The sequence below is a fragment of the Eurytemora carolleeae genome, unplaced genomic scaffold, assembly GCF_000591075.1.
Source record: "Eurytemora carolleeae unplaced genomic scaffold, Eaff_2.0 scaffold475, whole genome shotgun sequence".
NCBI lineage: Eukaryota > Metazoa > Arthropoda > Copepoda > Calanoida > Temoridae > Eurytemora > Eurytemora carolleeae.
The window spans coordinates 1-241,297 of record NW_019396382.1 but is presented as its reverse complement, the minus strand read 5'-3'; the positions used below and the strand labels follow the sequence as shown (position 1 = coordinate 241,297).

Here is a 241,297-nt window from a genome sequence, read left to right as displayed (position 1 = left end):
TTTGGCATTGATGTATATTCTGACCATATAGTAAAAGAGGGTTACAGCGCTAAACATAATGTCAGAATTCATATGCTTCACAAATTGGTATAACTCATTTTTACAATAAATTTTTTTTACGGCTACAATTTTATAATGTGTAAAGGGTGACCATTTTTTAAATACTTTTGTTCTCTAGGTTTGAGGAAAAGATTTGGGGGACAGAGGAGACAAAATCTTTAAATGAGACTTTAACTCCAAGATTTGGATTCTAATCAGTTTTCTTGATGTAATCCTTCCCGATATCTAATCCTTTCTGATCTTTAACCATTCTTAATATCCAATCCTTCCTGATCTTTTTCCAATCCTTCTTGATATCCAATCCTTCCTGATCTTATTTCCAATCCTTCTTGATATCCAATCCTTCCTGATTTTATTTCCAATCCTTCTTGATATCCAATCCTTCCTGATCTTATTTCCTATCCTTCTTGATATCCAATCCTTCCTGATCTTATTTCCAATACTTCTGATTTCTGATCCTTCCTGTCATCTTTAAATTTCTATATTTGCTTATTCCAAAAAGAATCTCGGCATAAACAACCTTTAAATAATATAAAAATTAATATTATAGATTTTCTGAAATTACAGGAAAAGAAGTTTTCAAAAATTTTAAAAAAGTGAAAAATACCTCGTTTTCTTGTCTTTTCAGTTTGTTCTTAAATCTGGAATTTGGAAAGGTGGATTTTTAAAAAGATTAAAGGAAATATAAATTTCATCTTATCAAAGATAAAAACAATAAAGAAAAAAATTAAATCTTCTTAAAATAAGTCTAGAACATGTTCTATTGTTTATTAACATTGGTTATTGCTGGACACTGTGTTTCATGTTGGACATTCTTTACCAGCATGAAAAATATTATATATTTTTCCATTAAAATGACTTTCACTTTATATTTTGTCTATCTATTAACTCATTCTATCATAAATTCTCGGATATGTTTGCATTTTAGTTCTCTATTATAGATTTTAGTTCTCCATGTTTAATCATATATTTTAGTACACAGATATATTTACATTTATGAGACTGTAGGGCGTTTGATAAAATTATTGAAATAAAGATAACAGATAGTAAATTATTATTTATCAATTTGAGAATTTAGAGATATTTAAGTACAATTAAATCGAGCAAAGACAACAGCGCATTCATTTATAAAAAAAATCAAATGTTTCTTATTCATTGATTTTTTTCACCATTCATCGATATCTATAAGATCAGAGATTGGGTCTTCAAGTTCAAAATCAGGTTGATCTTCTTCATAACCATCAAGTTCATGGTGATGTCCATGATGACCATATCCATGATGACCATGTCCATGATGACCATATCCATGTTGACCATATCCATGATGACCATATCCATGAAGACCATGTCCATGATAACCTTGTCCATGGCCATGATCATGAAAGCAACCACGACCGTGACAAAGATCATCATCATCATCATCTGCCGGATATCCCGCTGATCCTCCGCCTCCTAGAGCTTGAGCCTGGGATTGAGCTCCAGCTGATCCTCCACCACCTAGAGCTTGAGCCTGGGATTGAGCTCCAGATAATCCTCCGCCTCCTAGAGCTTGTGACTGGGATTGAGCTCCAGCTGATCCTCCGCCTCCTAAAGCTTGCGACTGGGATTGAGCTCCAGCTAATCCTCCACCTCCTAGAGCTTGAGCCTGGGATTGAGCTCCAGCTAATCCTCCGCCTCCTAGAGCTTGAGCCTGGGATTGAGCTCCAGCTGATCCTCCACCTCCTAGAGCGTGAGCCTGGGATTGAGCTCCAGCTGATCCTCCCCCTCCTAGAGCTTGAGCTTGGGATTGAGCTCCAGATGATCCTCCCCCTCCTAAAGCTTGAGACTGTGATTGAGCTCCAGCTGATCCTCCGCCTCCTAGAGCTTGAGCTTGGGATTGAGCTCCAGCTAATCCTCCGCCTCCTAGAGCTTGAGCTTGGGATTGAGCTCCAGCTAATCCTCCGCCTCCTAGAGCTTGAGACTGGGATTGAGCTCCAGCTGATCCTCCGCCTCCTAAAGCTTGAGACTGGGATTGAGCTCCAGCTGATCCTCCACCTCCTAGAGCTTGAGCCTGGGATTGAGCTCCAGCTAATCCTCCGCCTCCTAGAGCTTGAGACTGGGACCTCCGCCTCCTAGAGCTTGAGACTGGGATTGAGCTCCAGCTGATCCTCCGCCTCCTAGAGCTTGAGCCTGGGATTGAGCTCCAGCTGATCCTCCACCTCCTAGAGCTTGAGCTTGGGATTGAGCTCCAGCTGATCCTCTGCCTCCTAGAGCTTGAGACTGGGATTGAGCTCCAGCTTGAGCTAGAGCTGGAGTCCAAGCAGCTCCATTATATCTGGGAAAGGCAAGAGCATGGTTTGCCAAGATTAAAATGAACCAGAACGTATAGGTTCTCAGCATTATTACAGTAGAACGCCTCCTGAAAACAAGATTGTTGTATTTTTAATGTTTTTAACTTTAAGAACCGAAAATCTTGGAAAAATGTTTTTTAAAAAGTTATGATGAATGAAAAAGGATTAAAAATTTAGTAAATCATTCTCATTTGGTTTTTATTACTTCTCGTTTAGTTAAAACTTTAAATTTCAATTCAGATAAACGTTTTGATTAATCTTACCTAATTTAGAGGAGATATCATGTGGGTTTATTTGTGTGTTCTATTTGTTCTGTATCCACAGTATATCTTTGTATTGTGTATCCTTTTCTATCTTTGTATTATCTATCTTTTTCATCTTTGTATTGTGTATCCTCAGTATCTCAGAGTATTTTGTATCCTGTGTTTTTTTGTATCCTCAGTCCTTCTTGAGTCTTAAATGAAATCTTGATTATCTTCATAAATGTCTTGATGTACATGTGTTATGTCAGCTCCAGTTCAATTCCTATAGTACAGTTCGTACAGTATGATGTACGGAACGTGTTACAAGCTTAAATTTGCGGCAATTTTACCACAATTGTCTTAAATTAGAATATATCTGTTCATATGCACAATAGGAGCAGTACTGAACACTATGTGTGCTGGTGCTCTGATTGTGCTAATCTAAATATTTGACTCGGTCGGTCAACTTGAGCAGTGACGTCACTGGAACCGTCTCAAAGACACCGAAGAATATTGGATATGGTGGAGGGTGGAGGGTAGAGGGTAGGAGTAGAGAATAGACCCATTAAAGATGGACTATGGTCAGAGTTTTATATGCGTTTTAAACATTCAAGGTATTTTTACTTTTTAGAATTTGAAATGTTTACCATAAGTTTTAATTATGTACTCTAAAATTTACTTTTAACACTTTGTGTAAAATATTTTTTCTGACAAAATGAAAAATGAAAACAATTTATAAAATTGTTTTGGTTTATTTGCCTGAGTAAAAATATGTTGCACAATGTAATTAAAGCAAACTTATTAAGCCAAAAATTTTCATCATTGTCATCATCTCAGAATTTTGAAGGAGACTTTATGCCACCTAGAGCTTGAGCCTGGGATTGAGCTCCAGCTAATCCTCCGCCTCCTAGAGCTTGAGCCTGGGATTGAGCTCCAGCCCAACTTGGTTGACTATTCAATCCNAAGATAGGGGGTTAAACTTAGCGTAACATTATCATCTTGAAAGTTGTTAATCTTAATTCCTCATACTGAAGAGCAAAAAATATTTGAAAAGAAGAAAAAAGTTTTAAATTTCTGTATGTTGGTATTCAAATAATTTAGTTTTTCTCTTACTTATCCGTAAACTTAAATCTAGAGAAGCTACGAGGTCACAAGGTAGTACCAGTAATGTTATTTAAATTTTACCTTCGCCTTCTGTCTATAGTGAAGCGTTCAGTGAGCTTCGCGCCCCTCTTTCTCTAGTAATATTTTATAAGTTTTGTATTGGTATGCTTTACAAGCAACTTTTTTATACATGATTAAAGAAAAATAACATCATATGTGATATTTGTAAATATTATAAAAACCTATGTCAACTAATGATTTCTATGTGAAATGAGAAAAAATGAGAAACATGAAACAGGAAAAAGGAAACAGATAAGAAATCTTGGAAAATGGTAAATAGTGAGAGAAATATGAACAAGGAAAAATACGTGAAATATAAGAGTAATAGAGAAATAAGAAAAATAAATTAAAAAAATTGAACAATATATATAAACTAACTGAAGGGCACAGCGTTGCCCGTGGAATAAAAAAATGTCAAAAAATTTGAAAAAATATTTTTAAAAACAGTTCAAATTTTTTTTAGCCTATGACAATTCCCGCCCACCCATGAGTATGAGTGTCCATAAAAAAATTCAGCCCAATCGGTCCAGCCGATTGGCCGGCTATAGGCAACATATATATATACGAATGTATTGTTTTATTATATAGATTTAGGCGAGTTTTGTTTTATTATATAGATTTAGGAGAGTCTTGTTTTATTATATAGATTTCGGAGAGTTTTGTTTTATTATATAGATTTAGGAGAGTCTTGTTTTAATATATAGATTTAGGAGAGTTTTGTTTTATTATATAGATTTTGGAGATTTTGTTTTATTATATAGATTTAGGAGAGTCTTGTTTTATTATATAGATTTAGGAGAGTTTTGTTTTATTATATAGATTTAGGAGACATTTGAGGAGGGGAAAGAGAAAAAAGAAATAAAGAAATAAAAGTGAATTATTAAAATCTAATAAGAAAGAGGAAAGATCAATGAAATAAAAATTGAAGATCGAAATATATAAAAATAAATAAATAAAAAAGTAAAAATGAAAGCCTTGACGTTTAATTAGAAAGTTTGAAGAATCTCTAATTTTGCTGATCCACGCAGAATTAAAAAATGTGAAACAGTTTTAGTTTTCTCCTCCATGTGAGCTGACGCGAGATGATTTTTTATCTTTTCTTTCTGTATTTTCCAACATTGGTGTACTCGGCTTGCCACTATATTGACGCATTTTGGATGGTGAGGTAAGTGTGAAAAAACATACAATTTTTACTGACGCCAAAAAAGTTTGTTCTGGCGGTTATTTTGTTTTCGGAAAGTTTTTGAAATATTGAAAAATTATTAAAAAACTTATTTTACGGCACCCCCTATTTATAGAATGGTATGTTTGATTCACAATTATATACACTAGTGTTTCCCACAAAGGATAAGAATGTTCAGAGACGACTAGGCGGAATGTTCTTATTCTTTTTCTTAAATTCTTGGTTCTCTGTTATGACGGTAAACTCTTTGCGAAATCACTAAAAAAGAAGAAAAAATTTCAACATTCAGATTGTTACAACTATAGAGTTTCAGGTCGTTACTAAAGTCTCAACATTTGGTAACTCTGTAGGAGCTATGATGGGTTGGAAAGGAAAGGGCTTCAGGGGGGGGAATAAATCTCTTCATACCATTTTACACCAAGGACCGTGTTATTATCATTTCTGAGCACGATGCCTTTAAAATGATGTAGGCGTTTTGATTCATCCAAAATATTATATTCAAATCAAAACAATTATTTTTACATTATTTCTAATAATTTGTAAAATGTTTCTTAAATGTAAAAGTTAGTTCACAGTGACTTAATTTCAACAAGTAGCCCTCCATCTAAAGAGTGCACCATGTCCGATTCATCCTTTTTCCCACATTGTCTTTTTGGCATAAATCCGCGAGTCTATTTTACAGAGTGTCCCAGTAAACCTGGGAATTGAGAAACGAGAAAAAAGATCGTCTTTGATTTCTAATCACTGATAAATGACATGAAGTGTATCAAAAAAAAGAGTGTACGTCTTATGAGCTTTACAAAACGTGGTCTGCCTTCCTTCCATATTCAAATTTGAAAGATTTTGTTGGTATTTTATAAATAAAAACCTTGACAAATTTCTTAATATCTCCGTCAATTTTGAAGGTGCAAAAATGGTAAACCACATTTTAGAATTCCCAAGACTAGTTTTCAACAGTTTTAACTGGAATCCTAATAAAATTATGTTCAAGTGACACGCAGTATTACTGCACTGAACAAAGACGATATTCAAGTCGTCACTTAATTCCCATGTTTATTGGGACACCCTGTATAAATAATTTGCAATGGATTATAATCAGTTTTCACCTAGGGACATCAAAGTCATCCTTGATCAGTCAAATGTTAAAAGGGTTCAGTTGTGTATCGAACATGCCACTCTATAAATGGAGGATCATGAAAAATTACGACTACAGTCCCTTAATAATAATTTTGTTTAGATATGTTGGATTAAAAAAGTATGATCCTGAAAATTCTCCAGAGCCCCCAGCTGTATTCCAGGGACAAAACCTTAAACAAGGGCCCACTGTGCATACCTATTGTTACTATGTGTGATAACTGGGCCCACTGTGCTAACTATTATTACTATGTATGATAACTGGGCCCACTGTGCTAACCATTAATACTATGTATGATAACTGGGCCCACTGTGCTAACCATTAATACTATGTATGATAACTGGGGCCACTGTACTAACCATTATTACTATGTATGATAACTGGGGCCACTGTGCTAACCATTAATACTATGTATGATAACTGGGGCCACTGTGCTAACCTATTCTTACTATGTATGATAACTGGGCCCACTGTGCTAACCATTAATACTATGTATGATAACTGGGCCCACTGTGCTAACCATTATTACTATGTATGATAACTGGGGCCACTGTGCTAACCTATTCTTACTATGTATGATAACTGGGCCCTCTGTGCTAACCTATTGTTACTATGTATGATAACTGGGCCCGCTGTGCTAACCATTAATACTATGTATGATAACTGGGCCCCCTGTGCTAACCTATTGTTACTATGTATGATAACTGGGCCCGCTGTGCTAACCATTATTACTATGTATGATCTATGTATGATCCAATCTTTATGTAAGTTTAAACTTGTTATTTAATAACCCGGAAAAAGGAGACATATCACTAAAAACTCCGGCTAATTTCATGTACCGGCCAAATTTTTAGGCAGCTTAGGCAATTGTTATGTACTGTACGGGACAGTTCGACAAATGAATTCTTCCTTTCTAATTCGAGATGATGTGGAATTCTATTTTTATTTTATTAAAAACTGACATTTTTTATTTTTCATTAATTTAAACATTGTACATCTTCTAGTTTTTTTCTGTAGGGCTAAATTTATCCATTTACAAAAGTTAACCTTTACACTATTGATAATGAACACCTTTGTTTAAGATTTTATTGTTATTTGGTTTGGTTTGGATTGCAGACTGGCATGAAGAGTGTAAACATAAGTTGGGCACATATTATTGAGGATTCCCACTGTGTCGACAGGTATGCCATTTTTAAAAATAGAAAAACTCAAATATTTCAAATGAATACTATGTAAGTTTAAACTTAGTTTAAATAAAATGTTTAATTTTTAAATTTTAAATTAATGTTTTTTTTTGCAATCTTCCGCGCTAATAAATGTTAGTTGTCGATATTTATTCCCCTAGCCGTCCGCCCCAGGGGGCGCAGTGTAAACTATACATGTTGCAGTCTGTACACACTACACTGCACGAGGTTAAATTGCGGGTTTTTCTTTAGGCATAATCAAACTGTAAGAGAATAAAGAATCGGTGTGTTTCAATCTGTACGACAAATAAAGGAGGAAGATGTATTAAGATGTTATTGAATTAAAACAGAATTAATGGGAAACATGAGTTACAATTCTTCTGAAAGGGGATTTGAAGACTGGATCTGGGACTCGTAGATTTTAAGTCTCCGGACACTCGGCGCTGGAATCTTGCCCCTCTTGAATTGGGTCGCTCTGCTTGACTCTGTGACTTGGACTCTGACCCCCTGGACTCTCAGACATGGAGCTCTGGCCCAATATTGTTACCCTCCTGAACCAGCTCCTTCCCGAAGCAGAAGGGAGTTGGTCCCTCTCTCTAAGAGGCTTCGTCTCAACTCTCTCAACTAAAGTTATTCTTTGTTAGGTCTCCGTTTATATCCTGTGATCCTGTCTTATCAACACATCCTTATCGTGTTCAAGGATGTAATGCAAGGAAAGTTATTTCAGAAGTGTACACATCTTTTGTACCGCAGTGTACTGTCTCTGGACGGTAATGTAAACACAAGACGGATGTTTGCAGCCTGACATGGGATCCATCTTACACATAAAAAAATCAATGAAATATTCTGGTCATAGGAAACTATTATGTGAATTATCAAAATGATCAAATTTAATGCTTTTAACCTCCTATGCATCTATTCTTGTTTACAATTCCGCCCAAAGAGAACTGGTTTCAATATGTACACAGAGCATACACGACCCCAATTAACTTTCCTTGCATTACACCTTTGATCGTGTAGTAAAGCTGGAGTATTTAGATAAATGGAAGGAGTGGGTGGGGGGGTCTTTACGACCCCTTAGCCTGAGGGAGGGGGTTGTGGTTACACAAACATTTAGTAAACACAAGAATTGTTAATTTTTCAGTTTGAGTCTTGATTTTAAGAAAAATTTACAAGCCGGGAACATTCTATAGTTTTTAGATTACATTACTTAATGTTAAAAGAATACTCTGAAAATCAAGAATTGAAATATTTGAAAAGTTTATGATTAAATGTGCAGGTATGTTGTACATGTTTGGGATGTAAAGAAGAATCATATACGGTACATATTCAACTCTTCTATCTTTACTGCAGTACTTGAAGTCCCACGCTGTACAAGCCTAAAGGTAAACTATCTAAACAAAAATTTTCTGGAAATTAAACAAATGAATTTAAGAAATTTTAAAACTTTCATCGATTTTTTAAAATTCAAAGCGGTAGGGATGTTGATGATTAACTTCTTGCGAATTTATTTGGAAATTTCATGGGTTGCTGGGGGGGGGGGGGGTTAAAAGTGAATTTTTTACTTTTTAAAAATTAGATCCAGGTAGAACTTCAAGAAGACGACAAACCTGGAAAACCCCCAGATTCTAGGATGACCTTTCCAGCTCCTGTAGCGTTGGTTACAAAGTGGATTGAAGAACCAAAATATACAATTAACAGGTAGAAATATTTCTATTTTGTCTGTAGTCAAAGAGAATAGAATATATATTAGAGTGGAATTTAGTAAATCCCTCGGTATGAATTTTGTCAGTCCCTTTCAGCCTGAAAGGGAGTTCAAAGTGTACAAATCATGTAAATGTTCACAAATTATATGCAGTACAGTACATTAATACAGTATGTTCCCTAGACTATCCATTACAATTTCGAATTTTTTAAAGCTTTTAAATAAACTTTATTAAATGAATTAGGTGAATAAAAAACATCATTTGATTTATAGTTATAACGGAATATCATCTTTTGTAAACTGAAAGGCATAGAGTCTATGTGAAATGATCATTGGTCAATTATGAAACCAGCCTATTTCATAATTTGGTTTTCTTTTAACATTAATTTTAGATTTTCTATAAAATGATATTCCAGGGCCCAAAAGGTTATATAGCACAAATATGTGAAGTACACCTGCAGTATGGAAACAGTACAACAAAAACTTTTTTCTAGTAAATTTCATTTTAATATATATTCTATTCTCATTGTATGTATATTAGTGGTTGTCTTTCTAGATTAAAATAATGAATTGATCAGAGATGGAATTTAAAGAATTTGAGCCGCGATTTAAATCTACCAAAACCCGGTTTAAATTAAGCGCCGGCTTAAATCTTGAAACATTTGATTCAATTTTAAGTGGAATCAACCATATTTAAGCCGCGGCTTAAATTTAAACCGCCGCTCAAATTCTTTAAATTCGGCCACAGATGACTTAGGCATCGGATAGCATATGGATAAAATGGCACATGGATTGGTTAGCATATGAATTGATAACATATGAATCAGAACTAGATCTAACAAACTAATCAGAAAACGAATGGACTAGATCTAATGTGCATGTCTCAGATAATGTTATGATTCCTTAATTTTCATAAAGTTTTAATTTTTTGTGTGTTTTTGTTTAGATCTTTGGTTGAAGTAGATAAAAGTTTCTCACATTGGAGTCAAATATTTGATCCATCTACAATAAGGGTAAGTTTAATAAATTTTTTTAAGTTAACATTTATTTCGTCTAAAGTTGAAAGCAGATTTTTTTTAATTGTTTTATTCTAAGGATGACCTAAATTATTGTTTTGTGGTATAGCTGTTGTCCCGTCAGGACAAATGGAGGAAAATGTACGCTAGATTCTGACGTGTGTATTTAGGTTAATCAACTACACTGATCATTGTTATTAGGTGCAGTACGCGGAAAAGGGATTTGAAAATAAACCAAAATTTCGTGGAGGGGGGGGGGTGATTTTATTGATGGACTATTTGGGTTATAAAAAGAATTGTAACTTTTTCTTTACATTGCTTCCCAAAATAAAATAAAAAGCATTGAAAACTTCTTATAAATATACAGTGCTCCCCAAAATAAGATGGTAAGCATAGACGACTGCTCATAAATATACAGAGCTCCTCAAAATAATATGGTAAGTGATGATGACTTTTCATAAATATACAGTGCTTCTTGAAAAATAGATTGCATATTAAAGAAAAGTCGTCTTCACATCACCCTTGTATTACCGTATATTTATCAAAAGCCACCATCTTTATCATTCAATTTTGGGAAGCACTGTTTATTTAATACAAGTCGTCTTTATTTTCCACTTTATTTTGGAGAGCACTTAATATTTAAGAGAAGTCGTCTATTCCTACTATATTTTTTGGGGGGAGCACTGTATATTTACAAGAAGTTGTCTTCATTTTCCATATTATTTTGGGGAGCACTGGATATTTTGAAAAGTCGCTAATACTTACCATTTTATTTTGGGGAGCACTGTATATTTATGAGAAGTTGTCTTCATTTACCATTTTATCATGTATGATTAAGGTGAAAAAAAAGTTACAATTCTTTTTATAACCCAAATAGTCCATGAATGAAATCCCCCTCCCCCCCTTAGCGAAATTTTGTTTTTTTTCAAATCCCTTTTCAACGTACTGCACCTAATAACAATGATCAGTGTAGTTGATTAACCCAAATACATACGTCACAATCTAGCGTACATTTTCCTCCATTTGTCCTGACGGGGCTGTTGTATTTCATAATAAAATTTTGTTAATTTATAATTGTTCAATATTCAAAGAGTTTCAATTTTTTCCCTGATTCAATTTAGATCCGAGAAGGCCTCAAGTAACCATTTCTGAATCTTTTAATTCATAATTATGATAACCCATTTAAAACTATTGTAAATTTAAGGCAGGACTTTTCTTAACTGAATTAATAATTAATATACCCCCAAATCTAGATTCTACATGGAGCGACGTATGCCATACTGACCCAGTTTACGGATAATTCCGAATCAATTCCTTATGGAATTGTCGTCCTTTAATCTTTTCAGCATGTCACACCTAGCTTTGTGTAGCCTCTTAGGGGGTAGATTTATATTAAAAGTAGTAAAGAAAGGTTCCACCTTCAATTTGTAAAAAGTTTATAATGTTTTATCATGATTGAAAGATACATGTAACACTGTGGACTACGGTCAATTTGATTCCGAACTGAACCAGCCCCTTGTACTGGCCTAAGTGACGCGCAGCAAGTACCGGACCGACCTCTTGTACCGGCCTAAGTGACGTGCAGCAAGTACCAGAACGACCCCTTGTACCGGCCTTAGTGACGTGCAGCAAGTACCAGAACGACCCCTTGTACCAGCCTTAGTGATGTGCAGAACGACCCCTTGTACCAGCCTTAGTGATGTGCAGCAAGTACCGGAATGACCCCTTGTACCGGCCTTAGTGACGTGCAGCAAGTAACGGAACGACCCCTTGTACCGGCCTTCTTGACGTGCAGCAAGTACCGGAACAACCCCTTGTACCGGCCTTAGTGACGTGCAGCAAGTACCGGAACGACCCCTTGTACCGGCCTAAGTTAAGGCCCGACCCTATCAACTTTGCTGCAACCACTGTGATATAAAGGTCTCAAGCTCTCAAGCACAAATCGATGAGAATTTTACCAATTACTTCATAAAAACTAAAGCTATTAACAAGTGCTTTATAGTGTTAAAATGTACATCTAAAGGGCTACAGAAAAGCATAAGTGAGTTAGAGCAGTAAAATCAAAGCCAAGGCGTTGCAACGCTTCATAGTCAACCATGTCTTAAAAATTGATGAGACTGTTTATAAGTGCAGTCTGAATCTTTTTACAGTACCCAGCCTAACATACGCCTATTTGACTTGCCCCACTAGCTTAGTTTAGTGTGGAAAGGTTCCATTAGGCCTTTGCCGGTCCAGATTGAGCTGACAAAAAATGGAAACCCTGAACCAAAATATTACTCGACTTTCTGCTTTGATTTTCATTGCGCAGGGAATTGAAGTTGATTGGTCTGCAAGCTTAATAAACTCTGTCTGTATCTCTACAGGAGAAATAGTAGTTTCTAGGCTTGTAGTTGGAGCGATCAGTGACACTGTTAAAAAAATAAAGGTATTTAAAAGAAATTCTATCCGAGCATTTTTGATTTGTCAATATAAAAATATAAATTTTTTGGCCTATCCATAAATGCATTTTGATAGCTTTTCACTAACATTGAAGTTTTGTGAGATTCTATGTGGCGAAGCTAAACAATCAGAAGTACACAAATTGTCATATTTTTCTTAGATTTATTATTTTATTAGAGCTATTGATAATCTGAACTATCATTAGTTATTTTCTTTAGGCTTAAACACAGCACTATAGGATTTAAGATAAAATTAATTTTACTGATAAAATTTAACTCTCGCTTTGAAATTTATCAATTATTCTATTTTATATATATATATATCTATATATACAGTGAGAACCAGAAAATTGTGGAAAAAGAGGACGACATTGAAGAAATATTTAGGTGTATTTGATATTATTCCAACGCAAATAGTTTTAATATAAAGTTTTTAAATCATTTATGAAAGTGAAATGAGTTTGTTTAAACTGCACAATTGGTGTGTCCCATGCTCATAGTACAATTTAAAGTCATAACTTTGGTCAAAAAGTCGTCTTTTTATGCCAGAGTTTTCTGGTTCTGATTGTATCTTATTTTATCATTTCTTAACACTGCACATTTACATGTATGTAATATACTGCACAGTGTGCAGGTATGTAAATATATTGTACAATGTACAGGTATGTAAATAAACTCTACAGTGTACATGTATGTAAATACACTGTACACTGTGCATGTATGTACAGTACACTGCATAGGTTCCTGTTGTCTATTCTGACGAGAGAAGTACACTATCTCTACCCTGTCAGGATTCTATACTGTACAATATAAATGTAAATTTCTATCAGAATGTAAAAGTTAATGGCAGGTAAACATAAGTCAATTGTTAAAAAACTAATTTTTGTTTACAATAATACTTGTATAGACAACAATAACATATATTTTATGATTATTATCAATATTTATTGCTTTCCGTAAAATGAACTTTTCTTCTTCTTAAAAATTTATTAAAAATGTTGTTCAATTGAGGGCACTTTGAGGGGTTTACCTAATAACTGTGTTCATTAAGGCTTGAGAGGTATGTAGCGAAGAGTAAAGAACACAGTATTCTTCTCCAGTGCCCTTGGACTGAGGGTTATTCATCAGCTAATGCAGTAGAATATTCTAGAATCATGCTGGTAGCCTTCTTAACTTTATTCATCATTAGAATATGCTAGAATCATTCTTGCAAGTTGCAAGCCCTCTTAGTTGTATTTATCAGCTGATTTAGTAGAATATTCTAGAATCATTCTGACAACCCTCTTCACTTATTCATCAGCTGATTCAGTAGAATATTCTAGAATCATGCTGGTAACCATCTTAACTTTATTTATCAGCTGATTCCATAGAATATTCTAGAGCCATGTTGGTAGCCATTTTAACTTTACTCATCAGCTGATTCAGTAGACCAGTAAAAACCAAGATGCTTATCCCATTGAATATTCTAGAATCATACCTTAACTTTATTGTTGATTTCTTAGGATATTCTACAATAATTCTGAAAACATTTTTCCTTTATCACATTCTCTTCATTCATATTTTGCATAATAAATTGAAATTATCTCTGATTTTTTTCTCAGTCTCGTGTCTCTTCTCATTCTAATCTTGCAAATAAAACTTCATTGTTCAATGAAAAACAAATCTGAACCGTACTGTACTTTGGTTTGGCAAATAAAAGATTGTACAATGCGATCTGTTCATTACAAAATTTTAGATTTTTCTTTATTTTTTAAATCTTACTTTGCCTTTTGCCCTCAAAAGTAATTTCTAGCAGTTTTATAAAATTGCATGAATTCCTTTCAATTCTATATAATAGGGTTACCCACAAATAATGAGACTTCATGGAGACGACTGTACGAAATTTATACTGTCTGTTTTCATACATTTATGAATTCCCTACAACCTTAAACTCGTTTCTTTCTTGCCAAATCAATCATAAAAAAACCATTTAATAACAATATCAGGAAAGAAGACATCAATCAACCTTGAAATTGTCATATTTTTAGAGCTGAAAGTCGTCTTTCATCCTTTGTGGGTAACCCTGAGTAATCAGAGGCAAATTGTCGAAGAAAAAAGACGCACTGTTGAGCACTGTCATATTTCTATGTTTATAATGAAATGATGAATAAGATGAATATAAGGATGGATAGGTGAATGAAAGGATGAATGGGTTGGAGGAAGGAAGGATGCAAGAAAGGAAAAAAGAATGAATAGAAGAATGAAAGGATTTATGGATTAGAGGAAGAATGGATAGAAGAAAGAATGAATAGAAGAATGAAAGGATTTATGGATTAGAGGAAGAACGGATAGAAGAAAGAATGAATAAATGAATGAAAGGATGAATAAATACCCCTAGTGTCTGTGTTGTATATTGTATAAGATTAATTAAAGCTTCTGTTCAACATGAACGCTCATTAATTCATCTATTTCTTGTTAAACTACATCAACTAATAGATTAATTAGAATGTATTAAAACTATTTTTAGAACTTGTATCTAACCTCTTTATAGATTTATGGATAGACATGTGTAGGCAATTATACAGGGTATTTTGTCATGACAAAATATAACTATTAATATAAATAAATATTAATTTAACTAGCTACCTTTCACTTCTGGTTCGCACTCCAATCTATTATTTAGAGTATGAACATATGGAAACTTACAATTGCAAAATTACTGGTACAACTTTGTGACCGCGTAGCTTCTTTTTTATTCCCAGCTGTGGGAAAAGCAAGTTTAATCATGATTGGATGTTAGAAATACAAAACTTATTCGTTATTCTTAATATTTCTTCAAAAAGCAAGAGTTATAACGGAGCAACATGCATAATTTCATTCTAACATGAAATTTACTTTAATTTGACGTGACTCATCCATCTATTTTGGTTAACCCAGATTAAATTGTATAGAACCCCGGAATTAAGGTTTTACTAATCCAGATTAAATTGTATAGAACCCCGGAATTAAGGTTTTACTAACCCAGATTAAGTTGTATAGAACCCCGAAATTAAGGTTTTACTAATCCAGATTAAGTTGTATAGAACCCCGGAATTAAGGTTTTACTAATAAGGTCATATTATTCATATATCGACTTCACACAGTTGACTTTGATTCAAAAGACATATTTAGGATACAGCAAGGTACTATTTCAGAGGTGTACGCATTTTTTGTACTGTAGTATGCTGTCTTTGGGCGAAAAAGTAAACACAAGACGGATTTCACAGCCTGACATTGAATCCATTTTCACAAAAGTAACCTAAGAAATATTCTGGTCATAGGGAACTATTATGTGAATTTTCAAAATTATCAAAATAAAATACTTTTCTCCTCCTAGGATACTAGACGAACACTGATGCATCCAAAGACGGTAGAATGGTAAAAGATAGGGCATTAGGAATTTATCCGAATAGTGTGTACGCTCTGTACACTTTCATATGACGTCATTGGCTGCAGTATTGGTTTTAAATTCAAACAATCAACATTAAAACTCTAGTTATCAAATAAATAAATTATTGTAATTGCTAAAAATGGTGGGAAAATAATGACACGGTTATAGACTTCTAAATTTGTTTTTCTCGGTCATAGGATAGGATGCTCTCCTGTTAAAATAAAGCTAAACTTGTGATTTTGTTACGCATCTCATTTGTATGAAAAATACCACATATTTTGAAACAAAATTTGTTAGAATGTCATTAAGTATAGTTTTGTTATAGTCTAAAGCAGAATTTTAGGCCAGTAACACGTGAGCAAAGCCCGAAAAAACCTAGGTTTTAAGTAGCCAAATTTTTTAAACCAATTACATTGCAGTGCTGTTTTAAAATAAAGTTTATGTAAAAAGATAATAAAGTTATGCATTTCTGATGGCAATTTATGTAAAAACGCAAGTTTATAGTGATGGAAATGCTTAAAAAGTCCTAAAATCTTTTTAAATTATAGAAAAGACGACATTCTTTGGCTTCTTCTTGAACCCAATTGAGGCGTGTGGTTTTGTTTATAAATCCCAATGCCCACTCTTTATATTACAAAGCTCTTTGGATGCATCTATTCTTGTTTACAAATTTCGCCCGGAGAGAACTGGTTTCAATATGAACGCAGAATATACGCGACTGCAATTAACTTTCCTTACATTAGTACCTTGGGATACAGGGTGTCCCACGAAACATGACAGTTTGTGAATAGTTTAAAATGTCTTCTTCCATAATTTGTTAACTTGCTTGATACCAAAATACATAGTTAAAAATATTATATGGCAGTCAAATCATAGTAAAATTGATATCAAATTAAAATATGTTAAAAGGGACTGTAAAGGAAAAATGAAAGGGGGTATAGACTGAAAGCTTATCACTTTAGCTCTTGATCGCGACCCATAAAAGTTTTATCTGATGTTCCTGGGACACACTGTAGATAAACCATAAAAACTTTATAAACCAATAGTTTTTATTCCTTCTCATATAGTTCTTTAAAGTATAACATTCTAATTATGAACTAGCTGAAATACCAGGCGCAGCGTTGCCCGCGGAATTTCAGAAATATCAAACACTTGATAGAAAACGACTTGGATCCCATGCGTTGTAACTTGTAACAGTTGATTTGAACGATATGCCTCCTATCCTTTGATCTCCAGAGGGCAATATTAAAAATGTTACTTTGCTCTTAGTGTTAGACTTGGCTAGTTACGTTGTACACACACACAAATTCACACCCTACTATTTATCATGTTTTTTGTTAGTAAATTCAATCTTAACTCTTAAACACCGTGACCGATTTGCCTCAAATTTCGATCCAGGAACTATGTTATAAAACCATGCGGGAATGTTCTTAGCTTGGTTTAAAGTTCTAAGTTGGATTGGTGAATTTTTACAGGGAAAACTTGCCAAGCAAAGCTGCGTTTCCAAGCAATAGTGTGGTTAAAATATTAAAGGAAGAGACCAACTAAAAGTGGTGATTGAGCTTAAAGTGTAGTAAAGATATTAAATCATTTGATTGTTTGTATTTGTATTTGCAAAAGAGGATATGTAATATCGTCTTCTGTGTTAATTGTTTGTATTTGTATTTGCAAAAGAGGATATGTACTATCGTCTTCTGGGTAAAATTATTAGAATCGAAATTTAAAGGGGCTTTTCGGACATGGGCTTTGGGGGGGGGGGGTAGAGAACCCCAGGCCATCGTATAAAGACCCCTTTAAATAACTAGCCATGAATATGCGGGGACATTTTTAAAGAGTTCCATATAATCATTTAATTAAAAAACTAAATATCTGCAACATTCCATTCTCAGAAAGTGAAGAATACGACATTTGAAGAATAATTCTTTCGATGTATTCGTTATTAAGGGTTTCACTGTATAGATCTTTTATATGGCGTCAAACCTTATAGCAATCCAACGTATAGAAACAGCTACGTATAGCAACAAGGCATATTTTCCGGGAGAACATTTCTTATATTTTTGAGAAATTAAGTAATCAGTGTAAAGTAGATATAATTTCATAAAATCCTTTCATTTAAATGGTAAAATGGAATTCTATGAAATCATATTCGCATTACTGGAGAACTTTTTAATAGTTTTGAGAAATTTTTTTTTGCTAAAAATAAAACTGTAGATAGCATTTTTATAAAACATTTTTTTAAATAGTAACATGCAAATTTATGTATAACCATATAATCATTCACTTATCATGTTGTCAGTACATAATAAAATCTGTGGGACCTTAAACACAATAGAGAGCAGTACAAATGTACATATTAAAATATTTTGCTCCTTTCATGTCTGGGGTATGTTAAAAAAATAGAAATTATGAAAATGATAATGATAAGCTACAATATTTAAAAAAAAACGTTTAATTCACAAAAACACAAAAAAAAATTCTCCTGGAATTTACCCCATATATACGTTGCTGTTTCTATACGTTGGATTTCTATAAGGTTTGACGCCCTTTTATATACTCTTTATATATATATTTGAAATTAAATTAATTCTTTTACGATCAGAGTCTTGGTTTGCAACTCTATCTCAATTTGGGTGGATGCACCCCCCTGAGGGGGGGGGGAGGACCTTCGCACCCCCCTGAATTTCAGAATAGCTCCTCAATAGCACTAAAGGGAAAGGAAAACCTTGTGCAAAACGGGAAAAATATATATCGTAAAAAAATTGTTCCTAAATCTGGATGTTTTTGTTCCAAAATAAATCTAGCACCACCGCACTTAAATCCTGTATCAACCCCTGGCAGTATGCCTATACCCCCTTTCATTTTTCGCAATACTCCCTTTAGGGGCTTACCAAAATGTGGTCTACCTTCTTTGTATCTTGAATTAGTACTTCATTTGAATAAGAAATATTTGTCTGATGTACAGAGCGTCCCATATCATATTAGATTATCAACAATTTTTAACGCCAAAATACGCACATAATACGCTAAATATCTAGCATTTTCTGCCAACAAAATTTTCTATTAGCCTTATTAAAATTTTTAAAATGGTTCATTCTTCTTAAATTTTCTGATTTGTCCCCCAAATCGTAATTTAGACCCATTGACGCGGTCTAATTTGATGTGGGACACCCTGTATATTTACTGCGTATACAATAACCTTTTCTGAATATTTCATATACAAATGGAGTACCCGTCTGCAAGGCATATATAATCATATGGTAGGTCGAACCACGTCAGTTATATCTCCCTTCTATTCCTTACTCCCTGATTTTTCCCGTTTAATAAAACATTTTCCTTCAATATATCATTAAATTTCGTTCTTTACTTTTCAACAATATCTATTCAATAATTCCTCCACATTTACATAATATACCTGAGCTGAGCGAAAACATTAGAATGGTGGATATCGAGGTTAATGCATAATCCTCTCTTTTTGCTTCTCTCCAAACTAATATAGTCTTTAGATGAATTGCTAGAGATTATAGATTCGCTCTTTTGAAAAACCGATTTTTATTTTCGGCGCATTTGCTGGTGTTGATGGTGTCATATCAATTGAACTAAAGAACGTAAGTTTTGGATTAATGTTATTAAGACTAACGTTCAAAATGAATATAGTTTTTAAATGTGATAAGATCAGGGGCGTACGAGGGGGGGGCGCACCCTACTGTTAATACAAGGAGAGAAAAGTTTTAGCCTTCTAAAGAGAATACTTCTTTACACAAGATGTACTATGACGGAGAGCAGACTTAACGATCTTTCACTTGTAGCTTTACACCCTATAAGGCTGTCTGAGCTCTCTACTGAAAAAAAATCATTGAAATGTTTGTGCAAGCAAATCCCAGAAAATTGTAGCTTAAAAGATTTGGTTGAAATGTAGATTGAGTAAATTCTATCTAAAAATTTCAGAAGAAATTTCGTTTATTCGAAAAAATATAATTTTTAATGATGCTGTGATTATTGATTTAGTTAGCTGTGATGGAGTTAAGTGATAAATTTATAAAGTCAAAAAGTTAGTTAGTAACACCCAAAAAAGTAGTCTTTTTGATTTTTATGGTGGACAAAATAAGTCCAGGTGGGAGAGGGGGGGCAAAAAAAATTTAAAAAAGGTATTAATATTTTTTCAAAAAAGGGGTTTTTAAGGGGGGGGGCCAATGTTGCAAATTGTGCCCCCCCCTAAACAAAAGCCCTCGTACGCCCCTGGATAAGATATATTTTTTGATAAGTTTATAACAAAATGAATAAATTTATGTTTGTTTAAATGCTCTAAAATCCCGCTTTTGAACAGCTGACTTTAGTTTAATCGGATATTAGTTCAATCGATATAGCATTGTTATCAAACGTAAGGGGTATTCAAAAAGAGAGGATTAAGAAGAAAATCAATGTCCATTGGATACTCAGATTAAGTAATTCCGGTTAAAGATATCTCATTCTAAAGTTTTCAGCTATGATTATATAGATTAACCTTCAAAGTTTACTTAATTCTTACTACAGCTGAGACTGGAACTTTAGAATTAGAAATAACTTGACTTGAATTAGCACTTAAAAGATTTGTTACCATAAGTACAGAAATCTCGCCGCTTAAAAATGTTGGAGCCAGAGGGTTCAAAACTCTCTATACTAGATGATAATTAAGAAAATACAGAGTTGTTTAAAGAACCTGTAAAATCATTCGTTGGGATGTTTAGAAAGATGAAAATTTCCCTGTATGATAATTGAAGGACTGCAGTATGGTTTTGGTGAATTATATTGACGTACTAAGCCTAGGGGTGTCAGAAATGATTTTTTTCGCATTTTTTTGAAAACGTCCAATAATCCTAAAAAAGTTTAATTTTGATAAAACTCCATACTGCAGTCCTTCAATTATCATACAGGGAAATTTTCATCTTTCTAAACATCCCAACGAATGATTTTACAGGTTCTTTAGCTTTGATTTTTTCGATATTTTTTACCTTGGACAAAAATGAAAAAATAGATATTGTTCGATGTATGAAATATAAAAATAGAAACAAATAAAAATATACAGAAAAATATATGTCTGAAAATTCCAATCTGTTGCGAGGGGTTTTAAACAGGGGGCGGAAACGTTATGTGTGTGTGTCTGTACCAAAAGAGTGTGTGTCAGTTTAAAGTACCGAAGGTGTGTACTGTAGGTTTATACAGTACGTAAGAATCTCGGTATTTGTACAGTCTAGGAGAGTACATTTGTTTATTGTTAATTGTTTACTTAGATGGTGTCATATNTCATGCAAAGAATATAATTTGATTAAAGTTTACATTAAACCACTCGTTATTCAAGTTTAATTATAATCGGCGACATTGTTCTACAATTTCCTTGACTGTAGTCATGTTGTGTGTCTGTACCAGAAGAGTGTTGGTAAGTTTACTGTACTGGTCTGCAAAGCAGTGCGACTGGCTTTCTCTTGCCGGACCAGCGCCATTTACTTTCCCTATATTCCTGTTCCTTGGTTTTAAATCCTTATTTACAAAAAAAAATCAGCGACATTATGAATGTTGGCGTTTAACAAAAAAATGAGCTTTTTTGGACAACAAAAGATATAAATACTGGATGCTTTATAAAAGGATTTAAAATATAGAGGTGCTGACCTCCGGTTCCACGAATTGCACCTGTGCGACCGTACTACGACGTAAACTGATTAAATGGCAAATTTTAAATTAAAGCAAATTATAAAGTTTTGCTATTTAAACTTTGTTACTAAATGCAGTAGAAGTCTTGCTAAACAAACAGTAAAATAATCTGCATATTAACTTTGTATGCATTTCATTTACAGTAAAATGCATATTAACTTTGTATGCATTTCATTTACAGTAAAATTTGTATTGGCTGAAACAAATTGCACAGTTGCACTTAAATAAACTTAATCAGAAATAAATTGGTAAAATTATAGATTTAAACAAAGAGAATAGAATATATATTAGAGGGGAATTTATATTAGAAAAAAATGTAAAACGGCCATTTTGTTGTACTGTTTCCATACTACAGGTGTACTTCACATATTTGTGCTACATAACCTTTTGGGTCCTGGAACATCATTTTATAGAAAATCTAAAATTAATATTAAAAGAAAACCAAATTATGAAATAGGCTGGTTTCATAATTGACCAATTATCATTTCACATAGACTCTATGCCTTTCACTTTACAAACGATAATTTTCCGTTATAACTATAAATCAAATGATGTTTTTTATTCACCTAATTCATTTTATAGAATTTATTTAACAGCTATAAAAAATTCGAAATTGAAATGGATAGTCTATAGGGAACATACTGTATTAATGTACTCTACTGCATATAATTTGTGAACATTACATGATTTGTACACTTTGAACTCCCTTTCAGGCTGAAAGGGACTGAAAAAATTCATACCGAGGGATTGGCTAAATTCCACTCTTATATATATTCTAATCTCTTTGATTTTAAAGATAATTGAAAGTTTGTGAAGACGACCCTCTTCTTAACGGACTGTTCCCGTTATTTCAATTTAGCCATCCTATATACAATTATACAATATACTACAATTATACCATGTACAATTATACAATATACTACAATTATACCATGCACAATCATACAATATACATTTATACAATATACAATTATACCATATACAATTATACAATATACAATTAAACAATATACATATATACAATATACATATATACAATATGCATATATACAATATACATATATACAATATGCAATTATACAATATAAAATTATACAATTTACAATTATACAATATACAATTATACCATATACAATTATAAAATATACAATTAAACAATATACATATATACAATATATACATATATACAATATGCAATTATACAATATAAAATTATACAATTTACAATTATACATACAATATACATTTATTCAATATACAATTATACAATATACAATTAAACAATATACATTTATACAATATACATTTATACAATATACAATTATACAATATACATATATACAATATACATATATACAATATGCAATTATACAATATACAATTATACAATATACATTTATTCAATATACAATTATACAATCAAATTAAATTAAAAAATTTCATTGTTTTAATTAGAAACAGGTGCATAATCATTATCATAAAAATATCTTCGAATACAAGAATAACGAACAGCCATGTTTTTTGATAATTAAACATTTCCAATTTGTTTCAAACAGGTTGTCCTCTGCTTATATTTATATATACCAATATAGATTTAAGTTTTATTAATACAGTGATAACCAGGAAACTCTGGAATAGGAAGTCGACTTTTAACTGATGTTATGACTTTAAATAGTCCAATGAACATGAGGCACAGTAAATGGAAGAAGTAAAAAAAAACTTGAATCTATTCATTTAATAATTCAATCTTTGAAAATGGATAAAATTTTAATTTTACTGCGTTTTAAAACAAAAATAACGAAATAAAGAAAGTTTGATAAACGACTTTAATTGAGCCCCGATCTAAAAAAATTGCACAAACATTTTTTGGAAACTTGGAAAATCTTGAAGTTTTGAAGTTTTGAAGTTTTGAGGTTTTGAAGTTTTGAAGCCACGAAGAAATTAATCCCTCGGCTAATTTTCTATTATCTAATCCCTCTAATCCATAATTTGAAATATTAAAGGTCTACAACATAATAAATAGAATGCAAAGATACGACTAGATTAGAGTTTGAAGAGAGTAATCAGTTGTTTAGAACCATAAAATGGATATTAAATTAAATATTTTACATTAAGCAATGAAAATAAATTTTAAAGGCCATAATTAAACGACATGGGCATAAAAGTCAAAATTATATGACATGGTCATAAAGTTTGGAAGGATATTAATTGACCTTTGTAAATGGTTTTAAAAAAAATTCAATTAGTTTTTTTCATTTAGTGTTGGAAAATTTAACTGGACCTGAAGACTAAAATTATAATAGTTTTAACCCTAGAAGCCCTTCGGAGCGGACTCAAGGATGAAATTTAGATTTACAACCATACTGTGCACTATCCTCCCCTTAGCTAAATTTAGATAAACCCATTGAAAAAAATGACATGAAAATTTAATGTAAACCCCCTGAAACTTAAATAATTAAAGAACTCCCTTGAAAATAAAAAATTTAAAGAAACCCCTTGTATGTTTAAAATTTGCATGCACCCTTTTAAAAGTAGAAATTTACACAGCCCCATGACAATTAAAATTTTATATAATCCCCTTGAAAACTTATAAAATTTACAAAATCCCCTTGAAACAAAAAATTTTATATAAGCCCCTTGAAAACTAATAAAATTTTATATAATCCCCTTTAAACTTAATATTTTACAGAACCCCTTTGAAAACTAAAAAAATTTACAAAATCCCCTTGAAACTTAACATATTATATAATCCCCTTGAAAACCAATAAAAATTTACAAAATCCCCTTGAAACTTAATATTTTATAAAATTCCCTTGAAACTTAATATTTTATAAAATTCCCTTGAAAACTAATAAAATTTACAAAATCCCCTTGAAAACTAAGAAAATTTACAAAATCTCCTTGAAAACTAATAAAATTTTATATAATCCCCATGAAAACTAATAAAATTTACAAAATCCCCTTGAAAACTAAGAAAATTTACAAAATCTCCTTGAAAACTAATAAAATTTTATATAATCCCCATGAAAACTAATAAAATTTACAAAATCCCCTTGAAACTTAATATTTTACACAGCCCCATATGACAACTAAATTTTATATAATCCCCTTGAAACTTAATATTTTATATAATCCCCTTGAAAACTAATAAAATTTACAAAATCCCTTGAAAACTAATATTTTATATAATCCCCTTGAAACTTAATAATTTATATAATCCTCTTGAAAATTAATATTTTATCTAATCCCCTTGAAAACTAATAAAATCCCCTTGAAACTTAAAATTTTAAAGAACCCCCTGGAAAATTGACAAAACTTCAACAAACCAATGTTTGAAAGGCAAAACTGCTGAAGGGTTAACTATCTTGGAAACCAGTGGTTAGAACCTGTTAGAGGTTAATATATAATGTAAATTCTGTGTATAGCTGGTTAGTCTGAAAAGACTCTTCTACCATGTTGGAACTCCGAGTTCTAATTTATTTTATAATACTGACTGCAGGAAATAATACAGCAGCACAATCAGTTCCAGGTGCAGACAATATTAATGACACAACAACAGGTTTTAACAACAACATTAACAACAACAACTAAATAGATCTGAGCTCACCAACAAACAACTCTTAGATCAACAGCAGATCTTTAAAAAACATTACTCGTAACACAACAGTCAACAACAACAGCTTTTACTACAACAAAACAACTGTTCCACAATTGTGTGCTTTAACAAAAAGACAACTTTTGAGAAAGTATATCGACTCTTGCAACAATAACTTTTGCATAACAAAATTTCTTAAAACAACAGAACACCTCGTTCTAGATCTTTTAACAGCAACAATAATTTATGACATAACAACCAATTTTTAAATAACAACAACTATAAACTAACAACAGATCTTATAACAACAACAACAACCTCCACAACTAAAGATCTAAACTCTGAAAACTAAAACAATACAGATCTTTGAAAAACAACAACTTATTTGTTTAATAAAAATAATTGTTTTTGAATTCTAATTAATAAAATCGCTATTTAGATCTATGTATCGAGAGAAACTGTTTCCTTCCAGGAATTGCATTGTCTGGCTCGGAAACGATAGGTTTTCCACATTTTTTCCCTTTCCAGAGCTGAAAACTTTAGTATTTTAGATATCGAGATCAATGCTTGATCATTTTTTTGTTGATAATTTTAAGATTAGTTTAATCTTAACAAAAGTGTATACTACAGGGTGTCCCACGAAACATGCCAGTAGCAAGAAAAATTGAAGATCGTCTATGTTTATTGAGATAATTTGCGTAATTAAGTCGTAAGCCTAATTTTAAAAGTAAAATTCCAGTGTTAAAAAATATCAATATAATATATAATATAATATATAATATATAATATCTTGGCATTTCCAAAAAGTTGTCTGACTTTTTTATACTTTCAATATTACCGGAGATGTTAAGAATCTCGTTCAGATTTCGACAGTTTTATTTAATAGAATTGAAATCAGAACGAAATTCTTATCGTGAAATGCCAGGACTAGGAAAATTCAAAGTGTTAAGTCGACTTGCTACTGACACCGTCATGTTTCGTGAGACACCCTGTTTAGAACTCAACCTATCGAGTAGGGTTTCAATAGTTGGAAACTGACGGGGAGGTAAAAAGAAAGAAAAAGAGCGGATTAAGAATGAAATTAAAAGTTTTCAGCTCAGGTTGCAGACTAAATACTTATTAAATACAGTTCAGTGTCTTTGCATTCAACTTTCTGAGCCCTTTTCATATCAATGCATTGGTTCCAAAATGTCAAACAAAAAACAATTATCGTAAATCTTTTCCAAAGTAATTTTTATCCTACTAACTAACTGACTAGCTAAATATTGAAATATTATAAACTATAGCGCAAGACAATGTTTTGAAACTTTTTGAAAAAATATTTAGCCCTTGTAAAAAAAATAATGTTTGATGGTATCTATATATGGTTCTAAAAATATATCTAAATATATAAATTTGTGAATCTCTATTTGTCTGTCTGTCTCTCTGTTTGTCTGTCTGTCTGGGTGTCTATCCGTCTGTTTGTTTTCCGATCAGACCTCTGTTAATGGCCCATTGGTGTGACTGTGTGTACAACATTGTTAAAGCTTTCTTCATTGCTCGTCAGTTTCTGAAATAAATCTATAAATATGCCACATGAAGCGCTAGTTATAAAATTAACTGTTTATCTGTGTTCCCATCCGGTCTGATTTGCTGTAGAACCGACCCCGCCCGGTCAGGCCCCATCCATCTCAGCCAGAATTGTTACCAATTTTGAGATGAAACTTTATAAACCCATATTATTAGTGGACTTAATACTTAGTTTTCACTAATTGGTGGGATGAGACTGATTTTTAAAAATTCAAAATTTACGCTTTCTTTGTCTGACTACCAATTGAGGTGGTGCAGATTACCAATTGAGGAGTGCCCATGCCGCAAAACAGGTTTGGGTGGCGGTGATTACCCATAGAGCACTTCTGCACTCCCCCCTCTTGGGGAGGATATAAATATCGAATTACATAATCCCAATATGACATTTGCCCATGGCTAACAAATCCAAAGTAGCACATTTTCCGTCAAGACTATTTCTGGACCGTTCTTTCTGTTCTTTTAATTTTTCTTTTTGGTTTACAAGGGACTCGAAAATATCTTAATTTTGTAAGATTACAAAATCTCGTTTTCTACAAGTTTAACTTTGTCATAAGATGTTAGATATTAACAGAAGGAAACATTAAACCGGAAGCGAACAGCTGATTTTCTTTTTTTCTAATTTGTAATTCAGCTGTAATCTATTATTTTCAGACTTTGCTACTGCTGAATTAGTGAAATCAGCTGGTGAATGTAGCTGCTTTTGCGAACAAAAAAGGATTTTATAATTTTCTTTCTTAAAATATGTGACATGTATTTTTTGTAAATTTGTAATTTATCTTTAAAAGAGATTAAGAGATTAAGAGATTAAGAGATTAAGAGTCAAAACGATTGTATTGTGAAGAGTTAAATTGTCAATTTACAAACATTAAGAATTTTCTGAGGACATTTTACAATTAAAAATAAAAAAACGACAACAATTACACTTTAATTATTGTTATTATTGTAAAAAACACATTGGCAATTTTTCCAACGAAAGAAATTGTTTAATGATAGCAACATTTTTGAATACTACGAGGCTTGGGAGTACTGCTCTTGCAAAAAAGTCACATTCGATGAACATCTCGAATACAAACTCGTGGATAATATTTTAACTGGAGTTTTTGACTGTAATCAAAGAGATTTAAGTTCCTATTTGCAAGGTAATAATAAAGATTAGATCTTTTCATCATCAAATGACAAATCAAAACTACATATGTTTAAAGGAGATTAGAGGGGGGGTGGTCTAAAAAAAATTCTGAAACAATTCCTTCATATTTTGTTTCACAATTGTGCGTAAATTTCGGGAACAATTTATACTCAAGGAAACGCAAAAAATGCGCAAACTGCAACTTCAACCAAAATGTTTGCTACCCTAATTTTTAACCCTGAAACCCTATAGTTTAAATTAATTTTATTATCAGATTGCCCGAACATTAAATACGAGTACTGTGCACGCGGCGTCCTGGGGCTGGAAGCAACTAAAAAAGGAACAACAATACTAAAAAGTGAGTTACAAAAAAATTACTTAAAAAATATAAATAAATATTTCGCAAAAATTACTATACCCAGCAAACAGAGACTCAAGTTAAAGAGGAGTTTAACTCCGGAAATCCAGTTTCAAAATGAAATTCATCTTTTAAAATCTATTTTAAATGATGAATACAAATTTCCCCATTATAATAATTCCTTTAAAGCTTCTAAAAAAGTTTTCTTTAAAAATAATACCCCTTTAAATGGATTTAAGGCGTAATTTGAAGCGACCCTTTATTTTTAAATCAGCGTATCTGATTCACATGAGTATCCCTTAAACCTTGAACTACTTAACACTTTTAATCGTTGAACATGTTGTTTGAAAGCTCTGATATATTTAGATACTATAAATAGTTACTTTCTAGAAGTGAGAGAAAATAAAAATTTACTTTCTTATCATTGAAAATCGTTTTTTGATGTTAAAAAATTCTATATTTTGAGAGACGCGAGTAAAATGGATCATCTGTATTGATAACTTGATACGCAACCTTCACCGGGTTTTACCTGTTCTGTGGTTTATACAGCAATTTAAACGTTATTAACGGAGCTCTCTGTACTAGATAAATAGGTTTACGCTTGCAGTCCTTTAAATGAACCTGTGTAACAATGATAGACATCTAAAATATGCTTATGAGTTTCAGGGCTCTAAGAATGCATCATGGGTTCCCTCAAAAAAATCAGCCAGATTGATTCAGCCGTTTTGCCAGCTATAGTTAACATATATATATATATATATACAAATATACAAATACACAAATATATATATAAAGAGCTTTATTACATAGATATGTCACATTGTCACATACAGTACAGAACCAAAAAACAGTCGAATTGTCGTCGTTTATTTTTTCTTTTAATTCTGAAATGTCGCCTAAGGGTTTTCAATTAAGAAAAAAAAAATTTGTAAAACTATTTACATAAACATTTTTGAGAAACGTATCAGTTGCAAAAACACTGTAACCTCCGGTTCATTTCAAGTATTGGGCCCCCCCCCCCCCCCGTATTTTGAGCAGCGAGAGAAAGCTGCCGTACACTATACACTGTACAGTACACATACAGACTATAAAAGGCAAAACGGGATGGTACATCAAATGCCAAAAAAGTCCCAGGAAATAAAATAAAAGAGAGAAAGTCCTAAGTCTTGGAAAAATGAGGTCAATTCTTAAACGTTTGATAAAAAGGACTTTCTTCTTTGCATTAGCATAATGAATATAGCAAGGGGTGTTTTTAATGGCATGTCACTTTTTTTCAATGATTATAAACATTCTTTGTTCCCATGCATTTTCACCATAAGAGGACTATTTTTCTGGGGACTTTTTTGCATAAAATCATACTGGTGCCAGAAAAAAAGTTTTAGAAAATAAATTTCAAAATGGTGGGACTTTATTTCGAGAGATTTTTAACTTCAAGGACTTTTTTCCCACAGGACTTATTTAGTGCCAAAATTTAGAACTTTGTTTCCGAAAACTTTTTTTCAAAGAACTTTTTATAGGCGGTTTCCACTTTCCACATAGAGTATCCTAGAGTTTCTAAGGTTGAGGGAACCCTTGTGTATCGGACACCCCATTCTTTAAATGAAAATATCTGACCCTGAAACTTATCTACTTTTCTAGTGAGTGGGATTAACTCCTTTAAACTCATCTACGTTTCTAGTGAGTGGGATTAACTCCTTTAAACTTATCTACTTTTCTAGTGAGTGGGATTAACTCCTTTAAACTTATTGACTTTTCTAGTGAGTGGGATTAACTCCTTTAAACTTATCTACTTTTCTAGTGAGTGGAATTAACTCATTTAAACTTATCTACTTTTCTATTTGAGTGTGATTAACTCCTTTAAACTGATCTACTTTTCTAGTAAGTGGGATTAACTCCTTTAAACTTATCTACTTTTCTATAGTGAGTGGGATTAACTCCTTTAAGTTATGTGGATGCCAGTGCTCACGATACAGGACACATGATATTTTACTCAAGCAAATACTCAAGCAAAAAATTGTTTATAAAAAATCGGGTTTATCATTTAATACCTCGGGAGTTTAAATTTCCATAGATTCTAATTTATCTGAAAGTAACTGATACATTCTTAATAACTAGTTATTTTAATTTGTTAAGCAACAATTTTCAATGAATCCATTGTTTTGAAACTTCTACATGCTAAAATATTATGGCTTCAGAGATTGTGACAGCTTCTTCTGGATATTATCTAATTCCTGTTTTCTTCTCAAGAATTCAGATCATATTGAATCTGTTGCCTTAGGGTACTCAGGCAAAGAAACTGTTCATTGATTATGTTCTTAATATATTATAGTTTCAGTGTCCGTACTTTAAATTCAAACCCGGAGTATAACAGTTTGTCGTACACTATCTCAGGAGGGAGTGACAGTAATTAAGAAAATGGTCAAAATAGGAAATTCCCAAATTACCTGGGAATCTTGTAGAATTCCCCAAATGTCTGGGAATCTGGGAAATTCCCCCAAAGACCTGGAAATCTGGATAATTTCCCAAATGCCTGGAAATCTGGGAAATTCGCCAAATTCCTTAAATATCTTAATGTGTTTTATTTTTCAATTATAGGAAACTTCTATTTTAGAAATTTCCAAAATTAAACTCAAAGTCCTATAAGAATATCCAGTCATTTGAGTTTCCAGAATCTTAAAAATATACCATCCTCAAATTCATACAGGAATTTGGGAAATTTTGAGAATTCCCCAATGCCTGGCTATTTTCTTCAAAAGTATAATTGCTGTCGGTTCATGACAGTGGGACAGATAGATTGTAATATAAACAAACAACATCTGGTGGGCCACGCGATTTTCATATTAAAACTCGTCTTTGATAACTTAGAATTCTATTGTTTCCTTATCTAAAACACAAATACATATTTTTTTCTTCAAAAATTAATGAAAGGAAATTTTTTGTTTCGCTACTTAGCGATTTCCCTAAAGACCTAATATATATACCGTGTGGTATTTCTCAGTACTGGATTGTAAGACTCCCTTCTCTCAACGCTCTTCATAATAAAAAGGAAGATAGTAAGGTTCCGAACGTTTATTTCTCTGAGCCTTCAATCTAAATAAGTTTAATAAACCCACAGAAAAAGCTTTGAGTGATAATCATACAACTACAACAAATAATTCACTCAGGCATTAAAAAACTGTGGCTAGGAACCAATAAACACATATACAAATATCAATCATATTATAATCAAACCGATAAGCATAAATATATATAAAATAGTTACCACAGTGATCCCAGAATTCTGAACACGGCTAATACTTGCAAAACGAATAAACATATACTGATATAAATTAGGTACTATTCCGCGAGAAATCATGCGTCTGCGCAGTCGGACTGTAAACAGTTCCTAAACTAGTTCTTTCACAATACATTCCGTACAGATCTTCAGGAGGAACTCAGAAAAACACAGGGGCGACAAACAGACTTTCTATACGCAGCATGGCTCGCGTAACATTTTTTTAACTGTAAAATTAAGCATATGGAGATTTTTGCCTCAAATAGAAAAAACTTGAAAAACTTATTTGACACCCTTGTTTTTTTTTGTATGTATTTGTATTTATAACCCAATTGATAAGTTTTATTTAGTTCTACAGTCAAGGAACATAAAAATTACAAAAAGTTTAGGCCTAAGAGAAACTACGTCTTTAGTACAAAAATTTCAAAATAAAAATTGCATATTTTACCTTTTAAAATCCAACACTTCAAAGGATAGCAAAAAAAGTAGCAAAAGCGGGAAAAAAAAGTCTGATACGCTTCTTTGATTAAGGTTGTCTACCAACTACATCTACAACAACTACTACTACAACTACAGCAATATCACCAAATACAACAGCTACGTCTAAAAATACAACAATCACATCCGAAAATATAACAATTTCATCTGAAAATACAACGGCTACATTTGAAAATACAACGGCTACATTTGAAAATACAACAGCTACATTTGAAAACACAACATCTAGATTTGAAAATACAACGGCTACATTTGAAAATTCAACAGCTACATTTGAAAATACAACAACTACATTTGAAAATACAACAGCTATATTTGAAAATACAACAGCTACGTTTGAAAATACAACAGCTACGTTTGAAAATACGACAGCTACATTTGAAAATACAACAGCTACATCTGAAAATACAACAGCTACATTTGAAAATACAACAGCTACATTAGAAAATACAACAGCTACATTTGAAAATACAACAATTATATCTGAAAATACAACAGCTAAATATGAAAATACAACAGCTAAATATGAAAATACCACAATCTCATCTGAAAATACAACTGCTAATTTTGAAAATACAATAGCTACATATGAGAATACAACAGCTACATATGAAAATACAACAGCTACATTTGAAAATACAAATTATATCTGAGAATACAACAGCTACATATGAAAATACAACAGCTACATTTGAGAATACAACAGCTACATATGAAAATACAACAGCTACATTTGAAAATACAACAATTAAATCTGAAAATACAACAGCTACATATGAAAATACAACAGCTAAATATGAAAATACCACAATCTCAACTGAAAATACAACTGCTATTTCTGAAAATACAACAGCTACTTATGAAAATACAACAGCTACATTTGAAAATACAACAATTATATCTGAAAATACAATAGATACATCTGAAAATACAACAGCTAATTCTGAAAATACAACAGCTAATTCTGAAAATACAACAGCTTTATTTGAAAATACAACAGCTACATTTGAAAATACAACAGCTTTATTTGAAAATACAACAGCTTTATTTGAAAATACAACAGCTACATTTGAAAATGCAACAGCTACATTTGAAAATACAACAACAATATTTGAAAATACAACAGCTACATATGAAAATACAACAGCTTCGTTTGAAAATACCACAATCTCATCTGAAAATACAACAGCTACATATGAAAATACAACAGCTTCGTTTGAAAATACCACAATCTCATCTGAAAATACAACAGCTACATATGAAAATACAACAGCTTCGTTTGAAAATACCACAATCTCATCTGAAAATACAACAGCTAATTCTGAAAATACAACAGCTACATATGAGAATACAACAGCTACATTTGAAAATACAACAATTATATCTGTAAATACAACAGATACATCTGAAAATACAACATCTAAATATGAAAATACAACAGCTACATTTGAAAATACAACAGTTATATCTGGAAATACAACAGCTATATCTGAAAATACAACAGCTACATATGAAAATACAACAGCTAAATATGAAAATACAACAGCTATATCTGAAAATACAACATCTAAATATGAAAATACAACATCTACATTTGAAAACACAACAGCTATATCTGGAAATACAACAGATACATCTGAAAATACAACAGCTGAATATGAAAATACAACAGCTAAATATGAAAATACAACAGCTATATTTGAAAATACAACAACTATTTCTACAAATATAACAACTAGTAACACAACAATGGCGAGTACAACTAAGACGACAACAAATACAACTGCATCTACAACAACAACCAATACAAATGCTATAAAAACTTCAACTTCTAATTCTGCAACAAAAACTTCAACCACCACAACGTCATCCACTACAACTACCACAACTGCAAGATATGGAAGAATATGTAAGTATTTTTCTCATTTTTTTATTTGTTCAATTTTTGATATTTTATGTATTATCTGTAATACATATTAAATGTCCATGAATTGAATATGCCTGATCTGATACGACAGAAAAAAATCGGAATATAAGTTTTGTTATATTCTTTTGAACAGTTGAACCATAAATATTAAAAACATAGAAAGAATTTATGAAATGTCGTATTCTTCACTTTCTGATAATGGAAGGCTGTAGATATTTAGTTTTTTAACTAAATGATTCTTTGGAGCTCTATAAAACTGTTTCCGCATATTCATGGCTATTTATTTATTTTCGCAATAAATGAGATTTACGTAAATTAGTACAAAACCCAGTGAAAAATTGTCAAGACGACATTTCACAAATTCTTTCGATGTATTTATTATTTAGGGTTTAACTGTAACATTTTCCATGTTACAATGTCAATATTGACAAATGTGTTGTAAATTGCCAAGATCTTACATTTAAACATAAATGTATTTCACTAAATTATCTATTTTTAATCAACAACTTAAAAAAGACATAAATATAGAAATAGAATCTTTGTCACAAACTCAAATTTTCTAATCTCTAAATCTGTGCAACCTGATGGTACCCTATGAAATATCAAACTTAGATTATTTGATCTAACAGAATTCATAGTTACAAATATCTAAGCTTTACGACATTGAGTTGCAAAGATATAGTTTGTGGCAAAGATTCAATTCCTTTTGATATTATTTGGATCATAAAAGGTGTATACGCTTATGTCTCTAGCCACTGAAAGTTGTACTTTTGGTTTAAAAGTTTTGGACTTTGGTAAAAAAATTTATGCTGTTTTTTTTGTCCTTAAAATTGAATGAATTATTATAAACCCATAATTACAAAAGAAATTATTTTCCAACTAAATTAAAAAAATTACTAAGAAAACAATTGCGGATATTTATTTCTTTGCCTGAACATTTTTAAAGCAACTAACTAATGACGAAAATTCATTCAAATATTTAAAACAGAAAAGCGCAAAGCTAAACAAAAAATATCCTGTATACTTTACAGCGTACAATCACACGGTGTAGGCAGTACACTGTACAGCGTAGGCAGTTTCAGACCGAGTACAGGGCACATGTATGATAAACAGGAAAATACAAAAACCAACCTAAATTATAAATTTTGAAATTATAAATTTTAAATTTTATGTAAGAAAGTCACCGGAAAAAATTTCTGAAAAAAAACCTGTAAAAAAGTTCCAATTTTCTGAAGCCCTAGGACAAAATGTAACTGGAAATAAAGTCATGAGTTTTCAATTTCTGGGACTTTTTTCCTAAGACGTTTTCATAAAAAAAACTTTTTTCATTGCATCTGTATTTTGAATTTACCCATATGGGTGTTTTTAATATCAATTGCCCCTTTTTTTGCTGTAAACATCCTTTGTTCCCATACATTTTATTTTCAGAGAACTTTTATACAAAATAGAAAAATAGAAGACTGTCCGATTCAATACAGTACCCTTCAAATATTTGACAGATCAAGTTATAGTAAATAGATATCCATGGTTACTATCTATAGTAAAGTCAAGAAGAAGAAAAATTTTAGAAAAAAAATGTTTTCAGCAAAACCGAATTTTCTAAATTCGAGTCCGAAACTGTTGAATCGAGATACATTCATAATTTCTTGTCAAATCGGTGGCTTTTACCGATGTTTGTTAATTCTCCCCAAAGGATAGAATGAGTTTAACCCATAACGGCCACTTAAATGTTTTCAGCCTTGAACCCGTAACTAATGAATAAGATAAGACAATATTTGCATGCATTTATTATTTATCTAATTTCGTCATTATTTTAAGTTGGCTTATGGAATTTAAAGTTTCAGAATTAAATATATCACACTTTTTAGAAAACTAAGATAATTTGAATTATTTTAGTTTGCATAAAGCCTTATTTTAAGTTACCTCCATTTTATAGAGAAGAATGCCTGGTATACAATGAAACCCTTGAAACCTTTGACTGATCATATAGGGTAGAGAACTAGGACATTCCTCTCATAAAATTACGCTTACCGGCCCATTTAATAAAAAAGTACTTTTTTAAAGATAAAGAGGAGATTGAGTTCCCAGCGCTATGAATTCCTTATAATCAATCTGACCATCTCCTAGCATTAAAAAAATATAAATATTTTTAAAAAAAAATCTAAATAATGCAAAAAATATATATTTGGACAGTATAACATGGCTAATTGTGAAGTTCTTTGTTCTTTATTTTATTGTTCTTTATTATGTTCTATATCGATTGTGAACATTTTCTCTTTGTATACATTGTAAAACAAAGACAAAAAAGTTCGAGAATGTGTTAAAAAATTTCGTGGATTTTCTAAATTTTATGAAAATCAAATTTAGCTGGAGGCTAATTTTTGAAATTTTGACCATCCTAGGGACATGTGAGGCCCCACGCAAAACTTGGCTCCGATCGGTTCAGCAGTTTTGACGTTTATTTGACACAAACAAACAGACAGAAAAGCAAAGTATCAAGAGCACTGTCCTTATGGTGTTTCATAGTTCAAGCAAACAATAATCATTCTATTGTGTATCCTGGTTTTCACTGTATTTAAAATATATTTTTACCGTTTGTATCCGCCATTCGGATCATTTCATCCGCCTCCGCCTGAAGCGATATAAAGAATTAAGTAAAAAGGAAATCGTATAGATTTAAGGATATCAGATTTTGCTGGGACAATTTCACAGAAGAAAATTTAATTCCACTAAGAATACTAAGGCATGTTTACAAACTGCAGTTTTCACAAAATATCAAAAATGGATGTTTAGCGATAAAAACGTAAAAAAATCACTAGTTCGGGTGAAAATGAAACTTTTGGAAACCTTATCAAATTAGGTATCATCGGGATCAGGTTGTATTTCAAATGAATTTACAGATTTGAAAATATTGAAATTTGACCGAGTTAGGTTTTCAGTACTTCCACAAAATTCGTTAAGAGAAAAAAAACTGCATTTGACCATAACTGGCCCGATTTTCAAAATACTTCAATTCTGTTGGTTTTCCAGTTGATTCTATGGATAGGGATAGTAGATATTCAAATAATGATTTTCATATTTTTTTTTGATTTACTCATACTATATTGTTTCCTTTCACTAGTTTTATTATTAACCATAATTTTAGGGGCCCATTGTAAATTTTGTTGAAACTGTATTTTCTAAACATGCTAGAGGAATACTATTTTAATTCTAAAAAAGAGTTCTAGTAGGAACCCTACTGGCTAATTATATGTGCTCTGAAGAATGGGACATATCACATAGGAACCACTTTAAACAATTTTCTTCATTAGTGCGTTTTTTTGCACTTATTGACTTAAAATACTAAAAAGAGACAATAATGAAAAAGGCATTTAAAATTTTCAAATATTTTATTACTTTCAAAAGTATTTGTATTGAAAGTCATGGAAATGTTTTGCTTAAAATCACTCTCAGATCTTATACACCGGTTCAACTATTATACGTAGACTTAGTTGAATCTCTTCTTCCAGGGTTCAAATTGAAAAGAACTGGTTCTATTTTGACCACGAAGTAGTTCAACTACTTTTTCCTATTCATTCGCTAAAAAGACTAAATCAGAACCTGAGTCATGCTTCCATGATTTGTAACCAGAGCTCTGAGTTCCTCAGATGAAATATATCCGTTCCCATCTTTATCCAGGAACTGGAACGCCTGTGCACCAAGTAGGGACAAATTAATACAGTGTAAATTTTCGCGCTTTTTCACGAAATTTTCGTATATTCTATTTTGCCAAAGTTTTCTCATTTTTTCGCGAGCGAACGAAGTACGAAAAAATGCGAAATTTTGAAACCCCATTTGAGACCCACAAAACTGTAGAGTAGGAAGACGAAGTTTAGACTCAATTAACATTAAACACAGCTATATGTAGATTTTACACCGACCTAATTCACGTAAGATTGTTTAAATGTCGTCTTTCTAAATATTTAGAAAGTTTTATGCTTAGATTAATTAAAATAACAGAAAGTACATTGTATCTTTTCAAGATTTAAGCCTGTTTCTTTCACGATAACCCTGAGGCAAAAGCCCAAAGGAGTTACATGTAGTCGGTGTAGAATACAGGGTGTCCCACGAAACATGACAATAGCAAGACGACTTGAAAGTCGTCTTTGGTATATGAATATATTTGTGACATTTAGTCTTCTATCTACTTTAATATGTATGATTCTTGAAACAATTATCACATAATTCTCCTGGCCCTGGCATTTCCAAAAAGTGGTCTGCGTTTTTTGTGCTTTCAATATTACCGGAGATATAAAGAGTTTGGTTCAGATTTCAATTTTGTTAAATAAAAGCCAAATTGTCGAAATCTGAACGAAATTTTTTATATGTCGGGCAATATTGAAAGCACAAAAATGGCAGACCACATTTTGGAAATGGCAGGACAAGGGAAATTTTATGATTATTATCTCTAGAAATTTACTTCTAAAATTAGGTTGACAAATAAACACAGCAAATTATATCAAAAATCAAGACGACATTCAAGTCCTCTTGCATACTGTCATGTTTCGTGGGAAACCCTGTAGGTTCTCTCTCAGTTTTGTTCTACGCCGACTACTCGTCTTTGGGCTTCTGCTTCTGTTATTTTAATTAATCCATGGTTTGATGACTCTTGATAGTAGGGTTGTTTAGATACAGTGGTCAGTGATTATATCAATACAATGAAGACGACTTTTCAATTTAAGTTTTGATTGTTACAAGCTTTTTTCAAATTACAAGCTTACAAGTAATCAAAGCTAGACGTTTTTTTAATTGACAGCTTCTCTTGACTTCAATGTTTTTGTGTATCCATACAGCTTGATATAAATCAAAATTTAAATCAAAAGTCGTCTTCATTGTATTGATATAATCGCCTAACACTGTATTTGAGCAAAAGAATATCAGGAATATCAAAATATCTGAGCGAGCAAGATGATTGTTTTATCTGAAAACCATTTTTAAACCGCTTCATATTATATGAAGTTTTTCTTTTTATGTGAAATATGAAATACTAAGCTTTCTTGGATGTTTACGCACCTTTCCTTGACAAAATTTTAGCTTTTAACTGTTTCTTTCAAATTCGGCATTGTTTCAACGTGCTCCAAGTCTTTTATAAATATTTTTTTGTGGATTTATGTCTAAATTGGCCGATTTTCTAAAATAATGAAAGTCTATATTTTTTGGACAAGATTTTTTTTCGATGAATCTTCTTAACCCCTCCGTGAGCTGTCATGAAATTTGGGCCCGATCGGTTCAGCCGTTTGACGTTCATTGAATTCAAACAAACAAACAAACAAACAAAAAATATATACAAATAGGGGGTGGGGGGTTGATTACCTCTAAAAGTTCATTGCTCATAGGATCGTCATCAAGTTCACTTTGATCAATCATAAAATCAAATTTAAACGTGCATTTAAGATGGAGTTACAGAAAGGATTTAAATTTTGAAATTTTTGTTTAAAAGTACAAACAGAATAAAATTTGTGATTTATTGCAAATAAAAATGCTATTTTGGAGTATATTTTGAAATACTTTTGGTAGTTCGATAATCCCTATTATCAACAAAATATCAGGGTTATTCTAACAGTTTGGCATTGTCGTTGCTGAAGCTTTGATTTATATCTAACATTTGTTTAATTAGTTAATTAGATAATTTTTAGAATTGGAAAAGCGGAGAAAAAAATAATTGTCATTTTTAATCATGTTCTAACTTTTTAAACCTGTTTTAAACAATAATTAAGCTTATGTTATAAAAAAGCATTGACATCAAATATTTTTTTTACAATTTGTTTTTTGTGATACACAAATGATTTTTAATTAATAATAATAAAATTGAATATTGATCAATTCATTCATCTAAAATTTATGTTATGTGATACACAAAATTTTCTAAATGATAATATAATCTAATAGCTATTAGAAATGTCGATATTAATTCTTCGTTTATTTGATACAAAATCATTTTTATGTGATTTAGCTTTTATATGATTTCCTGAGAAGGTCCATAAATTCTTGATTGTCGTATTCAATCACTCCATCCCCATTTGTGTCTGCAGCTGCAATCAAACGCTAGAAATATTCAATTCAGAAGAGAATTTTTAATGTCGTCTTTACTGGAACTGGAACAAATTTTAGTAAATCATCATTTTAACAGATTTTGGGTGAACTCTAATTTTAAAATTAGTTGTATAGTGATAACCAAAAATTATCAGAATGATTGTTATTAGCCAAATTTAAATAGGATTCAGTATAAATAAACCCTCTTTAATTTTTTGCGAACTCTCCCTTTAATATTAAGCTGTTAAATGTACTGTAAGTAACCTGGACATCAGAATCCCTTGGGTTGAATCCTAGCGACCTTAACGCCGGCTTTAATTCATCAGCTGATAACTTCCCGTCATTGTTTACATCAAACTTTCTACAAAAAAAAGAATAATTGACACAAACAGGACAGGATCAGCCATTCTAATTTTGTTGCATAAAAGGCCCCGGGTTTACTAGACGGGCTGGTACATATATAAATATTTAAGCAGTACTGGTTCGGATCATGCAGCGATAAGACCCACATGAGTTTCTGTTCTGCAGTTTCTGGAGTCTGGACTTAGCATTGTATAATCTGTGATTTTAAAGTCTCAGACTTTGGGAGTTAACTCTGTATACTTTTATACCGGGTGTCTCAGAAAAAAAATGTTTTTCATTTTTTTTCTTACTGCATGTCGTTTATTTTACTAAAAAAGTGCTTAAACAGTTTGAATGAAATAAACAAAAATTGAACCCTGTCTATAACTTAAAAGTTAGTTAAAAAATTCTATCTGAAGAATTATTTGTTGTTAATTTGTTGTCTATTAAGCTTCAAAGCCCCGCTTCCTTAAGTCTAGAGAGCACAAACTTTAAAGAGGACGAACTGAAAGTCTTAAATCTGGGAATCCTTAAAGGGAGAGACCGGCAATGTAACGTAGTTGAACCGAGAGTGCAGTATTATACAGAATTTTTGGATTCATTTGATACCAACGAGGTTATATAGTGTAGAGTGATGATGTACGCTAATCCTTTACTAATTGTATAGGCCATAAACTATACCGAGTGCGTATTGCATATTTGTTTATTATAAGTTGATTTTGGCCTAACCTATAGTATATCAATATTAGTAAACAGTTGTAAGTGTACAGTACAGCTAACTGAGCACACAGGTAGAGAACTATAATCATCCACCCTGTTCGATACCAATGAGAAGTTTTTACGGTGTAAAATTTCAGAGTAAAAAGCGCGAAAATCGTTCGTAAAAATTCATGGTCCGCGGAAGAAACGTTTTATTTTACAATTATTTAATAACCCGGATGATGTGGTTGTTTTGTAATTGCACTCCTGTTTGCCGAGTCCATTAGCGACTGATCCAAGGGTTCAACCATGTGTTTGTTATCTATTCTGAACAAATAGAAATTGCATTACGGTAACATCTATCTTTTTATCTATCTCATTATCCAATTAGAGTTATGAATCCTTAAATCGGCGTTATAACAGTAAATGGAAATATTCACTTCCCTGAAACTAAAGTGATTGGAGTTTAGGTTACATATCCTCAGGTTTTACCAATTAGTCTTCTTATTATGGGACACCCTGTATCTGTATTTTAATTATCGGATATTAATAAAACTACTTACTTGAAGTATTTTACAGGATCAACAAGCCAACTCCCCATTTTTACTAAGTTAAAAACTGTAAGAAATAAAATACAAAAGGTCTGGAGACATAATTTCACGTGACCTGCCATTGGTATATCCGACACACAACGGTACCCTTCAATAGTTTTTATAGAAACAATGAGGAAGACATTGATGTTTTTTCTACAAGTGTTAAATTCTGACAATTTTCCTCATTTTCTCTGCTGCATAAACACCAATTTTAGCAAGAAACTATAAATAACAGTTTTTAGCTGTAAAAATTAGGAAATCTCATTCATCGTTGATCAGACAGTGGTTAACAGGATACTGTTGTGAATAGGATATACTTAACTTTTCACATCAAGGGTTACTAAATCCTCAGTTCCTGTTGTTGTAAAGTTTGATACATTTAAAGGATTAATTTCTGGTATTCTTGCTAAATCTAGATTAGCTGATTGCCCAAAGTTTGATCCATTACTAAATATCAAATATTTCCTTGGCTTCGGAAGTTAAATGTTTCGATGTGAATGCAATGTTATCAACTTCCGGAGTTCATCATAAAATCATAATAATTATAATGATAACAATTTATTCTTAACCATAAACGGCTGGGTTGGGGGGATTTGGCTCCAGGAAGTAAATAAGGATTTTCTAGGGGGGGGGGTTTTTACATTTTTTTTTCCCCCCCCCCCCCCTCTCCTCCTCTAGACCATGATGTATATCAAATTATGGGTTTTAGCAGGGTTTGATTTCAATTTCCAAATCATTTCTGGGATTAACAAACTCTATCAAATAAAATGCTTCCTTTACCATCTTTCAGCTTTCAAAAACCAAATTTTTTAGTTTTTTTTTTACCTTTTCGGCCACTTTTTGAAAACAATTAAAGTATAATGATTTATTTTAGAAAACCTTTCACTTTTTTGCAACCCAAAGTAATAAACGCAGGAATTGCTTTATATTTTATTTATTCATAAGAAAAGATAGTTGTCGAATATTTTTTGACTGTTTTGGAAATTACAATACACACTACTTCAGCCAGAGGACAATGCAGTCACGACGTTGTGACCTAGAAGCTTCTCTAGTTCTGATTTTGAATAAATGTATATTTTTTCCAAGAAACGATTTATTTTGTATTTAAATATTAGCACATATGATATAATTGATAATAAACATAAAATATAAAACAAATTTTTCACAGATAACTAATTGTTTAAAGGATGAAAGACGAACAAATCTAAAAACTTGGATTTATAAATAATAATCTGTACACTGTACATAGATAATCTGTACACTGTACACTGTGCACTGTATAGACAAATACTATTGAAAAGAGTAAATTAAATTTAAAAGGACTATCAACATAGTTTCGAGTGACATTTCGTTTATAGAGTTGGTTGAATCGCGGATGCTTCACATCTGTAAATGAAGGGTCACTTAAAATAATATTTAAATAAATTTGGCTCAGAGAATGATTTCCATATATCTTAAGAATAAAATATTAGATAACCTTGAATATCTTTTTAAGCTTTTAAATAAGTGAAAATCAACATTTCATGCTGTTTACATTGGACACTTTTATGATATGCAATCGCACCCGCTTCAGTTGCAGAAATTAAGCGTGCTAATTTTTAATTGTATAAAATTTGAAGTTTTAAATTCTAAAGTGATGCACAGAAGAGAGAGAAGGTATGTTTTTACAGGTTATTAAAGTAGAATATCGCATTGACTAAATATTTAAATTTTCCGATACCTTCTTTCAATTTGGAATAAAAAAACTCCAATGTTTCAGAAGTATATTTCTTTGTTTCAAGTTTGCTTAAAATCCTCCCAGGTCTGCAGTACACTCAAGGAGTATGGAATATAATGGAGAAAGGATCGACCCGGCCCGCCCTACCATATGGTTAAACATGCTTGTTAACACAAATTCGAAATATAAGGAAGACGATTTTACCGACTCAAATGCCGTAGCCTATTCCCAAGACGTGTTTATCTATTTCCTCCATGAAGCACCCACATGTCAAACCCCGCTCATTTGTTCCCCCCTCACCCCTCTACACATCCCAGCCCTCAGTCAGAGTAGGAGAGTTGAGCTAGTAACAGCTCCGACACAGGGAGCCTCTTGACTCCTTCATGATGATGACGCAGATACTCAGCTAGCGGCAGGCGTGCTTATACCCGAGGGTTCCCAGTTCATCATGCATTCCAGAGACAACATAATCGCTCATAGCCAGCATGACAAGCCGCGATCTCTTCCTACTGATTTTGATAAGCCCTGTTGTCCCAGTTCCTGTTGATCTGCTCCACCAACATGAAGCACTACAACACTCCCATGAAGTGCCATCAAATATTCATCATTAATTCCTTTGTTAATTTCTAAATCAACCAATTTTAACTCCGTCTTATATGAAAATATTTCAAAACTTTCCTTTTTTAAATAAATGTTAGAAATATCCATGTTTAGATCTCTTTATTTTACTATAGTGACTTTTAAAGTCAACAATGCTATGCTTTGCAGACGGTACTGAAGTCAAACCTTATAGAAATTTAACGTATAGAAACAGCTACGTATAGCAACAAGGCGTATTTTCCGGGAGAACATTTTTTATATTTTTGAGAAATTAAATAATCAGTGTAAAGTAGATACAATTTTCATAAAATCCTATTATTTAAATGGTAAAACGTAATTTTATAAAATCATTTTTTATACTTTTAAGAAATTTTTTCTTCTAAAATAAAAATATTGCAATATAAACGTATTTTTTAATCATATAAAACATCAGTTTTATTTGAAATGGTATGGTTAAAAAACACATTTAAAAAATTAAAAGACGACCTTTCAACTTTTTTCAAATGGAGTACCATCTCCATTATATTCCATGCTCCTTGGTTTCTCCTTGAGTACATTACTTTTGAAAACAAAGATGAACTGTACAGTGTACATCCTCTTTTTGCTTTTGTAAATAACTTCAAATTTTAGGAGATAAGGAAGAAGATATGATTATTTGTAAGAGGGGGGGGGGGGATTTCCCCATCCCTGACACGAGATCACGTGGTCTAGAGATCTGAATCTGATTCTGAGTCTGAATCTGAATCTGAATCCTCGTCACTTGAGCTTTCTTCTGAATCCTCGCTCTCGTTTGCTCGTCTTGCCTCCTCCTCAGCATCACGCCGGGCCTAAAAAATATTATTTCTATTTTGTCGTTTGTGATCCTAAAATATTTCTTGTGTACCGTCCCGTGTTCTAGTCTGTATGTGTACTGTACAGCTTGATCTGAGCTGCTTAAAAATCGGGCAGGTACTTGATCATGAATCTGTGCTTAAAGTGGATCACGCTTACCCCCAACAGGATTCAGGTTTTAAAAAGGTGACCTTTTTTAAATATAATGGAAAATTTCTGATGAGAGAAAGGAATTGAGTAAAGAACAATCTGAAAATTCACAAAAATAAACAAAGTGTTTTGATTTATTAGACTTCCTTGTTAAACTGGGCCTTTTATATTTTGCTTATGCAATTTGTTTTTTTGATGTTGCCACGTAATATTTTTTAATACCTGAAAATATGTTTAACAAAAGTTTTGCGACTTTTTGTTGTCAGTTTTAACATTTTCTTAATTAATTTTTTTTCTTAATTTGACAAAAAAAGTTCAAGTTTTGTAAAGCAAAATCAGTTATTGTAGATGCAGTGTGGCATGAAATTGAAGTTTTATTCTAAAATTTATGTTTTGAACAACTGTTTAATTATTACCTTCATTTCTGTATACAATTCAAGCTCTTCTTTATTCAGTCCTCGGACAAATACTAAAAATAAATTGTTAAAAATACAAAAAATTATTTAAAAAGGTGAAAATAAAAAAGTGCAGTTTTTATCGTTTTGTATTTAAAGGGATAGTCAACGAAATTCTAGGTGACCCTTTAATTTAGGAATTTCATAAACGATCCAAATTACTGCAGTCCGCTTAATAAGCTTTAAGAACAATAATCTTAGAAAAGAAACCTTTAGATCATTTGTTATAAGCAATAACTTCAGTGCTTTTGTGATCGAAAATTACCGATCGAAAAGGGTTAATTTTCATTTAAAAACACCAACAAAAACTCGTCTTTTTCGTTCACTATCATAAATTGAAAGAGTACAATTTATAGAAAACCTTAATATTTTTTTTATGAATTTATATTGATACTTACTGGTGTACGCCTCAATGTACCGTTGTCTTTATATTAATACTTACTGGTGTACGCCTCAATGTACCGTTGTCTTTATATTGATACTTACTGGTGTACGCCTCAATGTACCACTGTCTTTATATTAATACTTACTGGTGTACGCCTCAATGTACCGTTGTCATTATATTAATACTTACTGGTGTACGCCTCAATGTACCGCTGTCTTTGTGGCTCTAACATTTTCAACCACTTCTTTTTCTCCTTTAAAAAAATGAATTACTTTTTCTCATATGCGTTGTAAATTCAAATTGGAAATTTGTTTCCGTTTTATTCTAAAAATAATTGAGGTAACTTTTCTTTTTCCATGTACTATGAAAAAGGACGAAATTTTTTCACGTGAAAATAATTATGAAATTTAATTTTCTCTTATTAATAAAAAATAACTTATTTTTAAACGCCTGAGTGTTTCTTATGAAAAACACGATTTGCAAAACGGGAAAAGACTTTCCATATGTTTTTCATAAATGGGCATCGGTACACAAAAATGTCCAAAAAACTAGATTGTCAAAAAATCACCTTCTTCTCTGTCTGCCGCCAAAGGTCTCTGGCATCAGCGATCAGCTTTGAGTCTGGAACCCGTTTATCTTTCTTCTTAGCTTTCTTTATTTGATCAGCGATGAACAGTTGCTTGTGAGACCTCAAGGAGATAACATTAAACCATGTTCAAATTAACTCCAACAAGCTTATAGGAATTAAATCTAGTGATCCCATCCCATAATCCAATCCAATCCAATCCAATCCAATCCAATCCAATCCAACTGTGAGTAAATTCACTTCGTATAAGAAATCAATTCAAGCCATATTTAGGTTTTCATTCTAAATGTTTTTGAATACAAAAATTAAAAAAAATCTGACCTTGCAGGTTCAACCGGCTCTCTGCGCAAAATTTCAGTTTTCAAAGACTCTAACCTGTCTTTCTCCTGTTTAACCTAAAATAAACGGATTTCAGTTTCTTGAAAAAAAAACACATTTTAAAATCTCTTGAATAAAAATTGTGTTCTAATCAACCTGAATCCAAGAATGCTGTTGTGGCTGTTGTTGTTGTTGATGTTGCTGAGGTTGAAACAGTTGTTGTTGAATATGCTGCTGCTGCTGCTGTTGGGGTTGCTGATGTTGTTGCTGATGTATTTGATGATGCTGTATTTGATGCTGATGCTGTGGCTGTTGTTGTTGTTGATGCTGTTGATAATGAATAGTTTGTGGAGCACTGACTGTAGGAAGCTGGAAGGCATAGCTGGGTGTCTGCAGACCGTAGCCAATGCTTGTGTTAGGATTAGGAATAGATATCTGAGGGATAAGCTGGGTGTGTCCTGACTGTGGTCCACCTACCACCTCAACCTTAGGAATAGAGTTAGGATAAGGTAAGCAGGTTGCTGTGGTAAATGTAGGGTAAGTTTCCAGGCAAGGAGGTACGTAAATACGTAAATTTTAAGGTAAGTAGGCAGATTTTTAAAGGATCTTTGGTTAGTAGGTAGTCTGGTTGCTTTTAAAGTTAGTTAGGTTGGAATTGAGGTCAAATAAATATCTCGATAAATTTGAGGGTAAGACATTATGTTTATGCCAGTTGCTATGATGGTAGCTTGGTTTATTTATAGTAGGTACATATAGTTATATAGGTAGATATATAGGTTGATAGGCAGTTTTGCTTGAATTGTGGGTTATAGATAGCTTGAGCTTGGTTTTATGTTGGTTCAAGAGTTGATTGGTAGGCAAATGAAATTGTAAACTTTGAGATAAGTTGGTCACGAGGAGTGGAGGGTAAAAAACTTGGTAGGAAGGTAAGTAAGAAAATCAAGATAGTTAAATAAGTAAGTTGGTTGGTAAATAATTGGTTACTGGTAACTAGATTAAATATCTGCTATATAGGTAGTTAGTGGAGTAGGTAGGTAAGTAAATGAGTAGTATGTAGATTGTAGATTTTAGCTAGATACATGGCTACCAGCAAGGCTACCAGGAAATAAATAATGCCAAATTCGTTAAAAGCTTTCATATTTTAGTATGGAAAAATATGGAGGAAATGAACAGGATTTATAAATTTTAAGACAAGAATGAAATGATTTTTTTAAAAATTACCTTAACAAACATGGGTTGGCTGGGTTGACCATGCTGCCCCGGATATGGTACTGTGATACTTGGCAGCTGAGTAGTTTGACCGACAGGCGCGCTCATCAGGGTCATTGTCTGGGGGGCAGGGGAAGCGGGCATACTTGACATCATGGATATATTGTGACCGTTCGGGGTCTTCTTAGAACTTTTTGAGGTCGTCCGATCCTTCTCAGCCTGCAAACAGAAAACATGCAAATATTTTATAAAAAACATTTGGACACGAGAATCTAATTTGAAATGAAATTATATAACTTCAAGCCTTTTTATAATTTAATTGCAGTTACTTAATTTTTAATATTGCGTACAGTCCCTTTAACAGCTGATCTTTACCTTTTGCTCCTCCAGAGTGAGGGCCTCGTACCACTCGTTGTACTCTGTCTTGTAGCGACCCATCGCGTCGTTGACCTGGGCCTGATAGGTTTCCTTCTCAGCTTCAGATACCTGCAATATTTAGGTTGGTTTCTTAAAGTGAGCCCAGTCAAACAGTAGAATAGGAAGACGACTTTTAGAATAAAGTTCAATTTACATAAAGCACAGCAATTATGCAGTGTACACAGAGTTGATAAGTTGGGCTTCAAAATACTGATAAACATTTTGTTTTATAACATCATCATAACAAAACATTTTGTTTTATAACATCATCATAAGAAAACATTTTGTTTTATAACATCATCATAAGAAAACATTTTGTTTTATAACATCATCATAAGAAAACATTTTGTTTTATAACATCATCATAACAAAACATTGCCTAAATGTCGTCTTGCTACTCCACAAAGATATAATGTATCAGATCTAAAACTGTAACTCCGCGATGTAAAAATGTATGAGAATACAAAGATGAGATAGGTTCTGAGAAAATCAAAATATCTTTCCTGCAGTTTTCATTTATATAATATTGTAATCTAATTAGTAACGATAAGTATATGATCGTAAAAACAGAGAACTTGCAGAAATCAGATGGATATCTCATTATCTCATGCATTCGTGATCAGAAAGCTTTTAAGGGTATCCTTGTGAATGGGACAATGAACATGTCTATATTAAATGGAAGACAACTTTAAATTATGTCAACACTCCTTTAAAGCATTCAAGAATATATAGACATGGACAATTCAATGCAGAGAAAAATTGCTGAAAATATTAAAACCAAATCATACAGTTTCTGAGTTTACCTTTTTCCATGCTTCTGATATATGTGACATCCTCTCCTTACTCGGAAACTGTTTAATAGACTCAGTATTCAACATCTCTTTGCTATACAATAAAAATAAATAAATTTTAATATTTAATTTTTTCATGCATTGAAGACCAGAAGCGTTGGGAAAACCAATATTTTTTAGCATTTTTTGTGAACAACAAAAGGCCTAAATAATTCTCTGTGTTCAGTTAAATTACAAAATTCAATCCTTTAAAAAGTTTGTTTCGTCTTTTTTAATTTTTAATTTTTGTTTAAAAATGTTGAATACCAATCATTGGAAAGTTTATAAGTCGTTAAGCTACTTTCATGTTTTATTTCTCTCTCTCAACTTCTCATCAAGAATTTGTTCAAAAGGGGGCTTTGTCGTTGTGACATTGCCCCCCCCCTGGCCTACCTGAAAAGTGAGTATGCAGAGCTTGGAGGTTTCTCTGGTCGACCCATATGTTTGTCGAGGATTTTCTGTTCCTCCTGATCAAATCAGAACATTTTAAAAGTCGTATTATAAAAATAATTTTTTAATTTAATTCAAATAAAAAAACTTTAAAACTGTAATAGAACTATAGAAATATATAACTGTACAAATCTGTACAACTGTACAGCTGTACAACTGTACAGTTGTACAATGGTACAGCTGTATCATTTTATAAAAAACTACCTGGGTCAAGAATGATTTTACCGAAGGTGGATTAAACTCAGGATGTTTGGACTGAAATATAAAAAATTGCAAAATGTAAAAAAATAACAATGACAATGAAAATTGTAAAGATGATAATGATTATTATGGAGACAGTAAGGAAAATAATGAAAATAATAAAAATAATAATAATAATAATAATGAAAAAAAAGAAAAAATAATAAAAATAACTAATGATAATGATAATAATAATAATAATAATAATAATAATAATAATAATAATAATAATAATAATAATGAAAAAAAAGAAAAAATAATAAAAATAACAATAATGATAATGATAATAATAAAAATAATAATAACAACATTCATAATAAAAAGGGGTATTTGATGAACCCATATATGCGGCTTTGATTTTTTGTTTCGATTATCTAAAATGAAAAATATGAAGATCTTATTTAAATACCTTGAAGTCCACGACCTTCTCCTCGTAGTCCCTGAACTCCTTCATGGCTTTCCTAATCCACTTCGCCTTCTTTTTTACCTTCATATCCCTCCACTCCTGAATATTTTTAAACATCTTGAAATACTATTTCTTGATATTTGGAGAGAAACCCTCTAAAAATTATAATTAAAAATGGTTCAAAATAATGATTACAGAATTACAAATGCGCCACAAATAATAATAAGAAAACCTTCATAAAATAATTATCAAAATTCTCCAATAAATAATCAATGAATCAACCTGTCTTGCTCTCTCCAGCTGAATGCCACGTTCTGTTGTCTGTTCATTAAGTCCTTCCATTTGTTGTTGGAAAAACAGGTCAAAGGGTTTTCCTGATAAGAGAAATTTAAAAAGAAACAGAAAATTTAACATGAATAGCAAAATATTCAGAATAAGACGATTTAACTACAATCGTCGTGACGGGTTGAATTGTAGGCATGACAGATAGTCTGCCATGGGGTCGTACTGGGTTCAAATATAAAGCGTGTATGGAACGGTAATTCGGGTTCAGTTCAGCTTCTTTATTCATAGGCTAAGCTGGGTATCCAGCAAAAATTCCCATTGACGATTTCTAACCTGGTTTTTGTGGAGCCCCAGGTAGAAGAATGACCGGCCGCTCAGGTTCAGCGGCTCGAACTAGATTCGCCTGAAAACATGATGTTGTAAGATTATTCAATGGGACCCATGCAACTAAAGAAAAGGAAAACGACATTTAATCGATCATATGTGAATGTTGTAAAGCACACTATACAGTATACACAGACAATAGCATGACTAACAATCGTCTTCCTATTCCACGAATTTATGGGTCCCACTGCATCTCACAATCAACGATATTTTGAAGATGATTATCGTTTATGAAGGATCTCTTAACATTGTTTACTATAAAAAATCGTTTGGAAAAATTCCAAATGAAATGAAAATAAACGAAAAGTAAACAAATTTATTGCTAAGTTTGGAATAAACAGCTGATTGGCACGTGTGAACTGTGAATGTGAATTTCAATGAAGTAATAAAATTCCTCAATTACCCCCCACCCTGCTCACATTGAAAAATTAGTTCCATTTACCTTATATGCGGCAGATTTTGCGGCTTTTTCAGTCTTCACAGGTCTACAAAAATTATGTACATTATTGATGAGAAAAAACAAAGTTTTCTAAAGATTCCATAAAATCTGAAAAGTTTTACATGGTTGAAAGAAGTTTGTTTCTATTCAAATATAAAACCTTGATTACTAATTTGTTATTCTAACTATAGGTTTCCCATTGGGCAATAGTTTGTTCATGTTCTTTCAGAGTTTTAAAATTTAAGTTGGTATGGTGGGATTCAATAAACATGAGAGTTAAGGGAGTAATTATTATTCGTATTTTATATCATGTAATTTATAATGCATCGTCTGGATCCAAATAAGGTTTTAAAATGGGTTTATCTATGTTGCGTCTTTTAAATTGACGGCGATTTTTATCATGAATAGAATACATTTTTTTAAGAGAAATTAAAACCTTATTAAATTCTTTCTCAATTTTGAAATTGTAAAAATTGCAGACAACATCTAAAAATCATAAAATTTGGATTTTACAATATGAATTGTTATTTTTGGATTAAACACAATAATCGTATTGACGAAAGTCGTCACTTAATTCCTATGTTTATTGGTCCACCCTGTATTAATCTAATTTTACCTCATGTCGGGGTAGCTGGTGTAAAATTGTTCAAGACGTTCCTCGTATTCTTTCCTCATATCATCACATCTATTTATACATTCAAAATTAATAATAATAATTATTGAAAATTTGATTTGAGTTTTGAACAGTTATGTTAAACAGACAGAAAATGCATTTTCCTACAGTGATCGGCGTTTATATCAACAACACAATGAACACCACTTTTCTTTTAAAGTTTTGATTAAGCTTCAAATTTTAAGTTTCCATGTTTATGTTTATGCATGCTGTTAAAAATAATCCTTCAAATTTTTTTTTAAAATCTACTTCAACAGATTTTTCACAAAGGTTTCCACTAGAAATAATCTAGCCTGTTATATATATTATATATATATTTAATATATTTAATATATATATTTTATATATACCAGAAAACAAATGTTTATCTTATAATATATATTATATATATTTTATATATATTATATATATTTTATATATACCAGAAAACAAATGTTTATCTTCCGAATTGAAAAAGCTGGACCAAGCAGAGCTGAACCCCAAAAAGTGAGATTTCCTCAAAATTGGTCAAAATTTACGCCTTTAATCTGGCTTCTTTTGAACAAATTCATTTTTAAGTTGATTTTTGAAGATTCGGCCTTTTTTTATCGACTGCAAATACTTGAAGCTAAATGATTTCGTTTGTAATCACAGATTTAGATTTCTCAAATCATGTTTCACCTTTTAAAAGCGTGTTGGCAGAATTGAAAATAAGAAATTGTAAAAATAAATGAAGAACGCACCTGTTTTTGTATTTGGCTTTACTTTTCTCTGATAATTTCTGGTATTCGTCAGAACAGATCTTTGCAACTTCAGGCATTGACATATGCGGGTTCTCTTTCTAAATACATTTCATACTTCAGGGTGTGCTACAAAACATGGATATTGATAAACATTGTTTAATAACCATTTATTTCAGGATGTCTGTTATGATCCTAAAATATTTCATATTTCAGGATGTCTGTTATGATCCTAAAATATTTCATATTTCAGGATGTCTGTTATGATCCTTAAATATTTCATATTTCAGGATGTCTGTTATGATTCTTAAATATTTCATATTTAAGGAAGCTGTTATGATCCTAAAATATTTCATATTTATCTCTGTTGATTGTTGAAAAAAGCTTGTTATGAATTAATATTAACAAAAAAGTAGTCATCATTCTATATTGATTTAAATGCCGACAACTCTATGGTATTTCACTATAGAATGTGAACAAAATGGTTGAAATAATACACAAAACGACATAAAAGTCTTTTAATAACAATAACAATGATTATTGTGTTAAATATTCTGCACATTATGATAAAAATGCTAAAACTTTGTTAAAGAACACTTCACACTGTGATAAAATTATGAATAATATGCTTTAAATACTTCACATTGTGATAAAATTATAAATATTATGCGTTAAATACTTCACATTTTGATAAAAATTATAAATATAATGTTAAAACTAAAACATAACGAAAAAAACTAAGAATATGTAAAAATACGGCACCTTTGATTTGTAAAAATTAGTCCAAGGTTGAGAGAGCCATTGCCGCGCATCCGGAATCATTTCCGACAAGATCCGGAACCGTCGGATTCGGGCCTGATAAAAAATATTTACATTTTCTAAATAAAAATACTTTCTCTAAAACTGAACAATTAAGGAAATAAATTTTTAACATCAGTTTATAGCTTATTTAAAATCATAGAAGCCATAATTAAACGGAAATTGCGTGATGTTTTTTCAATTTCATTCTTTAATTTTCCTTTTTGGGGATTTCAGCTAGATTTCATTCAATCCTTAGGTGGGGTTTAATCGATACACTTTTTCATAATAATTTCCTTCACGATTAAAACTTTTAATTAAATTTCAAACATTTAAATTTTTTTAATTTAAAGTGATGTCAAAAAATATAACCTGAATATGCTCCCAATAGCGTTTACAATCCTCTGCAGTATGATTCTTAAACTTTATCTGTTCCCAATCCAACTTACGAGCCCTAGATAGATAGATAGATAACTTTTTCTGTTCCCAATCCAACTTACGAGCTCTTGATTAGATAAGTCGATAAATAGTTTTTTTCTGCTTTGTTACAGTGAAACCCTTCATAACGAATACATCGAAAGAATTCATCAAATGTCGTATTCTTCACTTTCTGATAATTGAATGTTGCAGATATTTAGTTTTTTAATTGAACGATTATATGGAACTCTTTAAAACTGTTTCCGCATATTCATAGCTATTTATTTATTTTCGCAAATACTGAAATTTACGTAATATAGTATAAAACTCAATGAAAAATTGTCAAGACGACATTTAATAAATTCTTCCGATGTATTCGTTATTAAGGGGTTCACTGTATTTCAATAAGAACATGTTTACTTTTGTTCATTTTAATTGCCAGCCAGGGTCTCTCGAAACAATTTTCGAAACAAAAAATGTCCTTGTATGAAAAAGATTGGAAAGGGTATTGAAGAAAATAGGAAGTAGATATGAAGGGTGGAGGAATAGTGAGAAAGAAGAAGAAAAGAACATTGAGGAATTCTTTATATCTTTCATATAATCTGGTGACACCGTTGTTTTCAAATAGAAAACTTAAGATTTATTGTTGATGTTGGTCCAAACAAAACTTTAAAGGAAAAACCAGATATTATTTCAACATTTTTTTGAATATACATAAAAAAAGGGATCAGGATTTTATATCCCCTTTAGTCATTTAAGCAAGTTTTTGTTGGCCAATCCTTCCATTTGGTGTGAAACTATGTCGAATATTTGAAAATCTTTCTTGTTAGCTTGAGCTAACCAATATTTCTTTAAAAACCCAAAAAATCGTTTACATCTATCTGACCCCGCCCCCTAGATTTTACTTCTGGACTTTCTGAAATCCAAGGTGTATAAGTAGTCCTATAAACAGATCTCTATGAAGAGAAACCTTAAAAGATTGGTTGCAGACATCCCGGCCCCATGATTTGGACAGCTTTGATGAACTTTTGATGATGAATTTTGGTTTAAGTGACAGTATAATAACCATCAAAATAAATAAAAAAAATCACAAAGAAAAAAGTGTAAAAACTTTTTAAAAACCTAAAATTTCCAATTTTCCGCTTTTAAATATCCGTAATAAATGTTGATTTCTGAGGTTTCGAACGGACAATTTGCGAATCGTGCTTTACACTTCTAAACTGCTAAATGTCCACGTAGAATTTCGTTGACGGTCCCTTTAATGTTGAATCTTTACCTTGAATCATACTTGACATGATCGTCCCTGGGCAGTTGGTGTTCTATTCGGTCCAGGAGGACCTGGAGTTCGTCCTTGGTTGGTAGGACGAGTAGGACAGGGTCATCGTCATCATATTCAGTTGAACTCTCAAGCTTCAACCCAACATCTAGAGGAGGATACAAATATAATCTTAACAAAGCAAGTGCACTCTAAACTATTAGAAATAATGTTGTGACACAATTGACATTTTTACATTTCTTGTTTTCCGTTTTCCATCCTTAATCCTAGGCATCCTATGTTCTTTATTTTTTGTTGGAACTCCCCGGTAAGCACCAATTACCGGCTTCAGAACTATTGGGACATAAATGTCCAGGGTGCGTGGAATTGTTTGAGTATTTTCCACAGATGACAACCTGTAATCTGGATTGTGCGGGGCCCGGGCAACTATAGCTATCCTCATCATGCTCCTACCTAGAGTTCTGAAGATCACCACCCAAGAAAGTAAGTAAATGGAGTGCGCAAATGTTTGAAAATAAATTTATTTTTTCTGACAAATTGTTTTTAGATAAAAAATATAAATCCCACATAATACTAATTCCAAGCGGATATGGCAAAAATCCTTTTGAAATGTCATACTTGTGATGAAATATTGGAATATAGCAAATTACAAGTTTAGAAGAGCAGATGGGAGAGATTACTCGCCTTTAATGCATATTTCTAATCCCTAAATTTTTTCAAATTTAAGCAATTGACTACTTTACTTTGCAGAATTAAAATGAAATATTTTTGTGGTACATCTCAGTCATCGCCCTAAGAAAGGTATAAAAATCCAGGAAATCTTATTGATTTGAGGTTCAACAGTACAAAGAAGCAAAAAGGTAAAATATTATTTTCTAAAAATAAAATAAAGATAAAAACCTGAATTATTTAAATCAACAATTCTTTTCCTTTTCACTACAGAGGATCCTTTCCCTGTATCCACCTTCCTTTTCTTTCCCATTCTGATATCTGGAGAAATAGTTTATAGAGTTTATATATAGTATCCCTGTATCCATACCATGTATAATGAATAACCCTGTCTCAATAGAATTAGTTTAGTTTAGTGGAGAGTGAATCCCATGTGAAATGACTAACCCTGTCTCCAATCCCATGTGAAATGACTAACCCTGTCTCCAATCACATGTTGAATGACTAACCCTGTCTCCAATCACATGTTAAATGACTAACCTTGCATCCAATCCCATGTGAAATGACTAACCCTGTCTCCAATCACATGTTGAATGACTAACCCTGACTCCAATCCTATTTATAATAACTAACCTTGCATCCAATCCCATGTTAAATGACTAACCCTTTATCCAATCCCATGTTAAATGACTAACCTTGCATCCAATCCCATGTTAAATGACTAACCCTGTATCCAATACCATGTTAAATGACTAACCCTGTATCCAATCCCATGTTAAATGACTAACTCTGTATCCAATCCCATGTTAAATGACTAACCCTGTATCAAATTCCATGTTAAATGACTAACCCTGTATCAAATCCCATGTGAAATGACTAACCCTTTATTTAATCCCATGTTAAATGACTAACCCTGTATCCAATCCCATGTTAAATGACTAACCATGTATCAAATCCCATATTTATTAACTAACCATGTCTCCCCATGTTAATTAACTATACCTGTCTCCAATCTCATGTTTATCAACTAACCCTGTCTTCGGTACCATGTTTATTGACTAACCCTGAATCCAATCCTATGTTTATTAACAACCCTGTCTCCGATAAATATCGTGTGTTTGGACCCGTAACTCACGGTTAAATTATAAACACTCGGGATACTCAATATCACAGGATATCATCTGACAATTCTCTGACTCTTTTCTCGGGAATCCATTATTTACAATTTATTCACATATTTAAACCAAAACACATTCCATTTTCACTGTAAATTGCTTTTCACATAACAATAAATGTTTTAAATGTAACTTTTCAGAGAATAAATATGATTCATTGAAGTAAAACTACAGAATTTATCAGTGTGTGGTGTAGAGGTGCAGTATATCCCGGTGCCTACTAGCTCCCGGTGTGTTGTAGCCTGCCACCCCAGTCGATATATCCAGGTCTCCCCGCACCAACCCAACAGTCAGCGCCCTCACATCTCATATCCCGGATTTTTGTCCCCGGCCAGCCCACTGAGAGTCCCCGGACCGGACCGTCTAATCCGAGCGAGGTTACCGGGCAGGCCCGACTGGGTGCGTGGTGATAGTCGGATATGGAGCTAGCCTTACTGGAATTTACTCCGGGATAATAGACCGATCCTAGCCTGACACAGGCTGGACCTGCACTCCAACCCTAGGCAAGATCACGCCAACGGTCAAATTCTAATGCGCCGAGATTTGAATTTCTCAGGAGTCTGGACAGAGAAATGTGTCCGTCAAATCTTGATAAATGGTTAGAACTAAAACACTGAATTGTCAGCTCTATCAGGTTACAGTATGGAATTGGATTTAGAAACATGGATGCATGTATGATTAACTCTCTGGTCTCCAGTTATACTATTATAAGTAGAAAATCTCTATTTTTAATCATCCTTCTCTTATACTAAACGTATACGTATTGATTTTCCATTGAGTATTATTTGATTAACGTTATCATGTGAGGTTTCAACTAAATCTACGAATTACAAGAATTACAACATATCGAGGAACATACGAAAAACTAAAAGTATTGATAGAGCTATAGATTAAAAAAGATAATATGCGAATAAAAGAAATGATTTATTTGAACTGTTCCTATTATTCTAGTGTTAAACATTTTAAAATCCCATTATTTTTGAACAAAATACGAGTTTTCAACAAATAACCCTTTTCACAAAATTCACTTTTCAGTTTAATCGAATCTCTGTTGCAAAAAAAACACAAATGATAAACAAATCTAAAATTCGGTAATGGACCAAACCTCTGTAGAATAAAAAAGTAGATGTTTCTTCCACGTTTATTGAAAATATATTTCCGTCTGGACTCTGGGTTGACCCTCGTCAGTTCTAACGATTTGTTAAAAACCACAAGAAAATAAACAAACAAAAAAGATAATTATAAAAAAAAATAATTTGGACTGTCAATCATTTGTTTATGTATGTATAGGTGTATATTTGATCATCTGCTGAGTCTATTGTAGTTAGGGTTCTTAATCGTTTTTGTAAACGATCGTTAAACGATTGTTTTTTGTTTCGTTTTCTAAAACGATCATTTCGTTTTCGGAAAAAACGACCTATTTTAAAAACGACCCACTCGTTTTGAACTTTTAGAAAACGAATAGCGATCGTTTTTGAAAACGATCGTTTTTATTAAAACGATTTGTGACCGTTTTTTATACGATTGTTTTTTAAAAAAACGATCGTTTTTGAAAAAAACATTTATTGGCAATTATGTTAACGATCGTTAACGAAGGGTTGTCGTTAACGATCGTTAACGAAACGACGAACTTTATCAAAATGGTCGTTTTAGGAAAAAATTACATGCAACTTTATTGGATGTCGTCTTACATGAAGTTTAACAGTTGGGGAGTTAAAACTCCTTGATATTTTATCAAAAACTACTTAATGATAAGTAATGATGCCCTTCAGATCGGTTTCCTCTCTTCGTTAACGATCGTTAACGAAGGGGTCGTCGTTAACGATCGTTAACGAAACGACGAATTATATAAAAACGATCGATTTGAAAAACGATCGTTTTAAAAACTACCATTTTTAAAAACGAAATTTAAAAAAAAACTATCGTTTTTAAAAACGATCGTTTCGTTTTCGATTTTTCGTCTTAGTTTTTATAACGAAACGATCGTTTTTCTGAAAAATGAAAACGTTAACATTCCTAATTGTAGTATATCAAATAAACGCGGAAACGGCTGAACCAAAAAAGCTAAAATTTGTTGTAATCTGGTCCAAATCTAAAACTTGTAATTCCACGTTTTAATATAATTATTATTAAAACAGAGAAATCCGGGAAATGTTTTACTGTAAATGCCACACATTTCCAAGGAGGGGGGTTCAGGCCATGGTAGCTAGGGCCGGGGCACGTGCCCCCCTTTTAACCGGCCGAAGGAAGGCACTTTTCTGAGACAAAAAAAATTAAAAGAAGGAAAAAAAGGGAGAAAATTGGCTTAACATCTTTTTTTGTTACCAATATTATATGTAAAGAACTTTTTTTTCTTAAAAATTGAGAGCTTTCTGAAATAAATAATTTGGGAATTTTTATTTCTATCCGTCTTGTGAAATGATATATTTTTTGTACTTTGAGAAGTATCCTTTTCTCTTCATTTATTAGATAAATGATTCTAATGAACCATCGTACTGAATAAAGTAATATGGAGATAAATTTATATTAAATACAAAATCTTGCCAGGTTTAGGAGAAGCTGTTTGTACTCATCCTCAAGCTTGCAGAGTTTTTTAGAATTTGAGTTTAAATTCGGACTCAGTCTAATTATTCATCTTAATAAACTATTATGTGTTAAAAATTTAAAAATCTAATTTTTTAGTCTACATTCATTAATTTTTACCCTTATTGAGTTTTTCAAGTAAAAATTTTTTTCGCAAAAATAACTTTTGTGCCCCCCCCCCCCTTAAGAAATTCCTAGCTACGGGCCTGGGCTGGTGGAACCCACACACCTCCCATTTTAAAACTATTTTCTTGAGATTTTGCATTAAGGTTCAATTAGTGATTAACTCTAGGAATGTATTTTCAAAAAGTTTCCCAGCTTTGTTTGAGAGCCTGAATTTTGGTGGGAATTTTTTCCTTCTCTTGTTTTGGGGGTAAATTAGTTCCAAATCTAACACTGAGAAATGGGACGAGTGTTAGATTTAAGACTAAATGCCCGTTATGCTTCTCTCCATTATAATTTTTTCATATGAAAATTGAATTTGCGTTCCTATCCTTATTTTTAAAAGTTTTTTTCTGTCCAAACTTTAAATCAAGATGATATCATAATTGTAATTGACTTCTGGACTTAAAATAAAATTGCTCCAAACAATTTTTTCGTAATTTTTTTTTGTTAAAAACTTTTGCGTATCAATTTTTTAACAATGTTTTTTTGTTTTCCTTTTTGTAAAATAAAATGGTACGAGGCAACATTAATATAATTTAATTTCAAATGTTCATCAATCATCTTTTTCTCCTTTCTCCATCTGCGCGTCCGCAGTTTCTCTTTTTCTTGCCTCCCTTTGTCCGTCTATTTGTGGCGCTGCTTTTAAAGGAATATTTACAAGTCGCTGTCTTTGAGCCATTTTAGGACAGTGCAGGATCACCATTATATACAGGGTGTCCCAAAAAACATGGGAATTCAGTGACGAATTCGATATCGCCTTTGTTATGAATTAGCATCGTAATACCTAATTTTAAAAGCCTAAATATTATTATGTCTGCTAGAGTTTATTTTATGAAAAGGGTAAAAGACTGTTAAAATGTGTCTTTAATGTCTCCGCAAGATGAACAGTGATGACGGACAAGTTTACTCTATTGTATACTGCAATTTTCTTGTTTTACTAAGTACAACCGTATTGCAGTCAAAACATAAACAAACAAAATGTGAACATAACATACAAAACTCTTACTGATTATTTAAAGAATTATTTAAGAATTATTTAAAAAGACGATATCGAATTCGCCACTGAATTCCCATGTTTATTGGGACACCCTGTAGATGTACCCTCTCCGTTTTTTTGGTTTGCTTTATTGTAATTAAAACAAGGCAAAACAGTATATTTCTGTAAAAATGCGACAAATGAAAAAATTAATTTTCCCACCATCAATGACAAAATCAGTAAAAATATTGTCCTAAAACAATTTTTCCCCTTGATCACAATTTTTCAATATTTGTATAAATTAGATTTTCCTTAAACCTACAGCACATAGATTTAGCCTGCTTATAAAAAGTCTCATTAATTTTTAAGACAGTGCAGGGTCGACTTTGAAGTGTCGGAACGCCTTGAGGTTTGATTTATTATAACTCACTTATGCTTTTCTGCTGGCTTGTAGCCCTTTACATATACATTTTAGCACTAAAAAGCACTTGTTGCTAGCTTTGGTAGAAGTAACAATACATCACCAATTAATTTAAAATTTATATGTATCTTTTTAAAATTCATGTCAATATTTGCACAATCACTATGTTTGGTGTATTTTTAATATTTCCTGCTCAAACCCTTTTTTTTGTCATTTATCTATAGATTTTATAAACAAATTATTAACTTGCTTTTTGGAACAATTTTATACTTTGCATTATCATTAACTAATTACATTTAATGTATAGGTCTGCTCCGATTGCCACATAAAGCTGCGAAGGGGGTATAGGCTGAAACTTTTAAGAGTTCTATCCGATGTTCCTGTCTCGAGAAATTGACATAAAACTGTGTCAAAATTATACCAAAACTCATATATATGCTATTTGGTATATAGGATACAGACAGAGGCACGTAGCAGCTACACTGCACTGCCATTGGTTACAGTTTTGATCACGTGATACAGATGTATCAATTGAATTATAATTTTTATCTATTAAAAATGAAAATTTATCAAATTAAATTAAAATAGGAGCAAACCTGAGGTTTTCAGGCTCCTTTGGGTTATCGTCGTTTTCAGATTGGTTGCATATTTGCTCGATTTGATTTGTTAAAAACATAGAATCTCACATAATGAGTTTTGGTATAATTTTGACACAGATTTATATCAATTCCTCCAGACGGGAACCAAGTTATAGGTCTCGATCAACTCCTGAAATGCTCAGGTTTCAGTCCAAACCCCTTTATTTTTTCCTTTACAGTCCATTTAAAGTAGAACATATTTACCTCAAATTAATTACTTACTAAATTCACAAGTTTATAAATTAGAGAAATACGAAAACCTTTCAGTGGAAATAAGCAATTTCCGATAGAAAAGAAGGATCTCGTCAGTTTGACCAGACAAAGGGTAAAATTTATTCAGATTTGTCAGTTTTTTTAAGGTGATTTCCATAGTTGAGGCAATTTTTAAAAATTCTACCGACCATAAACTAGAAACATTCAGTCTGATCGGGTCAGTTGTTAGTCAGACAAACAAAACAAAAACAGACAAGCAGAACGACTGAAGAAATCAACTGTTTATACTAACATATACATTTATTTCTTCATAAAAATTCAAAATATATAAACATAAATAAAAAAGGAATTTTCTAATATTTTCACCAAATTACATCACAACAGAATTTTCACTCAAAAAAAGAATATCCAAAATTCTAAAAATATAAATCCGTAAAAAATAATAAAAAACTAAAAATTATATAGCAAAACAAATTAAATATTGGCCTATATAGTCTTTAGACTAAATAAATTGTTCAAAATTTTAATTGACAGAAGGGGTTTCTGTTCCAACCCATACAGTAAAAATTAACTAACAAAAAACGCGCAAGTTTTTAAAAATACTGAAATTATGTTCCCCATTTTCTGCTAGAGTCTTTCTTAAACTGATTATCCAATGGTTCTTTTATAGGCAGTTTGGTACAGGGTATATAGAGGGGGGGGTGGGGGGCGGTGATGTAGTGGTTACACATTTTTCTAAATCTTTTGGACAATCATTTTGTATATCCCTAATTTTAATAACAAGATCCTCACCATGTACCTTATCTAAAATTATCATTGATCATCTTGTTAAGAAGGTTATATGATCACATGGAACACAAACTTCAAAATTATCCCTGGTTACAAAATTTTACAACAATCCCACGAAACAAAAGTTTAGAAAATAACTTCATTTTGAAGTCCATACTGTACATACAGTTAAAGATGAAAGCATGTTCTGTAAACTGTACTGTACAATAAACACTCAAGCGTTGTTTCCAATCTGATAATTGATCAGTGACTACACAGTACCAAAAGCTTAGTGATCATATTGTGATTTCATTTAAATAATTAGCCAGCACAAGTGTGGAATAAAATTCAAATTTTGCGGATCAATTTATATTGTTATTTAATACTAAACCTTCAGACCAATATTCTGATAATTGATCACGATCACTCTAAAAATGTAAATGCTTTGGAGATAAATTTATCAGGGAACAAATGGTACATTATATAAAGATTTGTTATCGTTCACAATTAATCATTTATCAAATATCACACTGTCTTTTGAAATTGATCGCACACCACACTCTATAGACTTCAATTGATCGTGAATCAAACTTCATATTCTTAAATTGATCACACTTCATATTCTTGAATTGATGAATTAGATTTGATTTCTTTCTTCTCTAGTAGGTTTCTCGTCCCCAACTTCAGTAAATTCATGTAATCCTGGAAAAAATATAAAGAACTACAAATGTCAAAAATTCAAATTTTTCCTTTATTTACTGGGTAGGTAAAAGCTGCTTAACAAACATTCTTCTTACTAATACTGATTACTGAAATCTCATTAAATGAAATGGAGAGGTCGTTGAACTGCCTGCAGCCGGCTCAAATCCTGAATCACCGATCCAAATCCTCATGGTTCTCTAACTTAAACCCGGCGGAAGGATGTTCAGAGGCCTAGCTCAATTTCAGTCCCCCTGGTACAAACCCTGGCCTTATCAACATGAGGAATATATCGCCTTTTTTATCTGTAATTTTAAAATTATGACATTTTTTTTACTTTCGCATAAATCTGCAAGTAACTTTTAAAGAAACTAGGCTTTTAGGGCACTTCACACTCATTTTCTATTTCAACTATTAACTGTGGCTTTATCTGTAAGCATCTTCTCTGTTTACAATATAAAGCAAACAAAAAAGTTTTGGGATTTCATAATATATTTTTTCGCGAAGCTTCAAATTTTTTAAAAAATCTAAAACTTTTGGATACACAATTTTGTAATTTTGAGCATCCATAAACCTTCCTTGGGGTCATGTGAGGTCCCACAAAAAATTTGGGCCCGATCAGTTCAGACGTTTTGAGTTTCATTGGATACAGACAAACAGACAGACAAGCAAAGAAGATATAAATATAAAGATAAAGGGATGAAATTTGTAAGCCTCCCCATTTTGAGAGATCCAGACCGCCCAAGGGGTTAAGAAAAAGAAAAAGAAAAAAGGTACCGTTATATGCTCCTAATAACTTAAAATTATGTGAGCACTGAACAGTCCCTTTAAGCTAAGCGCTATCCCATAAAAAACTTTTCCCTCTGGTCCCACCTTTGTGTGAAAGAATTTAAGTAGGATCGGGTGAGCGCACTCAAACTAGGAATGAAACTAACCTGGTCTAAATAACTATCTTGCAAAGGATTCCGGTCAAACTTCTCTTCACAACTTGGGTCGTTCTCACAGATCTCACGCCGCACACGTGCAGACTTGAGGTCACGACCTCCGGCAGATTTGAGGTCGCGACCGTCGATGGACTTGTTTGGAATGGTTACAGGACTTTTCAACTTTTTAGGAATATCTATTTCTTCGGTTGGTTTCTTTTCAGACTGTTGTTGATGTTGAACCACAGATTGTTGTTTAATTTCAGGATGTTGTTGAATCACAGGTTGTTCTTGAACAACAGGTTGTTGTTGAAAAGTAGGTTGTTGTTGAACATCAGGCTGTTGGTAAATAGCTTGTTGCTGTTGTTGTTGAACAACGGGTTGTTGTGGAACAACGGGTTGTTGTTGAACAATAGGTTGTTGTTGTTGAACAAAAGGTTGTTGTTGTTGAAAAACAGGTTGTTGTTGTTGAACAACAGGTTGTTGTTGAATTACAGGTTGTTGTTGAACAATAGGTTGTTGTTGTTGAACAAAATGTTGTTGTTGTTGAACAAAAGGTTGTTGTTGTTGTTGAACAAGTTGCTGTTGTTGAACAACAGGTTGTTGTTGTTGTTGAAAAACAGGTGGTTGTTGAACAACAGGTTGTTGTTGTTGTTGAACAACAGGTTGTTGTTGTTGAACAACAGGTTGTTGTTGTTGAACAACAGGCTGTTGTTGTTTTTGTTGTTGAACATCAGGCTGTTGGTAAATAGCCGATTGCTGTTGTTGTTGAACAACAGGTTGTTGTTGTTGTTGTTGTTGTTGTTGTTGTTGAAAAGCAGGATGTTGTTGAACATCAGGCTGTTGGTAAATGGCTGATTGCTGTTGTTGTTGAACAACAGGTTGTTGTTGCTGAACAGCAGGTTGCTGTTGCTGAACAGCAGGTTGTTGTTGCTGAACATCAGATGGTGGTTGAACAGCAGATTGTTTTAGCTGAACAGCAGGTTGTTGTTGTGGTTGAATAGCGGGCTGCTGTTGTTGGACTAAAGGTTGCTGGTATTGGGGATCAGGTTGATATTGTTGAAAATTTGATTGTTGTTGTAGATGGGCAACTGGTTGTTGTTGTACCAAAGGTTGTTGTTGGAAAACCGGCTGTTGTTGCTGGTCATTCAGTTGTTGTTGATTTCGAAAAACAGGCTGATTTTGCTGAACTACCTGTTGTTGTTGAATAATAGGCTGTGGTTGGATGACAGGTTGTTGTTGGACTTGTTGTTCCTGCACAGTCGGTTGCTGTTGCACTACAGATTGTGGAGGATGTTGTTGTTTCACATTAAATTGTTGTTGTACCAGCTGCTGCTGTTGCCCTATCGCTTGCTGTTGTTGAACTACCGGTTGTTGCCGCATTTCTGGAGCTAAAGGCGGTTGTTGTTCCGCAAGTTGTTGATATTGTTGTTGTACAGGTATTTGCTGCTGCTGTTGAACTATAGGTTGTTGTTCCGCAGGTTGTTGATATTGCTGTTGCATATTAATCTGTTGTTGTTGATATTGCTGTTGAACTGCAGGGGCTTGTTGTTCAGCAGGTTGTTGGTTCCCAGGTTGCTGCTGCTGTTGTTGTTGTTGTTGCACAACAGCCTTTCCTTCTGTTTCTTTCAGCTGATGCTAAAATAGTATCATATTATTTAATATTAAAGTCAAATTCTGTTCCATGAACAAATACTATGTAATCAGTAATTGTATATCACTGTCAAATGGACAGAAGTAAAGGGTCCCATGAATACATGAATACATGAATACATGAATACATGAATACATGAATATATGAATATATGAATACATGAATACATGAATACATGAATACATGAATACATGAATACATGAATACATGAAAATTTGGAAACATGAAAACATGAAAACATGAAAACATGAATACATGAATACATGAATACATGAATACATGAATACATGAATACATGAATACATGAATACATGAATAAATGAATAAATGAAAGGATGAAAGGATGAAAGGATGAAAGGATGAAAGGATGAAATTGAAAGGATGAAAGGATGAAAGGATGAAAGGATGAAAGGATGAAAGGATGAATAAATGAATAATCCACCTCCTTGAGCTGATTAAGGATCTGTTTCTGTTGATCAAGAATGATCTCCTGCTCCTTCTTCTGCCTGGCCAGCTCCTCCAGCAACTCTGCAGCAGCGTACTCCTGGGAAATATTACTAAAGGGATTGTTCAAAGATTTAAAAATACACAAATACCATTATTATATACTGTAGAAAACATAACTCGAAGATGTTCCTAAGGGTCAATTCTCTTTTGTTTCTGATTACAAAATATGGGCATTATGTGCATTTTTAAATGGTTGAACAGCCTTATTAATTACGCCACAGATTACACAGATTGGACAAGGTAGAAATTTAAAAATGTTAAATGAGATCCAGAGTTTTTGAATTAGTAAATACTAATTTGTCCGAATTTGGGCTTTAAACAAAAAGAAGGAGGGATAAGGTTTTACTTATCAATCTTTTTATCTTTATGGGACATTTTTTAGGGATAAATAAAAATAACACAAGACACCCATAGAACTGTTCAGAATAAAAATAACATAAGACACCCATAGAACTGTTCAGAATAAAAATAACATAAGACACCCATAGAACTGTTCGGAATAAAAATAACATAAGACACCCATAAAACTGTTCAGAATAAAAATAACATAAGACACACATAGAACTGTTCAGAATAAAAATAACATAAGACACCCATAGAACTGCTCAGAATAAAAATAACATAAGACACCCATAGAACTGTTCAGAATAAAAATAACATAAGACACCCATGGAACTATTCAGAATAAAAATAACAAAAGACACCCATAGAATTGTTCAGAATAAAAATAACATAAGACATCCATAGAACTGTTCAGAATAAAAATAACATAAGACACCCATAGAACTGTTCAGAATAAAAATAACATAAGACACCCATAGAATTGTTTAGGATAAAAATAATATAAGACACCCATAGAACTGTTCAGAATAAAAATAACATAAGACAGCCATAGAACTGTTCAGAATAAAAATAACATAAGACACCCATAGAACTGTTCAGAATAAAAATAACATAAGACACACATAAAACTGTTCAGAATAAAAATAAAATTAAGACACCCATAGAACTGTTCAGAATAAAAATAACATAAGACACCCATAGAACTGTTCAGAATAAAAATAACATAAGACACCCATGGAACTATTCAGAATAAAAATAACAAAAGACACCCATAGAATTGTTCAGAATAAAAATAACATAAGACATCCATAGAACTGTTCAGAATAATAAAAAAACCTTCTCTGGTTTAGGTTGATCTTCTGCTTCGGCAGCTTTTCCAGGCTCTTTTACTTTCAGATTTTCCTTGACATCTTCAGAGTTAGCGTTTTTCTTATCATCGTGTTCCAGAGCATCCGGAACAAACTTCTTTTTTTCATCATGTTCCAGGTTATTAGGAACGTCCTTCTGATCCTTGTGTTCCTGAGCGTCTGAAACATCTAATTTCTTATCATCATGTTCCTGTGAGTCAGGAACATCTTTCTTCTCCACAGATTTAGTATCTTCAGGTTCCTCTGGAACAACTGGCTCAATTCTTGTCTCCTGTATTCCAGGTTTATTAAAATCTTTCAATGGTGAATATTTTTCAAAATATTTTAAAGACATTTTAGTTGGAAGATCTTAAACTTGGTTTTTGTTTCGCGACCAAATGGCCTCGATCTATTTCATGAAACGCCCCTGGAATTTCTGGTCTGTTGCTGTCAAATTCCCAGTTCTTTAATATTTTATTTGACATTTTGAAAATAAAAACTTATCATCCTCATCAGGCATCTTTAGACCATTCCCTTGTCAGGTCCCTCTCACTTTTTAATATCAATTCCACACTTTTAGAGCTTTAAGCAAACAGATCTTATTTTACACAATTATGTTTTGAACAAAAATGTTCCATTTTCCCAAAACTGAAGTGACTAAACTAAATCAGTTATTTTTACCACGTTCCATTCAAAGTTTTAAATTTCATTTCATTAGAAATTAAAAAATATAAATCAAATTAGAAAGAAATAAACCTCTTCCTTGTTATCATTCTTAACCTCTTTATTTTTCTCATTCTTCAGCTCTTCGTTCTTGATACTTGAAGAAGAGGAGGAGGAGGAGGAGGAGGAGGAGGAGGGAACATCCTTCCCTACCTCGTTAGATAATTTCTTGATTAACTCCTCTCCTTTTTGTTCTACCTCATCAGATAAATCTGGAAATGGAGTTTTATTACATGATTACTGAGTCATTCTTTAAGGGACGATGTTTAGCGCTTTCTATTAACCTAACAAATTAATTGCTGCTCTTTAAGTTTTTTGCGGATTTTTCTGTTAAACCCTACTAAAGTTATTTGGATACAGACAGACAGTGCATAGGATTCAATTAATTTTGATCCGCACTAGGAAAATAGATCCGGATCAAGGTCATGAACATTTTTAATTTTTATTACCAAAGCAGAATAGTCAATTACTTTCTTCTTTTTCCCCGCTTATTCAAATGTTATAACTTGACGAACAATTCAAAGATCAGGAATTTCATTTAATCTCATTTTTTTAACAGTTCAGATTTTGGGTTTGAGAGTAAAAAGTTTTTTACCCCCCAGTCATTGGTTGATATTTTGCCCCTTGGGTCCGGATCCGTGGATCCGCATATTTTTGCGGATCCAACGGATCAGGACTCTAAGCACTGTAGACAGACAAGCAAATATCTGTAAGAAGATTAAAAATGGTAAGTTTTACAAAGTAAAAATATTTGAAATAAATACCAAATCTCGAACTAAAATAAACATACAGATTAAAATGTGAAATCCATGTGACGAGTTAAAGGTCTTCACCTTTTGGACGATGGAGGGGGTTTGCATCAAATTTAGGTTTGATAAAGCTAGGACCCGGAGAACCAGGAGAACTGGAGGAACTTGATCTCTCAACCAGGTTCACATAGGTTCCCAGAATGAGGGTTATTATTCCTGAATCATTGAAACTATTTTAACTAGACCTATTCATTAGACCTATTAAACCAGATTTAATCATTAACAGTTATTACAACCAGATCTAAACATTGGAACTATTACATCCAGATCTAACCATGGGAACTATTACAACCAGATCTAAACATTGGAACTATTACAACCAGATCTAATCATGGGAACTATTACAACAAGGTCAAACATTGGAACTATTACAACCAGATCTATCCATGGGAACTATTACAACCAGATCTAAACATTGGAACTATTACATCCAGATCTAATCATGGGAAGTATTACAACCAGATCTAAACATTGGAACTATTACAACCAGATCTAATCATGGGAACTATTACAACCAGGTCAAACATTGGAATTATTACAACCAGATCTAATCATGGGAACTATTACAACCAGATCAAACATTGGAACTATTATAACCAGATCTAAACATTGAACCTATTAAATCATTCCAACTATTACAACTAGATCTAAACATTGGAACCATTACAACCAGATCTAAACATTGGACCTATTACAACCAGATCAAACATTGGAACTACTACAACCAGATCTAAACATTGGAACTATTACAACTAGATTTAATCATTGAACCTTTTTAATCATTCGAACTATTACAACCAGATTATACAATTGGAAGTAAAACAACCAGATCTAACCATTGTAACTATTACAACCAGATCTAACCATTGTAACTATTACTACCAGATATAACCAAAGGAGCTATTACAACCAGATATAACCATTGGAACTATTACTACCAGATATAACAATAGGAACTATTACAACCAGATATAACCATTGGAACTATTACAACCAGATCTAATCATTGGAACTATTATAACCAGATCTAATCATGGGAACTATTACAACCAGATCTAACCATTGTAACTTTTACAACCAGATCTAAACATTGTAACTATTACAACCAAATCTAATCATTGGAACTATTATGACCAGATATAACCATTTGAACTATTACATCCAGATATAACCATTGGAACTATTATAACCAGATCTAACCATTGGAACTATTCCTACAATATGTTACAATTAGAACTTTCTGTCTTCTGTCTGTATCTAATTATCTTCCAAACCTATTTGAACTGTTACTAGATGTAACTAGATGTCACTGACCTACGGCTAGAACACCCCTAGCTGCCAGCCTCTCTGTGGTATTTTTAGAGGTTAGCTTCAGAAATGCAACAGCCGGGAATATGACACAGATTGAAGCACCTAAACAAAACATTTTTTAGTAAATATATTATCAAAAATAGAAGTTTAGTAGAAGGTATGCAAAAAGATCAAAACCACTAGACTATACACAGTCCCTTTAGTCTAATATAATGATGGCCACCACTAGACTATACACAGTCCCTTTAGTCTAATATAATGATGCCCAACACTAGACTATACACAGTCCCTTTAGTCTAATATAATGATGCCCACCACTAGACTATAAACAGCCCCTTTAGTCTAATATAATGATGCCCACCACTAGACTATACACAGCCCCTTTAGTCTAATATAATGATGCCCACCACTAGACTATACACAGCCCCTTTAGTCTAATATAATGATGCCTACCACTAGACTATACACAGTCCCTTTAGTCTAATATAATGGAGCCCACCACCAAACTATACACAGTCCCTTTAATATAATGATACCCACCACTCGACTATACACAGTCCCTTTAATCTAATATAATGATGCCCACCACTAGACTATACACAGTCCCTTTAGTCTAATATAATGATGCCTACCACTAGACTATACACAGTCCCATTAATCTAATATAATGATGCCCACCACTAAATTATACACAGTCCCTTTAGTCTAATATAATGATGCCTACCACTAGACTATACACAGTCCCTTTAGTCTGATATAATGATGCCTACCACTAGACTATACACAGTCCCTTTAATCTAATATAATAATGCCCACCACTAGACTATACACAGTCCCTTTAGTCTAATATAATGATACCCACCACTAGACTATATACAGTCCCTTTAATCTAATATAATAATGCCCACCACTAGACTATACACAGTCCCTTTAGTCTAATATAATGATGCCTACCACTAGACTATACACAGTCCCTTTAATATAATATAATGGTGCCTACCACTAAACTATACACAGTCCCTTTAATATAAAATAATGATGCCTACCACTAGACTATACACAGTCCCTTTAATCTAATATAATAATACCCACCACTAGACTATGTACAGTCCCTTTAATCTAATATATTACCCATGGTAGATCCTACTAGACCAAGAACTAGTTCAATATCTGGTATAATGATGCCCACCACTAGCGCCACAGATATCACAAACAGGGTGATCAGATTAAATCTAACATAAACAAAACTTGAACATTAGAATAAATAAACAAACAAACAAACAAACAAACACCCAAACACCCAAACAAGCAATCAACCACCATTCCTAGAAGTCATGGCTCAGATTTCATCAAAAATAACCGTAAAAGCTAAGAATAAATGAATATTAAGAACACAATTTATCTATTTAGTTAGAGAGAATTGAACTAATTCTTTAGCATGACCGAGGACCAAATTTAATGAATAGCATAAAGTAGTTGAACTGCATAAACTAAGTTGAACCACTTTTTAAAAACTTGAATAGGCACATGAGAAAAGTGGTTCTACTTAGTCTACTCTGTATCAAATTCAACTACTTCTCAAAATTCATTAAATCGGACAGAAAGTTAGTCTAAGTTAAGTCTGTATAAGTCAATTCCAAGCCAAGTCAATGAGTCCTTAGTGCAGTTTTTATCATCATTTTTTCATTTTCAGGTCTTGTTTAAAAAGTTCAGACAAAACTGATATTTCTAGAAGTTATTTTGAAATGACCCAAATGCGAATATTTTTTACCCGCTTTTTATTTTGAAAATGACAATTAAAACAAAGTTGTGAACAAGAAAAAATATGTTTACAAATCTCATTTTTTTCCTTTGGAATTGGAGGCTGATAATTAAGTCTTTTATAAAAAGAAATTTTCATCTTTTGTAAATATTTCAATATCATAAAAATTTTGTCTTTTAATAATACACTAACAATATTTGTTAAACTGCAATAATAACAACAATATTAATAATGCTAAATCATTACTGATCTAGTTACCTGGTGGGGGGCATGTAATCGTTGACTAATCCTGATCTAGTTACCTGGTGGGAGGCATGTAATCGTTGACTAGTTCTGTAGATCCGATGCCTTGGTAAGTCTAAATAGAGTTGCAACAATACAAATTTGTTTTTCTGTTTTTTATGATTGGATATCCGATCATATCTCATGAACCCCTTAACCTAATTTACTCAAATTTGGATTGTGGAACTTAGTAGAAACACGGGAATGTTCTTAGCTAGGTAATTAGTTAAATAGGTTTACTCTTGTAAAGAAAACTTGGTTTTATTGCAAAGCTGGCTTCCCAGGCTAGGATGAATAACAAATAGTAATCTCTGTTTGCCAGTTTTGTTTTTGTTTGAATGCCCGATCATAACTCATTAACCCCATTGACCGAGTTGCTTTAGATTTTGTTAATGGAACTCGGTAGAACCACAGGAATGTTCATAATTTATTTTTGAAAGTCTAAGTTGAGTGGATCGACTGAAATAACAAAAATTTAGTTATCGACCAAGTGCGGGTAAACGACATTTACTGCATTATCAATGTGACACAGAAGGCCAAAAAATGAAATTCTATAATATTGAATCTTGTTCAATCAAAATCATGCCATTTTCTATTTTGCCCCTGAAAATTCCAATTTCATCTTTTCAATTATTCGAGGAGGCCCGGCCCTCCCAATACGAAAATAACTGATTGCACTTTACTATCAAATTAAACCTATAAATCTTGAATGCTCTGTAAACTTTAGTATCGAATTAAACCTATAAGTCTTAAATGCTCTGTAAACATTAGTATCAAGTTATAGCTATATCATCATATCATATCATACAGCTAGGGATGCGTCCAACAGCTCCTTGACCTACAAGGGGTATGCCATCACAATCCCCTATAGGTGAAGGCTTTTCAGCCTGACATGGTTTAAACCTAACGTCGGACACACGACCAAATTTGAGCCATGTCACCGGTCTGATTCCTTTTGTCAGTTAGTTGCCAAACAGTTGTATTAAATACATATTTAAATGCTGACAGAGAGAATCTCCCTCCCTGTTAACTGAGTGCTTAAGAAGGGTATTCATGAGATGAAACGATATATTTAATGTCTATTATAGAAAATGTTAAAATTTTTTTTTAAAATGAATTGATAAATAAGCTTATAATAAGTTATTGAGTTATAGAGAAGGGATTCATAAAATGAACCGAAAAATTGATTATATGATAAATTATAAAGTTCTATAGATAGTGGAATTCATAAAATGAATCGACAAATAGATTATATGATAAATTTAAAATTATATAGAGAGTGGGATTCATTAGATGAATCGACAAAGAAATTATATGAAGGGATTCATAAAATGAATCGACAAAGAAATAATGTGAAGGGATTCATAAAATGAATCGACAAAGAAGTTATATGAAGGGATTCATAAAGCTTGAATGCTCTGTAAACTTTAGTATCCAATTATACCTATACATCTAGAATGCTCTGTAAACTTCAGTATACAATTATACCTATAAATCTAGAATGCTCTGTAAACTTTAGTATCCAATTATACCTATAAATCTAGAATGCTCTGTAAACTTTAGTATCCAATTATACCTATAAATCTAGAATGCTCTGTAAACTTTAGTATACAATTATACCTATAAATCTAGAATGCTCTGTAAACTTTAGTATACAATTATACCTATAAATCTAGAATGCTCTGTAAACTTTAGTATCCAATTATACCTATAAATCTAGAATGCTCTGTAAACTTTAGTATCCAATTATACCTATAAATCTAGAATGCTCTGTAAACTTTAGTATACAATTATACCTATAAATCTTGAATGCTCTGTAAACGAAGTGAGAATGTTTCCTCCAAAATCGTGACCGCAGAATGCAATGTAGCCAAAAAATCCTAAAAACACAAGTATAATTGCCAAGCAAATTTTGGAAACGTTAATTTTTTAATGAAACGAAAACGAAACAGTAGGATACCAAAAATGTTAATTTAAATGATACTAATAATATCAATGGTTCGAAGAAATATGTTATTAACCAATAAGTTTTTGAGAATTTGTTTCATAAAAAGTTTATATTGAAACCACTAATGTTTAACGTAATTTTTTTCTCTCATAAAATCAAGATTTTCAAAAATATAATATAACCGTGGGTTTATCTGAGTAAATCCATTTAAGGATTAAGTGAAGTAAGCGTAATTTTAAGTGACCCAGTGTGAAAAGATGACAAGGCCCGATTCACAACGGTATCTTTCCTTTATCTGATCATTAATATGGGAGATAACGTCATTTTCTAGACTTAAAAATGTTTTATTCTGATAATTGCTTTAAGTTTCCCTGTAGTAGTTGGGCGCTATTCTCATTTGTTAAGAAACTAAAATGGAAAATAATTAGTTATCAAAATTATAAAAAATTTAAATCTAATTAGTGCTTTATCGTTTTGAATCGGACATAGGCATCTTTGCATGCACGGTCCCTTAAAATTACGCTTAAAGTCCCTTTAAATACATTTTATAGTATGTGGAGTAGATCCAATAGATGAATACCGATAGTTATATAGAGTCCAGAGCAGAGATTCACTGCCCCCTTGATAACTTGGTTCATCTTGGGAAGAGATGCGTCGGGTAGGGTTGCGTACACCTAAATAAGATGCGTCAGGAAAAATTGCGTAAACCTAAAACATTTGCACCAGGAAGGCTTTCATACGTCTGGACAAGCAGCGTCAGGAAGGATTGCATCCGTCTATATAAGATGAGTCAGTAAGAAGCGTCAGGATGGCTATCATTCACATAAAAAAGATGCGTCAGGAAGACTTCGAATCGTTGAATTGACTGGTCGTCTTATCTAAAGGACTTATTTCTTTAAAGCAACTATTTTGGATCCTATTCCATTTCAATGTTAAAAAATTCGTTTTCTCTATTACCTCGAATACGTTAGTCTGACAAGCCAGGGCCATCGAGAATATAGGAAAGCATTGAAGCATGCCAGCAGGTCGCCAGATGTTAACTTGATCCAACCAATTCATCGAGGTGAAGGTTGGGACTGCTTCTAGTACAACCCTGTACAATTATTATTAACAATCAACCTATAATGAAAACAGGGTTGAGCTCCGCCAATTACCCTGGTCTTTATGAGAGTTATTACAATGCAAACAGGGTTGTGCAATGTACATAATATAAATACTGGCAAGTCAAAAAAATTTATTTATATAACCAGTTCATTAAGTTGAATGTTATAACACATCCAGAAAGGTGTTACGTAATTTCCCAAGTGACAACTTCCCAAGTGACAACTTCCCAAGTGTGCAATTTCCCAAGCGGCAACTTTCCAAAGGTTAAGTTAGGTTCTCTGAGATACCGCAGGTTGCAATTGGGGCTAACCGCTATGGGTAGAATGGGCTACTGGGGCAAGCGCTGCGGCTTGAACAGGCTAGGGGACGATCGCTGCGGCTAGGACGGACTTGGGAAAAAGCGTTTGGGAAATTGCACATTTAGGAAGTGGCCACTTTGGAAAATACCCTTGGGAAGTTGCCGCTTGGGAAAAAGCGTTTGGGAAAGTACTAACATTATAACTGTGAATGATATTACGGGACATGCATTAACTTAACCTCCGAAACTGTTTAGATAACATGAGAACATAAGACAATTTCCTTCATCCTTAAAAAGAAGAAAGTAAAAGACCGGCTTGATGATTTTTTACTTCATAATTTTTTTTATGTCAAAATTACATCCCCCGGCTCCATGATGTTAAACACTATGTATATTTACCTAAAAACCACAACTAAATAGAAGATGATACTGGTTGCACAGATTACTTGTAAGCTCTCAATGTTCCTCAGCAAGGACAGGGGCAAGGCAACAAACAAACCAAGACCTCAATTATTTTAATATAAATAGTTATTTATAATTAGTTTGAAATTTTTAAAGCAAAATACTATGACAAAGCTGTATTTCTTACTGAAATGGGACAAATATCGATAATTTTTTGCCAAGTCTAAATTATGGTAAAGTTATTGGTCTCAGTTGTACTTTGTACAAGAGTATGCATTTTGTTGAAAAATCATTTTCCCCACTTTACCACCCCCCCCCTCCCTATAAAAATGAACAAAAAACCCTTATCAAAAATCGCACTCAATGCGAGTGCGATTTTTGATAGGGTTTCTCATCGCTGACTTTTTTTTTTTTTTTTTTTGGGGGGGGGGTTACATTATTAACGAAAGGGTAAAACTTCCCAGGTTCTGTCCAGTTTTTGTTCTTTCTCCCCCCACCTGACTGGTTGTACCTGTAAGAATGACCAGCCTGAGATTAGCTGTCTGTTCTATGCCTGTGAACTCTGCTAGGAGAGGGGGTCCAAGGTCACCCATCACAACGAAAAATGCAATGGCAGTTCCCACAAGAAAACCGATTATTCCAAGCTAAACAAAACATAGTAAAATAGCTAGCCTACCATCCATCATCATTCCGAGGAATACAAAAAATCAATTGAAGAAATGCTTATCAAAAAATGAAATTTGCTTTCTTATTTAAAATTAACACTCCTCTCCTGGTCCGGAGACGGACTAAAAAAAAGCTGATGAAAAAGTAACCACAGATCTTAAAATAGGAAAATATTGAGCTTTTAAAATCATTTAGCTCAAAATTGTATATTACTTCTAGCTTAACAGCATTCTTGAAGAGACTGCCGTTGTATTTCACAACGATAATATTTAAGTCTGAATATAATCAATACTGTGGTAGACGTTGTCATATTTTTTACTTCAAAAAGTGTTTAATTCTGATACTATACTCCTTTGTTTCGGAAGGCGAAATGCACAAGTCACTTAAAAGATAAACCATAAATGATAAATGATAAACGATAAACAATACATACAAATATCATGCATTTTTTAGCAGACAAAGCTATTAAAGCTACCGACGTGAATCGGAAATGCCCCACTGTAAATGTAATCACTTGAAATTACGGATACAGTCCCTTAAACTTCTTGGTGGGCAGAATTTTGCTTTGTGAAAAGTCTTACCAATCCTAGTCGTGGAGCCTAAGATGCTAAAAAAATATTTTTTTCCTGTTAAATCTTTGTTCAACTTTCTTTGTTTTTAAACATATTTATGAGAGATAGTTCACCAATTCAAGTAATTTGTTCAAACAAAAAAGGTTTTTAAACATCACCCATTTTTCCGTAATTAATTTAATGTTATTTCCGTCTGATCTGACCTCGACTAGTAGTTTCCCTGTGTTTCCATATGTGTGAAACGCCAGATATTCAAAATTTCTTCGGCGAGCCAACATTGCAGACTTCAACAACAGATGACAAGCCAACTAAACAAGTAATTATATAATTTAGTTTAAGTATAAATGGTAGAATCCGGGTCTAAGTGTCGTTGCGCGCCCATCTTCTATTTAAACTTTTTATTGTTGCTTTATCTTTTCTGCATTTTTTCTTCGATAAAACAATTATATATTTTTTTCTGGCAGATTCACATTTTTTTTTTTAAATGATACGAAAATTATTTTTTTTTTGGGCTGGGATCATGTAAGGTCCCACAGAAAATGTGGGGCCTGATCGGTTCAGCAGTTCTGACGTTTATTGGTAAAACAAAAAGACAAGAAATTGCACCCCGCGACTGACGGGTTTCCCGACGTAACGCGATCCGACTGGAACAGCAGAGAGCCTGCCTATACGCGCATTTTCACAAGGTTTTTATCTATAAAAATACTAAACCGGTATCTATCTCAAATATTAATCAATAAGAGACGGTCAGCAAGCTAGCAGCATACAAATTAGAAAAAAAGAACAAATTTTGAAATTTTTCGTTCATAAAAGAATATAAATATTTCTTCAAAACAAAATTAGATGAACTTTTAACAATAATTCGAAGAAGACAAGAACATTATCTAAAATCGCAATTTTTAACATTCAACACCAGAATTAGAGAATTAGCTCTTATTCACTATCAAACAGTTTTCATCATGAGCCAATAGTGGAAATAAATTTAATAGTTTTATGCACATAAATTTTTTTCATTATTTATTATTTAAATATACATATTTAATTTCTTACTTTGACTAGTACTCCAGACAAAATGATCATCAGAGCAGCAAGCAATATTCCGCACTAAAACATACTTTTGTTAACCATTAACTTTAAGATCTCTCCGTGTAATGTCGTCTTTAACTTAAATCCCCTCTCGGAGACACCAAACCAAATAATTTTAGCCCCCTTTTCTTTGTTCTCCGGTAACAGAGTCTGAACACTCTTGTTTATTGTGAATCCATTTCAAAAGTTAAACAAAGAATATTTTCATATCAAGAATTAGTGACTTTCGTTAATATTCAACTGTCATTTATTTCAAAAGTTTAAAAACGTCTTTTAGTACTTATCAACAATAAGTTAACCCCTTTATCATCCGCTAATAAATCGTAAGATTTTTTCTATTATTAATATTTATTATAACAGTTGTACAAGTAACCAACTTATAATTTATGTAATTTTTCAGGAAATAAAGCTTTTGTTATCGATTTTCTTGAGACGGGGATTACTCTGTTGTGTGTGTTTGCGGCCAACCTGGAAAGATTTGTTTGGGGGAAATATATACCCTCCACTAGTGTTCCAACGGGCCTATTGTTCAATTTTATCTGGTGTGTTTGCTGTTATCCGTTAACAACTTTATTTAAAGGGACTTCACCATTTTATCATTCAAGGGCTTCAGATAATTCATTTAAAACATTTCTACAAGACTAGGCTGCGCCCATTTACTATTTAAATTTTTAATTGTGGTTCTATGAGTGAGCATTCTCTTTGTACAATATAAAAATAATATAAAAAGTTCAGGGATTTAATATTTTCCCGCGCATTTATAAAACTTTGCTAGTCTATTTGTATCTAATAAACGTCAAAACGGCTGAACCGATCGGGCCCAAATTTTGAGGGGGACCTTACATGATACCAGGGAAAGTTTATACTTTATAGATCAAACATTTTCAAAAAATATTTGAAATCCACATTTTTTTTTATTTATAAAATCCGCGAACTTTATTTGTTTTGTTTTACAATTCACAAAGAGAAAATGTGCACAATTGAAATAGAAGATTTCGCGCCCTAAAAGCCTAGTTTTAAAAAATTATACACAAATCAAAATTTGTTGGAGACGGCCTTCCCTGAGGTCATTTAAGAACTAACAGAAAATTTGGACGCGATCGGTTTTGACGTTTATTTGATAAAAACGGACAAACAGGCAAGCAAAGAAAAGACATAAGCAGCGTCGAAGAAGATAACTAGTTTGAAACTCGAGGATTTCCACAATTCCCTATTGCGTAGTGAATCGTTTATGGCATTCTTAATTTTAAAGCTCTCCTAATAAAGTAAACAATCAATTTTTTATTTCAATTTTTGTGTTTACCTGTTTAAAACAGTACGGCATAGCTAGGATGCTAACTCCTATAATACTGTTAGCTAACGTTACAACTGACGTCAACATTTTCATAAATTTTGGCACAAACTGATTATCTAAATTTCTAAACTTGATATGCTCAATCTGGTTCCCGCATCACACACATTGTCAATCCATCTGAAACTATTTTAACAAATAAACAAATACTTGAGAAGGAAAATAAACTTGAGATACGAAGGTTCATCATGATTTCCCGTCCAACGGTTTGGCGGAGAAGTACGACGCATCCATTTTCTTGACGCTGCGGAAGCCGGATGTGGCGGAAAAATACTTGGCATTCGCCTCCGCCACCTTCTTCTCCATCGCTACAGGGTTTACGATCTCCAAACCCTGAATAAATCAATGAATAACAAAGTCAAACAAAATATTTAGAATAATTTTGCAACTAGATATTTGCTGTGAAGCATAGAAGTTGACAAGTTTAACTTGCCAGTGTGATTAACTAAATGAGTAAGGGATAAAATAAATAAGTGAGTGAATTAATGATGGAAGTAAGTGATGAAAATCTTCAGCAATAAATGAATGATTTGAGTAAATTATTAATTGATTTAATACAGGAAAGTAAATGACTGAATGAATTAAGTAATTGATTCGATTATTGAAGTGAGTGATTAAATAGTTCAGTAATAGATTCAATGCCTAAGCAATGAAAAATAAAGCAAAAATGATAATGATTGATTGATAGAAAAATGAAAATTAAAAGATAGAAAAATATTGATTGATTGATAGAAAAAAAATATGATTGATTGATTGCGAGTCTTTACCTGAACTGGAGTAAATGCTACCGATGACGCAGTTCCGCTTGTATGCTTCCGACCAATACTGCTCATTCCTCCCCATACAGCCTGACATAGTAATAATGATATATTTTTCTTTGTCTTTTTTTTCTGGTTGTCCCAATATTATCAATTGATTTTAGATCTACTTTCGTAGTCAGCTCTAGAAATAATTTTCATCATCGGCTTGTAGACAGGTGAATACTATACATATACATCCTAGCTCTAATTTGAATTGAGAAACTAGTAAGTTTAGGATCAAAAGACTCAAGCAGAGAAACTTCTTCTCAAACAGTTTAAAAGTACCTAAAATGATCATCCTAGGTTTTACGTGTCTCATACTTCATATGGAATATATAATCGGAGAAAAACCAAAATTCAAAATATAAAATATATAAAAAAAAACTATAATATACAAATAATTTTGTAAAAATTAAGTTTTAAATGAGCCAGTGCTTTGACATGAAACACCCGGAAACTCAATATTTATCAAATTTTTGATTGCTTCCAGATGAGTAAAAAACACATCATGACTGGTTGAAACAGATCCACCTATACAAATTGCATTAGTTTTTTTTTCCAACGTCCGAAAAAGTGCCTTTGTTAAATTATCAATAAAAACAGACAACAATTTTTGACATACTTATCTAGTATTTAATTTATAATTATTAAATTTTATCGCAGTTTTGATATCAGAGGATTGAAATAATTATTTATTTTTAACTATAAAATGAAATCACCTGCTGCTTCTGTAGATTTTTCTTCAGTGTTTGACTAATCCTCACTTTTGTTCTTTCATCAACCTTAAACACAAACAGATAAAAAAATAGTACAACAGCTTAAAATTTAATTTGAAAAAAATATCGAAAAGACTATCATGCGGTTTTTACTTACAAGTTATTCAGCATTTTTCAAAAAAATGATATCGAAAAGATACCTGTGCCATCCTTATTCCTCCACCGATTCCTCCCTTGCCGATGTTTCCTCGTGTAGCTCCGAGATCACTCTGATACGAGTCGTCTTCTAACTCTCCAAAGGTCATCCTGACATAATTCAAGATTACAAAAATTATCCTTATAAAATGAAAATAAATTCTAGAAACCTTTCCAAAGAAGGATGAAAGTTGACGATTCTTTAATTCAATTAATCAAGCAAAAAGACAAGAAAAAAAATAATAAAATTTAATATTAAGATAAATAAAGTGATTCTTTCTGTCTCTACCTGTTTGCTTGTTTTCGTAGTTCTGTTACAGCATATCTTTCTTTCATTTGTCTAACTCGTCTTCCTCCTCTCTTCTTCTTGGGAGCATCCATCGGAGCTTTAAGAGCCCGGATATTTTTCACGGGAGGGGGCTCCACCAACTAGAACAAAAAATAAATAAAGTGAACAGAGTCAATTAAAAAATAATTTACAAAAACATAAAATTTGAAATTATATATGTTCTATAAATTATCAGAAACCATGATTTTAATTCTTGGAAATGCGCGAAAAATAAGAAGAAACTTCACAATGTAATTTTCTCTTTAGTCAGGAATCTAAGGTAAAATTTGAATTCTTCTGTTTATATTATTTCTTTGATATTTTCTTGGACCTTCTAATGTAGAATTGTTAAATTGTTTACAATATGAATCAGTGCTTATTTTCTTCATTATTTCTAAAGATTTATGTTCAGTGCTTATTTTCTTTATTATTTCTAAAGATTTATGTTTAAGTGTATTTGTATGTTTGTACAGGACTGCTATGTTCAGAGCTCTTGTTGGATCAAGTTTACCAAGGCTCAGATTTATCAGAAACATGGCAGAAAACAGCAGAGCGAAGTCAAGTCAAATTCTCGTGTCAGGGTATACCAATGAAATTGCTTTATACAAACTGGATCACAATGCTCTTACTTGGACAGGAAAATGGACTGTTGAACCTAACATGACCTGGATCCAGCAGGCCGCAGGGTCATTCTGGGCTAGTCATGAAACTGGACTCTACGAGGGTATACGGGGAGGCGCGGTGAGTCGGTGGTGTATAGAAAATGGAGTTCTAACAAAAAAAGAGTTTTTGAATTTAGAAAATAGTGTTCCAGCTCATCTTCTGATAGATCTAGAGCATAATCTTGCTTACACAGCGAACTATGGAGGAGGTTCCGTCTCCGTAATCAGTCTGAAGAACGGAAAGCTTAACGAGGTTGTCCAGTTTCTCCGGTTCGGAAGCGAGACTAAAGAAAAGTCGCATCCTCATCAAATCATGAGGCGAGGCGATCTAGTCTGGGTGGTTGATCTAGGTTTGGATAAGATAATGACGTTCCGGGTTCTGAAAGGCCAACTGGAGAAGGTCGGGGAAGTTGAGGTTCAAAATGGTTCTGGGCCTCGACATCTAGCATTACATCCAACAAAAGACCTGGCTTTTCTCTCTATGGAGCTGAAGATCGGAGTTCTTGTTTATCGAGTTGATTACAAAACTGGAGATCTTACTCTTCAACAACGACTACCAGGAGCCGAGGCTGATGGAGATAAAGGAGCAGCGATCCTAGTGTCGGAAGATGGAAACACTGTTTACGCTTCTAGCCGTGGAAGTGGCGTGATTTGTGTATATCAGAGTATAGGGCCCGAATATGTTAAAGTTCAAGAGCTAAAGGTTGGTGGGACAGGTCCTAGATGTTTGGAAATTAAGGATAATATAATGCTTATGACAGATCAAGATGGGAGCAAGATACAAGAGATTACAATTGATGAAAATGGACTTCTGAAAGCAGGACAACTATTAGATACACCCACTGCTCCAACCTTTGTTATGTTTTATGACGACTAAAAATAACAAAATAAACATTTTTTATTTGTTATTTTGAATACATGTTAATATTGTTTTACTTACTTTGAATAACATTTTTTTGATAAAAGGATTATAACGAAACTGTTAATTTGTATGTCGTATAGATCAAAGGAAAAAGTTAAGTTTCAAATGACAATTTAACAGAAGGTTGTTAAAAATAACAACTGATCGTACGTATTTTAAACCTTTTCCTAGTACAAGAATGATTTTAAAGTGACAACTCCACTTGGAAAAGTGTTTAATCATCAAATTTCTCAATTTTTTCAGTAGCAGAAATTCCCAAGTCTTGAATAAAAGTCTTCAGTCCCCTTTACTGTTTACCTTGTCCACCTTCTTCTCTAGTTCCTCTTTATACTCTAGTCCAACATGTCCGTCCGTCGACTGATGGAAGCTGTCTACACGAGCTGCTAGGGTACATTTAGTACCAACCAGACGAGCTACTTTACGTCGGAGATCTGGGGGTACATCCTACAGCATTAAAATAAACAAATGGGGTATTCTTTCCACCAGTGCTTAAGACATAATTAATTTTGATTCCTACTCTGAGATGAAACAGTTTTAGTAATTTTGCTAAAAAGTTTATTTTACTTTACTTTTTATCTCTTTTTTTTTGCTGTAACATAATTATAATCATTGGGATATCAAGACTAAAAAGTTCTTTAGCGAAGAAGTTTCTGGATCCAAGAAACCAAAATGTTACGGATCATGATTTCAAGCTAAACTCGAAATCAAACATTTAACAAAACATTTATTAAATACAATGTAAGATTAAATTCTTTGAAAAAATCAAAACCATTTTAAGAAAAAGCAATCGTGATTGCTAATTTTTTTACCTGAACAATTTGTGAATAGTAGATAAAACCAGTGTGAGGTAACTGTGTAGCAGTACTGAATCCTAGACAAGAATCAATTGAAATAATATGTGGAAAAGCAGTTTTAATCAAATGGGATAATTTTTTGAAAAACCGGATTGAAGGAAGACCACTCGGAACCCCCACATCTTTGTTTACATCAAAAGTGACCTCCAATTAAAAAGCGGCTTGGCCCAGTTCAGAATTCACGTTATCCTTATTTTATCCTTGTCTGAAAAAAATAATGTACGAGATTTCGTAGATTTTCATACGTAATTTTAATTTAACATTTCCTACAATGTTTCTGTTGCAGAAATCATAAGTCCCGTTTAAAGAAATTTTAATTTCTTAAAGAAAAAAAAATAGATATCTTCTCCGTTCTTGATCATACAAAGCAATCATGAATAGTGTTGTGGATTGAACATGCCACACAATAAATGGAGGGTCCCTTGAATTTACGACCGCAGTTCCTATAATTTTTATTTTATTCTATTAAAAAATGTTTACCTGTAGAAACTTTCTTCTGTTGTCCCAAAAGAGAAATATTATTGGCTGGCATCTAATATAGTTTTACAATTGATAAAATAAAATAAAATAAATCTAAATTTTGTACAGGGATTCCTTGAGGCATCCTTATTTTAGGTTAGAGTTTTAATTCTATCCCAATTTCTGGATTTTCAGCCCGATCTATATTTTACATTGTAAAAAATCCAATCATTATTCAATGTAACGATAAGGGTTGGGATAGGGGGAGGGGGTCATTGCTTTCTAACGCGGCAACTCAAGGTATCAATTTGCAGTTAAAAAAAAACATCATGATCAAACTTTAAAATTAAAAAAATGTTACCATTGTGAATTAATTATGAATATATTCTCTAACTCTCAGATAAGTAAAGTAATTAGAAATTAATTTTGAGTAAATTCTCCGGATAAAAAACTGAAATACTAAAATTTTAGGCAAGGTTTGTGAAATTGCATTTAAAATTATATTCCTTTGAGAGATTAGTGAGTCCACCCGCCGCGCCGAGCAGCTTGGCGGCAATATTTGCCCCAATAATGGCGGATAGGTTGGGGGCAATAAACGCCATTCTGCTCTCAACGTACTCAAATATTTTCCTCTTTGTCTCAGCGAGTTCTATCGCCATGTCACACGCTGATTCAACAATATCTAAACAATAATTATACAGTTCAATCAATACTTTTAAACTGCTAATAGCATTGTTTTTGAAACAAATCTGAAAATTTGCAGATATCAAAATATTTTTGTTAATGCAAAACATCTTAGCAGAAAAGTTCTGCACAGCATGATATTTTTGACATATCCTTGAACAATAAACATGCAATTTCTATTTCAAATTAGCGAAATATATATATAAAAAAACTAACAGGAAACTGTGAGAATTAAATTTTTAAGAAAAAAGTGTTGCAATACTAATGCTTCCTTCAGTTATACTTAAATAATTCTAAAAATAAAATTGCTAAAACCCAATGCAATGTGAGAAAGTGAGTCTTAACAGAGATTTAGTTTGTTTTTACCTAATTCCTCCTTGTTTAATGGTTTCCCTTGTGTTGTAGAAGCAGTTACACTTACAACCATAATAGTCGCCTAGACATTAAAATTATGAGATTGGACTACATTTAAAAATGGAAAAAGAACAAATAACAAATAGTTCTGAGATCAACACTTGTGTTTGTTAATCCTTGGATTAAACAGTTATTAGTATGTTTGTTGTCCAACGGCTGAAGTTAATTAAATAAATCAAGAACTAAACTTGACTTTACGAGGGAACAAATCAAATCAAATCAAATCAAATCAAATCAAATTAAATCAAATCAAATCAAATCAAATCAAATCAAATCAAATCAAATCAAATCAAATCAAATCAAATCAAATCAAATCAAATCAAATCAAATCAAATCAGATCAAATCAAATCAAATCAAATCAAAATCAAATCAAATCAAATCAAATCAAATCAAATCACACCAAATCAAATCAAATCAAATTATATCAAATCAAATCATATCAAATCAAATCATCCAATTATTTTTCTCATGTATAAGATTTTATTTACAGTTTACTACTATACACACTTATATCAACATATTTATGATGCTATTGCTTGAGATGTAATATTGTACAATTACCTGAGTCAGATACTGGAGTAGAGTTTCATTGTTTTTAACATTTTCCAATTCATTCTTTAGTTCCTTGGCTGTCATCAGATATTCCAAAGGTTGGACAACAAGACTTTCCAACTCAGGAAACCGTTTAGTGTACACATCCCTGTACATACATTTATGTACAGTGTACACAACAATTTTAGGAACACTAATGTATGTACACAACAGTCACATGTCTAATTACATCTATATATTATACTAGAAATCAAAAATTCTAAATTTTGTTTAAAATTAAAGTATTTTTAAAATTTCACGGGCAGCACAAGGTACTTCAGCCAGTATCAAAAAATAGATAGATTACATATGTTCGGTTTGTTTCACTATCCGAGTTCAAATTTTGCACAAAAATTATGGCCTTTCAAATTGTTGTAAATCAACTGACGAAAAGAGAAAAAAACTGAAAAATATGAAATTGCCTTACAAAGTTTTATCTTTTTAAACGGAAATAAAAATGCTACCTTGCATATTTATGAACTGTATTCATCTCATGATCTATATCTGCTGCCAGATTGTTTGCTTCCACAATCAGCAGGTATTCTGGGTCAGCTTCAACCACACCTAGTCAATCAATCAATCAATCAGTAAATCACTGCATTAAATCAATCAATCACTCACTCACTCAATCAATCAATCAATCAATCATTCAGTCAAATCAATGGTATTTACTAAAATAATTAACCTAATAATCAGTCCTGAAGTAATTAGACAATCCACAATTCCGAACTTGATTTGCATAACAATCGTATATAGGGAAATGGGGATTTCAAAATAAGAGCAACATCTTTTTCTTTGCGAATATATAATTTAATTAATACATTAACTAATAAATAAGATGATTACTCACTTAAAACTCTGATTTATAATCCTTATATAATCTGCAACATTTTGTAAACCTTTTGATCATTTAATCTAGCAGAATCTATAGTTTGAAATATCAAGTTCCATGACATAAGGTTGCAAAAGATATAAAATCAGGTCCTTTGCTAGAATGAAAATTTTTGCAACCAACCTATAAGATCCTGAGGTTTCCTCGGTTTCTCCGCAAACTCGTCCATCCTAGTCATCACGCTCCGCAACCTGTCGGAGTTGATGAGGCGCGCCACGTCGTGGATAGTGTGAGTACTAGGGACCATCTCCAGCTCCAACCTGAACATATTGAGGTTTAAATCAACCATCAGTCCATCAATGTTCTCGAACCATAGAATAAATCATTTCATTATGGGAAGAGCCAGGATAGAAAATGATGCGTTAGCGGTTAGAATATAATAGGATGTGATAGAAAGATATTATCCAATATCCATGTACATTGTAAAAACATTGCTTGTCTGTTTGTTTCCAATAAACGTCAAACGAGTTCAGGCCTATTTTTTGTAGGACCTCACATGACCCAAGGTTTATGGTCCAATTAAAAATATTTGCCTAAACGATTTGTCAAAATCAAATAAAAAACCCGATATATTCTCAATTTTTGGTTTGTTTGAAAATTTATAAAGCGAAATGCCGCAGATAGAGCAACAATTAAAAGTTAAAATCGAGGGGCATAGTAGGACAGAAAAGACTAGAATCAGATTGGTTATAACAGGATATGATTGAAACAGATAGTAGCAACAATGGTTAGAAGTCCTGGCTATATTGAATAGCCTAATTAATAGCCTGTCCTAATTTAATTGTATCTATCTATATATAAATTTGGCTTGTCTGTCTGTTTGTCTGTCTGTCTGTCTGTCTGTCTGTCTGTTTGTATCCAATAAACGCCAAAACGGCTGAACCGATCGTGCCCAAAATTTTTTGTGGGACATCTAGGGACCCCAGGGAAGGTTTGTGAATGATCAAAATTTTAGATATTTGTCTCCATCAAAATTCAATCTTCATTAAATTGTTGAAAATTTTGAAAATCCACGAATTTTTTTGTGAAAATCCGCGAATTATTTTTGTTTTGTTTTACGATGTACACAATTAATTTAGAAGATGGGCGCAAGGCTAGTATATAATAATTTTGTAATATAAATAAATCTATTGTTATTGCTTTCCATTAATCAATCTGTTAAACCAAACTTGTTTGACCGTTAGATAAGATATCGAAAAAATGAAATCAATCAATCAATTAATCAACTTACTTTGAAGGTTTAATATCCATCTCCTCCAGCTCTTCCTTCACCTCCTCTGCCATCTCCTCGTCATCCTCTGAAACAAATAAAACCAATCAATCAATCAATCATTATCATAAATTTATCCTCAAAAGGAAATCATTGTCACGACAAAATCTGTTCCCCCATTCATCTTTAGTTCGAGTTTTTACAAATTAATTTTTCAATTTAAAAATATCAACCTTTTGAAAAGTAGGAAAGTGAATTAAATGATAAGTGATAAAAAATAGAAAAATCGTAAAAAAATACATCTCAAAGATCTTACCTAAATCAGCCAATAGTTCGTCGGCCAACGACATTTTAAATCTTTAACTTCTGAAAATACTTCACATCAGGTATCGGAAATGCAGGCTTTCAAAATGATAGGTCGGGGGATTTTGGGGCGTTAGTGAGAATGAACTTAGCAAAAAAAAATAGAATCACATTTGTCCACATTGAGAGATAGTAATGTCCACTTTAGGTTTATTGTTGGGTCCGACCGGAGCATTCTCAATCTTTCTGACGACAAGCATTCCATCGATGACCCTGCCGAACACCACGTGTTTGTTGTCCAGGAAGTCCCCCTTGGTGCAGGTCAGGAAGAACTGGCAACCGTTAGTATCCTGATATAATCAATAAACTAATCGAAGTGCAGGAGTGTGGTAAACCTTGTACTGACAAGTAAAATGTATCCAAATGTATTTGCGAGTCCGTGCAAAACATATTTTTTATTCATTTCTCTTTTAGTAAATACAATTTCTGAAAATATTATTACTTATTTTTTATCTTCCCCCAAACAATCCACCAAAGAATCCACTTGTCAATTAACCATCCAATCAATTACACCATCTCGGAAATCCACCAACCAAACCCACCATTAACCAAAACATCTACCACTACACCGACCAAAAATCCACCAATCCACGAGCCATCTAATCCAGGAAAAACTAACCTTTCCGCTGTTAGCCATGGAGAGAAGTCCTGCCTCTGAATGCTTATGCTTGAAACTCTCATCGGCAAATGTGGACCCAGCATAGATAGACATACAACCTTAACAATTCAACGATCAATTTGAATCCATAACAAAGTTTGTAATAGCAAAAATGTGGAAAACATAATTTTTTTTTACCTGTTCCGTCTCCGTTTACAAAGTCTCCTCCTTGGATCATAAAATCCTTGATTACTCGGTGGAAACTTGATCCTGAACAGTACATTACTTAGTACATTTAAGTACATACTAGCTAAGTACCCAGTGTTATATTAGTGAAGAGCTTTATACTATAGACTGTTGTACAGTATAGTACCGTATAGTACAGTACAGTACAGTACAGTACAGTACAGTACAGTAAATTTTAGTGCATTGCAGTACAGCCAGGTGCATTTGTAATTAAGCATTTGGATAAATTTCATTTTAATGCAATGCACTTCAGTGCAGCATAGAACATTTTAGTAAATTAAGTACAGAAAATTACATTACAGTGAAAAATTTGTACTCGTGTAATTCAAAAAAGATATCCGAGCCAAAAAATATCTTTAAAGTGTCAAGAAATAAAAATTAACAATACCTTTGTATCCTAGAGGAACCCCATCTTTTCTATATTCTCCAGTACAGAACTGTCTAAAAGAAAGATTTTACTCCATATCAAAATAAAATTTTTAAACAAAAAGTTATTCTTTAAAAAGTTAACATTTCCATCCCTGTTGAGATAATGCAATGTAAGTATTAGATAAGAAACAAGGCGAAAATTAAAAAGTAAAAAATTACCCATTTTTGACCGTTTTTGCCAAAACTAAAAATTTTTGTTCAAAACTTAACGTCTTGGCACGGTTAAGTAAACTGACCCATCAATTAATAATATCTGCTTTACCTGAAATTTTCTGCAGTTCTGGGAACATCGTTAGCAAAGAGTTCTAGAAGTATTCGTCCTATTTCAGTTCCACCGACTTTTATATCTAAACACAATGGGAATTACTTAAAAACTACAAAAGAATTTTAATCGATCAATTCTCTATTTTCTATGTTCATTTAACTTAGTCGGAGAAGTCATAAAAGAAAACATAATTTTGACTACATACAATTTAGGGTTGTTCCCAGACTTTAAAAAAAACTATTCAATGTCATTTTCTTTCTAACCGAACTTCTTAATTCACAATTTGTTTACAAGTACACATTTAACTTGTCTTTTTTTTTATCTATTACAATAAAATACCATTCCATACCTAGGAAAACGACAGGATTATCTGGATGCTTCAGCTGTGACTGTATTTGACTCCAACTATGAATTGTTGACATTTTCTCTGAAACAACGAAGAAAATAAACAAGTTTCTTCAAGGAAATGCGCGCTTTCTTCTGTGAAACTACGCAAACAAAATTTTTAGCGGATTTACAGTATATTTAGGAATAAATCACAGCCTTTTTCACGTCTACACTACTACAGGAGATAGAACAGTCTTATTTTAACTTCAATGATATCCAAAGAGAAATTTCTCCTCAAAAGCTCGAATAATATCCTTTTTGTCTTTCGATCTTCTTCCAATAGGTTCCAGGTCTTTGTAGCACCTACAACAGAAAAAATCATTTTATTAAAACTCGACTCCATTTTGGCTGTAATGAAGAAAAATATCGATTTGCATGAGGCAGACTTATTTTTTAATTTTTTCAATCGTTTAAACTTCAATCTCTATATAACAACTGATGTAAAATCACAGGATAGGAAATATTATTGAAATAAAAAGTCCGCTGAACCATACCTGTCAAAAACATTTTCTACACTTTTTTCTGCAAGTTCACGACTCATAAACCTAGTTTTCTCTGGAGAAGGACAAAATAAAAGTCTGGTCATAAAATCAGGAATGTTTGTCTGCAATAGAAACAGGGACACACAATTACGGCTTTCTTTTCAGCTTTTTAAAGAATAAAGGGATTTATTATTATTTTATAATTTACATTACTGAGGAGAAAAAAGTAGGAAAATATGTGAATAATAATGCAATAAACAGCATATAAACAACAAGACCAAGTTCGAGTGTAAACAATTATTTATATTAATAGTTTTTTGTCCAGTTTCCTAATGATTCAATAGCTGTGATTTTGACACAGTTAGCATGTTGATTTTTAACTCCTAAGCTAGCTCCATCTCTCTGCATAAACACTAACCAACCACAGTTCGCAAGATTAGCTTTCCTAAACAAGTTTTCAAGATAAGAGGAGCATTCTTTATTCGAATTAAATAAATTTCCAATTTTCCTTTACATAATATTTTTTCCATTTAAAGACCGCTCTTTTAGACAATGGAACACTTATCGGTCGCCATGGTTCAATTTTTTAAACACTGACATTGTTTAAATCTATGGATTATGGAATAAATCCGATCAATTGATATCAATTAGAGGTATATAGTAAAGTGTACAGGCAGCTTTCAGAAAGTAACAACTAGGTCTTGCTAAGTGCTTCTAAAGTATTCAGAGATACAGGTGAGAGAAAGAGAGAAAATGGTAAACTAGAGAAACTTTAGTCAGGGGTTTATATGGGGTATACAGAACTACAAGAAACATTAAAGGCCTGCATTTATCTTTTAACGCTGTATTACCCTGGAGAATGTGTAAAACCTATGTGGACCATGAAAGAGTCTCCTCTGCCACCATCGAAGACAAATTGATAAATCTACAGAACTCGACACCCCCCCTCCCCCCAAACTGTAAACGGAACTTGTACACACTGTACAGTTGGAGCCTGTCACACAACCAAGTGTACACAATATACCTGTCAGTCTACTAGCAACCATGAATCAAAGAACACAAATTAAGGATTTGGTCTCAGGAGAGGAGTGAAGTCCAAGATGTTCTCGGTTCTTTGAAGATGGACTCGGCTAAAGAACACAGAGATTTTGCAGTAAAAGCGTGTATTTTTGTTTCCAAACTTTTAATGCAATTATGTTATTTCAATTTACTAGACATTCTTTTGTTCAGATTAAACCTGACTAGAATAAACTAATATTACCTAATTGGATTCAGATTTTGCTACTGATAGCTTTAAATATACCCCTCAACAACAAGCTGTTGCATCTGGTTCAATGTGTAAGCATCAAGATGTTAGTTCCATGTACAAGTATCTGTCCGAGATGAATCTTACAAGAATCAAGAATTCTTTTGTCGAAAATATCCACTCCTTGCCTAACCTTTCTTATCCCATTAGCCATTATAATAGTGGAATTCTGACAATGGATCCCAAGAATTTCCAAACCCTGCTTCAGCAAGCGATTTAAATTGTTTCCCAACTTGTAAGAATAAATATGATAAATCTGAACAATCTGGAGCTAATAGTTGCATCAGAAATCAGCAAGAATTCCACAATATACTTCATCAGAGAAATTTGACGCCTCTGCAGTCTGCATAGATCACAAACAGTAACTTTCTATTATTGACATTTCTGGCACCAAGATATCAAATTAAAGAAAAGTATGAAAAAGAAAATTGTCAACAAGAGATATGCAGCTCTGGGTAATATACGGATTATTAGGGAGAAACAAAAGCAGAAATGCGTCAAAATGCATATTTCCTTTTTCTACAAGGGATTAGAATGTGTAGATCTACAAAAGACATTTTTTTGCTTGGATCATTGTGATAAGTAAAAGATAAAAATTTCATTTCATTTTTTCTCATTAGATTATAATAAGGGTTTACAATTACACAAAAATGGTTAATTTAATTGATATAATGATGACTGCCTTAAAGCAGGATGTCTTGCATTGTGAAAGCGTCCAAACTTCATTAAAAGACAAGGTGTACAGTTGTGTGGCATATTCTTAGTGGTAATCAGGGAATAGGAATAAAGGGAAAGGAAATAGCGCTGGTCTGGCATGAGAAAGCCAGTCGCAGACCAGTGCGGTAAACTTTGCACACACTCTTTTGGTACAGACACACAACATGACTACAGTCAAGGAAATTGCAAACCAATGTCGTCAATTATAATTAAACTTGAATAACGAGTAGTTTATTGTAAACTTTAATCAAATTATATTCTTTGCATGAAAATTTGGCTTTATAGTGTTATCTTAAATATGTAAGTAATATACTACATGCATATTAAACTTATTTTTAAGTAAACAATTAACAATAAATAAATGTACTCTCCTAGACTGTTCAAATATCGAGATTCTTAGGTACTGTATAAACCTACAGTACACACCTTCGGTACGGTAAACTTTACACACACTCTTTTGGTACAGACACACACACATGACGTTTCCGCCCCCTGGTGGTAATCAATAGATTTCAAAAGGTCCAAAATTGTAAAAATGTCTATTAGAGCGGAGGTTTAGACCATGGGGCTGTATTTGGGTAAAATTCCTTAATCTAGTTTAATTTTATTCTTACCTTACTTCTGTACAAGCCAGATGTTCCGGATTATTAAAATCGTATTTATTTACACATCTATCAAACACGTAGAAAAGATTTCGAACAAGGGCAGCGTGGACCTACAAAAATAGATTTTTATTCATCAAATGAGCAATCTTTGTTTAAATGATTTATAAGGGGAGTGTTTAGTCACTTAGTGGTTAAATTTGACAAAAAATGTAACAACAATTATACAACAACTATCATCGAAAATAAGTAATTTTATACAGTTATTAGTTTCTGTAATCTCTCGTTATTTCAAAGATTTTCTGTAGATTTTCTGGAATATTTATTGAAAAGACTACATTTGAAGAATTTGTAGTAATCTGTGAACACATTTTTTATGAATAAGAAATTCAAAATAATGATGATTTATTCTAACATTTATTTTTTGACAAATTTCTTTTGAGAAATATGTTCCTAAACATCCAATTAGTTTACTGTAGCATTTTTACTATATTTTTGTCGTCGTTATTTAATAATGATAAAAAAAATAATCAAAGCGTACCCACCCAAATTGATGATTTTGAACGTCGTCTTTGCGCTTAAACTCAGTAATTATAGATCTTTAAACGTTTTTTATGTCTCAAATGAATTTTACAATACTACATCCCAGTTCAACCACCATACGGTCACTCCCTTTAAATATATGTCTTAAAATTTGGAAATGTTTTCAAGGACAATCTAAGGGGTTCCCATCCCAGCACCGATTATGTGTACCTGCCCAGGTGTTGTAGTATTATTCTGACAAATAAATATCTAAAAAAAAGTAAATATGAGTTAAAAAAATAACATTATATATATTTTTTATATATTAAGATTTTAAATGAAACTTTCATGTATACAAAATACACTCAGGTTTAAGCCTGACCATATAAAATAATCAAAGTCCAAGAAAATATTTTGTTTAGTTTATACTAGTTGAGTAGTTTGGAAACCAAACTTTGCCTGGAGTTTTTCCAAAAGAAGACAACCCACTAAACTTAGAATTTTAAACCGTGAGTCTAATAAGTTTCCAATAAAAAGGGTTCATTATTTATAACCCTGAACTAAGCTTTCGGTGCGTACTGTAGGGATCTGCAGTACACTGACCGAAGACAAAAGTGATATGTTCGCCGTTTGGAGATCCAAACATACAAAGAAACATACAAACAGAGATTACTACTTTATATTTATATATTAAATAACAATAATTGCTTTATCAATGAAATGATATCCTTTAATTTACTCACTTGGTTCAATTTCTCATCATATCCACCAGCATGTTCTAATCCAGATCCTTTAATAAAATAGAATTTATAGAATACATCATGGTTTAAATTCTCATCATATTTCAGTTTATTCTTTATAGAATACATTTATAGGCAGAAGAAAAGCAACCAAATTTAAGGGTTTATATTACAATTTTTTTTCTCCCATCCTTAACGACAACGTATGTTTCTCACGGGTTTCACTACTGAAAAAATGTTAACATTTTTTGATTGCGATTTTTTTGGTAAAAGTAATATAAAAACATAATTTTTTGATTATTCTTGTCATCATTTCTCTCCATCTGCTTGAAAATAATTAAACTCCAACATACAAGTTAGTTTATTGCAAGGGGCCTGGATCTTAGCTACCTCTCCGTGTGTATTAGCCTGAGTGTACACTTGGGATAGTTTACTGATAAAGGATGTTAAGAGATTATACCCTATTCATACAGTACAAATATCAAATATGGAGTACAAGTGTATGGGGAGGTTTTGTATCTTGAATTTTACTCAGTTTTCTCAGAACAGTTTATTCACGATGAAATATTGCTCTGTAAAAGACTGTAACAGTTTGTCTTCCTGTGAAAATTGAATCCTGCACACAATTTAACCTTTGGAAGTGAAGTAGATGGAATGTACAATTAGTAAAGAATTAGCGTACATCATCAATCTATATACTATAACCTCGTTGGTTTATTGTCTTTTTATATTCAAGAGAATATACCTTTTTGGCACATTTCACAACTGACTTGGGAGGCAAGGTCAAAAGGACACCCAGATGCCTAAAAATATGGATTTATTAAAGGGACAGTCGACATAATTTCATCTTAAGAGTTACAAGCACGAATAACATCGCCCGGTAAATGGAAGACATTTTTCAAGGCAAAAATTACTTTAATGAACTCTAGTTTTACAGTTGTAAAATTGAAATTTTGCTCTTATCCTCTTTTCAAGTTAAAAAGTCACTTGCGGATTTATCACCAATCAAGAAAGAAAACGACGATGCTTTCGTCATTGTTACTAAGATAAAGGTTTAAAGGATAAAGCTGAGAATCAGGCAAGCATCGAAAGGCCCGTTCTTTTAATAATTCCTCTCATTCAAATAAATTAAAGTCTTTAATGTTGTTTTTTGTTGTAAGGTAACAGTGTTAATTTAGGGAATTTTTCAGTAAGACAATTAAAATTATTTCATCATAAAACATTTTATTAACTCACTTTAAGAGCTGAAAGAAAATGTCGAACCATCGGCATTTTCTCAATATTTTCGATAACATTACGCTCACACGCTACACGTAGACTAGCAGGATGACCAGCACCTTAACATATAATCAATCAATCAAGCAGATTTTTAATAAATCAATCAACAATCAATCAAATATATGATCAGTCTCAACCAAATTCAATCAATCAATCGACCATTCTACGAAGAATCTTAGATCCTTCAGTGAAAAAAATCACGATTAGCCTTTTTAATCAACCAAAACAACCAAAAATTAGGAATCCATCCAACAATAAGTAAATTTATCTAGTTTTTGGAAAGTAAGATTTAATGAAAATGAATTAATGAATTTTAATGCCTGACCCGTTGCTCTTTGAAGAACTGATGGATTAATAACTCCCCCCCTTCTCTCCGGATACAAGTCAGAGAACGGCATTCTGTCTGAAACAGTAGACACTTTATTGTACAAATTGTACATCTGTATCTCAAGCGGAGAACTATGTAAATTGTACAATGGTTAACAGGTACAGTAAAGGGGTATATGTTATGTTGAAAATTCCTACCCCTCTAATATTTCAATTTTTTAAACACTGACATTGTTTAAATCTATGGATTATGGAATAAATCCGATCAATTGATATCAATTAGAGGTATATAGTAAAGTGTACAGGCAGCTTTCAGAAAGTTAAAAAAAACTCTCTTAAAATAAACGGTTTGGGGAACTAAACCTAACAAAATAAACCCCTGGTATAATTATCTAGTAAAAAAAATATAGTTGATGGTTTCCGTTGGCCTGCAATCTGTGTGTATTTTCATCTGAAGTGGAACACATACAACCTTCCTTGTAAGGACGTTCCAAAAACTATCCCCACGTCCTAATTTGCTCTCCTCTCAGCAACCCTCTGCCAGTATCTAGTTAGAGCGTCCTCAAATACATCTCCCACCGTCCTAGTCCGAGCATTATTCAATTCAAACACAATTAACTTAATTAAAAACCTGTAATAACAGTTTCAGAAATTAAAATAAAAGAAATTATGATAAAAATTTTGATTAACTTAAAAAGTAAGAAGAATTCTAACGTATTTATAGATTGTTGTGTCCGATCAACAATTGAACCCTTGAAAGTTATGTATCATTTAGAAATATAATGCATAAGATATAAATAAGTTTCTCAGCAAAAATTTATTATTTTCATACAGATTCTCTACAAATTAGCTTGCAGATTGCTGGTATAGTGACAAAGAAAGTAGTTGTATGAATTGAACACGAATCTATTTTTCTCATTGTTACTTTAAGAAAAGGTGTTTAAGAGTACTGTTGCGAATAAAACATGTTACTCCAACAAAATATTAAATTGAATAATTCTTCCCTTTTCTTCCAGATATCAATTTTCGGAGTTTCATCCTTCTTCTGTTCAACCATCTTCACTTCTTCTTCTTCTTTATTCTCAGTCTTATCTTCCTTCTTCTTCTTCTTCTCCTCCTCAGTTTCTACCTCGTCTTCACTTTCTTCACTTGAACTCTCATCTTGTTCAATCTTCCGCTTCCTCTTCTCTCTTCTTTCCTTCTGCTCTTTCATCTCCTGCTTTCTCTTTTCAACTTTCTCTTCCGCGGTCAGGTCTTCTTTCTTTATTTCAACATGCTCACCCTCTTCGTCACTGTCACTTTCTCCACAACTACTTCCACTTTCACTGCTTTCACTCTCTTCATCCTTTTTCTTTCTAAATGCCTTGTTCTTATTCACTTTTTTAATGTTCAGATCGGTTTCAATTTCTTCCTTTTCCTCGTCGCTCTCTACCTTTATCTTTTTCATTTCTTCCTTCACCTTCCTCGCTTGTTCTTCTACGCTTAATTCTTTATTTTCCTCTTCCTCTTTCTTTATCTTATCTTCAAGCTCACTTCGCTCCTCACCGTGGGTTTGCCTTGAAAATTAGTTGATAAAATGGTTATATTATTGATAAATTGATTGATTTATTAAAAAATAGATTGATTTATTAAGAAATTAATTGTTGTATTAAGTAATTGATTGATTTATAAATAAACAGACTTATTTATGAAAAAATGATTTGTTAATAATTTGATTGATTTAGTAAAAAAAGTATTGATTTATAATAAATTAATTGATTTCTCAAGAAATTTATTTATTTTAAAATATTGATTGTTTGATTAAAAATTGATTGTTTAATGAAAAAATTCATTGTTTAATTAAAAATTGATGGTTTTAAAAAAATTGATTGGTTTATTATTAAAATAATTAATGACATGATAAGATAATTGATTGATCAATGAACTGATTAAATGATACATTGATTAATAAATGCCAATTCAAAAATGCCAATTTCTTTTAAGGTGATGCTTGGCGAAAAAATCTATGAAATAATTCCCCAAACCTCCCCTACTCAACTCCCTTACCTGTAAAGATGTCTATAGAACCCACTGAGATCTTTTTGTTTGGTAACATCTAGCACAGACTCTATCCTGTTTTTCCTTTCCTCCTCCTCCTCCTCCTTGGCCATCTCCTCCATCTTCGCCCTGTAGGCCGAGGTCACGAAGCTCTCCTTGTCCGCAAACATTTCTCCCTCAGCTTCGCGCTCTTTTTGCACCTAAAACAAACAAGCGAATTTAAAGCATATAAGATGAATCTTAAATTGTAATTACAAACTATTACTAACAAGTAAGTAGTTACTAGGACTCAGTCCTAGAAGTGGACAGGATCGTATCGAACATTACATCTCATTCAAAAAGCATGTGGTCGGCAGCTCCTGGCTCTTCATTTTGTCAGAAATGTTGATAAATGAAGCTAAAATCTCCAAAAATGGCTATTTCCTCCATTCTTTTTTCATTTTTACTCCATGAAAAATCATTTACTTTCCTTTATACACCAGTAATCCCTCTTATAAATTTGTTAGTACTGTAACAAACATTCCTAACACATAATACGTTTCAAGGAAATATATACACCAGGTAAAGCCAAGACGATATTTATCTCTAAAACATTTAAAATTTGAAATATTTCACAGATATTTCAATGGTTCTTTTTAAAAAATATTTACGCTACAAACTAACCTTTCTCTCCACTCTTCTCTCAAACTCCTTATTTCTTATTTCTGCGGATTTGAGAAGATTCTTGATATATTTTGGTTGCCGGTCAACCGTCTTCTTCTTCTCGACCTCCTCCTCTTTCTTCTCTTCCATCTTGTCATATACTTCGTCATACTAAACAAAGAAACACAAATTTTAAGAAAAAGAACAGAGGATTTATATCAAACAAATCATTCACTTATTTCAGTGTGAGGGTAATAGACACAACAATGTTTTTTTTTTGTCAGTGTTAAACGCCTAAACGCTTGAATGCTAAATGCCTAAACACTGAACGGTAAATACATTAATGCTTTAACGCTTAACAGTAATGTAAGCTTTAACGCTTAACCGGTAAATGCTTAAATGCTTGAACGCTTACATCATTGAACATTTGAAGATTTGAATGCTTAAACATGAAGACTCTTAAAAGTTTGAACGGTTGATTGCTATAAGATACGCTTGATCACTTTTAACACTTGAACACTGAAACGCTTAAATACTTAATTTAAATAATTTATAAGACTTTAACGATTAAGACTTAAAAAAAAAACCTGAAAAACTGTTGGATCCTCTTCTAGAGCTTTAGCCATCACAATCTTAGTCTGTTTCTTCAGCCCAGTGTTGTTAGACGAGGCCTTGGTCTTCAGGGACTTCTTTACCCAATCCTCACCTAAATATTTAATCAATCAAGCAATAAACCAATTATCAATCAATCAATCAATCAATCAATCAATCAATCAATCAACCAACCAACCAACCAACCAACAAATATTTTCATCTTTCAACTGATTACTTGGCTATGCATATAAATAAAATTTACCTTCTACATCTGAATCACTATCAGACTGGTTAAAAATGCTCGGTTTCTTGCGTACAGCAAGAGCAGTTGCGGGTTTACTCGGCTTTCCCGGCATTATTAACCCATACTGTACACCGGCCCGGCCCGGTACATTTCCCGGTAGTTCCTTAGACGACATTATTTCTGCAAGTATAAAAGTTAATCAGCAGTCCGAAATTTAAACCGGGAATTAAAATTGAAACCAGTAATTATTACATTATGAATTTGAAGAGAGCTCTAAGTATAACCCTGGAGGATATCTACGCCTCCCCTTTAAGGGTACTGACAAGTTCTCCAGCCTCATTTAGCTCCTTGATGATATCCAGGCCCCCAACCAGCTCGCCCTTCACGTAAACTTGGGGGTAGGTCGGCCAGTTAGAGAACTTCTTCAAACCCTGAAAAGGAAAAATTAAAAAATTTAGCAATTACTTAATACCATGGTACCATGTTGAAACTACACAGTACACAGTACACCTAATGTACCAATTTTAAACTTAGTAAAACAACTTTGTCAATTTTACCGTTCAATAATGTCCTTAAGATTCCGCTGTTTTGCGTGAAAACCGGTTTCTTGTAATTTTTATAACTTTTCAAAGACAAATTTGTTATTATTGCTAACTGACATTCATTTCAGAAAAAACTATTTATAAAGTCTAAAAAATTCAAAAGAAAGAGTACATATTTTTCTGGCCTAGGAAACATTGGTAAGATTGGTTTTATGTTCTTAATTAGCTGTCATGTGTTTTATTTGGCTGAACAATCCCTTTAAATTCCTTCAGATTTAGCTCACCTGTCTCACATCTTCGTCAGTAAAAATGTCAAAATGCTTAAATTCCAGTTTAGTTTCCTTCATTATCTCCATAAGAGTTCTGCTAAATCCACATTGGGGATTCTGAAAAAAAAACAAAAAAAATAGTTTTTTTCAGATTTTATATAATTTCTTGAATTTTTTTATTCAATATTGTGATCAGTTTTCAATATTTTTTTTTATGAATCTTAACAAATAAGTCTCTACAAAAAATATAAAAAAATAAAATAAAATATAAAAAATATTAGTTCATTTACATATTAGATTAATGTTCAATTCTAAAACTTGTTTCGATTTCTTAAATAAACTTTCGCTATTAAATAAAAATTAACACCTCAGGATTGCCTTTCATGAATATCATGATAGGGGCAGAGTTGGTCAATTCCTTTAATCTGGCATCTAGATCAACCTTAGTCGGTACCATCGACTTCAGGTCACCTGAATACATTCATATAGTTGGTCAATTCCTTTAATCTAAAATCTAGATCAACCTTAGTCAGTACCATCGACTTCAGGTCACCTGAATACATACATATAGTAGATTAATTCAGGTAATCTAGCATCTAGATCAACCTTAGTCGGTACCATCGACTTCAGGTCACCTGAATACATTCATATAGTTGATCAATTCAGGTAATCTTGCATCTAGATCAACCTTAGTCGGTACCATCGACTTCAGGTCTCCTGAATACATTCATATAGTTGATCAATTCAAGTAATCTGGCATCTAGATCAACCTTAGTCGGTACCATCGACTTTAGGTCACCTGAATACATTCGTATTTTAGTTGATCAATTCAGGTAATCTAGCATCTAGATCAACCTTAGTCGGTACTATCGACTTCAGGTCACCTGAATACATACATTCAGTGGGATCTATATAATTTTGATGAAGACCGGATCCTGGATCCGTCATGTAAAAAAATATATACAAATCCAGTTCATGAAATTTCTTTAAAATGTCAGCTTATTTCGAATAACAAAATCAAATTTTAAAATGTTCCAATTTTATCGCTTTTTAATTAATTGTGAAGGTTTTAATCAAATGATGTGTAATTAGTTGAAATTATGTTTTTATTGAGCAGACATTTTTTCTGTCATGATTTATTAATATTTTGCCAATTTTTGTTACTGATAAAATGGATCCAGATCCTTAGCACTAATTAATACAAGTTAGAAAATACAAGATGTACTTGTTACATTTGTTACTTAACGTCCCTTAAACAATTAAGTAAAATAACGACCTGCTCTACGAAGTTTTCGTAAAAAATCTACTTTTTCGGGAAATCAAAATTAGAATTTGTTACCTGATGCTAGCATCTCATTGATAATATCAAGTCCCCCGATGAGTTCTCCGTCAATATAAAGCTGGGGATAGGTCGGCCAATCAGAGAAGGTTTTCAGACCCTGCGGTAATTTATCAAATTCTTTCTCATTTTATAATTTACATTCATTATAAAGAGGTTTTGACAATCGGACTTCATATCCAGATCCTAGGCAGTTATACGAGTCTACATTCAAAAATAGAACCGGCTGCTTTTGATACTTACAGAGATATTACAAAATGTCTTACTTGTTACGGTTCTTTGTAACATGACAAAAAGATATATCATGCTTCTAATGAAAAGAGTTTAGCTTTTTTATTGAAAAAACAGTTCTTAATCCAGTAAAACTTGATTTTAACAAAGAATAAATTGACAATTTTATTTATTGACTGATCAGCTAAAAAGTTTAAAATTGGTTATTTTGACTCCTTGCTCAATGCTCATCTATTTATAAATTTAAATAATTTTATGGATTGCTTAACTTATTTAATTCTCTTAAAAGTTAATATTTTGTTTATTCAATTTTCATTTTAATAATTTAAACGTCATCTTATATTACATGATTATTATTTTCAATCATTACCTCTTTAATTTTTATAATATTATATAACTATATTTTATTAAATATAATTACTATATTTAATTAAATATAATTACTATATTTAATTAAATATAATTACTATATTTAATTAAATATAATTGAATGATCAAGTGATTTCTGACCTGTCTCACTTCATCATCGGTAAGAATATCAAAAGTTCCATATTCAGCGTTCATTCCATCCAAGATGGCAATTGTCTGTTTACTAAAAATTTAAAAAATATAAATAAAAATCTAAAAAATAGTATTTAATCTATAAAATCAAATTGATTCAAATGAAACAGAGATAAACAATAAACAACGTACATACGCATTAAAAATATAAAAACCTGTTTTCCTTGTTCTAAAGTTTTAACTTGATAGTTTCTAAATACTAGTTTCTTGCGAGTTGCATTAATACAAAAAATAAAAGATTTTATGGCAAAAAGTTGAAAAAAAGATCACTTTAACCCTCCCCGGCAACAAAGAGTACAAAATATTAAATTCAGGGTTTTAAATTTTTTAATGTTCTTAACATTTACCTAAATCCACATTTTGGTTCACTAGGGTTTCCCTTCATGAAGAGCATGCACTTATGCGCGCTAATCAGACGCTTAAGCCGCGTGTTTAAGTCCTCCTTCTAAAAATTATAGCATTAAAGGGACTGTTATCGTAATTTAAAATAGCCATCTTTTAAAAAGGTCATGTGTCCGAATCACAACGGTACCCTTGAAATCTTAATCTAAAATACAATGTGGAAGATCTTTTAATGGAGGGTCACTTTTAATTAGGCTTACAGTCGATTAAAAAAGATAAAGTTAAAGAAGATAATTTTGTTCTGAACAATTTTGATGATAAGGAAATCGCAATCATGATCAACTTTTTATGTTCCGACTAGAAACTATATTTATATATTACACTTTATTCTTGTTTTTGTCTTATTACAGTGTACCATTTTACATTTGTGTACGAAATAAATCTATAATAATAATTTAACAAAGAGCGGAAAGAGATAAATTCTAAGATATGAATTGACTCAAGACGAAAAATGATGTAAGCATCATCAAAATGCAGAAGCTTCTTTATTTATTTTAGAAAATTTACATCTTATTGAAGTTAGCATTGTTATAAAGTAGTTGGATAGTTTTTAAGTTTTAAGCCCTCTTATGATTTGATATTTCTCATTGCCATGAATTGGTTTAATCTGATATCCCTTTATGATTGATAGTTTTTAAAAGCATTTGCTATACCTTAGGCTGTGAAGGTGGGATACCATTAGATTGCTGGGCATGTAATTTTACTTTCTTGCTCACCTCTGCTGCCTTCATACCGTCTACCCTACACATTTAAAATTCAGGGGTAGATATTTTATTTAAATATCATCCAGCCCCCCCCCCCTCCACCCTGATAAAAAACCCAGTTTTCCAAAAAAGTATGTGAGTAATTATTTTCAGGAAATAAACTTAAAGAAAGGGAATTACTTGCCAGTTGATGTCAACTTGTTTATCCCCCCCCCCCTCCCTCCCTCGCAGAAGAAATTAAATTTCATGCTTTTTATTCCACAACAATCATAAGCGCCCAAAGTTTTTTTTATTGCAATAGGCAGGCTTCAATATGACCTGGCCAATATATTGATTCTAGATCCATGTGTAGAAATACAAACCAAAATATATACGAAATAAAAAACATGAAATTTCCAGAAATGCGAGAAATTTTGTTTTAGAAAAAAGGTTGGTTTAAAAACATCCGGATCCTGATATGTGATGTCTACCTGTCTACAGCCTTCCCCACTCTGAAAATGATAACGGTAGGAACAGCAACAATCTCATGTTTCATACTAACTTCAGCCATCTTCTCTGCTTCAACTGCGTAAAACCGCGTCGTCTTCATTTCCTAATCAATCAATCAATAGATCAATCAATTAAACGATCAATCAATTAAACGATCAATCAATCAACAAACCAACTGAGCAATCACTCGACCCACAAGCCAATCAAACAATTAAGACCAATTAACCAATCAATTAATCTACTATTCAATCAAACGAGTAACCCCAAACCCAATCAATCCCAGAAATTCATCAACTTAAAAAACCCAATGAATCCTAACAAATCAATCAACTAATCAAACGAATGACCAACTAATAAATCCTACAAATTTACCAACTGATAAACCAATTCATTGACCTATCAACCAAATAATCAAATATTTACCTTACTAAGCTCCTCCAACACGTCCGCCATGTTCTTGCATTCGGCGGCAAAATCCGCCCAGAAATGAACAACTGGGGCAAAATTTTAAATTATTAAAAGGGTTAACAATCAATCTTGGGAATTAAGACGTTAAAATCTATGTTTACTCTTTTCAATTTCAATTTAACATGCGAATCGAATCAATTCAAATCAAAACTTAAGTGAATAAATTTGTGCTGAATATGTTTTAAAAATTTCAATAATTAAGATAAAATTCCTGAAAGCTCTTGAGAATTGAGCATTTGTGTATATTCCGCCTCGGATTCTATTTTAGTTGCCATTATAAACTCTGAAAAATATTCCCTAAATCAATAAATCAAACTTTAAAATGCTTAAAAAAATGTTTTCAAATGAAATTTAACGGTTCAATTCTCGAAGGGACTTTTAGGATCCAGTTTTCCAACCTTTTTAGGGCCTTTCCGACCCCTTTCCAGGACATTTCTAGGGATCTTTGTTTTCATTATTTCAGATCCTCTTGGCTTTTAAAATGGCTGGAGGGTAGTTTGTCTAGGATTTCTAGATGATACTTCTCAGGGTTCAAACAGTTCAACCAGTTTCAAGGATTCCAACCTAGATTGATAATAGAATATAAAAAAGGGACTTTATCATCCTTGCCAAAAAAAGAGTGGATACAAAACGCCTAATGCTAAAAAACGCTGAATTACAAAACGTTCAATGTTACAAAAAGTCCACATTTTATGTGAAAAAAGACAGTAATGTTCGTTTTGTTTTCAAGAAAATTCGCAACTTTTCTGTTAAAGTCAGTTTTCAGGAGTCTCTCGCTGCGGCTAGAAGTTCAAATACATTTCATTTACATAATCTAAGATTTTTTTTTTAAAAAACATGTCGAAAAATAAAAAAAAATGTCAAGGAAGAGAAAAAATAAAAACTCTACAAAAAAGAAACAAATGTCCCTTATTTTTAATCTTGATTCACTGGATATTCGTAATTATTGAATATAATATACTCTGTATATTAATGTGATATATGCAACCATATGAATATCATGACAATTGGAAATTTTCTTATATACTCCGCCAGGAGTCCTGAAAATAATCCTAACATAAACATAAACATTTAAACTTTCATTTCAAAGAAAATAATTACGGCGCCTTCAGTGGTTACTGAAGGCGCCGTAATAAAATAAATATCTTCACTTTGATTTGAGAATTCTAAAAAGATTTATTCTTGTCTACAGCATTTGCTGAACATCGGAGAAATGACTACATTGGCACGGCAAACTTTTAAGAAAAATATCAAAAAATAACAATGACCCTGAAATAATACACACACCTTTTAACTCCCCAAATTTTGAATCCCCCCCCCCCGAATTTTTTGTGATTTTATAAGTTTTTTATGGATTTTGGGCCTTTTGTTGCATTAGGCGCATTGAAATTTTGGGCGTTTTGTAATTGTGCGTTTTGTTGCATTGGGCGTTTTGTTGCATAGGGCGTTTTGATAGGGCGTTTTGTTTTTGGGCGTTTTGTACCCACTCCATAAAGGGGCACTGGGCCAACTGGGCAGTTAACAACGGCAAAAACAGAATTTCAGACCTGATTTACAAAAGTATTCTTTCATACCTGTGTCTAATTATCCTTGATTTTCTATCTTAAAATTAGTAATTTTCAGAGATAAGAAAAAAATAGAAAAAAATTCAAGAAAAAGACGATATTTTCCTCATTGTAAATCTGGCATGAAACTTTTTATATGGAAGGTCACTTTAAGTTTTGTTTTCTAATGTCATAGTTTATAATAATAGTATGGTTTCACCTGATTTAGGGGAGTAGCTGACTGTATTCAATATAAAAGGGTGATTTCTTGATATTGTCCCAGGTCCTTGACGCCAGATTAGCCCAGGCTCGTTCACTCAGCTTACCCTGATAATCAGGGTTGGCATAAAAAAACCCACCCAACAAAAAAACGAATAAAACCCACCCTGTGAGTGGGTTTGAGTGGTTTTTTTTGTGGGTTTTATTGGGTTTAAAGAATTTTTCTAATTATTGCCTTTTCTTCACTCTTATAATGATAAAGTCTTTAGGGCTGCTTTTTTTGTGTGAAAAAACCCGGGTTTTTTTCCAACCCTGCTAATAATCAACCATAATAATATTTCAAAAGCTTAATATAACTTTACGATTACATTGTCATTGCATCATAATTGTCATCAATGTCGGTTTGAAGATAATTTTTTCTTTAAAGAAAAAATGTATGACAGAATTTTTTAAAAATATAAAAAGAAGATTATAGTAATTAAAAACGATTATTTTTTCAAAAGATCAACATTCAACACAACTTTTAATTGATTGAAAACCGTTACAAAAAGTAAGGTCAAACTTAACCACCAAAAGAAGGACTATGGGCCCAAGGAATAAAAATAAAATTTTCTTGAAAAACCATTGCCCGCCCTCTTTCAAAAAGAATTAGTTCAGAATTAATGCTTTGTTGAATTTGAGAAAAAGAAATATCTTTTGGGGAGAAAAAAGTGAGTTTTTGGGTTATATCAAAAAGAAGAGAAAAATTTCCCAGGTAATGTCAAATTCCCCCCCCCCCCCAATCTTCAAAAATGCATATCCCTGAAAGTATTACCTGGCTCAAGGGTTTACGAGGCAGGTTAAAAACCTTCTGACGTAGAGATCTCCCCGCTTTCTCATAATCTACTCTAAAATCAAACAAATAAAGGGACTTACTTAAACTGAGCAATAATAAGATAGATATCCATATTTTTCCATTTAAAAATAAATAAATTTTCTTTCATTTTTTCTGATGCGCAAATCCGCACATCACTTTTATTTAGAAACAATGAAGAAAATGCTCAGTTTTCATAAAAAAGAGGATGTTTTCGTCATTTTTGGCGAGACAAAGGTTTGAAGGGTACCGTCGTGAATCATACATTCAAACTCAGGAATGCATATCTTCAAATAGAGGTTCACATGAAATCTTGTCTTTGGTAATAAGGAAACTAAAAATTTAGCTTATGTCGTAATATGTCAAATAGCTAAATATCTTGATACAAATCTGCTCAATATCCTGATACTAACCTAGGTTTAGTCCTATGCTGGAGTTTATCTGCTCAATATCCTGATACTAACCTAGAGTTTTAAACCTATACTGGAATATCACTCATCTATATCCAGATACAAACCTAGGTTTAATCCTATACTGGAATATCACTCATCTATATCCAGATACAAACCTAGGTTTAATCCTATACTGGAGAATATCTGCTCTGTCTCCCTCTATATCCGGAATAAGAACTAGGTTTGGAGTATCCCTCTCCTCCTCTCTCCAGTTCAATCTAGACTTTGCAAAGAGCATCCCGTACACATCTCTAGAACAGGGGTGTATATTAGTTTTGAGACTCAAACTTTGGCATCCCATTCCCCCATCCCTTCAAAATCATATTTTTTCCCCAAGTCCACAACTTAAACAAGTATATATATCCAGGTTTCTGAAGCCAGCGCCAACTTAGTTTGCTGCGACGGCGGGGGGCGTAGCGTCCCCATGCTAAGAAAATGTTCAGATTTTAGAAGTAAAATGGAGCGCTTTGGTGATTCCTAATAAGGTTAACTTCAAGGTCCCCCTTGATTTTTAAAAGACATTTCTAATACTGTTTTTCGTGATTTTTTCCCTTTCCTCATGCCCCTTTTCCATTCCCTTTTGTCCCTTTTCCCTTCCCTCTTGCCCCTTTTCCCTTCCCTCTTCCACCTTCCCCATTCCCCTTCCCACTTCCCCCTTCCCTTATTCCTTTTCCCCTTCCCTTCTCGTTTTCCCTTTGTTCATCATTTTTCCCCAAAACCTAATAAAAGCTTATTTTTTTGCTCCCCCCCCCCGGGTGGGGATGGTTGGACAAATAGAAAAATATACACTTCTGCTCTGGAATAAACAGAATCTGAAAAATATACACTTCTGCTCTGGAATAAACAGAATCTGAAAAATATACACTTCTGCTCTGGAATAAACAGAATCTGAAAAATATACACTTCTGCTCTGGAATAAACATTTACTCAAAATCTTCAAAACCATATCTATATATCAGCTGTTTTTAAAGCATTTTTTTTAAAACAAAAATTAATAATCTATGCGTTGATTCTTGATCAGACAAAGCTTTTAAGGGTACTGTTGTAAATCAGACATTCCAAATAAATTACAAACCTCATCTCATCACTTATATCATCCTCGAAGTCATTAAGCTCGCATTTGTTCTGCACCAGCACAAGGTGGGGGAAGTACTCACTCAGCTAGACAACAGGCAATTTAAGATAATTTTTTACACTTACACAAATAGAGTTATTTTGTCATAATTATAACAGTATTTGTACGATTTAAAAATTTGAGTTGATAAATTATAAATACGGTTCAATTTAAGCCATGTTCAACTCAGTTTGGAAAATGCGGGAAGTAATGGGTTTTAATTATTTAACTCGCAGAAATCGACGAGTTAAATATTTAAGCTATAGACAGTAGAGGTTGGAATTAAGTCTAAACTGGTCCCGGTACGGAGCGGAATTTGACCTGGAACTCAACATTTCACCTGCAACTTTAGACTCAGGTTTGTCTAAATAAATAAGTTTCTCTTATTCTGATTTTAATATGATTGCTTACTTGATTATCTTCTCCGGATGCGGTCGGAGTAACAGGTTTCAAGGTTTCAGCAGCCTAGAACAAGGAAATATAAGGATTAACCAGGCATTCTTTTAAAATTACCCCCCCCCCCCCTCCCCCTATGGCATTACAAACTAGACAGAAGAAGGTAAAATCGATGCTACATCACCGGTAAAACTTTGTGACCTCGTAGCTCCTTTAGCTTTGATTTTTTAAGTAATCCAAATTTATTTTGTTGCATATTAGAAATTCAAATTTTTTTTTCATTTTTTGAAAGCTTGGATAGAATACAGCACTCTGTATCGAGTTTCATCCTACAATTACCCAAGTCAGCAGCGGGTGTATCCGGCGCTCTGGAAGCAGGCCTGATGTCTAAGGAGGATATGGTAAATAAAAGAATTGGTTTGTTTGTCTGGGGGATCATGAACAAGAAGAAGGATAAGGTTCTTTAAGATGTGTAAGAGTCCGTAATGAGGTCACCTACGGACCTACGGGCCTCCCAGGTGAATTCCCTAATGGACAAGATGGGTTGCCATTTGTTCAATGGCCCCGAGAGGTTGTTGAAGAAAAGCTTGAGTGACTTGGCTGTACTAGAACGGAAGAGATAACTTACTTCCCTTGCATGTAATGCCATAACCGAATAAATGGTTTGTGCTGGAGAAGCATGTCATTGGCTCATCAGCGGTAAGAGTCCTAAGGTCCTAAGGTACAGCATTATTGTATACCTGGAGGAGACGGATAAGACTAGTATCCATAAACCAGTCCTGAACCAGGATAACCACATGACAAACAGAAAATATAAATCCTATTACAGAAACTTCTCAATTCTTTGTAAATTGAACTACTTAACCATGAATAAATAATAAATATATATTCAAATATAACCCCCCCTCCTCCCACAAGGGGGGGGTAAAATAACTAATTATGTGTATCCAACCAGGATTTTTATTTTTCGATACTTTTTAAAATTCTTTTAAGCTCAAAAGCGGGCTAAAAACAACGTAAAAAGAATGTTAATGCTCAGGGAATGAAACCCTTACAAAGTGATAATTGACGAAAATCATTGCTTACAATTTAATCTGAAAATAAAAAAATCAACAATCTATTTAATAAGCATATGCATTATGCAGCAAACGTTAGCCAAAAAATTCAAGTTTTTAGAGCCTAGCATAGCATCCCGGACAAAGAAATTTTATGTAGAAAAGATCAAGATGTTTCCTATAAGTTGAAGGGATTGAACTTCTATTGTATTCTCAGCAGTTGAAAACTCAGCATTAAACTTCTTCTCCAGCTGGATAGATCTAAACAAAGACAACATTGCAATAAAAGATAGATCTTATGATACTCCAGTTAAAAAATAATGATAATTATTCATTTCTAAATCATGATAATAATAATATGAAAATAAATAAAAAAGATAATAACTGTAACATTAACAAAACTTCGAATGATAAAATCCCAAACCTAATAACAATAACAATAACAATAACAATAACAATAACAATAACAATAACAATAACAATAACAATAACAATAACAATAACAATAACAATAATAATATTAATATTATTAACAACAATTAAAATAACCTACCTATCCATAATACTGGATGAAAGAAGAGGCTGGCAGTCTAACAATATATATCGCCTGAAAGTAAAAAATTATTAAAATAAGTTGAAGTGTCTAAAAATGTTAACATTTGATTAAGTGATATGATGAAAGAGGTTCTGACGTCAGAATTAATGAAATGCAGAATTTAATATAATTCTCTGTCACTCTCTGTTCACCTAAACATGTTTACTGGGACACCTTGAGTTTACACAAACATGTTTATTGGGACACCATGTACCTAGAGTGTACATAAACATGTTAATTGGGACACCCTGTATCTTGAGTTAACAGAAACATGTTTTTTGGGACACTATGTACCTAGAGTGTACAAAAACATGTTTACTAGGACACCCGTACCTTGAGTTTACACAAACATGTTTATTGGGACATCCTGTACCTTGAGTGTACATAAACATGTTTATTGGGACACCCTGTATTTTGAGTGTACATAAACATGTTAACTGGGTTACCTTGTACCTTGAGTTTACACAAACATGTTTACTGGGACACCATGTACCTAGAGTGTACATAAACATGTTTACTGGGACACCCTGTACCTAGAGTGTACATGAACATGTTAACTGGGTTACCCTGTACCTTGAGTTTACACAAACATGTTTACTGGGACACCATGTGCCTAAAGTGTACATAAACATGTTTACTGGGACACCCTGTACCTTGAGTTTAAATAAACATGTTTTCTGGGACACCCTGCACCTTAAGTTCACATAAAAACATTTTCACTGGGACATCCTGTACCTTGAGTTTACATAAACATCAACTCCATTTGTGCAATGTTCTCCCAACATCTGGTGTTCGAACCCCTGAACCCGGAATATATCTTCATCCTGGAAATATTAAACTTGCAACTGCAAATTCAAGCAATTCTTTATTTATTGAGTTCAATGTCCAATTCCCAACGCCAAGCGGTAACTTACTAATAAATTTTCAAGCCATTTTTCAAGATAAACAACAATTGTAAATAATCAATTTTCAGATAGAAAATTAAGGTTATCTTGTTTATTCTTAATAAGCCAAGGGTTAAAGAGTATTTAGTGAATTTTATCAATTTTTGGATTTAATTCACAGATCTATTCATTATCTAGTAAGGATTATAATTAATTTCTTATCAATAAAATGCGTTTAAATTCACTTGAAGACCCAGCGTTGTACGGGGGTACTCACTCAATTTATAATCTTAAAACCAAGCTTAGAGGATTCCCGTGGTTCTCCCGAGTTCTCAGAGGATTCTAACGAGCTCCTCAAACAAAATTTGAGGCGAATCGGTCAAGGGGTTCATGAGTTGCGCTCGGACACGAGGAACATAAGGAAATGGAATCCTCAGACCGCCGCCATGTTGTGTGGGAAGATATACATATATATAGGAGATGTATATTGTACAGTGTATACTGTATAGTATAGTTAATGGTTCAAATAATCTAAAACTTAAGAAAAATCTAAGATTACTATATTATTATAAACAGTATATATTAGAAATAGCTAACCTTAGATCCACATTTCCCTAGCATATTGAGGATTGTAGATTTACCAGTATTCTGTAACCCTAGGACCCCTAGAAGCATGACAATATTATTTATGTGATTTACCAGTATTCTGTAACCCTAGGACCCCTAGAAGCATGACAATATTATTTATGTGATTGACACTTCTAGTTCTCAGTTCCCTTTATGCTTAGATATTTAGAATAAGCGGTTCAATACCCATTATCCATCTTGGATTATTTCGAACAATTCTTTTTTCGTTTTTAATTACAGATTTGGATTACCTAAGGAATTTAGTAAATTTATAGACAGGATTGAAAATATATTACAAATCCTGCCAAATGGACCACAGGGTGTCCTTCTGAGCATGACGAATGAGACAAGACTTAAAGATCGTCTTTTGGCTTTGATCTTTCATAATTATAATAAATGGTCAACTATCATTCCGCAATTCATTGCTATCTCACAAATATATAAAAAAAATAACTCTACTTTTATGATACACAGATAGACAAAGGTATAAGATCAAAGACGACCATAAAATCGTCATTCTTAATATGACACCCTGTACCTTAAGTCGTCTTTTAATTGTCATCTTTAGTGAAACACCTTGTACCTAAAATCGTCTTTTATCCGTCATGCTTAGTGGGACACCCTAGCCTGTCCCTTAAGTCGTCATTTGATTATCATGTTTAGAGGGCACCCTGTACCTAAAGTCGTCTTCTACCATCATGTTCAGTGGGGCACCCTGTACCTAAAGTCGAGTTTTATCTGCCATGTTTACTGGGACACCCTGTGTAAATTCTACTGTGTAGGTTGGAGACGATTCGGTAAACAATAAAGACGATTTAAGACCTAATATGAAGATGAAGAAAAAATATTTAACCTGAATTTTACTAATCTTGTTTTTCGTAAATGTTAAAACAATTATTTACTCAAAATCTTCAAAACCATATCTATATATAAATTTGGCTTGTCTTGGTGTTTGTTTGTTTGTCTGTCTGTCTGTTTGTATCCAATAAACGTCAAAACGGCTGAACCGATCGGGTCCAAATTTTTTGTGGGATATCTAGGGACCCCAGGGAAGGTTTATGAATGATCAAAATTTCAAATATTTGTCTCTATCAAAATTCGATCTTCATTAAATTTTTGAAAATTTTGAAAATCCACGAAATTTTTTGTGAAAATCCGGGAATTATTTTTGTTTTGTTTTACGATGTACACAAAGAGAACATGTTCACAATTATTTAGAAGATGGGCGCGAAGCGCCCTCTAAGGCTAGTAAATAAAAATTCATTCTTTAAAAAATCTTAAAACTCAAATGTAAACTTTCAAGATTACTTTATATCCAAAACTATGAATATTTTATATCTATAACCTTGAGTTTAATCAATTAATATTAAATCAATATTTACTCAATTTTTGGCTTTTCTTAAAAATATTAATTTCTGAACACTTTTTCAGAAAGAATGAGAAAGCTTTAAAAGCTTGTAGTTGGACTTGATCAGTGATCAGGGTGTATAAACCTATCACCACATTTCTGGAGTTTTATAGGTACACAATACACATTTATAAACTGTAAAAATTAAACATTAGTAATGAAATGCATTTAAAAAGATTTAGCAAACCCTTTTTGAAAGATCTAAGTGAAGGCTGCGTTTCTGCCGAAACTTGGACAACCTTTTAGCTGAATGCAGTAGTGGTCTAAAACGTCCTTTTAGGTAAGAAAACAACTTTATTCTTTCTATAAAAATGTGTAAAAACTAATGAAGCACTTTTTGTAGACCGAGCAGCGTGTAAAGTAAAGGTTGAGCGTCTCGAAGCTTCTCTCGACAAAGATTAAATAGGAATTAAATCTAAACTGTATTTTCAAATTATGCATACAAAAAACAAGAGGAAGGCTTGCCAAGTTGCCATTTTAAGCATTCCGATAAGAAACTAAATCTTCAGGGTGCAATGGTTGTACCCGTTTGTAAAGTGGGAGAACAAAGATAAAACTTTATTGGACGAATCAGTTTTTGCTGGAAACCACACCCTGTACCTAAAGTCGTCTTTTGATTGTCATGTTTAGTGGGGCACCCTGTACCTAAAGTCGTCTTTTAATTGTCATGTTTAGTGGGGCACCCTGTACCTAAAGTCGTCTTATAATTGTCATGTTTAGTGGGGCACCCTGTACCTAGTCGTCTTTTAATTGTCATGTATAGTGGGGCACCCTGTACCTAAAGTAGTCTTTTGATTGTCATGTTTAGTGGGGCACTCTGTACCTAAAGTCTAAAGTCTGTACCTATAACTGTAAAATCCTGGTTTTCGGTCAAATAATCTCCTATCCCGTCACAGAACGTGTGCGCTTCATCAACCAGCTTAAGGGGAGCGGTCAGATTAGCAGTTACTTTCTCTAATAAAGTAATTCAATCAATCAACCTATCAGTAAACCAAACAAACCAAACAATCGATCAATCAAACAATAGTACGTTATTTACAACCACCCCAATTTGGAAGGCCAAGACCGCCACCGGGGTTAAGCAGAGTAATTTTATGATTATTGATAGTAATCTTTTTAGTTAAAACCAACCAATATTAAGATATAAAATGTTAGAAATTTTATTAGAATTAAATTTAAAACCCAAAACATTTGTTATTTTAGATGAAACGTTAGTGATGCCCTTCAAATGGGGAGGGGATATGAAAAGTTGAACTTCAAATGACTGATCTTTCTTTAGTATATACTTTATAGGTAGCTGTCCAAGGAAGTTACGTGCACTTGCCGCGTTGAATTACAAGAAGTGGGAGATAAGTATATATTTTAGGGTTAGGTTAGGTTAAGATCTTTCTGGGCCGAGCACTGCGGCCAAATGGCCGAGCGCCGCGGCTCAAACAGGCTTTCTCTGTCTTAAAATTTATTGCGGCATGCGCACGTAACTTCCTTGGGCGTCGGCCTAATTTTTACTAGAAACGTCAATCATTCAATCAATCAATGGTGTAAGATCTTTAAGTCAATCCAGTTTATTATTCTCATTAAACGATTTGCTTTCCTTAATTCAGCAGTTAATGCGAATAAAAGTAATAAAAAATGGTCCGGGGGGGGAATGGTAATTTTTTAACAAAATACATTGCAAACCTTGATCTCGTTTAACTGCTACCCTAGGAGCAGAAGAAGCTGCTGGGGATTCGCTTCTAATAGATTCCCTCTGCTTTACAATAATAACTCCAGGGATCTCACTTTCCTCTCGCCCTTCAATGCTCTAGGAAATCAATCAATCAATCCAACATCAATTCTCTGCTATACAAAAATAACTCAATAAGAACGTCATCCCGCCCTTAAATACTCTAGAAAATCATCAATCAATCAATTAATCAATCCAACATTAATTCTCTACTATACAATAATAACTTAATCAATCAAACGGTCAGCGATAAACCACACAGATATTCAATCAATTATCCAATTAATTAATCTATCTAATCACTGAATCAGTAAATACATTTTTCAACCAAACAATAAATCAAACAGATCAACGACTCAGTCTATTACTAATCAATCACTCAATTAAAAAGCCAATATATTTATTATATTGATAAATCACTCATGAATTCTATTTATCAACCTATGGATGAATAATCTGATTATGTAATCAATCAATCAAACTAATTAAACGACTGTATTCTAAAACTAAATTAAGATCAAGTGTATTGTTTATATTCTGACTTGCAATGCTTGGCAATAAAATCAGTCATAAAACCTAGCTTGTAATAAATACACCATTACACTAACATAATAGAATAACCCTTAAACATAAAAAGGTTGTAGAGGCCATATTTCTTACAAAATCTAAACTCTGGGATATTTAAAAACAAGCAAATCCGCGAATAATATTTTTCGAGAAAATCTAGCAGTTCTTTAACACACAATGGAGCAAGACGTCTGTACTACTGTTCTGATTTACATTATGTAATATTCTAATACTAGGCAATCTTCTATTTTGTACTTTTAATTGTGGCTCTATCTTTGAGCATCTTCTCTGTATACAATATAAAACAATAACAAATAAAAGTTTGCGGAACCTTCCCTGGGGCCATGTGACAGACAAGCAAAGTATATAATTCTAATATATAATGATTTTTTTCTAAACTTTGAGGGTGTAACCTCTAGTTTTTACTAACCTTTGAGGGAACCTCTGGTTTTTTCCTTTTCTTTGAGGGTGTAACCTCTAGTTTTTACTAACCTTTGAGGGTATAACCTCTAGTTTTTACTAACCTTTGAAAGTATAACATCTAGTTTTTTCCTTTTCTTTGAGGGTGTAACCTCTAGTTTTTACTAACCTTTGAAAGTATAACCTCTAGTTTTTTCCTTTTCTTTGAGGGTGTAACCTTTAGTTTTTACTAACCTTTGAGGGTATAACCTCTAGTTTTTTCCTTTTCTTTGAGGGTGTAACCTCTAGTTTTTACTAACCTTTGAGGGTATAACCTCTAGTTTTTTCCTTTTCTTTGAGGGTGTAACCTCTAGTTTTTACTAACCTTTGAGGGTATAACCTCTAGTTTTTTTCCTTTTCTTTGAGGGTGAAACCTCTAGTTTTTACTAACCTTTGAGCGTATAACCTCTAGTTTTTACTAACCTTTGGGTGTAACCTCTAGTTTTTTTTTACTAACCTTTGAGGGTGTAACCTCTAGTTTTTACTAACCTTTGAAGGTGTTACCTCTAGTTCTTACTAACCTTTGAGGCTGTAACGACTAGTTTTTACTAACCTTTGAGGGTGTAACCTCTAGTTTTAACTAACCTTTGAGAGTGTAACCTCTAGTTTTTCCTAACCTTTGAGGGTGTAATTTCTGGTTTTTACTAACCTTTGAGGGCGTAACCTTCTGTTTTTCCCTAACCTTTGGGGGTGTAACCTCTAGTTTTCCTTACCTTTGAGGCCGAAACCTCTAGCTTTCCTAGGGCGGGGAACTCCTGGTCTAACTTCTCTGCTTTGTCTCTCTCCAGTGCTCTCTCTGATCTAGCGAGGATTATCGGTTTCTGATCCTAAACTTCAACCATTCAAAGCAACCTAGGGTACGGTTTTGCCCACTGAATGGACCTGGGGTAAATAAAACTTTTATAGGGGGAAATTTTAAAATCCTCTTCAACGATCATTTTTACTCATTTTACTCAAAGAAAAAAAGTTGTGGGTTTCTATCGCTGAAAAGTAAAACACTTTCGGGAAAATTTATGCTTTTTCTGAGAAAAAAAAGGGGTCAAAAGACGGTGAATGCTGAATGATCAATTTCCTGTCTCTCTTCTTGAAATCCTTGCTCTCTATACTCAGGTCTACAAAATCATAATTTTAAAAAACTTTTCTCAACAAATGTTTATAATCATATTCTGTAAGGTCTCATTAACATCTAATCAAATCCAAATTTCAAAAGTTAACGCGCATTTTTAACAGTTAGAGGGACAATCAGCGTAATTTCAACTGACACTTAAAAACCTAGAAAAAAAACTGAATATTGATCAGAAAGGTTTCAAGGGTACCGTTGTAAATCGAACATTGTTATCTTTGCATGGAGGGTCACTTGAAATTACAATTACAATCACTTTAAGTTAATCTTTTAACAAAAAGGGGTTTATTATTGTGAGAACCTACATTGCCCGGCCAAATAAAACGTAAATGAAACTAAGATTATATCAAAATTCGCAATATATCATCATGGAAAATAATTTAAAAATGGCGCATGAAAACCAAAGCAACTAGTTAAAAATATATTTTGTTTCCTAAATATTCTTGAGGGTGTTCCATATTTAACTTCCCCCTCCTCCCCAGCTGATGGTTCAACCTTAAATATAAATTCATAAAAGTCAGCTTGTTCGGATTCAAGTAGTAAAATATAACCCATAACATACAACAATAAATAATCAATCTAACATTTTCAGCAAAAACATGTGAATAATGAAGTTTCATTAAAATAAAAAATTGCAGAAAAAATAAGAAAATAAATAAAATTTGGATCCAGATAAACGTTTCCGATTACGGGCATCAGGATCTATTAATCCAGCGAATGCTCTCATGAAAAACCCTTTCAGCGCAAACCAAACATGCGCAATTTCATTTAAAATTGTTACTGTTAGGGGTCACAAAAAAGTTGCGAGTAAGAAATGTAAAACTAAAGGCAACAAGGTGACAACTCTCGAAAGTCCAGATCTACAAAACAGGTGTATTATTTTCAAGGCAATCTAGATCACTGTGGATCTTGGTCAGAATCAAAATTTAAAATTAAAACGATTTAAAACAAATGATAAAATTCTTTCAAACATTTGAAGATGTCTGAAATGGAACTTGAATGTAAATCTGATCTTTTTTCAGAAATTTTTGTTATTGACAATTTACAATCTTATTTCTCGAGTTTATATACCTCTGCATCTCCTTCTCTTCTCTCGTTCCTATCAAACCCTCGTCTCCTTCTATCCCGAAATCTAAAAAGATTTGCTGAAACTTATTTTCAATGCATAGAGTGCTTTTTATTTAAAGAATACAAACTTAAGTGTTATAAATGACTAGCTGAAGGCCCCGACGTTGCCCGTGGAGAAATTTAAAAAAAAAATATCGAATTTGTTTAGCCTATATCAGTCACCCTCTGGCCACCCATAAGTGTCCGCAAAAAATTCCAGCCAAATCGGTCCAGTCGTTTGGCTGGCTATAGGCAACATATATCTATATATATATATACGAATGTCTTGTTTTATTATATTGATATAGGTTAATAATATGTTATTATGTCTTAAAGTTAAAAATCGCTTGTTTATACCATTAATCAAAAAGAGCAATAAGATATGTTCCAGTAAAGAAAAGTCTACATTTATGAGAAATATATTTTTCTAAACTTGTATTGCCCACCTATAATGAATAAAGTTAGGCACAATAAATTCAGCACGTTTGAAAAATAAATCAAACTATATAAATTTTTTAATATAAATATTAAATATAGTTAAAAAGTGAATTACAACATATTGTCTCAATTATTACCTTCTATTATCCCGATCTCCTTTCACTTCACTCCCATCATATCTTCCGCCGCCCCCTTCGTACCTTCCGCCTCCCTCATTTCTTCCACCACCCCCTACGAACCTTCCGCCGCCTCCTTCGTATCGTCCGCCTTCTCCTTCATATCTTCCGCCTCCTCCCTCATATCTTCCTCCGCCCTCAAACCTTCCTCTTCCCTCGAATCTTCCGCCTCCACCACCCTCATTCCCTCCACCCTCATATCTTCCCCTGTTCCCTCCACCATCATTCCTTCTGAAATCATCTCGCCGCCGATTTCCTCCGTCTCTTCCGCCCCGGCCACTCATTTTAAATTAGTGTCATCTAAAACAATCCATCATACACCGTGCCTGATAGAATTGACAGAATTAAAATATATTAATGATTAGTACAACACGAACTACAACAATTCAACAACTATGGCAGAGTTAAGACTGTCAGAAACAATAAAAAAACAAACAATTTTCTTGTAAAAGATAATATATCGAAAAAAACTTTTCTATGGTCAAAACCGGGAGTCTGTCCCAGAGTTCCTGTCAATTTTATACATGACCACTAATGTTCGTCAAAATTTTTATTAATTATTTTACGTATAATTATAGTGTTAGGTTAGGTAAAGAAAATTTGTAGGCCGAGCGCTGAGGCTAGGGAGCCGGGCGCTGCGGCCACATGACGAATTATATCCACTTGTTACATATGAGATCCAAATACAAAATTGATAGGAGGGGGGAGCAGGGTCCAAAAATAGTTTTCTAGGAAATTACCATAAACCGGTTTATTAACATTTGATTTTTTCTTGAAAGAGTGTTATGTAAGAAAACACAGTTTAAACAACTGGACCTGTCCTCGAGAACGATTTTAAGAACACAAATAAACACTTGTTCCACTAATTTTGCCGACATTTGTTCTCAAAAAACAAACGTTGAACGTTTTTATCTGTTTACGGCATGATTGCGCTCGTCAGTCGTCACTCGTCAGAGAAATGGAATCATAAAAGAGGAATGATAAAAAAGAAATCATAAAAAGAACCATGGATTTTCTTTTAGTTTATTTTTAAATCTTAATACCAAAAATTTTTATATTTTTCCCATATAACGTAAATTTTGATTTTAATAATATTCGTTCTCCAATCATCTGGTTTTATGAGTTCATAAAGTATATTTACGCATGCGCACTTTTTACTGCAACTGTTCTGTTTTTTAACAGTTTTTTTCTTCTAAATGTTATGAAAATTTTCAGTGTTAGATGTTATTATTATTCAAATCTTTTTATTGATCAAAAGTACAAAAATAACAAGTAAACTTTATATATATATAACAAAGAAAGGTACATTTTGATTTTAATATTTTACACGGAGCATCTGTTTATTTATGTGGAAATCTTAGAGATTTGGTAAATGACACAATTTTCATTTTTATGTTGAGTTAAGTAAATTCAGTAATGACAGTAAAGTGAGAAATGCAGAATTTAAGACGGTGATCCGAAAAAGTATAAGAACAACAACACGAGATGCGAATAACTTACATGATTAAAGAAAAAATAGGAGCAATAAAAACAATAAGGCGATACACCATTAAATAGCCAATGGAGTCTCGTTTTGGAGTGTTAACGAGAGGTGTTTTAAACATGGGCATTAATGATAGACCACAAAAAATACAAAAAATACAGAAATTGGAAAAATAAAATGATAAGGCGATTCACCGTTAAGTACCAGTATTATCTCTTTTTGAATTGAGGCGAAAATCGTTTAAAACAAGGTAGATTAATTATGTGAGGACTAGTTGCATGAGATCCATGGATTTACATAATCTGCGATTAGTATTTTACAGAAACATAAGATAGACCTTTATCAAGGCCCAGCTAACATTCGATCTCCGCCGTGTTTTGGTCTCCGCCATGTCGTATGTGCGATAGCGGAGAGGTTTCTATACCTCCATAGTATGTACTCCATGTCCCCTACATAGTAAGTGCTATGGCGAAGAAATTACTACACCGCCATAGTATATACTCCAGATGTCCGCTATATCTCCTCTATCGTAGGTGCGATGGCAAAGTAATTATGTACCACCATAGTATATACTCCATATATCTCCGCCGTAGATACTCTGTCGAAAGTACGAGGGCGGAGTTATTACGTACCTCCATAGTATATACTCCATATTTCTAAAATATCTCCTCTGTCGTAGGTGCGAGGGAGGAGCAATTATGTACCTCCATAGTATATACTCCATATATCCCCGCTGTAGTTCCTTTGTCGTAGGTGCGACGGTGAAGTGGTCTATATACCGCCGTAGTATATAATCCATGTTTTCGCTGTCGTATATACTAAAGAGGAGATCAAAGTAACTAAATCAAACATTTGAACCGTTAATTTTTTATCAACCCGCGCAGCAGCAATACATTTATGAGATTCAGTTACTCTCAAACTCTTCAACATGAAACACTTATGTGAATCTATCCCGTGTGATATTAATCCAACCAAGGAGCCTGTTGTTAATCCAACCTTGGAGCCTGATGTAAATCCAACCAAGGAGCCTGATGTGAATCCAACCAAGGAGCCTGATGTGAATCCAACCAAGGAGCCNCATCGTTGAGAAAGAATTCGATTTAGTATATACTACATGGTACCGACATCGAAGTGTTCAGATGTGGGAGATCATATGTGCGCTGTAGTATATACTACATCGTATGTACGACAGATCTGGGTGGGTGCCGTTTACTATACCGCCAGGACCTACATCGGACATGATGATCGGAGCTCCGCCCAACTCTGGCGAAGCCTGTCGTATATACGAGGCGGTATAACCGAAATCGGTTATTTTGCAAGCTGGGGGACTAGTGAGAGGATATTTACTAGTTGTAGTGTTTAAAAATCTCAAATCTAAGATCTTACAGTTCAATTGTTGGATTCAATTGATGGATTAAAGTATTCGAAGCCTAACTATTTAAAACTCTAAAGCTTTTCAATTTGATAATTGGTGTTGTTTGAATTTTCAGTTTTAAAATTGAGTTCTTAGAATTCTCATTTGACCAATTTTTAAGGAGAATAATTTTGACACCTTATTTTTAGTGTTTCATCGCGAAAGAAAAGTATAAAAAATGTTGAAGAAAAACTAGAACGGCGTTTCACCAAATTAATTGGAAACAAAAAATATAAATAAACATAACAAATGGCTCTTCACCGCAATATTAGATTGTGCATGATAGAACTGCAGCTTTAACGCATAACCTGTGCTAACTTGCACTTCTTGGAAGAGCTGGATTCCTGCTCTAGTTTACGTTTTTCGATTTCAAGGCCTTTAACCTTTGAGTCAGCACTGCACTTAATCAGATCATAGAGTACCATGAAGTTCTTGATGGCCGCTCTGCCCATCCTTAGACGGGATTTATTATCAAGGTGGACCATCTCTTCATAGACTTCTTCTCTCCATTGTGGGGCTCTGTATCCGATCATATTTTCCATTCTATTCCTCGGACCATAGACGTCTGGATCAGCATGGACAGTTTTCATACCCCAAGTATGATATGTCCGAGCATTGTATGATCCCCGAGGGATGCTGTGTTAGATGTTATGACAAACTAATAGTTGTATTTGGACAATTCTATACATTAAATCATAGTTATAATATAAATTCTGCAAAATGTGACAATGTAGTGTTAAGAAATATGATATATTTGAATTAAACATATGGATGAGTTTTTTCTTTGTTCTGAAATAAATTATACTTCAGAGGGTATTTTCAAAACATGTATAATGGTTGGTCATAACCAAAAATTTGCGCCCAAGAAAGCGTAATTATTTTTCTTGTATTATCATCCCCTTAAATTCATTTTTAATTGAGAGATTATATATTTAGAGAAAATGATTTTAGACGACGATAATATTTACCGATTCCCTGACCCATCACCTCTAAACTCTTCTATCTTAGATTATTCAGAATACAGGTAATATATAATTTAATGATTATATATAAATATATATCACAGATACAGCGTGTCCTATAGAACATTTATTCTTTCACACTTAAACAATCTTTTGTTTTAAGTGAATTAATCTTTTAATAAATATATTCCCCTGTATATTTCTATATATGGTGAGGAGAAGGTATCCCCCTGGTGGTCAACTATGTGTCCTCTATGTGTAGGATGGGCTGGGCCGGAAAATTCTAAACTAAATATATATATCCACCTGTATATTTGTATATATGTAGAGGAGAAGGTATCCCCCTGGTGGTCAACTATTGGTCCTCTATGTGTAGGATGGGTTGGGCCGGAGAGGAGAATTCTGAATTAAATATATATATATCCACCTGTATATTTGTATATATTTATAGAGGAGAAGGTATCCCCCTGGTGGTCGACTATAGGTTCTCTATGTGTAGAATGGGCTGGGCTGGAAAATCCTAAACTAAATATATATATCCCCCCTGTATATTTGTATCTATGTAGAGGAGAAGGTATCCCCCTGGTGGTCGACTATGGATCCTCTATGTGTAGGATGGGTTGGGCCGGAGAGTAGAATTCTAAACTAAATATATATTTATATATCCCCCCTGTATATTTCTATATATGTAGAGGAGAAGGTATACCCCTGGTGGTTGACTATGGATCCTCTATGTGTAGGATGGGCTGGGCCGGAGAAGAGAATCCTAAAATTTGCTACAGGTGAAGAAAGAACAGTTCTTAATGAATAATGATACAGGGCGGGTGCATATTTTATTGAAAAATTAGGACTGTTAGGTATGTCTGTGCAAAATAACTTTTAGGTTTTTTTCTGAATTGGGGGGGGGAAATGAATAATTTTTGGTAAAATTTATCAAAAAACCTTTTAAAAAAACTTGCTTTTTGATGTACTGTGGAAGACGAGACCTGGCGGCCTCCTTACACAAAGGCCATGAAGAAAGAAAAGAGTTGAGAATCCTGCGCTGCATTCTCTGATTTAACAATGTGATTTCGTCCGACATATTTTCTCAGTTCTATTGTTATTCTTATCAGTAAAATATATACTCAAGAAAGCTTCCTTGTGTTATTGGAGATCGACACAATGTCCTCCATATTGGTGACCCCGACCTTGAACATATATACGGTGTTCCGGAATTCTATCAACACGAGGGAGAACGAGTGAATTCTATCAACATGAGGGAGAACGAGTGAATTCTGTCAACATGAGGGAGAAGGAGTGATTCCTATCAACATGAGTGAGGACGACAGAAATCTTTCAGCCCCTGCTGCTCACTTACAAAGGTAGCCGTCAAACTTCCAGATTTCTGGTTCGACGATCCTGATCTCTGGTTCATTCATGCCGAGTCTGCATTCCGTAATGCTCAGATTACACAATCGAGAACAAAATTTGATCATGTTATACAAAAACTCCCGCAGAACATCATGGTGTCCGTACATGGCCTGATACTTAGTTCGTCTGCTACATCCTCTACGCCCTACGAGGATCTGAAGGAGAAGCTGGTAGCCTCTTACACCTTGTCTCGCTGGCAGAGGGTGTCCAAAGTTATTCACCATCCTGCGTTAGGTGACCACCGCCCCACAGCTTTGATGGACGCCATGCTGGCCTTACTCCCTGAAGATGAAGTACCAGGTAGCCTGTTCCTTGGTCTCTTTCTTGAGAGGTTACCTGTAGAGGTGAGAGACCACCTGGTGGCCAAGGATTTCAAGAATCCAAGCGAGATGGCTTTACATGCAGATAAGTTATGGGATGCTCGTAGAGCACAATCAGTTGATCCTCTCCTAGCTGCAGCTTCTACGTCTCCTTCTCATGCTCGAGGGAGGGAGTGTTCTGATGGTTCTCCTGTCCGACGAAGCCAGACTCCAGGTCCAGCTGGTGCAGGTGAATGCTATTTTCACAAAATGTTCGGAAACGCTGCAAATAACTGCCGCCCTCCATGCAGTTTCCAGGGAAACTCCAGAGCCGATGAGAGAAGGAGGAATTAAACAGTCTTCCCGTCGGCGGTTTTCTCATCTACCTCCAGGATATCCTCTCCAACCGCAACTTTTTGGTCGACACAGGTGCGTCACGCTCAGTTTTCCCACATCATTCATCAGCTGCTCCCACAGGTCCTCGTTTACTGATGGCTGATGGTCGTCCTACCAAAGCTTGGGGTTCTAGGACTATCCCGCTCCAATTTGGTAACCGCCGTTTTCAGTTTTCATTTCTACTAGCAGATGTTGATCGTCCTGTACTGGGGGCTGATTTCCTGGCTGAATTCGACCTTCTGGTGGATGCTTCTAAACGACAGGTTCTGGAACGTACATCTATGAAACCTCTATCCTCTCCAGTCATGTCAACCAGCAAATCCTGCTGTTGCTTCAGTTTTCAAACTTGCTCCTGATGTTGCCTCCCTTCTGAAGGAATTCCCTGCTGCTTGGGAACCTCGTCAACCTGGTCAACTTCCTACTCACAAGGTGGAACACGTCATAGAGACTGAAGGTCAACCGCTGTTTGCCCGTGCCCGCCGATTAGATCAAGCAAAGTTGGAGTCCGCAAAAGCTGAGTTCCGTAAGATGGAAGAGACAGGAATTATACGACGTTCTGACAGTTCCTGGGCCTCTCCACTACACATGGTTCCTAAACCAGATGGTTCTTGGCGTCCTTGCGGCGATTATCGCCGTTTGAACAACGTGACAAAGCCTGATCGTTATCCTTTGCCAAATATCCGTGATTTCACAAACAATTTGAAACATTGTACAGTTTTTTCAAAACTGGATTTAGTGAAAGGTTATCATCAAGTACCCATGAACAGTGAAGATATTTGTAAAACCGCCATAGTTACCCCTTTCGGTTTATTCGAGTTCCTATCTATGCCCTTTGGCTTGAAGAATGCTGCACAGACCTTTCAATGTCTCATGGACCGGATCTTTAAAGGTTTACCTTTTGTTTTTATTTACCTTGATGACATTCTTGTGGCAAGCCGTGGACGAGGTCTTCACCTGAAACATCTCCGAGTTGTACTGGAACTCCTAGTACAGAATGGCCTGGTCATCAACCTCGAGAAATGCAGTTTTGCTCTTCCAGAAATTGATTATCTCGGTCACAAGATTACAGCCACAGGAATTGTTCCGCTCCGCCGTCATGTTGAATCACTACTCCAGCTGCCTCCTCCTCAAGATGTCCGTTCCTTGCAAAGATTCCTTTGCATGGTCAATTTCTACAGGAGGTTTCTTCCTGGTATTGCAAAGATTCTCCGTCAACTCACAGATGCCCTGGCTGGGAACCCTAAATCATTAAACTGGTCAGAAACTCATCAGGAATCCTTCGAGAAAGCCAAGTCCGCCCTTTCCTCCGCCGTTCCATTGACTCACCCTTCTCTGTCCGCCGAAGTTTCCCTTGTAACAGATGCTTCTGCCTCACACGTTGGAGCAGTCCTGCAGCAGCGCGAGAAATCCAATTTGAGACCTCTAGCCTTCTTCTCCGCCAAACTCTCCGCCACCCAACAAAGATATTCCGCCTTTGACAGAGAGTTATTGGGGGTTTTTCTCGCCCTACGTCATTTCTGTTTCGAGTTGGAAGGAAGAAAGTTCCACATCATTACAGATCATCTCCCCCTGGCTGCCGCCCTGTTCCGAGTTTCTCTGCCCTGGTCAGCGTGCCAACAACGCCAGTTATCTTATATATCAGAGTTTACCAGTGATATTCGCCATACTCCAGGATCTGCCAATGTTGTGGCAGATAATCTTTCCCGTCCATCTCCTCCTTCCCATCCTCCTTCCCATCCCCCTTCCCCTTGTCATCCGCCTTTTGCCCATCCCCCTGGTGGTCAGGTGTCGGAGGTGTCGGAGGTGTCGGAGGTGTTGGAGGTGTCGGAGGTGTCGGAGGTGACAGATTCTTCTCTACCCTCTCCCTTTCCAACCTCAGCCAAAGGTATTAATTTTGAGGAGGCTGCGGAGGCTGTTTATGGTTCGGATCTGGTCCTCCCTCATCAGTTCTTACAGAGTCAGGATCCTCCTTCAAAACAGTTCTACGAGGATCTTAAAAACTCAATGTCAGGTTTTCGTCCAGTACCTGCTCGTCACAACACAATATCTCTGACAACTTGTCCCATGGTTTTGGTTCGCAGAGATGGACATGTTCCTCCTCTATCTCCTCTGTATGAAGGACCTTATAAAGTTCTCAGTCGATCCCAGAGAACCTTCCGTCTCCAGGTTGGTAATTGAGTAGAGGTGGTTTCTGTGCAGAGATTGACCACCAGCCGAACCACCTCGTCGTGGATGTCCTCCTCGTAGGGTTCCACCAGATCCTCCTCCTGTTCCAGCTCGTCCTCGAGGAAGACCAAGGAAGAATCCAGCCTCAGCCTCGACTGTGATATTTCCTAGGAGGAAAAAAGTGGTTTTTNATTTTCATACATTAAATTTTTAATTAGTACTGTGGAAGACGAGACCTGGCGGCCTCCTTACACAAAGGCCGTGAAGAAAGAAAAGAGTTGAGAATCCTGCGTTGCATTCTCTGATTTAACAATGTGATTTCATCTGACATATTTTCTCAGTTCTATTGTTATTCTTATCAGTAAAATATATACTCAAGAAAGCTTCCTTGTGTTATTGGAGATCGACGCAACGTCCTCCATAGTACATTTTTTCATTTTTTTCCGAATTTCTTTAAAAAAACACTCCTGTCATAATTGTAACAATAAACATAGTTAACCGTGAATCTTATTTAATTGGAGATTTTTTCCGAAATATTTATTATTATTATATCATTATTATGTAAGGTGTTTTATTATCCGGCATTAGTATTGAATATTTGCCTAGAACTTCCTTGATTCTTGAATATCAAAAACGCCGGCGTTAGAACCTAGGATAGTATCTTGTTTTTTCTGATATAAATCATTTTAATTTAGTAGAAATTAAGTTCCGACAATTATCAAAATTGACTAAATCAAATAGGTTATTAACGTTCAACTTACTTTAACTTCAACTTTGTAATTTTAAGAAATTTTAAATGGTTTAAAAACAATTTTATATTTAGGAATATCTATGCCAAGTGTAGAAAGGATTCAGTGCTTCAGATTGGTAATTCTATTGGTAAGTTTTTATCTTTAAAATGATAGTCGTTCTCGTTCAAACTCTTCTAATTATTTAGAAAAATGAAATAATATTTACTGATATATTCCTTAACATGTTTTAAAAAAAATCTTTCAATGGCATATTGGGCAAAATAAGAAACAAGTTTATAGCCGCAAGAAACTTTGAATGTGAAAACAAAGTCACTAAATTCCGGTCAGTAATATCTGAAGTAAGAAAATATTATTATTGTATAGTAAGAAAATATTCAACTATAATGTTTATTCTCAGTTACATTTCTTTATGTTACATCACACAATTTTCTTATCAAATAAAGGGGAAATTATCTTATCTTTTGATCTTAATTTACAAACAGATAAGCAGTGTATGTTTACGTAGAGTAGCTCATTTTGTATTTAGTTAAAATTGATATTTGGCAATAACATAAAGCTAGAAATTGAACAGCCTGCTCAACACCCTCCTCTTCTTTTTGAAAAGCGTAACCTCAGTGATTATCTATCTATCTTAACCTACCTGAAATAATGTGGTTACACAGTACACTGTACAGTGAAAATCTAAATATGTACACTGTACAGTGTACACTTAGGATAGAAATGGGGGGAGGGTAACTTTTGTTAAAACTAGTTCATGGCGAATTTTTTGTTATTAATAAATTAATTTTGGCAGGAAATATTGAAGCTGTTAGACCAACGATAAAATCCCCTTTTGATAGAAATTTGGTCACTCATTTAGAAGGATTTGGTAAGTTCTTATTAAAAGGAACTGTAGATATAGCTTCAAGTGAATCTGCAGACGACATTTTTAAAGTGGCATGTCAGATTCACGACTGTGCCCTTAAAAGCTGTGTCTTTAAAATAAATGAGATTTTGATGTTTTTCTTCTTTGAACATTGATTAATTTCGATTGCTTCACCTCGAAAGTGATTTGTAAGTTGTGTATTTCTGCTACAAAAACAATTGCAGAAATTGTCAGAATTATGCACTTTCCAAGCTAGAAATACTTCGATTTTTTCCTCATTATTGATCAAATACAATGTTAAAGGCATTGATGTGAATTGGGCTTGACTATGAAATATAATAAAAAACAACTGCTTGACTATGGATTATATTATAAAACTACTGCTTGACTATGAAATATATTAAAAAAACAATTGCTTGACTATGGATTATATTATTGAACTACTGCTCGACAATGAAATATATTAAAAACAATTGCTTGACTATGGATTATATTATAGAACTACTGCTTGACAATGAAATATATTAAAAATCAATTGCTTGACTATGGATTATATTATAGAACTACTTCTTGACAATGAAATATATTATAAAACAATTGCTTGACTATGGATTATATTATAGAACTACTGCTTGACTATGGAAGATATTATAGAACTACTGCGTGACTACGGATTATATTCTAGAACTACTGCTTGACTATGGAATATATTCTAGAACTACTGCTTGACCATGGAATATATTACAGAACAACTGCTTGACTATGGATTATAATTCAGAATTGCTGTTTGACTATGGCATATCTCGGCTGGGAGTGGATACAGATGGTTCAGTTGATCACCCTGTATGTATAACAGAATGCCCGGCCAACACTAATTTTACCAGGTAGCACTAAGATGTTCTTTAAGTATCCCCTTCTAAACCAATTTTCCTTCTCAAATCCAATGTCAAAATGTTACTTATTTCCGGTCTATAAAATTGAATCATGCTAATATATATAATAATTGAATCCTATATATATAATAAAACAAGACATTCTGTGTATTTTTCCTATAGCCGGCCAAACGGCTGGTCAAATGGGCTAACATTTTTTGAGGGAACCCAGGGGTAACAAAAGCTAAACAAAATTTCCACGGGCAACACCAGGCACTTCAGCTTGTTACATCTAAGACTCTTTTCCTCATAAAATTAATGAATATTTAGTGACGTTAAAGGTGACCTTCAACCTTTTAACAATAACTGAGTTAGCCATATTTTTCCAAAGATTTAAATGTCTCCATTTTTGAGAGTTTCTTACCTTTAGACATGGTATGAATGAGGTACTGTTTGAACTGTACAACGTACCTAGTGTAGGGTACGGTATTGACTCTTTGTTCAGTTTACAACATAATTGTACTTCTGTTCAAGATGCTCTAGGTAACTTTTTGTACACAGTACAAGCTTTTTATTTTATGTTAATAATTGTTATTATTGTTTTAATAATCACACATAATTAATTTATTTAATTATTCAGAAAAGAGTCAAAATAAAAAAAAATTAAAAAAATCGATCCTTTAGACGAAGAAACCCATACTTAGATTAAGATTACGAAATGTTAGCTATAGTATTTTCGAAAAAAATTTAAATAAACCCAAAGAAAATTTTTTTGGATTGGTTTCTTTTGTTTCTAAAATACTTATTAAATCATTGAGCATTCTTTTCAACTTTAACTTATTACTTTAGTTATAAGTCTTGGACATCAAACTATCCATGTTATTCCTGTTCTGGGGGGTGTCCCACACCTCCATAATGCCCGCAGTAACAAAATTAACATGACATAAACCACCTAAGGTATTTTGATGGTGGAGCGCTTTAAAGAAACTGATTTCTCTCCTTTTTGTCTAACCCTTATGTCTTTGCAATCTGCTGACATAAACCTTTGAAATTTCAAACTAAGAATTCTGCAAAATAAAAAAAAGTTTTTCATGTTAAAGTTTACACAGTAAGGTGTCTAGATATGAGAATTTGAAAATTAGAGTTTGAGAAAAGTTATCAGCATTAAGAGCGCTGCTCGGCAATCTGTGTTGTTTAAAGACGATATTTAACCAATCTTATGTGTATTTGATGTTGTGATAGAAAATAGTTCTACCAGTTAGTGATGTGCTTTGGTTGGTTAGTTTTGGGTCGTTTTTTGTTTACATTTTCTTTCAGGTCAAAATTTAGCATAATGTAAAGAAAGCAAATGTATTTTAAATTGTGTATTCTAAATATTAGATTTTCTTACACTATGTCAAAATTTTGCATAGTGTAACGTAAACAAATGTATTTTAAATTGAGTAGATATTCTAAATATTAGATTTTCTTACACTAAGTCAAAATTTTGCATAGTGTAACGTAAACAAATGTATTTTAAATTGTGTATTCTAAATATTAGATTTCCTTACACTATGTCAAAAGTTAGCATAGTGAAACGTAAACAAATTTATTTTAAATTGTGTATTCTAAATATTAGATTTTCTTACACTATGTCAAAATTTTGCATAGTGTAACGTAAACAAATGTATTTCAAATTGTGTATTCTAAGTATTAGATTTTATTACACTATGTCAAAATTTAGCATAGTGTAACGTACACAAATGTATTTCAAATTTTATATTCTGAATATTAGATTTTATTACACTATGTCAAAATTTAGCATAGTGTAACGTAAACAAATGTGTTTAAATTTTATATTCTGAATATTAGATTTTCTTCCACTATGTCAAATTTTAGCCGTGGCAGAAGTTAAATGCAAAAAAACACCGAAAAACTACATAAAAACGATCCAAAAACGAATGTGTCGTAACGGTCGTTTTCGAACTTTTGATTTTTTTAGGTCACAGATATTGCAAAGTTTAATCAAATCAAAGTTTAACATAAATCTTTAAAGTTTTATTTTTTTCTGTAAACGGTCCAAAGTGAATAACAACACTACTACCTGTAGATTGAAAATCAACTAATAAAGTTAAAAGGCTCTGTGTCAACTACACAAATGTGTTTTATGTAAATTGGAATACTTAATGTCATTACTTGTATCTAACAGTCGTATTCGTATCCTACAGTTTTGTAGGTCTTACTGTAAACTAAACAAATATATAATATTAAGGGAATGAACATTTATAACTATAAATTCTATGGCGAAATCAGAGACCGAATTTAAAGAATTTTAGCCGCGGCTTTAATTTGAGAAGCGGCTCAAATATGGTTGGTTTCACTTAAAATTGTATTCAATATTTCAAGATTTAAACCGGCTCTCAATTAAAACCGGTTTTTAGTGGATTTGAGACGCGGCTCAAATTCATTAAATTCGGACTCAGGAATTTTATAATTCTACTTTAAAAAGGTTTTAACGAGACAAAAGAAACTTTCCAAGATTAAAAAGAAATGATAATATTGATTATTTTAGGAGGTTTACAATTACAAAGTTATATGCAACGGATCCTACAGCTACGATATCAAAATCATTCCGCCACACTTACGCTTTCAAGGTAGTAATTATTATCATAATTTCTGTTTGATTGTTTATCAACATTTTTAAACAAAACAACCTGTTTTGAAACGATTGGATTGGAACAAATTGTATCTATTTGTGGGGTATAGTGTGATGGGGGGGATACTAAGTTTAATAATTCTTTTGTTTACAAAGATTGTTTTTTTTAGGATTGAGGATATGTTTTCCTTGCTTCGTGTTTCTTCAGATTTTCATTCAGACTTGAAACTGTGGAAGGATCCTGATTATTATGAGAGGTGATACTTCTATAGAACTTTTGAATCCTTATTACATATTATTATCATCATAAATATAAAGTAGCAACATGTGTGTGTATGTTTGTTTGGATGTCCGGTCATAGCTCATGCACCCCTCGACCGTTTCTTTAATTGGGAATTTTGGTCAAACCTCGGGAATGTTCTTTAACCCGGTTTAAACGTCCAAGGTTGAGTGCTTTAGCTTTTACAGGGAAAACTTTGTTTCCAGGCAAAGCTGGGTTCCCGTGCGGGTTTTTTAAACAACAACAATTTACGTTCCTTATATTTCGAAATTTTCTGCGGTATTTTTTGCACATTTTTTGCGACCATTACAGGGCTTTTCAGCATTGATTATATATAATTATCAGTGCGACGTCGTTTCAAGGTGAAAAAATGGTGACCCAGGTAAAAAGAGGGATAGCACAGAGACAATTAATTTCTCCCTTTTCTAGAAGTTAATATTTATAATAATAAAATGAGAAAATAAAAAATATTGTTTATTTAGTAATGCGTTAAAAGTTCAGCTCCCATTTGTTGCAACAGTTAAGGCTCCCCCCGTGGATCCAGAAATATTAAAGGCTAGAAGGCAAGAACTAGGTAAATAATGATAACAATAACAATAACAATAACAATAACAATAACAATAACAATAACAATAATAACGATAACAATAACAATAACAATAACAATAACAATAACAATAACAATAACAATAACAATAACAACAATAACAATAACAATAACAATAATAACAATGACGATTTTTGTAATAGCAGTAAAAATAACAATAACAATAAAAATAATTAGTATTACTAACAATAATAGCAACAAAAATATTAGTAATAGAAATAACAATAACAACAAAAATATTAATAATAGTAACTATAATAATAAAAATTTCGGTAACAATGAAAATAGCGATTTCAATGATAGTTTTAATAACAAAAACAATAATAAGGTTTAAAAAATTTATTTCACTATAATAGCAACAAGATTTGATATAATACAGTGGTAGGCTATTATATCAATACAATTAAGACGACTTTCTATTTCAATTTTGATATAAATAAAGCCGTTATACAGCATGGATACACATAAACAAAGAAGTCAAGAAAAGCTGTTAAAAGCATTTCTTTGATTACTTGCATACTTGAAATTCGAAAAAAGCTTGTTAACAATCAACACTTGGTGAAAAAGTCGTCTTCATTGTATTGATATAATCGCCTACCAATGTATAAAATTTGGTTTAGTTTTGATGTCGTTATTATTTAGGACGAAGATTAATGGAAATCAATTCTAAGAAGAGAGAATCTAAACTCCAGGAGAATATAAAGATACTGGAGCAGTTGGATCATGTTAAACAGATAGTGGATCAAGGTAGAATATCAAGATACTGGAGCAGTTGGATCATGTTAAACAGATAGTGGATCAAGGTAGAATATCAAGATTATAGAGCAGTTAGATCATGTTAAACAGATAGTGGGTCAAGGTAGAATATCAAGATACTGGAGCAGTTAGATCATGTTAAACAGATAGTGGATCAAGGTAGAATATCAAGATACTGGAGCAGTTGGATCATGTTAAACAGATAGTGGATCAAGGTAGAATATCAAGATTCTGGAGCAGTTAGATCATGTTAAACAGATAGTGGATCAAGGTAGAATATCAAGATACTGGAGCAGTTAGATCATGTTAAACAGATAGTGGATCTGGGTAGAATATCAAGATACTGGAGCAGTTAGATCATGTTAAACAGATAGTGGATCAAGGTAGAATATCAAGATACTGGAACAGTTGGACCATGTTAAACAGATAGTGGATCTAGGTAGAATATCAAGATACTGGAGCAGTTAGATCATGTTAAACAGATAGTGGATCCGGGTAGAATATCAAGATACTGGAGCAGTTAGATCATGTTAAACAGATAGTGGATCTGGGTAGAATATCAAGATACTGGAGCAGTTGGATCATGTTAAACAGATAGTGTATCAAGGTAGAATATCAAGATACTGGAGCAGCTAGACCATGTTAATGTTGATAATCTTTTAGGATCTGAAACAAGAACGCAGAGGGCGTTATTGAATCTCAATTTGACGAGTACAGAAGAGCTGATTTCTCTAATCACTCGAACAAAGATGGCGATTGATAAGGCCAACGAGGCAAAACTAAGAGAGGCTCAGAGGTAGAGAAATATATCAAAACTAGGATTTTAAGACGCTTCGCCCCCCCCCCCCCATTCAATAATTTTACCTTCTAAATTCATACATGAAATAAATATAACGTTTAAATAATTTAAGAATTGGATACACTTAATTCCGAACGCTTAATCTGATTATCCAATGCGGACCCTTTTAATTTCTTTCTTAGACCGCTCTTTTTCTCTATTTTTGAATATCCCTACCAGATTCCGACCAATGAGAAATCTCTCATTAAATGGCGCTTAAAATTTCAAATTTCCCAGGTTCTTATTGGCTGTTTGGGATTCCACATACGTCATGTCACTCTGTTGGTTGAATTCTATAAATTTTTAAGGATATTAAGTAAAGATCAAACTAAAATTAAGATTAATGAAAAGGGGAGAGCAAACATTGATCTCAATATCTACAATTCTAAGTTTTCAGCTCAGACGAAGTAGCAGACAAACATAATAAAATTACGTTTTTCTAGAAATTACATTGCGCATTTTTTAGAGAAGAAACAGCTGCTGAGCCTGAAACTAAAAAGAGGCGTGAAGACATGTGTGAATCGGAACGGATTGAATTCGATTCTTGGATATCTGACGTCAGATCGAAACTTCAGGAAATCCGGGAGAAGAAAGCTGTGCGCGCACGCCGCCGGAAACAGATTGCTAAGCGACGCACCGCGGCAAGTCAAGAAAGAATGCGCATTATCAGCCATCTTGCTCGGAACAATAAGGTAGGATCAAGGTCTGAAAAAGGAAGTAGATTTAAGCATAAAGGAAGAAACATAATTTTGTAGGTTAAACAAGTCGTCAATTTAAGTTGATTTGTTGGCTTTTTATCTAGATAACACAGGTTAACCGATTTTTAAATTGATATTCAGTATCCACAGACCAAAATGATTTATTAATTAAGAGGTTTATTGTATCAAGTTGTATGTAAAATGCAGGTTTAGGATTCAGATTTTAGTGAACAAATTGTTGTTCTATTGTCAGATTTTAATTGTGTGTTGTAGGAAGAGGATAATTTCGGATTGAATGACTCAGACTGGGATGTTTACAAACAAATATCACGTGATGCCGAGGATTCGGATAGTGAAGAGGAGAATCTCAAAGCCCAGGTAAGATAACTAGGTTTAACGTAATCTTAGCTTTTTGTTATTGATCTATATTCAATCCTTTAAAACTTTTTGAATGAAACCAATTCGCAGATCACCCTTTGGCGGATTTTTCAAAATATCGAAATTTATATGTGTCAAACAATTTTAATTTGCAGATTTTTCTGTGTTCTTCAGCGGATTTTCAAAAAAATCTAAAATTCTACGCAGCAAACGTAGTAATTCTGACTGGTCATAAACCTTTCCTGGTTGAGCCTGATCGGTTTAGCCGAGTTTGTCGTTCGTTAGATACAAATAAGCATACTTGTTTTTAAACATTGGCTCTACAAAGATAAAGTTTGATCAATTTTAAAATCGAATGTTCTTAATTTTTTTTCTCATTTTTCTTAATTATTGACAGAAAATGAAGTTTTTAAAACGGTTGATTTAATCTGTAAATCTAAATATCTAAAGGCTTAGTCTGAGATGGATTCTTTTTAATTTATTCAAATTAATCTTGGGAAATATGGCAAATTTAACTAAACGCACTCTGCATGATGAGTTACGGTCAATTTTCACCATTTACCCCAATACCTTTCCCCTACTACCGCCACCATGTTGTATGTGTTGATTTCATGTGTTAAATTTATGTCATATTTTCCATCGTCTTTTAATGTTTTATTAACATTTTTGTCCATAAAGGTAAAATTAATTAGTCTTTCGACTTAACTCTCCATTTTACATTTCTGTATTATGCATGCAAAGTGCCAATACAAAGAAACACATGAGTGCATGCTAAAATCAGCGAAGGAGAAGAGTTTCGCCGCTAATTCAGTTATCTAAATCCCTATATCTTCGCAACCCGATGTTGTAGACCTCTCATATTTAAAACTATAATTTCTGTTAGCTCAAATAGTTTGAAAAATCTAAGGCCTAATCAGACTGGAAAGATGTAGGGACTAAAAAAATTTAGTTTTTTGCCTAAATCTTAGTTCTTTTTCGATCTTTGAGGCATAAAAAATTCGAAATTCTGCTTTATTATTAGTATATTGTAACAATTTTTGAGACACAAAAAATCCGAAATTCTGCTTTATTATTTGTATATTGCAACAATACTGTTTATAGGAGTATGAATCTGTGCTAAAAGAGCACGGGGATGAGGAGGAAGAAATAAACAGAAACTCTCCTCTATGGCATCAGGTTGTTTAACTATTATGAATATTATTATTATTATTATTATCATTGTAGCTATATACAGGGTGGCCAAAATGTACGGATTGTACGGATTTTTTTTGAAACCCTAAAATTGTGCGGATTGTACGGATTTTTTTTAAAAATTGTACGGATTTTACGGATTTTTATCATGAAAATACGCCGTTTTTTTAATTTTCACTCATTTCAGCAAATTTTTCATGAAAATTTCAAAAAAAAATTCTCGTCAAAATGAAGTTAGTTTAACTTTTTTTCTGCATTCTAAATAATCTAGATTAATGTTTAAATTGACAATCAAAATTCATTCATAATTTTCGGGCTATGTCCCAGAAGTGTTCATTTGAGAATATGTTCCAGAAGTGTTCATTTGAGAATATGTTTATCTATCTGTCTATCTGTCTAGCTATCTAGCTATCTGTCTATCTATCTGTCTATCTGTCTAGCTATATGTCTAGCTATATGTCTAGCTATCTGTCTATCCATCTGTATATCTATTTGCATGTCAGTTTATCTATCTTTTTATCTATCTGTTTATATATCCTATCTGTCTCTCTGTTTATCTATATGTCTATGTGCCTATCTGTTTCTCTGTCTATTTATTTGTCTATCTATCTGTCTGTCTGTTTATCTATCTATCTATCTGTATCTTTATCAGATCTGAGAACATCCTCTCAGGTTTCTTCCGTTTATCTGAAAATATTTTCATTTTAAGTTTAATTTTAACTTTCTTTTAATTGAGTGTGCAACCCCTGTACTACCTCCCACCACGTTAATTTTAATTATAATAAATCCTAAATCTACACTCCACTCTTTCTAATTATAACTTAATCGTTTGTTTGTTAAATGGCCTAATTCACACCAATCTAAACAGTTTTAAAAATTAGAATCAACGCTCTTTAGTTCTCTAGTTCTCTGGTTCTCTGGTTCTCTGGTTCTCTGGTTCTCTGGTTCTCTTGTTCTCTGGTTCTCTAGTTCTCTAGTTCTCTAGTTCTCTAGTTCTCTAGTTATCTAGTTATCTAGTTCTCTGGTTCTCTGGTTCTCTAGTTCATTGGTTCTTTGGTTCTCAGGTTCTCTAGTTCTCTAGTTATCTAGTTATCTAGTTCTCTAGTTCTCTAGTTCTCTAGTTCTCTATTTCTCTAGTTCTCTAGTTCTCTAGTTCTCTGGTACTCTGGTACTCGGGTTCTCTGGTTCTCTAGTTCTCTAGTTCTCTTGTTCTCTGGTTCTCTAGTTCTCTAGTTCTCTAGTTCTATAGTTTTCTAGTTCTTTAGTTCTCTAGTTCTCTAGTGCTCTGGTTTTCTTGTTCTCTATTATCTAGTTCTCTAGTTCTCTAGTTCTCTAGTTTTCTAGTTCTCTGGTACTCTGGTTCTCTAGTTCTCTAGTTCTCTATTATCTAGCTCTCTAGTTCCCTAGTTTTCTAGTTCTCTATTATCTAGCTCTCTAGTTCCCTAGTTTTCTAGTTCTCTGGTTCTCTAGTTCTCTAGTTCTCTAGTTCTCTGGTTCTCTGGTTCTCTGGTTCTCTGGTTCTCTGGTTCTCTTGTTCTCTGGTTCTCTTGTTCTCTATTTCTAAGTTCTCTTGTTCTCTAGTTCTCTTGTTCTTTAATTCTCTAGTTCTCCAGCTCTCTAGTGTTTAATAGTAATGTTTAAGTTTTATATCTTTGCAACCTTATGTGGTAGACTTTTGTTATTATAAGCTGTGAATCATTTTCTTTTAGACATATTAACAAATAATTAACATATTAATATTTCATCAAAATATTTATAAGGGTTTGTAAATAAAGCCAAATTACTATTTTTTTCAACCAAAAAATAAAGATATTTCTTCAAAGATATTTTAAAACATCCTTGAAAGATTTTACAATAAACTGTCAAGTATATATATTTTATGAATCAATTAAAATAAAATATTTTAAATTTGTATGCTTTGCTTTCCAACTTAACACAACTTTTTAGCAAGCTCGTTAATTCTGTTAATTTTTAGCATAACATACAAAAATAAGAATGTTACTGTTGACTTAAACTGAGTAGACGTAATATCAAGTGACAAAGAAGTTAGAGTGTCATGTCTGATTCACAACCAGCCTTTACACCTTTATCTCAGTGACAATAAGATATACATCATAGTTTTCGTGGAAATTGTTAAATTCCCACAATTTCCTTCATTATCTATGCAGCATAAATCCGTGAATCCACAATTGAAAATTTTTCTATTTGCGGCAAGACGATAAGGAAATCTTATTGATCATTGATCGGGTAAAGTTTTAAACTGTGAATTGGATAAACTATTCCTAGAATGAAGGGTCACTTAAAATTACGTTTACTGAGTACAGAATATAGACCCTTTTAACTGTTACATTTGTTTGAAATATAGAGAAGTTTTAATAGTACTCTTGCATCACGCTAAGGACAATTGTAATGTGTACACTACAGCACTAAGCATATATTAAAGAGAACAATACAAAAATAAATTTTGTACAAATATCTACTTCATTGAGATTTACATCCTTTCAAGCAACTAGAATTTGTCATGTATACTCATTAATTGCAATAATATCTTTAATAGTACTCTTGCAAGTTGCATCACGCTAAAGACAATTGTAATGTGTACACTACAGCACTAAGCATATATTAAAGAGAACAGTACAAAAATAAATTTTGTACAAATATCTACTTCATTGAGATTTACATCCTTTCGAGCAACTAGAAATTGGCATGTATACTCATTAATTGCAATAATATCTTTACAAAACACCTTCTACCAATTTGTTATTTTTTATCGGTGACATTATGTTTATTTTTACTTAAAAATCTGTTAAGAGAAGGTATATTACCGACCTAGTTTGATCCCAGAGGGCCAGAAGTAAGAACATATGTGGATTTAATAATCTTCTATTTTTACTGCAAATGTAAAAATATGCAAATAAAATTCGTTTGATCCATGCTTTTTAAAGAAATTCTTTTATTTAAAAAATGTCTTATGTTTTGTTAGAGATCCAAACCAGTAAAATAAGCAATTATTTGAATACAAACCGGCTTTTTTAGTCTTCACGAACACTCCCTTTAAGGTTCATTTGAGTACTGAGATAACCATGATACCAGAAATCATTTTCCAACCGAGCATTCTAGGTAAGAATAAATTTTATATTATTATTATATATACAGTGGGCCCCTTTAAACTGTGGAATAGGTTAACTAGAATTAAGCGATCCTTCGTGTATTTGATGTTGTTGCAAAGCAGCTAGTTTTATTAGTAGCTAGAAAGTCAACAATAATTGAAATGGGTCTGTGTACACTGCACTATTGGACTATTCAAATTCATGTGGTTTTCTATTTCACAGCTTCATTGGTCCCACCCTACTACTTTTATTATTATCAATAATGGTGAACGGATTGTCAGAATAACCTTTAAATGTCGTCTTACTTTAAAAATATCATACATGATTCTCAATCGTATCGTTTAAACCGTTGTCCAGAGCTGGGTAATTTTGAATGGTGGATATCGGTTTTAATGCTTGATCTCCTCTTTTTCTTAATCTCGAGATTAAAAAATGCTTGTTCTCCTCTTGTTATTAATCTCCAGATTAATTAAACGATCGGATTAAGGATATCCCATTCTTAAGTTTTCAGCTCGGAGCAGTTAAGTTTTCTTCGTTCTTTTTCCATCGGAAAAATTTGAATCATTTGTATCATTCTTAAGGGTACCGTCGTGAATCTTACAGCTATGTTTGTAATAAGGGTCCCTTAAAATCACGCATACAGTCCCTTTGATCTACTTGAACTTGATTACCCAAAGTGGTTATACGCTGCATCTTTGTATTATATTTGATATGGCAGTGTACTCTGAAAAGTTATCAGAGACAAACATATTCAATTTTAACAACAAACAATGTTGTTTATCAATTCAACTGTTTAATCTGTGTAGGTTTGGAGCAGGCTGGGTTAGGGGAAACTATTCAGTTTATTTTCACAAAATATAGGTAAATTTTTTTTTTGGTAACTCACTCCAATTCTAGACACAAGACACAGGTTCAAACATAAAGGAATGGATTTTATCACATTTTAAATCCTTTTTATTTTGAATCAACACCCGAGCATCAGAAAAGTTAACTGATAATGTTCCATTTCAAGGATTCTAAAACTTTTTTTTATTTTCTAGTTAATAGTTTTTTAGAGTTAAAGTGCAAGACCAAATTTACAACAAAACAATGGACGCGTAATTTAAAGTTTAATTTACAGATTGAATTTAACTGTTTTTTTTTTCTCATCAAACCTGGTTTTTCTTGGAGCGAAAAGCTTATTGAATTATTTAAGAACGTTAAGATAATTTTATCTCTGGCAACTTTTTACTATTTGAAATTAATTCACAGTTTAGTTTCCTTAAATGAAAAGTTTTTGGGGGAGGGGGGTTAATTTTTAAATATAAGAAATTTAGAGATTGAAATCTAAATTTATTTTTTTATAATTGTTGTTTTGAAATGAATATCTATATATTGAATTAACCCTGAATTCAGTTGTCCTGATGTTGCTCGGTTATCCAATAATGTTCTTCTTACCGGGGGATTATCTAAAATACCAGGTATTTCAGAGTTTATTTTATTTAATATTTATATTTCTCTTATTCTTTTGTCTTATTATTATTTTCATCGGTGCTTAGAATCCGGATCCGTTGGATCCGCAAGATTTTGGCTTCCTGGACCCGGATCCGGATCCGCAAAAATATGCGGATCCGGATCCAAGGGGTGAAATATCAACCAAAAACTGCAAAAATAACTTTTTTACAAATCTGAACTTAAAAAAAAAAAATTATAAAAATTTTTAGGATAAAAATAAGCGAAAAAAAATAAAACAAATTTGAAAATTATTTTTTGTTAAAAAAATTCAGTAAATCTTAAAGAAATGACCTGGATCCGGATCCGGATCCATTTTTTTCTAGTGCAGATCCAGGATCCGGATCCTTATCAGCATCAAAATTAAATGGATCCTAAGCACTGAATTTATTGATTGTTTTCATTTGGAGAAATTAAACGTTATTTGCACACAGAGGTTTAGCTTTTGATTATATTAAACGAATTTTCAGGAGTTCTTTCGTAATTGCATCGTTTTTTGTTTACATAATCATATATGTTAATTCTGATGACAGTACCTTCAAGTTTTTATTTTGTAGGTTTACAATCTCGTCTTGAGGTAGAGTTACAACAGATGCTTCCCTTTAAATCTACTTTTCAGGTTAATAACTATTTTTTTATCTTTAACCTTCCTGTTTTTTTTCTTTCCCCCCCCCCCCTTCTATTTAAAAACATGGTTCCTTATGTTTTCCTCTTATCGTCCTAAGTTTCCGTTATCTCTGAATTGTTTCTTTCGATCTGAATGAAGAGAAAGAAACCGTTTAGAAATAATCAAGAATAATTTCCGTCCATGGAGGACTTAATACACAGATAGGACTTATTTTGCGCAGTTATTACACAACAAGAACACATTACGGAGAACTTAATACACTGATAGGACATATTTTGCGCAGTTATTACACAACAAGAACACATTATGGAGAACTTAATACACAGATAGGACATATTTTGCGCAGTTATTACACAACAAAAACACATTATGGAGAACTTAATACACAGATAGGACATATTTTGCGCAGTTATTACACAACAAAAACACATTATGGAGAACTTAATACACAGATAGGACTTATTTTGCGCAGTTATTACACAACAAGAACACATTATGGAGACTTAATACACAGATAGGACTTATTTTGCGCAGTTATTACACAACAAGAACACATTATTGAGTACTTAATACACAGATAGGACTTATTTTGCGATTACACAACAAGGACAAATTTTGAAGGACTTATACACAGATAGAACTAATTATGGCGCAGTCATCACAAAATTAGGACACATTATGAAGGAATTATTACACAGATAGGACAATTTATGGAGGACTTGTTACACAGATAGGACAAAATATGGTGCAGTTATTAGGACAAATTATGAAACACTTAATACACAGATAAACCAAATATGTGGCAGTAATTATACGAAAAGTACAAATTATGACACACTTACTGCGCAGAAAGTACTAATTATGGTGCAGTCATTACACAAATAAGGCAAATTATGGAGGATATATATCACAGATAGGACAATTTATGGATGATTTATTAAACAGATTTATTGCATAGATTGGACAATTTATAAAGCACTTTTAATGCAGATAGGACGTGTTTTGCATCAATTTTGATAGTTCAAACACAGCGAGGAGTTTTGTAACAGTGCACTTTTGTCTGATCTGTGTAACTTGCATTCTGCTTAGTTCGTGTTACGGTGTTATAGAACCATATTTAACAACTCTAATGTTCCTTTCTTCATTCTTATCTTTTTGCAAAAATAATTTTCTTCTTACTTAAAAATAATTTCTTTGTAAACTACCACTTTTATCATGGAGAAGGTTCTAAATAAAGAAAATTCGGAGGAGGGGGGGGGGTTTAAGTTGTTGGGGAAACTGCGAGAAAGGGGGGGGGGTAATATAAGACGGTTGATGAATAACTTAAGAAGGTATTCGTGGAATTAATTCATTTCTAATATGAACGTTGGGACTAGGGATTAATACACTTCCCTTATTTTTGTCTAAAAAATAATTATTGTTATGATTATTATTATTCTGTTCTAACATTTCTTATTTTTAGATTTTTCATTGTCAACCTTTCCTTTCATGACAAACTTCTGTTTTTGATTTAAAAAAGATACGTTTTCTTGGTATAAGCCCTTTGCATGTTAGTAGGCAACTCCAAGCTTTGTTCTCCCATACACATCTTTTTCTACTATTTCTGTCTCGTAGTCCAGAGTTTATAATATATATTACTAGTCCAGATTCAGTAGAGGGAGGAGATGTATTTTGATAATAAAAGGACTGGATACAATAATTTAAGATACCCTATATTTAAATATCACATGCCACATTTATTATATTAAAATTTATACATTTTAGTTCCAGTTTTAAGAAAGGAAATAGACCTCCGATAAAGATTTAAGGCTGATGTTGTAAAAAAGCACTAAGTATTAACCCTATTCCCGACTGACGTGTGGTTTACCCAAAATAGACTGAGGGGGGGGGGGGGGTTACAGGGCCCTCCTCCTCTATATTCTTCTTGGGATACAATGCCCTTGGGCTCGATTTCAATAATCTTAAGAGAAACATGCAAATTTGCAATAATCCAAATACTTATTGCAAAATTTAGTTATTCGGCAAAAAGTGCGCAAAAAACAAAAATTTCGCGAAATATGACACATTATACATGTATATATAGAATCGACCTATTGATTTCATAAATGCAAAATATTTGCAACATTTTCAAATCCTAAATGTGTATTTAAGAAAAGCTAAAATTGTGAATATTTCCTTTTAAAGACGTTTACGCAACATTTCTGTGCAGAAATTGTGCAATCTGCTTCCTTTTATTATAGGCTTTCCAAAAAACTATAAAATGTTGAAATCCAATGACCGGAAGTATAATATAGACTTAAGTCTGGTAAAGGTAAAATAAGGCGTTCAATCATTATGCCTGCGGACTCAGGCAGGGTAAAAGCTCAACTTTTAGCCTGAATTGAAAAAAATGGTGAAATAAGTGATGAAGCAAAGAATAAAAAACAAGCTTTAGTTGAGTGATAATAAATAAATAAATATGAAAAAAAGCGTAAGTTTTGCCGATCTATACTGTCTTACATAAGAAACGCCAGCAACCAGGGGCGTACGAAGGAGACGGGTCCCCCCCCCTTTTGGGTGCCCCCCTTAGATGGGTCACCAATATAAAAAAAATACTTTAAATCTCACTTTTGCCCTCAACTAAAAAATTTCATTAAAGAGCTTTAATCAATAATGCCTTCAGTGTAAATATATCTTTGTTATCATTATTTATAATTATACAATATATAGATATTTTTTAAGAAACGTTTCCATCTCTATTTTACCCATTGAAGCTTACACCACAGTTTTAAGAGGAAGTGTCTGATTAGTCTACTTGAGAAAATTACATAAATAATTTATTAACACTTGTTATAAGGAAGTTTGTATATGATCGAATAGTTTACATAGTTAAAAAAGGTATCAATATTTTTCAAAACAGGGGTTTTTAAGTGGGGCACAATGTTACCAAGGGGGGTGGCACACATCCCCCCACACACATGCTTTCGTACGCCCCTCCCAGCAACCAAATATAAACACTACTTTACTTCCAAATATTGTAAAGAGTATTTAGATTTAAAGACTTCAAGATACTGAAGTTGTAATTTGAAGTGAGTCTACACTTACAGAGTGGCATATCCGATTCACTTGGTATCCTTCAATTTTTATAAGTATTATCTGATCAAGAAAGGATTTAGACATTCAGGGGTATCTTCTGAAAAGTTTGTTATTTTCATTTCTAGTTTCATCATAAACAGTAACTTTTTGTATTTCTTTTGCAGTAACTATTTCACATTCACATTCACAGGCAATTGCCAGCAAGCTCCTTCCCCATTATTAATCAAATAATGATTTAAAGAGTATAGTTGTGAATCGGGTAAACCTCTCACATGAAATTACGACCAGTCCCTTTTAAATATTAACTTCTAATTAATTTCTAGGTTAGTATAGTGTCTGATCCAGAACTAGTTGCTTGGCGTGGAGCTAGTGAATGGGCAGCTCATACTCAAAATCAAAGGTTAGATCAAGGTGTTTATTAGGGAGGCCGATTTTTTACATTTTTTCAAAATTTCATTATTGTTGATTAGTAGGATATTATGTTTTTAATCAAAAATCAAAAATATGTTGAAATGGATATTTAAAGATATGAATACTGTTCATTTGTTTTTGTTCAGATATCTTGAAAATGTTGTTGTATATACAAGTACATTCCTTTTCCTAGTGAAATTGTAAAAATCGGATGGGCGGATTTTTGTTAACTAATAATTTGGTACCCTGACAATTTTGTAAGATTTTTCAGAATTTAGATTTTTTAGTAATTATTGCCACATTGAACATTATTTTGTTAAATATAGAACTGGATTTATGACACGGGCCGAGTATGAAGAACATGGTGAAGGATATTTAAAAGAACACATGGCGTCCAATAAATACACCCCAACACCTCCTCCTCCAGAAGTATTAAACCCAACACCACCCACCTCTTCTTCATGAGGTTAAAGGGACTGTAAACGTATTATCAAGTCGCCTTTCTTTTGTAAAGTGGTCAGTTCTATTCACAATGGTACCATTTGTATTTGATAATTGGTGACGGAGATATCTGTATTTTATTAAAGAAAATTGATAGGAACCATGTGTTGTTATTAGCACGGATTAAACACTCCAGTTTCCCTGCACTCAGTTTTCAGCTAGAAATATACAGATAGCTACTTGGTGGGTGATTAGGTGTTAAGGGTACAGTTGTGAATCGTACATACCATGTGAATTAATTGTCATTTGAAATTGGCATTAAAGATCAACTCTGTAGCTAGCTCACCTCTTCTGAGGTTTAAAATCAACCAACCAACCGTCAATCTTAAAAATATTATGATCTCATATTTCGTTGCAAAAAAAAACGTTTGTGGCCTTTACTTGGACCTGGATAGATTACAAAATTTCCAGTTTGTATGATATATATTGTTATTTATATTACTTTCAGATAAAATGTATAAACTAGCCCCTGATTGAACAGATTTGCGCAATTAACAATGGATCCCCATTTTCTGTTTGCACATTCTCATCGCAGTTTGCGGTCAGAGCACACGCATGCGCAGACTACCACGGAAAGTTCTGAGGATGGTTTAGGGAGGATTTTATAAATATTTCATCGTTATCGTTATAGCTATTGCTATCATTATCGTTACCGTTACCATAACCTTTACCATTGCAAATGCCATTTTGTATAGTGTTTACCTTAAAGAAAGGTTGCCTCAAATCAGTGCTTAGGATCCGGATCCGCAAGATTTTGGCTTCCTGGATCCGAATCAGCAAAAATATACTATTGAAAAAGAAAGATTATAAAAATTGTTAAAAAAAAGTCAGTAAATTTTAAAGAAAACCTGGATCCGGATTTCGATCCAGATCCATTTTTTCCAGTGCGGGTCAAGGACTGGATCCGCATCAAAATTAAATGGATCCTAAGCACGGCCTCAAACTCTAATTTTATAATCAATATTTCTATCTTTTCGAGCGAATGATGGTTTAAATATTTAAAATTTTAAACTTTCACTATTTGATCTGATAGAAAGGGGGGGGGCCACAAAACGTATTACTCTCCGGAAAATTTAAACAGTGGTTAAACATAACTTAGAATTGTCGTAGGAGGCTGATTTTTTGCATGCAAACTCAGAATTATGTATATTACATGCATTTATCTTTCAATAAAGATTTTTTTTCTCAAACTATAACGGTTTTCTTCTTTCATCTGTATTAAATAAATAGCTATTTATGACAGTTACAAAATTATTTTTCATGAAAATAAACTCAGAGAATTTAGACGTAACCTTTTTTTTAATGGTATTTAATTATTTTAAGGTATTTAAAAAAACAGTTTTTACAAAATGTGAATTTTGAAGAAATACTTTTGTATGGATAGAAACTGAACACTCGCAACAAACCATGATTTTCAAATCCTTATATCTTTGCAACCTAATGGTTTTAATAATAAGGTCTACATCCTCAGGTTGCAAAGATATTAGAATTCGAAAATTTTTGGCGACTGGTTTCTTTATCTATTTGATAAAATATTTTTAGGTCTGGGAACTATTTGATAAAATATTTTCAGGTCTGGGAACTATTTGATAAAATATTTTCAGGTCTGAGAACTATTTGATAAAATATTTTCAGGTCTGGGAACTTTTGTTGGAACTTTTTCCCTACCTGCGCTAATATTCGTCTCCCTGTGTCAACTCAACCTTACGTCGGTCAACTGGACTTTCCTGGCAGCAGTTTCTATCGCTAAATCTATAGTTTTCTTCTCAGTTCTAGTCATCGGAACTTTTATACAAGGAACCCAGCAATCTATTCTTTAAGTATATTGCACAATAAGCATGATTAATACTGATATTGTTATTCATATTGTTATTGTAAATAATAATTTTATTGTAAAAGTTATTGTTAATGTTATGGTTATTGTTGTTCCTGTTGTTATTGTTGTTGTTTTTGTTGTTATTGCTATTAATTTTCTATTGTTATTGTTAGTGGTAATGGTATTGGTATTGTTATTAGTACTGTTGTTATCATTGTTATTACTATTTTTATTGTAGTTGTTTTTTATTATTTTTATCATCATCATTATCATCATTATTATTGTTGTTATTTTTATAACAAAGTGATGAATATTTATTGTCAATCTTTTCATATAAATTAAATTTCTGAAACTTGATTGCTTGATTGATGAATTGATTGATTGATTGGGTTCACAAGGATTCAATGTGTCAAGTTCTCCACTGTATGCAATCTTCTGCACACAATCCAACGACTTTGCACTTGGTTTCCCTGTCCTCTCCGCCCTGTACAATAAGTCACATCCAGAATATCCAATGTATTTGTATCTGTTGGGTAAGTGCCTAGTTATTTTTATTTCCAAAGGGACGGTCAGGGTAATTTCAATTGGCACTTTATTTGAATACACAAATTGCAATCAAACTCTTCAAACCTTTGTCCGAACATTAATATGAATACTGCCAGCTCATGATTTATTTTTTAGATTCAGACTGTCAAATTTATTCATTTCAATGAATTTAACTGTTTCCCAGCTCTTGTTTTCTTGGATTTCTTTCATAGAGAATGATGTCACTTCATCTACATTTCTTGTCGTTTCGTTTTTTTCTTGTGGAGGGTGGAGGGTACCATTTTATTTGCATTTTTATTAATTTGACCTTTCCCTAGCTCCTGTTTCCTTGGCTGTTCTGAACCCTATTGGGTTTGTTCTGATGGAAGTTGGAAGGAGTAGAGAGGAGGAAAATGGTACTAGCAAACCATGCAGTAAAATATTCTTTAAAGTAAGTAATGAGGACATTTTTCCATTGATACATGTCGATAAAGGAGCACAGGCCCCACTTCATTGAACAAGTTGCTATCTTCTTATAAAAATTGTAAAAATTACATAAAAGATTGTGTTCAATTGTATATTATGTGTATATATTTATAAATTTTGTATATTTAACGGAAATTTAAAGTTTGCTATAGGTATAATTTTTTTTCAAAATTAATTTTACTTTTTTTCTACTAATTAAGGAATAGATATCAAATATGGCTGATTTTATTCTCGTTAAGATTAATTACTTTTACAGTGGCACCCATAAAGCTGTGGAATAGGAAGACTGTAATACTAGAGTTATGATTTTTTAATAATTCAAGAAACACGTAACCATATAATTGTGCAAGGGTCCATTTCGCTTTTCATGTTGATTTTCAATCTGAAGATCAAAATCAAATACTTATAAATTTGCTTAAATGTCGTTTTTCTAATCCACAATAAACATTTAAGTGTAATACAATAAATGTTTAAAATTTTTCTATTTTATATTTACGAACTTTAGGTGGTGAAATCGATACTTACCAACCCTCTGATCTTGATGACTGTGCTTGGAATGGCGGGAAATCTGCTGTTTCACAGCGCAATGCCGCCAATTATTCACGATTTCATGTCCGCACTTGGATCGGCTTTTTCTGCTTCGGCTCTATTCCTTTTAGGTTATTATTATCACATTTTATAGATGAATATTTTGAATTGATGATTTTTTTGGTACCATCTCTTTTTACCTTAATAGTGATGAGTTTTTTCCTTTAGTCCGGTCAACTTTCTTTTTTTAGTTTCCATTTTTTCCATATAACCTGGGACGATAATGCCAATTCGAGTAAATCATAAATTAATTTTTCAATGCACTGATCACGATATAGAGGCATGCAAAGAAAAGTCTGAAAAGTCGGTTGCCTTTTAAATTATTGAAATGAATATTTCTCAAGATATGATTTCTGTATGTTTTTTGTGCGTTTTTACTGCTTGATTAATGTTGAAAATTGGTTAGAATGCATAGGTCCGGTCCTAAATTTAGAGCCGGATCATTTGTCACAGACACCGGCTGAAACTTTAAATACCTGTGTTTGAAACAAGGAGTATGAAATAGAAGGAGATACAACTGACGCGGTTCGCCCTACCATATGATTATGCATGCTTTGCAGACGGGTACTCTAAGTATGGGTAAACCATTCTGAAGTCTATATTCTCTTAGTACAGCTATTTATATAGATAAGTTGAATCATTACTTTTCAATACTATTTCATTTCAGAGTAAATTAAAATGAGGGTTCATCGAGTCTTGAGCACTTCATCAATTCAGAGTACTCCATTTGTATAAGAAATATTCAGAATGGGTTATTGTATACTCGGTAATTGTACATCAGACAAATATTTCTTATTTAAATGAAGTACCGTCTGAAAAGCATGTATAATCATATATCTCCCTTCTATTTCATACTCCTTGGTTTGAAACGAATAGAATTAAACATATTGATATCCCAGGATTACGAATGGTCGGACGGAACAACGAATCTGGAAATCAGAACTCCACCCTGGTTCTTCCCTTTGTTCTGATTGTAGTCAAAAGTCTAGTCCTTCCTCTAGTTACCAGGGAAATAGTCTCACAGGTTAGTCACAAATCTGAAACTGGGGTAGTATTTGTATTGCGTATTTTAAAAAAGGTTGACTGTGCAGTGGACGGATATATCCAAATTTGTCAGTTTACATTGAGTGCCAAAATACTCGACTTAATCGTACACTGTGCACTACATGCGAATAGAAAACAAGGATATATCTTTTAGTCAAGATCTAAAAAAGGTTGTAAATCGGACTTGTCATTTTATTAACGGAGGTTCACTTGAAATTAAGTGTACAGTCCCTTTTAAGATATTTGTTAAGATGGCAGCTGATAGGACGGATAATAAAACTGAGAACTTGTCCAACTACGGTTTCCTCTACGGATCTAATTATAATGCATTATCTAGATGGGAGCTGGTAGGACGGATAATGAAACAGAGAACTTGTCCAACTACTGTTTCCTCTACGGAACTATTTATAATGTATTATCTAGATGGGAGCTGGTAGGACAGATAATGAAACAGAGAACTTGTCCAACTACGGTTTCCTCTATGGAACTATTCCAACTGCTCCTAGTGTATTTGTCTACTCAACCCAGGTATCTAAGCAGGAATAAGATCAACCTTAGATGAAAACTCTTATATTGGATTGGATACCTCTAATCCCTATTGCTAAATCTTTGTATCCACTGTCGACACTATTGATTTTCGGCTTAATCCTTTCTTGTGTATATCCGCTGCTGTCTTCGAACCAACAAGAGTTCTCTCATTGATTGCGCTCAAAAAAATTTTAATTTCTCGACTTCTGATTGGCTGTTCGGTTTCTACAATCGACATCTGATTGGTTGCAGTTTAACAATTTCCCGGATAATAAATTAAGATTAAATTAGTCTTAAGATTAATAAAAGAATTAAAAAAGCATTGATCTCGATATCCACAATTCTGAAGCTTTCAGCTCTGAGGTCGATACATTAAATTTGTTAATTCCATCAACACCCACTAATCCTTATCTTTAGTCTGATGGATATTAATAAAGATTTTGTCTACCAGCAACCTTAAAAACATTTTCTTTCGGTCAATTGGATATCACAACCCCCCAGTCATCTTTTTTAACGAATTAAGCCACATCACTGCTTAATTAAAAATTTCCATTGTGAAAATGAAGATCACATTGAATGTTTAATATTGCTGGCTTATAAAAAAGTGCTGAGCTTCGGTTTTCTTTATTCTTAAAAATAAAGTGTAATGTAATTAATCTTTAATACATTTTTGTGACAATATAATTAAAAAAAAAAATCACTTAATTTTCCAATTTCGGCTTTTTAGTATGGGATTCAACCAGATATGATCGCCGGAACTATCACCGCCTCGACCTTTATCGCCGCACCTCTTATGTTCATCTCCGCCAAACTGTTAATGATTAATAACCTAGACCCGGCAGATTATATTCAAGAGATCGACATCTTCCTCTTCGATATCAGGTTGGTCATTAGTCAATGTTATTTTTTTTTGATTTTAGAATGTGATACAATATTGTACAGTTAAACTCTTATATAAGAAGACATCGAAAGAATTTATGTAATGTCGCCTTGAATTTAAATTTGAAGCTGTCAATTGTATTTTCCAAAGCTGTCGAAGTTTTCCGCTCGCAGCTTTACAGGGATATGTGGAGCTGAAGCATAATCAAAATTTCTTTGTTGAAAGTAAAAAAAAAATTATGGAGAATGAATATTTTCAAAATTTATTTTCAGTCGGGATAAGTAAATATCCCTTGAAATATGTGGAGCTTGTTATCAAACAGCTTCATATAGCTGAGCGCTAATTTGCGCTTAAATCCATCATAAAAGTCTGAGCGGCAATTTCAGTAAAGATCTGCAAGACGACATTTTAAGAATTCTTCCGATATCTTCATATATTTAAGTTTAACTAGAGTATTCTGGATGCATGAACTAGCTGCTATCTGGGCTGTTTTCTATATAATATAATATAATATTGTACAGTCATTACCTGAAAACTCCGAAATAGGAAGCCGACTTTATATCAATACGGAAGTGTATTTGATTTTGTTATAAAGCAAATAGTTTTCCTAGACACTTATTAAATCACAAATCAACTGAAATGGGTCTGTTTACACCGCAAATTTCTGTTTCCCGTGCTCATTGGACTATCTAAAGTAATAATTTGAGTTATAACGTCGTATTCCTATTCCAAAGTTTTCTAGTTATCACTGTTGTATTCTGTTTGCATTAGATGCCATCTTGATTGTATTCTATATATAATACAATATTGGAGTATTCATGGTGCACTAGCTGCTATCTGGACTGTATTATATATAATACAATATTGTAGTATTCATGGTGCACTGGACTGTATTCTATATTATACAATATTGTAGTATTCTGGGTGCACTTGCTGCTATCACATAGATTCAGCCTCCTTAAAAAAAGTCTCATCAATTTTTAAGACTGGGCTGACTTTGAAGTGTCGCAACGCCCTAAGCTTAGATTTTACCGCTCTAACTCACTTATGCTTTTCTGTAGCCCTTTACATGTACATTTTAGCACTATAAAGCACTTCTTGTTAGATTTGGTTTTTTAGAAGTAAATGGCAAAATTCTCAACGATTTTTGTTTGAGAGCGTGAGACCATTAAATCGCAGTGGCTATCGGGATTGTATTCTATATTATACAATATTGTAGTATTCTGGGTGCACTAGCTGCTATCTGGGCTGTATTCTATATTATACAATATTGTAGTATTCTGGGTGCTCTAGCTGCTATCTGGGCTGTATTCTATGTTATACAATATTGTAGTATTCTGGGTGCACTAGCTGCTATCTGGGCTGTATTCTATATTACACCATATGGTAGTATTCTGGGTGCTCTAGCTGCTATCTGGGCTGTATTCTATATTATGCAATATTGTAGTATTCTGGGTGCTCTAGCTGTTATCTGGGCTGTATTCTATATTATGCAATATTGTAGTATTCTGGGTGCTCTAGCTGCTATCTGGGCTGTATTCTATATTATGCAATATTGTAGTATTCTGGGTGCACTAGCTGCTATCTGGGCTGTATTCTATATTATACAATATTGTAGTATTCTGGGTGCACTAGCTGCTATCTGGGTTGTATTCTATATTATACAATATTGTAGTATTCTGGGTGCTCTAGCTGCTATCTGGGCTGTATTCTATATTATACAATATTGTAGTATTCTGGGTGCACTAGCTGCTATCTGGGTTGTATTTGTTCTCCTGATAACCAAGAAAGCTTATCTAGTTCCTCATCAAATTACACTGGTTCTAACCATTTGTCAGGTACTTCTTACATAAAAGGATAAAACATATTTTGTTGTTGATATTTTTTTGCGATGCATTCTGGACAGTGCATAGGATCCTGATCAAAGTGGGAAAATATCAATAAAAACCTTGGGGGAACAACAAAATACACATTTAATGGTCAACTAATGAAGAAAAGTTTTTAGTTTTTCCTGATTATCTGCAAGTCAAATAAATAATTAACTATTGTTTGTGGGTGGGGGGTTAATCATTATAAAACGGGAAATAAATTTATGATTGTTTTTTTAAGGAACATATGATGAAAAAATTTGCTAATCTTGTTTTCTGCAGGGAATTGCTTGTTTCGGGGCAGTACTTTGGTCTTTCCTTGACTGTAGGCATGGTTGGAGACTCATCCTGCAATTTATAGTATTTGGATATGGAGTGTTTGGTTCCAGGTTATTATTTATTTGAAATTAATGACAATGTGCATTTGAACAATAACAATGCTTCAATATAGTTTGTAATGTACATAGTGTGGTGTGGTGTATAGTTTTTACATACATACTGTGTGTAACAGTAGTTATGAAGATAGATACAGGGTGTCCTACAAAACATGATAGTTGAGAAACGACTTTAAGGTCGTCTTTGGCCTTTGAAAAAAATATGCGTCATTCATTCGACAACCTAGTTTTAGAAGTCAAATTCTTGAACAATCACAAAATTCCCCTTTTTGAAATGGCAGGACGTGGAGGATTTTTTATTTATGGTTCATGAATTATACACGTCAAAACAAGCTGACAAATGTTTGCAAGTTATTTGTAAATTTCAAAGACAACCGTTAAGTTGACTCTCAACTGCCATGTTTCGTGGGACACCTTGTTCTTAGTAAACATAACCATGTTGATTTTAATTAAGTCCTGAAAGATAATGATCATTTGAATCCTTGAAACCAAACCTATCTTCCCTTTAAATGGCGACGCTTTTCATCCATGTTCAGTTTATTTATCTAGCTATGAATGTAAAACTAGATAGTTCATGTTAAATATTTCTAGAATTTGCACGGCAGTGTTAGCTGTAACTTTACTGCTCCAGTCCCAGACGGGGAGCAGCATGTTGAAGTACAAGCAGCTCCTTCTCGGTATAGCGGTGCTGCTTCCCTTCCTTCTGGTCGCTGTGCTCACAATTATTGTTACCATAGAGACAGAGCCTCATGGAGACAAGAGAGATCCTAACTTCCAGTACGGGGAAACTCAGGTATAGTGTTTTCCAATAAACATGAGAATACAAAACTCAGATAAATGGTGTCCCAAAAAACATGAGAATAACAGAACTCATGTACAGTACAGGGTGTCCCCATAAACATGAGAATTAAAAACTCATGTACAGGATGTTCCAATAAACATGAGAATATAAAACTCAGATACAAGGTGTCTCAATAAACATAATAATACAAGTGGTTGTCTTAAGTCAAGTCATGATAATATAAAACGCAGGTATAGGGTGTACCAAGAAACATGATATATGGAACTGAGGTTCAGGGTGTCCAAAAACAAGATGATTCAAAACTCAATTACAGGATGTCCCAAAAAACATGTGTAACATTTAAAGAAAGTTCACAGGGTTTCCCAAGAATAATAAAAATACTAATCTTAGGTAAAGGGTTTCCCAAGAATCATAACTCAGATGAAGAATTTTATAATAAAATAAAAATCAGTTCCAGGGTGTCTGCAAAATCATGGGAAAATTGAAACCCAAAATTTTACTAGGCATTTAATCTCAATCATTGATCCTATAATTGTCATAAAACTGTAAAGAAGGGTTATATGAAATTACAATAAAAATTGATTTAAATCTTCAACAAAAGGTATTGTTCAAGCAGAATTTCAAAATTCTTAGCGTGCTCCATTTTCAGAAAAGTTTTAATTACATTTATTTAAAATTTAGGTCGTTTGTAGTTTACGTCATTCATTTCAACATGATAAATATAATGAAGACAGAAGAGGTTTTATTATTATATTTACTTCAAACAAACAAAACACAGGAAAAATGCAAAACAAAAGTTTTTACTTTCTTACTTTAAACTTAGGATGTGGAGGAAATAGGCGGAATAAAAGGATAAAAGATTATATAATTATTAGATATCTATCTATTACAGGGTATATCTGCTCTAGTTATCATTATACTAAGCCTCATTGTTACCGTTAAATAAATGATCTATCTATTTTCTGCTATTATGCTATATCTGCTCTGGTTATTATTATACTAAGCCTCCTTGTTACTGTTAAATAAATGATCTATCTATTGCAGGCTATATCTGCTCTAGTTATCATTATACTAAGCCTCCTTGTTACTGTTAAATAAATGATCTATCTATTACAGGCTATAACTGCTCTGGTTATCATTAAACTAAGCCTCCTTATTACTGTTAAATAAATGATCTATATATTGCGGGCTATATCTGCTCTGGTTATCATTATACTAAGCCTCCTTGTTACTGTTAAATAAAAGATCTATCAATTACAGGCTATAACTGCTCTGGTTATCATTATACTAAGCCTCCTTATTACTGTTAAATAAATGATCTATCTATTACAGGCTATAACTGCTCTGGTTATCATTATACTAAGCCTCCTTGGTACTGTTAAATAAATGATCTATCTATTGCAGGCTATATCTGCTCTAGTTATCATTATACTAAGCCTCCTTGTTACTGTTAAATAAATGATCTATCTATTGCAGGCTATATCTGCTCTAGTTATCATTATACTAAGCCTCCTTGTTACTGTTAAATAAATGATCTATCTATTACTGGGTATATCTGCTCTAGTTATCATTACACTAAGCCTCCTTGTTACTGTTAAATAAATGATCTATCTATTTCAGAGTATAACTCCTCTGGTTATCATTATACTAAGCCTCCTTGTTACTGTTAAATAAATAATCTATCTATTTCAGGCTATAACTGCTCTGGTTATCATTATACTAAGCCTCCTTGTGACCGTTATATCCCTGATTGGACAGCAAAGGAATATAAGCAGAAAAGAACAGGAAAATACCCGATTCAGCAATAAACTAGCTTTACAAGCCCGGATAACCTAATACAGCTTCTTTTGCCCAAAAAACTCTAAATCAGTAAAATACTCTTAATAATTTGATGACACATAACAAAAATAACTAGAAATTAGATAACTATTTTAAAAAAATACAATCAAAAGAACTTTTTTTCTCACAATTTATTTTTTTAATATACAATGAGTCCCTAATTATAGCTTGTAAAAATAATAGATAGTATTTTCTCTTTGGGCGTCGATATTAACAATTTACTATTGAAACAAAATAAACTATAAATTTTGAGGCCTATTGTGTAAGATATCTTTATTTCCTTGGATTCAAATCTATTGAGTTAATGATCTCAAATCTGTCTTGTTGCCCTGAGATGAGAACTGGTGAATGAAGAGTCTGGTTGAACCAGCAAACCTAGTTCAATTATTTATCATAAATTAAAATCTTCGGTAAATGCAAGTATTTGTCCTGAAGCGGTTATACACCTCTAGAGTTCTAACACTGAACGGGAGAGTCTTCTCGGCCCTAATCTACCGGAGGATAGAGAGGATGGAGAGGATGCTCCCAGATGCAACGGAGGACAGAGGACAGACATAGAGGACATGATTACACCAAATAATAGACCAGGTACCTGCTAAAATGTGAATTTTCTTTTGGACACTTCCGCATATTTTTTATTCTTTTTTGAAATTTTCATGAAATCATTAATTTTTTAACATAAAATAATGTTCCATGTAGTTTAAAACAAACAAATACTGGTTTAAAAATATTATCATAAATAATTACGTAGATTTTTTGAACATTCAACATTTTTTAGCTTGTGCTAATGGAAACGGGAACAGAAGATACAGATGTGATTCTACACATAGAGAATACTGCTCAGGACTTATTAGGTAGAATTTAGAAACAAAGCTAATCCGACCTGCTCATTTATGATTTAAGCTCATCCGACCTAGAGTAAACTGATCTAAGTGTTTTAACCTAAGTGTGTTCCTACCTAAAATTGTAGTTAATCTTATTTAATGTTAGTTTTTGATCAGCTGAGTTGGTGGCGTTGGATGGGGGTTAGACTTAGTTAAAATGATTTAAATACCTTAAAAACTACTTGGTAATTAGTTAGAATACCTTGGGTCAGTTCCCTTGACATCCACATTTTTTCCTTCTTATTTTGAAGAGAAATTGTGCAAGAGGAAAATTGGATAGTTCCCATGATAATATTCTAGGAAACAGAAAGTTTATAATTAGATATTTCATTGCTGTGCATTGAATTCACTACAACCTACACTGCAATACTGCACAATATATTTTTTTATAAAAATTTATTTAACCGTGTTTTGTGAATAAGTTACCAATGGCTATTGTCTTAACGTAAAATTTTTGAATAGGCGCAAGGTGGGCAAAGGCCTTAACCCCCCCCCCCCCCTTGGCCCATTGTGAAGAAGTTAATGTACCAATAAATATCTTATATTATCATTTAATAACCAAAAAAAAATGTTGATCAGTTGTCGTGAAATATGAATAGTTTGACAACTAATCAAGTTTGCACAAGAACGCACTAGAGCATGAGTTCAACCAAGCATTTAATGCAAGGAAAGTTATTTCAGAGGTGTACGCATTTTTTATACGGCAGTGTACTGTCACTGGGCGGTAATGTAAACACAAGACGGATGTCGAAGCCTGACATGGGATCCATCTTTCACATAAAAATTCAATGATATTTTCTGGTAATAGGAAACTATTATATGAATTATCAAAATTATCAAAATTCAATGCTTTTAACCTTCTCGGATACTAAACGTAAACTGATGCATCTATTCTTTGTTTACAAATTCCGCCCAGAAAGAACTGGTTTCAATATGTACGCAGAGTATACGCAACTGCAATTAACTTTCCTTGCATTACATTCTTGAGTTCAACTAGTCATACCTAGTTCACACACTTCTCAATATTCATTAATCCTACCGCAGGAGGTATGAGGTTCCGCCTGGAGAGGATGCCCTAAGTCCTGACAATGTCCTGGTGGCTAACACTGTAGCTGGTCTATCTTTTCAGGATGAGAGGGAGGATACTTTGGAGATATTCAAACACAGGTTAAACCTTAAACCATTGAACCAGGGGAATATAATAATTATTTGAAGGCATGCATGAGGAAGTTGATATATGTAATAATAACGCAATTTTACGTAATATATACTTACTAATTACGTAATAAATACGTAATAATTACGTAATAATTACATAATTTATGTAAATATTTTACCTGGTTTTGCATAATTAAATGGGGAGGGGGGGGGGGGCGCACTAGAAACCAAGGTATCTATTCTGCCAGGACAGGAGGAAAGATTCTCTGGAGATATTTAATCACAGAGTCAATAGATTCACTGATTTCTGTTGATAATTACATTTAATTAGCGTGTAGAGTGTTTCTGTGATAACTGATTTTAAGAATATATTTGAATGTTTAGATTGCTCCTGGTTTTGCTGTCCATATCCATGTTTGTCGGAGGGTCTCTTTGTATCTGGACTCTGCTTATGGATAGGTTAGTTTTCTCATCTCTGATTAGTTTGTTTCAAAAACAGTTAAAATTTTTGTATAAAGGCAAGCATGACAGATAAGACTTGCAAACTGCATGAAAATTGCCGGAAAGGACTTCGAAAATTTTATGTAGTGGTAGAACGCTATGAAGATTTTTAAATACTTTTCAGGTCAATGAAAACCGATGAAAATTAAATATTCTATAAGGAAACATCAGATAGAAATAAACATACCTAACCAACCTTGGTTATTTAAAAGAAGTGTTATGGAAATTTGTTGAAAGCCATTAAGTTTTATTTAATCCTCCATGTTTTCATTTATTCCCATTAAAACTTTGAATTTTTTTCTAATAATATTTTGGTATTGTGTTAAAGTAACACACCCCGTCTATAAAATGGCAGGGGTGTATATTTTTTTTAAAATCATTTCCCCTTCAGAAAATAAATTTTTTTCTCCAGAAGTTTGCTAAATTGGGGAAATTAAATATATTTTTAAATAAAAGACTTGAATTTTTTGGACCATAAGGTATAAAAACATAATAGAACTTCTGGTTTGTTCTCCCCAAATCATCAAATATCAATCCCCCCCCTGAACCTTCCCTTTAAAACCCCATTGCTTAGAATGAGTGGGATCTACCTAGAGCTTGTTTTCCTGGATGGATTCTTAAATCTGGGACAATCATTGTTTACCCTTGCAATATTTGGTATTAACACAAAGGTAATCAAATCTTATCAAAAATGGATGATAGACTAATGGATGGATAGATGGATAAATGGATTGATGTATATTTGATTAGTTGATTTCTTGATTTCTTGATTTATTGGTTTATAGATTGTTAATCAATCGATTGATGCATTGATGGAGTGTGGCATAATGGGTTGATAAATTGATCTTTTTCTGACTAATGGAATTGTTAAAGTGATAAATTGATTGTTTGATAAACTGACTGACTGCATGATTCCCACACTAATTTCTAAGTGATCAATTAGATTGAAATGACTAAATTCAAAGTTTGCTGTTAAATCTGTGAGATTTATTAAAATGATTAGTGTGTGACACTGAATTGTTCAATTACTCACTCACTCATTTAATCTCACTCCCTCATACAATCTCTCACTCAATCCCTCATGAATTCTCTCACTCATTCACTCTTGCATTCTCTCACTCACTTTCATGCATTCTTTCACTCATTCCCTCGTGCATTCTCTCATTTACTCCCTCGTGCATTCTCTCACTCACTCCCTCATGCATTCTTTTACTCACTCCCGTATGCATTCTCTCACTCACTCCCTCATGCATTCTCTCACTCACTCCCTTATGCATTCTCTCACTCACTCCCTCATGCATTCTCTCACTCATTCCCTCATGCATTCTCTCACTGACTCCCTCATGCATTCTCTCACTCACGCCCTCATGCATTCTCTCACTTACTCCCTCATGCATTTTTTCACTCATTCCCTCATGCATTCTCTCACTTATTCTCTTGTGTATTCTATCATTCATTCTCCCGATTATTCTATCACTCACTTCCACATGCAATATATCAATCACTCCCTCATGCATTTATTCACTCAGTCCCTCATTTCCTCACTAACAAGATGATCTTGATTGATTGATTGATTGATTAATTGGATTGTTGATTGGTCGGCTGATTGATTGATTGATATCTCTTCAGGGATTGTTGTTAAATCTACGAGGTTTACTCCGACGACTAGTTTACCGTCGGGATAAGATACTTTTACCTGCCTGGGAGGATTTAGAAGTAGAGGATAGAGATGTTTCAACCAGGTAGACTTTATTAATTTATACAATAATTTACCAGGCAGAGGATAGAGATGAATCGACCAGGTAGACTTTATTATTTCTACAATAATTTACCAGGCAGAGGATAGAGATGAATCGACCAGGTAGACTTAATTATTTCTACAATAATTTACCTTCCTCCCAGGGGTCATAATACAAATATAAATATTGATAATATTATTGATGTTAATAACAAAAAAGTTGGATTCTTCTGTTTAAATAGGTGCATTTTCAAAATAACGTCCACATTTTTCCGGGAGATCCTTTGGTATTAGAGTTGCCTCAAAAAATCGGACCCGATCGGTTTAGCCGTTTTGAAATGTATTGGATAGAAACAGACTAGGAAAGATGATTTTAGCCTTAACTTTATTCATTTTAGTGTTTTTATTTTCTAAATTCTAAATTTGAATTTAATATTGAAGAATTGCGAATTTGAAGTTTGTATTAGATTTAGTTTAATATTCCAGCCTTAATCCTTAAATCCTTGTCATTTGCAACCTTGACAGAGTATTCTCATCTTAAACCAGAATTAGCTTCAAAATATTCATTAAAATAGAGGTTGCAACTTTGGTATCTTGTGTTATCCGATGGATTAATATAATTTGATTTGGATATTTAGTGAAGGTTTGACCAGTCAGAAGCCGCAAAAACATCTGCGATTTTTACCCTAAATTGTATTTATCTATTCTTTAATATTATTTTTTTGATAATTTATTTTTTACTTTTTTATTGTTATTTATTTATTTAGATTTATCCGCCATCACCTGGAGAGATGTATGGAGGACATACTTCATGATATAAACGAGGGTCTGAGGTCAGCTGATTTAGAATTATACAATTTGTTTATCTTATGTTTGTAGACGTAAATGCCCCTCCATTTAGAGTGGGATGTACGATTCACAACGGTGTCCTTGCTGAGTACGTATGAGACAGATGACGTTTCCTATCTGAAAAAGGGTCACATTTGGACAATTTCCTTCTATTTATTGGATGCAGTACAGAAACCAAAACTGAAAATAATCACTTTTAATCTAAGAAACACAAGGATTTCTCATTCATCTTTTTTTTCAGACAAAAGTGTAAAGCATATCGTAGTAAATTGAGTATTTTGACGTGTGGTGTGGTCACTTAAAGTTACCTTTATAGTCCCTTTAACTTTTAAAATGTTTAATCTTGTTCTTATTAGGCGCCATCATGCCTCGTTCTATGGTTTCGAGCTGGTCACGTGGCTTGTTGAGTTTGGTTTGGCACGAACACGACAGGATGCAGAATCACTTGGTCGCCATCTGATCCGGGGACGTGTAATTCGTCACGTGGATGATCATCTGGACTTTTACGATGGACGATTCGTCTACACCTTCCTACCAGTAAATCGGCGACTGAGAAACTAGATCTTAAATTTGATAAGCTTAAACCATTCCTTTTGCATAATGAAGAATAATTATATATAAAACTAATTATAGTGTTGATTTAGCTCAAATATTTTGCCTACAGTACCAAACATCAAGTCATATATTAATTTGTCAGAAACTAAAAAGCTAGATATATCTTAACTAAAATATGTCACAAACTGATATATTAATTTATAAAAAATTAGATTGAAATCTTAATCCAATTGCCCACGCTTTGCCAGCTTGTGAAAATAAAATGAATGAATGCCAAACTTAAAATGTTTAATCTTCCAGTACAATCTAGATGTATTATATGAATGTATATAGATGTATATAATTAATCTTGTTGACCAATATAGTTTATGTCGCTTGTTTCAGATAAATTTTACTTCTTAATAAAAATGACACATAATCAGGATTGGGACATAGGTAGGTCGACTTCATTTATTTTATTTTGAACAAATATATCATATAACATATATCATATAACTTGACATGGTTTGCAGAGAATATACATATTTTTTGGGGGGTTTTCTTCGATTTTTCAAAATACTGATAAAATATTGTTACTTCAGTTTTGGAAATAGTAGGAAATAACACGACTAACACGGATTCTATATTATTTGATTTGATTTTGGATTCTAGATTTTGAGAAAAATTAAGGATTTTTCAATAGTTTGTAGGCCTCAACCCACTTATACCGCTTTTGTATTTTTAAGTTAAGTGTATTTCAAGTGACATTTTTTTAATCTAGGCATTTAAAACTAAAAGTCGTAGGTTTTGCACATTAAAAAAGTAACTTGTCTAATTTCATGAATATTATTAAATGCTTATTAGACATAGATTAAAGGGGTCCGTCCTAGTGAACGATGTTTGGACCCCCCCCCCCTCCTATCAATTTTGTACATGACGAAATTAAAATTAGTATTTATTTATTATTATTTAGGGTTAGGTTAGGTTAAGACACTTTCTGGGCCGAGCGCTGCGTCTAGGAAAGACTAGGGGGCCGAGCGCTGCGTCTAGGACAGACTAGGGGCCGAGCGCTGCGGCCACATGGTCTATTATATCCATGTCTAACATATAAGATCCATGTACAAAATTGATGGGAGGGGGCGATTAAAGTCCTATGAACCAGAAATTTTCATGAAAAATTCTTATTTTAGATCGGTATAAAACCGAGCACGAGCCGAAGCATCACTGGGCCCTTAAAAGAGAGTTTATGGAGAGGAATAAAGACAGATTTCCAGAACATTCGCTAGTGAGCTTTTTATTATATTTTTACATAGTTATATAATTTCCGATATATGTATTACGAGATAATGGTTATAATTTTAATTTTCATTTTAAATTCACATCTTTACCTTTTAAACTAAAAGCATATTGAACGTGTGTGGTGACTTTTCTTAAATAAATTTTTTGTATACAAGATTGATTAGTTTTGGAAAAGATGCTGAAAATAGGTAACCGCCAAAAAAGTTCTTTGAACATTTTTTTCGGAAATAAAGTCCTAAATTTTGGCACTAAAAAGTCCCATGGGACAAAGTCCTTAAAATAATAAGTCTCTGGAAATAAAGTCCTACCATTTGAGACTTTGTTTTCTAGGAAAAAGTTCCAGGAATCTAAAACTCAGGACTTTATTTCCAGTGACATTTTGCCCTAGAAATTCAGAAAATTGGAACTTTTTACGAGGTTTTTTCAGAAACATTTTTTCCTGAGACTTTCTTACATAGATTCTAAAAATAGGAATCAGTCAAAGGCCACAAAAATCTTCTCAGGACCAAATGAGCCATGGTTAAATTGGAATTAGCTGTTTTTCACGGATCAAGTTCAGGCGTTGCGGATTAGCGCCATCTCGTACTAAAGTTTTAACCTCAAATATCTTAGTACTAGTTATATTGTATTTTGTCCCCTACTGTTGTTGGTATAAATATAAATAGATAAACACTAATTCTAATTATAGTTTAATCCATGCCTAATATATTAGGTCTGTCTGGCGAATACACTAGGGAATATCGAGTTCATGGGCTGCCAATATCCCCAGGTAATAGAACTAAAGAGGGGGGAATGATTTTCATTTTATTTCAAAATTTATTCCAATATTTACGATACCTGTTACCAAATAACAGTTTATTTCCCCCCATTAAATTTTTTATTAAAATTAATTCCTAACATACTGGAGCTAAAAAGTGACTTTAAAAGGGGGGGGGGTAGGTTTCTGTAAAATGTACATAATTTGCAATAGATAAAGATGGGAAACAGAGTTTACCGTCATTTATTGTGTGATTTTGGTAGATATTTCTGGGGTTTTTTTTCTTTTAAGTCTTAAAATTCATTCGTAAGAACGGTGGTCCGCTCCCACTTTTATATGTAAACGCACCCGGTCATCCTGGAGGAAGGGGGGGGGGCCGGACCAAGGGTTTCTTGTTGGGAAAACACCCAAAATTCTTTGAAGTATTTTTTTGTGTTTAGGATACTATGGATCTAATAGATGAACTGAGTATGGGATTAGTTCAGGATTACAGAGAAAACCAGAAAGGAAAATTGCAAAGAACTTTTGTTTCAGGTTTATATTTTACTTAATAGATCGGGAAGGGGGGATGGCGAACTAACTTTTCTTTGAGCAGCAATATTACTATAAAAATCAACTTCTCGGCTTTGCACCTAACAATTTTTCTTCCATTTCACATCGTACATGTTCCGGACTCAAGGCCGCTACCTGCACAGTGGTGTGTAGTGTGTAGGCAGTCTGGGGGTTACACGTTGGGTTCCCTTCAAGATTTGATTTGATTTGGTTTGGTTTGGTTTGGTTTATTTGATTTGATTTGATTTGATTTGATTTGATTTGATTTGATTTGATTTGATTTGATTTGATTTGATTTGATTTGATTTGATTTGATTTGATTTGGTTGTCAAATATTGTAATTTTACCTGTTTAAGCACAAATTTTTGAACAGTTGAAAACAATTGTAAATTAGATTTTTAGGGTCCTGTCCTGTGAACACTAATTTTGTTTAGGTTCTGTGGCTGCAAACAAGAAAGTAAACAGAACCTGAAGATAAGTCTAAAATGAAAAACGTATAACTGCAAGAATCTGTTTTTAAATTAAGATCTCAAAAAGTGTTTTTTTACGTTGAATTTACAATTTTTCCAGACAAAAAATGGTAGATATCGATGAAGGCTGGTTGAATGATAAAAAGAATGATTAACTGATTACAAAATGAAGATCTGGATTTTGTGGTTGTCTCTTCCAATTTTAAACTCCAGGTTCTCCCCGAATCTACCAGAGTCCCTTCTACCCAACTTCTACTCTCAGTACCCTGGCCTAGATCCTCGTCAGAGACCAGTAGAGACTGCAGGTCAAAGAGGACTAACCCATCAAAACGGAGGACAGAATGATTATGAAAATAAAAAATGTTGGGGTTACGAACCTGGTTGCAAGAAAAAGTTTAGGTAATTATCACCATGTCTTGATATTGATTTAGTAAGTTCGTTTTGAATTTGAAATGTGCGATACATTGCAAATTGAAATATCAGTTAAAAAATTTTTTAACTTTCCAAAAGGCCTGGAACAGTTCTTAGTTTATGTTGCAACATAGTTTATGATTCCTCTATAGTTTTTATTTACATTGTATCCATCTATGTATATTGTATATTGTATAAGAATCAAGAAAATTCTAATAAATTTTAATAAAGTTAAATGGAAAATGTTGTAAATTTTACAAATTTTAAAAAAGGAAGATACAATTTCAATAATTTTGTTAGATTTTCGTCTCCATCTTGTCCTGGAGATTTCACCGGGTGGGCCTCAAGCCGTTCCGAGGCCAAGGACTTGTTCTACAACCAGGCGGACTTCGGGTTCGTCAAGGAACAGATTAAGGAATTGAAAAACTACTGCAAGGACTCGTCGGCCTCAAATTCCTCCTCGACCTCCACCTTCTCGGGCTCCTCATCCTCGGCATCTCACACCTCCACCTCCTCCCTGCTGTGCTCGAAGAACCTGATGTTCTGCACGGCTAGTCATCTTCTGTTAGACCTAAGACATGTCAAGGTATTATTTTATTTTGAATCGTTATAAATCTTAAAAACTGACGAGAATCAACCTAGACCGAAATATATTTTGTTAAAATTTCGAAGAACAAGTTTTTTATATTTACACCAGTGGTGTATAAAATTCTTTCTCCCCCCCCCCCCCCCCCCAGGGGGGGAAAGTAATCAAAGACCCAAAAGGAGGGGAAGGTAAGGAAAAAGGGAAGGAAAATGGAAAGAAAATGAAAAAATGAAAGTAAAATGGGAAGGGTAACAACAGAAGAAAGGGATGGGTGGGGAAGGATGGGACGGAAGTGGACAGGTAGGGGAAGGTAGATAGGTAGGGAAGGGAAAGAGAAAAGTTGGGAAGGGGAAGGTTGGGAAAATGAAGTTCGGGAAAGTGAACGTCTGGAGGGAAAGGGGAAGATTGCGAGGGAAACGGGAAGGTTGAGTAGGAAAGACAAAAAATAGGGATTAGGGAACTACAAAAAGGACAGGGAAGGTAGGGAAGGGAAAAGGAAGTTAGGAAAGTAGAAGGAGAATGTATAGGGAATGTAGGGAAGGGAAGGCGAAGGAGAAAAATTGATGGAAGGTTGGCAGATAAGGAAGGAACGGGAAATTTAGGGAAGTAAAGGCTCTTTGCCTCTTCAAATCTAACTTTCTCTGGAACTAGACAGTTTTTCACAAATAATTTTCCCCGATAGTTTTAATGCATTATATAAAAAGCGTTATAAAAATGTCATTGAAAAATATGATAAAAGAATACCCCTTACTAAATCATTTTTATAATAGTCAAAATAAATTGGCGCTACGCGTACAAATAAAGAACAAGCTATTTTTTGAGAGCATGAGATTACCCCCCCCCCCCCCTCTATGAAAGTCATGGGAATTGATTTAAAAGGGGAAAAAATACTCCTGTACTGATAAATAATGAATCAAAACTTCTTTTCCAATACCATCATACTAAATGTAAAAAAATTTCCCTGTGGCGCCATCTTTGCAAACTGCATCCTTCTGGGATTTATTATGCACTACAGTATAAATCTTAAAAAATTATGTCTTTTTAGTTATCGAATATGGGGATGGAAATAAAAAAAAACAGAGGGGGTAAGAATAAAATATTTGGAATTAAATACACCTCTGATTAACACTTTACAGCGATGTATATTTATGAATAGGGAATAGAGCCGTCTACTGTAATATCATAGAAATGATATGTATAGTCAGTTAAAAAATTAACTGCATCAACTATACTACCATGTTTACTTGTAAATCAATCAACTAATTTACAGGATCGGAGTGATAGAGAAAATCTCCGATATAAGATGGATGTTCTCTCCCCCGGAGATATCCAGGTGCACTGTAACCTAGACCAGGACGGAGTAAACAAACAGCTTGAGTTCATGTCTCCACTACAATCCTGGGCTCCAGAACTCAGAAATATCAGGGATAAAGTCGTCATCACATGATCTAATTATAAAAATTTGATCCTATTTGTGATCTCTGGCATTTTTATCTCAAAAAGTTTATCTTGCGCCAAATTAAATCGAGCTTTTTAACACTTGAATTATTTCTAATTCGGTAGTATATATATCCATCACTGACGCGTACCTCCCTGCTTTGCTAGCCTAAAAAGATTTACTAAATAGTCAGCTGCCTGCAGTAGCTGGAAATGTCGAGTTAATCAATCTATTGAGGTCTAGAATTTGGGGGGGTTGTATATGTCTGCAGTGTGTTAATATGGTTTGGGGGAGGGAGCGTGTCTAGAACTTAGTAACAGTAAATATGGAAATTCAAATATTTTCTTTCTTTAAGTCCATTGTGCTATTTTACATGAAAGTTGCGGCACGTATAAACTTGTCAGACGCCCGGACACGTCAATCAAGCATCTATAGCTACCTGATCTGTGGTGTGGTCGCAGATTTAATTATGGTGAAAAGTCATCAAAGGAAGTACTTATTCACATATATTTTTTCGTTAAAAGGATTAAATTAATTCCTCTTGAAATCCCGGGGTTTGAACCCAACAGAGATGACTAAATATAAAGAGAAATCTATCCTGATCAATTGCGTTGAAGAAATTTTAAGTGTAAAACGAACATTGATAATAAGATCATTTTCAAGAGACGATTTTACTTATTATTTATTGTAGAGAAGCCAAGGAGGCCATAACAGCCGCAAATCCGTCATGTGACGTGTACATAGATAAGCCCGTGTACATAATGAAACTAGACGCGGCAGTGAACATGTACCACCATTTTTGCGATTTCTTCAACTTGTTCGCATCTCTGTTCATCAGAGATGCCATCTTGAAAAATGGAACAGAACAATTCAATAGAAATAATCAGGTGATAAGTTTTGCATTTTGAAATTGGTATTTGTTTTACATAATTTCATTTTGCAATGAAAAGTTGTATTTTACTCTATTATTCATTTAATTAGCTAATATATAATTAAATGAGTTCAGAAAATAAATAATATTTTTATTTTAAATAAACTTAAATTCTTATTTTAAATTCATCAGGCTTAAAAACATCATAGTTATATCAAGTATATACAGTAAATGTTTACAACTTGAAGAATTATTCTACTTTCTAATTCCTACCCTTCTTGTAAAATTAAGTATATACAGTAATTGTTTACAACTTGAAGAATTATTCTACTTTCTAATTCCTACCCTACTTGTAAAATTAAGTATATACAGTAAACGTTTACAACTTGAAGAATTATTCTACTTTCTAATTCCTACCCTTCTTGTAAAATTAAGTATATACAGTAAACGTTTACAACTTGAAGAATTATTTTACTTTCTAATTCCCACCCTTCTTGTAAAATTAGCCAGTACAAGTTTTAAAGAGAAGATAATAGAAAACTAGAAAATAATACCGTTTATCTTTTTCTTTGTTAGTAATCTTAATTGGAATATTTCCGTATAAATAAAACCTATTGATTAGCTTAAGGAAAAAATTATTTATTAAAAGGAAAAGACTATTGTTTATATAGAAAAGGGGGATTAAATATTGAAAAAGAGGATTTTTTAGCGAAAAAATTGTCTCCACACTAACTTCTGATTTTCGTTCATATTGCATATTTTTATCAAACTACAACGCATGAGATTTTACTAATAAGCCATTACAATTTATTATGCAGTTTGGACCCGTCTAACCGGGGTAGGTTGTTAGTGAACAAATATGAAGATAATTAGATAATTCATCGGTTGATTGTAGATCTTGATTTGGGAAAACATGAAATATTATTCAAACTTCGGAGCAGCTTGGGAGGCCTTTACGGAGAACCCTGTTCAGAATTTGGAAACTTTTGTTGGGAAAAGAGTTTGTTTTAAGAATGCAGTCTTCCCATTACTGCCCAGGTAAAGGGGAATAAAAGCGCCTAACCCCCCCNGAAGAAGCCTGAATCAACTAGCAGAAATATCTATTAGAGATAAGCGCTATTTTACACACAAGTTTAAAGCTTAGGTTTGAAGAAGCCTGAATCAACTAGCAGAAATATCTATTAGAGATAAGCGCTATTTTACACACAAGTTTAAAGCTTAGGTTTGAAGAAGCCTGAATCAACTAGCAGAAATATCTATTAGAGATAAGCGCTATTTTACACACAAGTTTAAAGCTTAGGTTTGAAGAAGCCTGAATCAACTAGCAGAAATATCTATTAGAGATAAGCGCTATTTTACACACAAGTTTAAAGCTTAGGTTTGAAGAAGCCTGAATCAACTAGCAGAAATATCTATTAGAGATAAGCGCTATTTTACACACAAGTTTAAAGCTTAGGTTTGAAGAAGCCTGAATCAACTAGCAGAAATATCTATTAGAGATAAGCGCTATTTTACACACAAGTTTAAAGCTTAGGTTTGAAGAAGCCTGAATCAACTAGCAGAAATATCTATTAGAGATAAGCGCTATTTTACACACAAGTTTAAAGCTTAGGTTTGAAGAAGCCTGAATCAACTAGCAGAAATATCTATTAGCTACTGTAATTTAATCAGATTTAAATAGGTTTGTTAAATAATTAATAATTGTGAAAGTGCAGGTTGACCCTATTAGCGAGGAAGACAAAGTACAGGAGGATAGAGAATGAGGCTGAGCTGGTAAACAGCCTCCAGAAATCTGGCAGGTTCGAGGTCAACCTTGCAAGGTAGCAAAATTATTTTATTTCACAAAAATTTTACGAAAAGAAAGTTTTAAATTAAATGAAAACCTGTAAAAATTTGAAAAGACATTGTAAAGAAAATAGTTACGAGTCGTTGAAAAAGATCTGCTAAAACTATATTTGAAATTTTTTACACGTTCATGCATATAGTTATCTTTTTTTACAAACAGAAGAGATGCGGATTTATAAACCACACCTATTACATCCCAGAATTCAAAAATTTAATTCATAGAAAAAAAACATTGATTTACAATTTTTTAAGTTTTTATATGATATCAGATGGAAATATTTTAAGTATTCTATAATTCTTGTTCTTAATTTTTCTTCTTGATCGTCCATCCTTCATTTGAAAATAAAAAGAATTTAAATTTTTTGGATTTCCTTGTAGTTAGCCAAATTGCAAGAAAGAACTATTTTTTCGAACCACAAATGGACATTTAAAATTACGATTAAATTGTAAAATGCTGCGCCTTTTAAGAAATAATATTACAGACATAGATGATCTTATTGATCGACTTATTGATTAATTGATTGCTTGATTTATACAAAATTGTGAAATAAATATCAATAATCAACAATTAATAGAAGCATTTTTAAGGTTTGATCACAGGGTTCCATTCAAATTTCAATTGGAAGCTATTAAAAACACAGATATTTTGGTAAGAACTTTTGAAGTTTGCATTGAAACATAAAGATGTCTATAATGAGAGCTTAGAAAGTCAGGGGTCGAAAAATAATGGGAAAACATTTTGGAACACATTTCATTTTGTTAGCAATATCTAACATATTGTAAATCCCAGGAACAAGAAACATTTTGTCACTAAAACTCAATTCTTAAAAAAATGTAAAATTCTTCAAAAATAAATTTTTGTTTGAAACAGCGGAGAAGAGTTTGTGGCTCAAGACAAGAGAGAATGCAGAAAATGTTTTATTGGAAAACTTTGTTTGGATATTCATGTTAAATATTGATCAACTGTTTGGATATTCATGTTAAATATTGATCAACTGTTTGGATATTCATGTTAAATATTGATCAACTGTTCGGAAAATCAGATATAAAATATTCATAAGAGAGGTAGATAACCCCAGACTGCAGGGGTAAATAATGCATATTTAATTTTTTAAATTCACCAACACCTACTTTCAGTATTTTCAGTATAATTTAAAGGGGGGGGGGTGAATGAATTAATGAATGATGCGGAAAATTTCCAGAGATTTGGAGTTTAAAATAGGGAAATATTTGTGTCATGATGAAAAGTATCTAAACCTTGATTTAGAGCGCATATTGTACATGATTTTTTTTTCTTTATTTTCTATAGCTCACCTAATTATTTCCTAGGGGATATTTGTATATTCGCCCCTGAAAGGAGTTATGTTGTCTTTTAAAAAAGTTATGAGATGTAAATTGGTTTTAAAATTATAATATTTAGATTCAGATTGTTAAAATTGAATTAAAAATTAGGAATTTGAAGAATAGAATTGAAATTAAAATACTTGAATAATAGTAATAATTTTAAATAAATCTAAATCAACTATCATTAAAATCATCAATCTAAGAAATGTAACTATCAAACAAAAAATCAATCTTTCAATTCAGAGATATCATTGAAATTGAATTGAAAATTAAAATTGACAAATGTGAAGTAAAAGATCAGAAAACTCAATTTAAAAATTGTAAATATCAAATTATAAATTGAAAACAACATCTCAGATTATCAAAACAAAAGATTGAAATTATCAAATTGAAATTTGGATTAAAAAAATTTGATTTTGAGATTTCAAATTGGAAAAATTACAATATTTTAAATTACAATTCGAGAGATATTTCTGGAATAATACTCATGCAACAAAGTTGTATTTTGCTATAATTTCTAAATCTCTTTTTTTGTTTAACTTAATTTTTTTTTTTATTGTTAAGGTTGGAATCCATGGGGCTGGATTGACCCATATGCTGTTTCTACCTGACTGGGCTGGAGTATTTGAACTATATCATTGTAAGGACCCAGGCTGCTACAGTGACCTAGCAAGGTACGATATAAATAGACTTAATAAGCCCTAGAATATTATCATCCATTTATTGTTAAAATGGACAATGTAGTTTATACATTCTAACTAACAATCATAGGAATTTAAAACATGCCTCAAGTTGTCTAATCGTTAAATCTTTGCCACCTGCTGTAGATATTTGATATATAAAATAGTGGATTGAATATGGATTTAAAATCCAAAGTTTGAAATATTGAACGTCGACGCCATCAGGTTGCAAAGATTGTGTTCTTGTCAAACAAAGTATTTTTATTCCAAAAATATGGTTTGTTAAAATGTTTATTTTAATGTGCAGGTTGCGAGGTTTAAAATATCTGACCTGGGAGAAGATGACCAAGTTGACCAGCCTTGAGGTCGAGGGATCTCCGTACACTGGGCCAGCACACCAGAAGTTTAGGTCAATATATAAAGGGACTGTATGTTAAACTTTAAGTGACCCTCCATTTTAAAAAAAATTGATTAATTTTGAAAAGTCCCAATCAGTGTAAGTCGATAAGTCAGTCGACCCCTCAGCCACTCCCTCTAAATACTGAGTTGTGAGCCTCAATGGTCCCTTAAACCCTTGATATAAGCAACATTGAGAATAATATTTTATTTTCATATCTTCAACCTTGTTGAATTCTGCCAATTTCCTTCATTGTCTTTGCACCATAAAATTCACGAGTCAATTTTATGGAAAAACCACAGTTGAAGATAATCAAATCAAGATAGAAAAATATTGATATCTTATTCGTCCTTGATCAAACGAATGGTTTAAAGTGCAAGGTTCTGATTCGGTTGAATTGAAATTAACACTACATTCCCTTTTAATATCAGCCAATGTGATCAGAGCTGAAAACTTTAGAATGAGATATTCTTAATCACGATCGCTTATTCTGATTATCCAATGTACACACTTTTGATTTTCTTCTTAATCCTCTTTTTGGATATTTCTACTCTATAAAAGTTACGTAGGATAACAATTACAGATACAATGCTATATCGATTGGACTAATATCCGATTGAATTAAAGTCAGCTGTTCACAGGCCGGCTTTTAGAGCATTTAAACAAATATAAATTTAATCAAGTTACATTAAATGATTAAAAAAACATATTTTAGGACTATTGTCATTTTGAACGTTAGTCTGAATAAACGTTAATCCAAAACTTACGTTCGTTCAATCGATGTTTAGTTCAATTGATATGACTCCATCAACACCAGAAATCAAAACCGGGTTTTCAAAAGTTAAAGAGTACATCTTAACATGACACGCTGATTGGTTAAATTTTTAACTTCTTTCTTGGATATTGAATGCGTTTTAAACTAATCTTTGGTTTAGTAAAACCAGGAGTTTAAGCATTAATCTTGATATCCACCATTTAAAGTTTTCAGCTCTGGTATCTGGACATTTTCTATTCTATTCATCAATTTATGGAATAAACTTTTCATGTTCAAAAAAGGTAGATTCTTTTAGCTGATTCAGTTTTTTGTATTTAAATCACTTCCAAAACTTCTTCGGTTTCATTAGAAAGTCTTTGATTTATCAACCCAAAATTGTTCAACCATCCATAGATTATTTACTTTTTCTAGTCAAATCCACAATATTTTCTATTTTAGGAATTACAAGTTTGATGTTGAAGAGTTCATGAGGTTGATTTCTATCCTTGAGGACAGAGTTAGGGAGGACAACAGGTTCAAGGACAGCAGGGACAAGAGTGAGAATAAGAAGGACAAGATGAAAACAGATAAAAGAGATGAAAATGAGAAACTAAGATTCTATGAAGAACTTTAAACACACATTTTTATTTTTACAACTTATTTTATAAAATTTCCTTTTATTGGTTTAAAATCTCATGTTCGTAATTTAATACCTCGTAGTTATTTTCTGATTATTTTAATTGAAAACTCTCTGATCTTGAGAATTTCTAAATATTTGTTTATCTTTTAAAGTTTTGTTATTCCCCGAAGAATTGGCTGAAATTTCTGCTGAGTTTCTTTTTAATGTTTTCTCTAATTCCCTCCAGCAAACATTTATCAGGATAATAGCTAAACTATGTAATAACAAGAGAGGGGTTGAGTGATTAATCCGAGCCTCCCTGCTCTACCCCCCCCCCCTCTTTTTCTCCAATAAAATTCATTTACAACCAAATCTATTGGAAATGGGAAAAGCTGTAACCTTACTCTTCAGAATCAAGATTACACAGATAAGACCAGTATTGGGTATCCTGGGTGATCAGTTTTAGAAACATTCAATATTTTTTAAGCTGAGAGACTACACAAATATTTAAAAGACTACACAAATATTTAAAAGACTACACAAATATCTAAAAGACTACACAAATATTTAAAAGACTACACAAAAATCTAAACGACTACACAAATATCTCAAAAACTACAGAAATATCTAAAAGTCTTTATTAAATGGTTATTTTTTAACAATTTTATTTTAAATACATTCTGAAAAATTTTGGCTCTGGCTAAAAATCTTTCTGATGCCAGCAACAGTAACACCCATTCGTTTGTTTACTAAAGATTTCCGGTATTTTTAATTTTTTTATTATTATTTTCTGTTCGAGTATATAAAAATGTTCAAATTGTAATTTATAAGCAAACTTTTATGAAACTTCTCAAATTTTTGTGAAATTGAAGCTTCATAAAATTTAAAAAAAACTTATGTTAAAACTAGAACAAATAAAAAACGATGCAATAGTTTAGGAACCTCCTTTACAGATCCATAACAATTTACAACTCAAGGTTGAACCAGTAATTCTGCACACAATACTTGATACTGTTTGTCCTATCAGTGTAATCTGTGGTATCAAGGTTGTTTTTAATTAGTTAGTTTTATGTTGGGGGGGAGGGGGGATAGGTTTATGTTGGGAGAAATCCTGCGGGAAAATATAATTTATTAAGCTTCTCTCTTAATTTGTTTCTTTCCGTAATTAGTTTTTTTATTTAGACATTTTTAGACAATACATATTAATATGTTATATGTATGTATATCTATGATACTTATTAGTTACCAAAGTGAATAAATACTAAAGTGGAACAGACTAAGGCAACGACGACAGGTTGGGCCATAAGGTTTTATTTGGTTTGGAAATAATTGCATGAAAAGATTTCTTTTGGGAAGTAAAGACTAGAAAAAAATAGATTTATGAAAAAGTGAAGACCAAGAGATATATTTCGAAGATCTTCTTTTTTCGGTATCACAAATTATGCATTCCTTGTTTTACAGATTATGCATGCAGGCATTATTGTGCTGTCTGAAATTATTTATTGTGCAGTAAAATGGTTAAAATTCACTTCTGAAATCTTAATTTACGTTAATCTATATTTAAGTTAAATACAAATTCTTAGTCTGTGTTTGTAAACAAAGGGAGTCCAGTTTTTGTTGTACTGTGCACTCCGTACAGACCAATTTATATATATATTTATATAATTTTTAAATACTTGGGACATAAAATGTCCTCATCCAACTATGAGTTTGGCCCACTTTAGTATTTGATCACTTTAATTAGTTACAGGGACCAACTTACTTTTCCAAAGAGTTTTCTGATAAAAAAATGAAAACGATCTGCACAAGTAAATTCGTTATGTTAATTAAAAGCTGAAACTGGTATTCTGGAATGATGTTGGATGTCCTGTACCTAACTAACAACAACAACAAAAATTCATAGATCATTGGAAGCAACATTAAAATGTTGTCTTTTATAAAAGGCTAATCATGCAAAAAAGTCAGATTACAAGCTTTATGGACTTGTTTCATTCTTGATTTATTTATTAATGTTTGAACCATGGATGGACTTCCCTAAAGGCCTGATTTGATTTTATGTGATTTTAAAAAATGCAGTCTGCTAATATAAATGGTAATAATAAAGTCATATTTTAATCAGCTTTTAATCCCATAACATGATCATGTAATATTTTAAACGAAGGGTGTCCGATAAAAGATGTAACAGAATTATTCTGGGGACACCCTGTAATAAAACCCTCTACTCCTAACCTTGCCTTTACTGTAATCTATCTGTGATAACAAGTATTATTAACCAGTCTCAAGAAACCTGCAGGGATATTTCTAGGGGAGTTTGTCAGTTTTTTTTACAAATCATATTTTCTTATTTTCCAACTAACAAATATTATCACATTTTTCTTTTTTAACAAATAACTAATTTTTATCCATAATAATGTTCACTTAACTTGCCAAAAAATTATGTTCTTTGAAAAAGAGAATTTGATTGAATAAAGCAATCAAATTTCTATAATCACTATATCTTTGCATTCTGATGGTGTAACTCTCAGATATTTTAAATATAGATATTTCATTTGAACACAATTCATAATTTTACGGGTTGTGGATATGAAGGGATTCGAAAATTAGAAATTGTGGCGATTGTTCAGTTCTTTAACAATTGGAAGATTGTATTCCTGTAAACAAAGTGGATGTGAACTCTTATATTGGCAGTTTCGCCCTGTATACCAATTTAGTTACATTCATATTTTTTTCTTGAACATTTAACAGTTAAAATATGATAAAATTTGACACTAAAAAATGGGTTTGCAAGTTTGTTACTATTACTTTATACCAAATTAATTTTGTATTGACCAATTGTAACATTGCTCTCACTATGTAACATTTATTTAACCAATTATAATTATAATTGTATTCACCGTGTGTAACATTATGTAACCAATTATAACATTGTATTCACCGTGTGTAACATTATGTAACCAATCGTAATATTGTATTCACCGTGTGTAACATTTATGTAAACATTTTTAACATTTATTTACCATTTATAGCATTAATTAAACCACAATTGTGAAAAATTTAATTAAAGCAAAAATTATCCCCACAAATAAAAATTAAATAACGGTCCCTGAAGACAATCCCAGTTTTGTTATAAAACAAACGGGTTAATTGAACATTAGTCACAAGAATTTAGCTTAAATCTAGTCTTCAATAAGTTCTAACATTGTAACAGTATTAATTATCTAAATTCTGTTCATTACTTGAATAATAGTTTCAGATTGAAATGTTGGTGAACTAAATATTCAGCTGAATTCTTGAATCCTTCAACAGTTTCCCCATCTTGAAGATTAGGTTAGATTAGAATAAAATTAGGTTTAGCAAATGCCTGAAAGCCTGGGAAAAGTTTTGGCTTAATACTTTTTAAACTCTACTGTTCCACTTAGACGTTGCTTTATTATATGATGGTAGGGATGTTCAAAGAACGGAAATATTTCAAATTAATATTAGATTTCTTTCGACCGGGAATTAACGAAAAACACCGTTCATTCAAACAACCCAATGGTAACTTATTTTAGTAAGTTATTAAAACTAGCAAACACATTTTTGGAATTTAAAGTGAAACCATGTTATTAAACGGTGTTATTTTCATTGTATTTCAACCTACAGGTCGTTGTACTTTTTCTGTAGGTTGATTGTTAATCATAATAATAATGATGGCTAGGCAAAGGTTTGTTAATTAACTAACGTTTTTGAAAAAAATTTCAAAATTTTGTTAACTAATGGAGGGAACCGTGCCCAGCACTACAATAAAAAAAAAATTTTAATTCTAGCCATTGAAGATAAAAAAGATAATGTTTGTTTATTGTTTTACAAGAAGAAAGGTGGAGAATGTTTGGAAAGAGAGATAGATTAAATTTCCTGTAAGAAGAGATCATGTTTCACATCAATAAGAAATGGATTTTGAACACACTAGTTTATATAAATTATATGTTTATGTATTATACTTAAATTGACCCCTTTCCCATAAACATAAATGATAATAATATTTTGTTCTAAATACTTTGTAATAAAGTTTGATACTGAATAGAAACTGTTTGTTAATTATCTCTGTTATATTTATGTAATTAGTCTTTGATCTTCTCCTTATTAGATTATGGACTAATGGATACCTTTGTAACAAGAGTTTCCTGAAGTTAATACCCCCCCCCCCCTGCATATAGAATAATGTTTGACCTCATCTTCAAGTGCCAGCTTAAAGGCAAAAAACGAACCAAAAACGATTTCCTCTTAGGATACAAATTTAAACATTTCAATGAAAGCAAACTTTTAAAGAATACAATTTTTAAGTCTTTAAAATCTAACCAAGTTTTTGTCCTACCCCCCTCCCCCGAGTGAAACGATTTTGAATATAAGAATATAAGTTTATTTTAGAGTGTTTCTAAAATTCACCACATTTGGTTGCAAAGATATAGGCATGGGAAAATCAAGATTGTGGCAAAGACTACTTTTTCTACTTTACCCAAGATTGAATTGGTGATATCAAATTAAGGATGCTATTCGGGCTTTACTACAATACTCCGTTAGTACCTGGTTGCCTGGGTTCAGGTCTCTTCAAATCCTTCTCAGAGTTCATCCTGCATAGACTGGATATACCTGGATACAAACCTACACAAAAACTCAGGTAGTTGATATCCTTCATAGACTGGATATACCTGGATACAAACCTACACAGAAACTCAGGTAGTTTACATCCTTCATAGGGTCGATACACCTGGAGAAACTCAGGTAGTTATAAATTGGAATTAATAAGAAATAGATATCTTAAACCTTTTCCAAAAATATTTCTCATGAGAATTTGGAATAGTGTTCCAATGAATATAATGTTCATTATCAGTACTTAGTTTCAAAACGAATATGAAAATATATCTGGCTTCTAAATATAAGGAATTTAAATGTAAAAACAGGAACTGCTACTCATGTAATTTGAAAATCTTTTAAACCACTCTGTAACATATTATCTACAAAAATTGGATTTTGCAGTGCTTGGGTTTTTCCTTTTCTTCCCTTTTTTCCTTTGCTATTCACCCTTCCTTCTTTTTTTCCCCTTTTTTTAAAAATTACTTTGTGAATTGTGTAATGTATTCGTTATTTGTTAAATTTAAAAAATAAAATGTATCTATAAAACTTTGGAGGGCCAGCCAATCAAAACAACCAGAAATGGTTAGGCTGTAGCCCTGGCTAATAATTGTTAAGTAAAAAATTATAATATGTAAAATGTATTTATTTTAATGTTAGCCGAAATATATATCTATCTATCTATATCCTTCATATACTGGATATACCTGGATATAAACCTACACTGAAACTCAGGTAGCTGATATCCTTCATAGGTTGGATAACTATGAATAAAGGATTAAGCGGAATAAAGGATTAAGCGCTAACGCCTCAAATGAAAAACTTGCCACAATGGATACTGGATGTCAAGATTAACTATAATACTTATCTTCATTTTTGATTAAGTATATTCATCTCAATTTTGGAGTATGGTCGGTAGGCCATTGCTAAAATTATTATTAGATTTGATTTGATAACGCATTAGAGATAAGCGCTATTTTACACACAAGTTTAAAGCTTAGGTTTACTTACTTACTTACTTACTTACTTACTTACTTACTTACTTACTTACTTACTTACTTACTTACTTACTTACTTACTTACTTACTTACTTACTTACTTTCTTAATACTCTCTTACTTATTTATTTACTTACTTGATTGTACTTATTTATATTCCTTCCATGATAGAAATCCTTCTTTAGTTTATAAACTAGTTTCCATGTTAATGAGTCAAGTTTTAAGAATTTACTTCCTCAGTTTCTCCGAGATTTACAGGGGTTAAACATTGTGCCATAGTTTAGGCAGGAAAATGAGTTTTTTGTTCGGAAATCGTTCCTCCAAAACTTTTAAGCCGAAGAAGAATATTCCAGAAGGAAGTCATCAACATGAACTTATGAAACATGCAGCTGCCACACTTGGATCAGGTGAACTGGTATTTTTCAAATTGGCCGCCAGAATTTTACGCAGTAGACTTGCATTGTTTACTCTTATGATATGATTTGATTGACCAAGATGTCAACAACGGCGTCACCTTGTATTCTTTTTTAAACCCATTGCTATTGAAAATAATCAAGAATTGCGATCTTTCAGGAAATTTGCGGCTTGCTGTAATGCTTCCTGAAGGCGAGGATATCAATGAGTGGGTGGCGGTCAACACTGTGGATTTTTTCAATCAGGTATAGTTTCTTTAATTAAGCTTCAGATTTTGCCAATTTTTATTATTACTATTTTACAAAAACTTGAAAGTTTTCTGAAGTTTCTGGGAGGAATAAAAACAAAGATGAGCAGCAATATGTTTGTTGACATTGCTCCAGAAAATGCAATACACACGTAAACTAAATTCTTGGTAGATATATATTATTCTAAAAAAGGGCAAATCTTTAATCATTGGAACTGGGTCCTAGGTTTTGTTCGTCACAACTTAACTATGACTTTAAAACATTGTATAAATAAATTTTAAAAAATCCTCCTTAGAACAGGGGTCCATCTATAGATTTTGTGCAGGTGAAAAACTTAACTTTGTGAAAAAATGTGTTGACAAAGTTACTATTTTTGGCAGATTTGATGGACTAAGTTATCCTTTGTGTTAGATAGACTAAGCTACTATTTTTGGTAGAATTGATTGACTAAGTTACTATTTGAGGCAGATGCTAAGTTACTATTTATGGCAGATCTGATTGACTAAGTTACTATTTGAGGCAGATTTTATGGGCTAAGTAACTATTTGAGGCAGATGCTAAGTTACTATTTATGGCAGATCTGATTGGCTAAGTTACTATATAAGGCAGATTTTATGGACATAGATACTATTTTATGTTTGTCAAAATGTAGTCAGATGGTGTTTTTTTTGGAGTTTTATTTAATGTTATTACTATGTACTCGCCCAGATTTATCCTATATGAACCTCTGGCATGTGCGGAACGTGCTTAAAAACCTTAAATTTAGATCAATAACTAATTTTTGATCAACATGCTGTACGGTATAATTGCTAGTTATAGAGCATCATGCTGTACAGTGCAATTACTAATTTTAGATCAACATGCTGTACGGTACAATTACTGAGTTCTGTACAGAAGCTAGTTGTTCCGTAATGTCAGCTGGTCCTAAATATGAGGTAAAAAAGTATTAAAGCTTAAATCATATTAAATAAAATGTATGGTATCGTCAGGGTGGCCAAAATGTACGGATTGTACGGATTGTACGGATTGATTTTTTTTTAACCCTAAAATTGTACGGATTGTACGGATTGTACGGATTTGTTTTCAAATTGTACGGATTGTACGGATTTTTTTTGAAAAATTGTACGGATTGTACGGATTGTTTTTCGAAAATTGTACGGATTGTACGGATTTCTTCTGAAAATGTACGGATTTTTGTACGGATGGGTTCAAAAAAGTTTTGGCCACCCTGTATCGTTAAACTACGAATGTATTATGTTCTTTTTTTCCTTTTTGGTAAAATTAAAATCAAATACTTTTATTTAAATTAGCTTAAGCCGCTTAACTCATTATTTCTGCCCCAATTAAGCCAAAATCTTGTTATTAACAAATCAATTTCAATTTCAGAAATTTACTCAATCTTAGGCTTTTGGGACTTAAAATCTCAGACCTTATTTTTTATCCAAATTAATTATTAATAATCATTTTTTTATGTTTTAATTTTTGTTTAGTACCACTGGGCGGACGGGAATCAAGTCAAGAAACCGATAAAATGTTCAGCTCCCAAGTATATAGACTTCTTGATGACGTGGGTTCAGGTAGTTATTCATTCAGTGTTCAGCTCCCAAGTATATAGAGTTCTTGATGACTTTGATTCAGGTAGTTATCTATTCAGTGTTCAGCTCCCAAGTATATAGACTTCTTGATGACTTTGGTTCAGTTAGTTATTCATTAAGTGTTCAGCTCCCAAGTATCTAGACTTCTTGATGACCTGGGTTCAGTTAGTTATCTATTAAGTGTTCAGCTCCTAAGTATATAGACTTCTTGATGATCTGGGTTCAGTTATTTATCAATTAGGTGTTATCTATTATGTAGTTATCTATTAAGTGTTCAGCTCCTAAGTATGTAGACTCTTGATGACTTGGGTTCATGTAGTTATCTATTAAGTGTTTAGCTCCCAGGTATATAGACTTCTTGATGACTTTGGTTTAGGTAGTTATCAATTACGTGTTCAGCTCCTAACTTGGGTTCAGGTAGTTATTTATTCAGTGTTCAGCTCCCAAGTATATAGAGTTCTTGATGACTTTAGTTCAGGTAGTTATCTATTCAGTGTTCAGCTCCCAAGTATATAGACTTCTTGATGACTCCCAGGTTTATAGACTTCTTGGTGACTTTGGTTTAGGTAGTTATCAATTACGTGTTCAGCTCCTAACTTGGATTCAGGTAGTTATCTATTAAGTGTTTAGCTCCCAGGTATATAGCCTTCTTGATGACTTTGGTTTAGGTAGTTATCAATTACGTGTTCAGCTCCTAACTTGGATTCAGGTAGTTATCTATTAAGTGTTTAGCTCCCAGGTATCTAAGCTTCTTGATGACTTGGGTTCATGTAGTTATCAATCTTCTGCCTTAAACATTGAGTTAATATGAAAGTATCCCATTTGTCTAATTCTTGCCGTAACTATTTTTACAAATCAAAATCTCTTATTGACATTTTGACATTGCTATATGTATGAAGTTTCTCCTTGGAAATGTACAGTTATAGTCACATAAATAAATTTACAGTTTTAATACCATATTTACGTAGTATTTGTATCCAGGATCAGCTGGATGATGAATCCCTATATATGTTGTATTTGTATCCAGGATCAGCTGGATGATGAATCCCTATTTATGTTATATTTGTATCCAGGATCAGCTGGATGATGAATCTCTATTCCCTAGCAAGATCGGAGTTCCATTCCCTACCAACTTCCTCATCATCGCTAAGGAACAAAAACAAATTTAAAAAAAATAAAATTATTTAAATGATTTATGTTAATATTTGAACCTCAATTTGAGTCCAAATATAGCCAGCTAAAATGTGTAAGTCTGAAAACGGTCTGTTTTGCATGAAGTTCTAAGATGGAAAGGAACTAAGTGTTTGCCATAAACGAAAATTTTCTGATCCCAATATGTTTGCAACCTGATGGTGTAAACCTTCTCAAACTTAAGTTTTTTTTCATTAACCAAACTTAATATTCCTTAATAAGTTAAATGGTTTAGTAGTACATTTATTGCTTGTAGATATAATTATATGATAAATAACGTGTATATAAAAGAAGAGGAAGTTGAATAGGTCTTCTCTGGTTCCAAGATCCGACACCACTGATTTGCGAATTTCATAATCCTCTTTCGGGGATTTCATCCTCTACAATGGTTTCTTTTATTTATTTTTTAAAAAATTTATTTTTTATTCATACGATGTCTTTAAGGTTAAATATTTTGATAAATTAAGTGGCGGTTTTAAATTTTCATAATTCAATTTTGGTTTACAAAAGCTTTGTTAATTTTTTTCTGAACCTGAGGTTAATATAAGTGACCTAAATGGCTTCATAATTTGTTTTCAATTTTGTCATGTTTTTTTATTTTTATTATTTATTTTGATTTGTTGTTAGACAATATTAAAACGTCTGTTCCGAGTTTATGCCCACATTTACCATCAACATTTCAAGGTGGGTCGTACAAACATTGTTATTGATACAGTGTAGACGTAAGCAACACTTATTCCTAAATTCAGAGCGTTACATGCCCGACATTTTATTCACAATATTATCTTTTTAGTTTTTTTCTCTTGACATTCGCAAATCACTTAAAAAGAATTAATTGAAAATGGTTTAAAGGATACCATTTTGAAGCAGACATTCAACTGTTTAAATGAAGAGTAACTTGAAATAACGAAGACAGTCCCTTTAAGAGACATTGCCAGAGACTTTCAGAACCATCAAGATCGTTTAAAGTCTTTAAGAAACGTAGCTAGAGAGAACTAGAAAATCACTGAGAATCCTAGTAAAACATAGAAAACATATTAAAAAATTATACGCTATAGAAAAACATAGAAAACCATTGAAAACATTGGAAAAAAAACCCTATAAAGGTAAGAAAAAATGCAAAGACACTTTAAGGATATGGACAGATTTAGAGAATCATAAAGAAACGAACACAATAAGACGAACAATGAGGAAAAAAGCTAAAAAATATATATAATAAGCATAGGGAAACATTGAGAAACTTCCAGAACAAAAAAGAAACGGTAGAGAAACATAGAGAAACACGGAAAAAATATATAAACGGAGAGAAACGTAGAAAAGCCTAGAAAAACATAAAATACAAACATTGAGAAACATTTAAGAACATCGAAAATCGCAGAGAAACACAATCATATAAAAAGGAAAAAATATAGACATGAGAAGCAGAGAATATCACAGGTAGACAAAGACTCATGTCTAATAAAATGAAAATACAACCCTGAATCTGTGTTTAGGAGGTTGTATCTCTAGGAGAAGAAGCTCATCTTAATACATCCTTCAAACACTTTGTTTTCTTTATCCAGGTCAGGAGTCCTTTACATGTTTAGTGTACTCAGTTTAGAGTGTTTATGTCAGGAGTCCTTTACAGTTTTAGTGTACTCAGTTCAGGAGTCCTTGTTTATATTTTTTAGGTCAGGAGTCCTTTACAGGTTTAGTGTATTCAGTTCAGGAGTCCTTTACAGGTTTAGTGTATTCAGTTCAGGAGTCCTTTACAGGTTTAGTGTATTCAGTTCAAGAGTCCTTTATAGGTTTAGTGTATTCAGTTCAGGAGTCCTTGGTTTAGAGTAATTAGGTCAGAAGTCTTTTACAGATTTAAAGTATTAAGGTCAGTAGTCCTTTACAGGTTTAGAGTATTTTGGTCCAGAGTTTTTTTATAGGTTTAGAGTATTAAGGTCAGTAGTCTTTTACAGGTTTAGAGTATTTAGGTCAGGAGTATTTTATAGGTTTAGAGTATTTTGTCAAGAGTCTTTTATAGGTTTAGAGTATTTAGGTCAGTAGTCTTTTACAGGTTTAGAATATTTTGGTCAAGAGTCTTTTACAGGTTTAGAGCATTTAGGTCAGGATTCCTTTACAGGTTTAGAGTATTTAGGTCAGTAGTCCTTTACAGGTTCAGAATATTTAGGTCAGGAGTCTTTTACAGGTTTAAAGTATATAGGTCAGTAGTCTTTTACAGGTTTAGAGTGATTAGGTCAGGAGTCTTTTACAGGTTTTGAGTATATAGGTCAAGAGTCTTTTATAGGTTTAGAGTATTTAGGTCAGTAGTCTTTTACAGGTTTAGAGTATTAAGGTCAGGAGTATTTTACAGGTTTAGATTATTTAGGTCAGTAGTTTTTTATAGGTTTAGAGTATTTAGGTCAGTAGTCTTTTTCAGGTTGAGAGTATCAAGGTCAAGAGTCTTTTTCATGTTCATGTTTTTATGTATAGAGTTTCAAGTGACCCTCCATGCAAAGATGTCAATGCCCGATTCAACTAATCCATACTTAATCACACACAGCTTTAAGGGTGCCCTTGTGAATCGAACATTGCCATCTTTGCGGGGAGGGTCACTTGAAAATACGCTTAAAATCTCATTTAAGGTTATTTTTAATTGAACTAATTCAGGAGTTTGAACTAATTGACCGGAAAGAACTGGCCCCTCTTCAAGATTTGATTGATCGATTGACCAAAGCCAAATCATAAACAAGAATTCCTCCGCTTTACATTTTATCATCTTTTTTTTACAAAACTTTGAGTTTTGAATATTTTTAACAAATTCCAACTTTGACAATATTGTAAAATAAATATCCATTAATCAATTACCTTAATTAATTTTAAACAACCAATATGATAAATAGGCAAAATCATTTTTCAAACTTATAAGGCAGTTTTCTTGCTTTACCTTTGATCTCCAATTTGAGACGAAACACTAATATCTTATCAAAGATAATTATTAATATTCATACAGTGGTAGTCGATTATATCAATACAATGAAGACGACTTTTGATTTCAGTTTTGATTTATATTATGCTGGTGAACAGCAAGAATACACATAAACATAGAAGTCAAGATAAGCTGCCAATTAAAAAATCTTTCTCATTGAATTTTTGTAAGCTTGTAATTCGAAAAAACTTTTTAAAAGTCGTCTTCATTTTATTGATATTAACGCCTACCACTGTATATTTTTGTTTTGTTTTAAAAACTGTTAATTACTGAAATCCGTTATAAGTTAGAATTTAAACTTCAGATTTCTAAGTAAAAATCCACATTTTTTGTTATTTTTTCTTCACGACAAAGATAAATTAATTATATTCATTGTGTGAAACTTTGAGAAACTTTAAGATATGAAATTTTTCATTGTTCAGTGTTCACCAGAGATTAAACAGATATGACAGATACTGTGGACCCTATAAAACTTTAGAATAGGAAGACGATACTCTTTAATATTAAACAATCTTCATAATTTGACACGAATCACTCATGCCCAGTTTAAGAAGAATGTTACGCTAAGAGGTTATAGTTTACAACTCTGCCATATCTGTGTATTCCTGGTCTTACCTTCAAGCCTTCAAAATTACCGCCAAAATGTTTAGTTTTTTGGTTTTTATTTTACCATGATATAAACTTATTAATTATTTAAAACTGGTAGAGTAATGAGGTTTAAGAAGGAATCAATTTAAGTCTGTTTTGGCAACGTTTTCCTGGAATCTTACATTTTTTAAAGTTTATTTTTAGACTTTAAATGTTTTCAAAAATGAATTTATTCACATAATCTAAAAGTAAGCACTTGAAAAGACTAGAAAAAAAATGCAATTAAGGCAAACAAAATTACTTCCTACAAAAAAGATTTTAGCATGAGTTGATACGCCAATATATCTAAGACTTGAATTCGACATTATTTTATATTATGTATGTTTTTATTGCCATATTGCAGTTTGTTGTGCACTGCAACTAAGTACTTGGTGGAAATGCTTTTCAACTGTAGATGTTCTTCTAGTGACCCTCCATTTATTGATTGACATGTCCAACTCACAGCGGTGTCCTTTCATCTGATATCGGATGACAGATAAAACCCTGTATTTCTATTTGAAAATGGGAATTTAAAATAGCTTGCAGATTTATGCAGCAGAGTCAAAGAAGGAAATTAACATAATTTACCAAAATTGGAAAACGACGATATATACTAATCATGGTTACTCGGTACCGGCGGGAATTGTACATGCCACTCTATATACACAGGGTCCCACTAAATTACTTCTACAGTAATTTTAATGTTTTTGTAAATAGTATAATTGTTACAAATATTATATTTTAGAATCAAGTGAATAAAATGCTTAAATCATATTTGCAGCTTATATAAATGTCGAATTGAATGAAGTTTTTATTTAAAGTTTATTTTAAATGTAATTTCGTGCTCAAAGGAATAGATTAATGGATAAAGATAGAGTAGAGGAGAGAAAACATATCAGCAAATCAAATTCTTTCACTTGGACAGAAAAATTAAATTGTAACCGTGAAGTGACCCTGAAAACAAAATGTTTTTACAATTCACACAAACTAAATGTACAGGGTGTCCCACGAAACATGACAGTTGATGAATAGTTTTGAATGTCGTCTTCCATATACTGTAAAAGATATTAAAGGCTGTTTTCAGTTTATTTCGTTTAAAAAATCTATTGCTCAAATATATTTTACGTTGAAACTATAACCTCTTAGCGTAACATTCTTCTTGGGGGGGGGCATCATTTGAAACAAGCATGGTAAAATTCTTTTTTTAAGTTGAGTAAAATAAATCATTTGATTGATTTTTTTTTCGAATTGTAGGTGAATGAATGAACCATAGAAATAAGCATACAATGAGAATCAGGTACTGTGGAATAGGAAGACGACTGTAAGTTTCTAGTTTTGACCTTAATAGTCCAATAAGCAGGAGACCAAACAACTGTGCAGTGTAAGCAGACCCATTTCACGTAATAAGTGATTTAAAAAGTTAAAACTATTTGCTTTGTAACCACATCAAATAAACTAAGTTAATGTATAATGTCGTCTTCCAATTTCACAGTTTTCTGGTTCTCATTATATTTTGCAAAAAGTTAAATTATTTATCAATGTTTTAGATATTCCCAAATGTGTGAATTATTAATTGGCACGAACACATTATCTATATTACACCACAGAGAGCTCAGCTATAAAAAGACATCATCTATCACAGAGAGCTCAGCTATATTTAGTATTTAGCCTACAAGGAACCCTGAATGCAAGAAAACGGACTAAATAAATTCTTTACTATCGTCTCTGAAGTCTCATCCTTTGTGAGTAACCCTAGTATATCTGTTACATTCTATTTAATAGGGTCAAAAATTGTGACAAACGGGCAAATTTTTTTGAGAGACAGCATATTATTTAACATTTGAGAGGCCTCAGCACTCGGCCCCTAGCCCATCCTAGCCGCAGCGCTCGGCCCGGAAATTGTCTTAAACCTATCCTAACCGAAAATAAGGTGAGATGACAGCATATTATTCAACATATTAAAAGAAATTAAATTCAACTTTATATACTACTAGCTGAAAGGGCCCGGTGTTGCCCGTGGAAAATTTTTTTAGCCTGTAACACCCCCGGCCACCCATGAGTGTCCAATAAAAATTTCAGCCCAATCGGTCCAGCCATTTCGCCAGCTAAACTCAACATATATATGAATGTCTTGTTTTATTATATATATATATATATATTATATAATGATGTGTAGGACAAATGATGTGTAGGAACAATACATTTTCCCCAGCCCTGCAGGACAAATGATGTGTAGGACAAATGATGGGTAGGAAAAATGAGGTGTAGGACAAATGATGTGTAGGAAAAATGATGGGTAGGACAAATGATGTGTAGGACAAATGAGGTGTAGGACAAATGAGGTGTAGGACAAATTATGTGTAGGAACAATACAGTTTTCCCCACCCTGCAGGACAAATGATGTGTAGGACAAAGTAGGTGTAGGACAAATGAGGCGTAGGACAAATGATGTGTAGGCAAAGTACGTATAGGACAAATGAGGTTTATGACAAATGATGTGTAGGAACAATACAGGACAATGCAGGACAACTGATTGTAGGACAACTGATTATAGGACATATGACTTAGCGCCTTCAAAAAAGCTTGTTAGAAATCAAATTTAATTAGAAATGTCGTCTTTATTGTGTTGATTTAATTTTAAACGCCAACCACTTTTTATAAAGTAGTAATCTCTGTTTGTTTGTCTCTTTAAATTTCCGATCATAACTCGTGAACTCCTGGACTGTTTGGCTTTTACATTTGTTCGGAGAACTTGTTAGAACCTTGGGAATGTTTTAAGTCTGGTTTTAAAATTCTAAATTGAGTGGGTTCACTTTTATAAGGAAAAGTCCGGGCATGGCTGGGTTTCCAAAGTATTTTTCAAATAAGGAAATAAGTATTTAAGGGCACTTTATATCCAAAGAGAATAGAATATATATTAGAGGGGAATTTAAAGAATCTCTCGGTATGAATTTTTTCAGTCCCTTTCAGCCTGAAAGGAAGTTCAAAGTGTACAAATCATGTAAATGTTCACAAATTATATGCAGTNCCTCCATGTAATGTCGTCTTCAACCTAAAAGCTCCTCTCGGAGACGAGAAACCAAACCAAACAATTTCAGCCCGCTTCTCTTTGTTCTCCGACAACGGAATATAAACACTTTTATTAATTGTGAACCACTTCAAAGTTAAGCAAAGAATATTTCATATAAAGAATTAGTGACTTTCCTTAACATTTAATTGTCACTCTTTTCAGAAGTTTTAATGTATGAAAAAGCGTCTTAGGACTCTCCGACAGTTAACCCACAAATAAGCAAATAGATCGTAAGAATCTTTTCATTATAAATTTGTAAACCCTTGTAATAATTATTTATCATTATTCATTTCATTTTTTTTAGGAAATAAAGAGTTTTCTGAATGATCGATTTTGATTTGAGGGTTATTCCTTGTCTATCTGTTCATCGTCAGAATCTTGTTCCTTAGCGACAACAAATTCATTTATAGATTAGGTTGTGAATCGACCTACACTCTATTAATTACAATAACAGATCCTTTAATTCATAATAAAATTAGTAGTTTATTAGAGAGATATTTTTAATACGTTATTTATAATGAACATAAATATGAATAAAATCTGTTGGTAATTGCTCTTTTTTTAAATTTCTAACAACAAATTAAACATTAAAAATTTATGAAAAGGAGAAAAGTTTGATGAATTTCACAGATTTCAAAGTTTGGTGAGAAAAAGAAACTTGTAAACCTTCGTATTTTGTCTGAACTCGACTGAAAGTTTTAATTTTTTACAACTTTTTCACCTTTTCAACAAATCTACAAAAAGTAACAAATAAATTGTACCTTTAAACATATAACAACTCAAATCATATGAAGGAAATTATTTTTAAAATTGAGAAATATTTTTAGGATTATAATTATCCCCGAAATTGAAGAATTCGAATATTATTTGGGACTATTGTATGTTTCACTGACATTTTATTTACGACAATTTCCTTAAAAACGATTTTAAAGATTTTATTTTCATAAAGAATAAGAAATGTGTAAAAATCGGGAACCGTTTTTTTATATCAGCGTCCTTTCCGCCCTCTCGATTCAACCTTTAATCATGTTTAAAATAACAGATAAATAAAGTTCTGAGGGAGAAATCTTTTTGTTTTTACTCTGTCTAAAGATTTGGTAAAAGAAAGAGGAATTGGCAAGTAGCTGATACCATTCATCGTCAATTATTAATATTTGTCGGCGGCCAAACATTGTAGATTATAATATTTATCAGTGATGAAATATTGAACAGATTTATGGAAGGGTAATGAAAGGAATCGACAGCCAACGTTTAAATCTAAAAGAAAAAATTTATTTGTAGCATACATACTTCTTAATTGGTAACTCTGGTATCGTAAATCCGCACTATACAGAGGACCTTTGGTCCTGCGTGAAATATTTTTAGATATTTTACTTTTGATTACAGTTCGCTATAAAATTTAATAGAGCATTCATGGGGGGTCATTTAAGATTACGTCTTTTATCCCTTTAAGAAAGAAATTTGCTCAGAGTTCTTTTAGACTAAGAACATTAATCCTATGCATATCTTTCTTTGACCTTTTCCTCACGTTGATTACTTTATTTCATCTACTCATTAATTCATTAATTCATTAATTCATTAATTCTTTAATTCATTAACTCATTAATTCATTTCGTTTTTATAGAAGCATGCTTTTTAGGGAAAGGGGAGTTTTCTATTTTTGAAAAAGGAACTCCGCTTGAGTTTACGCAAATTATGGAATAGTATAAAACCTGTAGATAGATCTCTTACATCATTAAAAGTCTTCAAACATAAATATAAATGTAGCATAATGATCAAATATAGTTTATTCAAGTGTAGCAAATCCTGTGAAATATAACAAATTTATTTCGTTTCCTTGATGCTTCTAAATTTGCAGCTAACCTAGTGATTCTAGTTGTGAGTATTTCCCTCTCCCCAACCTCCTTCAAACTAGATGACCGGCTCTCTCGACCCTCCTGAAGTCTAATGAGGACAATCATTAAAGACAGCCATTTATGGCTTGATTTGTTCCTGATACAAAACAGTGTGTGTTAGATAAAACTTAAAATGCATTATTTATAATTGTAATATTTTGTTTTTTTTTGTAGCAAAAAATAATAATAAAATAAGTATTCACTGTAAATTAAAGATCCTGGTTTAAAGTCCTGTGAGTTAAAACTGTAGAGTCCATTTTCACCCATTTTAACTGTAGATTTTTCGCTATTTTATACTTTTTTGTTTTGCTATGTCTTTTAAAAATTTAAATACAGGGTGTTCCAAAGAGAGGGACCGTTCCTTTCAGCTCAAATTCAGTTGTCTTTAAAAAGTAAGACTGTTACCAATCAAGAACGAATAGGCTGTTTAGTTTACCCTGAAATTACCCAAATAAATGAACGGTCCCTGTATGTAGGTTGAAGATTGAATGTCACAAATAAATTACAAGATCAAAGACGACTGTCTCGCTATTGTCATGTTTCTTGGGATATAAATCTCGGGTGCAATTTTTGTTAAATTTATAACTGAAAATACTCACAAACAGGACGTACTTCGATGTAGTTAGTTTGACGTATATCTCTTATGTTTAAAAAAATGCAAGATATTTTTAGTGTTTGCTCTTCGATGAAGAAATTTAGGACAAAGAAGAATTTCTGGGTATAAAAAAAGAGAAATAGTTTATTACAAACTAAAAGAGCGCTTCAGAACATCACTCGGAGGATTAATAAAAAAGAATATTTGGAAGCATCATGATTGAAAAATTATTTTAAATTATAAAAATTATCAAATGCGTCATGAGAAGTTAAAATCAAATGAGAATCCTCGAGTTTCCGGCACTCAATATTTAGGGTAGGTTGTGAATCCTCGAGTTTCCGGCACTCAATATTTAGGATGCAGTTGTGAATCCTCGAGTTTCCGGCACTCAATATTTAGGATACAGTTGTGAATCCTCGAGTTTCCGGCACTCAATATTTAGGATACAGTTGTGAATCCTCGAGTTTCCGGTACTCAATATTTAGGATACAGTTGTGAATCCTCGAGTTTCCGGCACTCAATATTTAGGATTCAGTTGTGAATCCTCGAGTTTCCGGCACTCAATATTTAGAATACTGTTGTGAATCCTCGTGTTTACGGCACTCAATATTTAGGGTACCGTTGTGAATCCTCGAGTTTCCGGCACTCAATATTTAGAATACTGTTGTGAATCCTCGTGTTTACGGCACTCAATATTTAGGGTACCGTTGTGAATCGTCGAGTTTCCGGCACTCAATATTTAGGATACAGTTGTGAATCCTTGAGTTTCCGGCACTCAATATTTAGGGTACCGTTGTGAATCCTAGTGTTTCCGGCACTTAATGTTTAGGATACCGTTGTGACTCAAAAATACCACTCTTTGAATGAAGAGACATTTATATTAATTACATGTATAGTTATTCATGTTAACATTAATGAACTAAATATTTTTTTTTTTTTTAAATTCAGCGTATTGTAAAGAAATTTGATATACAAAATAAAAATGTAAATATAAGAGTATACAGATGTAAATTCAACGAAATAAATGTACATTACATTACAATGTACACGGTGTTCCGAAAAACACGGGCTTTTCGTTTCCCGCAGCTAGCAGTATTTCGTAAAGTAGCATCCCAGTTGACACCTAAATCTGATAGACCCTGGATCTACCCTATTTAACTTCCTAATGGTGACGAAACTAATAAAAGTTTTTTCATTAATCGGAATTTTTTTGAAATATTGTTAATCTTGAACTCTTGACCTCGATATTTAATGTGGAAACTTTTAAATTTTAGACTCAACGCTTGATTCCTATAGTACGGAATATCAAAGAGGAATTTAATTAATCCGTAGATGGAGATCAATGCTTTAGCCCGAGTTTAAAACATAAAAATTTTGTCTTTAGATTCCAATTTATAAAAAATATTGTCCAAATGTTTATTTACTAAATCAATTTTTAAGGAAGACTATTTTTTGAGAAGATCACAAGGTGTAAATACATTCTTTTTTGTACAAACTTCGTCATTTATCAAATATCAGAAATTAAAGACTGTTTTCAAGTTGTCTCTCAACTATCATGTTTATTGGGACACCCTACATTGTACAATGTACCTACAAACATGAATCAAATGGACAAATGGATCTGAATACAGAGCTGAGTAAGCGCAAAAGGGAAATTCATAATAAAAGTTGAAATTCTTTTTGCACAACCAAATCACGGATAAATTGTAAACTGGGCAAAAGAAAAATTTCCTTCTTTTATATGTTATTCAATATGGACAGGTTTCTATAATCATTCGAGGATATTTTTGTAAATGTGACAGTTTTATATGTAATTCAATATGGACAGGTTTCTATAATCATTCGAGGATATTTTTGTAAATGTGACAGTTTTATATGTAATTCAATATGGACAGGTTTCTAACATCATTCCAGGATATTTTTGTAAATGTCAAAGTTTTTTATTAATCATTGATCATTAATCCAGGGGCGCCACTAGCTTTCGGATACAAGGGGTTGTTTAACATATGCAAGGGGGGGGGGGGTGCATAATGAAAATTCTAGTGAAGCTAAATTCTAATTTATTTAAGATCCTTCAGAATAAAGCGTTAGAAGCGACCGCATCTACTGAAATGCTTGAAACAAATAGCCCAACAAAAAAGGAAGAAATAGAAAATACGAATTATCTACATTTAATGGTTAAAATTGGGATCTTAAGTATCAGGACTCTTAACCAGGACCTCTATAGTTTATCACGAGGGTTAGAGATGAGGGGGGTCAAAATATTAAAATAATGAAAATTGGATATTTTAGATATTAAATCACAGATTTTTTGCTGCTCCGATTTCATTCTCAGACCCTTTTTGACCTCGGATTCCTGAAGGTCGTGACCTCAAAAACTTGCTTACCTCCGCAGGTCAAAATATGAAATCAATGGAAATGTCAAGTCATGTGAGTTATCAAATTATAGATTCCTCCTCTCCGGGTTCTAAATGTCCAACAGTCCCTTTAATTAATTAATCTAGCCACAGCCATAAAATTAGAAATATCCAGACTCAGATTTGATAATTAAAATATAAAATTAATTCTCATTCTTCTTGTGGACACTGGTCACAGATTAATTATTTCTCTCAGAATATATATATGATCTATTCTATGTATATAAAGTAGCAATAACTGTTGTTTGTATGTCCGATCATAACTCAGTAACCCTTTGATAATTATGAAAAATCCTCAATCATGCTGCTAAAAAATACCAAACGGGAACACTGTGTCCAGCAATAATCTTTCTGAATAAACAATATAAAATGTTCTGAGCTAATTTAAATAAGTTATTATTATAACAAGCCACTTCGCTCACATCTTTAATACATTAAAGTTGCATTTCGCAAATGTCTTTTGTAGAGAAACCACAATTGAAAATAAAACAATAAATAAACTAGTATTCATTATTTATTCTTGACTAGACAAAGCCTTGAAGGGTACACTTGTGAACCAGACATGCCACTCGAAAAATGGAAAGAACTTGAAAGTACATTTTCTTCAAACACTTTAACCATAATTTTTTTTAAATATTTAAAACATGTTTTTTCAGATTATTTTTAATAAAAAATAATGTTGTTATGATTTTCTTTTCCATTAGAAAATATTAATTGAAAAATTGTTTGTCTTTTCTTTTCTTTTATTCTAATTTATGTAACGCAAGATATGAAAGAGATAAATATTCAATGTTTTCTCATATTTTTATCATGATTTACAGTAGACAGGATAGTAGGATGTGGAATACCTCGATATTTAACTTTATCTATTTATATCTACATATATATACTCTATACTTATCTCCATATATGCTTTGCTTGTCTGTCTGTCCGTTTGTATCCAAAAAAAAGTCAAAACGACTGAACCGATCGGGCCCAAATTTCGTGTGGGACCTCATATCACCCTTGGGTAGGTTTATGGATGCTCAAAATTACAAACAGTTGTGTCCAAAAGTTTTTGATTTTTGCAAAACTTTGAAAATGCGGGAAAAATATTTTTTAATCCGCAAAATTTTTTGATATTGTTTTCTTTGAACACAAAAAGAGAAGATGTTTTTATATAAAACCACAATTAAAAGTTGAAAACATAAGATGGGTGCGAAGCGCCCTAAAAGTTTTGTCTATGTATATAATTTTCTTGGGTGTCTGTCTGTTTCTTTGTTTGAGTCCAATAAACGTCTAAACGAAAAAAACTGATAGGTCCCAACATTTTTGAGGCAACTTACATGACTCAAGGTAAGGTTTCTCGATCAAAATTGCAAAAATTTATATAAAAAATATTAATTTTTGTAAAATTTTAAAAATTCACTGAGAAATTTTATTAAATCCGTAATCTTTTTTGTTACTTTTTTATTGTACGAAGAGAAAATGCTAAAGCGACAATTAAAAGTTAAAATAGAAGGTGGGCGCGAAGCGCCCTGAAAGCCTAGGTATTTTTAAACTTGTGAACTTGTGAACTGTAGCCGATTTTTAGTTTTTGTTGTAAATCTGAAGGGACTACACAGACTTAATTTCAAGTGAAACATTTATTAAAGTGAGTATACGTTTAAACCTTCGTCAGATCAAAATGATCATATTTGAAAAAAAAGAATCACCTTTTGTCTTTATGTTTAAAAAAGGAGTGCACACAACTTGAGTGTCCACAAAAAATGTCAGTACAATCGGTTCAGTCCTTTGGCCGGCTATAGGCAACATATATATTGTTTTATTATATAGATTATCAAAAATAAGTTAAATGGTTTGGGAATTGTTAACCTGCAGAAGTTATGGAGTACATTTATATATTGTCCTGTCACTCAGGACTAACCAGGCTGATTTGTGTTTCTTTAATTCTCATTCTTTTTCGTTAAAAACGCAACCGCCAACAAAAAGAAAAATTCAGTTTAAATAGGTAAAATCAAGCTTGCTGGGGGATAAGATTCCTAATGTAAAATCAGCATGTGGACTAGTAATGTAGTAATGTATTGATGTTAAAGTGTATGCATGCTAAACCTATGATGTAAAATCAGCGTGTACGCTAGTAATTTAGTAATGTATCAATGTTAAAGTGTATGAATGCTAAACCTAAGATGTAAAATCAGCGTGTGGACTAGTAATGTAGTAATGTATTGATGTTAAAGTGTATGAATGCTAAACCTAAGATGTAAAATCAGCGTGCGGACTAGTAATGTAGTAATGTATTGATGTTAAAGTGTATGAATGCTAAACCTGAGATATAATGTAATCTCATTTTTTTCCTTTCTAGCAGCATATATCTCAATGTATAGATATTGTATGTATATATTTGATATGCTATGTGTATTTATCAATAAATAATATCTACATATTCTATATGTCTAATCGATCAAAGTAAATACGTTAACATCCTGTGTACTTTTTAATTATGTTACTTGTAGTATTCCAATTTCTATTCGCTCCCCCTCCCCCCCCCTCACTTCAAGGGGTGCTTACGAACAAATTGAAGGGGGCTTAACATTTTTTTCTTTCCGGAGGCTCAGCACCCTGGAAACCCTGCCTTTTGCATCAATTTTAAAGACTAGGTGTCTTTGAAGTGTCTTTGATTTTAACATACAAATTCAATGAAACCTTTTTGTATCCCTGGGCTTGAACATTTGAGAACTACAACGAGCTCGGTTTTTAATTTCAGTTGGAAAGGTGTGGTTGAAAAAATAATACTTTGTTCGTAATTACGATCAGAATGTTAGGGTTGTAATAAAAATGTAAGAAATCTCTACAATTCTGTCGATTTTGTCTAAAAAATTAAAATGCTTTCTGTGCGCTTTTTTTGTAGATAGATATAATATTTATTAACACTAGGCTTTTATCTTTTTTTTCAATTGTGAAAGTTTTCTCTTTGCAACATTGTAACACAAAAATAGGACCTTTTTTCATAATCTTTGTGCCAGGACCTTAAAAGATATTAAACGGTGGTTATCATGACCTTCATATTTTAGTGTTGCATCAAAACATTTTGGTTTTCAAAACTTAAAAACCGAACAAAACAGTTTCAAAACGAAAATCAAAAGACCGTTAGTTATATAATATCTTGCACCAATGAAAAAAAAATTATATATTTAATAATAAACATTTAAAGGGAAACATATGCAGTTATACCACAGGAAGAAATTCATATAATTCTTATTTAAAGAAATCTGCATATTTTTAAATAAGATTAATTATTATTATTATAGATTATTGTTAACTTTTCTCTCTTAACATATTTGTTTCCTTTACACATTTTTCTACTGTACATTGTATGCAGGCCCGTAACCAGGGGGGGGGGGGGTGCAAGGGTGCAATATAAAAGAAATTTTTTCTCATAATTTTCTAAAGTCTAGTTACCAATAATATAGCTCAAGCAAGAGTTGATTCCCTTCCCAAATCAAATTATAATCTTATTGTGTGTTACTCATTATAATAGTTACTATTATTATATTACCACTTTTATAATGTTACTAATTATAATAGTGGTAGTTGAAAAAATAATGTATTAAAAGGGTTTAGGATAGAGAAAGGAAAAGGATGGATAGGATGGGTCTAGATTTTTAAATTCCGTTTCGTTTGTTAATGAATATGAACTTGAACTAATTAAAGGTGTAGAAGGAGATTCGAACCTAGGATGGATTGAGAGGAAAGAAAGAGAAAGTATATCAGTAGAAACAAACTTTGACAGATTTCAGGAAAGGAAGGGATAACTGAACTGGAAGGTTTAAGAATAAAGAAGAAAAACCAGACTAAGGCAAATTGAAAATTATATGCAAATAATTTGCAACATTTGTTAAAAACCTAATATAATGTATTCAAGGAAAACTAAAAATGTCCAGATTAACATTAAAGGTGTCTGCACAAAAATTGATAAAAAATTTACAAAAATTTACAAAAAAAATTTGGGCCTGAGCGGTTCAGCCGCTTTGAAGTTTATTGGATACAAAAAAAACCAACAAACACCCAGACAAGCAAAGTATATATGTATATATAGATAATGTATTTAGAGTAGTGTAGACATATTTTTGGTAATCCACTCCATAAAGAATACTATTACACGCTCTTTAGTATATAATTTGAGCTCTTAGAGTATATATATTAATTTACTGATTTATCAAGTACTCAAATCTTCATAATATGTGATAATATTTGATATAATCTCAAATATGTTTATTTCTATTTAATCTATTTTTAATTCAAAATAATATCGTTTTGATTTTTTCTCTTTCAAAAATATGCAAAGATTTTTTTCTGTCAAGAAAAATTTCAAACTTTATGCAATTTAATTATTAAAAAATTCGTGACATTTTTTTTTTAAGAAAAAACTATGTTTATTGACAAAAGAGGAGCTAATCCAAAAATTTTTAAAATATGTAACCTGAGACAGTTCTGGTTGATTACCATATATATATATTTGATATTGATATAAAATAGGGAATAAAATGATTTTTTCATAAAATCTAATCCTTCATTATATTAATAAACTGATTTGTCGAGTAGTATCAAATTCATAATATTATATTATATTAGAGATTATCTTATTTATTCATCTTTTTTATTTAATTTCTTTTTGATTCAAAATATCATTTTGACTTTCTCTCTTTCAGAAAAAAGAATAATATAAATACTTGCTGAAGTGCCCGGCGTTGCCTGTGGAATTTTAAGAACACTTAAAAAAAATTCAAAATTTTTTTTATTTTGAAAAAGAAATTTCAGCTTATTTGGTCCAGCCGTTTGGCCATCTATCCCTAACATATGAATATACAAATATATATACATATAAGCGAAGATATAATATATATAAAGATATAATGATTACATCTTTTTTTCTGAAAATCTAATCATGCAGTATTAATATGAGATTAAATTTGATATCATCTAATTTATATTTTTTTTAAATTTAATTTTGTTGCAAAATATCAATTTTATTCTCTCTCTTTCGGAATAAAGAATGAATAAAGATATAAAAATAAAATAAAAAATAATATAAAATGTGTTTTTTATCTTAAAATGTAATCAGTTAAGTATCTTTATACATAAAACTATAATCTCTGTTTGTCTGTGTTGGTTTGTCCGATCATAACTCAGTAAGCCCTTGACCAATTTGCCTCAAATTTTGGCTGGGAATAGTTTTAAGTTGAGTAGGTTGACTCTAATAATGACAACTATATTTCAATGCAAAGCTGGGTTACCAGGTCAGTCTATTATTACATATACTTATGTAAAGTAGTAATCTCTGTTTGTCTATTGTTATGTTCAACCATAACTCTTAAACTCTTTGACCGATTTCCTTCAAATTTGATTGAGAAACTTGGTAAAAACAACGGAATGTTCCTAAATTGGTTTAAAACCCTAAGTTAAGTGAACTGACTTTATGGGGAAAATTATACGCAAAGCTGGGTTTCTAAGCTATAGTGTAAATATATATTTCAATAGTTCATAATATTTTTGACTGCTATGTGTGAATGTATTTCCAGTAACAAATATTGTGTTATATAATAAATCTTGTTAGGACGGTTGGTTATATATATATATTTATATATATGAGAAGTGGAGTGTAATATTACTAAAAGGATTTTCATTGTTCACACTGTTCTCTAGCCTGTATTCATCCTATTCAAACTAGGTGTCGAAAAAAGTAATTTGTTTCCGGTATTGTAAAAAAAAACCCAGTATTTTAGTCAGAACAACCACTAACAGGAACAGAGACAAATATTAGTCTTGGCATTACCAAAATGTAGGTTGCCATGAAAAAAAAATGTATTATAAAATATTAGTCCAGATTTCAATTTCAACGCTCTCTTAATTGTCGAAATATCTACATAGATCTCCGCGACTTCTTATGAGGAGTCATGCTGCTAAATAGAAGACAAAAGTTCTACATTTTTTGACACTTTCTTCAGCTTTTAGACGTAATAAAGACCATCTTAATGTTTTGTCTAGATTATCATGTTTATTCGGACACTCTAGCTCAGAGCTGTACCACATTTAATAATTATCCTGTACCACATTTAATAATTATCCTGTACCACATTTAATAATTATCCTGTACCACATTTAATAATTATCCTGTACCACATTTAATAATTATCTACGGGGAAATATATGTTCCACATTTATTAATTATATACATTGGAATTAGGTTTATTTTGACATCCTGTACCACATTTATTTATTATCTACAGGGGAATTATGTTTATTTGGACATCCTGTTCCACATTTATTAATTATCTACAGGGGAATTATGTTTATTTGGACACCCTGTACCACATTTATTAATTATTTACATTGGAATTATATTTATTTGGATATCCTGTACCACATTTAATAATTATCTACAGGGGAAATATATGTTTATTTTGACATCCTGTACCACATTTATTTATTATCTACAGGGGAATTATGTTTATTTTGACATCCTGTTCCACATTTATTAGTTATCGACGGGGAAATATGTTTTTTTGACTTCCTGTTCCACATTTATAATTATATACAGTGGAATTATGTAATTTTTGACATTCAATACCACATTTATTAATTATCTACATGGGAAATGTGTTTTTTTGACATCCTGTACCACATTTATTAATTATCTACATTGGAAATGTGTTTTTTTTGACATCCTGTTCCACATTTATTAATTATATACATTGGAATTAGGTTTATATTGACATCCTGTACCACATTTATTAATTATCTACAGGGGAATTATGTTTATTTGGACATCCTGTACCCCATTTATTAATTATATACATTGGAATTAGGTTTATTTTGACATCCTGTACCACATTTATTAATTATCTACATTGGAAATGTGTTTTTTTGACATCCTGTTCCACATTTATTAATTATATACATTGGAATTAGGTTTATTTTGACATCCTGTACCACATTTATTTATTATCTACAAGGGAATTATGTTTATTTGGACACCCTGTACCACATTTATTAATTATATACAGGGGAAATTCCCTTCATGCTTAGACTGACAGGCACTATTAACTAAAATATGAACAACAAATAGCTATCAGGAATTTGCTAGAATATTCTTAAATACTTTTTTTAAAACAAGACCTTTAAGCAGCTAGAAAATCTTCAAAACCAGGCCCACAAAAAAATTAAAATGATGATTTTATTAATAAAAAATCATCAGAACAAATCTGCCCCCATCTTTAAACAATAAAAAATCAGAAAGATAATCACTGTTTACAAATCCTTAGCTTTCCAATGTCGTAGACTTTAGATTACTTAAACTATGAATTGTGTTGGATTAAATAATCCAAGTTGGAAATATTGTAAATTTTTACCGTCAGGTTGCGAAGCTTTAGGGTATTTATTTACACCATTTAAAAGTGTCACTTTTTTGTGACACCCTGTAAGAAACCCTGCCCAAGAATAAAAGGCGTTGCCTGAATATATTCTAATTTTTCCCTTCTTAGCACATTTTGATTAAATATTGAATTTCCTGATTCTATTCAGAAAATGAGCATTGTATATTATAATATCTATTCCACCATATTCTATTATATTAGAATACAAAGGATTAAGGATATTCGCAAATCAGTCAAATTCAAAACATCAATCATTTTAAATTTATGCCAGGGGCGCAGACTATAGTCAGAGCACTCCTGTATGCCGAGTCCTTTGCACCTGATCCAATCAGGGTTCAGCCATGTGTTTGGTGTTTTTTCTGAACCAATAGAAATTGCATCTATCATTCTATATAGCTCATTATCCAATCATAGTTATGAATCCTTCAATCGGCGCTATAAGAGTAGATGGAAATATTACTTCTACTGAATTAAACTATAGTCTAAGGGTGCATACTGCATTTAGAAACGCTACACCACGGAAACGCCTAAAAAATGACTTTTCAAGTATTTCAGCATTACTATAGGAAATACCTCAAATCTTGAAGAGTTTGAGGGATTTCGAATATTTTTGAGTTGTCAATATCAAAGGTTTACATGAGGTTGCAAAGATATAGGAATTAAAAACTTTGAGTCAAGTTTTTGTAAGATTTTTTCTTTGCAGAAACTAACATTTTGAAATTATTTACATTTTTCAATATTGTTCAGCTTAAAACATGAACCCTGCAGTGTTTTGTAAAACAAAGCTATTAACCATGAAAACTTACTGAATATGATGAAAATTTGAAATGTGAAATGTCGTCCAAATAAAAACATTTGTTCATTTTTTGGTTAAAAATGGCATGCACAAATTATAATGCGAAGTTGTGTTTTCTTGAAGAATTTAATGAGTTCTCTCTGTTGAAGAATTTTGCATTTGTCTTTTGTCTTGAAGATTAATTATTTAATCAAAGTTGTTCCTTCAGGTTTATCTCAGATCTGTTGTATAAGATGAAATATTTCACAAAATTAAACCTTTTCCTTATCATCGTGAAATTTCATAAAATAAAACCTTTTCCTTATCATCTTGAAATATTTCACAAAATTAAACCTTTTCTTTATCATCTTGAAAAATTTCACAACAATTAAACCTTGTCCTTATCATCATGAAATATCACAAAATTAAACCTTTTCCTTATCATCTTGAAATATTTCAAAAAATTAAACCTTTTCCTTATCATCGTGAAATATTTCTTAAAAAAAACCTTTTCCTTATCATCTTGAAATATTTCACAAATTAAACCTTTTCTTTAACATCGTGAAATATTTCACAAAATTAAACCTTTTCTTTATCATCGTTTTTATCTTTAAACGTGACAACTTTTCATTAATTGTCACTATAGAATAAGTAACAATTTTCTTTACAAGAGAAACCACAACTAAAATTAGTCGATTTTTAGAGAGAGAGAAAATGATATTTCATTCATACTTGATTAAATTACGGCATAAAGGAAACGGTTTTCAATCAGACATGTCAATAAAAACTACGTGTTTAGTCCTGTTACAGTGTATTCTTAAGATCTGATGTATAAGAATAATTAAAATATTTCACTAAATTAAGCTTAAATAAAATAAGATTATTCTTTGAATGCATTTTTTTGTTTGTGAAGATTTTGTTTTCAAGGGTTTCAGATGAAAGCAGAATAATCTAGCTGCAGCAAGAAGTATATAGACCTGCAGGATCGAACCGCCTAAAATCTGTGTACTGCACTGGGAGGAGATCAGAACAAAGAATTCTGGGGCAAAAAATTATTCATTTGGGAGGGTTAATTGAATGCACAAAGCCATAGTTAAAACATTTTCATTTTTGGAGGTCATTTAGGTCATGAGAGGTCGTAAGAGGTCATAAGAAGGTCAAACACTGGATTTGTTGCTGCTACTGTATTCCCTGGTGTTTTATGAAAATTTTGTCTGGTTAATAATTGTCAACAGAATATTTTTTATGTGTTCCTTACAAATATAAATTATCAACAAATGGAAATGTAAACTAACACGCCAGTTTATGTTTAAAGAATCTTGCGCATTGCCGCCTAGCATAATCAGACTCCAGAGTTTGCTGCAGGTACGAGTTCTTTCCAGGCATCACAGGAGCTTAGATGTTGGTATAAACACGTTTACCTTATTTTATTGAAAATGAGACTTTAATGATCTTGAGACTTGGAAAGACAGTTATTCTGGTTTGGAGCCTGGTTTTTAGTTGCATCTTTATTGCAACCTCTTGGTCTCTTCATCTGTAGTTCTGACCGAAAAAGTAAGCATAAACATTTATTTAAGTTTACTTGAAATTTGCCTTTTAACCCTATCCCCGCTGGGGTACTTGAAAACCAGGATACGCTGGGGGGGGGTAATATTTCTAATTTTTGCAACGTTATTGCAACGTTTGCAGCAATATTTCTAATTTTTGCAACGTTATTGCAACTTTTGCAGCAATATTTCTAATTTTTGCAACGTTATTGCAACTTTTGCAGCGTTATTTCTTATTTCTTGCAACTTTCTTACATTGCAATTATTGGCAAAATGCTTTAAGTTCGCCAATTTTATTCATTGCATTTATTATGCAAAGTTTTTCCATGCAATTTATTACATGGTTTTAATTTGAGAGATACAGTGGTCTTCATTTTCAGTTTTATCTCGTAAAAGTATTACTTTTAAAAGTACAGTGGTCCTTATAATTACCGAGTCACCAGTGCATTAGTTATTGCTAATAAAATCGTTTGATAGCCATAATAATTTATTGATTAGCACCGTTATTGCATTCCAATTAAATTAAACAGAGTTTTTGTTTTGGTTAATACCATGGTTTAAGCTTTAAACTTATGAATTCTAAGCTTAACTTTAGCTTCTTTACAGCTGTAACTATTAGACCTTTTATGGGTTCCTTATGGCTGTAAACTTTTAAATGCTTGTTTAACCCAACTTTTGTTTAGTTCGGAAGAGTCTTGCGAATCTGTCAGCGCTACAGAACTCTTTATTTACCTCAAGAGGGGGACATATATTTGTATTTTAAAGTAATAAATTATTGTTCAGTTATTTTTGTTTCATTTTAAAACCACATATACAGAATTACTTTAAATTTCCTGGTACTGCTGACAGGGTATAATTTTTCTGCAACACCTGGATTCCTAACTTTCGTTTGATATGCATAAAGCCATAGTTAAAACATTTTAATTTTTGGAGATCATTTAGGTAATTCGAGGTCGTAAGAGGTCATTAGAAGGTCAAACACTGTATTTGTTGCTACTACTGTTTTCCCTGGGATCCTCGCTTTCGTGTGATATGCATAAAGCCATAGTTAAAACATTTTCATTTTGAGGTCATTTAGGTAATTAGAGGTCGTTAGAGGTCATTGGAAGGTCAAACACTGGATTCGTTGCTGCTACTTTATTCCTGGGGTTCCTAGATTTCGTTTGATATGCATAAAGCCATAGTTAAAACAATTTTATTATTGGAGGTCATTTAGGTCATTAAAGGTCGTTAGAGGTCATTAGAAGGTCAAACACTGAATTCGTTGCTGCTACTGTATTCCTGGGGTTCCTAGCTTTCGTTTGATGTGCATAAAGCCATAGTTAAAACATTTTCATGTTTGGAAGTCATTTAGGTCGCAAGAGGTCATTAGAAGTTCAAACACTGGATTTGTTGCTGCTACTATATCCCCTGGGTTCCTAGCCTTCGTTTGATATGCACAAAGCCATAGTTGAAATATTTTCTATTTGTGGAGGTCATTAGAGGTCATTCAAATTCAATTTGATTTTATTTATTTATGCAGCCAAAAAATTGGATGATTTGAACCAAAAATGAAGGCCCCCCCCCTACATCAAATGTGCCATCTCCACCATCCTCTTTTTATTTTTTTTCAAAAATCTAAATTTTTTTCTTCAAATTATGACTTTAAAATAATTCCACGGGCAACACTGGGCACTTTAGCCAGTAATCAAATTTTTTTTTAAATTAACAGATAAAATTATTGGTTATGTGTCGTTTTCTTATTCCACATTATTCTGGAGCCGGAGGTAATTTTACTCCACATACAATAATTAATATGGTTTCCCTGGTTTTGGTTTTGGTTTTGACCAAACTATTTAAGAATTATTTGGTTTAGAAGGGGAAAGAAGAAAAGGGTAGAAGAATATATTTGGCAAAAATAGCAATGCAGAATCTGAAATAAACACATTAACGGATTTAAAGACATACAAATGGATTTATTTATGTTTTGTGTAAGATTACACAAATTTGGAAATTTATCAAGTTGGGGTTTTAAGAATCAGAGTGGTTAAGTTAATTCCTTTTCGATATCTATATAGGTCCGACCAATCTTCAGTCACAAAATTCTGCTGTCAACCAAGAAGAGAGCATCAGAATGTTTGTCAGGTTTAATCCAGTTCAGACGTTATAAATCCGTTCATCATACTAGAGTCGGTACAATACGAGATTTTCTCTAGTTGCCTAAAAGTTTGTCCTTTACTTTAAATAAACCGGAGTTGTTGGTATGTATAAGTAGTATACTAACAGCTTAGTTTAATACTTGAATAAGAGTTAGTCATTTAGACGTTTCCCTATTTCTAAAGGTGACAGATCAAATGAAGTATTCTATTACACCAAACACCGTTTAAAGGGACTGTAAGCGTAATTTCAAATAATTTACAACGATACCATTGAAACCTTAATCTGATCGAAAATGTGGAAGATACCGTCGTTTTTCTGGCTCAGTGTTTAATTTATTGCTTCTTATTAGTAAAATATGTGCAAGTCAAAGACACTTAAAGAAACAAAAACATGAATATCTAATTCAAACTTGATAAGACAAAAATTTGAAGGTTACCGATATAATCGAGCAATGCCATCTATGCACTGATTTAAAGTATCATACGTGGTTTACATCAGACTTTAAAAAGATCTGGAACTCTTTAAATATAAACTTTAGATCTAATTTGGGGTTCTGTTTAAACACATATTCAATGGTTTGACAAATAAATAAATAAGTTTATACTCCCAATCCTAATCTACTCCCTATCCTAATCTACTCCCCTCTCTCTACTTCCTATAATACTCCCCCGGTGCACTCCCTATCCTAATCTGCTCTCCCGGTGTACTCCCTATCCTAATCTACTCCCTATCCTAATCTACTCCTCCGGTCTACTCTCTATCCTAATCTACTCCCTCGGCATACTCCCTATCCTAATCTACTCCCTATCCTAATCTACTCCTCCGGTCTAATCTCTATCCTAATCTACTCCCTATCCTAATCTGCTTCCCCGGTGTACTCCCTATCTGAAAGGTAAGGTTGGGAAGGGAAGGTGTGAGGCCGAGAGAGAGAGAAATATCTGTTGCGGAGAGCTGATGGTTCAGTTGCCGTTAGGAGTAGTATACAGAAGAACCATTGGTAGTATACAAGAGAATCATTGGTAGTATACAAGAGAACCATTGGTAGTATACAGGAGAACCATTAGTAGTATACAGGAGAACCATTGGTAGTATACAAGGGAATCATTGGTAGTATACAAGGGAACCATTGGTAGTATACAAGAGAACCATTGGTAGTATACAGGAGAACCGTTGGTAGTATACAAGAGAACCATTGGTAGTATACAAGGGAATCATTGGTAGTATATAAGAGAACCATTGGTAGTATACAGGAGAACCATTGGTAGTATACAGAAGAACCATTGGTAGTATACAAGAGAACCATTGGTAGTATACAGGAGAATCATTGCTAGAACATCTTAATCTTATCCTAGTAGATCTTACTCTTCTTATCCTAGTAGATCTTACTCTTCTTATCCTAGTAGATCTTACTCTTCTTATCCTAGTAGATCTTAATCTTCTTATCCTCGTAGATATTAATCTTCATATCCTAGTAGATCTTACTCTTCTTATCCTAGTAGATCTTACTCTTCTTTTCCTAGTATATCTAACTGTTCTTATCCTCGTAGATCTTACTATTCTTATCCTCGTAGATCTTACTCTTCTTATCCTCGTAGATCTTACTCTTCATATCCTAGTAGATCTTACTCTTCTTATCCTAGTATATCTTACTCTTCTTATCCTAGTAGATCTTACTCTTCTTATCCTAGTTGATCTTACTCTTCTTATCTAGTAGATCTTACTCTTCTTATCCTCGTATATCTTACTCTTCATATCCTAGTAGATCTTACTCTTCTTATCCTCGTAGATCTTTCACTTCTTATCCTAGTAGATCTTCTCTTCTTATCCTAGAAGATCTTAATCTTCATATCCTAGTAGATCTTAATCTTCATATCCTAAAAAATTNGTAGATCTTACTCTTCTTATCCTAGTAGATCTTACTCTTCTTATCCTAGTAGATATTAATCTTCATATCCTAATATATCTTACTCTTCTTATCCTAATAGATCTTACTCTTCTTATCCTAGTAGATCTTACTCTAAATATCCCAGTAGATCTTACTCTAACTAGTCTTATCCTATTAGATCTTACTCTTACTAGTCTTAGCCTAGTAGAACTTTCTTTAACTAGTGTTATCCTAGTAGATCTTACTCTAACTAGTCGTATCTTATTATATCTACTCCATCTAGTCTTATCCTATCAGATCATGCTCTAACTACAGTCTATCCTAGTAGATCTTACTCCGACTAGTCTTATCCTATTAGATCATGCTCTAACTAGTCTATCCTAGTAGATCTTACTCTAACTAGTCTTATCCTATTAGATCATGCTCTAAGTACTGTCTATCCTAGTAGATCTTACTCAAACTAGTCTTATCCTATTATATCTTACTCTAACTAGTCGTATCCTATTAGATCATGCTCTAACTAGTCTATCCGAGTAGATCTTTCTCTAACTAGTCTTATCCTATTATATCTTACTCTAACTAGCCTTATCCTATTAGATCATGCTCTAACCAGTCTATCCTAGTAGATCTTACTCTAACTAGTCTTATCCTATTAGATCATACTCTAACTAGTCTATCCTAGTAGATCTTACTCTAACTAGTCTTATCCTATTAGATCATGCTCTAACTAGTCTATCCTAGTAGATCTTTCTCTAACTAGTCTTATCCTATTAAATCTTACTCTAACTAGTCTTATCCTATTAGATCATGCTCTAACTACTATATCCTAGTAGATCTTACTCTAACTAGGCAATCTTATTAGATCTTTTTCTTACTTGCCAATCTAAGTAGATCTTTCTCTAACTAGTCTTATCCTAGTAGATCTTACTCTAACTAGCCTTATCCTAGTAGATCTTACTCTAACTAGTCTTAGCCTGGTAGAACTTTCTCTAACTAGTCTTTTTCAAGAAGATCTTACTCTAACTAGTCTTATCCTAGTAGATCTTACTCTAACTAGTCTTATCCTAGTAGGTCTTACTCTAACTAGTCTTATCCTAGTAGATCTTACTCTAACTAGCCTTATCCTAGTAGATCTTACTCTAACTAGCCTTATCCTAGTAGATCTTCCTCTAACTAGCCTTATCCTAATAGATCTTACTCTAACTAGACTTATCCTAGTAGATCTTACTCTAACTAGTCTTATCCTAGTAGATCTTACTCTAACTAGCCTTATCCTAGTAGATCGTACGCTAACTAGTCTTATCCTAGTAGATCTTACTCTAACAAGCCTTATACTAGTAGATCTTACTCTATTAAGAAGATACTAGAAAACTATGAATATGATGAATTAGCCTGCTAAGCCTAATTATCTATTAATGCTTATTGTTAAATCTTAAGATCTATTCGATAAAGTACTACAGTTAGAATATCTACATTTTAACCATTTATCATTTTGCAAAATTTAAAGTTATTCTTCGTGTAAAACTTAAATGGATTAAAAGTGCTCTCGCAGATTTCCCCGTTAATCCTCAAAACTGCTTTAAAATAATTAGATGGAAATATATTTGATTCTAATTTCTAACAGATATGAAAACATACCAGGGCTGGGTTGGGAAATACAGGATTTAGACCCAATCTGTTAGGTTTAGACGTTGTAGGTAGTTTATTGAGAGAAAAAAATAAGGACAAATTCTTCCCTGCCAACTTCTCAATCAATATCGCCCCCCCCCCTTTGTTCTGAATTATGAATTATGCATATATCATCGGATTTATCACAAAGTAATTTAGCTTGTTAGAAAGTTTTAAAGGTTAATTTACGCAGTGAGAACCAGAAAACTCTGGAATAGGAATGCTACACAATATCAATCACTAGTAATATTTAATGTTGTTACAAAACAAAATGTTTTACGAGTAACTTACAAGATAATTTATTATGTTAAAGGGGTTGTTAAAGTCGTCTTCCTACATTTAATCCTGCAACATTTAATTCGTAATATATTAAAATTAAAACTTTAGTTTTTCTTTTAACAGATTTTTCTGTTGAAGAAAGAAATATTTTAAGTTGTGTTTTGATCTTTAATCCCCCTCCTAATTTTACCTCTTTTTAAAATTTCAAAATAAAATAAAACTGAGGCTTTTTTTAAGAAGTCATAGAGAAAAAATCAGACAAAGTTTTGTTTACATTTGTTTTATCAAAGTTTAATTACATTAAAAAGAGTGTTCGTAAAACATAAAGAAGATTGTACAAAACAATAAGATTTTACATGAATATGAATACCAGACATTTTTTAAATGCATTTTTAACTTACTTCATAATTTCAAAATTGTAAAACGGACACAGAGATCCAAATGTTTCAAGCGTTCACGCAAAAATGTATACAAAATTACTTTTTAAAACTAAATCTAGAAACACGTGCTTTATATTTCTTAAATGTTCATGTCTAGTGCTACTGAAAAGGATAAGAAAAATTTAATTAGTATTTATAATATAAAATAACAATTATTCTTCAAATAAAAAAAATACTCAATGCTTTCAGCATTAAATTTTACCAAAAGAAATGTAATAGAAAACCGAATTATGATATTCATGCATGTTTCAAAACATTTTACATATTAGATTAAAATATTCCCTTCCCTTCCCATCCCTATTAAGATAACCATCCTACATATTTATTTGAAAACCAGTTCAAATGAATAATGGTTTTTAGACGTATAAGTTTACAAACACAGATATTTAATAATAACAACGTTTTCCACCATTTTCCTCTAATTCTTCTAATATACTAACCTCCCTCGCCATCCCTAAACCTACCCCACCCCTTTATCCTTCATTTCATACATACCCCTCTCCTCTCCCTCATCAATCCAGTCCTTTTTTTAGCATATGTACCATTAAAACCTTCCTAAAATCCCTAATTCCTTCACATAGGAATGTGATTCCAAATACCCCTCCCTTTTCCCTCTAGCCCCTCCCCTTCCCTGAGAAGCAATGTTTGCTAAGAACTACACTGAATACTAAACTAACAGTGAACACCAAATATAGAGCAAATCAACCAAAATTCAGCTTTAAAAAATTTAAACCAGTCCCTATATCAATCTTTAATCAGTCTTTAAATCAGTCTTTCAATCAATCTTTAAATCAGTCTTTCAATCAATCTTTAAATTAGTCTTTAAATCAGTCTCTTATCAGTCTTTAAATCAGTCTTTAAATTAGTTTTTAAATCAATCTTTAAATCAGTCTTTAAATCAGTCTTTATCAGTCATTAAATCAGTCTTTAAATCAGTTTTTCAATCAATCTTTAAATCAGTCTTTCAATCAATCTTTAAATTAGTCTTTAAATCAGTCTCTTATCAGTCTTTAAATCAGTCTTTAAATTAGTTTTTAAATCAATCTTTAAATCAGTCTTTAAATCAGTCTTTATCAGTCATTAAATCAGTCTTTAAATCAGTTTTTAAATCAGTCTTTAAATCAGTTTCTAATTCAATCTTTAAATCAGTCTTTAAATCAGTCTTTAGATCAGTCTTTAGATCAGTCTTTAAATTAGTCTTTGAATCAGTCTTTAAATCAGTTTTTAGATCAGTCTTAAGATCAGTCTTTAAATCAGTCTTCATAGTAGTCTTTAAATCAGTCTTTAAATCAGTCTTTGAATCAGTCTTAAAACCAGTCTTCAAATCAGTCTTCAGATCAGTCTTAAAACCATTCTTTAAATCAATCTTTTATCAGTCTTTAAATCAGTCTCTTATCAGTCTTTAAATCAGTCTTTAAATTAGTTTTTAAATCAATTTTTAAATCAATCTTTAAATCATTCTTTAAATCAGTCTTTAAATCAGTCTTTAATCAGTCTTTAAATCAATCTTTAAATCGGTCTTTAAATCAGTCTTTAAATCAGTCTTTAAATCAATCTTTAAATCGGTCTTTAAATCAGTCTTTAAATCAGTCTTTAAATCAGTCTTTAAATCAGTCTTTAAATCGGTCTTTAAATCAGTCTCTTATCAGGGGAAGGCATCACCAAAATACAAATAAAATCCGCAAGATTGTGGCAGCTATAATCTTCAATAATGTATACCTAGAAATCTGCAATGAATTGGCAAATACAGGTATGCAAAAAGAATCAGCTAGAAATCAGAGGGACATCTTTAAAAAATCAGCTAGAAATCAGAAAGACATGTTTAGAAAACTAGCTAGAAATCATTTAGATATCTTCAGAAAACCAGCTAGAAATCAGATGGATATCTTCAGAAAACCAGCTAGAAATCAGATGGATATCTTTAGAAAATCAGCTAGAAATCAGATGGATATCTTCAGAAAACTAGCTAGAAATCATTTAGATATCTTGAGAAAACCAGCTAGAAATCAGATGGATATCTTCAGAAAATCAGCTAGAAATCAGATGGATATCTTCAGAAAACAGCTAGAAATCAGATGGATATCTTCAGAAAACTAGCTAGAAATCATTTAGAGAAAACCAGCTAGAAATCAGATGGATATCTTCAGAAAATCAGCTAGAAATCAGATGGATATCTTCAGAAAACTAGCTAGAAATCAAATAGATATCTTCAGAAAATCAGATAGGAATCAGATGGTTATCTTTAGAAAACTAGCTAGAAATCATTTAGATATCTTCAGAAAACCAGCTAGAAATCAGATGGATATCTTCAGAAAATCAGCTAGAAATCAGATGGATATCTTCAGAAAACAGCTAGAAATCAAATAGATATCTTCAGAAAATAAGCTAGAAATCAAATGGATATCTTCAGAAAATCAGCTAGGAAGCAGATGGATATCTTCAAAAAATCGGCTAGAAATCAGCTAGAAATCAGAGGGACATCTTCAGAAAATCAGCTATAAATCAGAAAGACATCTTAAGAAAATTAGTTATAAATTAGAAAGACATCTTTAGAAAATCGGCTAGAATTTAGATGGATATCTTCAGAAAATCAGCTAGAAATCAGATGGATATCTGAAAATCAGCTAGAAATCAGATATATATGTTCAAATAATCAGCTAGAATCCAAATAGATATCTTCAGAAAATCAGCTCGATGGCCGACAACAAATTCTTTATTTGTTAGAAATTGCAGATTTCTCTCATGGGATAGAATTTATTTTCACAGCTGTCATTGGTCAATACAATTTACGAACTATATTCCTGCACTCTCATTAAAGAAAATAATGTACGGATATCCAAAGAGAGAGAAAAAGAGTGGATTAAGGACTAAAATTAAAAGTTTCCACAGTGGATATTCGGATTAAGTAGTTGGGATTAAAGGTTATCCATTCTAAAGTTCCCAGCTCAGATCAATTAACCGATCGGGATTAAGGATATCCCATTCTAAAGTTTTCAGCTCTGTTTTCATAAACGAGAACATGGATATCTAATTCTGACATGTCAGTTTATCAATACAGGGAAATTACGTTTTATACACTCTCTTTAATCTATAATCTAAAATAAGGTAAAATTATTTTTTAAATTGAGCTAAAAACTAAAGTACGAAAAATCAAAATCGAAGAAATATAATTAATTGTTTATCTTTATTTTTTCTCCCAGAAATAACATAACAATTTTCTTCCATTTTCAGCATTTTCTCCATTCTTTATTCGGTATTCTGTTACCAATTAAACACCTACTATATACGTAACTATATATTTTATAGACAAAATAGATAGCAGGTGTTTTATTTCTTGGTGACCGTTTGATTAGTACCTTTACAGGACAGTTTTTAAATCAATCTTTAAATCAGTCTTTAAATCAGTCTTTATCAGTCATTAAANTAATACCGTTCTAATTGTTTCTGGTTGGACCTATCACATTAACTCTCAGAGTAATACCGTTCTAATTGTTTCTGGTTGGACCTATCACATTAACTCTCAGAGTAATACCGTTCTAATTGTTTCTGGTTGGACCTATCATATTAACTCTCAGAGTAATACCGTTCTAATTGTTTCTGGTTGGACCTATCATATTAACTCTCAGAGTAATAAAGATTAAGATTCGGCATACAAGTCTGATCCTGTATTGGTAACCCTGGACATGACATAATGTTTGGATAAACTCATCCGAGCCAGAATTCCAGATCCTCCTAGAATGAGGCCAAAGAGACTAATACCTGGAATGAAACCTTGTGGTGTAAATTGCCCAACCTGTCCGTTCATAAAGCTTGGAATAGTTAACAATCCTCTAATAACAGAACGAAGATTGAGATTAATGGAACTTTCTTCTGTAAGATCAGAAATGTAGTTTACTGTATCAAGACAGACAACAAGATCTTTAGATAAAAGAGTGAGAGAACATATTGGTTACATTAGAAATCTACAAATGAACCAGCCTACAGGAAAACTTTATAACCTTCCCGGACATAAACTTTACCATCTAAAAGGTAGCGTCGGGATCTTGGGAGAAGTTTACTTGAAGTACAAGAATTTAAAAACATCAGAGATTTTATAACTGAACTCAGAGGAATGAACAGAAAAAATTGTTTTTTATTTAATTGTAAACTGTAATTTAGTGTTTGTTTTAAAATAAAGTTTGTTTATGTATTTAAAAAGTTTAGATATCCCTATATAGATGGACCCCCACCACCACTTTATACTTTATACGTATAAACAGTTTGTTTTTAATAATAATCATGACAGAATCAATCTCAGGGAATAATAATTGTCTTAAAACATTCTTTAAAGAGTGAATATTTTCAAATCATATGTTTACATATCCTTTTTTTCCATCCTACGGCTTATTCTAAAAAAAATCTTTTTTGTTTGTTTCTTTTCTTGGGTTTTTTTTTAACAAATTTTATTATCTATTTTGGTTATTATATCGTTAGAACTGAAGAGGGTGAACCCTGACCGAAATATATTTTCAATAAAATGTGGAACTAACACCTACTTTATATTTACTCTGTAGAGGTTTAGTTTATCATCATCACCGAATTTTAAATGATTGTTTTCTAAGCCCCACCTTTTACCAAAATGAACCATAGAATAGGATTGAGAGGGTTTAGGCCTCCAGATATGTATATATATTGGTATTTTGGTTGAAAATATGAATTTCATTTCAAAGAATTTCAAAAGTTTTCAAAGAACTTTTGAAACTTCATACTTTTCCATGGAGTGCAGTGCAATGATCATTGTGCAAAACTATAAGAAATCTAGGGTGGGGGGCTTTATAATCTTGACAAATTTTATCTACTCTTATTTTAAAACAATCTAAGAAGGGGAAAAAGAACAAGAGTTGAAAATGGAAAAGCTACGGAATTAAATAGTTCATTAGGGAAAAAGATTAAACCAGGAACTTCACTTCAAAGTACAAGAATTATGTTCAAAACTTTACCGCCCTGAACTGCTGTGTACAATATATAGTCCTAGCAGTACATTGTACAATATTATGCGTACATATTAAAACCAGTTCTCTCTGGGCGGAATTTGTAAACAAGAATAGATGCATCAGTGTTCGTTTAGTGTCCGAGGAGGATAAAATCAATTTGATAATTTTGTTATTTAAATAGAATAGTTTCCTATGACCAGAATATTTCATTGATTTTTTAATGTGAAAGATGGATCCCCTGTCAGGCTGTGACATCCGTCTTGTGTTTACATTACAGCCCATAGACAGTTCACTGCAGTACAAAAGATGCGTACACCTCTGAAATAACTTTCCTTGCATTATACCCTTGGTATATGCTATGTGATTGTACACCTGCAATAAATATCTATACATTATATAAGTAAAAAACCTTGCATATACGTAAATTCTGACGTGTTTATTGATTGATGGATACTTTCTTTTTATTTGAAAAAATTGAATAGATTATTATGGAACAGTTTAAAATTGTATACTGTTTACAGGCTCTATGGACATTTCATTTTATTCAATTTTTCTAAAAATGATAAATAATGTCAAAACCTAGGTCCCTAGTAAATTCAATGCACTTTATCTAAAGGATGTGTTTAGATGGGAGCATGGGAGGGAGAAAGGTGGAGAAGGAGGGGTGGAGCAAGGGGAAGATAGAGAAGGGGGGGAAGATTGAGAAAGAGTTGAGGGGGAAATGGAGAAGGTGGGGAAGATGAAGACAGGAAAAGGGGAGATGGAGATGTGGGTTGAATGGGAAGGGAGGGGGGAAACACTAGCGACAAATTTTGGTGAAACAAAAATTAAAAATAATTTTCTCTCTCAATTAATTCTTTTTGAATGATTGAAATCTTTATTTTCTCATGCATAAAAAAGAAAATATGAAATTATTTTTGAATTGATATTTTTTAATATTAAAAAAATTTGAGGCACGCTTGAAGACACAGTGATCTACACCTTTATGTAAATAATAGATCAACTTTTCAGACCATGCCGACAACCTACTTATCATTTTTCGCAGTACTGGATATCAAGAATTTAAATCTACAAAGCGCTTGATTATCTGCTTAGTTTAAATAGAATATTTGGCAAATTCTAATACATTTTTTCATTAAAATGTTCATATATTAGCTCACTGTGAAAGTTGTAAACTGCTTAAAAAGAGATTTTGTTTTAGTTCAATTTTTTTTAAAATATAAATTATTGTTTTTTTCGTCAAAAAATAACTTAAAGTCTAGACTGTTAAGAATTCTCTGCTTGTTTTTGGCAAGTTTTTAACTCGGGACCGGAATTTTAAAAATTGTTTTCGATGGAGGGATTTATTAATATTGTTTATAATTTCCTTTACTTTTCTTCGATAAAAATCGTAAACTTTGCTATTTTACAACAAAACCTGGCCGCTTTAGAATCACGACCAATAAACTTAAATATAAGAAAGATTTTTTCCTTCTCTTACAATTACGCTTTGCTTTCTATAGCCTTCTTAATTCCCTACTTTCCTCTTTTTGTCATGTAAATTTTGAATTTTAACTTTATTGGCGCTATGCTGAAAATTTAGATGACAACATTTGAAAAGGAGTTGAGTTTTTGCCACAAACTCTGATTTTCTATTCTCTATATCTTTGCAACCCCATGTCATAGGCCTTAGATATTTCAAACTATTAATACTTATAGATAAAATAATCTAAGTTTAAAATATAAAAGGTTTGCACCATCTGGTTGCACAGATATTGGGATCATAAGATTTGAGTTTGTGGCAAAAACTCAATTCCTTTGAAAATGTATTAAAATTATCATTTATGTATACATATTTAGATATGCATATATATTTATTGAACGACATATCCTAATCGAGTTTACAAAAAATGGAATCCCTGGATTTATTTTTATGTTTGTTATGTTGATCTAGATACAGATGGAGATTGTCAACAAATGTTTTTTATGCATTTTTTGCTTTAAACCGAAGCAGAACACAACTTATGAATTCATATGTTTTGCTTAAGAAAAGACTTCGAAAATATTTTTTTTCTGGATCATAAACGATGATTTCATACAGACGGAAATTAAAAATCCATTTTTTGTTTTAAAATTGTTAAATAAAAATGACAACCAAAATTTTTCAAATCTGAAATTTTTCTTTATTTCAATTTGAGTACGGTTAAAAAGATGCCCTTTTCTACATGGTTATTATGTATATAAATATATATATATATATATATATATACATATATATCTACATATATTAAATCTAATCTACTTATATATTCAAACCTGTCTACACAAGACACCCTAGAGCCAACTTGTCTTACAGATGTCGACAAAAACATAAAAAAACAAGAAACAAAAATATTAAAGGAACTGGCGTCGTAATATTAAGCGATCCTCCATTTACAAAGAGGCCTTTAAACGATACTCTGTAAACCTGATCAATATCTTTCAGGATATTGTCGTTTTTCTAGCATTTAAAATGTTGAATTCTCACAATTACCTCCTTTGTTCCCAAAGCAGAAATCTGAAATTCAATTTAAGAAAGAAAACAAGTATATCTTATTCATTCTTGTTCTGACAAAGGTAAAAAGAGTACCGTAAACTGTAAACCGTAAACCGTAAACCGTAAACCGTAAACCGTAAACCGTAAACCGTAAACCGTAAACCGTAAACCGTAAACCGTAAACTGTAAACTGTATACTGTAAACTGTAAACCGTAAACCGTGAACCGTGAACCGTAAACTGTAAACCGTAAACCGTATACCGTAAACCGTATACCATAAACCGTAAACCGTAAATCGGAAATGACACTCTATAATTTCGTATACAGGCCCTTTAATCAAGAGGTACAGTGATAACCAGAAAATTGTGGAACAAGAAGACGATTTCTAGGCTCAAGTTATAATTCAAATTAGTGTTCGGAACATGAGACACATCAATTATGCAGTGTACTGTCTTTCTGTACATAGATCATTTCACATTGAAACGTGATTTAATCTTCTTAATATTTGCTTTGAAGCAAGATAAAATACGCATCAATATTTATGTCGTCTTTCTATTCAACAATTTTCTGGTTCTAACTGTATGCAAGAATGGACTCCCCATATCAAATTCTCAACGGGAACTTTAAAACTTAATATTTTGAAGTCGTCGTTTTTAGCTTAAAAAGTCTATTTGTGAATTTCTGAAGAGTTTTTTGTTCATTTAAAAAAAAATTAGAGCATTTATCTTCTTTTGAATTTATTCTATTTTATTCTAACCCTGTGTAGAGTTAAAATGACACAAAGTGTCATGAACTGACATAAATTTTCTATTTTTGCATAAATGTGAAAATATGAAAATATGAGAGCAGATAAATCTAATCTAACCGCTTTACCAGGCTCAAATCATTTTCTCTTTACTATCAATGTCAAAAGATTGAGTTTTAACATACATAATTACAAGTTATGCGTCGTTATATATAGCGTAGTTAAACTGATCACAAAATGGGTTCGACAAAGTTATATATATATATATATCAAGGTTAGGTTAATCGCAATGCATGGTTTGCGTATTTACTACTGAGCACATTTAGATCTGCGGACAATGTACAACGTAATTTATCTAGATTACTATGATCCTCTGTATTTATTATATGTTTAAGGGGTAGGTATTAGGTAAGAATCGGAAGGGTTAAGGGAATAAAAGGGAAAAGTTGTTAAAGGGGTAAATGAGGTTGGTCATATAAGGGGAAAAGGGGATAAGGGGGTTGTTAAGTGGGGTGAATGGGGGAAAAGGGTTAATTAAGTGGGTGCAAGGGGGGTATTTGAGTATGTAAATTTTTCATTCCTTTCGAATATTATTGATCTTTTAACGGTACCGTTGTGAATCGTACATATGCTTTTCTATAAATTTAGGGTCACTTAATTTTACGTTTACAGGCCCTTTTAATACTTTATGAGAGTAAACAAGATGAGAAATGTTACACATTTCATACTCCATTTTTCGGGAACTCTTCCTTTAAGCCAAAAAACTGAAATAATTGTTTCTCAATATTTTAAAGTATAATGTTCATTTTCAGATAGAGAGCGCTATTAACTATTAACGGAGTGTGGTTAGACTAAAAGTGTGGAATGATTCTAAATGATGAAAGAAGATCAATACTTCCCAAGTTAAAGTTTTCTTATTAACTTTTCTAATCTAAAGAGTTGTGGACATTACTTCACTAAACAATGTACTAATCTCTACCTTGCACAGTGTACAGTGTACAGTTCAGAGTGTACAGTGTACAGTTCAGAGTGTACAGTGTACAGTTCAGAGTGTACAGTGTACAGTTCAGAGTGTACAATGATGATGGCGCCGCAAAGCTGTACATTATAGAACAGTTTCAGTGCAAACAAATCAATGGTGTACATGCAGTGTACATAAATGCAGTAAAATCTGTACATAAGTGAAAGAAAAAGAAAGTGAACAAAATGGATTCGATCAGAGTTCTAATAAAGCTGACACTTTTACTCTCAAGTTTAAATATTCATGTGTTGTAAGTAGAAATAATAATAATAATAATAATAATAATGATGATAATAATAATAATAATAATAATAATAATAATAATAATAGTAATAATAACAATAATAATAATCAATAATAATAATAATAATAATAATAATAATAATAATAGTAATAATATTAATAATAATAATAATAATAATAATAATAATAATAATAATCTAGGTCTCGACAAAGTTTACGGGGCAAGGAGAACTATCGACAGATAGAAAAGCAGATCCTGGACGATATTCTAGGAATTTTAAAACTTCAAATTCATAGAAATTTTAGAAATTCTTTAAACAAATCTTCAAATCTACAAATCTACAAAATAAACTAAATATTCTTGGAACAGTTTCTGTTTGTTAAATTATTCCTAGCTTGTGGGGGAAATGTTAGTAGCTTATCATTTGCAAAAAAAATAATACTTTTTCATATTTCTCGAGTCTGTGGAAAAAGCTTATTGTACATTTATCGAGACCCATAAAACTATGGAATATGAAGACGACTGTTAGACTGAAATTATGATATTAGATATTTCAAAAAAATGAAACATAGAAATTGTGCAGTGCACTCAGATCCATTTTACTTAAGCTGATTTTTCAGCTACTGGTAAGCATATTTGCTCTATAGCAATGTCAAATACATAAAAAATACATATTAAATGTCGTCTTACCATTCTCAGATTAATGGATTTTCCTACTTTATTGTCCCGCCTGAACACTTTATTGTCCTGTATTGTCCCGTATTTCCCGGTTATCATCGGAAGTAAACTTAAATCCTTAAATTTGTTAGTTAACACCGAGTTTCGTTTAATCTAAGCTCTATGTTGAAAAAATATTTCCCCCTTCGGTGAAATATTCCCCAGTCGTTCATGTTAAAAATAATCCCATTATTTTTTATGAAAAGAGGTATTTTTACTCTTTTCCATGCACTCTTCACTGTCCATCATATCCAGGTTTTTTTTAGAGTTGGTTGTTTGTCCCGTTGTCAGATCAACTTTAAGAAAATTCTATTCCTTTTAAGGCTGGGGGTCTCAATCTATGTACAGTCTGGGGGGGGGCGTCACACGCCCACGCCCCCCTCCCCATAGAAAAAGACATTTGAGAATGGGTATAGGGTTGAAATGTATGTTCCTAGCCAAATTTTTGAAGGTCAGCTCATTGAAAAAAAATTAGACCGAAAACTGAATTAGTTTGCAGGGTGCAAGTGAGGGTTGAAAAAAATGCCATAAAAACCTATAAAAAATGTAAAAATATGCTTTTTTTCTGTTTTAATCAAATATCAAGATGTGACACTTCTTTCTACATCCATTTTTCAAGGGCTTTTTAAAAATAGATCTGTAGCTTTTTAACAATTTTCTCCTTATAGACGCAACTGATAGAAGATCGATTAGTAGCGATCAAAAGCGTTTTTCCCCGTAAGCCTATACCCCATTTCGTTTTTCGCGAACACTCCCTTTAAATTGGGGCATGACTGATTCACAATGGTACGCCATAATACAAAAAAATCATGAAGATTTTCTTGTTCTTCTGTCTGAAAAATGTATAGTTTTCAATTGTGGGTTCTCTGCAATTTTATTCTGTAGAAATTAAAGTGTTGAATTCTAAACATTATAAAATAGAAAACGAGGATATTTTAACTCATAGTTGCTGAAATACAGGTGTTATGTAGAAGTTACAGATGGGAAGCGAGTTAATTGTGGGTCAACTCAATAAAATCATAATTTTAAACAATTGCGTTCCTGATACGACCTCATGCAACCTCTTAACTTCTGTAATGTTCAATTTACAGTAGTTATAATCATTTAAAACCAGTTTTTCTCACAGCATCATCATCTAAAAAAGTTATATTTATAACATCCATTATTTCAAACTAAAATAAAATAATCTTTACATGTATATGGAGAGAGATGTTTGTTTTTCTTTCTGTAAATTACCTCCCATTAGAGATGACAGCATTTTATATGAGAATAAAAATAAAACTTTATTTACTTTTACTGCCGACATTCCTAGGTTCCCTTATAACTAAATTATTCACACGGTTCTGTTAAAACCTTGATCTGATGAATAATCTGGACAATGTTTTTTTCGGCTTGAAAAGCCTTTTATTATGATGATTACTCCATTGTTTCTAAAGCAAGAAAAGGGCAAGTCAACCCTAAGATAAAAATAAGCAATTATAAAAACAGAAACATGGAACTTTATCATTTACAGTCCCTTTAAGATATTATAAAACATTTCTCTAACAGTTTCTCTCCTGAATTATTTTATACTTATATTATTTTATCGAAGACCAATATTGGGGGAAATATTTTGGTTATTATTCATAAATATTCATTTTTCTCTCCCCTTCTTCTTTTCAAACCATTTCTAAACACTTTTTGTAAAATATTTATAAAAAGTTTTCAAATTCTGGATTTTAGGGAAAGGTTACGACAAGCGGATCCGTCCTTCGGGTAGAAATTATACAGGTAAATGTGTTAAAAATGTTTTTACTAGAAAAATATTACAGTGAAACTCATAAACTATGGAAATGGAAGACGACTTTTAGACTCAAGTAATACTTTTTAATAGCCCAATGACATAAAAAACAGAAATTGTGATGTGCGCACAGTTGACTTTAAACCAGTGTTAAACCATCAAAACAATACTCAGAAGATTGTTTAAACATCGTCTTCCGATTCTACAGTTTATGTGGCACACTGTATAAAAAAGAAAATTTGAATATTTTATCTAAAATTAATTGCGCAGTTGAAACTTAATTTGACTTTATGAAACTTGATCTTTTGATAAAGTTTACGCGAGCTAATCTTGCTGAAGCATACATATTAATTTACATGTACACTTGGCGTACAGATTATTATACAAAGTACTTAACTCTGCTGTACTTTGTACATAAAATATCTGATAAACTAACTTACATCTTACTGATGTACTGTACAATGTAAAAATAAACTTTACCTCAAATCTTAAAAAAAACTTTAAAACCAATATAAACCCAAATTCTCTAGTTATACAACTATTTTATTGTATTGTATCTACGACAATTTAAACACTTTTATTTTCTCCAAAATATGTTTTTTTATGAAATTTAAGAGACCAACGCCATAAGGACTTTTGAATAGAATGACGAACTAGTTAAACTCGTTTTATTCTGGCAGGAAGTTTTACTGATCTCTTATGGATGAAAAATTTTAAATATATAGAGTATAGCTTAGTCTTTCCTTTCAAAAGTTCTTTTCTCTGAACAAGAGTTTAGAGAAGGTAAAAGATTTATTATAAAACTAGAATTCTACTTAGTGTTCCATTAAACTTTTAACAACTCTATTTATTAGAGTTTTTTGGGGCAAGTTCAGAACTCTATAAACAGTCTGCAGTAATAATATAAAACTACGGATATAGAAAAAGGGGGAATACAAAAAAATACATCAAAACCACATTTTTCAGTGCACTCTGAGCCGGTCACATGCAGTTAAAAATTAAATTAACTAAAGAATTCCTGATTGTAAAAAATTAGTTAAGACCTCTTACCTTAAATTTTTAACTTTAATCTCTATTCTTTTTCATTCAGTTAATTTCTATTCTATTCTATGCTATTCTATTCTATTCTATTATATTATATTCAATTCTATTCTATTCTATTCTATTATATTATATTCTATTCTATTCTATTCTATTCTATTCTATTCTATTCTATTCTATTCTGTTCTGTTCTATTTTTTTCTATTCTATTCTATCTATTATATTAAATTCAACCCATTCCATCTTATTGATTCTATTTTTAAACTTTCACTCTAACTCGATTATTTTTGATTATTTTTTAACATAATTTTTTTCAATTCATTTTACATTTAACATTAAATTAAATTTTTTCTTTTTATTCTTTTATGTATAATCTATTCAATTTTTTTATTTTCTATTTTCTATTTTCTTTTTCATTCTTTTGATTTTATTTGATCCTTCGAAATTTAGTTCTCTAATACTGTTGAATAATTCAAGCTCCGACCTGAGCATTATAAAATGTTTCTAAATAAATCTGCTCACTATACTAGTATGGCGCGGAGAAGTAAGAGTGGTAATGAGGGTCTGTAAGCGTAATTTCAAGTGACCCTCCAGGCAAAGATGGCAATGCCTGATTTACAACGGTTCCCTTTACAGCTTTGTCTGATCAAGTATAAATAAAAAATTAATGTTTATTATTTAAAAAACTAATTATTTTTTATTGCGGTTTCTCTGTAACATTTATTTGAGCATTCAAACTGCAGGAAAACAGAATTTAACAGTTTTAGTTTAGAAAAACGTGAATATCTTCCTTATCCTTAGATCAGATAAAGGTTTCAAAGGTACAGTTTTGAATCGGGCATTGACATCGTTACGCAGATGATGGGTATAAACTTGAAATAACAGTCCCTTGAAGGCTAATATTAAAATACCAAATATGAAAAATGTAAACTTACAGAAGGTCCAGCCTTGATTGCAGTGAATATATACTTGCGAACAATTTCAAGAATTGATGACGTAAAAATGGTAAGACTTGCTGTATAAACGATCCTCTGAAATTGGTCCAAAAAAGTTACTTTTTTGAATGGCTAAATTTCTCAGTTTTATATATATATAAAAATATATGTATATACTTAGTTCTTTAGGAAAATAAACCTGTAGAATAATTTACTTCTAGACTTTTACATATACTTGTCACCATTTTGAAAACACCAAACGCGATTTAAAAATGTTTTGGCGCCATTTTAAGGCGATCAGCTGATTTACAGTGTCCTCCAAATCAAATCTTTAAGACGTTTGCTGTTTCTAAAGTGAATTATTTCTTGCCCTCTAGCACACCTTATCATCGTTTTTGCCCTCTCTTCATTAATTCATGAAAAAAATGAAGAAAAAAACATATTTTTAAGGAGAGGTCAATAATTAGAATTATCATAGACTTGCACTGGTATAAATTGGATTAATTAAGTACAGATATATATACCCCCCTTCCCGGACATCCATTCCCAAAGTTTAAATGACAAAAAGTTTGTAGTTTATTGAGTTTGCAAAAGACAGTGGTTCTTGTCCAATACATGAAGAAAGAGAGGTAAGAAGAATATATGTACTTGGGCACTAGGGACGTTCGCCATTTGAAAAGGGAAAGACGTATTGACATAAAGACGTATTGACATATGACATTTCACTTATTGAGATATATTCTCAATCTCATTTATCTAAACAATGTTGTAAACGATATTGTAATTTAAGAGTTTAATCTGAAATTCCCCTCCATATTGTCTCAGAAGCTTGTGAATCGGACATGCCATTATACAAATGAATAGTGTCTTGATATTGCATCTATCATGGATAAAGATAGATTGCGCAAAAGACGACATTTTTCATCTTGAAAGATATAAATGTACAGAGATGTTTTAAAGATATTCCTATTATATAGATTACCTAGGTCGGTTGTGAACATTGGCTGTTCTTATGCCATTGAGTACTTGTGGTGTACATGAGTTCTGTAGAGAGAAATTTATGTTAGTTTAGTCCTTCTCATGCCCTTCTTCAGTTCTCGTCAATATGATATATTGCTCAGTGAAATATTGTTGTTCAAATAGTTCCATTCCCGGAGTTATTTTACACTCTATTATGAAATCCATTAAAACACTAAACCATCCCGCTTATCATTGAAGTACACTTTGACCCCTAGAAGTATGAGCTCGCGGACTGTACAATTCTTGGTGATTTTGCGTACATAAGCTATCTATGTTTATTTTTTATCTATGGTATCTACACTCTACAGTCCCTTTAAAGAGAATATTTGCAAAAAATAAAAGGTTTAGGATGAATTAGTGAGGAATCGTCATGGAACTATTCTAAATTCTGTCGGATTTTCAATTCTGGAAAGATGATTTAACGGAATTTGTCTCCAAAATATTTAAAACAGTTTCTAGTTAAGCAAAGTTTTTTCCACCCAGTTTTTCGTAATATTGACATATCGAAAACGTTTAGAAATTACAACCATTTTGTGAGAAATACTGAAGAGAATATTAAAAATATGTCCCGAACTTACCTAACATTCTGGTCGTATTTTCGTTTCTTCTAATAACAGAGTGCAGAGGAAGGAGATAATTCGTTTGGCGTACTGTTCCGGTTTACCTTACATAGTCTGTTATTGTACTGTACTGTACGGTTCTTGAAATAAACCAAAGTTTACAGTGGTGCAGAGAATGATTTTTACATAGAAAATTTGATATAAAATTCGCTTTATAATAAAGATAATCACCGCGGCCGAGAAGAAAGAGAAGCCTCATGAATCGATTCATGAATTAATTATGGTATATCGATATCCCATCCGTATAAACATTCCATCTTTTTGCAAACGTGTTGCTTCAGAAATTTCACTATTTTCTATTACATTTGATGATAAGGGAATTGAGTCTTTGCTGATTTACTGATTTTTGATAATTCAAACTATGAATTCTGTTTTATCAAATAATCAAAGTTTGAAATGAGAAAAGGTTTACGCCATCAGGTTCCAAATGTTTAAGGAGTATTAAATTCGAGTTCGTGGCAAAGACTGAATTCCGTTAATTGGAAAAAAGTGTTATATTTCTTGTACTATATGCAGTGTACAGAGCAAGGTACTAATGCAAGGAAAGTTAATTGCAGTTGCGTATACTCTGCGTACATATTGAAACCAGTTCTCTCTGGGCGGAATTTGTAAACAAGAATAGATGCATCAGTGTTCGTTTAGTATCCGAGGAGGTTAAAAGCATTAAATTTTGATAATTTTGATAATTCACATAATAGTTTCCTATGACCAGAATATTTCATTGATTTTTTTATGTTAAAGATGGATCCTATGACAGGCTTCCACATTATACGTCTTGTGTTTACATTACCGCCCAGAGACAGTACACTGCAGTACAAAATATGCGCACACCTCCGAAATAACTTTCCTTGCATTATAACCTTGGTACAGAGTAAAGTAATGAAACCCAGTTTTGGAAACCCGGTTTCATGAATGGGGTCAGGCAGTTTTGCAGATATCAATATTTTTTATTATTATTTCATGCGGTTTCTTTACATTCACTTTTATTTTCTGATTTGTTAAATTATAAATCTAGGCAAGAATATAGACCCGGCCCTAAAAGGAAGCTTGGGAGTTTTAATCATCGATACTGTCTTTAATTTCCGGCTTAGAGAAAGGTGGGGTGGGTTAGGGGCAATTCATTCTAATAAAAAAGTATCTCAATATTTGCTTCTGTCTTCAGTATTTTAACCGAACCAATGCATAAACTAACTATTTGTCCTGCTAAACTGAAGAAAATTGAAAATATTCAAATTTCTAACATTTAACCAGATAAATTTGTTTTCTAATACTTGTACGTGAAATGAAAACAAGAGGAGCTACAAGGTCACAAAGGTGTACCAGTAATGTATGTAAAATGAAAACAAGAGGAGCTACGAGGTCACAAATATGTTCCAGTAATATCGCATTAATTCTACCTTCTCCATCTGTCTAGTTTGCAGTTTAGTATTTATCTCTTTTTCTTTTATCTTACTAATCATCATTTCCTATTTCATCCCTGNTTTACACTACTTTTCTATTCATATATATCAACAGACTTGTAGATAACCGGTAAACAAAAAAGAACCGGTAAAAATAAATTCAGAAATCAAGAATCAAGATTTTTTAAAAATAAATTCAATGCCGTAGGTCTTGGATATTTTAAACTATGAATTCTGTTAAATCAGATATTCTAAGTTTGAAATATCAAAGATCATCAGGTTAAAAAGATATTGAGATTAGAAAATTTGAATTTGTGGTCAAATTCAATTTATTATCATTCCAAATTATGAAAAATAAAATAAATTTTGAAATTTGAAATGCATTTTACAAGCATAATCACAATCACTGTACTGTTCTGTACTGTATGGTACTGTAATGTATTGTTCTTTCCTGTACTGTACTGTACTGTTCTGTACTAAAGATCCTTTCCTGTACTGTACTGTACTGTACTGTACTATGCATACTATCCTGTACTGTAATGTACTGTACTGTACTGTACGGTACTGTGCTGTACGGTACTGTGCTGTACGGTACTGTGCTGTACGGTACTGTACTATGCATACTATCCTGTACTGTACTGTATTGTACTGTACTGTACTATGCATACTATCCTGTACTGTACTGTAATGTACTGTACTGTAAAATACAAGGTACGTCATGGTTTTGGATCGTTTTCCCAAAAATATCACGAATGAGACAGATAAATTGATATATAATATTGATATATAATATTGATATATAATATTGATATATAATATTGATATATAATATTGATATATAATGAAAGATTAATTTATGTAGAAATAAACGTGATACAACCATTTGTCTGATGCAGTTATAAACACATAATTATTTTTTTACAATATTTTTAAAATTTTATATTTTTAAAGTTCACGAAAAAGTCAAGAAACAGAATGAGTCTAGAATAAGAAAGTTATTTTGTATAAAAGATTTGTGACAGAGCCAAACAGTTTATGAATAAATAAACAATTTAAACTTTTCCACGTCAACTTGAAACTTTTTATCCAACATGATTATGATATACTGAGAGACAAGCTCAAAAGTCAAGAAAACTTTATTAATCATTATTTCAAAAAGATGTTTTAACACAATAAAGAAATAAACATAGCAACATGTTTAAATGGCGAAATGAAGATTTTTTAAGATATAGTTTTACAAAAATATACAAAACTATGAAAAATTATTACTCATTAGATTCATAATATATTTATCAACATTTCATTGTTGATTCTTGTATTTTACAGTCTCCACTCTCCTTGTAGCGCTCGAGACATATTTCAGTTATATTTCTATCTTTAAACCTAATTAGAATAAGGATCTCTAAAATAGCTTTGAGATGTTTTAATAAGACAATGGCTGAGGTTAAAAATTTTGGTTAATATAGCACTGCATTCAAACAAGCCAAACTCGATATGAACAATAGAAACTTTTTAATTGAATGATTTAAAGAATATCCTGGAAATACGCTAACAAGTAAATGATTTAAAGAAAGATACACAATACACATACTCTTAATAATTATAAATAAAAAAATGAAAAGCCAGTGTCCCGGGGTAAAAATTGAAGTGTTTTCAAAAGAATTCGAAAGATCTTTCATTTTGTTAAAGTTTCTTCAAACAATTTACAGGAGTCATGGTTTAAGATGAAACTAAACTTTAACTCTTGAAGTTAATAATGGACTTAAATGTCTCTGAGAGTTAACCATCATGGACTTAAATGCCTCTGCGAGTTAACCATGGACTTAATTGCTTCTGAGCATTAACCTTGAATTTAAATGCGTCTGAGAGTTTACCATGGACTTAATTACTTCTGAGAGTTTTAACCATGGATTTAAATGCGTCCAAGAGTTAACCATGGACTTTAATGCCGCTGAGAGTTAACCATGGTTTTTAATAATTTAAAAAATAATCAAAATTTCTGTGTTGTTTTATTTTAGTGCAAAAATAATCGATAATCGATATATATATTTTTATGCTGATTTACATATGTAAAACAGCTATTGAAAAGAACCAAATAATTTAGAAAAAAGATATTTTAACAATTCTTTATTAATTTCAATCAAATGGTATATGCTTAATGATAATACTTAAGTATATGGAATACAAGCTGAAGGGCTCGGCTTCGCCTGTGAAAAGAAAAAAAGAATTTTTTTTTCTCTTAAATTCGAGTTTTTTTTTGCATATGTCACCTCCAGGCTACCCATGAGTGTCCACAAAAAAATCAGCCCATCCGGTCCAGCCGACCAGAGGGAATATATATACGAATGTCTTGTTTTGTTTATATAGATATGGAATATTAAACAATTTCTCCTACAAAAACAGTTTACTCTAAAACTCTAGAGTCTGAAATTTAAAATTCAGTTTTCTCCAAAGATAGAATTTTTAACTGAGTCAGCGCCTGTCCTGCACAGTGCACAAATATAAAAACTAAATTGCAAGACAAATATGATATTTACAAACAACTTCAGTGCAATGTTATTTATTTTATTAAGTTATTTTTAAGAGTATTTAAATTCAACAATGAAACAAATAAACCCTCGCTTATATCATTCTTTTCCCGCCAGTTTGGAAATCCCATCCCGTCGGTTTCAATCCCATCCCGAAAATTCTATTCTTTTCCCGCTCCACCCTTATTCTGTTTCCCCGGCATCCTACCCCCCCCATCTCGGCATTTTCAATCCCATCCCATCAATTTCAATCCCATCTAGCCACTTTTAATTCCATTTCGCCACTTTCGTTCCCATCACGAAGATAACCCTCCATTCGTTTTTCATATTCAATCTCAGACACCCTCGTAACCTTCCTAGACCTCTCTTTTACCCTAGCTTACTCTCTCAAACCCCCTCTTTTACCCTTCCAGACCCCCCTCATTTACCCTCTCAGACCCCTCTTTCACCCTTCCAGAACCCCCTCATTTACCCTCTGGGAGGGATATAGGCTTTACGGGACTGTTTACGTAATTTAAAGTGACCCTTCAGTTCTATTCCGGCATATATCCGATTCCTTAAAAGTGTCTTGCAGATTTCTGCAAAGAAACAATGGAGGAAGTTCTAATAAACCATCTCATTTTTTTAAAGTAGAATAACGACAATATCTTTTTAATTATTGATCAGATAAAGGCTTGAATCACTTGAAAATACAAGGACAGTTCTATAAAAACTAGTTATGGATCCAAAAACTAGTTATGGATCCAAAAACTAGTTATGGATCCAAAAACTAGTTATGGATCCAAAAACTAGTTATGGATCCAAAAACTAGTTATGGATCCAAAAACTAGTTATGGATCCAAAAACTAGTTATGTATCCAAAAACTAGTTATGGATCCAAAAAAGTTCGGGAAAATTTAAACTTTAAAATGAAATTTCAAATTCCTATTATTTGAAGAATATTCATTATGTATTTATATTTGACATTTATGGAGCTACGGCTCCACAACAAAACTGCATTTATGGAGCTACGGCTTCACAACAAAACTGCATTTATGGAGCTACGGCTCCACAACAAAACTTCATTTCTTGAGCTATGGCTCCACAACAAAACTTCATTTATGGAGCTACGGCTCCACAACAAAACTGATTTTATGGAGCTACGGCTCCACAACAAAACTGCATTTAAGGAGCTACGGCTTCACAACAAAACTGCATTTATGGAGCTACGGCTCCACAACAAAACTGCATTTCTTGAGCTATGGCTCCACAAAAAAACTTCATTTATTGAGCTAAGGCTCCACAACAAAACTGCATTTATTGACCTACGGCTCTACAACAAAACTGCATTTATTGAGCTACGGCCCCACAACAAACTGCATTTATTGAGCTACGGCTCCACAACAAAACTGCATTTATTGAGCTACGGCTCCACAACAAAACTGCATTTATTTAGCTACGGCTCCACAACAAAACTGCATTTAGGGAGCTAATGCTCCACAACAAAACTGCATTTATTGAGCTATGGCTCCATAACAAAATTGCATTTATTTTTCAAATATGATTCAAATATAAGATAGTTAGTCACCAGTACAAATCTTAAGTAAGGCCGTCCTTTCTTTTTGCAGATTTACATTTCTATTTTGTGAATAGAATTTAAAATTTTATTCATGTAGCTTAACTCTATTTCTACATTTGTGGGGAAAGTCCAATACATCTTAACTTTAGAACTCGTTTTCATTCATCAAATATACAGTTTTTGTATTTACTGTTTTATACTTTTTTGTAGATCTGTTCATTCTAAAAATTAAATTATACAGAATATCTTACATTATTTTTGACAGATTTTTAATGAAAGATCAAAGCATGACTGAAAATATTCTGATACAGACAAATTAGTTTTCCGCACCCAAACCTGAACATTGCTGAACAATAAAGTTATTGAGGTGCAATACATGTTCAAAGCCCAATATCTTTTAAGGCCATCAAACAAATTAAGATCTAAAGCTAATGAGGTTTAGGGTGCTATAAGAGGCTTTAAAAAAATCAACAAGTACGTCAAAAAAAATGAATAAGCAACACATGTTTCTACAGATATTTCAAGCGGTTAAAAAATATAGATTTTAAATTAGTGGCTAACATTTTTTTTTAATACAAAGATCTTTTAAAACACCATGACCAGATTTTATATCGTATTTTCTTATTGAAATGAGAGTGCTACACTAAAGCAAAAATAACTATAATGGGGTGGAGGTAAATAATTTCTTTCATCTATCATGAATTGGCAAATCTATTAAGCTTCAGGATTAATTATTTTCTTCTTGCATTAAATTATTTTCTTCCACGTAATATATGCAATATATTTACAATTTATAAGAAAAGTTGTTAGAAGCTTTTGAACACAACAACCTTTAAACTTAACCCTTACACTATTGTGCATGAGCTAGGGGAGAGGGGTCTAAATATTTTTGGACAAGCGCCTTTACTGGGATTTTGCACACAGTTTTTATTGAAAAAAAAACACAATTATGTTTACAAAATGCTCCAAATATTTTTCTACATTTGAATCTAGGTCAAGGGCTTTTCAAAAATGTGTAACTTGTCATATTTCGCACACATTTCAGCCAAATAACTCGATTTCGCATCAAATATTAATTGATCAATTTCAGTCTGCTATTAATTAGGCCGTGTTACAACAATATCAAAAAACAAATTGATTCGCCTGTTTTAACGCTCATCAACAGACAATACAAAATAGAACATTTCAATAATGTCTAGTTAGATGTAATTGGAGTTGTTTTTTAATAGGGAATTCTTAAAATGTTAAATGTTAACAAATAGTGGTTGCTTAAAAATACTATCATAAGTTAACCTATTAAAAACGAAAAAAGTGTCCTAATATTGTTATAAAAAAGTGTCCTAATATTGTTATAAAAAAGTGTCCTAATATTGTTATAAAAAAGTGTCCTAATATTGTTATAAAAAAGCGTCCTAATAATGCTATAAAAAGCGTCCTTATAACGTCATGAAAAAGCGTCCTAACAATGTTATAAAAAAGTGTCCTAATAATGCTATAAAAAAGTGTCCTAATAATGCTATAAAAAAGCGTCCTAATAATGCTATAAAAAGCGTCCTAATAATGTTATAAAAAAGCGTCCTAATAATGTTATAAAAAGCGTCCTAATAATGCTATAAAAAGCGTCCTAATAATGTTATAAAACAGCGTCCTAATAATGCTATAAAAAGCGTCCTAATAATGTTATAAAAAGCGTCCTAATAATGCTATAAAAAAGCGTCCTTATAATGTTATGAAAAAGCGTCCTAATAATGTTATAAAAAAGCGTCCTAATAATGCTATAAAAGGCGTCCTAATAATGTTATAAAAAAGCGTCCTAGTAATGCTATAAAAAGCGTCCTTATAATGTTATGAAAAAGCGTCCTAACAATGTTAAAAAAAAAGCGTCCTAATAATGCTATAAAAAGCGTCCTAATAATGCTATAAAAGGCGTCCTAATAATGTTATAAAAAAGCGTCCTAGTAATGCTATAAAAAGCGTCCTTATAATGTTATAAAAAGGCGTCCTAATAATGCTATAAAAAAGCGTTCTAATAATGCTATAAAAAAGCGTCCTAATAATGCTATAAAAAGCGTCCTAATAATGTTATAAAACAGCGTCCTAATAATGTTATAAAAAAGCGTTCTAATAATGCTATAAAAAAGTTTCCTAATAATGTTATAAAAAAGCGTCCTAATAATGCTATAAAAAGCGTCCTAATAATGTTATAAAAAGCGTCCTAAAGATTAACAAAGCAAAAGAGAAAAGAAAAATGAAGATTAAAATTACAAAGAAAAACAAAAGAGGGGGTTCAGAACATAAATGAAAATGTTGGGGGGGGGGGGCCTAAAAGAAAGGCTTAAAAAGTAAGGGGGCCAAAAAGAAAAAAAGAAAGAAAATTAAGGAAAAAAGATACGAATGGAATGAGACTGGAAATTATTGGATATATATAAAAAGAAATAGGTAAAAATGGAAAGATAATGAACAAAAAAGTTTAATCAAATGAACACAAAAACTAAATAAAATGATAGAATATGAAATTGTCTACACAAAAAGTGTACTGCAATTTGTGAGGAGTAATGTAAACACAGCCTTCCAACAAGTTTATTTATATTTTGCTTGCCGGGGAAAATGTAAACAATGAAGTACAAATGAAATTTCCTTGATTCAAAAATTTAACATTTCTTAGAAAGAGGAAAGAAAAGAAAAGGTTTGGTTTCAATTTCAACCTTTAGATATTCTTATTGAATTAGTGAAGTTTAAATCGACAATTATATGAATTCATTCTAGAAACTTGAAAACTTATATTTCTCCTTGATCTTTAAGGAATTGTAGTTGTAACTTAAAGTGAACTTTAAAAAAGAGTGATGTCCGACTCACAAGGGTGCTTTTCAAATAAATCGTTATCTGACCAATAACTTGGAAGATATTGTTGTTTTTTTTTTTAGCTAGAAAGTGTTTATATTTACATGTAACCCTACAGCGAAACCACAATTGAATTCAATTCATTAAAAAAAAAGCATGCATATGTTATGAATTTTTCTACAGACAAGGTTATTAAGGGTTCCGTTGTGAACTGGACAAGCCCCTCTTTTAAATGGAGAGTCTCTTGAAAACCTGGTTCAACTGCTTCAACTGCGCAATCAATTTAAAATAGATTTGTAAAGAAATTGTAAAGATTTGAGAATTTTTTTTTATAAAAAAGAAATCAGTAAAATATGAAATTTGTTAACGGGTGTCTATTTAGACATTTTATCTATTAAGAAGATTCACCATGTACAATCAGTGTACAATGAAAAGATTATCTATGTGCGTAGTCGTGCACATGGTCATATGCTCGATTTCATTTACTTATACGTAAGACCCAGATTCTCCACAATAGTTCTAGGATGATATTTTTTTTATTTGTTTAAAGTATTTTAACAATTTTCTAAGGGTTTTACTTTGCACAAAAGATCAAAAGATAAGAGCGAGAACCATAGCGCCCCGCCGTACAGGGTTAAGATTGTTCATGTACAGATCAAAGTTTTTTTTGCGTACACTGTACATAGCTAAGATTGTTTATGTACAGTTGCTGGTGATGGACCAACTCTGATAATGGTCAACTCTATGATTCGATCCATTTCAAAAATAGACGATTATAAAATGGTGAGTAAAGGGAGGGAATGCATCACAGGGCATGCTGGTTACCGGCATGCATTCTTTGCTGAATGGTATAGCATGCACAATAAAAAGAAATTAGGCCCCGCCCCGCCTGTCATGGAAATGGGAATTTTTAAACATGCTTTGAAGCAAACATATTTTTGTCGGGGGGGGNGGGAGGAAACTTTTTTGACTTCCGAGATATCCTTGGACATTAAGAGAATGTTGTTTAAAGCATGCAAAAATAGTTTCCTGTCTGTAGGATCAACGCAAAAAAGTTTAAAGTTGGATCAATGAAATTGTTTTTCAAAAATCAAAACAGAAAATTGAACTTTATCGAAATAAAAAATATTTTTCTTATGTTAAAAATAAATAAATGTGAAAGTAATGGCTTAAAAAAAGTTCACAATGAGATTGTAATAGTTTTTTAATAAAGTTTTTATTAAGCAGAAAATGATTCTTTATTATTCTTAAATAATTTTTTCTACTGATCTTTTCTTTAGCTCTAAAGATTGGTTAGATACATATATCTGTTGAAATGATATATCGTATTGATATTTTTTATTTTTTATTTATTAGTTTGTTTTTCACATATTTAATCGAACCAAGTTACTTATTTGTTCATATTAAAGTCTTGATTGACTGTTGGAAACTTCCTGGTATTTATTTAACAAGCTAAAGAATTAAAGAACAGTTTACTCAGAAACTAGAAAATGCGGGAACACTCTCAGGCCGGAAAATCTGCAAGAGAGATAGTAACACATGATCGAAACCTTGTTCCAAAGAAAACCAATCTCGAATCCAGATTTCAAAATAAACAAATGGCAAACTTTAGTTTTAATTATTTAATTATTATTATAAGAATTCTTTCAGCATGAAACATTTCGTCTTTGAATTGACATATAACTATTTTTCTTAAGGTCACGAATTAAAAGCGAAAAATATGTTATTTGATTGGTGCATCTAATTGAATATTTTTGTGTTTGTGCTGAATTTACATCGTAATTTATTTTACTTGCTTTAGAGTAGTTCTGAAATCGTAATGGATAATTGTTGATCTAATCTCAAATTTAATCACAATTATCAAAAATAAATGTACCGAAAAATGTTGACACTATCCAAATAAATATATTATATTATATATATATATATATATATATATAACAACATAGAATCATGTTTCTAAGATTTTTTTGTAGCGCGCGCAACAAAAACTAGATTTTTGAAATTAAGCATATATATTATATAAAAACAAATATTTGTTTCTGTGTGTTTTTGTGTGTCATTGTATCTTTTGTTGTTATAGACGTGTGAATGGCCCTGAGCCGAGTTTGTTTAGAGTTAATCTGTACAAAATTAAATTTTCCACGATTTAAAGATTTTTCCAATAAAGAATTATGATTCAAATTTGTAAAAATAAATTAAATATGATCTAAATTTGTTTAAATTTTCAGCTTCAACTAATTTTGAAATTTAGTTTCATCAAACAAAAAATCTTTATAAATGGTACAAAATATACATTTTTAAAATTTAAAATTGAATCATTTTAATAGAATTATACATTCAGGAAATTGAAAATACTTATCATCCCTGATAAAAAACTTTCCGATAAAGATATATTTTATTCAAAATATCAACTTACAGTTAAGGAACAGACATAATTACGATAATAATCGGCATTAAAGTAATTTTTGAATAAAAGTGCTTGCACAAAGGTGTGTATGCTTGCATGTTTGTGTCTCGCTTGCATGTTAATTTCTCTAAACTTCTTTGTGTATCTTAATTTGCATGCTATTTATTTAAAGGATTTCTCAAAAATTTTGACCAAGATTTCTCAAATCCAATTTTGAGAACAATTTTAGATTTTGGTTTATCAAATTTCTGAACGACCCACCTAAACTATGGTCCCTACCAAATACTTTATATTTCGCATTTTGTAAAAAATAAAGAGATTGTCAACGATTTTTGACTTAATGAACTTCGTTAGAAAATCACAGTTCATAGATCTCACAAAGGCCATTTGAAATTTTTAATAAAAGCTTTGAATATAATTTTTTAAATAAAAAAAAAGATTAAATGTAATTTCTGTGTTACCCACTCTTTAAACTAGGGTTCACTTAGGATTGGTTTGACTTTCCCTTTAATTTCCGAGAGAGGCAACAGGGAGGGATCAGAGGGGGGGGGGGGGGGGGGTGCAGAGTAAACAGAGATTACATGGTAAACATAAACTATAAAATCATCAAAAATTATAGAATAAATAAAGCTTATATTCTAAACACATTATAAAGTAAAATAAGGTTAGGTACTTTCCAAAAGGATTTTTCCCAAGTGGCAACTTCCCAATGGTATTGTCAACTTCCCAAATGTGCAATTTTTTCAAGCGGCAACTTCCCAAGTCTGTCCTAGCCGTAGCGCTAGGCCCTCAGCCTCTTTAGCCCTGGCGCTCGGCCCCCAGCCATGTTCTGGCCACGGCGCTAGGCCCCTAGCACTTCCTAGCCGCAGGGCTCAGCCCCCCCCCCTATTGCAGCTTACGGCGCCTCAGAGGGCCTAACCTAACCTTTGGGAAGTTGCTGCTTGAGAAAATTGCATATGGGAAGGTGCCACTTGGGAAAAAACCTTTAGGAAAGTACCTAACACCAGTAAAAATAGACTTTAAAGTAACCATTGATTACAGAATACTCATATATAATAGAAGTAACCAGAGATTATGGAGTAACCAGAGATTAAGGATTAACAATAGATTATGAAGTAACCATAGATTATGGAGTAACCAGAGATTATGAAGTAACCGTAGATTATATAGTAAACATAGATTATAAATTATCCATAGAATATAGAATAACCACAGATTATAAAGTAACCATAGATAATAAAGTAACCATAGATTACATAGTAACCATAGATTACATAGTAACCATAGATTATACAGTAAACAGAGATTATAGAGTAACCATAGATAATACAGTAACCATAGATTATACAGTAACCATAGATTTTAAAGTAACCGTAGGTTATAAAGTAAACATAGATTATATAATTACCATAGATAATACAGTAACCATAGATTATATAGTAACCAGAAATAATACAGTAACATAGAATAACCATTATAGAATAACCATAGATTATAAAATAAACATAGACTATAGAGTATAAGGTAACCATAGATTATATATTAACCATAGATTATAAAGTAAACATAGATTACATAGTAATCATAGATAATACAGTAACATAGATTATAGAATAACCATAGATTATAAAGTAAACATAGATTATAGAGTAAACATAGATTATAAAGTAAATATAGATAATACAGTAACCATAGATAACAGAGTAACTAAAGATTATATTGTAACCATAGATTATACGGTAAAAATAGATTATATAGTAACCATAGATAATGCAGTAACCATATATTATACAATAAACCTAGATCATACAGTAAAAATAGATGATATAGTAATCATAGATTAAACAGTATACATAGATTATATTCAACAGCAAAAAACAAACAAACAAAGATAATATTTTGCTTCTTGTAATCTTTAAATTTAAAATTTGTTTGTAACTTTTATGCCCTAAAGAGGGGGTTTAAGTGTTTTTTTATGTTTTCCTTTCTTAAAAGAAAACTCTACAGTTCGTCTTGGCAAATGTCGAAGTTACTCTGAGAGCTTGTGTATAGAAGAAAACTTGGCCCTGAGACTAGTATAATAGGGAGACAGGATAAACCAGTTGAAATATTGAATCATAAGAAGGATTCCTTTAAAGTGTTAGAAGTTATATAATAGGAGAAGATGGAG

The 241,297-nt window shown here is 32.4% G+C and overlaps 20 protein-coding genes across 22 annotated transcripts; 8 read left to right on the top strand and 12 right to left on the bottom strand.

Moving 5' to 3' along the window:
- Positions 1-1,120: 1,120 nt before the first annotated feature.
- On the bottom strand, positions 1,121-2,737 carry LOC111702129 (glycine-rich cell wall structural protein 1.0). Its single transcript, XM_023473708.1, has 3 exons — positions 2,654-2,737; positions 2,163-2,458; positions 1,121-2,088 (listed from the first exon to the last, which is right to left on the bottom strand). Exons 2-3 carry the CDS (start codon positions 2,437-2,439, stop codon positions 1,226-1,228), a joined length of 1,140 nt encoding a protein of 379 aa, XP_023329476.1. The 5' UTR covers positions 2,440-2,458; positions 2,654-2,737; the 3' UTR covers positions 1,121-1,225.
- Positions 2,738-4,862: 2,125 nt separating this feature from the next.
- On the top strand, positions 4,863-15,074 carry LOC111702132 (uncharacterized). 3 transcript variants are annotated; one of them, XM_023473714.1, is made up of 10 exons: positions 4,863-4,961; positions 6,217-6,277; positions 7,231-7,295; positions 8,578-8,683; positions 8,878-8,999; positions 9,950-10,016; positions 12,328-12,444; positions 13,198-13,307; positions 13,509-13,573; positions 14,620-15,074. In XM_023473714.1, exons 1-10 carry the CDS (start codon positions 4,879-4,881, stop codon positions 14,634-14,636), a joined length of 813 nt encoding a protein of 270 aa, XP_023329482.1. In that variant the 5' UTR covers positions 4,863-4,878; the 3' UTR covers positions 14,637-15,074. The 3 variants fall into 3 exon arrangements, with proteins under 3 accessions (XP_023329482.1, XP_023329481.1, XP_023329480.1); XM_023473713.1 differs by lacking the exon at positions 14,620-15,074 and having other exon boundaries at positions 8,884-8,999; positions 13,509-14,046; XM_023473712.1 differs by lacking the exon at positions 14,620-15,074 and having other exon boundaries at positions 13,509-14,046.
- A 9,926-nt stretch (positions 15,075-25,000) lies between these two features.
- On the top strand, positions 25,001-34,237 carry LOC111702113 (cell wall protein DAN4). Its single transcript, XM_023473691.1, has 8 exons — positions 25,001-25,080; positions 25,586-25,648; positions 27,367-27,430; positions 27,709-27,854; positions 28,116-28,199; positions 30,121-30,172; positions 30,395-30,486; positions 32,005-34,237. Exons 1-8 carry the CDS (start codon positions 25,005-25,007, stop codon positions 32,622-32,624), a joined length of 1,197 nt encoding a protein of 398 aa, XP_023329459.1. The 5' UTR covers positions 25,001-25,004; the 3' UTR covers positions 32,625-34,237.
- A 563-nt stretch (positions 34,238-34,800) lies between these two features.
- On the bottom strand, positions 34,801-41,674 carry LOC111702131 (neo-calmodulin). The gene is made up of 8 exons (XM_023473710.1): positions 41,575-41,674; positions 40,235-40,331; positions 39,906-39,982; positions 39,251-39,290; positions 37,499-37,588; positions 36,491-36,530; positions 35,953-36,021; positions 34,801-35,029 (listed from the first exon to the last, which is right to left on the bottom strand). Exons 1-7 carry the CDS (start codon positions 41,610-41,612, stop codon positions 35,957-35,959), a joined length of 447 nt encoding a protein of 148 aa, XP_023329478.1. The 5' UTR covers positions 41,613-41,674; the 3' UTR covers positions 34,801-35,029; positions 35,953-35,956.
- A 2,733-nt stretch (positions 41,675-44,407) lies between these two features.
- Positions 44,408-52,800, bottom strand: LOC111702127 (transcription factor SPT20 homolog). Its single transcript, XM_023473706.1, has 17 exons — positions 52,702-52,800; positions 51,923-51,991; positions 51,310-51,352; positions 50,817-50,886; positions 50,481-50,572; positions 50,202-50,297; positions 49,757-49,807; positions 49,496-49,569; positions 49,076-49,157; positions 48,231-48,341; positions 47,868-48,074; positions 46,803-47,132; positions 46,650-46,723; positions 46,311-46,431; positions 45,932-45,995; positions 45,319-45,371; positions 44,408-44,748 (listed from the first exon to the last, which is right to left on the bottom strand). The coding sequence occupies exons 1-17, from the start codon at positions 52,782-52,784 to the stop codon at positions 44,629-44,631; spliced, it is 1,740 nt and encodes a 579-aa protein (XP_023329474.1). The 5' UTR covers positions 52,785-52,800; the 3' UTR covers positions 44,408-44,628.
- Positions 52,801-52,857: 57 nt separating this feature from the next.
- Positions 52,858-57,424, bottom strand: LOC111702119 (nucleolar transcription factor 1-A). The gene is made up of 6 exons (XM_023473697.1): positions 56,861-57,424; positions 56,090-56,179; positions 55,190-55,337; positions 53,869-53,950; positions 53,461-53,553; positions 52,858-52,893 (listed from the first exon to the last, which is right to left on the bottom strand). Exons 1-6 carry the CDS (start codon positions 56,874-56,876, stop codon positions 52,858-52,860), a joined length of 465 nt encoding a protein of 154 aa, XP_023329465.1. The 5' UTR covers positions 56,877-57,424.
- Positions 57,425-63,527: 6,103 nt separating this feature from the next.
- Positions 63,528-64,956, bottom strand: LOC111702126 (ovarian abundant message protein; the record flags this gene model as incomplete). Its single annotated transcript, XM_023473705.1, has 2 exons — positions 63,528-63,801; positions 64,432-64,956. Coding segments are annotated over 2 exons (555 nt in total), but the record flags the coding sequence as incomplete, so codon positions are not given.
- An 18-nt stretch (positions 64,957-64,974) lies between these two features.
- Positions 64,975-80,139, bottom strand: LOC111702118 (putative uncharacterized protein DDB_G0271606; the record flags this gene model as incomplete). Its single annotated transcript, XM_023473696.1, has 16 exons — positions 80,037-80,139; positions 78,698-78,751; positions 77,851-77,955; positions 76,921-77,053; positions 76,407-76,512; positions 75,563-75,698; positions 75,186-75,279; positions 74,440-74,537; positions 72,634-72,815; positions 71,745-71,845; positions 70,617-70,715; positions 69,327-69,458; positions 68,527-68,705; positions 67,760-68,062; positions 66,516-66,617; positions 64,975-66,057 (listed from the first exon to the last, which is right to left on the bottom strand). Coding segments are annotated over exons 1-16 (2,991 nt in total), but the record flags the coding sequence as incomplete, so codon positions are not given.
- Positions 80,140-80,210: 71 nt separating this feature from the next.
- Positions 80,211-89,180, bottom strand: LOC111702123 (U4/U6 small nuclear ribonucleoprotein Prp31). The gene is made up of 15 exons (XM_023473702.1): positions 89,129-89,180; positions 88,834-88,900; positions 87,726-87,862; positions 87,175-87,274; positions 86,681-86,819; positions 86,071-86,140; positions 85,527-85,702; positions 85,042-85,093; positions 84,517-84,578; positions 84,005-84,151; positions 82,085-82,224; positions 81,801-81,906; positions 81,604-81,666; positions 80,852-80,932; positions 80,211-80,417 (listed from the first exon to the last, which is right to left on the bottom strand). The coding sequence occupies exons 1-15, from the start codon at positions 89,160-89,162 to the stop codon at positions 80,271-80,273; spliced, it is 1,521 nt and encodes a 506-aa protein (XP_023329470.1). The 5' UTR covers positions 89,163-89,180; the 3' UTR covers positions 80,211-80,270.
- Positions 89,177-91,156, bottom strand: LOC111702125 (peptidyl-prolyl cis-trans isomerase H). The gene is made up of 6 exons (XM_023473704.1): positions 91,063-91,156; positions 90,711-90,795; positions 90,408-90,460; positions 89,972-90,043; positions 89,795-89,892; positions 89,177-89,465 (listed from the first exon to the last, which is right to left on the bottom strand). Exons 1-6 carry the CDS (start codon positions 91,133-91,135, stop codon positions 89,283-89,285), a joined length of 564 nt encoding a protein of 187 aa, XP_023329472.1. The 5' UTR covers positions 91,136-91,156; the 3' UTR covers positions 89,177-89,282.
- LOC111702124 (mitochondrial inner membrane protease ATP23 homolog) lies at positions 91,140-97,279 on the bottom strand. The gene is made up of 9 exons (XM_023473703.1): positions 97,073-97,279; positions 96,706-96,806; positions 96,215-96,272; positions 95,473-95,519; positions 94,961-94,999; positions 94,220-94,320; positions 91,912-92,027; positions 91,595-91,655; positions 91,140-91,403 (listed from the first exon to the last, which is right to left on the bottom strand). The coding sequence occupies exons 1-9, from the start codon at positions 97,185-97,187 to the stop codon at positions 91,307-91,309; spliced, it is 735 nt and encodes a 244-aa protein (XP_023329471.1). The 5' UTR covers positions 97,188-97,279; the 3' UTR covers positions 91,140-91,306.
- A 122-nt stretch (positions 97,280-97,401) lies between these two features.
- Positions 97,402-100,767, bottom strand: LOC111702121 (nuclear speckle splicing regulatory protein 1). The gene is made up of 6 exons (XM_023473699.1): positions 100,610-100,767; positions 100,341-100,459; positions 99,775-99,924; positions 99,121-99,311; positions 98,079-98,630; positions 97,402-97,657 (listed from the first exon to the last, which is right to left on the bottom strand). Exons 1-6 carry the CDS (start codon positions 100,764-100,766, stop codon positions 97,585-97,587), a joined length of 1,242 nt encoding a protein of 413 aa, XP_023329467.1. The 5' UTR covers position 100,767; the 3' UTR covers positions 97,402-97,584.
- Position 100,768: 1 nt separating this feature from the next.
- Positions 100,769-105,877, bottom strand: LOC111702122 (glutaredoxin-3). The gene is made up of 10 exons (XM_023473701.1): positions 105,808-105,877; positions 105,552-105,622; positions 105,110-105,231; positions 104,589-104,676; positions 103,881-103,978; positions 103,483-103,564; positions 102,742-102,841; positions 101,770-101,873; positions 101,418-101,519; positions 100,769-101,022 (listed from the first exon to the last, which is right to left on the bottom strand). The coding sequence occupies exons 1-10, from the start codon at positions 105,869-105,871 to the stop codon at positions 100,888-100,890; spliced, it is 966 nt and encodes a 321-aa protein (XP_023329469.1). The 5' UTR covers positions 105,872-105,877; the 3' UTR covers positions 100,769-100,887.
- A 1-nt stretch (position 105,878) lies between these two features.
- LOC111702120 (protein SMG9) lies at positions 105,879-120,649 on the bottom strand. The gene is made up of 18 exons (XM_023473698.1): positions 120,298-120,649; positions 119,687-119,747; positions 119,049-119,110; positions 118,565-118,604; positions 118,206-118,319; positions 116,421-116,544; positions 115,587-115,697; positions 113,306-113,373; positions 112,560-112,648; positions 111,783-111,836; positions 111,408-111,490; positions 110,915-110,994; positions 110,190-110,243; positions 109,740-109,825; positions 108,781-108,915; positions 108,174-108,246; positions 107,361-107,467; positions 105,879-106,160 (listed from the first exon to the last, which is right to left on the bottom strand). The coding sequence occupies exons 1-17, from the start codon at positions 120,618-120,620 to the stop codon at positions 107,366-107,368; spliced, it is 1,659 nt and encodes a 552-aa protein (XP_023329466.1). The 5' UTR covers positions 120,621-120,649; the 3' UTR covers positions 105,879-106,160; positions 107,361-107,365.
- A 3,502-nt stretch (positions 120,650-124,151) lies between these two features.
- Positions 124,152-148,003, top strand: LOC111702117 (actin-related protein 5). Its single transcript, XM_023473695.1, has 21 exons — positions 124,152-124,257; positions 124,888-124,977; positions 129,290-129,345; positions 130,012-130,086; positions 130,862-130,967; positions 131,386-131,498; positions 131,805-131,887; positions 133,503-133,588; positions 133,761-133,847; positions 134,353-134,444; positions 135,120-135,224; positions 135,897-136,029; positions 136,538-136,763; positions 137,043-137,147; positions 138,249-138,323; positions 141,398-141,458; positions 142,255-142,309; positions 142,844-142,908; positions 143,497-143,558; positions 146,966-147,042; positions 147,374-148,003. The coding sequence occupies exons 1-21, from the start codon at positions 124,175-124,177 to the stop codon at positions 147,516-147,518; spliced, it is 1,980 nt and encodes a 659-aa protein (XP_023329463.1). The 5' UTR covers positions 124,152-124,174; the 3' UTR covers positions 147,519-148,003.
- A 48-nt stretch (positions 148,004-148,051) lies between these two features.
- On the top strand, positions 148,052-164,370 carry LOC111702116 (integral membrane protein GPR155). The gene is made up of 20 exons (XM_023473694.1): positions 148,052-148,142; positions 149,166-149,351; positions 149,769-149,903; positions 150,234-150,346; positions 150,887-151,040; positions 151,869-151,993; positions 152,437-152,541; positions 153,269-153,423; positions 155,154-155,259; positions 155,572-155,678; positions 156,276-156,477; positions 158,179-158,271; positions 158,778-158,913; positions 159,104-159,179; positions 160,254-160,376; positions 160,752-160,826; positions 161,443-161,539; positions 162,498-162,610; positions 163,374-163,439; positions 163,812-164,370. Exons 1-20 carry the CDS (start codon positions 148,052-148,054, stop codon positions 164,014-164,016), a joined length of 2,463 nt encoding a protein of 820 aa, XP_023329462.1. The 3' UTR covers positions 164,017-164,370.
- Positions 164,371-164,395: 25 nt separating this feature from the next.
- Positions 164,396-167,168, top strand: LOC111702114 (partner of xrn-2 protein 1). Its single transcript, XM_023473692.1, has 5 exons — positions 164,396-164,445; positions 165,180-165,274; positions 166,001-166,057; positions 166,486-166,579; positions 167,032-167,168. The coding sequence occupies exons 1-5, from the start codon at positions 164,418-164,420 to the stop codon at positions 167,067-167,069; spliced, it is 312 nt and encodes a 103-aa protein (XP_023329460.1). The 5' UTR covers positions 164,396-164,417; the 3' UTR covers positions 167,070-167,168.
- Positions 167,169-167,211: 43 nt separating this feature from the next.
- LOC111702115 (EGF domain-specific O-linked N-acetylglucosamine transferase) lies at positions 167,212-179,266 on the top strand. Its single transcript, XM_023473693.1, has 12 exons — positions 167,212-167,466; positions 167,779-168,064; positions 169,335-169,489; positions 170,194-170,389; positions 171,269-171,411; positions 171,752-171,761; positions 172,084-172,193; positions 172,807-172,867; positions 174,127-174,236; positions 174,550-174,651; positions 175,853-177,262; positions 177,757-179,266. The coding sequence occupies exons 1-11, from the start codon at positions 167,234-167,236 to the stop codon at positions 176,025-176,027; spliced, it is 1,581 nt and encodes a 526-aa protein (XP_023329461.1). The 5' UTR covers positions 167,212-167,233; the 3' UTR covers positions 176,028-177,262; positions 177,757-179,266.
- Positions 179,267-181,874: 2,608 nt separating this feature from the next.
- Positions 181,875-187,885, top strand: LOC111702128 (MOB kinase activator 1B). Its single transcript, XM_023473707.1, has 8 exons — positions 181,875-182,027; positions 182,194-182,279; positions 183,137-183,217; positions 183,773-183,859; positions 184,951-185,028; positions 185,696-185,752; positions 186,562-186,630; positions 187,709-187,885. The coding sequence occupies exons 1-8, from the start codon at positions 181,913-181,915 to the stop codon at positions 187,784-187,786; spliced, it is 651 nt and encodes a 216-aa protein (XP_023329475.1). The 5' UTR covers positions 181,875-181,912; the 3' UTR covers positions 187,787-187,885.
- A 33,943-nt stretch (positions 187,886-221,828) lies between these two features.
- Positions 221,829-237,565, top strand: LOC111702130 (uncharacterized; the record flags this gene model as incomplete). Its single annotated transcript, XM_023473709.1, has 4 exons — positions 221,829-222,283; positions 222,478-222,548; positions 224,717-224,764; positions 237,424-237,565. Coding segments are annotated over exons 1-4 (326 nt in total), but the record flags the coding sequence as incomplete, so codon positions are not given.
- Positions 237,566-241,297: the final 3,732 nt, after the last annotated feature.

Coding starts and splice junctions, on each gene's coding strand:
- LOC111702119 (XM_023473697.1), bottom strand. Junction 53,951..55,189: donor CATGTCAAGTATGATTCAAG/GTAAAGATTCAA, acceptor CTATCTATCTAG/GGCTCGTAAGTTGGATTGGG. Junction 52,894..53,460: donor CTAATTTTTACAAATCAAAG/GTGCCGTATTTT, acceptor GAAATATTTTAG/GATCATAACAGACATCCTGA.
- LOC111702117 (XM_023473695.1), top strand. CDS start 124,175: ATGATTTTAGACGACGATAATATTTACCGATTCCCTGACCCATCACCT. Junction 124,258..124,887: donor TTAGATTATTCAGAATACAG/GTAATATATAAT, acceptor CTATATATGTAG/AGGAGAAGGTATACCCCTGG. Junction 138,324..141,397: donor ACTCTCCTCTATGGCATCAG/GTTGTTTAACTA, acceptor ACTCCCTTTAAG/GTTCATTTGAGTACTGAGAT.
- LOC111702127 (XM_023473706.1), bottom strand. CDS start 52,784: ATGTCAATGCCTGAAGTTGCAAAGATCTGTTCTGACGAATACCAGAAA. Junction 50,573..50,816: donor TGGGGCTCCACAAAAACCAG/GTTAGAAATCGT, acceptor TTCTCTTATCAG/GAAAACCCTTTGACCTGTTT. Junction 48,342..49,075: donor TATCAGAAGCATGGAAAAAG/GTAAACTCAGAA, acceptor TAAATATTGCAG/GTATCTGAAGCTGAGAAGGA.
- LOC111702113 (XM_023473691.1), top strand. CDS start 25,005: ATGTTGGAACTCCGAGTTCTAATTTATTTTATAATACTGACTGCAGGA. Junction 25,649..27,366: donor GTCTGGCTCGGAAACGATAG/GTTTTCCACATT, acceptor TATTATTTTCAG/ACTTTGCTACTGCTGAATTA. Junction 27,431..27,708: donor TGCTTTTGCGAACAAAAAAG/GATTTTATAATT, acceptor GTTTAATGATAG/CAACATTTTTGAATACTACG.
- LOC111702121 (XM_023473699.1), bottom strand. CDS start 100,766: ATGTCGTCTAAGGAACTACCGGGAAATGTACCGGGCCGGGCCGGTGTA. Junction 100,460..100,609: donor TAGTGATTCAGATGTAGAAG/GTAAATTTTATT, acceptor TTAAATATTTAG/GTGAGGATTGGGTAAAGAAG. Junction 97,658..98,078: donor ATTGATATCTGGAAGAAAAG/GGAAGAATTATT, acceptor TGCTCGGACTAG/GACGGTGGGAGATGTATTTG.
- LOC111702115 (XM_023473693.1), top strand. CDS start 167,234: ATGAAGATCTGGATTTTGTGGTTGTCTCTTCCAATTTTAAACTCCAGG. Junction 169,490..170,193: donor CCAGAACTCAGAAATATCAG/GGATAAAGTCGT, acceptor TATTTATTGTAG/AGAAGCCAAGGAGGCCATAA. Junction 174,652..175,852: donor CCAGCACACCAGAAGTTTAG/GTCAATATATAA, acceptor TTTCTATTTTAG/GAATTACAAGTTTGATGTTG.
- LOC111702120 (XM_023473698.1), bottom strand. CDS start 120,620: ATGAGTGGCCGGGGCGGAAGAGACGGAGGAAATCGGCGGCGAGATGAT. Junction 116,545..118,205: donor TAGAGGTTTCGGCCTCAAAG/GTAAGGAAAACT, acceptor TTGATTTCCTAG/AGCATTGAAGGGCGAGAGGA. Junction 108,916..109,739: donor GATATAAGTGATGAGATGAG/GTTTGTAATTTA, acceptor CCCCTGTTCTAG/AGATGTGTACGGGATGCTCT.
- LOC111702129 (XM_023473708.1), bottom strand. CDS start 2,439: ATGCTGAGAACCTATACGTTCTGGTTCATTTTAATCTTGGCAAACCAT. Junction 2,089..2,162: donor TCAAGCTCTAGGAGGCGGAG/GTCCCAGTCTCA, acceptor TAGGAGGTGGAG/GATCAGCTGGAGCTCAATCC.
- LOC111702122 (XM_023473701.1), bottom strand. CDS start 105,871: ATGGCAACTAAAATAGAATCCGAGGCGGAATATACACAAATGCTCAAT. Junction 104,677..105,109: donor GTGGGGAAGGCTGTAGACAG/GTAGACATCACA, acceptor TTAAATGTGTAG/GGTAGACGGTATGAAGGCAG. Junction 103,979..104,588: donor TCCCACCTTCACAGCCTAAG/GTATAGCAAATG, acceptor TATAATTTTTAG/AAGGAGGACTTAAACACGCG.
- LOC111702132 (XM_023473712.1), top strand. CDS start 4,879: ATGATTTTTTATCTTTTCTTTCTGTATTTTCCAACATTGGTGTACTCG. Junction 6,278..7,230: donor AGCCCCCAGCTGTATTCCAG/GGACAAAACCTT, acceptor TTTGGATTGCAG/ACTGGCATGAAGAGTGTAAA. Junction 8,684..8,877: donor CACGCTGTACAAGCCTAAAG/GTAAACTATCTA, acceptor TTTAAAAATTAG/ATCCAGGTAGAACTTCAAGA.
- LOC111702114 (XM_023473692.1), top strand. CDS start 164,418: ATGACACATAATCAGGATTGGGACATAG. Junction 165,275..166,000: donor GATTTCCAGAACATTCGCTA/GTGAGCTTTTTA, acceptor CTAATATATTAG/GTCTGTCTGGCGAATACACT. Junction 166,580..167,031: donor GCAAAGAACTTTTGTTTCAG/GTTTATATTTTA, acceptor AATTTTGTTTAG/GTTCTGTGGCTGCAAACAAG.
- LOC111702125 (XM_023473704.1), bottom strand. CDS start 91,135: ATGTCAACAATTCATAGTTGGAGTCAAATACAGTCACAGCTGAAGCAT. Junction 90,044..90,407: donor GGTTCCTCTAGGATACAAAG/GTATTGTTAATT, acceptor TGTACTGTTCAG/GATCAAGTTTCCACCGAGTA. Junction 89,466..89,794: donor CCATGGCTAACAGCGGAAAG/GTTAGTTTTTCC, acceptor TGATTATATCAG/GATACTAACGGTTGCCAGTT.
- LOC111702128 (XM_023473707.1), top strand. CDS start 181,913: ATGAGTTTTTTGTTCGGAAATCGTTCCTCCAAAACTTTTAAGCCGAAG. Junction 185,753..186,561: donor TTTACCATCAACATTTCAAG/GTGGGTCGTACA, acceptor ATCTGTGTTTAG/GAGGTTGTATCTCTAGGAGA. Junction 186,631..187,708: donor ACTTTGTTTTCTTTATCCAG/GTCAGGAGTCCT, acceptor GAACTAATTCAG/GAGTTTGAACTAATTGACCG.
- LOC111702131 (XM_023473710.1), bottom strand. CDS start 41,612: ATGGGGAGTTGGCTTGTTGATCCTGTAAAATACTTCAA. Junction 36,531..37,498: donor ATCATGGAAGCATGACTCAG/GTTCTGATTTAG, acceptor ATATCGCTTCAG/GCGGAGGCGGATGAAATGAT. Junction 36,022..36,490: donor CCGAATGGCGGATACAAACG/GTAAAAATATAT, acceptor TTTTAATGCTAG/GAGATGGTCAGATTGATTAT.
- LOC111702116 (XM_023473694.1), top strand. CDS start 148,052: ATGGATCCCCATTTTCTGTTTGCACATTCTCATCGCAGTTTGCGGTCA. Junction 148,143..149,165: donor CACGGAAAGTTCTGAGGATG/GTTTAGGGAGGA, acceptor TTCAGGTCTGAG/AACTATTTGATAAAATATTT. Junction 158,914..159,103: donor TACACCAAATAATAGACCAG/GTACCTGCTAAA, acceptor AACATTTTTTAG/CTTGTGCTAATGGAAACGGG.
- LOC111702124 (XM_023473703.1), bottom strand. CDS start 97,187: ATGTACAATTTGTACAATAAAGTGTCTACTGTTTCAGACAGAATGCCG. Junction 92,028..94,219: donor CTGGCTTGTACAGAAGTAAG/GTAAGAATAAAA, acceptor AAACTTGTTTAG/GAAAGCTAATCTTGCGAACT. Junction 91,656..91,911: donor CACAGCTATTGAATCATTAG/GAAACTGGACAA, acceptor GTCCTTCTCCAG/AGAAAACTAGGTTTATGAGT.
- LOC111702123 (XM_023473702.1), bottom strand. CDS start 89,162: ATGTCGTTGGCCGACGAACTATTGGCTGATTTAG. Junction 87,275..87,725: donor GAAACCTCAGGATCTTATAG/GTTGGTTGCAAA, acceptor TTGATTGACTAG/GTGTGGTTGAAGCTGACCCA. Junction 82,225..84,004: donor TAGAGAAGAAGGTGGACAAG/GTAAACAGTAAA, acceptor TTTTTGTTCTAG/TTGGTGGAGCCCCCTCCCGT.